This window comes from Adiantum capillus-veneris, chromosome 8, assembly GCF_014529385.1.
Source record: "Adiantum capillus-veneris isolate H3 chromosome 8, ASM1452938v2, whole genome shotgun sequence".
In the NCBI taxonomy this organism is placed as follows: Eukaryota; Viridiplantae; Streptophyta; class Polypodiopsida; order Polypodiales; family Pteridaceae; genus Adiantum; species Adiantum capillus-veneris.
In genome coordinates this window covers 11,813,778-12,102,135 of record NC_140938.1, presented here as the reverse complement: position 1 = coordinate 12,102,135, position 288,358 = coordinate 11,813,778, and the positions used below count along the sequence as shown (strand labels likewise).

Here is a 288,358-nt window from a genome sequence, read left to right as displayed (position 1 = left end):
AGATGACAATTGCAATCTAAAAATGTCCAGATGCTGCTGTTGATATGCGCCCACGATGACGCTAGGATTGAGTCCTGAAAGTGCTAGTACTAGGGGCTGAAAATGATGATGGTGGAGTCCCAAAATGCTAAGGATTGAGTCCCAAAAACATTGGGATGCTTGAGAGAAAATGTTGGAGATATTGTGGTACTGCGGGTACTTGACTTCTTCTCTGACTTCCCTCGCCTCTTCTCTAGCGCCAAGGGCTTGCTTATGTATGCGCTACAAGTTGGGTCAAGCACTATGAGAAAATCAGCCCATGATTACATGAGAAGCCCAAAAGTCACTTAAAATTAAATACACAATTTATGAGAGGTGGTTCCCACGCAGTAAGGCGAGGTTCGCTTGTTGTGCAATGCTTATGCTTGGTGCTAAATTATTAGAAAATTTTGAAGGTCTTTTGGAGGGCCTTTTAGTAAAGAGAGAAAAAGGAGCTCCTCCAATGAGAGAAGAGCCAACATTAAGTAGAAGAAAAGCCTTATATTAACAAAAATATGAAAAAGGTATCATCCATGCATTCAATTATCCAACTGTCCTTGAAAACGATCACTTTTTTATTAAATACCAGTGGTCTTTTTCACGACATCGGCGTCGCTCATTCAATATGGCTTGCGTCATCATTGAAATTTAAAAAATCACAAAAATATCAACTAGTGTTAGAATTTGAAGATTTTGACATCGCCAATGCGTCTGGAACGCCCAAAAACCTAAAAATTGAATGTCTACCTGCTCTTTTCGACACCCAGAGAGGGAGAAATTACTAAAAAACCTCTAAAAGAGGGTTTTTGATGAATGGCGCACGAGGGCCACTTCAAAATTTTGTAAATGGGCATCTGCACACCATTCGGCACATTTAAGTCGAACCAGGCTAGGTCCTGAGCTAAGACTAATGCTAGAATGTAGCAAAAGCTTGTCCATGCAGCGCAAGTGCAGTATGCACCTAGCATCCCCCTCGTTAAAGATGAGAGACAATTGCCAACGAAATTCTACCTTGGATACTTTGGTACTTTTGATGCTAAATGCTTGTGGATGCATAAGCCGATGAAAACTCCTCCAAACTTGTGGATATTGTGGAGGTAGGTAATACTCTGATATAAACACCGACCATACGAGTTTCTTACCACTGTCCAAGAATACCAACCTTGATGTTCTCTCCCTTGCGAGCAAGTACGACCACTCAAATAGTCCTATCGTGAAAACATTGCAGGTGAAGATGGAAGGCAAGGGTGCTTGGAGATATTTCAAATGGTTCCATGTTGACGAAAGTGGATGCATGCTACATGCGAATGCGAATACAAAAGAGGGTCAAGGATGCTTTCACCAACTCCTTCCATAGCCGAATAGGAGGCAAGTAGATTTTGGTATTCAAGAGCTGGATTTTTATGTGCCCGATGTTGATCTTCATTCAAAGACATAGCGATGAAGATGAGAGCAGCCCCGATGCACGATGGACTAAGGGTGGGAGTGGCTAATAAGTCCGACTCTTTGGGTTTTTTGTTCTGCTTGGATTCTTGGTTCTTCCCTTGAGTTCGCGAAGGACGCATAGAGATTTGATACCAATGTCACGTGCAATGAAATGGTTTAGCACAAACATAAGCTTACTTTACTTCAACTGAAGACATTGAATGAAAGAGATGCAGAGAAAGAGAAAAGAGAGACAACACCGCATGTCGGGTCCCAACCACCCCTTGCTCTATTGCCAGAGTAAGTACTTACTTTTATTTCTTGCACAAATGCTCATACAATGATGCTAAACACTGAGATGCTAAGATGCTAATGGTACTTGATGCTACTGATGCTGGGTGCTGCTGAGATACTAATGGTACTTGATGCTAATGATGCTGGGTACTCTTGAGGTGCGATGTGTACTTGTTGGAGGTGCTTGATGCTGCGAGGCTAAGTGCTGAAAATGCAAAACGCTAAGGACTGTAGGGGATGATCTACAAATTCCACGAGGCTATGGGCTAATCCACTATCATCACCGGCAGTGATAGGCTGAAAAATAAAAATCGTGGATGTAGATGACAGTTGGAATTTGAAAATAGTGAGATGTTGCAGGACCGCAACATCTCCAACGTTTTCTCTCAAGCATCCCCAACGTTTTTGGGACTTCTTCTCTAGCTTCCTTTGCCTCTTCTCGAAGGCCAAGGGGTTGCTTATGTATGTGCTACAAGCTAGATTGACCAGTATAAGAAAATCGGCCCACGATTCCATGACAAACCCAAAATGCACTTATAAGAGGTGGTTCCCACACGATAAGGCAAGGTTTGCATGCTGTGCAATACTTATGCTTGGTGCCAAATGGTGTATTGTGCAAGAGAGGGTATACAACCATGACCTGCCTGGGCATGCTTGTCCCGCTAGAGGCCCACAAGGGTGTCAGGCTAGGTCCTAAGCCAAGACTGACGCAAAAGCTTGTCCATGTGGCGCAAGTGCAGTGCGCATATGACAAATGTAGATACTTGCAAACCCATATTTTTAACAACTCTAGTTATCTTGAGTGAAGACATTTTGCCAAGAAAGGACTTCTTGTAATATTATGATTGCGATCGCACCAACGACAACTTTTAAGAGTGCTTTGTGTTTACTTGGTGAGCCTAATGCACTCGATGGAGGTGTCAGGACACCCACATCTACACTATCAGATCCTAGCAAAGGGAGGGCTCATCTTCACAAATTGTTTGACAAAAGATTTGCATCTAACACCTACTTTAGTGTACGACACCGATTGGAAGTTGTGGTATTTACTGCTCCTAGTGCTAGAGGAGGGATGTGGTAACCCTAATGTCGTTTTTTGAAATATGGCCAAAAGATTGAGCTAAGGAGCCCTAGACTATCCTCAGTAGATATGAAGCAAGGGCACATCTCCAGATGCAATCACCTATGCTTTCGTCTTGAAGGCATGTGGCACTACCTTGGTTGACATGTATGTCCGGAATGTCGTCTCTTGAAATACCTTGATTCCGGGGTATGCCCAACAAGGAATGGGCTACGAAGCTCTCGCTCATCGTTTTTAGGATGCAAAGCGAGGACACTTCTCGCACTACGTAGGACTTCAATACGTCTATGATGTAGAACATAAAGTTAGCTCAGCTTCTCTTTAATAAGTTTGATCTATATCTTACATTTTTTGTATTTGTCTTAACACGTGTTTTGTGTCTGACAGAGAGCACATAATTCACAATAATGGACGTTTTGAATTTCACTAGCATGACTTCAACTTGACAACACTACAAGGTCCGTTATCTGCATCCAATTCCCCATGCCTATGCGTTTGCTTGGCGCTACACATAAATGCTACAGGGCAGGGCACGGCTTCCGTTTCTTATAATTTTGGGAGAGACCACAATGCCAACTCTTCACCATACTTTTGTATGGCACTTCTGCATGACATGCACTATACATTTAGCATTTTCACTCTATGAGGCTTCATTGCAAGACGAAATGTTTTACTATTCACATTGCTTTTATGTAGCTTGACTCAAACATTGTCCTCCGGTTTGCATAATTGGACGACACCCATATACGATCATCATGCCGGTAGTACAATTTTATTTTATAGTCTGTTGATGCTTTTTGTATTTTTTGAGTTTGTTGGTGCTTTTTTAAGTTGAGTTGTATTTTTTGAGTTTGTTAGTGCTTTCTTAAGTTGAGTTTAGCTACATGTCTTCCTTAATAGTACATGCTTAATCCCGATCATCATATCTATATATCAAATAGATTGTATGTACTTATTTTCTCATAATTGGACAAATCAACTTATGTAATGCAATACTCGATGCAATCTCTACATGTTTACTTTATTCCTAGGTGGTTGATATCAATCTACGTATGTTTTTTGTTTGGCAATGCATTTTATATTGTAGACCAACGTTTTCCTCTGCATAATCGTTCTGTTACAGGAAGACAATTCTTTATCCTAGCGTTTTTCTCCTCACATATGTTTTGCACTAGGTTCTGTGATCGACAGCCAAGAACCTGTAACTATGACAACACGTATCTCTCTCTCTCTCTCTCTCTCTCTCTCTCTCTCTCAAGTTCTACAAGAAATAAGAGATAATTGACTATGCTTGCTTCAGAGTAAGATGGGTACCTCAAAGATGGGTCCTCGGTCTAGAGACTAAATGGCTGGTGATAGTACCAGGCTGAATGGCAATCTACAAATAAACTATCAAATTAGGTTAAGGAGTAGAGTTTAAGCATAATGGTTAAGTTGCAACCCTTTGCCCAATTTAATTATCCTCTTTGGTCTCCCTTTGTCATATAGTGAGCCCTATGGGACACAACTTGCTTCTTCCCAATGGTCATCAAGTCCCAATCTAAGCCATTGCTATTGCCTATCCATTGGTTATACTGATCCGCTCATGTTACACAAAAAAAGCAAATACAAAAGCAATCACAACCAACCAAGTAACCATCTGCACTCCAAAATCTATCTGAACATGTACGGCAAAGAGCAGTGCCTTGGTCTTGTTGCTAAAACAATCGTAGAGAAAGCCGTGAAATTGGACCATTTTAGAGTCAATTATAGAGGTAATCAATCATCATCTACATTTAATAAATACACATAGAGTTCTTTAAATTTTTTTTGCCAATGCACTTTGTACTTGTTTACTTCAGTGGTAGATGCTTGATGTCAATCTGCATATGTCTTGTTATGTTCTATAGCAATGCCCACCAAGCAAGACCTCGAGGGAGAGGTTTTTTTAGTTGGGTAGTTAACCTTTGGAAAACAAGAAGGAAAGGCAAAGGCAAGCGACAACAACAAATGTGAGCTACGACTATTGCAGATGGCGTGCGAGGGCATGCAGGACATGTGCATGCACACATCCTTGTCTATGGGAGTCACACGGCTGAATGTGGGTGAGGGGTTGATGGGAGGGTTCAATTTTGGAATGGGTTTATTAGTGGGTACTTGGGTAGATACCCCCATAAAACAATAATGGAAGGCAAAGGCAGACGACGGTAGCAGGCGTGTGTCTTGTGGGTGTTGTAGATGGCGCACGAGGGTAGGCAAGATGTGTGCACAATGGTCAAACCTGGTAGATAGTGCGTGTGCATTGCCGTCCAAGGCAGTCAAGCGGCTGAACGTGGGCGAGGGGTTGAGTGAGGGTAGCTGAGTATGTTTTTTTATATAAAGAGTATTACACAAATGAGGAAGGAAACCGTCATGGTGGGATGGTCAATGCCGAGGACAGACAGTTTTGTGTGGGAGTGTTCGAGCTTGATTCCCAAGTATTTGCATGTTGGTTCTAACGTGCCTTGAGTAGATTAGGCCATGGAATTTGTGCAGATTCCACGACCATGGATTGAACGGTGCCATCAATTCGCAAGATGATTGCCTTATTGAGACCATTGATCCCTCTTCTTCGGCAAAGCAAACAGAAGGGTCTGGTGTGGGTGGCCTACGGTATCCCATTACATTGATGGTTGTTGTATCACATTGTTTCTGATTACAATTGTTTCGAACATAGATTAGAAAATGAATCCTGGCCCCTGTACGTATGAAAACATTGAAAAAGCGAAGCGTTGAAAAACCTGCAATTCACAACGTTTGTCAACTCCAAGGGACCCGGAGCGAGGGACTGGGAGCCAAGAACTAAGGACATGGAGTCCTCTCACTCATCGAGTTATGCAGCGTATCGGTCTTAATCTTTGTGAGCAGCATACACGCAAGTTTCGCATACTGATTCTTTGACGGCAGGCTTCATGTTTTCCATATAAGTTCTTCTTGAACGCAGACAGTTGGAGATATACATCATGCCTTGGCCACTGCGTCTTCATTAATCATCTAGATATCTGTTTTTGTTTCGCTGACGTATAGCTATGCACATACCCTGTCAGGGGCCTTGAGCTTCAGTTCAAGTTTGTCTCGAAAGGGTGATCAAATCCATCCATGCTATCATGGATTGCCCAGATCGCTACTATACCTTCGTGAATGGCTCCTGTGTACGACAAAGTTCCTTTTTTGGAGGCACAGCTCTCCTGTCTCAAGGTGTGGGCTATGCCATTGTACTTGGGTTTGGAGCCTTATTTGCTGTGCTTACTTCTTTCCTGGTAATGCCTCACTCTGCATATTTTGTTTGATCCTTTTTCTCAACTTGTCATGTTTTGGCGTTCTGGTAGTTAATAGAGAATAAATCGCATGTACCACTTGATAGGTTTGGCTTGAAAGACGATATGTTGGGGCAAAGCACACATCTGAATGGTTTAACACTGCTGGTCGAAACATCAAGACTGGCCTCATTGCAAGTGTCATTGTGTCTCAAGTAGGTGGAAGCATATTAAACCAATCCACTAAAGTACAAGAATGTTTTTCTGAACACTATGTGTATCCTAACGCAAACCTTTATTTTTTTCTTCTCTCAACTTTTGTTTGTAGTGGACTTGGGCTGCCACCATATTGCAAAGCTCAAATGTGGCATGGGAGTATGGTATTAGTGGGCCTTTCTGGTATGCAAGTGGTGCGACAATTCAGGTAGAGTTCTATTGCGGTAAAATTCCAACACTTTTTAATGACATAAAAAATGACTTCGTGCTGACGGTAGCCAAGAGCATGATGAAGGTTCAATAACTAAGTAGAGACTTGGATGCTTGACATGGCATTACAACCTGTGTCATGCTTTGACAATTTCACAACCTATTAAAGTAGCCTTAGATTGTTGTCATGAGATGATGTGACATCGCTTACCTGCACCACCGTAAACCTTGATATTGAACTGCGTCATTGAGTTTTTCATATCCATTGAGCTTCTCTAGATAAGGATGTTTTTGCTCAGTTATTTTGGTTGGTGTAGGTTTTACTCTTTGGGATACTTGCTATTGAAATCAAGCGGAAAGCACCATCAGCACACACTGTTTGTGAGATTGTGAAAGCACGGTGATGTCCTTAATCATGCTTATCGTTCAATGCTCTTTTTTGAAGGTCTTTTGAAGTAACCAACTCTTCAAAATTGATGGTTGCAGGTGGGGCTTTCTAGCCCACATGGTATTTCTTACCTTTTGCTTTGTGACCAATATAATTGTGACCGCAATGCTTCTCCTGGGTGGTTCGGCTGTGGTTCAGGCCTTGACTGGAATGAACATATATGCAGCAAGCTTTCTGATTCCTCTTGGTGTGATTGTATACACTCTTCATGGTGGCTTGAAAGCTACCTTTTTAGCTAGCTATTTACATTCGGTGGTCGGTAAGTTGGTTGTGGTTGCAGGGCGATTGAATCTTTTAAGTTTGAACTACCTATGGTATGTATTTACAAGCTAAGGTTTGTGTTTTTTAGTTCATGTGGTGCTGGTGGTATTTTTGTACATGGTGTACACATCAAGTAGCAGATTAGGCAGCCCCTCTGCAGTATACAAAAAGCTGATTGCACTTACCAACAGATCACAAGATTGTTCACATCTTCTACAACTGGGTCAAGCATGTGGTCCTGTCAGCGGTAATTATCATGGATCATATGTCACTATGCTCAGTTCGGGGGGCTTCATATTTGGCATCATCAATATCATTGGGAACTTCGGCACAGTTTTCGTGGACAATGTAAATTACACCCATTCTTTGTTAATTTTCATGTATATACATCAGTTAGGTTAGATTTCTAGCAGTGATTTTGAAAGGAGTCATACTTTTGGACTGATGACATTATGTGATGGACATTTAAAATTGTGTATGCAGTTTTACTTCATGCTTGTTCTTCTTTATAGTAGAAGTCTCAGGAAACTTCAAAGGGTTGTTTTCCTGTAGTAGAAGATGAGAAGTATATCCGGGAGATGTTTTTCAGTGTACCATTAGTCCATATCTTGATGCAGTGTCTCACAGGCATGCACTTGTCTTTTTACAGGGCTATTGGATCAGTGCAATTGCAGCTCGACCATCATCCACTCACAAGGGGTATCTGTTGGGTGGTTTAGTATGGTTTGCAGTTCCTTTCTCTTTGGCCACAGCTCTTGGCTTGGGAGCGCTTGCTCTTGATCTACCTTTGACAGCAAGTGAAGCTGGCCGTGGCTTGGTGCCCCCTGCCACCGCAACCGCCCTCATTGGTGAAGGAGGAGCAGTGCTGCTTTTGACCATGCTGTTCATGTAGGACCCCTCTCAGCTCTCTTTACAAATCATTTGTTTGCATGTGTGAGATTACAATTATATTACCAGCCTGAATTGCTGTGTGCATGCAGACTTGTGCATGTGGTTGGGTTGACACTCATTGAATCGGATCATTGATGTCACATTGAGAAACTTCATTTACAGAAAAATTGTCGTGGTGCTAATGCCCTCAGCCAATGTGTAATGCATCCAACGTTCTGTGTATCCCCTCTGGCGAGTCAGCAATTATAAAGACATCATCCGCATAAAAACTGCCACATTAGCATCCTGTAGACCTGCTCACCTTTTTTGCTGCGTTTCGCATGCTGCAGTGCACAAAGATGGGCATGCAGTTTTGCTACCTGTTGGCTCTTCTCTGCTCTGATATGATTGAGTCTGGTGCGGTCATGATACGTTACTATTTGTGACATGGTCCCCCCCCCCCCCCCGGAAAAAAAATAATTGTCCTCGATTACACCTACAAGACTAACATAGCACCAGAGCTCAATAGACACTGTTAGCATGCAATCATGCCTAGGAATGTTCATACGATGCTAGAGCACATGTCCTTATCCACACTTGATTATCCTCTATCATCAACATCCTTATCCCCCGGCACCTGAGAATTTTACCTTGACCCGTACGAAACCTATCTACTCACCACACCCAAGGCTCTCTTATTTGGTTGTCTCTAATGCACGAGAGTTGTCTTAGGCGAAGTTCATAGAATCAATCGTAAATGCTTCAACAAGTGTGATGCAATTCACTAATAAAGTCCATGCAGTGCATATGCCACAAAGACAGCTGATGCAATCCTTGAACAAGTAAACATAAGGTGTCACGTATACCGTATAGTGTGGGTCCAGGGTGTGTCCAATCGCTCAGTCAAAACTCCACCAGTAATGGGTCCTAGACGTGTGCCCAACCATTAAGCTGGTAGGCGTCATCCTATTGTATAATTTGAACTTCCTCCGAGCTGTTCAAGATCGCCTGAGCTTTGGTGACACTCCCAATGTGTCTAAGTACCTGTTGAGTACAATTGAGGAAGATGAAAGACTGGACCCTAGCATTTAGCCGATCCCAAGGGCGCTGATAGTGTGCAAGCTTCTGCAACTCCTTGAAGAAACAGAACAGTCCGTAGGAGCCTTTGGCTGCTCTATCTCATTGCACCATCAACGTAAGATCGTAGGTCTCCACTATATGTACCTTTTGGTCGTGGTAGTGGTGGCATCCAGCTTTTGCTGTGAAACACCGGCAACATCAGAATCTTCATGTAACTGGCAAGCTACTGGTGAGGCGGTCAATCAACAGCAAATACACGGTGGAACTCGAAAATGTTAACACTTGAACCTCAAAAGAGTTGATTTTGAGACACGGTACCCAGATGCACTAGCACCCAAGTCAGGTACACCTTTTGGTACACGTCTATTTATATTAGTAAGTCAACGAGTAGGGAGTCGCTCTATGCAATTGTGCAACCATGCACTGACCTGTTAGAGAGGACCCCCAAGGCACGCTTGTAAAAAGAAAATGATACAAAAAGCTGGCACCCCCAAAAAGCCCTTAAAAGCTTGCAAGTCAACTGCTTTAAAAAGCTGGAAAAAAAGCTGTCCATACTACCATACTACCATGTCAGCATCTGGCGAATAGCAGTCGGAATTACGGGCCTGCCACATCATCACTTTTGCTCAATTCTCTCTCTCTCTCTCTCTCTCTCTCTCTCTCTCTCTCTCTCTCTCTCTGAGTGGAAGCATGGGTTAGTGGCAAAAAGTAGTGTCCTTGACACTTCTTGTGAGGCACTCTTGGATAGTGCAGTTTTCAACAACCAAAAGATAAATATTCAATATTTCTAAAGGCGTTGGAAAAGTGCCTACTAATTTAATAGTTCTTTATTTAGTTTCAAACTTTCAAGGCAAGACTCTTTGCCTACCCCTTCTCTCTCTCTCTCTCTCTCTCTATTTGTGTTAATTACAAAAGGAAGTTGCAGAAGGACACGTTACAATCGTCCATCAAGGTGTGGAGACTATGGAGCAGGAGATCAGGGTGGAGATGTTGTAGCAAGAGATTGGCCGAGAGGTTGTGTCCCAGCAACAGCCTTTGCTCAATTGTCACCTTTTGTGGAATGCCGATGTCAATGGTTTGGGAGAGCACGTTCTGCACCAGCAACAACCTCCATACAATTTCTACTTTGGAAGGCAGCATATAAATGCATGTAATAGTTGTTCGACAGAGGAGACTGTGAACCAGCAGCAACTTCCTCAAAATTTCCTCCTTGGAGATCAATTCATGAATGTGGGTGTGATACGTTCTTCCGAAGAGGACATTGAGTAGCAGCAGCAACAACCTCTACTTAGTTGCCGTCTTGGATGGCTGGCCATGGATAGCAGTGTCACCTTTTTGAAAGAGGGGATTGTGCAACAAGAGCAGCCAAGGCCCAATTGCCATGTTGGATGACCGGCCATTGATGGTGGTGTCTGTCACAAACTGAAATGCGCTGTTATGCTGATGTGGTAAGAGTAGTACGGAAATCCCGCAAATTGCACTAACATGCTGACGTGGCAGTAGTACAGAAATCCCGCGTTTTGCATTGGCAGGTTGTACGGATTTTCTCGTTTTTCATTGACAGCTTTTGAGCGAGGAGCTTTTGAGTTTTAAGCTTTTCATGTAATTGCTTTTGAGTTTGAAGGCCATGGGCCTTTAAATGTGTACTCAGGGGTACTTTCTCTCTCAGAGTTTGGTGATGAGCAACTAAGTAGAGAGGACCCTCGGTCTTTGTACTTTGCTCAAGCATTAATATAAAAGTAAATACTGAAAGGGGCGCCAGACTTTGGGGCCAATACCTCTGGGCACGGAACTATGCCGGGTCATGTCGAATTCTTTTAGGTTGTGATTAAGTTTGTGCAGTGTTTCTACTGATTCTCTCGTGTGTCATACGAGATTTCCGACTTGGGGTGTCCAAGTCTGTAACAGTGGTATCAGAGCTTCAATTGTGTGCTTTTCTCAAAGCATACCGGTCCTACCAGAGAGTAGACATAACACTTTGGCGCGTCCAAAGTTTGCTGGAAACTCTATTAAAGAATCTTTGCGTCTCGACCTCGGACTTATTAGTGACTCTCTCCTTACTTCATCGCGCATCGGACACGCTCTTGTCTTCATCGCTCTGTCTTTCAGGGCATAAGCTATAAGGAATTCAAGATCATTTGCAAGAGAAAAAGGAGTTCGTTCTTGCCCTAAAAAGCTCTAAAAACATGCTTTTTGACGCTTTTTTGTGTTGTAGAGGCTTTTTTGTGTTCCAGATGAGTCATCTCCTTGAAATTTTACCTGATTTGCAGGTGAACTTGAGGATGAGATGGTGAGGAATTTGCTTATGAAAGCAATTGGGAGCAATGACGGCTCAAGAATGAACCTGATCACGATTCAAGATGAGAATCATAAATTTTGTTTGAATTTTGAATGTTGATAATGCTGATGATGAATGATTGAATGAGATGACTGGATAATGTGGTGAGCGCATCAAGAGTTCCTGAGGGATGAGATGGCTACACAGGGATCTAGGTGCATCAAGATTTTTGAACCGATGAGATGACTAGCCCGAATGATTGAAACACTGTGTGTAGTATGAACTAAATGTCTGATTGTGAACTTTGAAACTGGAATTCCTGGAAATGAATCTGAATTTTGACTGCTCACTCATGTGCTTGTTTTTGAGTGCAGGATTGAAAGACGAAATGACTGCAGTATTTCGGTCTTGAGAATCTATGGACATGATCGCAATAAGGATTAGTTAATCAGACATCAGTTAGGTCTGATGTGGATCTAGAATCTAGATATGATTGCTAAATACGTTGCCATGAATCATGGTGCTAGATCTAAATGGATTTTTATGCGATATGATTTGAATGTGATGTGAATGTTCAATGACTGTCGTCTTTGTGCAAGTGCTTGATTTGTGTCGTTTAGTGCGTTGGTACTTAGAGTCGGCGTCTACTGAACTGGTTTATGGCTTATATTTGATTTTGCAGGCGTAATCGAGTATGATTACAATTCTTTCAAGAGGGGGTATGTCACAAACTGATGCGTGGTAGCCCCAAGAAATGCGTTGTTATGCTGACGTGACAGACCAGTACAAAAATCCCTCAAATTGTGCTGACATGCTGACGTGGCACTGTACGAATTTTCGCGTTTTTCGTTGGCAGCTTTTGAGCAAGGAGCTTTTGAGTTTTAAGCTTTTCATGTACTTGCTTTTGAGTTTGAAGGCCACGGGTCTATAAATATGTGCTCAGGGGTACTTTCTCTCTCAGAGTTTGTTGACAAGCAACCGAACAGAGAGGATGCTCGGTCTTTGTACTTTGCTCAAGCATTAATATAAAAATAAATACTGAAAGGGGCGCCAGACTTTGGGGCCAATACCTCTGGGCACGGGACTATGTGGCGGTGTCGAATTCTTTTAAGTTGTGATTAAGTTTGTCAAGTGTTTCTACTGATTCTCTCGTGTGTTGTACCAGATTTCCGACTTGGGGTGTCCAAGTTTGTGACAATGTCAGATGTTTGGAAGAGAGGATTGTGCACGATTGGTCACTTGTAAGTACAGTGCAGGATTCCGAGTACTTTCAGTAGCATACGCAGGACAACTCACTCCATGATGACATGCCTCAGAATTACCACAGGGAAGACTCAATCATAATTCGCATGAAGGTACCCATCAAATGTGACAATATTAGTCTGTGATGAAATGAGAGAGCCGTAGGAGACAAAGAGAAAGTGATGCATCAGGTTCAAGATCAACGGAAGATGTGAATCAGGTTTGCATGAAGTCTCAAAGTGCTGGCAGGAAGCAACCAAAGGCAAGGCTTGTGATGCTAAGAAAACAGCCTTTCAATGTCGTTTAGGATAGCTAGCTTTTAGACATTTGGATCATGCATTTGAGAAGTCAATACTATCCAATATTCGAGGCACCTTTACTAAAGTCAAACCATCCATGTCTGAACAGGAGTTGAAGCTCAAAAGAGCTGTTTGCATGATGTTGGTGAATAGTGAAGGAGATCCATCAAGATCTATTAGCAACTCCGAGATGGCCCATATTTATTGGATTGCATCGGCGAAACTTTGCAGCAGCCAGTTTGCGGTTAAAACGGGCTGAGGTTGACGCATTTCCTTTGCAATTATGTAGTTGTCAACAACCTCAAAGTCCTACCATCACAGAGACGACAAAGACCTTGTTTTTTCCTTTTGGTAGATAGAGACAAAAGTGTCGCCAAACAAAAAAGATGTGTACCGAAAATGATTGGGCAGAAAATCTCACATAAAGCATCTAGTACATTTGCTTGAGGAATCATAGATATGCTTCTAAAGTTCCGAAATCATGTTGTCATCTTACATGCAATATTGGAGGTACTACATTGCGCTAGTTATTGTTGTCTAACAGACCCCAATGTATAGTCAAAGCTACTCTTGAGCTAGATTAGGATCAAAGTGTCACAAGACGGGCACCACGTGCCAATAGAAAAGAACAGACTGAACATACTTTTAGCACTTCATTAACAATTGAACTGAGAGAGAGAGAGAGAGACGACACTCGACATAGAGTGGTGGAATTCCACCCCAGAGAGTACTGGCCTCAAACCTTGGCGCCTCTTTCAGTATTTCTTTATATTGCATCAAACAGCACAAGCGGGTACTTCAAACTCTGCACCTTAGCCAGGAAGCATGCAAGAGAATGAGCCCTAACCTCATATTTAAAGGCCCTAGGCCCCAAAAGCAGTTTACAATAAAAAGTCTTCAGACTCAAAAAGCATCTGGTCCAAAAGCAAAGCCAAAAAGCTGCAGCGTAAATCACGGAAATCCGTACAACCTGCCACGTCATCAGCCAACGCAAAACACGGAAATCTGTATAGCCTGCCACGTCATCATGCCAACGTAATTTTCGAAAATCTGCCACGTCATCAATTGCTCCGCCAGCTTTTCCTATGTGTGTGTATGGGTCTTGCTTTATTTTAATCCTTTATGTCACTTGGCCCCATCGGACGGGGTCCCCATAAGTTGGTAGGACTTCTTTTTCTGTTACTTGTTCTTCTTAGGGTTTAGGTCCCCGACCGACATCTGCCAGTTGACTCCCTTCTCCAGGGCTTTGACACGTCCGCAGTTTGTGACGTCTCCCCTTCTTGAAAGAGAGTAATCGTCCGCGATTACAACATATCTGCAAAACAACTCAAGTTAGCTCAAAAATTTCCGAGGGTCATTCTGAGGGACAATCAGTTTGCTCTTTTTGTTGAGGAGTTAGCTTCTCCTTTCGGCTCTTTTGATCAAGGAGTTAGCTTCTCCTTTCGGCTGTTTTGATCAAGGAGTTAGCTTCTCCTTTCGGTTCCTTCCATGAGCTCGTAGCCGAGCACAACATGGTCCATCAACTCTTGGACAGGGAGTGTTTTTGTTGGCGGCGATGGTAGTCCCAAGATAGCAATCGCACTGTACCTCCAAGGTCATCTGCTGGTGAAGAGACATCTACTAGGAGATGTCGAGAAACTTCAAGTTATAATCTGCTAGGGTTTCCATGGCAAGCATTTCAGGATACCTCACTTTGCTAGAAGTTGCACTCCGAAGGAAGATGTCAGAAACCATATAACTTCGGGTAAATTGTTTTTCTTAAAAGCTTGCCAAGCTCTTGGAGTATGCTGCTTGGTAGCTATCAACATCTGTATGGCACTGCCTCTGAGAAAAACAACTTCTTGAAACAAATCTTGGATCCTTCTCTTGCAAGTGATCTTAATGGCTTATGCTCTGTAAGACATGAGCTGAGTAGACGGGAGCGCGCCCGATGCGCAATGAAGTAAGGGTGGGAGTGGCTAATAAGTCCAGGATCGAGCACGAAGATACCTCAAATAAAATTCCAATAGCTTTGTCTGCTCTTTTGTAGGACTAGCATGCTTTCAGAAAAGCACACGCCTGATGCTCTAATACCACTGTCACAAGACGGGCACCACGTGCCAATAGAAAAGAACAGACTGAACATACTTTTAGCACTTCATTAACAATTGAACTGAGAGAGAGAGAGAGAGAGAGAGAGAGAGAGAGAGAGAGAGAGAGAGAGAGAGAGAGAGAGAGAGAGAGAGAGAGAGAGAGAGAGAGAGAGAGAGAGAGACGACACATGACACGGAGTGGCGGAATTCCACCCCAGCGAGTATTGGCCCTAAACCTTGGCGCCCCTTTCGGTATTTCTTTATATTGCATCAACACAATACAAGCTGCTACTCCAGACTCTACACCTTCGCCAGGAAGCATGCCAGAGAATGAGCCCTAACCTCATATTTAAAGGCCCTAGGCCCCAAAAGCAGTTTAGTGTAAAAAGCCTTCAAACTCAAAAGCATCTGGTCCAAAAGCAAAGCCAAAAAGTTGTCAGCGTAAATCACGGAAATCCGTACAGCCTACCACATCATCAGCCAACGCAAAACGGGGAAATCCGTACAGCTTGCCACGTCATCATGCCAACGCAATTTTTGGAAATCTGCCACGTCATCAATTGTTCCGCCAGCTTTTCCTGTGTGCGTGTGTGGGTCGTGCTTTATTTTAATCCTTTATGTCACTTGGAGCCCCATCGGACGGGGTCCCCATAAGTTGGTAGGACTTCTTCTGTTACTTGTTCTTCTTAGGGTTTAGGCCCCTCGGCCGAAATCTGCAAGTTGACTCCCTTCTCCAGGGCTTTGACACGTCAACAGTTTGTGACACAAAGTACTTTTACTTTGGGATAGAAGATAGCATGAGAATAAACAAGTACTCTTACCCTATCAATCGTCTAATACTGCTCTAGCTAAGAGTAGCTTGAAGGTAGATTTAAGCTTGAAGATCTCCTACACAAACTATTGATAGGTACAAAAACGATCATGTTAAAGAGATTGGTTCTTTAAAACCACCAATACAAGCCTATAGGTACCATATACATGTTAGATAGTAGCTAGCATGATAACGACCAGATGATATTGTGCTAGTTCTTTCTATCTTTTGTGGTGCATATGCCCTGTCAACTTTCTCATTTTTGTGCTCTTTTTTCCGATTTAATGCATCTTTTAGTGCTAGGCTTCATTATGGTTGAGCCCGCCCTTAATCTCCGGAGTCATGACAGAAACTCAGTACGTTGAACTTTGTGTTGATGTATGCTCATATGTGTGTGCACGCGTGTGGGAGCATATATTAGTACTTAGTTCTACACCCACTATTGGGCATTGACGACGTTAGTGGGGATGTCGTGGTATTTAGTCAATACTATGTATGATGGAGCTGATGGTTATATTGTCTTGCGGGTGACTACCATGGGTCTATACCTTGCACGTTCCTTTAAGGGTGAATCTGGGCTTATCCTGGATTCATCTAGGTATATATTTTTAGTCGTATAAGGGACATGCAACCTCAAGGCACATGCATCTGGTAGGGAACCAATAAGACGTGTCTAAAACACTATGGATTAGTGCACCAATCCATTGTTGTTGGCCCGATTATGGACAAGATGGTTTCAAAGTTCATTATCTTGGAATATTTTGAACGTGATGTGCTCACAGTTAACGAATGGGGTTTCTTGGACGTAGTGTGGTCTACAGTGCAATTTTCTAGAAGGCAACCGATGCTCAAGATTCTTCTAAGTTAAAGTTGAAGGTAGCAAATATGAGGTTTATCCAGCATGACAGTTGTTGCTGGGGTGTCCATGGTAGCTTCTTCATCGACTTGGTCTCACTATTTATGTTCACTATAGAGGGTGTTAAAGTTATGGCATCTCAAGTGAACTGTCCAATGTGATCCCATTATTTATTTTGGCTCTTAGGTATTTATTTCACTTATTTGTCAAAGTTTGGGTAGGGCAATTTACTTAGGTGGTATATATGCAACCCCTTGCCCCCATTGTATTATCATCAATTATTCATAGCGAAGGTTGGTGGTTCAGGAGACTCTCTCTCTCTCTCTCTCTCTCTCTCTCTCTCTCGTGCATACTCTCCTTGGTCTCTACGCTTCCGCATCGTCGACTTTGACACTACCCGCAGTAGCATGCAGGTAATTTGAGGGAGAGCTACTGGATACCAGATCAATGATTGACCTTCTGGATTGTTGATCAAACAAGTTCATCACATAAACAATGTTCCAACTCGACTCTACTCTCATAAACACGCGAGAGTGATCAGTCCTTGTTAGACATATCCACACCTCGTGTGAAAGAGCAAATAAGAAAAACGCACTTTACATCCTCAAAGATGTAACTTTGATGAAAGATTTGTCCTCTCACTATTCTCAAGGCAAGAATCCTTTTCCCACGAACCTCTGTTCCTTATTCAGAATCCTCGAGAACCAAGGTTCTGGCCTTTGGAACTCACGGTTTAAACCTAGGGCATGGCATCCCTATAACTCTTTTCCAACTCTACTCTTATCATAGTTTTTTCATACGCGAACCACACGGAAATACCACATAGGTACAAAAGTATGGTTCAGCCGTACCTACCAAACCATATGCGACCCTAATTTTACAGACAAGTATGCACAAAGTAGTAAACTACCAAACATTGATGTCACGTGACACATCCAACCCTATGTGTCCGTGGACAAGCTACAGCATGACCAGGGTTCAGTCAGTCGAGTCAGTCTAGATTAGAAGTGATCTGGCACTTTTTGTGAATCTATTCGTAGACCATGCATGCCCAGTCACTTAGTATAGATGCATATCCTCTGGTTGCACACTGCATGATCATCAGTATTCCCATCAGATTCCATCAGATTCCATCAAGGGAATTTTTCAGTGCATTTAGCCTATTTTACCTACTTTTGGCCTATGTGTTGGGTGCTTTATTTAAGTGGCCCCTTTTATTTTAAAAGGGTCAGTTTTTTTTAAAACTATGGTCTGAAACCTGAGTTTATTAAAAAACTCACTTACGGAGACTTGGAAGTTTACAGAGAACTTTTTTTTTCCTCTTCTGCTCCTCTCCCGAGTCTACTCTCTCCCATTTGCTCGCGCTCCCGCGCTCCCGCCATCACCTGCTCACCTTCAGACACTCACGCCGACGCGTAGAGCTCTTCAAACTTCATCTTTTCGCGACTGAAAAGTGCAGAAAAGGCCCGGTTTCGTGTGAATCTTTCAGTTTTTCACGCAGTTCGCCATGGATTCCTCCAGCTCCGATGTGCAGCGTGATGACGCGCCAGGTAACATTCAAATTCCATTCACGCAGGCTCTCTACACATGGATTACAAGTACTTTCCAGAGTCTCGACCAGCGTGTTACCGCTCTGGAAAACGCGAACGTTCAGACCAACATTTGCTTAGCCTCTCTCGAAGGGGTCGTATAGGGGCTCAGTTCCTGACTCTCTACTCTCGAAAATATGGCTCAGTCGACGACTGCCCATATTTTCGAGGGCAAAGCCCATCTCTAGCAATTGTGGATGCAGATTGCTGCTTTTGGGCGTTCAGAGGGTGGTCCGACTGCCACCATTCCGTACAAAACTACAAATTTCTCAGGTGAAGAGAAGGAGTGTACGGAACTGGCCGTAAATAACTGGCTGCACAGTGGACCACATACTTCGATCTCCATGGGGAGCATGATGAACAGAGGATTCAGACGATTCCTCTCTATTTGCACAGTAAGGCGCTTACCTGGTGGCGCGACATGACATAGAAGCCTACGACGTGGGCTGATTTTTGTGTGAAATTCAAGAGGGATTTTGCTAAAATGGACCCTTTGAAAGCTTATGCCAAACTGCAGAGTCTTTCGACGAAAACTCTGTCTTTTGATAAATGTACGACAGCTTTCAAAGAGGCGCTCACCTTCTGCAAGGTGGATTCTACGCACGCGGAGCACATGTACCTGTTGGGACTACATGAGGATTACCGTTGGGCCTTAATCAAAGACAAAGCCCCGACTGACGTCGAGGATGCAGTGGCAAAGGCCAGGATGTTCCATTTAATAAATGGAGCGAATTGTGAGAAGAAAAGAATTGCAGACCATCAATCCGGTGAGGGTGCTTCGAGGAAGCGACCCCGATTCCAACATAAGTCCAAATCACCGCCGAGATCTTTTCAGGAGAAGAAGAAAGCCAGAAATGCTTCAGTTGCTGATGCAGTGAAGAAGGGGGCTTGCTTCGGATGTGGCTAGACGGGTCACCAAATCAAGGATTGCCCCAAGAAGAAGAAGACACAGAAATCGCAAGGTCGTCCTTCGGTTCAGATTCACGAGATCTCAAGTAACTTTGATGTTGTTCAAGTTGAAATCCATCATTTAGCGCACAGTTCATGCACTAATTGTAGTTTTAGCACCAAAGTGTTTGGTAAGCACGATCTTCTCCGTTTCCCTGGGAAGATCAATGGTCACGACGTGACCGTACTCCCCGATAATGGAAGCTCACACAATTTTGTGGATGCAAAATGGTGCAGAAACTGAGCGTGCGGACGCGGGACAGTGACCATGAGTATCGCGTGAAGATGGCTCGTGGCGTGGATACGGATGTATGGAATCAAATGGTTCCAGACTTGTCGCTCGAGCTAGCTGATTACAAAGAGAACGTGGATTTCCACATCATGCGCATGGACAGAGCAAATGTTATTTTAGGAATTCCATGGTTTTATGATAAACAAGACTCATTGTATATAGACTATGTTTATCACTCTCTTGTTTTTGTTAAGCAGAACATACCTCATGTATTTGTGTCTCTTTGTAATCAGAAGTCTGTAAATAATGGTTTTGCAATACCAGTTGTTACTGCTTTGGAAATGTAAAAAGAAATAAAGTCTTTTGATGTTGACTTTTATCAATGTGTACCATCTGCTTGGTTTGATTCATTAGTGCTTGGTACTTATGTCACTGAATTTCGTAAAAATGTTTCATGTTCTTCTGTTGAACTTGGAGATTCCAATGAATCCAACCTTATCCGAGAAATCATGATTGATTTCGAGGATGTTTTTCCTGATGATCTACCTCCTGGCTTGCCGCCTTCGAGAGGAGTAGATCATGGCATTGAGTTGGTGGCTGGTAGCCGACCCTTCTCAAAGCAACCTTAACGGTTTAGTAAAACCGAAGAGGACGAGATTCAGCGGCAGCTGAAAGATTATCTCGACAGGGGTTTTGTTCGACCAAGTAAGTCCCCGCGGGGGGCGCCAGTGTTACTCTCTCGAAAGCAACTTCTACGTCGATTACAAAGGGTTGAACAAGCTCACTGTCAAGAACAAGTATCCGCTCCCGCGCATGGACGATCGACTCCATGAAGCGTTGTATTTTACGAAGATAGACCTGCGATCAGGCTATCATCAGATATGGATCAAACTGGAAGATATTCCTAAGACAGGCTTCCATACGCGTTATGGTCACTACGAGTTTTTGGTCTTGCCTTTTGGTTTAACCAATGCTCCAGCTACGTTTCAGTAGATGATGAATGATCTGCCGAGACCATTTTTAGGCAACTTCGTTGTTGTATTTCTCGATGATATCTTGATCTACAGCCGAAGTTTGTCTGAGCACTTAGTGCACATACGCACTGCTCTCGAAGTACTGAGAACTGTGAAGCTTTACACCAAGGCTTCTAAGTGTGAATTTTTTTAGGAAAGAGCTTTTGTACACCTCACATCATTACCCACGATGGAATTCGCGTTGACCCTGAAAAGCTGGATAAAGTGCAAAATTGGCCCATTCTGAAGAATGTACGCCAAGTAAAGTTCTTTTTAGGCTTTACTGGATTCTTTCGCAAGTTTATCAAGGATTACTCTAAAGTTGCTACTTCGCTTACGCAACTTTTAAAAGGAGGGGTGAAAGGCCCGAAGACTTCGGGTCCTCATCGTAAAGGTAATCCCCTTGTTTGGAATGAGCGTCTTGACGAGAGCTTTCGGAGACTAAAGCACTTGGTGACTACTGCGCCAATATTACACATTGTGGATCCTAGCAAACCGTTTGTGGTTGAAACGGATGCTAGTGATTATGCTATTGGTGCGGCATTATACCAGGATAGACGTCCTGTTGCGTTTGAAAGTAAGAAGCTTTCTGATGCTGAGATGCGTTATCCAACGTATGAAAAGGAGCTTTATGCTGTAGTCCACGCCCTGAGGAAATGGTGGCACTACTTGTATGGCTCTACGTTTGTTGCATGGACAGATCATCACTCCTTGCGCTATATCTGTGATCAGGGTGACCTCAGAGGCTGGAAGGCTAGATGGGTTGAGCTTATGCAAGAGTTTGACTTTGAGATTTGTTATAGAAAAGGATCCAGCAATCGAGTTGCCGATGCGCTCAGCAGGATTCCTGAGTTAATGCCTTGTCTATGGCTGAAATCTCGACGGATTTCTATCTCTCTCTCCGAGGGCTATGTTGTTCTGATGGCCATTTTGGCAAGATATGGAACGAGGTCGAAACGGGGCATGACTCGCATATAGGCTTGGGTGGTCCGGAGACCCAAGTGAGTCGTGTTGGAGAGATGAGACAGCGACAATATTCCATTAGAGGTGGACTATTGTTCAGAAAAGGTAAAGTCTGCGTGCCGGAAATCGATGAGATTCGACAAAGGATTTTGTGCGAATGCCACGATGTTCCTAGCGCTGGGCACCCAGGCATCTAGAGAACTTTGGCTTTGGTCAAACGATATTTCTATTGGCCAAGAATGCGCTCTTACATAGAGAGCTATGTGAAGAGATGCGCTCAGTGTCAGATCAATAAGGCAGAGCGCCTTAGAAAAGTTGGCCTGCTACATCCATTGGAAATCCCAGATGCCAAATGGCAAAGTATTTCCATGGACTTCATCGTTGGTTTGCCAAATACCAGTCGGGGCAATGACGCTATTTGGGTTGTGGTCGCTAGACTCACAAAAATGGCGAAGTTTATACCAACAAAGTCCATAGTAAAAAGCCACGAGTTGGCGGTTTTATTTGTCGATCAGCTTTATAAGTTGTATGGTCTCCTAGAAGATATCGTCAGTGATCGAGATATCAAGTTCACTGGCTGATTTTGGCGAGATGTCTTTGCTCATCTTCAGACGAAGTTGAGTATGTCGTCTTCTGACCATCCTAAGTCCGACGGACAAACTGAGAGGATGAATCAGACGTTTGAGGACATGTTGAGAGCCTATGTCTCTCACAGGCAGTCTGATTGGGAAAGGTATCTTCCACAGTTAGAGTTTGCCTATAATAGTAGCAAGCATTCTGCTATTGGATTTAGCCCGTTCATGTTGATGTATGGATTTGAGCCTAAATTCCCAATTGCTATTGGCTTAGAGAAAGTCAAGGAACGCCAAGCTCGTGATTTCCTGCATGACATGTAGGAAATGCTCGAATTGGCTAAGGATAGTATAAGAACTTCATAAGCCTCAGTATTGAAGGCTCAGAGCTCATAGTATTAAGTACCTGTTAGAGCTTTGAAGGCTCAGTATCCCCACTTCATTGATGAGGACATCAATGGTTCTTAAGGGGGGAAGTATGTTATGTCCCGCTCACAGGAGAGGGGATCTAGCCCAGATGCCGTCAGGATGGGCGTCCAGTGTCCGGGCGGACGTAGTGTGAATACGGCCAATGTGGCGGCCATTATTATAAAAGGGAAGCCAAGGCTTCATTTCGACCCCCACTGGCAGAGTGCCAGTGGTTAGCCCGCGAGGCTAGAGTGCGCGAGGTCACCTCGAGGAGGTGAGGCCGGGTGGTATGGGACGCCCTGTCTTACAGGCGCACGCCTACGTCCTCGGACGCTGGCCCCAGCACGGGGGAGCTGCCGGATGGTGGCTATGGTCGGGTGGTTCGTCCGACGCGTATTTGTAGGCGGTCCGTGTAGCTGGGAGATCCTTTCTTTGCGTTCGTTTCAGCCTCCTATCTATGGAATATTCCCTTTCGGATGCTCTTGTCACCCACCTTGTGACGCATTAGGAATATCCATCACCTAGTGCTTTCTCACCGAACTTACGGTACAATCTCCTTCACAATGCTCTATGTCACCCTTCCCATGACGCATGAGAGATGTCCGTTCTGGATGGTCGAATACTTGTTCCCGATGCTTCTTGTCACCCATCCAATGTGATGCATTAGAAGTACCCGTTCTTGGTGGCCCTATAGATATCCCCGTTTACAGTGCTCCCGTCATTACTCTGAATGCCGCACAAGAAATATGTGTACTCGGACGTCTCAAGCGAGAGAACCCCTCTCACTTACAATTCCAATAATTCATTTAGAATTATTTTTCCTCGTGTCTCAAGCAAGAAAACCCTCTTACTTATAAACCCATTAATTCATTTAGAATTATATTTCCTTCAGATAAAGTTAATTTAGCAACATCAGGTACCTTTGGCACTTAGCATTGACTCTACATAATGTAAACCCACTCAATTCACATTGACTCTACACAAACATGCAATTTGGCTACGCGCCCAAAAACTGGCTCTGCAATTTGTGGACGTCTATATAGGAAGAGGCAAAATTCCTCCTCGAGAGTGTTGTTCCCCACCTTTGGCGGTATTTCTCTATTATTGACCTCAACCATTTCTTTATTACTGATTTGAAATGTTGTTCCCCACTTCTGGCGGTATTTCTCTATTATTGATCTCAACCATTTCTTTATTACTGATTTGAAACGTGTTACAACTCTTAAGTGAGACCACTCAAATAATCTAAGTTTACAATCGGCATCCTAACCTTTAATTTATAGGCCCCAGGTCCCCAAAAGCAATGAAAAGCATCTGCTATTAACAAGTGAAACTCGAGGTAGAAGTAATTTATGTGGGTATCTACTAGAAAGCTAGTACCTGTGTCTGCCGGCCAGTGTCCGACGCCGACATTTATCTCCTTATTCTTTATACATAAAAAGAATAAGGAGCTCTCACTCATTCTCACACTGTGCTCATATAGTGAGATTTGGGAGCTCCCACCCCACATTCTGTGTTGTGCTCTCTCTCTCTCTCTCTCTCTCTCTCTCTCTCTCTCTCTCTCTCTCTCTCTCTCTCTCTCTCCTTCGCACTCTCCGTACGTGCACCGCATTCGCGCACTCACAATTGGTATCAGAGCTTTGATGACGCATGCAACGACTTCCCGGCGAGATGGAAGCGATGGAGCTCGGCTATGGCGGAGGTGGATACGGCTCGACGGTGTGAGATCTCAGCTTAAGCATGTATATTCAGCTTGTGTAGAGCTTGTGTAGCAAGCCATTGCTGAATTTTGCAGAAAAAGAGAAGGAACAAGAAGTGTTGCAGCTCGTTTTTGCTGATTTTGGCTCCCAAAACAGTGTTTTTTGCATATCTCTGTCACATAGAGTTGGATGGATATGATCCAGGAATCTAGGTTAAGGTTTTGACACATTCAGGATATGATGGTGATGTCCATTTTTTGAAATTCTGCTCTGAATTACAGCAGGTGCAACAACAGCAAGTTTATGCCGCGTTTTTGGGCCGAAAACGAAGGTTTTTGGCATATCTCTCATACCTGGACTCGGATACGTGTGATCCAGGAGTCCACCCTGGGGTTTTGCTTTGTTTTCGGCATATCTCTCACACCCGGACTCGGATACATGTGATCCAGGAGTCCACCCTGGGGTTTTGGCATGTTCTGGACGTGCAAGTCATATCAAAATTTTGATATTCTGAGCGTTGAATTTTCTGCAACAGCCTGTCAACAATCTCGACATATCGAGGTTTTGCAGTTTGATTCCTACAGTGTAGAGAGTGATGCAGTTTGCATCTTTGGTTATGTATGGTACACTGTGGTGCTATTTGAGAGTAAATTCACCTTGTTTTTAGTATGCAAGTGATACTTTGGGATGTGACTTTCGGATTGTTACACATCCGGATGCGGTTTTATGCGTAGTGTTTGACTGTGTGGGACATTTCAGAGAGCTTTTTTAGCACGGTTTTGTGCAGTATCATGCTATGCATGCATTATGCGGATACAATTTGAGCTAGCCATAGCTCATAGGTAGCAGGTAGCAGGTTTACAGGTTTGTAGTGAATTTTTGGACAGGTATACGTCCTGTCACGTAACACATCTAACAATGTGTCCGTGGACAAGCTACAACATGACCAGGGTTCAGTTTAGTCAAGTCAGTCTAGAATAGGCAGTGATCTGACACTTTTTTGAGTCTGTTCGCAGACCGTGCATTTCTAGACACTTATATTAGATGCATATCCTTTGGTTGCACACAATATGACCATCAGATTCCCATCAGAACCCATTAGCAGCATTTTTACAGTGCATAGACCTATTTTCCCTATTTTTGACATTTTTCACTTATTATTTTTAAGTGACTTTTTTGGTTGGAAAGTAGGCAGGGCAATTTTGCTAAGTTGTATAAATAGAAACCTAGCGCTAGCACTTTTTGGCAGAAGAGGCAGTAGGAGCACCTTGCTCAACAGGCAACTTCTCAGCAAGACCAACCTCTGCGACAAGTTTGGCGTTTTCTCTCACCAGAAGGCGTAGCGTTTTTGCACCAGATCAGCCAACGTTTTTGTACTTACAGATTCCCGGCGACAGTAGACAACAGATCAGTCCTAGTGTTAGCAGATTTTCCTGAAACAGTAGATCAGCTCGTAGCGTTTTTGGTTTGCAGATCAACCGTAGCGTTTTTGCAGACTTTCATGACAAGACTTCAGATAGCATCAGCGTTTTCAGTTTTCAGAATCAAGACTCTGCAGTAGAACCCCGAACCTCGCTTATCTCACCTTCCCGCAGCAGTTCCTCGCCGCACGGTGGGATCCATCGAAGTTTACAGTTTCAGGCTGGAAAACGCAGATTTCAGCATCTGCGTTTTCAGCGCGCCGTCGTTGCATCTTCGTTATCGACATTGTCACCGACATAGAGTCAAAATTCAGCATGCAAAGAGCAGAATTCTAAACTTTCAGAGCAGAGATGCAACCTTAGCGTTTCTATGCAGACATTGCACCATACTACATCCCAATTTGCAGATTTCAGCCATTAGCATTTTCAGATTTCAGCCCGTCTTGTCGTCGTCCTCATCGTTGTCGACATCGTCGGCAAGTCCAAAGCATTGTAGAGATTTGTGCAATCAATAGTAGACCACTCTCGCCATAGAGAGTGGGGCCTTGGAGGAGGGTTTGACAACTTCTTGGTGTTGTATTCTTCTCTCTCTATCTCTCGATCTCAACACCTTCATTCACAGTGTTCACCACTTTGTTTGTGTCCATTGCGCTCTCTCACTAAAGGAGCAGAAGGCTCTCCCCTCCGTAAGTAAAATGAACCCTTGAGCACACTTCGGAGCACTCATCTTGAGCAAAGTTCAACATTCATTCCGTTGCACCTTATATTGGTATCAAAGCTTTGGCAGTGTTTTGTATCACTCGAAGAAGGTTCAAGGAACCACATAATTTTTTTTGCTTGTTGCGGTCGCACATAACCCAAGTTCTCTTGGGCGTGTCGATTACTAATCGTGTTTTTGAAGCGTGACAGGAAACCCAAGAAAGAAGGGCTTGTCCAGCCTCCCCTCGTGCCTCTTTTCACTCATTGAGAGCGGACCGTGCACTTAGCGGCCGGCCAATTGACATGAGGTGGGAAAAAGCAACCTTGGTGTGAGCGCAAGGCCGCCAAGGGGTGCGCCCGCGGAAAAGAGCAGAACTCGGGTGAAGAGAAGATCCTTCTCTAACACAGATTGCAAGCGAAAGAAGAACCTCAAGAACTCAAGAACCTCAAGACCCTCAAGAACCTCAAGAACTCAAGAACCCCAAGAACCAAGACCCCCAAGAACCCAAGTTTCTTGTGAACCCAAGAAGCCAAGACCCACAAGAACCCGAGTTCCTAGTGAACTTCAGAACCCAAGACTTCAGTGGATGGTCATCACTCGAAGCGAAATGGATACTTTGCTTGAAAGGTGGTGAGCATGGGAGTGGCGAAGAATAGTTTTCCCCACCAAGAGGTTTTCCCGACCCTCCCCCTTCCCCATCTACGCCAAGGATTGCACTAATTCCTATGGAGGAGTTGGAGCAGATGTTTATGGACAACAAGTTAGAACGCGAAGCAAGGAACTTAGAAAGCGACGAAATCATGGAAGCCATAGAGCGTAAATACGAAGATAGAATGGCAGCAATAGCGCGTGAGCGCGAAGAAAGAGAAACAAAATTTGATCCCGAGAACAAAGAAAGACAAGCAAAATTTGATCGCTTGAACAAAGCAATGAATGACCGACACATGAAAGAGATGTTGCGACTCTTTTCTCAAGTGCAGGCACAGATGCAAGAGATTCGGGAAAAGGAGACTCTCTCAGTCTCTTCTTTTCCAAAGCAAGACACACAAGCTTTGCATGATAATAATGAGCATGATGATTTGCATGATAAGGACAAGCATGATGATTTGCATGATGATCAAGATGTGATTTCTCACAAGCATGATGATTTGCATGAAGATGATGTGATTGTGCACAAGGATGATGTGTTAGTTGATACTTTCTCTAGTGAAGCTAACCTCATTGCAGAGACGATCAATCACGAAGCACCAATCTTGGCGCTTGAGCCTAGGCCCAAAGAACCCCCACGGGAAGATTCGACTAATCAGGAAGAACCGATCTTGGCTCTCGAGCCTAGGTCCAGAGAACCCCCACAGGAAGTATTATGTGTTCAAATAATTAGTCAGCAGGCATTGTTCAAGTGTTTCATTCGTGATCGTTTCCTGTATCTTAGTCCGCGTCTTTATGTGATCCCTTTTCCTAGGCATGACATATTGTACGTTGAGCACGTTCCACTCATGAATGAGCACGGAGTATGCGGATTGTTCATGGAAAGCTGAAATGTTTGCATTCAAGGAAGTCATATTCCATGTCTCTTCCTTGGCACGACACAGTTTTAGAAAGAGCACAAGAAGGATTGAGCATCAAGCATCGGCATTTCCATTGTGAATTGCCACAGTTGATTGATTTAGATCAGAAAGACGAGTTTGGATTCCATGTTTTGCATGTGTTTGATGAACGGTTTGGCACTCCGTCTCTATGTTCATCTACATTGCATGCAGAGTCTTTGAGAAAGATAAGAATTTTTCCAGTCACTTTACATGGAATGGGTATGTTCATGTTTTTGTGTTGGAAGTGGTTTCAGGAATTTTCAACCTCGGAGATTCTTGAAGAAGGTGTATCTACGTCCATAGACGAAGTTAAAGCATCGAAGGAGCCACATAAGACTGTCGCTTTCGGCGCGGCCCAAAGAAGCAAGCATTGCAGACCTTTATGAAGTTCAAGTATCGCATGACCTAGGCATCATTCCAGGATTCCAGACCCTGTTGGCGATCTCCCGACGCCATACAGTTCGGTTTCAGTACCTCACTTTGAAAAGGAGGGCACGTGACACATCCAACCCTATGTGTCCGTGGACAAGCTACAGCATGACCAAGGTTCAATTCAATAAAGTCAGTCTAGAATAGGAGTGATCTGACACTTTTGTGAGTCTGTTCGCAGACCCTGCATGTCCAAACACTTAGATTAGATGCATATCCTCTGGTTGCACACAACATGACCATCATATTCCCATCAGAACCCATTAGGAGCATTTTTACAGTGCATAGACCTATTTTCCCTATTTTTGACATTTTTCACTTATTATTTTTTGGTGACTTTTGTTGGAGAGTAGGTAGGGCAATTTTGCTAAGTTGTATAAATAGAAACCTAGCGCTAGCACTTTCTGGCAGAAGAGGCAGCAGGAGCACCTTGCTCAACAGGCAACTTCTCAGCAAGAGCAACCCCCGCGACAACTCTGGCGTTTTCTCTCACCAGAAGGCCTAGCGTTTTTGCACCAGATCAGCCAGCGTTTTTGCACTTGCAGATTCCCGACGACAGTAGAAAGCAGATCAGCCCTAGCGTTAGCAGATTTCCCCGAAACAGTAGATTAGTCCGTAGCATTTTGGTTTGCAGATTAACCGCAGCGTTTTTGTAGACTTTCGCGACAAGACTTCAGATAGCATCAGCGTTTTCAGTTTTCAGCATTAAGACTCCGCAGTAGAACCCCGAACCTCGCAGATCTCACCTTCCCGCGTAGCCGTTCCTCGCCGCACGGTGGGATCCATCGAAGTTTACAATTTCAGCCCGGAAACACAGATTTCAGCATCTGCATTTTCAGTGCGTCGTCGTCGCATCGTCGTCATCGACATAGAGTCAAAATTCAGCAGATAAAGATTTTCAGATTTCAGCCATTAGCATTTTCAGATTTCAGCCCGTCTCGTCGTCGTCCTCATCGTCGTCGACATCGTCGGCAAGTCCAAAGCATTGTAGAGATTTGTGCAATCAATAGTAGACTACTCTCGCCACAGAGAGTGGGGCCTTGGAGGAGGGTTTGACAACTTCTTGGTGTCGTATTCTTCTCTCTCTATCTCTCAGTCTTAGCACCTTCATTCACAGTGTTCACCTCTTTGTTTGTGTCCATTGCACTCTCTCACTAAAGGAATGGAAGGCTCTCCCTTCCATAAGTAAAATGAACCCCACCCTTGAGCACAGTTCGGAGCACTCATCTTGAGCAAAGTTCAACATTCATTTTGCTGCACCTTAAACGTCCATAGAGCTATTCGGTCAGGAGTGAGCCAATTTGCCAGGCTTTTGGCATTGCATGTAGAACATTTGTGGATTTTGCTACTGAGACAATGTCTATTGTCATGCGTATTTGGTGAGATTTTTTGAGTTTTTGCTCAGCTTTTAGGGGAAACTTTGCTGAAGTTTTCCCAGATTCTCGCTATGGTTTATGCGTACCCGCAGTTTGCTCTCTGATGGTATAGTGGTCGATATATTCCCACTTTGACAGTGATTGAGTGTTTACTCTCACTTTTGACAGGTTTTGTCAATTTGGACACGGTTTGGTGTTCTTGTACCCACTCTCGCAGGAGTGAGGATTTGCGTATGCTTGTGTGGCTACAATACAGGCTAGTCACATGTTTCACAGATTTTTGCAGGCAGTTTCTCTTGTGGGAGGCGAGCTAGTTTGCTCTGTACTTGCGTATATGGTTATACGCTTTATGCTCGGTTGAGGAGTTTGTCCCAGTTTATGCTTACTCTCACTTTTGACAGGTTTTGTCAATTTTGGACACGGTTTGATGTTCTTGTACCCACTCTTGCAGGAGTGAGGATTTGCGTATGCTTGTGTGGCTACAATACAAGCTAGTCACAGGTTTCACAGAATTTTGTAGATTTCTGCAGGCAGTTTCTCTTGTGGGACGCGTTTTGAGCTAGTTTTCTCTCTACTTGCGTATATGGTTATGCGCTTTACGCTCGGTTGAGTAGTTTGTCCCAGTTTATGCTTGCAGAGTTTGTAGATTGTGGAGTTGTTTTATGCATATGTGAGCATCGCTTTTGATGCGATTGATCATGCTTTTGAGCATTGTGTAGTGGTCGAGTTACCTCCCACTTTGTTTGCTATAGTTTTGGCATGGATATGGAGACGCTTCAAGTTAGAGGCGGTTCTCGCTCACGATCGCGATTGACATGTTGGCACTAGGCCACGATGGGCATATTAGGCGCCGTTGCTTCAGGAGTATGAGGCAGTGGAAGAGGCAGATGTGTGGTGCTACTATGAGGACAGATACTAGAGAGTATGCATGTGACGGGCATGTCACTTTTGAGTTTAGCTTGCCTTCAGACTACTTTGTGTCTTGGGATAGCACATTGTCTACGCGTTTTCTACTAGACGAGCATGCAGTTTTTCACATGACGCCATGTCGCGATTTGTTTTGCTCTTTTTCTAGTGGGAGACTTGGTTGTGTGCAGTTTGCTGATGGTTCAGCATATGACATAGAGGGTGCTGGAGATGTATGCATGTCTTTACCTAGTAGTGCATTGCTTACGCTACGAGATGTACGTTATGTATTAGGAATCAGCCAGAGTCTCATTTTAGTGCGTTTGTTGCAGAGTAGTGGATATTGTTTACTACTTGGAGAGCGGTCATTTCAGATGCATAGGGGATCATTGGTAATAGCCAGAGGTGTTAAGAGTGGTCTGGTATACCCTTTGCATATTTCTGACACACGAGGCGATGTAGTCTCTGTGTATCTGCAGCCATGTTTGGAGCGAGAGACGAGGCGTGTCTCTTTTGCAGATGTGCTGCATAGAGAGCACGCTGTGTATTTGTCTTGTGGTGATGTTCACGCAAACAATGGTATCTCTGGGGATGCACAACTTTGTCAGTCATTAGTTGAGGTGACTTCAGTTGAGCCAGAGACCGATGCATTGTTCTATGATGTGTCTGATACGTTTGAAGGCGACAGTGTCCTTCAGACAGTTATGTGTGATCGCAGTGGTGCTGTTTTTGGGTTTTGCAGTCATTCTCAGCAGATATGCCTTTTGCCAGAAGATGCTGACATGGTGATGCATAGTCAGGTGGTCCTGATGAGGATGCATATGACACTGAGGTTGCTGACAGGGATAGGGTGGTATACATAGTGCATGTTTCGTCAGCTTTCGGGTCTCTCGTGTCTGACCTTTTGGTCTCGAGACTTGATCTTGCTTATGCGGTTGGTGCATTTGCAGTGGGAGTTGTCAGTCGTGCGATGACTGACATTGGCATTGGGCATTGTGGAGCCATGCAGGTCGTCACTCGATACCTACATTAGGAGTGTCATTGTAGCTCTAGCCCTAGTGATATGCATGTTGCATCTACACTAGAGCGGTTATAGAGTGAGCAAGTGGGCATAGGTTGAGAGCCGTCTTCTCTCACCTCTTGTATATACTAGTTGTAGGCTAGTCTTCTTGCCACTTATCGGCACACAACCTTTAGTAGGAGAATGTTAGGTAAAGGCGGTGTGCCTCATCGTGCTTTGCCCGTGTCTGCCGGCCAGTGTCCGGCCGTCCACATTTTATCTCCTTATCTTTTATACATACAAAGAATAAGGAGCTCTCACTCATTCTCACATTGTGCTCATACAGTGAGATTTGGGAGCTCCACCCCACATCCTGCGTCGTGCTTTCTCTCTCTCTCTCCTCTCTCCCCTTCGCACCCTCTGCACGCGCAACGCATTTGCGCACTCACAGATTCCAACAAAGATCAGTTGACTTCTTCTCTCTCTGCCAATGCGGGGGGAGATCGCGGAGAAGATTCTCATGAGCAGTCAAAAGCGTACGGCCCACCTCGGCCTACTCAGGCTGAGATTGAAGAGATGGAGCAGTGACAACTCCTGGCTGAACCTAATAACGAATCATGAATCACGATTGATTCAATGGAAGGAATGATTGGATCACTCTGTTCAGTATGAACTTAGTGATGGATTGGGATCCCTGGAAATTATTCTCGCACACGATAGTGCTTGAGGCGACAGATTCTCGCACACGACAGTGCTTGAGGTGAAATATTTCTCGCACACGACAGTGCTCGAGGCAAATGACTACTTGCACACGACACTGCTTGAGTCGAAAAAAATTTAAAATAAAAAAATCTCTATAGACATGATGGCAATATGGGATTAGTTAACCCGACATCAATGAAGTCCGGAATGGATCTAGATGTGGTTACTAAATACGTTACTGGCAGTCATGGTCTGAGATTTGGAATGAATGTTTCTGTGATTGATTGTCATGTGATGTCCTGTGATGTCATGTGCAGTGATGTGACTGTTGTCTTTGTACATGTGCTAGATGTGTCGTGTCTAGTGTGTTGGTACTAACAGTCAGTGTCTACTAAGATAGCTTATGGCCTCTGTCTGTTTTGCACGCGTAATTGAGGGCGATTACAATTCTTTCAAGTGGGGGGTATGTCACAAACTGGTGACGTGGCAGGCCCTCGGACAGACACACACACACACACGTTGATTGTTGACGTGGCAATACAGATAGGCGTTGACATGGCAATACAAACAGATGCTGACGTGACAGTACGGACATCAGTACGGACCCTCGGAAATTCTGCTGACATGCTGACGTGGCAGTTCCGTACGGACAAGGCCGGATTTTGCGCTGGCTGTTGTACGGATTTTCGCAAATCACGTTGATGCTTTTTCTGGGCAGATTTTGGGATCAGTTGCTTTTGGAACAAACTGCTTTAAGGGACTAGTTGCTTTTGCGTTTAATTGCTTTTGGCATCCCTTGTAAGAATAAAAGAGCCCTCAAGGCCTCACTCTTCAGAGCATCTGGACGCAGAGTTTGAGAGCAGAGGACCCTGCGGGAGTTGTACTTTGCTCAAAGATCAATATAAAAGAAATACCGAAAGGGGCGCCAGTGTTTGGGGCCAATCTCTCTAGGCACGGAACTACGTCGGGCCGTGTCGACCAAATTGAACTGTGATTTCAAAGTTGTGAAGTATTTTAAGTAATGCTCTCTTGTGTTGCGACAGAATCTAGACTTGGGGTGCCCAAGTTTGTTTTAGAATATGCCAAATTAGCAGTTCATTGTATGGCTACCATGTCATCACTATACGACCAATGAATCTTGGCGCAAATCACGTCGTAGATTCTAGGTGGTTTGGTGCAATGCTCTTTGGCTTTACTCCAACCCTCTCTCTCTCTCTCTCTCTCTAGCTCTCTCTCTCTGAGGTCAAAGAACTCATGTTTATGATGGGGGTTATTGAGCTGACACATACGAGGGCTTGGAGAGTGGGTAACAAGAAAAGTGAAAGCAACGGGGAGACTTCAAAGGAAAGAGCGCTTATCCTCCGCTTTCCCTTCATGGAAACGAAGAACTTTTTGAAGAAAAGACCCACTCTTAAGAAGACGTCTATTTTTCTTGGAGACGACCTCACATTCTCATAGATTGCTCGTATGAAGTAGATAATGCCGGAGATTAGAGCAGCAAGGGGCAACTGGAAGATTGCTTTTTATAGAGATGGGAGGGTGGTGATAGTGGAGTGACGCTCCACATGACGGTTTGAGACCTTGGGACCACATTAAGGATAGTAGTTTGGAATTGTAATTGGTCACTTCGCCTTGATGTAGGGGCATTTGAAGACAACTTCACTGGGAGAGACATTGTCTTCTACTCAGAGACACATCAAGCGTTGGGACAACTTCTGCCACATGTGAGCGGTTACAAATGATGTAGGGGCATTTGAAGACAACTTCACTGGGAGAGACATTGTCTTCTACTCAGAGACACATCAAGCGTTGGGACAACTTCTGCCACATGTGAGCGGTTACAAATGGGAGACTGCATGCAGAACAGGAACCAAATTTGAGCACAGAGGTCAAGGGTTGGGGGAGTATCTACTTTGTTCAGGGAGGAGCTAAAGCGACTCTTACACATTGTTCGCACAGAGATCAGCAGGCTAGATACATGTGGGTGAGATTGAGGGCAGAGATTGGTAGGTACCTATATATTGCTATGTGCTATTTTTCTGCGAGTGTTTTAGTCTATGCGATGTCTAGAGGACACTCCCCTTTCTCGGTTTTAGATGAAATGGGAATTTTCTAGGGAAGGAGATATCATCCTTCTGGGAGACTTCAATGCCAGGATGGGCCACTCCGAGACAACATTCTATGACACTACAGATGAAATGTTGAGAGAGCTGGAAATTGGTGGCATGGGGCTAGCTAGATGTTCCCAAGATGAGGAACACACAGAGTATGGGAGATACTTGGCAAATATGGGGATTGCACATGGGTTGGCTATATTGAATGGCCTACAGAGGTTCCCAGCAGGAAACCTCTGTAGACATGGGGCCAGCACAGTTGACTATCTCATGATTGAGCCTAGATTTATACCTTCTATTGAGGACTTTACAGTCGGCCATGGGCCTGTTGGTATAGCAGTGGACCTTGCGCTCCTCACAGTGACTATCTCTTTTCAGTTCAACAGAGTTAAGGTGGCACGAGTATCTGCACCTGCTCGCTACACCTTCACTCTGAAGACTAATGGTGTTTACACATATGAGATTTATAGACAATTATGCATAAAGGAGCCGGGATGGCCACTAGAGGAGCTCACCCAGATATTGACAGAGACATTGCAGTATGCAGCAAGAGAGGCATACCCACACACTCAGCCAAAGCATAGATGATGGTTTGGGAGAATGTCCCAAAACAGTTTTGCATGATGAGGAGTGTAGACTCTAGAGAGGCTAGAGTGAGACTTAAAAGGGAGGTACTCTTGGGGGTCACCACTTACAGATTGTCATGGACTACCTTCCGATGCTTAGGGCGAAGGAAGAAGAGGGCCTATCTTGCTCGGCTAGATCCGGACTTGTACGAGCTATTTTTGAGTCAGGACTCAGGTGAGGCATGGAGACTTTTCATGAGCACTCCCCATCACTTCCACCGAGACTTTAGGTGAGTATGCAGCATCTCTCTACACAATTCCCGGACAACCACCTTTACCAGATCCTGCAGAGCCATACCCAGAGACGTGTACTTTCTTACTGCCAATATGGTAAGGAAAGCTATTGACAAAATGAGGATTGGGAGGGCATATGACCATGATGGCCTAGTTGCACAACATTTTCTACATGCCAGAGACATGCTTGCAGATCTTTTAGCAGTATTGTTCAACTGCGCCATGTGCGAGGTTTCTCGAAGACTTGGAATATGTCAACTAATGTGCCTATCTTCAAGGCAGGAGATCCTATGGATCCTCGGAACTATCGCAAGATCATGAATGGACACACATTGGCTAGGCTGTATGCATCCATTCTTGAGCAGCAATTGAGTAGATGGGCAGAGAGAGAGGGCATACGAGCACCAAGACAAGCAAGTTTCAGGAGGGGGTTTTCTACTCTGGACCATATATTGACACTCAATGCTATTATTGAGGAGGGCAGATCACATGGGAAGAGTATTTACTGTAGCTTTGTCGATTTTCGCAAAGCTTTCAATACAGTTCCCAGAGCGAGATTGATGCGCAGACTACAGGAGATGGCGTTGCCCACAGAGCTGATATGGGGGGTCATGGCTTTATACAAGAGTTGAGAGTTGTAGGGCAGGTTCGCACTCCTGAGGGGACATCTAAGTTGGTCCACTCCACGATTGGGGTGGAAACAAGGTTTCCCACTCCCCTACTATTTTTGGTATGTATGTGGATGAGGTTTCAGATTACAGAGAGAGGGAGGGTGATAGAGGAGCATAGCTGGTAGGGACATGAATTCCATCGTTGCTATATGCTGATGACATCGTGTTGATTTCTGACTCCCCAAAGGGAATGGAGCGTCACTTGGATGCCCTACACATTTTTGCTCAAGATAGTGTGTGAACCTTGGCAAGACCAAGATCATGGTGTTTAACACACCACAATGGGTCAGGAGGTTAGCACCCACCTTTACCTATGGTCAGGAGGCGGTGGAGTATACAGATGCATATTATCTTCGGGTGGTATTTAGTGACCCAATGTTTTCCTTGAAAAGAGAAGCAGAGGCTAGATTGACTAGAGCGTCTGCAGCTTTGGGGAGACTTCTCAGGATGAGCTCGAAGGTTTAGTTCTAGGAACCTCGAACGACTTGTGTATCCCGTAGCATTGAGGAATAGAGATGTATGGAAAGGCCGTTGGTTTCTATGATATCTCGGAGGATTAGAACCAAAGCTTCAATACCACATGAGATTATTTGCATAGAGCTAGCTGCCCCCTCGTTGGTGGTAAATGCACTTTCTAGATCAGTCTCCTTTATGCACAGTATCCGGGACCTTACCAAAGACAGATATGGCCGCCTAGCCTTGGAGTCCTCCCATCAGCTAGCATCACATGGAGATACATCTTGCTGGTATGCATAGATGACATATTGGTTTTAGTTACATGGTTTCAGTATGGATAGACCTCCCCCCTTCCAATACTCATTGGATGCACCCTCCATATCTCTCACGCGGATAGAGACTAGACGCATGAGACACGACTTGATTTGATTAAACACCAGATTGACATGGATACAACCGACACATGAGTTGGTGGCTTTCTACAGAGAGCATATTCTCCAGCTTACGGAGGATGGTTTTTTGACTAGGCCTAGCTACATGGACACCCATTTATCTCATGGGATGGGATACGTACGATGTGCTATTCGTTAGATGCGCACATCTTCACATCAGCTTGAGATTGAGACTAGTAGATTCGGAGGAGTACCGACAGAGATCAGGACATGTCAGCTATGTCATATGGAGTCAAAGACAAAGCTGCATTATATATGCCATTGTGTACTACGAGATACGGGGCTGTTTCACTGTCTTTTCAGAGAAGGTTTTGAACCATTTTCTATAGTTATGAGATACCACGATCAGAGGTGCCTCGGTTGTATCTTTTAGAGCTGCACAAATATAGAGAGGGCCTACTAAGGGTATCGCGCGGAGAGTGACATTCCTAGAGATAGACCACAGACTCTTCAGACTAGCTACTATGTAGCGAGATGAGCAGCCGCCATAACAGATTTCAGAGTCCACCGGTACGAGAGGTACATTGATTGACCGATCCCTTGAGCTCGGGAGGTCTAGACGCCCACGAGTACGAAGAGCATCACGACATCGATGGAGACTACAACAGAAGATCAGGTGTAACGGGACGGGCACCACGTGCCAACAAAAGCAAACATAATGAACAATTTTAAGCACGTCAAAAGACGCAAAGTGGCGGAGCTTTACCCCAAGAGAGTATTGGCCCCAAACCATGGTGCCCCTTTCGGTAATTCTTTATATTGCTGCCGATACTCCATCCTTTGCACCTTCATGCAGAAGCATGCCAGAGAATGAGCCCATGGCACATATTGAAAGGCCATGGGTCTATCCAAAGGTAGTACATGAAAAGCATCAAGTTTTAAAAGCATATGGTCTCCAAAAGCTTGTGCAGGGAGCTGTCTGTACAATCTGCCACGTCATCAACAATCAATGCATTTTGCAAAAATCCGTACAATGTCACGCAGCAGTGTCAGCGCAATTCGCGTGCGTTCATAAAGCATGTCAGTGTGAATTACGGAACAGTCGTACAGGGCTTGCCATGTCATCAATTGGCTACACAAAGTATTTTTGTGTGTATGGGTCCTGCTTTATTTATTATGGGCCCTGTCGGATGGGGTACCCATAAGTTGGTTGAACTTTTAATTGTTTTGGCCCACTTGGCGAGAACCTGTAAGTTGGTGAGAACTTCTGCCTCTTCTACTGCTTCTAGGGTTTAGGCCCCTCGGCGGGGATCTGCAAGTCGGCTCAGGTCGTCAGTGGCTTGACACGTCAATAGTTTGTGACATGTCCCCTTCTTGAAAGAAGAGTAATTGTGTGTGATTACTATATATCTGCAAAACAACTCAAGTTAAATAAAAAGAAATAAAAATTCGAGGGTCATTCCAATGGACAATCAATTTTCTCATTCTAGATCCGAGCTCTTGATATTCCGGTGTAGCAAATTAGCCATCACACCCAGACCTCATTGATCTATAACCGGTGTCTTTATGCACTAAAATTACATACCGAGGCAATCTCACCCAATTAGGAATATTCAATGGTTGACACATCACAACGCAACACAAATGCTCACATATGCATGTTACAAGACAGAGAAACATATAGCTACCGATGAACACTTCCCCCGCAAATAACCATCCGGTTCGGGCCATGAGTTGTTCAACGACCCCTCATCATTCCTCCCGCAAATAACCTAAAAAGGTCCGGGCCATGAGATATGGAGGCCTTTTACAACCAAACGCTCCCCAGACCGTAGCTTGCGTCGCTTGAGGTGCTAAGAGTAACCACTACTCAGACTTCTTAATACTCCCTCTGTAAATAAGCATCAAGGTCCGGACCATGAGTAACAACAACAATACTCCCCCATAAATAACCACTAGGGTCCAGGCCATGAGTAAAAACAACAATTTGCAAACATTCAATACTCTCCTCGCAAATAACCACAAGGGTCCGGGCCATGAGTATGTGCAAGCATTCTCAAACATCAATTCTCTTCAATACTCCTCCTAGGAGCAAATCTCTTATCATTGAAACCAGTATTAAAACCAGAGTCAAACAATTCAAATCGGCACCAAGAGAGGTTCAAAACAGATACCATTCATTTCAAAAAAAAATTCAAACAAGATCACCAAACAATTTCTCAAACAGATTCTCGAACAAAATTCAAAAAGTGTCAATCTCAAAAAGCATTCTTGATGTCAGACAAGCTCGAAAATCAATTGGGCTTCCGTCCTGAAACCTGAACCAAAACTAGTGTTAGAGTTCTTCCAGAAGGTTATAGTCGACCACAGCATGGTCCATAGGCTCTTGAATGGTCGAAATTGGCTTGATCAAACAATGTTCCTGTAGCAGTGATGGTAGTCCCAAGATATAGCAATCACACTGGGCCTCCAAGGTTATCGGTTTGAGAAGAGACACCTGCTGAGAGATGTCGAGAAATTTCAAGTTGTAATTTGCTAGGGTTTCCGTGGCAAGCATTTCAGGATACCCCACTCTGCTCGAAGCCGCACTTCGAAGGCATGTAACTTCGGGCAATAATTTTCTTGAAAGCTTGCCAAGTCCTTGGAGTGTGCGGCTTGGTAGCTATAGATATCCACCACTTCATGGCACTGCCTCTGAAAAAATTGTGGCTCGAAAAAAATCTTTGATCCTTCTCTTGCAAGTGGTCTTGGGTTCCTTATGGCTTATGCACGTAAGACAGAGCGATGAAGACGGGAGTGCGTTCCAATACGCGATGGACTAAGGGTGGGAGTCTTTAGTAAGTCCGGGGCAGGGACACAAAGATTTGAAATTTTTTGAAAATTTTGGAAGCGCCATCTTTCTCTGTCTCCTCTTTGATAGGACCGGTATGCTTTTAGAAAAGCACACACTGGAGCTCTAATACCACTCTAACAGGATGGGCACCACATGCCAACGGAAAAGAACATTTTGAACAACTTTAAGCACTTCAAATAACAACTGAACTGAAAAGAGATGCACGACACACGAGACGTGGAGTGGTGGAGTTCCACCCCAAGAGAGCACTAGCCCCAAACCCTGGCGCCCCGTTAGGTATTTCTTTATAGTGCATGAACTCAGTACAACGCCGGTACTCCATCCTCTGCACCTTCACGCAGAAGCATGCCAAAGAATGAGCCCACGGCATGTCCAAAAGGAGTACATGAAAAGCATCAAGTTTTAAAAGCATATGGTCTCCAAAAGCTTACGCAAACTTTAGAGAGTTGCCCATACAATCTGCCACGTCATTAGCAATCAACGTGTTTTGCAGAAATCCATAGAGTGCCACAGGGTAGTGTCAACGCAATTCGCGGGCCTCCATACAATCTGTCAGCGTGAATTACAGAACAGCCGTACAAGGCTTGCCACGTGATCACTTGGCTACGCAAAATATTTTTGTGTGTGTATGGATCGTGCTTTATTTATTATGGACCCTGTCGGATGGGGTACCATAAGTTGGTTGGACTTTTAATTGCTTTGGCCCACTTAGCGAGAACTTGTAAGTTGGTGAGAACTTCTGCTTCTTCTACTATTTCTAGGGTTAAGGCCCCTCAGTCGGGATTTGCAAGTTGCCTTAGGTCTTTAGTGGCTTGACACGTCAGCAATTTCTGACATCAGGACTACTTTACTACAGCACAGGAGACGCCCAATCAGAGTACTTACCATGGAGGACATTGACCAGATTGGGACACCCATGACGATGATGATGTTTTTAACCTTCCTCATCCCTCATGAGATTGTATTTGTTTTTTTTTTGCAAGAGAGCTCTTAGGCACCCCCTACCATAGTGCCCTATGGTTTTATTTTAGTTGTTTTAGTTTTTTCCTAGAAATTTGATCAAATTCTTCCGAGATGTAACTTTTTGGGTCTCATAGGTCATTTTGGTCTTTTGAAGACATTAAAGATAACATTTTGGCCTTTTGGGTCTCATAGGTCATTTTGGCCTTTTGAAGACATCGGATAACATCATCCTTATCAGCACAGGGCTTGATATGTCTAGCTTGATCCGCACTAGATCTATCTAGGCATTACATCCAAAGGCTCCACTGTACAAATGTCTCCGATGCACCAAATTTATCTTATGTGTAGAATTTGATTCAACATAGATGCTTCCACGTCATGCAAGCATCTATGCAGCCATTGAACAAAAAAATGTGAAGCGCCACATAATGGGTTTCATTACATAAAGTGAGAAGTAGCTGATCTAGATAGGGGATGTGGATGTGTTCAGGTGGGGTGCAAAATTCTCCAATGATTGCTTTACCTCCTGTGTAGACCGCCCATTATATATATATATATATATATATATATATATATATATATATATATATATATATATATATATATATATATATATATATATATATATAGAGAGAGAGAGAGAGAGAGAGAGAGAGAGAGAGAGAGAGAGAGAGAGAGAGAGAGAGAGGAATCTGACAGTTGTGCATTTGTTGTGTGCAGGGCTGTCACGTCTGCAGGCTCGTCTGAACTGATAGCTGTTTCTTCCCTTTGTACATATGATATATACCGCACCTACATCAATCCAAATGCAACTGGAAAGCAGATTCTCAACGTCTCAAGGATTGTGGTGTTTGTATTTGGGTGTTTCATGGGTGTTTTGGCCATTCTTCTAAACAAGGCAGGAGTCTCCTTAGGATGGATGTACTTAGCCATGGGGGTTATAATTGGATCTGCCGTGATGCCAGTTGCTTTCCTGCTATTATGGAGCAAAGCTAATGCCAAGGGGGCTGTAGCAGGAGCCATTGTGGGTTGCATTGCAGGGATAATAACATGGTTAGTGGTAACAAAAGTTGAATATGGACGAGTGAATCTTGTCACCACTGGCCGGAATGCGCCTATGTTAGCAGGAAATTTAGTCTCTATCTTGGTGGGGGGTGCAGTACATGCAATTTTAAGCTTCATAGAGCCTCAAAATTACGATTGGGAGACTACAAAGAGTTTGTCAATGGTGGAGGTGGATGCAAGTGATGTGCCCTTGGAAGAATTCAGCGAAGAGAAATTAAGAAGGGCCAAAGGATGGATTTTGAAGTGGGGAATTGGGTTTACATTGGTCATTGTTGTCTTGTGGCCAGCATTGTCACTACCAGCAAAAGTGTTTAGCTTGGAGTATTTCACTTTGTGGACTGTGGTGGCAATAGCCTGGGGAACTATTGGATCTGCTGTCATCATCTTTCTGCCGCTGATCGAAAGCTGGCAAACAATTCAACTCATTCTCAGGGGCATGTTTATCAGGTATGCCAAATAAGAAATATAATTTTTTTTGAAGGGATCGAAGGGATAAGTATGATAAGCCCATTGATCTTGCACAAGAAATGGGCTCAGTTCTTCATTGAAGTTAAGTGTACCTAATACCCATGTCTGATCCTTTGGATCTAATCTACTGTGTAAGGGTGCACATTCATGTAATCTATGTATCCAACTATTGTTCATTGTCACCTTATTTTTTATACCTTGGCATCTTAATAAAGAGAAATGGTTACACAGCCATACATAATGGTTATGTCTATATCTCCTAATTGCGTTTAAAAAAAAAAAAAAAGTCTTTACATAAATAGTGCAAGAAAACTCTAAAGAGAAGAAAACACTAAAAGAAAATAAACAAAAAAGAAGAATATAAATGTAAATGACACACAGATTGCATACATGCTTGACCACCTCTTTTTATAGACATGCAAAGTCTTGACTTTTCTCTTTCATGAGGCTTTCATTTTCTAGACTCACTCTTCACTTATGAATTTGAAAGGAGTTTAATTTTCTTTTAAAATTTGTAGAATTCTAGTCTAATGGCTCTTGCTCATTTATATTACATAGAATCATAGAATCTCTACAGATTCGTTCGCTCTCAGCACGGCACGGAGCCAGCACAACAACCAGTCATTGGACAGATTTGAACTATAGCGTCCACTTCTAGCTGTCTCCGCTAACCAACCCGACCAACATTAGTAGTAGAGTCCCTTCAATATATATTAAAAAACCTGCCTCGGCCTTTTAAGTTTACCCCCTAACCCAGCTGCATGGCGGCGTGCTCTGTCGATGCCGACAGACGCAGAGTGCTCCCTGCTTGCGCGCGGCACCTGCATCCCTACTCCTTCCGCCACTCCCCGCCATCGGGGGGGGGGGGGGGGGGTGTGTACTGATTTTTTTCGGGAAAATTACCAAAATAGTCCTCTAATCTGTGGAAATTCCCTAAATACCCCTCAAATTACAAAAATTCCCAAAATACCCACAATATTTTGTCATAAATTCCCAAAATGCCCTCCAAATTATTCAAAATTCTCAAAATACCCCTGATTGCTTGTCTATCAACACAAGATGTTAAATCCATCTATCATAAGAAGATTGATTGTCTATCAACACAAGATGTTAAATCCAGAATTTGAGTTGGTTATGTAGGCTTTGGAGGTGAATTGCTACATTATCCTTAGACAATTACCTTTTTTTGTGAGGTAATTTGTAACAAATCATTTACTAAGCATGCAAAAATGGATCTCAATTGTCAAGAAGGGATTAAGATTAGAAAATCTTGAATGATCCAACTAAAATAGATACAAGGGTAGTTTGGGAATTTTTGAAATTTGAGGGGTATTTTGGGAATTTTCACAAATTAGAGGGGTATTTTGAAAATTTTCCCTTTCTTTTTTTAGGATACTAGTTGCCAATAGCACAACAATGAAAACGACAACAAATAATGACCAACAATGTGCTTAACGTGTCCAAAAATCTTATGAGTTGTCGGGTACCTATGTGGTTGTCACTATTTGCTTTTGTTATATGTGGATAAGACCTTAAGAAGCCATCAGCCACCATTAAGACCACTATTGTCTACTAGAAAACATACCATGCAGAACAAATTTTCTAGATTGAATTGAATCAAAGGAGTCAAAAATCCTACAAGCACCTGGTATTTGCAAAAGGAAGGTAAAATTCTACATTAATTATCCTTGGAAACCCACTTGATTCACCAAAAACCGTAATGTTGAAAAAGCTTTCATCACAAGTTGCACCCAATCTCAAGCTCTTTCAAACATTAGCCCATAAGCCAGCAAGTACTATTTGGGTTACATGTGAACACAAACACAATGACGGGGATAATGACCTAGGAGCATTATTTTAATAAATCTAGAATGAGAGGGTATACAATTGTATTGGTTGGATGAATGACAAAGAATCCTATAGGTCATTGATATGCTCGGGGGGTGCATTATTGAGAAACCCCCTTTATAACGTGCATTTGTAGGGTATTTTAAAAACCCCTTTTTAAACATATCTGAATAAATATAATGACTTTTATTTTTTAAAAAAATTAAATTAGAATATAAAACCCCCTTTTGTTTATGTATCTTTCTTAATTTGCTTAAAATTTTTATATTAAAAAGTCCCTCCTACTGAACTCACGTGATACATTAACATGATTACATAATGCAACCCTTGAGCTAATATGTTGTTGCAAGTGACCTAGAGATGTGAAACGAGGGACGCTCCATTTTGAACTAGAAGTAGGTGCCATGTTATAAAAATGGATTAAAGGCTATAAAAATAGTCTAAGACTAACAATAGATACTAGGGTAGAACACATGTGTAGGGCCAAAGTGGTCTAACAACCGTGACCTACAACCCAAGATCCAATACGTCCCCTTCGATATGTAAGATGATAGGTAGAACTTCGATATGCTAAAGAATGTGATCTAATCTCGGTCAATAGAGGTCCAAGAGAGATGATTGGTGGGAAGTTGAAGTTTGCAAGATTGTCCATGGCATGACAATACTTCAAGCTGACATAACCATCCTTTATAAACATGCCATCCAAAATGTGTAGCAAATACAATTTTAAATGATAGATAGTTATAAATTGTGTAATGGGAGAAAAAGTGCCATCAAAGTCAACACCTTTGTGTTGAGAATAACCTTTAGCAAGAAGACAAGCCTTGTACTTGATCTAAAGAACCATCCAAATGAAACTTGAATTTGAAAACCCACTTCACACCAAATAGCTTCTTTAGTATGAACAAGGAACAAGTCTCCATGTATCTTGTCCTTGAAATCTAGCTCAACGATTTGGGACAATTAAGCATAGGTCACCTTTTTGAACTACAAGTGATGCAATGAGAAGTAGTAGAAATCTACTTAGTAAGAGCATAATGAAATAGGAAAAAAAATCAAAAAGTAGATTGCAAATCCATCTAGGACGATCCTTATCCTTTGCATGTGTAGAGGAGGATATGTGTGTGTGTGTGTGCGCGCGTGCGTGCGGAAACAAGTAGAGGGGGCATGTAAAATACATGAGGGATACATAGAGATAGGAGGGAGAGAGGGATGATGAAAAAGAGTGCATGCCATCTTCGTCACTATCATGTTCTTCCTTGCCACAACACCATTCTTTTGAGGGAGAAGATTCCCTTTAAATTCCTTTAAAATAAAGAGATGAAACAAATAGAAAAATTTAAGCATCGCTACCACTTATTAAAATAGAGACTTCAGAGGTATATTGGTCATCAACTTGGTTAATTTACACTTGAAAGTGAAATAGAGCATCAATCTTCTTAGCAAGAAAATTATCCAAGTGTTCTATGGGAAATCATAAAAAAGAATCAAATAATATTGAGAATTACCAAGATATCCACCTGCATAGACCATATAAAATCAACATGGACAAGATTAAGAATGCAAGAAACGAATACGTGGTGTCCACTAGGAAAGACTCAATGTCTTGTTTCCCTTTGGCACGTGAATAGCAAATTTGATGAGGCTTGTGTGTTGGAATTAGGGTTGCACAGAAACACACACAGCTTGGAGAAGACGAAGGAAGCTCATGGGACACAATCAAGAGTGTGTTACTTAGTATGCAATGGAAAGATAGATAGCCCTAGAGTGATGGGTGTATATATCATGCTCAGGGAAAAAAACCTCCTAAAGAGGGAAAAAATGCCCTGGCGGTCCTAGTGTGTTCACACACATCACTACCACATGTATATGGTAACAAATCCCCCCTGGAGTGATGCGGTGAACGAGAGCTGGCACATGAGTAAAGGGAAGTGCCATGCCCTGAGGACATGATCAATCCACAAAGGGGAGTAAGCCCAAAGCTTTGCGGAAAGCTTCAACCTTTGTGAAAAGATCTGCAAGGTTGTCCTGTGTTGGCACATAAGCCAAGATAATCTCTCCTGCTGAGAGCCTGTCCCTGACATAGTGGTAATGCACCTCAATGTGCTTTGTGCGAGCATGAAAAATTGGGTTCCTCACAACTGCCAATGAGCTCTGACTGTCAGTGTAGATAGTGTTGGTAGTGTCCTGTCCAACACCCAAATCAGCCATAAGGCGTCTGAGCCATACACACTCAACCGTAGCTGTGAAGACTGCCCTGTACTCAGCCTCACAACTCGAAGTGGCCACAGTAGGTTGCTTCTTGCTCAACCATGATATACATGAACTGCCAAGCATGAAACAAAAACCACTTGTGGACACTCGCGTGTCAGAACAACCAGCCCAATCTGAGTCCGAAAAAGCATGTAAGTTTGGCGGCAATGATCCCCCCTTGGGATAAAACAAGCCAAGATGTAAAGTGCCACTAAGGTAGCGGAAAATCCTCTTGACAGCCTGGCAATGCTTCGACCCTGGGCTATGCATAAATCTGCTAACCTGTGAGACTACAAACAGAATATCTGGCCTAGTGTTGCATACATAAATGAGGCAGCCAACAACAACTTGGTAAAGAGTGACATCAACAGGATCGCCAACATCATGTAGACTCAACTTCAAACCTGTTTCCATGGGAGTGGCAATAGGTTTGCAATCCTCAAGTGCAAACTTACATAGCAATGTCTCTATGTAACTTTTCTGACACAAAGCAATACCACCCATCACACTGCTTAAACTGTATACCCAAGTAATGATGCAACAACCCCAAATCTTTCATCTTGAAAGTAGCATTCAAATCAGCCTTAAATTCAAAAATATGTCTCTCATTTTGGTCCAGTGATAAGCAAATCATCGACATAAAGAACCACAATGAGAAGTACATCACCCTCACGCTTTACATACAATGTGCTTTCTGTTGGACTGTTAGGAAAACCTTGTTTGACCAAATGAGTGTCAACTTTCTCATACCAAGCAGGAGGAGATTGCTTCAACCCATACAAAGCCTTCTTACATCTGCACACTTTGTCCTCTTGTACTTTTATGACAAAACCGCGAGACTGCGTTACATAAACTTCCTCAAATATGTCACCATTCAAGAAAGAAGTAACAATGTCTGATTGATGTACATCCCAACCAAAATGAGCTGCCAATGCACATAGAAAATGCACAATAGTCATACGACAAGTGGGAGAAAAAGTTTCTTCATAATCAATGCCTTTTTGCTGTGCATAACCCTTTGCAACAAGTCGAGCCTTATGGCGATCGATCTCACCATCCGCCTTGCGTTTCAACTTGTAAACCCACTTCGTACCAATGGCCTTTTTGCCATCACATAAAGTCCATGTGTCATTTTCTATAAGTGCGTTATATTCTGATTGCATGAAAGTCGTCCAATTTTCTGAATTCTGTGCTTCATCAAAAGACAGAGGCTCCTCAACATCATGTAAGCTAGACACAGCCAAAGCATAACAATCTGATGCATAAGATGCATGGCGAGATCCTGAACGAGTACGGCTAGACAAAGGTGCCTCCAATTTACTATCACGCAAAGTGTGCACCAGCCATTTTGGCATACCTCTAGCCTGCTCATTTTCAGCCCTTTCCTCATCAAGTACATCATGTACATCTGCATCAGTAATAGGCTGATCTGTAACATTTTCAAAAACCCCCATGGGCTGTACATTTGTCTCATTGGAAATTACATTCATATTTGCACCACTGAAAAGAGGCAACAAAGTGTCATAAATGTCCTGTGAGCTTACATTACTATCTCTAGTACATGACAACAAGGGCTGGACAGAATCTTCCACAAACACTACATCCCGTGAAACCAGAATATGTTTTGTTTGCGGATGATACAACCTGTAACCTTTGCTTTCAGCACTATAACCAACAAAAATACATTTGACAGCCTTATCATTTAATTTTCTGCGCTGCACTTGTGACACCAAAGCATATGCCAAACAACCAAAAACACGCAAGTGCTCAATAGAAGGCTTTCTATCATGCCATGCTTCATATGGAGAAATAGACTACAAAGCTTTCGTAGGACACCTGTTTAGTACATAAGTGGCACACATGATGGCCTTAAGCCAAAAATAATGTGGCAAAGCTTGACTTTTGACCATACATCGTGCCATTTCTGTAAGTGACCTGTTTTTCCTCTCAACAACACCATTTTTCTGAGGTGTATAAGGCACTGTACATTGGTGTTTTATCCCGTGACTAGCCAGAAATGCATTAAATTCATGAGACATATACTCCCCCCCTCGATCGGAACGGAGGGTGCCCATAGTACATTTCGAGACATTTTCAGCCATAGCCAGAAATTGTTTGAAGCACATAAAAACTTCGGACTTCGCTTTAAGTGGAAATACCCATGCATGCCTTGAGTAATCATCAATGAAAGTCACGAAGTACTGGTAATTGCCCAAGGACGGAGTTTGCATGGGCCCACAAACATCACTATGCACTAGCTGCAACCTGCATGTGGCCCAAACTTAACCATCTTTTTGAAACTTACAATGTTACCCAAAATATAACCTTCACAAACATGTTTGACAGGTGCTTCAAGAGGCGGCAAAGAAGCAACCGTATCAGATTTCTGCAAACGCAGCAAACTGACAAAATTCAGATGACCAAAACGTGCATGCCAAAGTTTTGCATTTGAAATAGCCCTTGAATCTACAGCAGCATTTGCAAAATTTTGTCGACACTTGTCATACAAAGGGAGCCTATACAGCCCACGACACAAAAGGCCAGATGCAACAATCTCATCACCAAAACTGAGATCATGAACTGTACATTTGTCATCCACAAATTTTACTACAAGTCCAAGTCTTGCAAGTGCAGATACTGACAAGAGATTTTTTTTGATCCCAGGTACATAAAGTGCATCAACAAGTGTGAAGGAACTGCCATTTGCAGCAGTAAGCACAATCTTTCCAACTCCCTGAACTGGATAAGAGGCATTGTTGGCACAAGTGACTGAATTCCCATGAGGGACAGACTCGAGAGAGGTAAACAATTCACGATGTGAGGTAATGTGCTTTGTAGCACCACTGTCGAAATACCACACATGTGAATCTGCAGCAATTGACAAGCATGCATCATGAACAGCAGGATTGTAAGTGCACTCTGCGCTAAAAGCCCATTCGCATCAACATCAGCATTACAGTCTCCTTTCACAGAAGACTCAACAATGGCTGCATTTGTAGTGGAACCAGCATTTACAGTGGAACCACCCTCTTTCTTCTTAGCCTCTTTGGCTAAGAAGAAAGAGGCTGCATTTGTAGTGGAACCAGCATTTACAGTGGAACCACCCTCTTTCTTCTTTAGCCTCTTTGGCCTTCAACTTAGGACACTAGTTGATCAAGTGATCATTAGCTTTACAATAATGGCAATGCATCTTCTCTTTTCCCTTGTCACCAGAATTGCCCGACGAAGTGCTGCCAGCAGAAGCATTAGGAACAAAAGTTTTGCCACTCGCAGCAGAACCATAAGAAGTGGCTGCATTGCTGTTACCACCCTTTCTTTGAGAAGCAATGAAAGCGTGTTCAACTGCATGCTGCCTAGTCCTGTTTTTTTTTGGAAATCAATGAAAGCCTGTTCAACTGCACGCTGCCTAGTCTTGTTTTTTTTGGAAAGTGACTCTTGCAACAGCAATGTGCATAATGCATCAAACTTGACAACTTCTGGATTTCCTTGGGTCATAAGTCTCCAAGTACTAGCAAAAGTCTGGTAAGAATCTGGTAAGGCATCAAGAACAGTCTGCACAAGGGAACTGTCTGAAATGACTTCTCCTACAGAAATAAGTTGCTCATTGATATCCTTGATACTAGCAAGGAAAGTGTCCATATCATTTTCCTCATGCATAAATCGACTCCAGCTATTTACTCAGCAAAGCAATTTTAGCCTCATTGTGACTTGCATAAAGACCAACCAAAATATCCCAAGCCTGTTTTGCAGATTTTGTTGAATGGATGTGAGGAAGAATGGTGCGCTTCACAGACAACACAATCAATGCTTGAGCTGCGCATCCTTAACATCCCAACGAGCTTGTTCTGCCATAGGCAAAACAACTATAATAGCAGCAATCCTTGCAGCAAGACCTGGAACATCCTCAACATCGCCTACATCCTCAAAACTAGGACGTACGTCAATGCCCTGCACAATATTCCCAGACGCCCTTTGACACAAGAACATGTTGCATCATATAAGCCCACATAGGGTAATTGTCCCCATCCAACCTGTCCTCAGCAGCAAACATCTTGAACACATCTGTGTTGTTGTTGTCAGCCATGGTAAATGCTGCACCTGATGTGAAAACTGCCCGAAAATAGGAGAAACGGAGCGGGAACAACACGTGCTATATAGCACAAATCGTAGAAGACTATGAGGCACCTGTTATGCAGAAAACTGCACTGACAGAAATTTGCACAAAATGACGAAATTGTTTGTGTAGACTTGCCTGTAGTGGAAACGGAGGCCGAAATGAGCTCGAAATATTTGTTGACCTGCGAACGCTCTCCAAAGCTCACTGAAATCGGAAAAAGTGAGCAGGCGTGTACTGGAGCAGTTGGCGACTAAGCCCGGGAGGACGCAACCTGCTCTAATACCAATTGTTGGAATTAGGGTTGCAGAGAAACGCACACAGCTTGGAGAAGACGAAGGAAGCTCAAGGCACACAATAGAGAGTGTGTTATTTAGTATGCAATGGAACGATAGATAACCCTAGAGTGATGGGCGTATATATCATGCTCGGGGGGAAAAACCTCCTAAAGAAAGAAAAAATGCCCCGGCGGTCCTAGTGTGTTCACACACATCACTACCACATGTATATGGTAACATTGTGGATCTTTGTTAGTAAGTCACCACAATGGCTAATGTTGCATAGCCGGCTAAGCACTAGCATCCTTATGTCAATACTCAAATAATTGGCCGTAATAGGGCATGGAGGTAGCTTAATCTTGTCAAATGCTAAATGAAACATCGACTATAAATCATGAGCTATAGTCATGTCATGTGTCTATTACAAACATCTCATACGTCGTACCTACAAGATAGTCGTAACAATTGATTGTCTAACTTGATGAGCAAATGAGTTGCAATGTCACACCCACACAACATTCATGTATGCTAGAATACATACTAGACATAGAGTTGAGCTCAAAAATTGCATTCTTGGCCTACAAATACTTCAAACAATAAACTAGTAGTACCAAAGGTTAAGAGTATGATGAGTAGCTTCTATGCTTCCAATCTTACGTGAAAATTCGAAACATTAACCACTTAAAATACAAACTATATAGTCACAAATAGACTCTTATAATCAGTCAAGGAATCACTCACAAATGACAACAATAAGTAGTGAAAGACAAGGAAAACACATTGCCACAAGTTTAAGGATTAATGACAACAATAAGTAGCTAACTAGTCTTGCTTGGTGGTCCTTGCTATATAACATCTATAGAATATAACAGGACATATACAAATTGACATTTAGCATCTAGCACTGAAGGGAACAAGAGCATGACTAATTTGGCAAGGACGGCACTGCATGAAAGGTATGTACATTTGAAAAATGCTATGATGTTTATGGGAGTTAAGTGCGTCAATTATTAGAGTTTATAGGGATGGTTATAGTTGATATTATATCCAAGCGAGGTTGTACTACTATGTTTACTAATGAATGGTTTTTCTACTGATGAATTTTTCATCGAATGGTTTGGTAGCACAGAACGTCGGCTTGCATTTTTGAAGGTGGATGTCGAGTTTATTTTGTCTTTCTTCTTTTGTAGTTATTTGTGTTTTACCTTTCTTTTTTTTTTAGTTATTCCCAGTACAATGAATGAGAATAGTGATACATGTAACTTCACATTTTGTGTTTTGTGTTATGGCATCGACAATGCATGTTGCACCGTTTGCCACACCGATTGTCAAGTTGCTGTTTTCAGTGATCATGTAACGCATGCCAAATGCGATCGAATCCAGCTCATTGAACTTATGTTCTAGGAGCCACTACTGAAGGACATTTATATTATCCACGTTCATCTTCATTTCAACTTTTCTAATGTCAGCTTGATTCATCTATAATACATGCACCCAAGGTACAATTGATCTCATCTACAACCGGTTTTCTTTCACAAATAATGTTCAAGAAGTGAAGAAATTTAGGGTCCATTGCATGTCTTACAAAGCATGACATCTTATATAAAGTTGCACAAGTAGCCAGTGGACGGAGCTTGTGATATGGCATGTGTTACAAAGCTTCGTGCGTGACTACAAACTGGGGGAGGTTGGGCAAGGTCACCGAGCAAGAGAACACATTTGTTGTTGAAGGGATCCGCCAATGTACTGCTTGTTACTTTGATATTTTGTCTTACCATAAGGTCAAAAGTCGTTGGGTCGGTTAACATGGATAGCTCGTCTATAATTATAATATCTGCCTCTTTTATGTCCAAAGATCACTCATCGGTCTCATGAATAGAGAGGGGATAGTGTTGATTTGTGGGGCTAGTATCTTGAATTGGTAATGGATTATAGATGCAGTGATGTTGCCGCTCCAATGGCAAAGCACCCAACGATAATACAGAAGTGAGAGTAGCAGGAGTGTCTATTTCATTTGTTTGTCGACCTTGTTTATCATTATATATGTGAGGTATGCCGTCGTGCAGGAGTGACATATTTCTAGATTGTGAGCATAGATGTCACATTGCATGCTCTAATCTTTATACAATGCACTAATTTCAAACCATGACCTAGCATATGGACGATAAGCTAGTTTCAAGTTGGCTGTAGTTGATCCCTAGCTTATTGATTCTTGGACTATAATTGTATAGGTCTTGAGAAATTCATACTGACACCCAGTACGTGAGAAACGAGGACACATATAGTGCGGCATCAATTATTTAGACACATAGTATGGTATCAATTTAGAGCTAAAGTAAAGATGCACAAGGTCAATTCATGACTGCAATACACCACGTGCATTCACTACTTGTGTATTCACTATAGTAATACATCACATGCATTGGTTAGCAACCGTATGCAAAGAGTTGCGTGTGTCACTAACAAGTGAAGATGTTGATCTACATCGAGTGCACAATTCTGAAAACGAGATCCAAATAAACCGAAGCAAAGAAGTAATGCGGAAATTCTAAAACAAGCAAATAGATAAAGCATGAATGAATTGCAACATTAAATGAGGTGCTTTACTGACCTGCAATGTTATAATGCTGCTTTTCGATTGTCCAATCTACAGGCCGATATTTGAGTCAAGCTACAAAAAAGCAATGTGAATAGTTAAACATATCGTCTTCCAATGAAACATCACAAACTGAAAGTGCAAAGTATATAGTGCATCTCATACAGAGGTGCCATACAAAAGTGTGGTGGAGATCTGGCACTCTGGTCTCTCCGAAAAATTATAAGCAAAGGAAGCCGTGGCCTTCCCCGTAGCGTTTATGTGTTGCGCCAAGCAAACACAAGCGCATGGGAAATTGGAAGCAGATAATAGACCTTGCAGTGTTGTCGAGCTGAAGTCGTGCTTGTGCAATTGAAACATGCACTGTTGTGAATATATGTCTTGATATATAAATTTTTTTGTATATTTTCTCTAAATGCAATATTCTCCCATATTTTGAGCAATAAGAGTGGTTTTGATCCTCTTATTACTACATTTTTTATTTATGAAAGTGAATGAATTCTACATAAGAGGGAAAGCGATCACAGATATTATGTTAGAAACACGGCCTCAAGGATACATGCAAAGATGGAGAAGATATACAAGAAACTCATGGGCACACAATGGAAGAAGTAGCATTATTGTGTAGAAGGAAAACTATATCATGCTAGGTGATCACCAGTGTAGGTGCTACTCACCACATTGTGCACAAGCAATCTCACTTAGAATAGAAGCACAAAGACCATAGCAATATATTCAACATAGAACACAATGAAAAACAACAACTGCAAGACTAGAATTGAGATTAAAAAACATAGTAGATAGTAGACCTAGTACTCATCCAAGCCCATGGACTCACAACTAGAAGTGCCACTATGGGATGCTTCCTCAACCAATATATGCACATGAGGTGCCTATCATTAAGAAACACCTTCATTTAATACTCATTTGTCCATCCCAATTGAAGTCTCAATCATAAAACTACCCAAGATGTATATCGCCACTTGTGTTGATGTGTGTGTGTCACAATCAAAGGGTCCTCATCCACCAAAATTTGATTGTTTTCCTTTAAGAGAATTGCCCAAGACTACTTTTGATTTATTTCCTTGTATATTTTCCGTTTTTTAGTAGTGTGGATTCACACCATGGCTAGGAAGGAGATTATTGTCGTATTTCACAATGAAGAATGAAAATTTTTAGCATTGGGATTTGTTCTTTTAAAGGGGGTGAGGGGAAGCACTAACATGAGGGATGAGATACAAGCTAGGGGGTTATGTCTGACGTAATGGAAAAGGCTTATGAACTTTGAGAATAGCAGAATTAAGACAATTGGAGTGAGCATTTTTATGAGACTATGAGAACATAGAGGGTGAACTTAATTAGCGGAAGCAACATAACCATTATACTTAATTAAGACATGAACAATACTTTTGAAAGAGAGAGAGAGAGTTAGAGAACTTGACAAAAATCAAGGACCGGATTTATGTGGAGCCAGTCCCCCCTCCAATAGGCTTTTGTATTATAGATTCTTCCATAAAGAGAGACTTGGTACAATACAATCTTTGTGTTCCTTGTGACCTAAGTGATGCAATGAAGATGGAAAGCTTCATGCATCACGAGCATAACATAAACTTTGTAAAAGCATTAACCATCCCTGGCCTCACTCCCAACGCCTCAAACACCTTCAAAGGTGGAGAGAGCTAGCGGGAAATGAGGGTAGGGAAGAGGAAGAAGATACATTCATATGAGAAAGAATAGTTCCTCACTTATCATCACTCTTGTTGCTTAGCATAACATAATAGCATAGTAATGAATATGGAGAAGATGGCAAGCTTAAGCATTGAAGCATGGCTCTTGGTTGGATTTGCATTCCATAGCCAAGAGTGTTGGTGTATGCTCCCAACTTCTCAACAAGCTTGGAGAAGGAGATGAAGCTCTTGCACTTTGCACTTCACACAATATGAGTGAGAGAGAGAGAGAGAGAGAGAGAGAGAGAGAGAGAGAGAGAGAGAGAGAGAGAGAGAGAGAGAGAGAGAGAGACTATACCTTGCAAGCAAGTCCCCTTCTTGCTTGGGTCGACCCCCTCTTCTAGCTCATGCATGAAGCTCATTGGCTCTCTCAAACCTAGCCAATCACAAGCCTGGGTCCATTCAAGCAGTAGGGGTAGTCTTTGGACAAGTGTCCTCCTTTATCCTTTGAGAGAGAGGACTTGATAAATGATTAAACAATTAATTTAATTAGCTAAATTATCATTGGACCCCTTTAGATACCAACCAATAGGCTTTAGGCACTCCATGAGGGCAATCGAGCTAGGGGCTTGACATGTGCCCCTTTTGCCTCTTTGAGCAAGGGGTGCCCTTTGGATGAGGGAGTGGACACTCAAGCCTATCCCCTACTTTCATGGATCTCCCCCTCCTTTGTAGGCCTTGCTTTGACTTTTTGAAACACCTTAATCTCCTCAAGCACCTTAGTCATGGAGCACCTCAAGCTTGGGCCAGGTTCCCACCTCAAGCACAACCCTAGTGTTACCATATACATGTGATAGTGATGTGTGTTAACACACTAGGAACGCCGGGGCATTTTTTCCCTCTTTAGGAGGTTTTTTCCCCCTGTGCATTGTATATACGCCCATCACTCTAGGGCTATCTATTTTTCCATTGCACACTAAGTAATATACTCTCTATTGTGTGCCTTGAGATTCCTTCGTCTCTTCCAAGCTATGTGCATTTCTCTGCAACCCTAATTCCAACAATTGGTATCAGAGCAGGTTGCGTCCTCCGGGCTTAGTCGCTAGCTGCTCCATCACATGCATGCTCACTTTCTCCTCTTTCAGTGAGGTTTGGCGAGCGTTCGCAGGTCGACAAATACTTGGGGAAAGCTCTTAGAGCTTGGTCTGCTCAGATTTTTGATTTGGGCTCATTTCGGCCTCCGTTTCCACTACAGGTAGTACTGCACAGGCTATTTCTTCATTTTGTGCAAAATTTCTGTCAGTGCCATTTTTTGCATAACAGGTGCCTTATAGTCTTCTTCGGTTTGTGCTATATAGCACGTGTTGTTCCCGCTCCATTTCTCCTATTTTTGGGCAGTTTTCACATCAGGTGCAACATTTACCATGGCTGACAACAACAACACAGATGTGTTCAAGATGTTTGCTGCTAAGGATAGGTTGGATGGGGACAACTACCCTATGTGGGCTTATATGATGCAACATGTTCTTGTGTCAAAGGGCGTCTGGAACATTGTGTAGGGCATTGATGTACGTCCTGGTTTTGAAGATGTAGGCGATGTTGAGGATGTTGCAGGTCTTGCTGCAAGGATTGCTGCTGTTAGAGTTGTTTTGCCTACGGTAGAACAAGCTCGTTGGGATGTTAAGGATGCGTAGGCTCATGCATTAATTGCGTTGTCTGTGAAGCGCACCATTGTTCCTCACATCTGTTTAGCAAAATCTGCAAAACAGGCTTGGGATATTTTGGCTGGTCTTTATGCAAGTCGCAATGAGGCTAAAATTTCTTTGCTGAGTAAAGAGCTGGAGTCGAAGATTGCATGAGGAAGATGATATGGACACTTTCCTTGCTAGTGTCAAGGATATCTATGAGCAACTTATTTCTGCAGGAGAAGTCATTTCAAACAGTTCCCTTGTGCAGACTGTTCTTGATGCCTTACCAGACTTTTGCTAGTACTTGGAGACTTATGACCCAAGGAAATCTAAAAGTTGTCAAGTTTGATGCATTATGCACATTGCTGTTGCAAGAGTCACTTTCCAGAAAAAATAGGACTAGGCAACGTGCAGTTAAATAGGCTTTTATTGCTTCTCAAAGAAAGGGTGGTAACAGTAATGCAGCCACTTCTTATGGTTTTGCTGCAAGTGGCAAAAATTCTGTTCCTAATGCTTCTGTTGGCAGCAATTCGTATGGAAATTCTGGTGACAAGGGCAAAAAGAAGATGCATTGCCATTATTGTAAAGCTAATGATCACTTGATCAAGTCGTGTCCTAAGTTGAAGGCCAAAGAGGCTAAGAAGAAAGAGGGTGGTTCCACTGCAAATGCTGGTTCCACTACAAATGCAGCCATTGTTGAGTCTTCTATGAAAGGAGACTCTAATGCTGATGTTGATGCAGAATGGGCTTTTAGTGCAGAGTGCACTTACAATCCTGTTGTCCATGATGCATGCTTGTCAGTTGCTGCACATTCACATGTGTGGTATTTCGACAGTGGTGCTACAAAGCACATTACCTCACATCGTGCATTGTTTACCTCTCTCGAGTCTATCCCTCATGGGAATTCAGCCACTTGTGCCAACAACGCCTCTTATCCAGTTAAGGGAGTTGAAAGATTGTGCTCACTGCTGCTAATGGCAGCTCCTTCACACTTGTTGATGCACTTTATGTACCTGGGATGTCAGATGACAGATGTACAGTTCATGATCTCAGTTTTGGTGATTAAATTGTTGCATCTGGGCTTTTGTGCCGTGGGCTGTATAAGCTAACTTTGTATGACAAGTGTGGACAAAATTTTGGAAATGCTGTTGCAGATTCAAGGGCTATTTCAGATGCAAAACTTTGGCATGCACGTTTTGGTCATCTGAATTTTGCCAGTTTGCTGCGTTTGCAGAAATCTGATATGGTTCCTTCTTTGCCGCCTCTTGAAGCACCTGTCAAACATGTTTGTGAAGGCTGTATTCTGGGTAAAATGCAGCCTTTATGTTTCCAAAGGATGGTTTAGTTAGGGCCACATGCAGGTTGCAGCTTCTGCATAGTAATGTTTGTGGGCCCATGCAAACTCCGTCCTTGGGCAATTACCTGTACTTCGTGACTTTCATTGATGATTACTCCAAGCATGAATGGGTATTTCCGCTTAAAGCGAAGTCCGAAGTTTTTATGTGTGCTTCAAACAATTTCTGGCTATGGCTGAAAATGTCTCGAAATGTACTATCGGCACCCTCCGTTCCGATCGAGGGGGGGAGTATATGTCTCATGAATTTAATGCATTTCTGGCTAGTCGTGGGATAAAACACCAATATACAGTGCCTTATACACCTCAACAAAATGGTGTTGTTGAGAGGAAAAATAGGTCACTGACGGGAATGGCACGATGTATGGTCAAAAGTCAAGCTTTGCCGCATTCTTTTTGGCTTGAGGCCATCATGTGTGCCACTTATGTGCTTAACAGGTGTCCTACGAAAGCTTTGCAGTCTATTACTCCATATGAAGCATGGCATGGTAGAAAGCCTTCTATTGAGCACTTGCGTGTTTTTGGCTGTTTGGCATATGCTTTCGTGCCACAAGTGCAGCGCAGAAAATTAAATGATAAGACTGTCAAATGTATTTTTGTTGGTTATAGTGCTAAAAGCAAAGGTTACAGGTTGTATCATCCGCAAACAAAACGTATTCTGGTTTCACGGGATGTAGTGTTTGTGGAAGATTCTGTTCAGCCCTTGTTGTCATGTACTAGAGACAGTAATGTAAGCTCACAGGACATTTATGACACTTTGTTGCCTCTTTTCAGTGGTGGAAATACGAATGTAAGTTCCAATGAGGCAAATGTACAGCCTATGGGGGTTTCTGAAAATGTTTAAGATCAGCGTATTACTGATGCAGATGTACATGATGTACTTGATGAGGAAAGGGCTGAAAATGAGCATGCTAGAGGTATGCCAAAATGGCTGGTGCACACTTTGCGTGACAGTAAATTGGATGCACCTTTGTCTAGTCGTACTTGTTCAGGCTCTCGCCATGCATCTTATGCATCAGATTGTTATGCTTTGGTTATGTCTAGCTTACATGATGTCTAGGAGCCTCTGTCTTTTGATGAAGCACAGAATTCAGAAAATTGGATGGTTGCCATACAATCAGAATATGATGCACTCATAGAAAATGACACATGGACTTTATGTTATTTGCCTCCTAGTAAAAAGGCCATTGGTACGAAGTGGGTTTACAAGTTGAAACGCAAGCCGGATGGTGAGATTGATCGCCATAAGGCTCGACTTATTGCAAAGGGTTATGCACAGCAAAAAGGCATAGATTATGAGGAGACTTTTGCTCTCACTTGTCGTATGACTACTGTGCGTTTTCTATGTGCATCGGCAGCTCATTTTGGTTGGGATGTACATCAATCAGACATTGTTACTGCTTTCTTGAATGGTGACATATTTGAGGAAGTTTATGTAACGCAGCCTCGCGGTTTTGTCATAAAAGGACAAGAGGACAAAGTGTGCAAATGCAACAAGGCTTTGTATGGGTTGAAGCAATCTCCTCGTGCTTGGTATGAGAAAGCTGACACTCATTTGGTCAAACAAGGCTTTCGTAACAGTCCAACAAAAAGCACGCTGTATGTAAAGCGTGAGGGTGATGTACTTCTCATTGTGGTTCTTTATGTTGATGATTTGCTGATCACTAGACCAAATGAGAGACATATTGTTGAATTTAAGGCTGATTTGAATGCTACTTTCAAGATGAAAGATTTGGGGCTGTTGCATCATTACTTGGGTATACAGTTTAAGCAGTGTGATGGTGGTATTGCCTTGTGTAAGAAAAGTTACATAGAGACATTGCTATGTAAGTTTGGACTTGAGGATTGCAAACCTATTGCCACTCCCATGGAAACAGGTTTGAAGTTGAGTCTACATGATGCTGGCGATCCTGCTGATGTCACTCTTTATCAAACTGCTGTTGGCTACCTCATTTATGTATGCAACACAAGGCCAGATATTCAGTTTGCAGTCTCACAGGTCATCAGATTTATGCATAGCCCAGGGTCTAAGCATTGGCAGGCTGTTAAGAGGATTTTCTGCTACCTTAGTGGAACTTTACATCTTGGCTTGTTTTATCCCAAGGGGGGATCATTGCCGCCAGACTTACATGCTTTTTCGGACTCAGATTGGGCTGGTTGTTTTGACACGAGAGTGTCCACAAGTGGTTTTTGTTTCATGCTTGGCAGTTCATGTATATCATGGTTGAGCAAGAAGCAACCTATTGTGGCCACTTCGAGTTTTGAGGCTGAGTACAGGGCAGTCTTCACAACTACGGTTGAGTGTGTATGGCTCAGACGCCTTATGGCTGATTTGGGTGTTGGACAGGACACTGCCAACACTATCTACACTGACAGTCAAAGCGCATTGGCAGTTTTGAGGAACCCAATTTTTCATGCTCGCACAAAGCACATTGAGGTGCATTACCACTATGTCACGGAGAGGCTCTCAGAAGGAGAGATCAACTTGGCTTATGTGCCAACACAGGACAACCTTGCAGATCTTTTCACAAAGGCATTGTCTCGTGAGAAGCTTGAAGCTTTCCGCAAAGCTTTTGGCTTACTCCCCTTTGTGGACTGATCATGTCCTTAGGGCATGACACTTCCCTTTACTCATGTGCCAGCTCTCATTCACTGCATCACTCCAAGGGGGATTTGTTACCATATACATGTGGTAGTGATGTGTGTGAACACACTAGGACCGCCGGGGCATTTTTTCCCTCTTTAGGAGATTTTTCCCCCGTGCATTGTATATACGCCCATCACTCTAGGGCTATCTAATTTTCCATTGCTCACTAAGTAATATACTCTCTATTGTGTGCCTTGAGCTTCCTTCGTCTTCTCCAAGCTGTGTGCGTTTCTCTGCAACCCTAATTCCAACACCTAGCTTGCCTAAGGTCCTATGTCTAAGGACTTTTAACACTGACCTTTGGAGATCTTTAATGAAGCTAACCCTAAGGTCTTTAAGCTCCAGTCTAGCATTGCTCTTTGACAGACCATCTCTCATGATATAGATCCATAAGCACATGTCGATATTCTAACCCCTGTTCTTGTTTATTCTCCCACATTAAATGATTAGTTTAATATGAGAAAATCATTTGGGTAGGTTAGATATTATATTGTATGACATCTAATGAATTTTGTTTCTTGGGAGGTTATAGAATGCTTTGAATTTAAATAAACCAAAAGGAGTAATTAGGCAATAATAGATGTCTGGTTGCTCTGGTGCTATACCCTCAAAGCACCTACAATTAGACTTACGTGGTGCCAACAAGGAAGTGACATCAATGAGTACCAGACTATCAAAAAAGGAGGTTGGAGATCGTAATGTTTGCCACTTGGAAGTTACCAAGCAAACCAAAGGGAGATGTTTGAAGAGCTCCCTTGCCACTTCATTTTAAGTGAAATAGTTGATTTGAATCTATTCTTGGATGATAACACAAACAAACCACAAAAGAAAATTTGTTGTGACAACAACGAGTGACATTCTAGGCACCTTTTGTCTCAAAAAATATAAACCACAAAATTTCCTTGGTATGATGTATGTTAATTTCAATGTAATAGTTGTGCCTTTATTCATAAAGAGCAAGATTTGGAGGGGATTATGAATATGTGTCACAACATAATTGCAAGCACATGTATGGGCATTTATATGATATATTTTCGAGATACATATGGTTATGGCTTAAAGCAAGAATCTATGTAGATGCTTTAGCTCCTATGATCATGTTGCCCAATATAAATGTCCTAATTGCCTAAGGTGTGAGGGATCCACATGACATTATGCAAGAATTTTGATTCGTAAGGGAAGGGACTACTTTACCTAGGATTTCAAACCTTGTCGTTGGTGTTCTATTTAAGTTGGAAAACGTTAGGTTGAGCTAATATTCAAGATCATTCTAGGTTAGCAATTAAACACAACAGCCTCACGAAGATCTTTAAATTCAAGCAAGATGGGGGGAAGTAACCAGATACTTTAAGAACTCCATTTTGTAATGGTCCCCTTGGCTCTCTAACATATCGGGGCCGCGGCAAAGCCCCTATTGGATAGAAATGGCCAAGAATGTGAATATTAAGGGGCTCGTTCGACTAGAGTAATTCTGGGATGGCAATATGAAGTGCTGACTCTATAGCCATCCAATTCAACTGAATGGCTTTGAGATCTTACTAGTCCACAGGGTGATGAAAGAGCTTGATAAGGTGGTGATGCCAATTGGTGAATCCAACTTTGAATGGGACGCTTGGAGATGGCTCGGGAGTAGCCTCTTTTGGAAACCACACTCTAAAGGCATTTACCATGCATTAATGCACGAGGCTAATTGGTGTAGCCCCCTCAACAAATTATGGAAGAGGCAATGGATGGAAAAGCGGTGGGAGGAAGTCATAGAGAACATCTGGAAGCCAAGGTGGCCTCAATATATGAGGATATTTTTGTGGAAAGTGATGTGGGGTGCTCTGCCGAGACGGGAGTAAAGGTACAAGAAAGAGGCATCGGGTTCGAGGAGTGTAGAATGGCTAGTGAAGACCTTGCCCACCTTTTCATGGGATGCCAGGCAATCAGGGGCATGGCTGGAAAATTATGCAAGTGGATTCAAAGGACATGGTAACTTAAGTTCTTCAAGAATGATCTGTTTTTTGGCAGTAATAGGTCGGGAAGTCCCGCTCTTCTGGTCTGCACTCAAATAATCAGGTACTACTTCTAGCACCATATTTGGCAAGCAAGGAACTGCCGTGTGTTTGAGGGGGATTTGGCTGTGGCAAGCTGTTGTGAAATCATACAAGAGAGAAGAGTGACGATTCACATGATCGGAGGCAAACAAGCCTCAGAGGACTGGTCTAAAACAATACATAACATCTTGTAATAGGGAAAGCCTAGGAGTGGCAGTGGTTTTTTCTTCCAAGCAGATAACGTGCAATCTTGGGACCCTCGAGGCTCAGTCTGAGCTCGAGATTGTTGTATATTGTTGATGTTCTTAATACTATCCACTCACAATTGTGGGTTTTGCCAAATAAAAAATAAAAAAATCAAGCAAGATGGGAGAGAGATAGTGAGGCAATGGCTTGGGGTATTCAAGAAAGAATGGAAGGAGAGAATGAGGCAATGCCTTGGGAGATTCACTTGTACTTATGTGGGGACATCACTTATGATTCAAGAAAAAAGGGAAGGTGTAGGAAATGGCCCTGCAGTGGCCATTCCTTGAAATAATGCACGACCTCATGGTGACCGGCGGAGGCCGGGAGCATGATGGGAGGGCATTAGTTCAAGGAATGGCCACTGCAGGGCCATTCCCGGCTGTCATGGTCGTTGGGAGAGGGGCCAAAAGAGCTGGGGTCTGACAACAAACTGAGCCAAGCTGTGTGAGGAGTGTACCCTGCAACTGCAGAACTGATACCTGCGAATGTTTCTCGTTGCTGAGTTGGCGCTCAACAATTGCATACAGGCGACATTATTATGCATGCTGAGTTGGCGCTCAATGATTGTTGCAAGCAAACAATATTACGCGTTCATACAGGATTACGCATGCTGAGATGGCGCTCAATAATTGCACGCAAGCAATAGTATTCTGTTTGCTGAGGTGGTGTGCATCCCATGGCGGGAGAGGAGCATTCTGCATAGTAAATGACAGTTAATGAACCGTTGAGATTGTCAGCCCCTCGACCAACGACCTTGACGGAGAGGATGAGGCAATGCCTTGGGAGATTCATTTGTACTTATGTGGGGACATCACTTGCATGCAACCAAATAGGAAGAAACCCCTTAGGTAAGGACCCTATCTCCCTTTCTACGGAGCTTGTATTCTCAACTTGACCCCTCGATATGTATCCTTGTTTTGAAGTTTTTTTCAACGTTTATAGGTATTGCCACATTCTTAAAATTTTTGTCAGAGTTCCCTTTGAATCCCAATAATAATATTATTATTGCCAACCAATAACTGCATCATAAAACTTGAATTGTTATGTATCTTTAAAACTCGTATCTAAAGAATGTACTAATCTGAAAACCTACCTTCAGCAAGCGTTATTAGTTTTTTTTCCTTTCTTTCATAACTTGGATTTCTCTCTCTCTCTCTCTCTCTCTCCACCTCCATTGTCATTGCCATTTTCATATCAAGGCATTCACCCCAAGAGAACCACGTCAACAATTTGGTCACCATCACCAGATTTAAGCCACCGTCACATGCCATTGCAGTAACAATGCATGACAACTTATGAGCGGTCTCTTCCTCTCAAGGCACACACTCGTTGTGTCTATTGGCCCGAGTAAATACTCTTCCTAAGAGATCTTGCTTGCCAGAGATAGAAAGTCTACAACTTTCTAGCTAGGGATTTGATTAGCAGGATACTCTCATTTTTGTAACACTCTATGATGAGAATTGTACCTTAATTGGCCTTTAAAAGTAATTAATCTCTCTCTCTCTCTCTCTCTCTCTCTCTCTCTCTCACACACACACACACACACACACACACACACACACACGCGCGAGAGAGGAGAGAGAGAGAGAGAGAGAGAGAGAGAGAGAGAGAGAGAGAGAGTTTTCCTATCTGGGAAACTTCTTTTCCTAGATTCACCCGTTACCCAATTCCACTTTTGCATGGGGAAAACTGGACTTTTACCTAGGAAAATCTTAGATCATTTATGCTTTACTTTTATAGAAAAATGTATGCAATTCCAATTCAGCCAATCCCTCTCCCGGACCCTAGCGTCCCCTCAGCACTAAAAAGACCATGAGGTCTTGAATGAAGCCCAAGTCGTGAGATCCACGACGTGCAAGTAAGGCATGGATTTCAAAAAATGCGTGCACTGTCAGATGTTGTTTGAGGTTTCTTTTGATGGCCGAGTTTACTTTTTCTCATTTGTGTTTACCATATAAGGGTACGCTTTGCCTTTGATGCCATCAAAAGCTACGTGCTCATGTGGTTAGGGCATCAGTCTGTCAACGATAGGTTGTGGGTTTGGTTCACGTTGTGGGAGTTGACCGTGGCACCAAACTCGAGATTCCCGTGCTTGGCTTACAGTCGTTGATCCCATCTCTCGAGCTTCATCGCATACCCCGTGCTACTTTGTGTTGTGGCTAGCGTCCAAGATCCCACCTTGGCGAGATCCCTCCCTCCCCCAAGGTGGGTATACTTTCTCTAGCCACCAACTCGACCAACGCGAGCACGCATTCAATCACAAGCTCGTGCATTGAGCCCACCCACGAGCAAGCCATCAGCGGAGTATTCAGACCAGCCCTCCGCACCCACATAAGTGCTCATGCATGGCTTTCGGCGTGGAGCTCGCATAGGTGCAGCCCTCTCCGACGTGGTTGATCCGCGGCATCTCAGGAAGCTAGCACCTCTACCCGCAGGCGACCTTAATACACGCAGCCTTTGTCAACCATAAAACTCCATCCGCAAATTCAGTCCCTTTAACCTTGGGCTTGTGGGAGAGTGTCCGCAAAGAATAGAACAAGGTAGCTAGATATAAATCGACCATGATTTGCAGACGGATGGAGATGACGTGATCAAGTCTCGCTGCAACAAGAAGGACCTAGTTAAGAATACAAGAGGAGAGACCTCACGAAGAGTAGAGGATAAAGATGTGATACCCAATCCGAATTGGGTGGTGTTAGTAGATAGAAAAAACTAGAGTGCTTCGTTAGCCTGCATAACCGAGAGTGGATAACAAACTCGTGTAACGGTACAAGCCTTCAAGGCGATTGCAATTAGAGAGAGAGCTTCCCTTTGGTAGCTGCATGTGTATGGAAATGAATGGAGAGCAAGGGTACTATTGTAATTACTATTTTTTTCTCATCAAAGCATTGAACAAGAGTATACATTAGTAAAAAGAACATAGAAGTGAAAGCTGAGAGAGAGAGAGAGAGAGAGCGCTTATTATTTGTTTTCGACAGGTCTTGTTACCCTAAATGAGTAGAAGTCACTCATACATACATGAATGTATATACTGTTTTGTTCTCATGGAAGCACTGAACAAGAGTATACATCCGTAAAGAAGAATGTAGAAATGAAAGGAGAGAGAGAGAGAGAGAGAGAGAGAGAGAGAGAGAACGCTTATTATTTGTTTTGCACAAATCTTGTTAGTCTAAGTGAGTATAAGTCACTGAAACGATTTGATGTAAAGAGTATGCCAAAAAAAAATGATGAATTAAGAACGGAACTAAGCAAGCGAGAGTTGGGAAGAGTTTGAATGTAACATGCAATCTGCTTTACAATGAAATAGACAAAACTTTTGTGGAGAAGAGGAGGAGGACTAGGTAACAACACATATCAGTGGGAGTTTTTGATGCAGGAAGAAAGGGCTATATCGGTAATATGTTGTTCAAAGTTGCACGTGTGGCTAACTGGTTGTCAGAAAAGTAGCGTGAAACGAATTGTTTAGCTAGTTGAAGGTGGTTGGAGACCACATTAGAGTAATTTAATTCTATAGTCTCAAGTAGGCCGAGCACGTCCGCAATCTACACGAACAGCTTACAATGATTGTGGAGCAACTAGCCAGTACGGCGATGTCGATGGTGATTTGTCGACCGAGTGTATTCCAAGTGATGTAATGTGGATGCCATGGGGTAGGTGGTTGAACTGGCCATGGAATGAACTCACTCCATTTATGCACGTAGTGTCTGAGCACCCGCTCTTGCAAATTTGGGTAAAGACAGTATTGCAACTTATACATTGTAGTCTCAAATTCTGTCTGCTGCTCAATCAGATCAGCTGGAATTGGCCTACCCATTCTAAACAGAAAAGAAAAAGCATTTAAATCGAAGCAGTTGATAAGTTGTTATGTCTGTCATAGTTTGAATGGAAACAAGAAGACATTGTTGTAGCCAATGATCAAGTTATGTGACAAAGACAGTGAAAAAAACAATGAAATAAGGACGACAGAAGTTCGCAGCTATATTTTTTTGTGTTTTTTCAAAAAATAATATTTTTTCAACCTTGGTGGATGTCGAGAACAAACGTTATAACCTAATGCAGTTGTTGTTTTGTGTTGTTTAATATAGAAATGTTCTAAGTTTTTAGCTTTATGTATATTGGTACTAGTTGCTAAAGTGGTAATTTCAAAATTGTCCTCGAAAGACTATGTGCATACATGTCCGCTCGCATTCTCTTTGAAGGATTGCGTTTGTGCTGGCCAACGCGTTTATGAATGTTGTTTGTAACTCTGATATATCTCCTATCGCTTTTTGTGCATTGTATATTGTAGACTATGTATTCTTTCCGCGACGTTGCTTTTTCTGGGGTGGAAGACCGATGCTTGTCTCTGGTTGTTGATGAGTGTCTAGATCTGTAGTCCATGCATATTGGTTAGGTCAGCAAAAAAATGACGGTGCTACGGAGAAATGAATGGAAGCTAGTGATACTTGTTATCCATACTTGCCTTGGTCTGTTGCAGCTGGCTCGTATGAAGAGGCTGTTTGGCCGTAACTTACTGCCTTGTGTTCGTTGTAGTGCCATGCTCCCTTCTGGATTGTGATAGGTGGATTAGTTGCGTCGTGCGTGTGGTTTGCCGAAATCATGAAATTTGCCAAGATAGCGGCACAGTTTTCTTGAGTAGCTTTTGAAAGTTCAACCAAATCAATGTTGTAACCAACAAACCACAGCTGCTCCATTGTATACAATGTAATTCCTTCAGTTTTTGTGTCGCGGAGTTGTTGTGCTTCAACATTACGAAGCATACTCTCATCATCCTCGTACTCGATATCAAGCTCTTCAAGTATTTGTTTCATGAGACCTGCAGGATATAGGAGCAAGCTGGTTAGCATGACAGACATAAGGCATTAGTTTTTTCTTTTCTAATAGTACCTATTGTCATCCTGTCTGTGTTTGGTGTGGCCATCGTTTGGTTTAGAGCTTTATATCTTGTGTCGCACTTATTCATGAAGTTGCAAGGCTCTTGAAAAGTATGGAACCCCTCAATGTACGCATGGGGTTTCTCGCCTACTGAGTTAGCCAACCTCGTTTGCTTAGTCGTGAGGTAAAATCTCTTAGGTTGTATCATGGGTTGCGTTTCCTTTGCATTGTTCGTGTATTGCTTGAAGAGATGCACAGTAAGATGAGTGATTGATTCGCATGTGTATACATGGGCAGATGCAAGATTAGACAAGTGTGAAGAATGTACTGTGTTGCGATCCATTTTTTGAATCAGTTTCCTGCACATAGAAATGATTATTTTGACGATCTCTTACAGTATTTCTGAATCATAAGATCCGATAAACGTTTAAACACAAATGAATGAAGCGAGGAAGGGAAGAGCAATAAATTTACAAAAGGTGGATCAGAGTGAGCAGAGGTGATAGAGAAGATGTCTCAGCAATGTAACATATTGAACATGACAAGTCGACAGAAGAGAAGACAAGAAGTTGAAAAAAAAAATTGTTAGATATACAAGGCAGTTACAAGGCGATTCAATCAGTTTAATAGTAAGAGGAACTGATACTGAAGAGGGAGAAGGAAACTTTCACGTTTAGATGGTCAAAAATCTAAATGGTGTGAACATCTCTGGCATAGGGAGCTGCAGTAAATGTAGCCGGGTTCACTTAGTGACGCGCGACAACATCACGTATAGAAGGCCAAGGGCGAAAACTTCTTTTACAATGAGCAAGACATTTGTGTTGATTGTTGCTCCTCGGGACTTGTGTCCAATCATATCATATGCGAGAGCTATTGGGAATGTGGATTTATGGTACCAGTGCCCATTGAATGTCCGCCTACTATGCTTTGACCGTCGAAGTGTAAGTTCCTATTTGGATGTGTCCATTGTCACTTTGATTGCTTTGATGCCCCCATCTTCATCCTGGAGGATTTTGTATACGCGACATAATGATCCATTGGCTGCTCCAATTGTTTAAGTCTATGTTCTCTGTTATCAGCGCCTTTGCTCCTTCTGCTATTCCGTCAATTGCGTGGAAGTCGGGATCTTCAAGCCATGCTTGGAGCTTAGGGATGTTGTGTGCATTCGTCTTGAGGCCGATTTGGATGATGGACTATGCCAATGGAAGCGTTCCAAGAGAAGGTTATTATATTATCGAACGTCACTCTTGTGTGTGCAAATGATTGTCATGTTTCTATCCATGTGTTACTCTATTTCATCTTGCTTTATAATGCAATCACCGAGCGCTTCATGAATCTCTTTCTTTGTGGGGAGCTTGACTCTTATTGTATTGAAGAACTCTATGAAAGAGATATCTTTTGCATGGCGCACTGAGCAAGACATAATGTATGTGGTAGCAGAGGACCAATAAGTGGAGCTTGTGATGTGACACAAGTAGCATTGACCACTTTGATGCCTGCATATCGGTGACAACTGCGCTAAATCACTGAACAAGCAGACCTTTTTATCTTTGAATGGGTCTAGTAGTGTGCCGTTGGTAACATTCACAATTTGTCGTACTATGAGATCAAAAGTTTGCTTTGTTAACATAGAAATCTCGTCTATGATAATCGTGTCTGCTTCTTTAATACTGACGTATCTGTCATTAGTTTCGGAGATTGACAGCGGATACTGTTGTGTGCGCACTGGTATCTTGAATTGGTAATGGACAATTGTTGCGATGCTGCTTAACCTCGTGGTTGTTGCACCAGTCGAAGCAGCGAGTGTGACAGTTTTCCCTTGCCTTATGAGTTGGCTTGTGATGTATCTTATGAGGAAGATTTTGCCCCTCCCAGGAGTGCCTGTGATCACATGCAGTCCACCCTTTGCTGCTGTGAGCTTCTTGTAGATCTCTGCTTGTTCAGTTGTCAGTGATGCGTTTTGGACATTTTGAAGCTCGTTTAGAAGGGTAGAGATACGAGATGACGTGTCATGTTGCTCGTAGTCTATTGCACATCTGGAAATTGAAATGAGGCAGCCTTTGTTGAGGATGTCTTCTGTAGTATCATGTTGTGAAATTGGTGTGTTTGATCTGTCGTAAGCATATTTCGTTGTTTGTACTCTGTGATGTACATCTCAAGGTCATCATCTGTCAATATTAAATTTCTAATTTTGCACTCAAGATAGTATGACCTAGACATGTTCTCAGGTGAGAGCATATGGGATTCATTTTTGAAGGTGATGCTCTTTAGCAGCACGTTGTAAAGGAAAACCTCCGGATGATGCCCTGGGTGAAAGTCTGTGAAACGGATCAGTCGGCGTTGCTGCTGCAGTGATTGGTTGTAGGTATTCTCCTTTGAAATACTTTTTTTCCTTTCTTTTCCCTTCGCCACTATGTAATTCTTGTGGAAGTCGTTAAATGTAAGCTTCTCCAGAGTTTGTGGCCGTGCGCAATACAGATCAACAAGGTGCAACACGACATCATTGTTGTGAGAAACGATTCATTGTCGTAGTGCCGGGGACGATGAGTCAACATATTGGACGCTATTGCTCTTTGAAATGATTGGGATTTGCAAACAATTTAATGCCACTTCTATTGCTGAGATAGGTTTTGACAGTAAAGAGGCTGAGATCAGCTTCAATTTTACAGTGTCGAGGCCACCTAGGCCTAAGCGCTCTGCATCTTCTGAGTGGATGTTGAGATGGCCCATTGGTTCAGTTTTGAGTGCATTCTTCAAGAGGTAGTAGGGCAGCGATGAATTGGTGACCTGCTGAATATTCATATGTGCACTCCATAGCAAGAGCAGTGTAGGGTGGTACGGTACGACATTTCTGTCTTCATGTCAGGGCCTGAAGTATTGCCATCTGCGATTTTGTTCGTTGAAGATTGGGTTTGGATTTGGATGCACATGAAATGGAAATCCGCGTTTACATACTCCATCTCTTTGACCGTGGTAACAACTTGTACGGCACTTGTGAAGTTGTTTCCTGAGTACGAGTTCTCGGAGCCGGCTTACTTCTGGCAAAACCACAGAGCCAGTTTCTGTCGAGATGTATGCAGCTATTTCAGCAGATAGTTGCTCTTTGTCTTCTTCATGCATCCACAGTATTACATGAGCATGCAATGATTCTCTATTTTGGACCTCATATCTAACCAAGTGGTCTTGCACACGGCCCAACACACCTTTCACAAGTACATATTTGGACATAAGCATTTGGAACTTAGAGTGGAAGGTGAGGGCGCATTCGACTCGGCAGTTTGTCCAAGTGAAGGAGGCATTTAACTGATGCGCAATTAGCTTGATCGTGTCAATATCACGCCATCTTGTGTCTGTGACCTCATCGGCAATGAAAGTCAAGAAGAAATCAGGCATTCCCCATTCATCCACCATTGCTATCAAGTCCTTTAGGTTCTTGCGGTGCCACGAGCAGGAGCCTGTCATGGTGGATGGGGTGCTGTATCGAAGCACATGCCTCATAGTATCTTGATGAGTTGCTGCATGATTGGCCCTCTTGTAGTTGTCAATGTCCTTTTGCAACAAGCTCGTGTGTGTATTGTTAGTCAACATAAGTGCCTGCTTTAGTTGGTACATTATGAGCAGGTATGGCTTGTACAGGGTGTAAACGGAGAACATAGTCGATGCACGTATCTTTACATATATACTGAAGTTGATTTTACCATCATACTTGCCTTTCCCAAAAGGAAACAGGAATGGAAATGTTGTTGTCTCTATTGTGATGTCGTTTGCAGAGCTTGATGCGACAGGCATGCCGTTGGGCTTGAAAGTAACTGTTCTCTCATGCAACTATTGACGGCCACGGAGCTACAGAGAAGCAAATTTGTAAGTATCGCTAGCGGTGAATGATCTTCTCCTAGCTGGTTCAACGATGTTTTTGATGATACCAAACATCAAACTTGTGTCAAGCTGCGCCATTAGTGCAAATGGTGCGTTGTCTTGTTGTTGCTGAATGATCTTGCTCACACTATCTTGACTTAGTATGCAGAGGCCAAGCTTCTTATTCGTTCGTTCAACCATTCACATGTACTTTTGTAGTACGAGGTTGTTCTCGAGATTGAATACAAGTATGTCTGCCACTTGTGATGTAGCTAGATCTTCCTCTGTGAAGGTTGTTCTATGCTCTTTACTCCATGATAGCAGAGGGTTATCTAATATTGAATGTCTGTCTAGTGTACCTTGTGCAATTGTTGTCACTGTTGAGATGTCATTGACAGATATGTCAATGACGCTTAGTAGTTGTATGTGAAGCTGATTTCCGTTCAATATTCTTCTTGTGTAGTCTGGAAGTAAGGGCACACAATATCTGCGACGTGCACTTGAGTTTTCACAAGTGGAGCACTGCACCCATTGTGTTTCTATTTGTGTAGCCTCTAAGCTGGATACCAATAGACTGCTAGCAAAAATTGCAATTGATGTCTCGTCTGCAGCTCGAGTACAATCAAAAGAGGCACTTCTTTGGATGAAAACTACACCACGAACAACGCATATGCTTAAAGGTCTGAATATCGCTGCAACGTCTGAACTCCATTGGTATACTATATTGACGATATCAATCCATGATTGTGAGCATGGTAGAAATCTAGCCTTCTTCTTGATTGAAGTGTGATGTCTTGCTTTCGATCTGTTGAGGTGTATCCTATGCTTTTGGGTGATGGTCCATTGAAGGCTGAAGTCGGACTCAATCTAAATGATTCAATGCGATGAGAACCTTGTGATATTTACTTACTAGTCACGTCCAAGCAATGAACAATTCAAGCGTTTGAAACAACCATGCACCTGGTGTTGGATTGTGCTTCTATGGGCTTTCGAGCTGGGAAGAGGCAAGCGATAGCTGATTTCCCAAATGTCCCTTGCAAAGAATAAGTACGAAGCGTTAGAAAAGTAATAGCACAATGTTGAAGGTTCTGAGAGTAATCTCATTATTTGTATGTGTTCTTTACTTCTTATGTTATAGAAAAAAAAACAAAACGTGCTAGTGTCCTCGCACGGGGGAGTTTGCACAGTCCTCCCCAATTTTTATAATACAAGGGAACGTGCCATTCCCACGGCAACACACAATTTTTGGCGTGTTCTTTTTACTGTGTCCTCAACGTTCAAGACTAGAATGTGGCAGTTCTTACTCACCGCACATTGGAATATGTCGCCGTTGCAAATGTAGAGGAGATGTGTCCAAGTTTCTCTTGATCTGTTTGCAGTGAAACACGTAGAGTTAGGCCATAACTAGTTGCGCCTGTAGAAACGAGCTGAGTAAGGTAGTTGAAGCTGGACATACTGTTCAGCTAGCCACTAAGTCTTGTTACACACAAAGCTGTTATGATTGCTACACGGGGAAGGCATAGAGGCTTTAATGCAAAAGAAGGTCGATTCCAATATGCCGATGAGGCAAACAGTGACATTGTCGACCTTTTACTGTTGGAATGAATAGGGAGGAGCTTGGCCTACAGAATCTATGATATTGAAGAATGCTCCCGCCATGTCGACGAGGTAGGCTTTTCTTTATGGCTCTTTTCTTCATGCATAAAAACCCCACTAAACAGTTCATTACAAAGGGGTCTCCTTCAAAACCTTCTCTAACAATTTCAAAATGGAATTCTTGCCCAATTTGGAGCAATCTCAGTAGATTAAAATCTCTGATTCCACAAACTAATGTGATCGCATCCGGACACACCCCTTGAAGCCTCAATTGTAGCAGACATGTCACAGCTTCTTTGTAAAGAACATGCTCTACGTAACCTAAAATAAGTACAGTCCAAGAGATCTTATTTTGATCAGGCATAGATATCTAGTAAAGAGCACCGGGCTTTCACAACCGTGTTTGATGACCTGAGCATGTAGATCTCAGACCTTGTCACAATGATCTTACGCAAAGCACACTATAGGCACTATCTATGTAAAATTTGGTGAGCATGGAAGGCAAAAGACTTGATATGCACAAGTGTAAAAAAACACGCTATCACAGCCTTATTATCTTGATCAAGAGCGTTAGGGCCAAAAAAATTTAGATTGTTTTGAACAAGTTCAAGGTAAGGTCACTCTTCAAGATGTAATCAGCTATGCGTGCATGTGGATTGTTTTAAACAATTTCAGAGTAAGGTCACTCTGCAAGACGCAATCAGCTATGTGTGCATGTTGGAGTCATCGGCCATGATCAGAGAGAGAGAGAGAGAGAGAGAGAGAGAGAGAGAGAGAGAGAGAGAGAGAGAGAGAGAGAGAGAGAGAGAGAGAGAGAGAGAGAGAGAGAGAGAGAGAGAGAGAGAGAGAGGGAGGTTGCCAACCTTGCTACACGTATGTTGACAAGCCTGTGTGACGAGCGCTTGCTGCAATTGCAATCGAGGGTTTGCTCTAGTTGCAACGACTTGGAGGGCTTACTTCTGGAACCTGCGAACTGCTTGTGGAGAAGATCGTATTGCTTTTGCAATTCTAGAACGTGCGAACTGCTTGTGGAGAAGATCAAATTTCTCTCAGGAGCAACGCAGAATGCTTTTTTTAATTCACTTGGTAGCTTTTGATGGTGTAGCTTTTATTTTTAGAGCGTTTCAACGCTGCGCTTTTGGGCGTAGTTTTTTTTAGAGCTGTTAAGCGCTTGCCATGTGGGCTAATGACAGGCGATGTTTTCTGAAATGACCATTACCCTAACGAAGTAAAGACTCGAGGAGAAGGAACATGATAAGAAGACCCCCAAAATCTCTTCAAGACATCAAGAGTTGCTCGATGATGATTCAGATGATAAGGCTCAGGCCAACTGACTGGCGGATACCCATCATGTTGGAAATAGGTCTGTAGGGAAACACACACAGTTTGGAAAAGATAAAGAAGCTCAAGGCACACAACAAAGAGCAATATTACTTAGTATGCAATGGAAAGATAAGTTAGTCCTAGAACGATGCGCGTAAAAAAGGGAAGTGCCATGCCTTGAGTGCATGATCAATCAAGGGGAGTAAGACCAAAGCTCTACGGAAAGCTTTGAACTTCTCATAAGGCAATCCTTTTGTGAACGGATCTACAAGTTTGTCCTGTGTTGGCACATATGCCAAGTTGGTCTCTCCTGCTGATAGTCTCTCCCTGACATAGAGGTAATGCACATCAATGTGTTTTGTGTGAGCATGAAAAAGTGGGTTCCTTGCAATTGTTGGTGCGCTCTAACTTTCAGTGTAGATGATGTTGCCAGTGTCTTGTCCAACACCCAATTCAGCCATAAAGAGTCCGAGTCATACACACTCAACAATCCAAGATGCAAAGTGCCACTCAAGTAGCAAAATGTCCTCTTGATAGCGTGCCAATCCTTAGATCCTAAGCTATCACTACAACACGGCGTGCAAAAATCGACGCAAATATCGACGAAATAAAGTTAATTTTAAAACTAAAAAGCATTGAAATAGGCCTCGGAAGAGACGCCGGTATTGTGATATTGGTATAAATATTGGTATATTATATGTCGGAATAAATTATAAAATGAGCATTGGAATACGCAATGAAATAATCGTCGGTAATACTACAGCATATTCCAATGCGTCTACCAAGGTCTATACCAATGCTTATACCGTACTTTGTATTGACGACCAAACCTACAAATTTTTTTTGGGCAGAGAGGGCTAGGAACTGATGCTGCATATACTGTAGCAAAAGAAAACAGCCCTCTCTGCCCAAAGGAACGGTGCACAAGCAACCGCACTCCACCTACAAGCTGACGCTAAAGAGCGAGTATATGGAAATTAGCAAAATTGTAAGAAAAACATAACCACAAAATCAAAAGCTTGATCATGGCATAACAACATAAAGATTTTATAACCATAATTAAAACATAAGTCGAAAACTGCAAAACCATAAACATAACCTGTTTGCCATAACCATTACCATAACTTGCTTGTCATACCATAACCATAACAGCCATACCATCATTGCACAACCATAACCATAAACATCACATGATTGCCATACCATCATAGTAAAACCATAACCTTAACTTGACTGCCAAATCTTAACCATAACATATGTGTCATACCATAAACATAACCATAAACCATAAACATAAGCACTACAAAAATGTACATATGCAAACAATCACTGAGTGAGAAGACCCTCATGGTAATGTCTCCCAGTCGACGTCCTCTCCCTCCTCCTGTAGCTGGGTCAAAAAGGGCCACAAGTCCATGCTTGTACCCATACTTCTCCTCTCGACGTGTCGGAGGACGCTTCGTGGCAACTTTCTGCAAAATTATGGTTTAATCATTAGATAAATCTATTTTTTCAATAATTTAAAGCATACGTATAATATTTACAAACTCATGTCGAAGTGTATCGTAGCCTCCACTCCCAAGATGTGACGCTCCAGCATACTTCAAACGTGCTTTGGCTGCATCTCTCTGCTGCTGAAATCTCTGATTATTGTCTTGTGTCTCTTGTGCAATCCCCGCCCACTCCTCTGCATCCAACCATGCCGGCTTGGAACTGCCGTTATTGTACGTGTCTCTCGCCTCTGACCAACGGTGTGACATTGTGGACTTCACCACGCTCAAAATCGAGGGGTTCAAGACTAGATCGTACCCCTCTACTGGCCTGTACTCTCTGTGAATGGCCTCGACGATGTAATTCTTTCTTTCAACATCGAGGTTATCCCAAACCTCATCATAGAGTGACCAAACTGAATCGTACAGAGTTGTGGAATCCTCTATCACATGGCCTTTCCGACACCCTATCCGCCACAACAGCCCCATCCCTGCTCTTGTACACCTTGCTAGGATCATGCTCGTGTGATCCCCAAGGTGTACGTGGTGTGCCAATCGGTGAACTATCTACTGAAGAGAGTGGTGGACACTCTCTCGGTGGTGTGGATGCATCGATAGAACCTCTACTAGAGCAACCACCACCTCCAGAACTATGCCTACCTCGTCTCGAGGATGAAACACCCATCGGTGTAGGGGGCACACGAGTCCTAGGCGTAGGGGGCACACTAGACTGAGGTGTGGGGCCGATCGATGTAGGGACCACACTAGTCCCGGGCGTAGGGTCGGCCGTAGTAGGTCGAAAGGGACTTACTGCCCAAAGGTGTTGTGCCATCACGATCTGCTTTGGTGTGAACTGAGACAAAAACGAGACCATCTTCTCGGGTGACATGCCGACTGAAGTGACAGGAAAACTAAAACTAGGAGAGTATGGTTCATCGTCATCGGCCATGGCTAACCATACACAAAAAACACCCACAAAATACATTAGTTTACAGAAGAAATGTTAAATCAATACAAACAACAAATCAACAAAGCTGCTACACAAATGAATGAATCTAAAGTGTATTGTAGACTAATAAAAAGAGTTTTACAAAAGAGTTCCTAGCAATAATCATTAGTTAATCTCTCATCCTCTATGAGATTTGATGCACCAAAGATGTCTATCTCAATCTGTACTTCTGCATCTTCATCATCGAACTCTACTTCTTCGTTGCTATCCGCATCACTTCAGTATTTGACACCTCATCTCTAGCTTCAGATAATTTCTCACTGCTGACATCCACCTCAAAATCTAAACTTAAAGTTTCCATCGGTCCTGCGCTTTGTTCATGAATCACCTCTTCGACCTCAACGTCCAATCCTTCAAACACTTTCTTGCTACGTGGAGCAACTTAAACGACATAGAGCCAACAGGGTTTAGACAGATCATTCTTATCATTTTCTATCCATAGTGGATTGTGTATGAACACAACTTGTTCACAATGCTACGGAAGTACGAATGTATCCCGCGCATCTGTCCACACCCGCCTAGAGTTCACTTGAATCAATCCACTCTTATCTTTACGGACAGTTGCATTAGGTCCGCTCGTAATAATTTTGAACCACTTGACATCAAAGATAAACATATCAAACTTTCTAAAGCTAATCTTCATGATGTCTTGGATGTAACCAAAGTATTCAAGCTGGCTAGTCTCTGTATTCTCATCCCTGACACTACTCCTACTTACTTCTACTTTCTTGGACGAAGCTTGCCCTAACACCACTGTTGAAAGTGACCCTTTGTTCATCGATCCGTTGCACTCTGAAGTGTTTCCCATGCGACCACAAAGCTCTATATTTGTGATATTGCAGCCACAAAATTGAAACATACTAAAAGTTATTAAAGCATTGTGATCATGTGGAGCTCGAAAAGAAAGTTGTGACATATACATGCCAATCGCAACCCCTTAACATCTCCTCTTCCTCTTCAGTAATCAACACTCCATTCCTCTTTGCCTCTGAGATTGTCGCATCTAACCACCGCCCAATTGGAAAGTCAAGCAATTTTTGAAGATGATATGGAAAAGGAAGGTTTCTAGTGGCACGGTTACGCTTGAATGAAGGCCTTTTGTCAAGCGTTGTTGCTTTTCCCTTTCGTACCTCTCTAGCCACTTTTGCATGATGTTTAAGTTGAGAAGGCAAAATCTCATAACCTTTTCTCGCATTGTGATGTCCATCTTCCTAACAATGCCTTGTCCTTGTAGCTCGTCCCTTGTAATTCGCAATTTATCATGCTTAGGATATAATGTACTTACCTAAAAAGCTCTGTGAGACTGAGGCGTCATACCAGACTGCAAATTAAGCATTGCCATTGCAATACGGAGAACTGAGATTTTTGCACCACTGTAAAGCGCCATGTGTCCAAGACCTTGCATCATCTCGCCCTCTTTATCGTTGCTATCATGCCGTCGATATGAATGGGATGACTGAGGTTGGTCTGCATTATTGTGTTCAATGTTATCGTCTTCTATGTTTTCAATGGGATCCATGTCAAAGAACACATCCAACATCTGCTCCATTTCTACTTCTTGAAATGCCCCATCAGATATTAGTTGGGAGGACTCAGTCGAAGGCTTTGAAAACCGTCTTCTCTGGGATGAAGTGGGAGCAATATCTACTTGCGGAGTTTGACCTTCAATATCTAGACCATGAGATCGATAATGCAGGTCTTATAGTTGCTCTATCGGAAGAGACCATGATTGCGTATGTGTTGGTCATAGATTTTTCGTTTTCGAAAGATCCGATGCTTGCAATGCGCACAAGGACACGCCATCCTATCATCCATACTTTATCTACCAATGATGCAACAAATAATTAAAATACTTTAGTTTTTATAACTACACACTACTAAGTACATGACAATACATCACAACCTCACATTCTCTAGCCAGGCCCGATCCTCGCACACCTCCATCTAGAGGTGCACGGAGATTAGGACCACATGGTAATAATCTTGTCTTTATTGGTCAATGACTATATATTAAAGTTCTTGAAGTCTGTGTCCACTTTTAAAGTCCGATTGCGTTTTTTCAACTATTTGTTGCTAGCTCTAACAACCTCACATTCTCTAGCCAGGCCCGATCCCCACAAACCTCGGTCAAGAGGTGCACGGAGATTAGGACCACATGGTAATAATCTCGTCTTTATTGGTCAATGACTATATATTAAGGTTCTTGAAGTCTGTGTGCACTTTGAAGTCTGATTGCGTTTTTTCTACTATTAATTTGTCGCTAGCTCTAATCTAACCTAACCTATAACCTAAACCTAACCTAACTTAATGTAGCCTAACTTATAATCTAAATCTAACTTATAACCTAACCTAACCAAAGTGCATTTGCGTTTTTTCTACTATTAATTTGTCACTAGCTCTAACCTAACCTATAATTTCACATAACCTATAACCTAAACCTAACCTAACATAAAAACAACACAATGGTGAGGCGTTTGGCAAAATGGCAAGCCATACAACTTTCCCACAATGCATATGCGATGTCATCAAGCTCTATGGCTTGCCAATTTGACAAACGGCTCACCATTGTGTTGTTTTTAGGGTTGCGAAGCGGTTTTCGGGCCTGAAAACCGCTCGAAGACATATACACAACACAATGGCGAGACGTTGGAAATATGGCAATCCATAGAGCTTGCCCACAATGCATATGCCTTGTGAGCAAGCTTTATGGCTTGCCGTATTGCCAAATGGATCACCATTGTCGTGTTTTTAGGGACACGAGGTAATTTTAGCCCTTGAAAATTGCTCGCAAACACATAGACAAAACAATGACCAGTCGTTGGCAATACGGCAAGCCATAGAGCTTGCCCACAATGCATATACATTGTGGGCAAGCTCTATGGCTTTCCGTTTTGCCAAATGAATCTCCATTGTGTTGTTTTTAGGGCCGTGAGGCAATTTTAAAGCTTGAAAATTGCTTGCGGACATATAGACAACACAATGGCTAGCCTTTTGGCAATAGGGCAAACCAGGGAGCTTGCACACAATACATATGCATTGTGGGAAAACTGTATGGCTTTTCGTATTGCCAAACAGCTTGCCATTGTGTTGTTTTTAGGGCTGCTTAGCTATTTTAGGGCTTGAAAACCGCTTGCGGATATAAAAACAACACAATGGTAAGTTGTTGGAAATATGGTAAGCCATAGAGCTTGCCCTCAATGCATATGCCTTGTGGGCAAGCTTTATGGCTTGCCGTATTACCAAACGGATTGCCATTGTGTTGTTTTTAGGGACACGATGCAATTTTAGCGCTTGAAAATTGCTCGCAAACATATAGACAACACAATGGAGAGCCGTTTGGCAATACGGAAAGCCATGAAGCTTGCCTACAATGCATATGCATTGTAAGAAAGATCAATGGCTTGCTGTATCGCCAAAAGGCTTGCCATTGTGTTGTTTTTAGGGCTGCTTACCTATTTTAGGATTTGAAAACCGCTTGCAGACGTATAGAAAACACAATGGCGAGCCTTTTGGCAATACGTCAAGCCATAGAGCTTGCCCACAATATTTCCAAACAGCTCGCCATGGTGTTATTTTAAGTGTCGCTTAGCTATTTTAGGACTTGAAAACTGCTCGTGGACATATAAACAAACACAATGGCGAGTTTTTGGCAATATGGAAAGCCATAGAGCTTGCCCACAATGCATATGCATTGTGGGTAAGCTTTATGGCTTCCTGTATTGACGAACGGATCACCATTGTGTTGTTTTTAATAGCACTGTGAGTAAGCTCTATGGCTTTCCGTATTGCCAAACGTAGCTTAACCTAACCTAACATAACGTAACCTAACCTAATGTAGTTTAACCTAACGTGGCTTAACTTAACCTAACCTAACGTATAAGATAACCTAACCTAATGTATAACCTAACCTAACGTAGCTTAACTTAACCTAACCTAACGTATAGATAACCTAACCTAACCTAACCTAACTTAATTTATAACCTAAACTTAACTTAAAACATAAACCCCATCAATTGCATAATTTCAAAAACGACATAATTCAAAACGAAATTTCTTCAAAACAAGATTTTTTCATAAACCAAAACAAAAAAATTTCATAATTCAAAGTGAAATTTCACATCACAAACCATAATTTCTTTTAAAGCATTGAAGCATCAAATTTTCTTTTATTAATATACAAATTAATTTAAATAAATTTAATATGCATTTAAAGGTTCGAGCACTCACATTCGTCCTATTTGAGCAATAAAAAATATTGTAAACGTCTTCGAACCTGCAAAAACGCACATAGAAACACAAAGTTAAACCTTAAACCCTAAATCTACAAGTAAACATGAAAACAATCTCAGGTTAGTGTTATGGGCTAACCCACAAGCAAAATTAGCACTTCCGACAGCTTGTTTCGCACCAGATCTATAAGAGGTGAGAAAGAAGAGAGCTTGAGAAAAGGCACAAGAAGAAGAGAAATGCGGAGAGAAAGCCCACGGTTTTGTTTTTTGCAGGTACCTAGTATAGGTGTCGGAGAACGAGCCGGAGAAAGCGTCGGAAAGTGCATGCGTACTAACGTCGAAACAGGCACCAGAACAGGCGTCAGAAATCTGAAAATCAAATTTTAAAAAAACTTTATCTCCCTCCATACATACCTACACATATACTCGATGCCCGCCAGTGACGCAGATAATGTGGCGCCGAAATTTAAGTGACATCTTGTAGTGTATGCATAAATCTACTGACCTGTGAGACTGCAACTGAACTGCAACTGAACATCCGGCCTTGTATTGCATACATAAATAAGGCGTCCAACAACAGTTTGGTAAAGAGTGACATCAGCAAAATCACTAGCATCATGAAGACTCAATTTTTAACAGGTTTTCATGGGAGTAGCAATAGGTTTGTAGTCCTCAAGTCAAAAATTACATAGCAATGTCTCTATGTAACTTGTTTGACACAAGGCAATACCACCATCACGCTGCTTAAACTGTATGCCCAAGTAATGATGTAGCAGTCCCAAATTTGTCATCTTGAAAATAGCATTTAAATCAGCCTTAAATTCATCAATATATGTCTCATCGGGTCTAGTGATCAGCAAATCATCAACATAAAGAACGACGATGAGAAGTACATCACCCTCATGATTTACATACAAAGTTCTTTCTGTTGGACTATTACAAAGCCTCGTTTCACCAAATGAGTGTCAGCTTTCTCATACCAAGCACAAGGAGATTGTTTCAATCCCTACAAAGCTTTCTTAAATTTTCATACTTTATGTTACTGCCCTTTAATGACAAAACTGTGAGGATGTGTTACATAAACTTCCTCAAATATATCACCATTCAAGAAAGCAGTAACGATATCTGATTGATGTACACCCCATCCAAATGAGATGCCAATGCACATACAAAATGCATAGTAGTCATACGACAAGTGGGAGCAAAAGTCTCTTCATAATCTTTGTCTTTTTGTTGTGCATAACCTTTTGCAACAAGTTGAGCCTTATAGCGATCAATCTCACCATCCGGCTTACGTTTCAACTTGTAAACCCACTTAGTACCAATGGACTTTTTGCCAGGAGACAAATCACATAAAGTCCATGTGTCATTTTCCATAAGTGCATCATATTCCTTTACATCACATAAGCTAGAAACATCCAAAGCATAACAATCTGATGCATAAGATGCATGGCGAGAACCTGAACGAGTACAACTAGACAAAGGTGTAAAAGCCTAAATCAAGATTGGAAGACCTTTGTCATGATTGGAAGCCCTCCTTAAAACTCATGTTGAGCCTTCCCTTACTTTAAAACTCCTTCCCTTAAGGGAATTTCTACCATGCACAGTGTAACTCTATGCTTGAAGAAGAGCTCTATTCTTGAAGCTTTGGTAAAGGTATTACCAAATTTTCCTTTCTTTATAACAAACTACTTTAGTGTGTCTGATCGTTTGGTAAATGACTAGATTCTTTGCTAAAGAATCATTGAAAGTATTGTCACAATTATTTAGAGTAGGTTCTTCATCTCCATGTTTTTGCAACCATCTTCAAAGCCATATAGGTTCACAAGCTAAGGTAGCCTATGGTTTATATTTAACCTCTATCAAAGAAAGTTTGAACGTATTTTTCTTCTTTGAGCACCAAGAGATTGCTCTAATAATAAGGAAGAAAGCATGACCACTATCGCTTTTGCTACTTACAAAATTTGTTGCATAATCTAGTCAACAAATCTATGTGAATTCCACTTTTCATGTGCATATGGAGATCCCAAATGTGGAATCTTTTAGGTAGCCAAATTATCATTTTGGATGCCAAACAATGAGACATCTTTGGAAATAATAACCCATTTCAGTGATTTCTCCATACCTAGGGGTACTTTTGTGTCTTTGGTTTAAGCTTTTTTTGTGCTCCATTGGCACATGCACAAAGGTTTCACAACCACATGAATTCAGGTTAATGTACACTCTAGAATATGAACACCTTGTTCGTTCATTGGTGATCAATTAATAACTTGAGTTGCAACATTCATAGCTTTAGCGAAAAAAACATATGACACCTAACCATGAGGAAACATGTTGCTAAGTTTTTCTTGAGTTGTGGAGTTTGTTCTCTCAAAAAGTCTATTTTGGACATCTGTATCCGGAATAAAAATCTTTCTCTTAATGCTATTTATATCAAAAAAGTTTGTCCTTGGAGACATAATCTCCACCATTATTCATCCTGAACTATCTCTAGAGATACAAAATCTTTTTTGAGAGATATAAAATGCATCGTCCTTATGTTTCAATGGAGATTCTAAAACCTTACAAGTTCATCATCTTTGGTGGTAATTAAGTAAGCAACACTACCTATTGACTTGGTGGACATAGACCCACACATGTCCAAATGCACTAGGTCTAATTTCTTAGGCTTCTTCTTGCTTGACAAACTTGTACGGTTTGATCTAGCATGCTTACCACACACACAATGTCCACATAGATCAAACTCAAAACAATTAAGCACAAACACATAACCCAAATTAGATAGAGCTTTCATGTTGCTTTGGCTCAAATGGCATAATCAAGTATGCCACAAAGGGGTATCTAGTGTTAGTAGGTCATCAAAATGGACATTTGTATATAGATATATGGCACTAACATAATATATCACTATTTATGAAAGTGACTTGGATGGGGGACGAAGACTTTTTGAGGGCTTCAACTTCAAAAAGTGAACCTAACAAGAAAACTCAACTCAGCAAGAAAATCACCAACTCCCAGATTAGAAACTCTATCTTTGTCCCTTCTCATTGCTCTAGGTCATCACGCCATTTTGATAACTAAACGGACTCGGATTGTCATGAAACTTTAAGGGAAGCTACATTAGGTCTAAGGACACAAATCTACAAAGTCTGGTGGTCATTTGACAAGGTACCAAAATCTCAATCCATCATATACCAGGTCATGAAAAATGCAACAAAATAGTCTAGATAGGTCTCTGTAAGGTCTAATAACACTCTCCTATGGTAAAAAAAACAATGATTTATGCACTCAAAATTGAAAATTAGGCTCATATACACATTGTCACAAACCTCAACAAAACTTGGAACGCCTATACTTGATTGGAAGAGCATGCACAATACAAGTTTCAAAATTGAAATCAAATTGCCTAATCATTAGAAAAGTTGATTACAAGTTGGAGCTTCTTAGTCGCTTTAGTGTACGTACACAGAATTCTTCTTTCTCCAAAGATAAGCCTCCTTGCATACTAAGGTTATTGTCTTTTAGACCTAGGGATTTCTAAGTGGCCAGTGGCCCGCTCACATGGACCTTTACAAATATCATGAAAGAATTACAACTCATGGAATCGACCTGCTACTCTAGAATCAGATTTACACATGGTATAGCTACACTAGCTTGAAAAATAATAGAGTACAAATATATCAAAATTGTGGTGTCCGGCTAGGCGGGTGCTTGTATGTTGAAATGGAAAAATACTCCCCCTTTTCTAGCTCGTGTCGTCCCTTGACACGACCACGTCCAATCTGGTTGTTAGGGTTGTCTTCAGTGTTGTCTTGAGCTCTAAAATTTCTTTGTAGTTGATGACAATCCCCAAGGTTGTCATTGGTGTTGTCTTGACTCTGAAAATGCTTTGTACTTGATGACACTCCCCCATTCCTTGAGTGATTTATATCTGATGTGTACGGGGTGATATGTGAGTTGAGCTTTGATTTTTGTGGCAATTTTTCATTTGTTGTGTATTCTCCTCTTTGTTGCCACTTTTGCCAGTGAAGATGGCTGTTGATGTTGCCTACCTCTGTGGGAACTTGGTCTCTTGGGTAGTTGAATTTATGATGGATGTTGCCCTCGGGTTCCACTACAATGTGAGTCCTCTGCAATATTTCACCAACTTGAATCACTGTGTGAGCTCCTTACAATGTTGATAGCTCACTTGTTAATTTTTTCATTGCTTCTGATCTGTGTTTGTATGCCAATCTCTGATTAGCCATTGTTTAATGAAGTGTTGTTGTTGTTTTCCTTGAAGATAAGAGTTTCTGTTGACAAGCATAGTTGAGACCTGAAATTGTTTCTTTGATTCTTTGATGAATGATATGGGTAGCCATTACCTTATTGTTGATGTAGAAGGAATATATACAAGAGGATAGTGATGAGTGTTTCTAAATTAGGGTCTAAAACCTAGTTAACCAAAGGGAAAAAACCCGGTGGAAAGAAAGTGTCTTTGGTGTACGCTCTTATTGGAGTTGAGCAGTTGGACTGTAAGTACCTGTTCATGCAAGGTGAGTGCTTGGGAGAAACAAAGGAAGAGTGTCTTATGAAAATGTCAAAATTATGGGACACTCTATATGCATACAAGAAATTTGTCAAACAAAAGCATGCAGTGTGAAAGATGGAGTGATGGGTGCTTCAAGGAACAAATGTAGCACATGTGACATCAAAGGATGTTGGAAGAGCTTCCATGTTTCCAAGAAGGGTTTTTGATGTAGAAGCTTTTCCACTCATACCTCACTTTGCTTAGTGCGTAAATGTCTTTTAGACTTCCTCCTTAGTTCACTAGACTTAAAATACATAGACTTTGACTCTTATGCTCACTTATACGAGCATGAGCGACATAATGTAAATATGCTCAACTCTTCCAGCTTAAGAATTACCTAGATTAGCTAAAACTCTTAGACCACAAAGAATATTACTTGTAGCTTTGGGTTTAATGCCTTGCTCATTTAGTGGCTTAGCTGCTCGAATCTGACTTGTATGTCATGTATTTTTAATGGAAACTTGGATGTACATGTTCAAGGCCAGAAACTCAATTCCATAGATTCTTAAGCTTTAGGTCTCTTTCATTGTTTTGGTCTTTGGATGCCACCATTTTGTCCAGTAGGTTGGCATACTTTTGCTCCTCTTGACTTGTTTGTTGTATAATGATGTTGCTTTGGGAAACACATTCTACAGTTGTAGCAAGGATTGATGGAGCCTTTGCTTTATCTCCCATGAGAAGCAGTTGTAGATGTTTGTGGATTCTTGGTGATTGAGTTTTCAATGGCAACTTTGGAACCCACCTTGTTTGTGGTCTCTATGTGATTGTCTTTTGCATTTGCTCCTTTTGCTCTATGACTTGATCGACACTAGGCTTTGGTATCCATATCTAAGTATCATTGTTGTAAAAGCCTTGCTTTTGTAGTAGCAGATGAGGTATCCATTTGGAGGTTGTATCACCCTCCGTTGCAATTGGCTTTTGCTGGCTCTTGGTTGTGATTGCCTTTGAGTGGAGCCTTGTGAGACATGACCGATCTTAGTTGTTCCAGGTTGAGCTACTACTTTGGTAACCATATTTGAGAGTTACCTTCATAAAATCCTTGTGCTTTGAGTAGCTTGTCTGGAATCATCCGCTACGTCACATGTATTTGTTGGATAACTTGGTTGAAGTCTGACTTTGGAACCCATACTTGTTTCATTGCTTGTTTATTTGAATGTGTTCTCTTTTGCCTTAAGTGGTTGTTCTTTCTCTTGATTGAGGTGTTTGTCTTTCGTTGATGGCTCAACTTTCTCTTTGTAATTTTTTTTTCTTGAGATGAGTAGGTCTAGGCTATTACCTTAAGGTTTTTGGCCTAAAAATTAGTGTTTCCTTGAAAGTAACCTTGAACAATGATTTACTATTTGATGTTATCCACCCTATTACCTTTGGTTGTTTAAATTGAACTTGTGCTTGGTGTATCCAAACTAGATCTTTGACTTTTGACCCTTCATTTTTTGCGCATGAGGTGACCCCCACCTAATCCCTTCGGCTTGTGTCTTAAAGCTCAAAAGGGAGGTAGTTCACCTCGTGCGTGAAATATAAAGGGTCCTTCACTACAAGACCCTTCAATTTTTAGCAGACGAGGTGAACCCCTCCCTTATCCACTATCACGAGCAAGAATTACCTTGGATGTTTATGCACAAGAAGAAGGTAAACGGACCTTGTTTGACAAGCAAAAATTTTCTTAGAAATGGTGAATTTGAGGTCGGCTCATCTTGTATAGCAAAAAAAATCATTGCCTCAAAAAAGGGCCCAATGATCATGTTGGCCCGATCAACCCTCCTTGATTTTTGTGCACAACAAGGACAGGCATGGGCACTATAAAATATTATCTTTGGCACTATTGACACCATAAGCAAATTTTTCACAAAAAGCCTACAAAGCCGGGAACCAACCAATTTACACCACCAGCATCTTATGTGTAATTCAATTTTTTTTTTGTCTTATTAAATTTCCATCTTTCTGTATGATCTAAGTGGAAAAGGGGGGTTCACGTGGTATGCAAAATATGAAGGCCCCTTCATATTTCATGTACCAAATGAACTCTCCTTCTTTACTATACTATTTGTAGAGTATTTGGTACAGTTAGTACTTGGAACCTTTTATTGTTTGAGTAGGGATACAGATGATAGAGTTCAAAGAACTTCAAGTAGAGGACCTTGAAGCATGTGCAAATGACATATTGATGAGATTTCTTTACATATTCAAAGAAATCTCAAGATTTCACAACATTAAGGATATTTTCAATGTACCCTTTGACTTAGATGAGCTTCTTGCTAGATTTTCATCCCATATTAAGGACATAGGGGACTTTCAAATAGAGTAAACAAAAGAACACATGATTGGAACAGCCATGCACTTGAGTCACATATGCAAAGTTGGAAAATTGAGTAAAGCAAAGTGCATCTAAGAGATGGGGCTCACTGCCAAATGAATGAAAAACTTGAGGTGTGATTTTGTATGTTTGATGCACATCTACATTTTCTCTCAATCCCACTATGGAAGGTGTTGCAACAATTTTTTTGGTTTGCATATCTTTGAGTTGAGTAGAAAACCTTGGTGGTGGATGATTTGTCATGGTTAAGGCTCACTCAAAACTCTCAAGAGAGTCTTTGACAATCCCACCTTGTCTTAGTGCAACTTTATCCCTTTTTGTCTCTGGTTAGGTCTCTCAAAATTCAAGTCTTTGTGACCCTTTGGTCTATGGAAACTGGTTTTGGGTACCCTAAAAAACGACACGGGAACTTTTGCTTGTATCGTGGTCTCCAGAGGGTATTTTTTGCTCAAACTTGAGATATGAGATTTACTCAAGTATATCTATAGGTTCATCAAGTCAAATACCTCCACTACGAAGACGTGCGTGGATCAGAATCCGTGACTCCTTATCAAATTTTGACACTAGCTAGACAAGGTCATGCATACGCTCTGTACCAATTTTCACCAATTTCTCAGGTTGGGGGACATGGATTACGATCCATGTTCCACATATCTGGACTTGATCTCTAGGAAGCTTGTTACACCTTATGTCTACAAGCTATATTTCAAATCTTTTTGAATCTGGAATTGTTTTGATGGGTCAAATGTCAAACCATAGGTCTAATGTGTGTGGTTTTGAGTCTATCTTCTATTTTGATGCCTATTTATCCAAATTTACTCATTTTTAAAAAAAAAATAGACTTGGAGACATTTTCCTTATATATGTAGTACAATATGGAAAAATTTCAAGTTAAGTTGTCACCATAGAGACATGGATTGCGATCCATGTTTGGAGGCCAAATTGAGAGTTCTTGGTACCATTAGGATCAGCATGATTACTAGATACAATGGTATCAAACTTTTTGGATTTGGACCTCTGGATTGGAAATTAGATTAATTTTGCACTTTCTCAGAGTACTTGGGGGACATGGATTACGATCCATGTTCCACCATATATGGACTTGATCTCTAGGTAGCTTGTTACACCCTATGTCTACAAGCTATATTTCAAATCTTTTTGAATTTGGAATTGTTTTGATGGGTCAAATGCCAAACCATAGGTCTAATGTGTGGTTTTGAGTCTATCTTCTATTTTGATGCCTTTTTATCCAAATTTATTCATTTGTTTTCAAAATTAGACTTGGAGACATTTTTCCTTATATATGTACTACAATTTTGGATTTGGACCTCTGGATTGGAAATTAGATTAATTTTGCACTTTCTCAGAGTACTTGGGATAATTTTGGGATTTTAACTTACGTTTTTATGTCCAAATGAGATGAAATTTTAGGATTAGGCTAGAAATATCATGTAGATCAAAGTGGCTAGGTTTTGGCTCAAAAATTTAGAAAAGGTACATAGATCGCGGTCCATGTTTGGAAAGATTTTGACCCCAAAATTGAACCACTTAGAGATCAAGGTATTTTTAAATCTTTTTGGATTTGGACAAAAAAAAGTGAGCCAAAAGTGAAATCTTAGGTCTATTTGTGCGGGTTTTGGTTCTTTTGATCCTCTTTTTGGATTCTTTTTGCAATCTTAATGTGGAAAGTATTGTTTCTAATGGTTTCTCCTATAGTTTAGAGAAATCTCTACCAAAAATCTCAAATGGGAGACATGGATTGTGATACATGTTTCATCACTTCTCGACTTGGAATTTGGTGAGTTGATAGGATATGATGATTGTAGCCTATCCCCAAAATCTTTTTTAATTTGGATCATTTTTGTTCAACCAAAAGTGAAATCTTGGGTCTGTTTGAGCAATTTTTGACTATCCTCTATTTTGGCCCTTTTGACCACTTTTTTTAACTTTTTCACAAGTGTCTCTTTTGGGAAAATTGTTTGCCTAAGTCTTAGCTACCCACTGCTCAATTTTCAACCAAAATCTATGATGAGGTACATGGATTTCAATCCATGTTTAACCTCCTTTTGACATGAAACTTGGTCAGCCTCTGGAGTCTGCTATTTTGAAACTACTCCCAAAACTTTTTCTTATTTGCATAAGAAAAAGTTGAAAAAAACCCTCAAATTCTGGTCAAATAGACTAGCTTTGTGTGTTTTCTCACAATTCCCTTGATTTGACTGTGTTTTTTACCACAATTTGATCCCAAATTTTGGTTTCAGTAGATTGAAGTTAGTGTTTGTCAATTGGTCTGCGTTATACCAAGTTCTATCTTAGGGGTACATGGATTGCGATCCATGTTACACCATAGATGAATCAACAATTTTCAATGTTGCTAAACATTGATTTTCTCTAACTGCTCCACTTGGTCTTTTGTGATTTGGATCTCAAAATCTGAAGATATGCCCAATTTTGTGTCTAAAATCCCTGTTTCTGCAATTTTTTTGCCCTATAAGCCAATTTTGATGCGATTTTTGAAATTTTCTTGCAACCAAACTTTCTCAGAGCAATGTTCTACTGATACAAATAAAACCAAAAATGGAACAACACTCTGAAAGGGATGAGAAAATCGAAGAATGACATAGTTTTGGCTATCTCACTCACAACTCTTTTTACCTCTTGAAAATAGATCTAGCAAGTCCTCGACTTCTAGACTCTATCAAGTATTAAACCTTCGTTTAGCTACTTTGGTTCTAGTGTAAACGGAATTGAAAGAGTAATCTCTAAATAACAAAACTTAAAATACACACTAGGTCACTCACCACCTAAGGATCATTTCCCGAAGTAGTGCCAATGTTAGCGGGTTGCCACCAAAGACGTTTGTAGCATAGCTTTATGGCACTAACATAATATGTCAATACTTAGGGAAGTGACTTGGATAGCGCACATAGTCTCTTTGAGCGTGGCAACCTCAAGAAGTGAACTTAACAAGCAAACACATCAACTCAACAAGCAAATCACCAACTCCTAGATTAGAAAATTTTCCTATGTCCTTTCTCACCGCTCTAGGTCATCATTCCATTTCAGAACTAAACAGACTCAAATTCTCAAGAAACTTTAAGGAAATCTATATTAGGTCTAAAGGCATAAGTATTAGGTCTAAGGGCATAAGTCTACAAACCAAAATCCCGATCCATCATGTACTAGGTCGTGCAAAATGCAACAAAACAGTCTAAATAGGTCACCCCAAGGTCTAATAACCTTCTCCTATGGTCAAAACATCAAAAAATAGTGATTTCAACACTCAAAACTAGAGACTAAGCTTGTCTACACGTAGTCACAAACCTTGATAAAACTTGAAATGCATATACTTGATTGAAAGAGTATGGAAATGCAAGTTTTAAAATTGAAATTGGAAAAGGTAATTACAAGTTGGAGCTGCTTGGCCACTTGAGTGTACGTACATAGAGTTTTACTTTCTCCAAAGATAAGCCTCCTTTTCATACTAAGGTTATTGTCTTTTATACCTAGGGATTTCTAAGTGGCCAGTGGCTCATTCACATGGGCCTTTACAAATATTGTGAAAGAATTACAACTCATGGAATCGACCTACTACTCTAGATTTACACATGGTATATCTACACTAGCTTGGAAAAATAATAAAGTACAATTAGATAAAAAATGTGGTATCTAGCTAGGTGGGCGCCTGTATGCTGAAATGGTTAAACATCTAGCTACTCGATTATGTTTATATTAGGATCTTGATATGTTGACACTTAACAAATAAAGTATTTTACATTTATCTCATCTAACCAAAGGCCAAAGATCCCCTACTGCAATTGCCAAAGCATATATGATATCTGCCATCATCCAAATTCCTTGAGAAATAAGACTCTTGGTGAGGTTTGACACATGTCCACATTCATAAGAACAAATTGACAACCATTGGCAAGCCTCATATTTATATCTCTCACACCAGCTATATCACAAACGAAGACCTTGTGAAAGTGAACACATCCATGTCTGCCACTATCACATGTACCAATCACTATCTATGAGGAGTAACATGAAAAGACATGCTAGAATCTATGATCAAAACTTTAATGAATGAGCCATCTTTTCTCATCAAGAAACATCACATAGCAAAGAGACAAACAAGATATCATCATCATTGTTGGTGAGTGTATACTCTCTTCAACCTTCACCATGCCATTTTCCTTTCTCTTGCCATCCTCATTATCCTTCTTCTTTTCCTTTTTCAATTTTGGAAATTCTCCTTAATGTGGCCCTTGTTCCTACAATGATCGAACTTTGTCTTCTTATCAAATGATTTGTTACAATTGTTACAAGCCTTACTCCTTTCACAAGATTTTCCTCTGAAGTGTTTTCTACCTCTATCAATAGTGAAAGCTACATTCTGTCTTTTCATGGTCAATAGAAATTATACTTTTGCCTTATCCCCCAAAAAAGATGGCTAGATATCTCATTATTGTTACAAGTACCACAAGAAGACACAAATTTGATAATGGTAATAGTGTGTCCCATGATGAAGATAGTGAGCATAACAAACATATAGCTTTCATTTTTGCATAAAGGTTTAACTTTTGAGCTTATAGAAGGTTAAAACTAATAATTGTAAAGTAATTTGACTTTGCCAAGTGCAATTGAACTATAAAATTAGTAAACTCCTTATCACTCTTCAAATGATGAATTTCTCTCACATTTTAAAGATTGTTTCATGCATGATTTGCCTCCTAGAATACCACCATCATGCCCTAAAGACCATGAAGCTGATATTGTCCTTGGTAGTGAGCCTCCGTGTAGAGCACCTTATCGTGTAAACCCAACCACACACAAGGAAATACAAAACCAAATCTTAAATTTACTTGAACGAGGTCTTATTAGACCTAGTAGTTCACCATACGGAGCTCCAAAATTGTTGGAATTTGGGTTGCAAGAAAACACACACAGCTTGGAGAAGACAAAGGAAGCTCAAGGCACACAACAGAGAGTATCTTAAAGTGCAATGGAAAGATAAGATAGCCGTACATTGATGGGCGTATATACAATGTGTGGGGGAAAAAACTCCTAGTGAGGGAAAAAATGCCCCAGCGGTCCTAAGTGTGTTCACACACATCACACCCACATGTATATGGTAACAAATCCCTCGTGGAAGTGATGCCGAGAACGAGAGTTGGCACGTAGAGTATAGGGAAGTGCCATGCCCTAAGGACATGATCAATCCACAAAAGGGAGTAAGCCCAAAGCTTTGCAGAAAGCTTAGAACTTCTCATGAGAGACAATGCCTTTGTGAAAAGATTTCCAAGGTTGTCTTGTGTTGGCACATAAGCCAAGATGATCTTTCTTGTTGAGTGCCTCTCCCTGACATAGTGGTAATGCACCTCAATGTGCTTTGTGTGAGCATGAAAAATTGGGTTCCTCGCAACTGCCAATGCGCTATGGCTGTTGTCATTGTAGACAGTGTTGTTAGTGTCGTGTCCAACACCCAAATCAGCCATAAGGCATCTGAGCCATACACACTCAACCATAGTTGTGCAGACTGCCCTGTACTCAGCCTCACAAGTAGGTTGCTTCTTGCTCAACCATGAGATACATGAACTGCCAATTCTTAGAACCTCAGATATGCATAAATCTGTTGACTTATGAGACTGCAAATTGAATATCCGGCCTCATGTTGCACACATAAATAAGGCAGCCAACAACAGTTTGCTAAAGAGTGACATCAACAGAATCACCAGCATCATGACGAGTGAATTTCAAACCTATTTCCATGGGAGTGGCAATAGGTTTGTAATCCTCCAGTCCAAACTTACATAGCAATGTCTCTCTATAACTTGTTTGACACAAGGAAATACCACCATCACAGTGCTTAAACTGTATATCCAAGTAATGATGCAACAACCCCAAATATTTCATTTTGAAAGTACCATTCAAATCAGCCTTAAATTCAACAATATGTCTCTCATTTGGTCCAGTGATTAGCAAATCATCCGCGTAGAGAACGACAATGAGAAGTACATCAGCCTCACACTTTACATACAATGTGCTTTTTGTTGGACTGATATTATGAAAGCCTCGTTTGACCAGATGAGTGTCAGCCTTCTCGTACCAAGCACGATGAGATTGCTTCAACCCATACAAAGTTTTCTTACATTTGCACACTTTATCTTCGTTCCCTTTAATGACAAAACTGCGGGGGTCTTTATGCAAGCCGAAATCAGGCTAAAATTGCTTTGTTGTGTAAAGAGCTGGAATCAAAGATTATGCATGAGGAAGATGATATGGACACTTTCCTTGCTAGTGTCAAGGACATCAATGAGCAACTTATTTCTGCAGGTGAAGTCATTTCAGACAGTTTCCTTGTGCAGATTGTTCTTGATGCCTTACCAGATTCTTACCAGACTTTTTTCTAGTATTACTTATGACCCAAGGAAATCCAGAAGTTGTCAAGTTTGATGTATTATGCACATTGCTATTGCAAGAGTCACTTTCCAGAAAAAACAGGACTAGACAGCGTGCAGTTGAACAGGCTTTTATTGCTTCTCAAAGAAAGGGTGCTAACAGCAATGCCGCCACTTCTTATGGTTCTGCTACGAGTGGCAAAACTTCTATTTTTAATGCTTCTGTTGACACCACTTCGTCTCGCAATTCTGGTGATAATGGAAAAAGAAGATGCGTTGCCATTATTGTAAAGCTAATGATCACTTGATCAAGCAGTGTCCTAAGTTGAAGGCCAAAGAGGCTAAAAAGAAAGAGGGTGGTTCAAACTGCAAATGTTGGTTCCACTACAAATGCAGCCATTGTTGAGTCTTCTGTGAAAGGAGACTGTAATGCTCATGTTGATGAAGAATGGGCTTTTAGCGCAGAGTGCACTTACAATCCTGTTATCCATGATGCATGCTTGTCAATTGCTGCAGATTCACATGTGTGGTATTTCGATAGTGGTGCTACAAACCACATTACCTCACATCGTGAATTGTTCACCTCTCTCGAGACTATCCCTCATGGGAATTCTGTCACTTGTGCCAACAATGCCTCTTATCCGATTCAGGGAGTTGGAAAGATTGTGCTTACTGCTGCTAATAGCAGTTCTTTCATAGTTGTTGATGCACTTTATGTACCTGGGATTGAGAAGAATCTTTTGTCTGTATCCGCACTTGCTAGACTTGAACTTGTAGTCAAATTTGTGGATTATAGATGTACAGTTCATGATCTCAATTTTCGTGATGAAATTGTTGCATTTGGCCTTTTGTGCCGTGGGCTATATAAGCTCACTTTGTATGACAAGTGTGGACAAAATTTTGCAAATGCTGTTGCAAATTCCACGGCTATTTCAGATGCAAAACTTTGGCATGCACGTTTTGGTTATCTAAATTTTGCCGGTTTGCTGCGTCTGCAAAAATCTGATATGGTTGCTTCTTTGCCGCCTATTGAAGCACCTGTCAAACATGTTTGTGAAGGCTGTATTTTGGGTATGATGCAGCGTTCTAAGTTTCCAAAGGATGGTTCAGCTCGGGCCAGATGCAGGTTGCAGCTTGTGCATAGTGATGTTTGTGGGCCCATGCAAACTCCGTCCCTTGGCAATTACCTTTACTTCGTGACTTTCATTGATGATTACTCTAGGCATGCATGGGTATTTCCGCTTAAAGCGAAGTTCGAAGTTTTTATGTGCTTCAAACAATTTCTAGCTATGGCTGAAAATGTCTCGAAATGTACTATGGACACCCTCCGTTCCAAACGAGGGGGGGAGTATATGTCTCATGAATTCAATGCATTTCTGGCTAGTCGTGGGATAAAACACCAATGTACAGTGCCTTATACACCTCAGCAAAATGGTGTTGCTGAGAGGAAACACAAGTCACTTATGGAAATGGCACGATGTATGGTCAAAAGCCAAGCTTTGCCGCATTCTTTTTGGCTTGAGGCCATCATGTGTGCCACTTATATACTAAACATGTGTCCTACGAAATCTTTGCAGTCTATTACTCCATATGAAGCATGGCATGATAGAAAGCCTTCTATTGAGCACATGCATGTTTTTGGTTGTTTGGCATATGCTTTGGTGCCACAAACACAGCGTAAAAAATTGGATGATAAGGTTGTCAAATGTATTTTTGTTGGTTATAGTGCTCAAAGCAAAGGTTACAGGTTGTATCATCCGCAAACAAAATGTATTCTAGTTTCAAGGGATGTAGTGTTTGTGGAAGATTCTGTTCAGCCCTTGCTGTCATGTACTAGAGACAGTAATGTAAGCTCACAGGACATTTATGACACTTTGTTGCCTCTTTTCAATGGTGGAAATACGAATGTAAGTTCCAATGAGGCAAATGTACAGCCTATGGGGGTTTCTGAAAATGTTACACATCAGCCTATTACTGATGCAGATGTACATGATGTACTTGATGAGGAAAGGGCTGAAAATGAGCAAACTAGAGGTATGCCAAAATGGCTGGTGCACACTTTGCGTGACAGTAAATTGGATGCACCTTTGTCTAGTCGTACTCGTTTAGGCTCTCTCCATGCATCTTATGCATCAAATTGTTATGCTTTGGCTGTGTCTAGCTTACATGACGTTGAGGAGCCTCTGTCTTTTGATGAAACACAGAATTCAAAAAATTGGATGGCTGCCATGCAATCAAAATATGATGCACTTATAGAAAATGACACATGGACTTTATGTGATTTGCCTCCTGGTAAAAAGGCCATTGGTACGAAGTGGGTTTATAAGTTGAAACGCAAGCTGGATGGTGACATCGATCGCCATAAGGCCTGACTTCTTGCAAAGGGTTATGCACAGCAAAAAGGCATAGATTATGAAGAGACTTTTTCTCCCACTTGGTGTATGACTACTGTGCATTTTCTATGTGCATTGGCAGCTCATTTTGGTTGGGATGTACATCAATCAGAAATTGTTACTGCTTTCTTAAATGGTGATACATTTGAGGAAGTTTATGTAACACAGCCTCACGGTTTTTTCATAAAAGGACAAGAGGACAAAGTGTGAAGATTTAAGAAGGGTTTGTATGGGTTGAAGCAATCTCCTTGTGCTTGGTATGAGAAATCTGACACTCATTTGGTCAAACGAGGCTTTCATAACAGTCCAACAGAAAGCACATTGTAGGTAAAGCGTGAGCGTGATGTACTTCTCATTGTGGTTCTTTATGTCAATGATTTGCTGATCACTGGACCAAATGAGAGACATATTGCTGAATTTAAGGCTGATTTGAATGCTACTTTCAAGATGAAAGATTTGGGGATGTTGCATCATTACTTGGGTATATAGTTTAAGCAGTGTGATGGTGGTATTTCCTTGTGTAAGAAAAGTTACATAGAGACATTGCTATGTAAGTTTGGACTTGAGGATTGCAAATCTATTGCCACTCCCACGGAAATAGGTTTGAAGTTCATTCTACATGATGCTGGCGATCTTGCTGATTTCACTCTTTATCAAGCTGTTGTTGACTGCCTCATTTATGTATGCAACATGAGGTAGGATATTTAGTTTGCAGTCTTACAGGTCAACAAATTTATGTATAGCCCAGGGTCTAAGCATTGGCAAGCTGTCAAGAGGATTTTCCGCTACCTTAGTGGCACTTTACATCTTGGATTGTTTTATCCCAAGGGGGGATCATTGCCGCCAGACACTTACATGCTTTTTCGGACTCAGATTGGGCTAGCTGTTTTGACACGCGAGTGTCCACAAGTGGTTTTTGTTTCATGCTTGGCAGTTCATGTATATCATGGTTGAGCAAGAAGCAACCTACTGTGGCCACTTTTAGTTGTGAGGCTGAGTACAGGGCAGTCTTCATAGCTACGATTGAGTGTGTATGGCTCAGACGCCTTATGGATGATCTGGGTGTTGGACAGGACACTGCTCAGACACCTTATGGCTGTCTGGGTGTTGGACAGGACACTGTCAACACTATCTACATTGACAGTCAAGTGCATTGGGAGTTGCAAGGAACCCAGTTTTTCATGCTCGCACAAAACACATTGAGGTGCATTACCACTATGTTAGGGAGAGTCACTCTCAGTAGGAGAGATCAGCTTGGCTTTTGTGCCAACACAGGACAACCTTGCAGATCTTTTCACAAAGGCATTGTCTTGTGAGAAGCTTGAAGCTTTCCACAAAGCTTTGAGCTTACTCCCTTTTGTGGAATGATCATGTCCTCAGGGCATGGCACTTCCCTTTACTCATGTGCCAGCTCTTGTTCACCACATCACTCTAGGGGGGATTTGTTACCATATACATGTGGTAGTGATGTGTGTGAACACACTACGACCGCCGGGGCATTTTTTGCCTCTTTAGGAGGTTTTTTCCCCTGAGCATTGTATATACGCCTATCACTCTAGGGCTATCCATCTTTCCATTGCACACTAAGTAACACACTCTCTATTGTGTGCCTTGAGGTTCCTTCGTCTTCTCCAAGCTGTGTGCGTTTCTCTGCAACCCTAATTCCAACATTCATCAAATGACAGAGGTTCCTCAATATCACATAAGTGAGACATAGCCAAAGCATAACAATATGATGCATAAGATGCATGGCAAGAACTTGAACAAGTACGACTAGACAAAAGTGTATCCCATTTTTTGTCATGCAAAGTATGCACCAGCCATTTTGCATACCCTAGCCTGCTCATTCTCAGCCTCTTCCTCATCAAGTACATCATGTACATCTGCATCAATTATAGGCTGATCTATATTATTTCCAAAAACCCCCATAGGTTGTACATTTGCCTCATTGGCATTTATATTTGGACTTTCACCAGTGAAAAGAGGCAACAAAGTGTCATAAATGTCATGTGAGCTTACATTAATGTCTTTAGTAGATGACAGCAAGGGTTGAGAACAGAATCTTCCACAAACACACCATCCCTTTAAACCAAGATACGCTTTGTTTGCGGATGATACAACCTGTAACCTTTGCTTTGAGCACTATAACCAACAAAAATACATTTGATAGTCTTATCATCCAATTTCCTGCATTATGTTTGTGGCACCAAAGCATATGCCAAACAACCAAAAATATGCATGTGCTCAATAGAAGGCTTTCTATCATGCCTTGCTTCATAAGGATTCATATAGTGCAATGGTTTTGTGGGACATCTGTTAAGTACATAAGTAGCACACATAATAGTCTCAAGCCAAAACGAATGCGATAAAGCTTGACTTTTCACCATACATCTTGCCATTTCTGTAAGAGACCTATTTTTCCGGCAGTCCTAAGTGTGTTCACACACATCACTACCACATGTATATGGTAACAAATACTTCTTGTTAGGAAGAAAAATGTACTTTTGTATGTGTATTGACTATAGGGCTTTAAACAAGATCACCATTAAGAATAGGTTTCCTATTCCCAAAGTTGATGATCTGTTAGACAAACTAAAAGGGGCAAAAATTTTCATCAAAATTGATCTTAAATTGGGGTATCACCAAGTCAACATGTTTGAGAAAGATGTTCACAAAACTACATTTAAAACACAAACGGGACACTATGAATATTCTGTCATGCCCTTTGGTTTGACAAATGCACCAGCCACCTTCACTTGTATGATGAACTGAATTTTCATTAACCATCAAGACTTTGTCATTGTATTTTTTGATGATATTCTTGTGTCCAATAAATCTGAGCAAGAACATAAGGAATATTTAACACGTGTCTTTGACCTTCTTTCACAAAACCACCTATACTTGAATCCAGAAAAGAGTTCATTTTTTCAATATGAAATTGAGTATTTGGGACATATCATATCGGGGGGAAAAAATACATGTAGACCCCAAGAAAATTGAAGCTATTCAATCATGGCCTAGACCCAAAAACGTATATGAGCTATGTTCTTTCATTGGTCTATGCAGTTATTACAGGAGGTTTGTGCGTAATTTTTCTTATAAATTTCGTTATTTGAGTCTCCTATTAAAGAAAAACACTCCATACATATGGAATGATTTACAAGAAATCTCATTCATTGCACTCGAGAATGCTTTGACCAATCCACCTATGTTACAATTGCCTTCATTGATGCTAGTGGAAAAGGTATTGGTGTAGTTCTCATGCAAGATAACCATCCACTCGTATTTGAAATTCGTTATAGTACATATGACAAAGAATTGACGATTGTAATGCATGCTTTGAAAATTTGGAAACACTATTCAATGGGTGCTCACCTGATAATTAAACAAATCAACAAAGTATCAAGTATTTATTCTGTTAACCCTTAATAGATGATAGACATATTAAGTGGTCTATTTTTATTCAAAGTCTTAGCCCAACATTCAATACCAACTTGGTAAAAAAACATTGTGGTTGATGCATCCAAGATCCATCTAAATCTATATTTATGTGCTTTGTAAGTGGGAAAAAGCACAAGTAGTTTTTTATTATTTGGATTGTAACCTAAATCTTGAAGTTGAGAAAAAAGGTGGTTCCCGGTATCAATTGGGTTAAGAGAATAAATGGAGAATTCATCTCCATTCAATCTTTCAAATGCAGTTGAATGTACCAGTTGTTTGCAAATAATTGTAGTTGTATTTCCAGCCTTGTCCAGTCCCACAATAGAGAATTTAGATGCTAGATTTTTTATATTTGTGAGTATATCCAGAGTAAACCAGGTGGTGTCCGTACTGAGCCACTGTGGGTTCATGTTTACTATTTTGTTTGAAAAATTGTGAAAAAGAAGTTGAGAAAGATTGTGGATCACTTTTGGCTCTAGTTGGAGTTTATTAACCAAGTCGGTTAAACGATTAAGAAGGGCAGCAAAAGCTAAGTGAGGGTTAAGTGGAGGGAGGGAATATGGTTTAATCCTTTGTTCAGCAAGGTATGAATCTCATGATCCATGCAAATGTTTAAGTTTGAATTACAAATGTGTGAGCCATGTTTATCAAATTGTGAAACAAACTCTGTATGAACAGAACAATGACAAGTAGGAGTGTTGTGTAATCTTGAAAAGTTAGTATCGTAAAACCAATTATTTAGTGGATATGTGTATTTCCATCCAAACACAACAGAATTAAGCAGTGAAGTTTTATCAAAACATTGCTGAAAGATTTCCATAAAAATAGACTTAGGTGGGTAAATTCTAAAATTTTGTTAACAAAAAGACAGTGCACAAAAATCTGGTTCTGAGCCTCCTTCTTTTTACATAAAATCTTCTTGCTCGACAGATTGGTAATAACGTGAAAATATTACAATCACATATCAAGAAGATGTTTTACAGGTAGATTTTTTTCCCTCCCTCTACCTGTGTAGCTTTTAGTTTTACCTCTACCAAAGTTAGAACTAGAGGTAATAGAGGGAGTCAAAAAGAAGTAAGCGAATTTGGAGTGTTAGTTAAAGAAATAGGTCTTTTTAGGGAAGGGGTGGATTCTTCTTCCATATTGGGTTTAAGCAGACTAAGAAGAGTCTTCACTCCTTTGTAATTGCCATAAGATGTCAGGAAAGTACCAGGTTCATCTTCTTTAAGCTCTTTGAGAACTTCAAGAACTTCAAGCATCATGTTGTGGAAGTGAATGAATGCAATCTGAGCTAGAACCAAGTTACGAGCTTGTCTTCCTAACCATGAACCTGTTAAATATAAGTGAAACTCTACAACTTTGTCAGGGAATAATAATTCCAGGTGATTAAGAATGTACCATACTGCATGACAAACCAAATGATGCTTGATTCACATGCAACTTTGTTGTCTAGGAACTTATATGCACATTTAATATATGGCGTATAAATATTTCAAATAGAATCGGAATAGTAGTCTGCATTTGGCTTAGAGAATGCCATAATACCCTTTGTGCGTCCATAGATCCCAATATTGGTGGAACATTTGGCAGGATCCAAAAAATTCATGGCAAAGGGAGCATTGATTAACTCCTTTATCTAATAATTGAGTACCCTTAAGAATATGAACCCTACATTCATCCATGCAGGTTGTGGGCAAGTTTGTTAAAAAAATCCAAGATTCAAGTGAGGTAGGTGCCAGAAACCTTTGTTGGGAAGGGTCCACAGTTGATCATCCACACTAGCTCCTTCAACCTCAACTTGTTTTGAAGGAAGAAATGGGAAACATTTTGACACTTTAGGAACCATTTCTAGAAGAGTGGACTCAGTAAGTGAGCATAATTCATGTTGAAAGTTCTTAACAGCTTCAAGTACCACCAAATTGCGGCTGAAGATACTACTTGTCACATTGACAGAAGGAGCAGTAGGTGTAGTAATGAAGGCAGCAGGGTTGAGTCCGCATAACTTTTTAGGAAAATTGGTTAACTCTGCACCAGAGGAGGAGAGGGTAGCAAGTGATTGTGTGAATTTTTTGAAGTAGAGGAAATTGTTTTAATTCCTCTTCTAAGTATTTAAGTCCTTCCTTTTATTTTTTAACCAGAGCTGCTAAGAGTTTGATCCAATCGTTAAACGAAAAAAGTTGCATTAAAGAACCATGAGGATAATTCTCTACATTTGTTGATTCAATAATAAGTATCGATGCATTTGTATCCTCAGTGCAACGTAGAACATAGACACTAGCTTTACAAGAAGTTAGTTCAATAGGGAATTCCATCCCGAGGGCAAAGGAGTCAGTCTAAAAAATAGAGATATCAATATAATATTACCAAAAAAGGAAAAAATAAAAATACAACCAAAGTTTTTTTTTGGTAGGTCTAGCAAGGAAAGGTTTGTATCTGTTTGCAAGGTACATCAAAGAATGCCTAAGGGTATGCTTGTACAATGTGGCACGAGCCATTCTCAAATTTTTATTGCTAGCTTCTATATTTTTTTGCGGAATTAAGGATCCGCATTCGGAGAGTATATTTGTAAAGTTGAGATACCTGACAAAAAGTGAATGAAAAAATCAAAGAAGGTAATACATACAACCTTTAAAGAAAGTAATACATACAACCTTTAAACCAGCCAATCCAAGGATATAATGTCTGTGTGTATGTACCCCAATTAGATAATTAGGTCAAAACCTAATAATCTAATTTTAATGTATCTTTGCCAAACTCCTGGACATAAATTGTTGGAGCAATTTATGTTCTTGTGCCTATGTGTGTGTGTGTGTGTGTGTGTGTGTGTGTGTGTGTGTGTGTGTGTGTGTTGGAGTATTAATCTATATACTTTATTCACAATTTGAACGATACATTCAAAAAGAGAAATGACAGACAAATAAAAGTGATTATATACATATTTTTTATAAAAAAAACGATGTACTTTGAAATGGAATTTTGATGTTTTTTTACATCTAATAAATAAAAACGAAGTAGTGGCAGTAGAAGTATCCCTGCCAAAATTTGGTCAAACAACACTTGAATTCAAAGATAAAAGAAGTCACAATCCTTACCTGCAACCATCATGCAAACAAAAAAATCATCAGCATTTTTTTTAGTCATGGAATGCAGGTATAGGATGGATCCATCAGTTGTCATCCATGTCCCTCTTATCCATGCGTTCAAATTTGTTCAAAGTCAAAAAGAGAATCCGTATAAAGCTATTTAGATAATGTCAGTAGTAGCCAATTTAAATTTGTTAGTATGTGGAAGCTAGGAGCATCAAAGCATAGTACCTAGCTAGTAAAACTTTAGATAAGAATTACATTGTATAGTTATGCTGACCGCTATCGACTTTTAGCGCGAAAAAAGTTTTAAGTTGAATTTTTAGAGCCAAAATTGTCTTTAGCTCTAAAAAAAAGTAGAGAAATTAAAAATTTGCACTAAAAGATGCTTATTGTTATGTTCTCGGGGTTAATAACACTAGACTATCAATGTACAAAAAAATTTATTGATTTACCAAATTTCTTGGGAAATCTAGTGTAAGCATGGGATATTAAACAGTAGATCCCTATGAAGCAACATAATCAAAATGTGTGAGAGTGAGGACAAAATCCACGTGAGAGGAGGAGGAGGAAGCATTGACAGCTTCTTTCTCTGTATATTTTTTCGCCATTAGATAAGCCCTTGAAAATGGAAAATCCCAAATTTTTAATCTCTTTAGACGAACCACACTGTGTCCACATGTTTTTGAGTAAACATCTTTGTGTTAGGAGGAGGAGGAAGCATTGACAGCTTCTTTCTCTGTATATTTTTCCGCCATTAGATAAGCCCTTGAAAATGGAAAACCCCAAATTTGTAATCTCTTTAGACGAACCACACTGTGTCCACACGTTTTTGAGTAAACATCTTTGTGATGGCTAGTATGGCAGCAATAATTGAATGAAAACAACCGATTGCCTTCTTGAAGTCTTGCGTGATTATTTAGTGTGACAATCTAATGCAATAGATTGGTAGAGCATAACAAGTCAATGTGTCATGCTGAGAGCACGCCTTTATGCATGTGAGGCAGTGTTTGTAGTGAAAGCAAAATATGAAAGCCTTCTATGAGTGCTTCAATGGCGTTGAAAGTAGCATCCTTCCTCCTTAAATAGCAGCGAGTGAGTGTATCACTGTGTGTGTGCGTGTGTGTGTGTGTGTGGGGGGGGGGGGTTACAATAATCATATTATCGTATGCCAGTGTTCAAAGAGGCTCCAAAATCCGTATAGTTAGGCGCCAATTGAGTCTGTTTCTGCAGCAGAACCTCTCGCCAGCTTTTATGAAAGGTGTGTGTGTAAGTGAGTGTGTGTGTGTGTGTGTGTGTGTGTGTGTGTGTGTGTGTGTGTGTGTGTGTATGGGGTACCTTGTAAAGCAGGCAAAGTGCTAAATTGTGTTACAACTTGGTCCATTAAAAAAATACCAAGCTTGTCTAGTTGTAGCGACATGCGACAACAACGTCTGCAATTTTTTTATTTATAGGTTTTTTCAATGCAGGTCAAAAACAATAAATTGTATACTATTGCTAAGTGTGTGCTCATACCACCAATCTCGATACATTGTATGTTCCTCTTCTATTGCCGAAAAGCGATAATTTTGTTATATTCTATTGTCGCAAGAAAAAATAAAAAAGGTTATGTATTATAGTACTTATTGCAGATTTTTTCTATGTCGTATGCTCTATGTAGCACGTGATTATGTGAGTAAGTTGAGAGAGAGAGAGAGAGAGAGAGAGAGAGAGAGAGAGAGAGAGAGAGAGAGAGAGAGAGAGAGAGAGAGAGAGAGAGAGAGAGAGAGAGAGAGACCATGAGGTTCATTTTGCATGGCTCCGAGAATTCTGCAGCTTCAGTCACCTTCCTTGCGTGTATGTATGTAACCTACTAGAAAAGGTTGTATTTTAAGCTTTTAGGCTAAAAGAAATGTATGGCAATAGAAGCCAAATATTTAATCAGAGATTGAATGTGTGTGTGTGTGTGTGTGTGTGTGTAGCTGTTTAACCTTAGATAATAAGACATAATTGAACTTTTACATTCAAAAGGCAGCTGGCTTTGGGAAAAAGAAAAGATAAGTATAGAACCAACTCAGTATTAGAATCATTTATGTACAATGTTTGTAAGAATGAGGTCCCATTTCATGATACAGATCGTAGAAGAACTTCCCGAATCATAAGTGAGTGTGCAATCCAGTGTAGGTCAGCTCACCAAAGTTTAAAAAAAACCCTCCAAGATAAGATAGAGTCCTTATCTGCATCCATCCAAACAAGACAACAATTTAGTGAGCCTTGGATGTATTTTACAGGTATCAATGGACCATACCAGTTGTTATCCATGTCCATCTTACAAGCTTTTTTTAAAACTTTACCAAGCTACGTCTATAGATTTCTAGAAAAATGTTAATTATTATCCCCCTTTTTTTTTTCTAAACAGAGTTTTTTAAGGACTATCATTTTGATTAGAAGGCCATAACCCCTTCTAATCCAAGTGTATGAATCCACCATCATTTTTGAAGTCATTTAGTTCCTAAAAACCCAACCAAGTGTACTAAAAGTGAGAAGTTAATCCCAAAAAAAATTCCAAGTTCTCAAACTTTAGTAAAAAACAACAAGTCAGAAGTCTAATGTGGTAGAATGATCTCCGACGAAACCATTACAACTTAACCATGATTTCTCGTTATACCTCATATGTCATGCTATTTACCATGTTTATACTTACCTTAGTACTCAAAGTTTATGAGAGGAGCACCTTTAGCCCAAGTAAATATATCCTAAGTGAATACATTATAGTCCTTAGTGCGGCCATGGTACAATCGGCCCAACATTTTTTACAAAAACAAACTACAACGCAGCTGGACAAAGAACAACATAGTTAGCCAACAATCTAAGTATTTTTTTTGGTAATGCAATGTATAGCTAAACCAACCCCTTTAGGTAGTAAGAACAACCAAATGGTGCAACCTGAGCTCAAAACATCTCCAAGAGCCAGAGCAAAGTAAAAAAACTCTAACCACTTTATATATGTTTTGCAAAATCCATGTTTTTAACAAGTCATTGGTAGAACTTTTTGTTAAGCAAGGTAGCACAACAACAAACCCAAGATGACAACCCATTGCTAACATAGAGTAATCGCATACTCAAAATGACAAAATTTAATCAAGCGGCCTAGCAGTTGGTAATTCATACCCGGCTAATCTGAGAAGGACTGTTTTTTCAAGCAAAAACAACAACAATATCAGCTAAACCAAGTAGTATGTTGAAGCCCATTAGGCCACCTCGGTATGCTTAGTAACCCTTAACAAATATTAATCAGGTTTCGGCAGAGCGGCAGAGAAGAGCTCCCAAAAAAAAACAGTAAAAAAGACCTTATGCCATAAGCAACAAATAACACCTTTTATTTTTTACAGTGCCTGCGACTTACCACAGACAATGACATAGCATGTTTAGCCATGTATGCTTCCCACCATGGAGTACCACAACAAGTTTTTAGAGCAAGAGCAAAACACCCTTTACAGCAGTAATGTCAAAGAAAACAGTGGTCTCCCTCTTTTTGAAAAAAACAAAAACCTGCAAGGAAATACACAATGGCAAGGAGGTCGACCTGTGTGTCAGTAGTAGTGAGCTCCATGCTTCAATGTCAAAACACAACGCAAAACTTCCCAGGCAAAGCAACAACCAAACAAAGCTAAGTGAGGGCCAGAGAAGCGCCCTCACCTCTTTAACTAGAGGAGGGAGACGGCCGCCAGATCGTAGTAATGAGCAGAATCACCATGAGTGTACCGACTCCATTACGCGACAGTGAGCCACCTATGGTTGCAGAGAGAAAAAGCAGCTGCGGCTTCACGGCAAGTTTTGGTAGTAGGGTAGTAAACTACTCAGGAAAATACCTTCTTGCAAGTATTAGAGACGGGCCTAGTCCCATGGTGTGGAGGTGAAGTAAGCCAGGAATCTTCATAAAGTACCACATTGTGTGTGTGTGTGTGTGTGTGTGTGTGTGTGTGTGTGTGTGTGTGTGTGTGTGTGTGTGTGTGTGTGTGTGTGTGTGTGTGTGTGTGTGTGTGTGTGTGTGTGTGTGTGTGTGTACTTGCCCTAACCCAGGCGTCATACACAATGGGTCGGTAGTAGGCCCACTGTGTATGGGCCTACTACCTTATTAGAGAAATGAGATTATCTTGGTTAAAGTGTAACCCATGCCAATCATGCTGAGTGAGAGATTGTGTAATTATGTCACAGACTTGGTTTCTAATAAAACTATTAAGACAATAATTTCTAATTAGTAAAATAACATCCTCCCATGCAAGGAAATAATCAGAGGAGGAATAGCAATTTAAATGTAGCAGGCTGATACACGAGCTAATAGCAGCCTTGTGAGGCCTATTGCTATTCCTTTTTATGAACTCCACAGGTGGCAGTTTTAGGAGATCCCTTTTCCAAACAAACCTTAGGTCATATCCACCGACAGAAGGAATATGAAGAGAGATGGAAAGGTTAAGGAATTGGACTGATGTGCAAAAAGCCCCATTGGGTGTAATGATCCCATGTAAAGATGTAGGTTCAATTTTAAGGCAGTGAGGATAAATCAGACAAATTTCATTGAGGAAGGCTTTATTGTTGACGCTTAATAAGTCATCCATATACTTGTAGGTATGTGCGAACTGTGAAAGATTATTTTTGCAAGATCCCATGACTCTGAGAAACCATTCGTATTCGAAGAAAGCAAGGTTGATATTACACATAAGTGGAGAACATGAGAACCCCATAGGGATGCCTAGGCATTGGTTGAAGCATAGACCACCAGAAACTATAGTACAGTTATTAAGCAGCCCCATGAGATGTAGAAGCAAAGCTTTTCTTCATTGAAGTGTAAGGAGTGTATGGAGTGAGTCTTTTTAATCCACCTAGGTTTTTTGGAAAGAGAGATGTTAAAAAGTTTCTTCTTTCTAGCATTGGAGAAAGCCATTTTAATCACCTTGGCAAGAACAATCTTAAGGCCAAGATCCCCATCAAGGGGAATGTTTTCATAGCATTGTGTAATATCCGCAGTAAAAATGTGGAAGATTTGCTATGGAAGGTTAAGTGAGACTTCTGTAGAGTTTTTCCTAAGCCAAAAGGGGTTGTATTGTATTGAAGGAAGTCATGGTAGATTTTCTGTTTAGTGGCACAAATAAGCTCAAACTCGGCTAGTATAAGGTCAAGGCAAAGCATGATATCCTTGGTGATATTAGTAAAGATACCATTGAAAGCATCAGATATCCATATGAACTTATGCTTATGAATCTTATAAGTGGGAAACAATACTGGTAGCTTAGTGTTTTGTATAAAATAGCATAGATTCCCTAAGCATTTTGAGATGTTATCGGTAACTGTTTGTAGTGAAGAGTTAATACTACAGAATTCCTTTCCAAATACTCGATTGCGGGCAGCCTTCCAAGCAAGGTTTTTGCAAATAAGAGTGGGGCAGTTAGAGATTTTGTCAAGCCCGACTACAAACCATTTATCAAAGATATTTTGAAAATCAAAAGCCAGTTGTTATGTAAGCCAGGATTCATCTGAGGATAACCATTGTCTAGGAATTTGTGATATTTTTCGAAGGAAGCATTCCTTCACAATTTTACTTAAGTCCGGTAGGACTGTCATCCAGTTGGAGAGCACTGACAAGGTTGGTGAGACAGCTTAGTATAGTTGATAGAGCAAGGTAAGGGTTTTTGGGAAAGTTAGGTATATGACTGAGCCCATTGGCCAAGATTCTACGTACTTTAATATTTTCAATAATGCTAAGATCACAGGTACAAACATGTTTTCCATATGCCTCGAAGTTCCTGCAAAAGGTGGTAAATTGATAGCATTTTGAATGGTTCATTGCCGTTCCACGAAGTGCCTTATAATCTTTCGCCCTATCTTCTTAATTGAATTTGTCCAATAAGGACTGTGGGTCCGCAAGCGTTTATTTTGGCATAATAAATATGTCATACGCAGTGGTGTGAGGTACATAGACTCGCGTCACCGTATTTTTTAATGAGACATTATTAAAAATTGATAATATCAAGTGCATCAATAGAAGTGTGAAGAAACTTACTTGTTGATCATGTCGAGCACCAATAGGAATTATGTCATCTCTGCAAGGTTGCACTTCACAATCGTGCACTCAACTTTTGGTGTAGAGAATTCATCCAACTGCTCCCGCAATGCCCAATCTTTTCACGCATGGAGTCGGTGATTGTCGTCCCATACAATGAACATTTTCTTCTCCCTGTGAGAGAGTTCGGAATTTTTTCTAATTTGGTCATCAAATGTGGCCGACATCACTAACTCTCTCCCGTAAGTGCCACCCCTATCGAATGGTATAGGATCTTGTCCGAGACAAGCTTCAGACACAATGAAGCAAGCCATCGTGGACTGGTAACCTCTTTTGGCTATAGAGGTTGTTAGTTCTGCCACACAATCATCATTTGTTATAATGTTCGGGATGGCCAAAAGACGACAAAGGGGGATGCGAGGCAGGAAGTGATTGTATGACAACATGTGCATCAATCCAACCCGATGAGATGTGGCTATCAACCATGGTACCAAAGAAATCAGTAAGAGGATCATTACCTGTGTTTTTTGCAAGGATGGTCGTCGACGTGACTGCACCCGTCGAAGGAGGCACTCGCATCTCATCAAAACGGATACTTTAACCACGGAACCGCTCTCTTGATGAGTGGTGTGCAAAGGAATTTCTTCTTGGTGATTGAATCATTGTTTCTTCTTGGGGATCGACATATTTGGATTGATTTCTTGTTAAAATTGGCATTTTGTTTGTTAATTAAGGTGCTTATGGCTTCCAAAGAAATGATGAAAGGTGAATGTAAGAGAAGAGGTTTGAAGGTGTGGGAAGAAGGTTTAAGAGAAATAAAATGAGAGAGAGTGGGAGAAGAATGTTTGGAAAGGTGTCATGTAATAAAATAAAAAAGGTTTGCTTTTCGAAGAGATAGAGATCACAAACTCTTAAGAAAAAGTAAGAGTGTGGAAAAACTAAAGAAGAGAGAGTGAGCTTTTATCAGCAAAAAGAAAGGAGGGGGGGATGGGGTGGTGGTCAAGGGCAGGAGGCGGAATGCACGAGCGGTCAAGGGGGGGATGGGGTGGTGGTCAAGGGTAGGAGGCGGAATGCGCGAGTGGTCAAGGGGGGGCAGGCGGTGCGGTTTGGGAGGGGGTAGGCGCAAGCGCAGGCGCGAGGTCAAGGGGGCAGTGCGCAAGGGATCAAGGTGACAATGCAGCATGGAGCAGGCGGGAAAAGGGGGCACAAGGAGGGGCGAGGTGGTTGCACAAGTGGGAGTCAAGCGAACAACACGTGCAAGGGTGGGGCCGGGCCAAGGGGCAGGCGAAGAGGCAGGGGTGGGGGTGGGACGGGGGTCAATGGGCAGGGGTAGGGGCAGGGCGGGCACATGGACGGGGGTCAAGGGGGTGACACGGGCAGGGGGTCAAGGGAGAACGGAGCAGCGTAGGCAGGGGGTCAGAGGGTCAAGGGCGGCGCGGGCAAGGGTCAAGGGGTCAAGTAGGGCAGCAGGTCAAGGGAACACGTCGGCACGAGAGCAAGGGGGACCATCGTCCTTGCGACAGCCCCCTGTCCGTGCCCAAGCCTTAGCCCTCGTCGCCCCCAGTCCCCGTCCCGTCCCCTGTCCCTGTCCCCAGTCCCTGCCCCCATCGCCCTCTCTCTCTCTATGCGAGAGAGAGAGAGAGAGAGAGAGAGAGAGAGAGAGAGAGAGAGAGAGAGAGAGAGAGAGAGAGAGAGAGAGAGAGAGAGAGAGAGAGAGAGAGAGAGGGAGGGAGGGGATGGGGGACAGTTCACACAGGGAAAGAGAGAGAGAGAGAGAGAGAGAGAGAGAGAGAGAGAGAGAGAGAGAGAGAGAGAAAGAGAGAGTGGGGGGGATGGTGTGAGTGCGTGTACACAGATGGATGCGTGCACGGTAGGGTGTGCATGTGTGGGAAGGAGAGAGTACACAATGTGTGGGTGGAGCAAGACTCTAGTAATGAGCTGCCCCTTATTCTTTGTATATGGACACAAGAATAAGGTGTCCGTGGGCGGGCGTCCATAACCCGGGCGGTTGGGCAAGGCACATGCGCCTGTACCCCAACAATCTCCCAATTAAAGACGAATGTGCCGATAAGTGGGTCATACTAGCTAAACTACTAGTATGTAAAAGAAAACAAGTAAGAGACTCTCTCAGCCTATGCCCACTCACTCGCTCAGTCAATCTACATGCATTTGCATTGGCTCTCGTATAGGCGAGCATACATACCCACGCTAGAGCCTGTATGTAAATCTTGTTGACTACTCTATATGGTATGCAAAACTCCACTATGCATCATGCCAATGTGAGTCATCGCACGACTAACAGTCCTCACTGCAAATACTCTCACTGCAGCTACTAGGTCGGGCCTCGACACTAACAGGACGTACATGAGACGCCCGAACGCTGACGAAATCTGTACAAACTTGGTTGTACTCACCTCCCTTGCGCTATTTGCAATCACTGCATCATTGGGACTACTCATCACGTATGAATGTGTTAACGCCAACACTGGGAAATCTATGTCCCTCTCACCCATATGCAAAACTATGTGTCTTGGCACCAACCCATCAGCCTCTAGCATGACCATATCAAAGAACTCCATATCTATTATCACTATCTGTGTCTCTTGGGAGAAGACCTACTGTACCTGTGCCTGCACAAACTCTGACAACACCTGATGTGTCACTAGAGCATTGCCGCTCCATCTCTGTCTCTACAGAGTCTACTGGCACGTCCTGCACAACTAAAAGCTTTGTCTCGTGAGCATGGTGGAGCTCACCTACGAAAGAGACACGTCCCGTCTCTCGCTCAAAGCATGCCAACAACAAAATTGAGACCATGCCGTCTCAAACCTCAGACATGTGTATATGATATACCAGGCCGCTGTGGGCTCCTCTGGCAATCACTAATGAACCTCAATGCATATGAAAGACTCCTCTCTAAGGAGTGTTTGACAACCAAAATCTACTAACTATCTCAATAAGATCAAGCTTTGTCTTAGCTAAGGAACTTAGCGCACATGTCAGAGCATGTATGACGCGCCACTGGGCAAAGATAAACAAACGTCTCATGCACCTCTATGTCAAATGCCGAACCATTGGCCAAGTGCACACAGCAAAGTCTGCCACTAGAAAAAGTTCTGAACCAATCACGATGCCGTGTGACACGGAAAGCAACATCACTATCCTAACATGTGTCAGAGCCGTATTTGCATGACGCATACATCTCCGCTGCTACCTCATACATCTGAAACAACAACGTCTAATGTGCCCTATGTGACCACAATGCCAACAATGTACGGCAAGAACGAGACCGCCGTCTCTCACTGTCACACATATTTGCTGCCATAAGTGACCGCCAAAATGGCAACAAAGTGGGAGATCACTCGTGAGATCACTCAACCACTACGCAATCATGAAAAACCTTGACCAATCGCATCAAAACCGATGCTCACATATGCATAAAAAATAACTCCACAATCTGTTATCTGCAAGCATAAACTTGGACAAACTACTCAACCAAGCGTAAAGCGCATAACCATATACGCAAGTATACAGAAAACTAGCTCAAAATGCATCCCACAACAGAAACTGCCTACAAAGATCTGCAATGGTACAAGAACACTAAGTTTTGTCCAAGCTGACAAAACCTGTCAAAATGAAAGTAAACACTCGATCACAATCAAAGTGGGAATACATCATCACTGTACAAGATGGCATAACACTGCAAACTTTTATGGCGAGAAGATGTGGAAAAAAAGCAGAGTTTTCTTTGCAAAATGAGCCAAAACTCAACGCAAACTGCAAGCTAAAAAACTGCAGATAACTGCCAGAGTGGGAGTAAACTCGATCACTAAACCATTAGAGAGTAAACTACAAATACACATAAACCATGGTGAGAATCTGGGAAAAATCTGACAGAATTCTTCCTAAAAACTGAGCAAAAACTCAAGTAAAATCTCTATTATAATCCATAGCACTACTCAATGCCAATGAGTAGAAATGCCAAAATGGCTCCACATTTTCACATACAATGGCAATCCACATTCAATGTACATCAACGAAGTGACCGCGCATAAGCAACCTCCAAAAGAGTTGCAATACAAAACCTTGATCAATGCAAAAACAATGCTCTTAAGAGAGCTCACCGACACTTGAAAGTGCTCAAAATGCATGTACAATGGGCATCAACCATGTGCCATCACCATATGCAAATAATCCACAAAGATCATGAATCCAAGCACAAAATCATTGCCAAAGTATCTTGTGAAAACCTGTGAAAGAAGCTCCACCTGTGTGCTCCAAAAATTGTGTCTCTCAAGAGACCGCTTTGATAGTGTGTAAACGCCTTCGTGACTCTTTGCCCAAATCTACCAAAAAACTCTCAAACCACAAGCTCTGCACAAGCTGAAATTGCATCATCAGCTCAAAATTTATGCAGCCACTTGGAGCATCTGTGGTGCTTCCAAAAGTGCATCAAACTCGCACACTATGCGAAAACAAAAAGCCTGCAATTTTTGTATACAATCAGTCTGAGTTGAATCTCAGCAAAACAGTGAGGACTTTGCAAAAACTTTCTTCTCCAAAGTTGTAGAGCACGTCCAAACGAATGGGCTAGACGAGAGGAATTCTCAGATCTCCATTCTACAAGGAGAAAAATGAATCTGAAAACAATGCTGCTGCTGACACTGTTTTTAGGGCAGCGCCTTCTGTTACACATAATCTTCCACACTCCTTTCTGAGCTTCCACAAGAGCATACATCACTCTCAACTGAGCTCACAAGCTCCCATTGCATTCTCACAAAGCTTTCAAGATTTCTTGATCTCTCCACCACCACCAAGCTCAAGCCGCCATAGCCAAGCTTTGTCGCTTCTGTCTCCTCGGGAAGCTATCGCGCATGTGTCACCAAAGCTCTAATACCATTTTTGAGTGCATGTACGCGGATGCGTGCGTGCACAATGTGGTGTGTGTGTGGGAAGGAGAGAAGGAGACAGTCCACAGTGTGTGGGTGGAGCAAGACTCTAGTAATGAGCTACCCCTTATTCTTTGTATATGTACACAAGAATAAGGTGTCAGTGGGCGGGTGCCCATAACCTAGGCGGTTGGGCAAGGCACATGCGCATGTACCCCAGCAGATGGGGGGCGGCTCACACGTGGGGGGGGGGGGGGGGGACACAGAGAGAGAGAAGAAGAAGAAGAAGAGAGTTTTAACGTCGTAGGAAACTATCCCAAAGAGACCTTAAAAATCTAGCCAACGAGGAGTTGAACTCAAGACCTGTTATTCAAGGGAGTTGAAAGAGAGAGAGAGAGAGAGAGAGAGAGAGAGAGAGAGAGAGAGAGAGGAATGCAATAAAAAAAATAATAATAATATGGATTTCAAAAATTATTATTTATCACTAATAACTACTCGGATCAGCTCTTAAATCCTCTAAACACAACTAAACACTTTCACTCTCATCTTTTCAATCTCCTGCTTATCTTTTCTACTCTACTATCATGTCATGTACTATAGTCCCCTTCTTTTGAACGGGAGAGGGGAATGTAATATAAATTTTTTTAAATTTTAATATGGATTTCAAAAATTATTATTTCACTAATAACTACTAGGATCAATATAAAATGCTCTTAAATCCTCTAAACACAACTAAACACTTTCACTCTCATCTTTTCAATCTCCTGCTTATCTTTTCTACTCTACTATCATGTCATGTACTATAGTCTTCCCTTCTTTCGAAGAGGAGAGGGGAATGCAATATAAAAAATTTTAATTTTAATATGGATTTCAAAAATTATTATTTATCTGTAATAACTACTAGGATCAATATAAAATGCTCTTAAATCCTATAAACACAGCTAAACACTTTCACTCTCATCTTTTCAATCTCCTGGTTATCTTTTCTATTCTACTATCATTTCATGTACTATAATCTTCCCTTCTTTCAAAAGGGCTTTTCCCTTTACTAATGGGAAGATTATCGTTGAGGTTAAACATCTACAGAAGCATGTTGCCTCACAAACATTTACTGTTTTTCATGCAATTGTCATGGTTCGGAGTGAAGAGTTGACAGTGCCAATGGAGAGAACAAACAATCACTTGGGAGGGGAGTTTTATGTTGTGGACGAATCTCTCTCTACAAAGTTCGTGGTGCTAGTTGAAGAGGACACAGTCTCAAATTCAAGTGGCATGGTTGCTCCATTGGTGGATGTTCTCAACATAGACCTTACTAGTCCAAGAAAGGAACAACTCTTTGGAGAGCAAGGATTCCAAAACTCTATCGAGGTAAGGAATACAAATAGTATTTTGTCATTTTTTAATGCAATGATGAAGCCCAACACCTTCATTGGGGGAGCATCATGACAGCAATAGAGGGAAGTGCTGATGGGGCAAACACTTCAAGAACCAACTTGGCTGAGAGCAAGTATGGTAGTTGGCTTGCAGGCGAAGGGTTCAAAAAAAATATCTCATTGTATAACGCATGTACTTCAGATATGGCAAATGCAATACTACAAAGCACGAAGGCAGTTTCTTACTCTCAAGGTAAACATATTGGAAAGGATCCTTCACTAGAGAGGCTCCAGGAAAGAGTTTCCTCTGGTCCATCACAAGTGATAAGATTAGTAAATGAGGCTACATCTGGAACACCCATGTATAAGGCTCGCACCCCTCGTGAGGAGACAAAGAAACCGTTCGGAAAAAGCGAGGGCCATCGATTGTGATTGATGTTGAGGATGAATCGACACATAGGCCACAGTACAATGCAAAAACACGAGATCGTTTTCATGGAAGATTCAGGGGTAGTAGATGGGAGTGAGAATTCCAAAGAGAAGATGAAGTTTTGTGTTTTGGAACCAAAGGTCAATGAAGCTATGTGGACATTCAGAAGAACCCCACTCGACAGTCGTGTGATATGCAGTGACACCCCCAACGGTGGAAAAAGATGTGGACAAAATATTGTGGCATGTAGTAAAGGGACTCTTGCACCATCTTTTGAGGGGTATAGAAAACATCCAAATGGGCTACTCAGACAGTGGTTTTGGTTCTGTCCCAAACATGTTATTCATTGCTATGTGGTGGATCATAATATAGAACCAAGGCCAGCTCCTCCTCTAACAACTTGGCCGGTTGATCTAGGAACAAATCTCACTGATGAAGAAGTTGAGGTACTACTTGAAGGAGGATTTCAAGTGGAGACTGTTGGAAAAGATCAAGAGAGTGCAAGAACAATGCGAACTCCTCCCAGGGGTGGAGGTGGTTCCTCTTCCGCTTCAACAAAAGCAAGTAGCAGTGGTCCAATACTAAGAATTGGCATAAGAGTCAAATTTTGGACTTCCATCTCAGAGGAGGCAGCTAAGAAAATTGGTCTCGCTCTTTGTTTAAAGGCTAAGGTGATTGAAGAGAAATGCATTGTAGACAAAGCACATGAACTCTTCAAGGTTGAGCATCAGTAGATGGACATGCGGGGTGTATGAGGTGCACATAAAAAATGAGCCCTACTGCACATGCTCTAATTTCACCGATAGGGAGGCCAAGAAAAAATATTATTTGGCTTGCAAGCACTTGTACTTCATTTTCTTGAGAGTTCTTGGATTGAGCCAAAATGAAAACATGTTCATACATCAACCCGTGTCTAAGCAAAGTACATGTCTACAATGCTCTTAGTAGTGAACTCACATATCCAAACTTAGAGTAAAGCCCATGATTGTACAATTTTGTGACACATTTTTTGCCATGTATTATAGTTGACGAAGTTGATATAGTTTGGGTAGGAATTGAACCTTTGGCAAAGATGTTTTGGATTATCTTGGTTTATAAATGTTTTAATCTCTCTTTTTGTTAGCATTAATGTTGATGTGAATTGATTTAGGTGTAAACTTCTCGTTGTGTGTGTGTGTGTGTGTGTGTGTGTGTGTGTGTGTGAGAGAGAGAGAGAGAGAGAGAGAGAGAGAGAGAGAGAGAGAGAGAGAGGATCAGGAGAGTAAAAAATCCAAGGGCGTCTGGGATAGGGGAAAGAGATATATATACATATAAAACCGAGGGGTGGGGTAGGGGGGAAGAGAGGAGAGAGAGAGAGAGAGAGAGAGAGAGAGAGAGAGAGAGAGAGAGAGAGAGAGAGACGAACGGGTTAGGGGGTAGAGAGAGAGAGAGAGGGGCCGAGGTCAGGATCGAGGTCGACAAAGGATAGAGAGAGAGAGAGAGAGAGAGAGAGAGAGAGAGAGAGAGAGAGAGAGAGAGAGAGAGAGAGAGAGAGAGAGAGGCCGAGGTTGACAGAGGATCAAGGGAGAGAAAAAAGGAGCAAAAGCGATGGTGACAATGATGTGGGATCGAGGTGTGTTTGCCAAGGAAAAAATGAGAGAGAGAGAGAGAGAGAGAATCAAGAGAGAGAAAAAAGTTGAGAAGAGAAGAAAGAATCCTTTTTGGAATCTGCTCACCGGATTCCAAAAAAGCACTCACCAGAAAATGATCGCCAAAAAATATTCCCGCTAGACTAGGGCCGAGGTTGTACAACGACTTCATGCTTAGGTACACGTTTGCTCTAGCCAAATGCATGGCCTAAAAGTTGAGTTTAGCCTCCTAGTCCTGCATGGCTAATGGAACTCCCAAGATCGGTATTAACCAACGAGTAGTTTAAGAAGTCGTGGCTAGCTCCATCATCTATGAAAACAGTGAGTCTATGGGCACATATGGTGCCATACATGCGCACCATGTCATGCACCTACACTTGGCTGCCACATAGGCGATGTCATTGAATAAGTGTGGCACTCATCACAGTGGCACAATGTCACCTCCCTGAACTCTGAAAACCTGAGAGGAAGCGTCTATAATGTGTGCAGCTACCTAGAGGATTTACCATCTCTCTTAGGCTCACTGCTGCCACTTGTGCTGGCTTTGGTGTGCCCTACTTCATTGCAGCTAAAGAAACGATTTTCCTTTTGTACTTTAACATAGCTCTCTTTTTTATGTAGCTTGGACTCTCGTTTCTTTTTAAATGGTCGTGGTTTTTTAGTTCAACGAGCATACTGGTTAGTCCTCTCCCCTTACCTCCCTGAACTCTTAAAACCTGAGAGGAAGCATCTACAATGTGTGCAGCTACCTAGAGGATTTACCATCTCTCTTAGGCTCACTGCTGCCACTTGTGTTGGCTTTGCTGTGCCCTACTTCATTGCAGCTAAAGCAACCATTTTCCTTTTGTACTTTAACATAGCTCTCTTTTTTCTGTAGCTTGGACTCTCGTTTCTTTTTAAATGGTCGTGGCTTTTTAGTTCAACGAGCATACTGGTTAGTCCTCTCCCCTTGCCTCTCACTACAAAAATCCTTTCTTTTAAACATTGACCCCTCTTTCTCTTTTTGCATAGACCTACTTGCCCCATCTTGTGCACCATGGTGCTTGATGTCATCATAGATCTGTGTATATTTGATCCCCTCAGATAAATATTTTGGCTGAAGAGGCTCAACATACACAAGATAGTCATTTGTGAGGCCCCTCTTTGAAGCCCCGCAAATTCTAGAATGCATCGATCCCCTTTAACTTGAGTACTATCTCTCTGTAGTCTAAGAGTTAGGGACTTGTTATGCGCATCAAGCACTTGTCCCATAACTGCCAGTTTTTCTCTTCCCATTGCCTGACAAGAACTCCTTTCAAAAGATTGTTTCGAACTCGACCCAAGTGGTAGGATGAGTAGTCAAACTCATCCACCACTTGTATGCCATGCTTGTCAATAGGAAACTAGCCTCTACGGGTTGCACACAACTAGGTTGATTCCGCAGCGCATGAATATTTGACCACTTCACTTGGAACATGCTCACAGAATCTTTGTTCCTCTATCTTTCCTCACCTCCAAAACTAGGCAATTTAAAATCCTGGTGAGGCTACACTCACTTGTGCCATGGATTCCCTCCTACTCCGAGGAAGAGTAGATGCCACTGAAGCAGATGTTAGTGCGTCTAGACATGTGGAGATGCTTTGCAGCATTGTGACTACATCATTCTATACTTTTTCTAAGCTGGTCACCCTAGAGAGCTTCGTCTCCGTAAGGATATCAACAGGATTATCCAGGTCAAAGTTCTCATCATCATCATTCAAGGGTTCCTCATCATCCCCTTCGGTGAGTCGGTCTCCATAAACTCTTGCTCATCGTCCAAAAGTGGGTCAATAGGGTCAACGGCCTCTATGGTTGTGCCGGGTCCAAAGCCAAGGTCTACAGCCATGGAAGGCGTTGGCATATCACCTGAAGTGGCCGATGAACATGCTCTGGAGTGGGAAAGTACTTGGTGTCTATGATGGCGAGATAGTTTGGCCGGGGTTTAGCCCACAATTGTAGACAACAAGCCTGAAAACCCTAGAGAGCTAGAAGGTGGTGGGGACACACTACAAAGTGCAGACTTTTTATTTTTTAATGTTTTGCAAATAGATGCACTAAACTCAGAAACAATGAAGATCTGCACAAAAACGCTAAAAAATGAGCAAGATTTGGACTAGTAACCCCCCTCAACATAGACGTCAGTGGCGTAAAATCGATGGATCACAAGATCGAAGAAGCTAAAAAATGGTGGAATCGATGAAGTTCAAGGCCAAATCCAATGTAGCCAAACCACTATGGGTAGCTCGTAGTTGAATTCGATATGCTGCACTCAATTGGCTCTTTATCTCCCCATGCACGTGACCCTCTAGTCGTGCATGAAGACCCTCTTAAAAGGCTTACTTCTTAAGCCTCGAATTTATACTTGAAAAAAAAAGCTCTTTAATCTTTGTGCAATACTTTGTAATCTCTTTTTGCTATCTGTTATAGTTGAGCACAAAAAGAGGGACATATGCTTCACATGCCTTGGCTGTAATGTGGAAGAGTGCCGAAAGGTGTGACACCCCCCCCCCCAATTTTTTGTGAGCACTCGGCAAGGAGGAGGCGGCATCATCAGGGGTGCTACAAGTTGCGGGACAACGGCATGCGATGGAGGCATTGGGGTGTGGAGCGACAGTTGTGGCAATAGCCAACTTGAGAAGTTCTACATGCATTCGAAGTGAGCTAGCAGTGATGTGCAACCACACAAGGTGACTGTTCCAGTAGGCGAAATGGTACTGAATGCGAGATGGCCTCAGTGGGCGTTGCAACACAGGTGTAGGTGGTTATGGCGTAGGTGCACACAATGGCGGTAGCGTTGGTGGCGGCGGACAACAATGGTCGGCGGCGCTCTGGTGGAGGTTGTCAATGCTACAACCAAAAAGGAAAGAATGGGAGCCTACAATAGTAGAGCTTGGACACCTAACAACACCAATGGAAAGTCGTACGGTAGTGCGCAAATGAGTGCATAGGCGGCAACAGCGGGAGGAGGCAGCCAACACTGACAACAACGGGGTAGCAAGTTTTCGGCGCACAACAGTTGAGAGAGAGAGAGAGAGAGAGAGAGAGAGAGAGAGAGAGAGAGAGAGAGAGAGAGAGAGAGAGAGAGAGAGAGAGAGAGAGAGAGAGAGAGAGAGAGAGAGAGAGAGAGAGAGAGAGAGAGAGAGAGAGAGAGAGCATTGGATAGCAATCTACGAGCTTGCTCCCTGTAGCTATGGTGCAAGCCCCAAACTTGTCTTCAACTTCCTCGTTGAACCAAAGATTCACCTTATCCTTTTTTTGCCCAATCATTCAGCCAATGGTTGAAAATTAATTGATGTGTGGACCGTTCCCACCAAATCTTCACCAGGCTGTGATACCAATGTTGCATTCTTGTAATGCCGCTATTAGAAACTACCAAAGAGACGGTCAGGTCTACTGCGCACCACCCAACCTTGAGAAGAATGAGACTTGCCCCTCACTCTTGGACCATTGACATGGGGGCATGAGTACTGGCGAGTGACATGGAGGTATCATGTGACTAACTTAAGAAAACAATAAAGGGGTGATTGTTGCAATTGATGTGTTACACCCAAGGTGATCCTCTAAGAGGCTGGATGTCTAAACTCATGAGTTGGTGTTGATTACTACCATTGATAGGTATGTGGAATCCTTTCAAGGCTCGGCTCATGGAGGCAATTGAAGTAGTTTCTTTTTGCTAGGGTGAGAGAGACAATGTACTGACTTACTTCCATGATCACTCATCAAAAGCTCCCTATATCATGTGCGTTCAAAAGATTATTAACAAAACTCATGCACATATTATATTTACACTTTGGACCTATTCAAATCCCCCCCCTTCCTCCCTCCCTCCCTCCCTCCCTCGTGTATACATAAAAGTATACATTTTGGACTATTAAAAATACTATAAGGTTAACTCATGTGATATGATGCACATGTCGAAAAGTGAACGCCCCAAGACTTCCAACAAAGTGAGATTCTTCTTGTCAATAGGGAAGCTAGTCGGATGGTTGGCCCAAAGATCCCTTAAGAGTTCGGGGCTCCACTACACTAGTAATAGATACACTATTGTACATGTGAGATTCTCATTATGTTCAACTACTTTATTTTCATTAGGATTGTACCAAAAGATTGCATGACTCATGTAGGGGGTCATCATCTCTTGGTACTTGTGCTATACACGCGCGCGCGTGCACACACACACACACACACTCTCTCTCTCCCTCCCTCTCTCTCTCTCTCTCTCTTTATTTGTCTCTCTCATCCTACTTGTGCTATACATGCTGACACACACTCTCTCTCTATCTTTACTCAAGGATAGCACTAGATGTTGGGTATTCTTGAGTCGGTCCACTCGCAAGGCTAGCAACGTAGCTAGTTTTGAATGGGTGTAGATATCCTCCTCTAGTAGCTATAGTTGGTAAAGCTACCAAATTGACTATCGACAATCACCACCTCTAGTTGGAGCCTGATGAGGAGTTGTCCGTGATAATAGAGAGCATCTATTTACTAAAGGAATGCACGGGATTCACTCAACCAAAGGAGCTACATCCATATATGGACGATTCTTGTACATGCTTGTAGAGGAAGCATAGAAGAGAGTGTGGCATAGTGTAAAAGCTATGAGCTACTAGATTTGAGTGGCACTAGGGAGGCAACTCACTCATGTATGTATGCATTGTAAGTTTCACCTATGTGATTGAGTTTGTGACTTATGAAAAAGGAGGCCCATATAATTTACTGGCTGCCCTCTTATGCCAGCAGAAGGCTAGTGAGGAAAACTAGAGTGCTTCGTTAGCGTGTATAAGCGGAAGTGGATAACAAAATACAGGTACAAGCCTTCAAGGCGATTTCAATTAGAGAGAGCAAGCACTGAACAAGAGTATAGATCCGTAAAGAAGATTGTCGAAATGAAAGGTGAGTGAGAGAGAGAGAGAGAGAGAGAGAGAGAGAGAGAGAGAGAGAGAGATAGAGAGCACTTATTATTTGTTTTGCACAAACTTTCTTACGCCAAGTGAGTATAAGTGACTGAAACGATTTGATGAAAATAGTATGCCAAAAAATTGAAGAATTATGAACGGAACATTGTATGTAGCATACAATGATTTCTTTACAATGAAATGGACAAATCTTCTGTGGAGAAGAGGAGGAGAACTATATCGGTAAGATGCTCTTCAGAGTGGCGCGTGTGGGGAACTCGTTGACAGAGAAATAGCGCGAAACGAATTGTTTAGCTGAGTGAAGGTGGTTGGGGACTACGTTAGAGTAATTTAATTCTATAGTCTCGAGTAGGCCGAGCACGTCTGCAATCTGCACGAACAACATACAATGGTGTTTTGTGGAGCAACTAGCCAGCACGGCGATGTCGATGGTGATTTGTCGACTGAGTGTATCCCAAGTGATGTAATGTGGATGCCATGGGGTAGGTGGTTGAACTGGCCATGGAATGAACTCGCTCCGTTTATGCATGTAGTGTTTGAGCACCCGCTCTTGCAAATGTGGGTAAAGACAGTATTGGAACTTGTACATTGCAGTCTCAAATTTTGGCTGCTGCTCAATCAGATCAGCTGGAATTGGCCTACCCATTCTAAATTGAAAAGAAAAGGCATTTAAATCAAAACAGTTGATAAGTTGTCATGTCTGCCATAGTTTGAATGGAAACAGAAAGACATTGTTGTAGGCGATGATCAAAATTATGTGACAAAGACAGTGAACAAAACAATGAAATAAAGACGGCAGAAGTTTACAGCTATACCTTCGTGTTTTTTTTCAAAAAATAATATTTTCTCAACCTTGGTGGATGTCCAGAACAAACGTTATAACCTAATGCAGTTGTTGTCTTGTGTTGTTTAATATAGAAAAATTCTAAGTTTCTAGCTTTATGAATATTGGTACTGGTTGCTAAAGTGGTAATTTCAAAATTTTCCTCGAAAGGAATGTGTGTCTGAATGTCCGCTTGCATTCTCTTCGAAGGATTGCGCTTGTGCTGGCCAATGCGTTTATGGATGTTATTCGTGACTCCGATATATCTTCTATCGTTCTTCGTGCAGCGTATACTGTAGACTATGTATTCTTCCCGCGACACTGCTTTTTCTGGGGTGGAAGGCCGATGCTTGTCTCTGGTTTTTGATGAGTGTCTAAATCTGTAGTACATCCAGATTGGTTAGGTCAATAAAAAAATGACATTGCTGCGGAGAAGTGAATAGAAGCTAGTGATACTTGTTATCCATACTTGCCTTGGTCTGTTGCAACTGGCTTGTATGGGGAGGCTGGTTGTCCATAATTTATTGCCTTGTGTTCGCTGTAGTGCCATGCTACCTTCTGGATTGTGATAGGTGGATTAGTTGCGTCGTGCGTGTGGTTTGCCGAAGTCATGAAATTTGTCAAGATACCGGCACATTTTTCTTGAGTGGCTTTTGAAAGTTCAACCAAGTCAATGTTGTAACCAAACCGCAGCTGCTCCATCACGTACAATGTAATTCCTTCAGTTTTTGTGTCGAGGAGTTGTTGTGCTTCAACATTACGCAACATACTCTCATCATCCTCGTACTAGATATCAAGCTCTTCAAGTATTTGCTTCATGAGACCTACAGGATGCATGAGCAAGCTTGTTAGCACTACACATAGAAGGCATTATATTTTCCTTTTCTAATAGTACCTGTTGTCATCCTTTCTGTGTTTGGTGTGGCCATTGTTTGGTCTAGAGCTTTATATCTTGCGTCGCACTTGTTCATGAAGTTGCGACGTTCTTGAAAAGTATGGAACCCCTCAATATACGCATGGGGTTTCTTGCTTGCTGAGTTTGCCAATCTCATCTGCTTAGTCGTGAGGTAAAATCTCTTAGGTTGTATCGTTGGTTGTGTTTCCTTTGCGTTGTTCGTATATTGCTTGAAGAGCTGCACAGTAAAATGAGTGATTGATTTGCATGTGTACACACAGGCAGATGCAAGATCAAAGAAGCGTGCAAAATGTACCGTGTTGTGATCCATTGTTTGATTTAGTTTCCTGCGCGTAAAAAAAAATATTTTGATGACCTCTTGCAGTATTTCTGAAGCATAAGATCTGACAAACGTTTAAACAAAAATGAATGAAGTGAAAAAGGGAAGAGCAGTAAATTTACAAAAGGTGGATCAGAGTGAGCAGGGGTGATAGGGAAGGTGTCTCAGCAATGCAACATATTGAACATGATAAGTCCATAGAAGAGAAGACAAGCAGTTAAACAAAAATTCCTGCTTTATATAGAAGGCAGTTACAAGGCGATTTCATTTGTTTAAAAGAAACAGGAATTGATACTGAAGAGGGCGTAGGAAACATTCCCGGCTAGAAGTTCAAAAATCTAGATGGTGTGAACATCTCTGGCGTAGGTAGCTCTAGTAAATGTAGCCGGGTTCGCTCAGTGACGCGTGATAGCATCACGTATAGAAGGCCAGGGGCGAAAATTTCTTTTGCAATGAGCAAGACGTTGGAGTTGATTGTTGCGCCTTGGGACTTGTGTCCAGTCATAGCGTAGGCGAGAGCTAGTGGGAATGTGGATTTATGGTACCAGTGCCCATTGAATGTCCGTCTGCTATGCTTTGACCGCCGAAGTGTAGGTTCTTGTTTGGATGTGTCGAGTGTGACTTTGATTGCTTTGATGCCTCCTTCTTCATCTTGGAGGATTTCGTCTACGCGACAAAGTGATCCATTGGCTGCTCCAATTGTTCAATCTATGTTCTCTGTTATCAACGCCTTTGCTCCTTCTGCTATTCTGTCAATTGCGTGGAAGTCGGGATCTTCAAGCCATGCTTGGAGCTCAGGGACGTTGTGTGCGTTTGTCTTGAGGCTGATTTGGATGATGTGACTATGCTGATGGAAGCGTTCCAAGAGAAGGTTATTATAATATCGAGCGTCACTCTTGTGTGTGCAAATGATTGCCATATTCCTATCCATGTGTTGATCTATTTGATCCTGCGTTATGATGCGGTCACCGAGCGCATCGTGGATCTCTTTCTTTGTGGGGAGCCTGACTCTTATTGTATTGAGGAACTCTATGAAAGAGATATCTTTTGCATGGCGCACTGAGCAAGACATAATGTACGTAGTAGCAGTGGACCAATAAGTGGAGCTTGTGATGTGGCATGAGTAGCAATGATCATTTTGATGCCTGCATACCGGCGGCAACTGTGCCAAATCACCGAACAAGAAGAGCTTTTTATCTTTGAATGGGTCTAGCAGTGTGCCGTTGGTGACATTCACAATTTGTCGTACTATGAGATCAAAAGTTTGCTTTGTCAACATAGAAATCTCGTCTATGATAATCGTGTCTGCTTCTTTGATACTGACGTATCTATTATCAGTTTTGGAGATTGACAGGGGATACTGCTGTGTGCGCACCGGTATCTTGAATTGGTAATGGACAGTTGTTGCGATGCTGCTTAACCTTGTGGCCGCTGCACCAGTCGAAGCAGCGAGTGTGGCAGTTTTCCCTTGCATTATGAGTTGGCTTGTGATATATCTTATGAGGAAGCTTTTGCCACTGCCAGGAGTGCCTGTGATCACATGCAGACCACCCTTTGCTGCTGTGAGCTTCTTGTAGATCTCTGCTTGTTCAGATGTCAGTGACGCATTCTGGACATTTTGAAGCTCGTTTAGAAGGGCAGAGATACGAGAAGTCGTGTCCTGTTGCTCGTAGTCTGTTTGCACATCTGGAGATTGAAATGAGGTAGCCTTTGTTGAGGATGTCTTCTGTAGTATCATGTTGTGAAATTGGTGTGTTTGATCTGTCGCGAGCATATTTCGTTGTGTATACTCTGTGATGTACATCTCAAGGTCCTCATCTGTCAGTATCAAATTTCTAAAGTTGCACTCAAGATAGTATGACTTGGACGTGTTCTCCGGTGAGAGGAGCTAGGATTCGTTTCTGAAGTTGATACTCTTTAGTAGCACGTTGTAAAAGAAAGCCTTTGGATGATGCCCTGGGTGGAAGTCTGTGAAACGGACCAGTCGGTGTTGCCGCTCTAGCGATTGCCGTAGGTGTTCGCCTCCGAAATACTTTTTTTTTTCTTTTTTTCCCTTCGTCACTGTGTAATTCTTGTGGAAGTCGTAGAACGTAAGATTCTCCATACTTTGTGGTCGTGTGCAGTACAGATTGACAGGGTGCAGCACGACATCATTGTTGTGAGAAATGATTCGTTGTCGTAGTGCCAGGGGTGATGAGTCGACGTATTGGACGGTGTCACTCTTTGAAATGATTGGGATTTGCAAACAATTTAATGCCACTTCTGTTGCTGAGATAGGCTTCGACAGTAAAGAGGCTGAGATCAGCTTCAATTTCACAGTGTCAAGGCCACCTAGACCTAAGCGCTCTGCATCTTCTGAGCGGATGTTGAGATGGCCCATTGGTTCAGTTTTGCGTGCATACTTCAGGAGGTAATAGGACAATGATGAATTGGTGACCCGCTGTATATTCATATGTGCACCCCATAGCTGAAGCAGTGTAGGGTGGTACGGTACGACATTTCTGTCTTCATGCCGGGGCCTGAAGTATTGCCATCTATGATTTTGTTGGTTGAAGACTGGGTTTGGATTTGGCTGTGCATGAAATGGAAAACCGTGTTTACATACTCCATCTCTTTGACCGTGGTAACAACTTGTACGGCACTTGTGAAGTTGTTTCCTGAGCACTAGTTGTCGGAGGCGGCTCACTTCTGGCAAAACCACAATGCTGGTTTCTGGCGGGATGTATGCAGTTATCTCAGCAGATAGTTGCTCTTTGTCTTCTTCATGCATCCACAATATGACATGAGCATGCAGTGATCCTCTATTTTGGACCTCATATCTAACCAAGTGGTGTTGCACACGGCCCAACACACCTTTCGCAAGTATATATTTGGACATAAGCATTTGGAATTTAGTGTGGAAGGTGAGGGCGCATTCGATCGGGCAGTCTGTCCAAGTGAAGGAGGCGCTCAAATGACGTGCAATTAGCTCGATCGTGTCAATCTCAGGCCATCTTGTGTCTGTGACCTCATCGGCAGTGAAAGTCAAGAAGAAATCAAGCATTCCCCATTCGTCTACCATTGCTATCAAGTCCTTTAGGTTCTTGCGGTGCCACGAGCAGGAGCGTGGCATGCTAGAAGGGGTACTGTATCGAAGCACATGTCTCACAGTGTCCTCATCAGTTGCTGTACGATTGGCCTTCTTGTAGTTGTCAATGTCCCTTTGCAACAAGCTTGTGTGTGTATTGTTAGCCAACATAAGAGCCTGCTTTACTTGGTACATTATGAGAAGGTATGGCTTGTACAGGGTGTAAACGGAGAACAAAGTCGATGCACGTACCTTTACATATATACTGAAGTTGATTTTACCATCATATTGGCCTTTCCCGAAAGGAAACAGGAATGGAAACACTGCCGTCTCTATTGTGATGTCCTTCACAGAGCTTGCTGCGGCAGGCATGCCGTTGGGCTTGAAAGTAACTGTTCTCTCAAGCAATTGTTGACGACCACGGAGCTGCAGAGAAGCAAATTCGTAAGTATCGCTAGCGGTGAATGCTCTTCTCCTGGCTGGTTCAACGATGTTTTCGATGATACCAAACATCAAACTCGTGTCAAGATGCCCCATTAGTGCAAACGGTGCGTTGTCTTGTTGGTGCTGAATGATCTTGCTCACACTATCTTGACTTAGTATGCAGAGGCCAAGCTTCTTATTCGGTCGTTCAGCCATCGACATGTACTTCTGTAGTACGAAGTTGTTCTCAAGATTGAATGCAAGTATGTCTGCCACTTGTGATGTAGCTAGGTCTTGCTCTGTGAAGGTTGTTCTATGCTCTTTACTCCATGATAGCAGAGGGTTATCTAATATTGAACGTCTGTCTAGTGTACCACGTGCTATTGTTGTCACTGTTGAGATGGCGTTGATAGATATGTCAATGACGCTCAGTAGCTGTATGTGAAGTTGATTCCCGTTCAGTATTCTTCTTGTGTAGTCTGGAAGTAACGGCACACAATATCTGCGACGTGCACTTGAGTTCTCACAAGCGGAGCACTGCACCCATTGTGTTTCTATTTGTGTAGCCTCTAAGCTGGATACGAGTAGACTACTAGCAAACATTGCAACCGATGTCTCATCTGGAGCTTGAGTACAATGAAAAGAGGCACTTCTTTGGATGAAAACTACACCACAAACAAAGCATATGCTTAAAGGTCTGAATGTCGTTGCTATTTTTGAACTCCATCGGTGTACTAAATTGACGATATCAATCCATGATTGTGAGCATGGTAGAAATCTAGCCTTCTTCTTCATTGAAGTGCGATGTCTCGCTTTCGATCTGCTGAGGTGTATCCTACGCTTTCAGTGATGGTCCATTGACGGCTTCAGTCGGACTCAATAGTCGGACTCAATCTTAATGGTTCAATGCGATCAGAACCTTGTGATATTTAGTTACTAGTCACGGCTAAGCAACAGATAGTTCAAGCGTTTGAAACAACTATGTACCTGGTGCTGGATTGCGCTCTTGTGGGGTTTCGGACTGAGAAGAGGCAAGCGGTAGCTGAGTTCTTGAATGTCCCTTGCAAAGAATAAGTACGAAGTGTTAGAAAAGTAATAGCACAATGTTTAAGGTTCTGAGAGTAATCTCATTATTTGTATGTGTTCTTTATCTCTTATGTTATAGAAAAAAAAGAAAACGTGTTGGTGTCCCTGCACGGGGGAGTTTGCACAGTCCTCCCCAATTTTTATAATACGAGGGAACGTGCCATTCCCACGGCAGCATGCAATTTTCGGTGTGTTCCTTTTTACTGTGTCCTTAGCGTTCAAGATTAAAATGTGGCACTTTGTACTCACCGCACGTTGGAATATGTCGCCGTTGCAAATGTAGAGGAGTTGCGTCCAAGTTTCTCTTGATCTGTCTGCAATGAAACATGGTAGAGTTAGGCCATAATTAGTTGCGCCTGCAGAAATGAGTTGAAGGTGGACATACACACATAGCTTCTATAATTGCTAGTGAGACCCCTTTATCCTCAACATGGACACCCCCTACCCGTGCATAATAACTCTACTCTCCTAGACGTTGCACAAGGTGGACGTGGTCTCAAAACATCAAATTAGTTATCCATGCAGGATGCACTAGCAAGTAATGAAGATCTAAAGGACAATTGGCAGCATTGTGAAATGAGGAATCACCAACCAAACAATTAGAGTTGATAAGAGGGATTTGGTAGAAGTGTTGTGCGCTGTGACTAGCCTTGGTCTGTTAAAGCCATCTATGTACTCCATGGCCCTCAAGGTCCTCCAAATACTCTTACGGACAACATGCAGTATATCGTATTGCCCCAACGCTACTACCACACCTTGCATCATCGCCACAAACCCTGGAGCATTGAGTTTTAGGGTACCATGGCTCTGTCTAGTGGGTATAGTGGGCGAAGGTGGGCTCGGCAAAGAGACGGTCTTGTCTCACATTTTAGAAGAGATGCAACAATCGCAATGTGCATTGAATCATGTGTCACATGTGGAATTTGTGAATGAAAGCCCTCATAGTATGGGGATCAGAGAGACGCAATCATCCCTGTTGTGGAAAATAGGAGGTCAAGCCACATACTTCCAAAGTGTGCTGGCGGGGAAAGGAAAATTGAAAGAAAGGCTGGAAACTCTACAAACATCAGGAGCATCTGTATGCATCGCCATCGACAATGTCTGTAGAGCACAAGACTTGGAAGATCTGCTCCCTGCAAGATTTTCAACTCTTCTGCCATCACTCCATATTTGCATCATAATCACATCATGAGCGACGAGTACAATGGACATGCTGAGTTCTCACTGAGGGGAAATCCTCAGGTTTTGACATTCAAGCACCATATCTGCAGAGCCACGTGCACTCAAAAAAGAGGTGATTCACTTCTGACTGCATCGTATCAATAGAGGTATTTTCCATGTACGTGGCAACGAGATCAGCAAACATCTTGCATTTGATATATGATGATTGCCTCAGACAAACAAATTACCCATAGCTGCTGAGAAAATCGATCTCGCAAATGTATAGCAGCACATTGGGAGTTCATGTTAAGGCCGATCAGAGTCACCCACGAGCATAAGTGAAGTGGTGTGACTTAACTTTCCACATGTGAGCAACAGAGACCAACATTACATCTCAAAAAAGCAACACACATACATAATTTGCAACTTGCATACATATACGTTATTGTATGCATAAAGACTCACAACCATCCGGCCATACCCAAACTTGTAAAAAACGATGACGTCTCGTGATGAATTAGATGTATCCAATGCAAAATTGCTCAAGAGATTTTACAACAGACTTGTAGGCAATCAATTTCGCAACCTTACAGATCCTTACAACCTTACGAAATTATGACTAAAACCAAGAAAAGAGGCCTTAATAGCTAAGCAGTAGATCGATATGCATAGATCTTGCCTACAACGTGGAGGAGTGCGACAGCTGCAATGAAGAAGATGCTCATGCCGAGGACGAAGGTGGGGTTCATCTTGAAGCTAGGGATGTCGTCTGTGTAGAAACGCAGCATGTTGCTGCCGCCGGCGCTTCCATTGCCAAGGACGTGCTGCCGGCACCGCTTCCCCCAACCCTTGTCCTTCGAGCTCCCACGGTTCAAGTAGATGTCTAGGTTCTTGCAGGCTCGACATGAAAGATGCTTCAAGTAGATGTCTAGGTTCTAGCAGGCTCGGCATGAAAGATGCTTCGCGCAAGAAAAGCAACACACATACATACTTTGAAACTTGCATACATATACGTTATTGTATGCACAAAGACTCACAACCATCCGGCCATACCCAAACTTGTCAAAAATGACGGCGTCTCGTGATGAATCAGATGTATCCAATGCAAAATTGCTCAAGAGATTTTACAACAGACTTGTAGGCAGTCAATTTCGCAACCTTACAGATCCTTACAACCTTACAAAATTATGACTAAAACCAAGAAAAGAGGCCTTAATAGCTAAGCAGCAGATCGATATGCATAGATCTTGCCTACAGCGTGGAGGAGTGCGACAGCTGCAATGAAGAAGACGCTCATGCCGAGGACGAAGGTGGGGTTCATCTTGAAGCCAGGGGTGTCGTCTGTGTAGAAACGCAGCATGTTGCTGCCGCTGGCGCTTCCATTGCCAAGGGACGTGCTGCCGGCACCGCTTCCCCCAACCCTTCTCCCTGCGAGCTCCCACGATTCAAGTAGATGTCTAGGTTCTAGTAGATGTCTAGGTTCTAGCAGGTCGGCATGAAAGATGCTTCAAGTAGATGTCTAGGTTCTAGCAGGCTCGGCATGAAAGATGCTTCGCGCAGCCAAGACAAAGTTGGGAGGCAAGTATAGAGAGAGAGAGAGAGAGAGAACCTGAGGCCTTTTCAACCGATTGAACACAACGAATAAAGTGATGAGTAAACAAATGCCATCAGACAAAGCCGGTAGCAAAAAGAACCAGAGACCCATGCTACTCTGTAAAACTGTGGATAAGGGAGAGAGAGAGAGAGAGAGAGAGAGAGAGAGAGAGAGAGAGAGAGAGAGAGAGAGAGAGAACATGAAGCTGAGAGAGAACCTGAGCCTGGCTGTGAACTCTGAAGGCGCCTGCGCACTGTGGAGAGCGTACTCGACGTAACTGCGCACTGTGGAGAGCGTTATTAGCTTTTGAGAACCTGAAGCTGAGAGAGAACCGAACTGTGGAGAGCGTTATTACTTCGTTATTAGCTTTTCACGGCGTAGAGATTTTGTTTTAGCGCTGGAAATAGCTGCCAGCTTCACGACGCAGAGCTTTTGTTTTAGCGCTGGAAATAGCTGCCAGCTTTTGACGGCGCAGCTTTTTTTTAAGCGTTGAAATAGCTGCCACGTGGGTGAATGGGAGGGGAGAGATCTGAAAATCTCCACTAAGCTAACGAAGAAATAAAACACTCCTGCATATAGAGCTGTTTGCTGCTTGTTAGTGAGTCGAACTCCGCACGTTGCCCATGCACCTTCGGCAATTTCATCTAATGCCAAGTTGGCTATGGCGACATCGACAGCGAAGGCTCAGGAGGATCGGCTCAGGCGGTCTCTCAGCCTGGGTTTACGGGCTCCTACCCCGTGAGTATCGTGCTGTTTATGTTTGTGTTTATTTGTGTGTGTGTGTGTGTGAGAGAGAGAGAGAGAGAGAGAGAGAGAGAGAGGGGGGGAGGGGCAGGGGGGATTTATCAACGTCTTCTATAGGCCGAATTCACTATGGTGTACATGTCTCTGTCCTCTTAGTATCCAGCATAACCTGCTACGAAACAGAATAGACTGACATGGGGTGTGTGTATATGTACGTTAGGGATGAGGAGGATGGAGCTCTAACTTCAATGGATGTGGAACCATATGCACAGGGGAGTACCACCAATGCCCATGATATGCAAAGGGCTAGCTAGTTCCATCAAGTACCAAACCGGGGATGTACTATGTAGTATGGCATGGATAGGTGGGTAGAGAGTGAAGTATACCTACAACATAGTAGCAGGGTCCAAGAAGGCCCGCTCTATCTCCCTCTTTTTGGTCTAGTCATATTGTAGTCAGATCTTGGGGATGGCTGTATGACGTACTCTCTGGGCTGGTATCTTGGTGTTGTGGGGTGTCTATAGGCTCGAACAATCTCTACTTGCTATAGTGTGACCCCTTTGAGTGTTCGTGGGTGGAACTAGGGCAGCTCTTTGAAAGAAGACTGTGAGCTGTGTGTGGGTGATTGGAGGAGGGTCTCTCTATGTCTTTCAATCTCTAATAAGAAGCAACCCAATTGTCTACTGTCTCTCAACTCCATGAGTGTGGGCTGTCCTCTGAAAAGGATTGCATATTGGCTTCGTATGTTGACATCTGCATACACAGTGCTTGTCGTTCTCCATCCCATCTCCATGCACATTCCCTTTATGCTTCAGTGTGTGTCAATCTGAACCTCAATCTCTAGTATGTGAGATGAGACCCTGAGTTGTCCTATGTTAGGTGCTCATAGCGGGTCCCAACCACCCTCAAGGGCCCCCTTGCTCTGTTGCCAGAGCAAGTACTTGCTTCGATTACTTGCACAAATGCTGATACAATGGCTAAATGTTGAATACTGAGTGCTGATGCAAAATCGCCAGGGCTCATGTGATGCTGTAGGCTGAAAACATTGGTGCTGAATATTGAAACGCTGGGCTGAATAATGAGTACCGAACAAAAAAAGCCTTTAGAATTGATGGTACTAGGTGTTGGATGCTGAAAACACTGATCTACAGGGCTGAATACTGATGGTGATGAGGCTGAAAACCCTGATGGATGGTGACGGAGAAACGCCACAGGGATGGGGTGCTGGTTTATCTGGGTATTTGGTACTAGGTATCGGGCAGTATTGATCTTCTGATGCTCCAAATGGGGATTAAGGGGTTGCTTATATAGGGTTTTAAGCCATTTGTCCTACCTACCTTTTATAAATGTCATGTCTAAGTCGTTTATTAATAAATGACCTAAGTGACTATTCATATGCCTATATGCTCAAGTCACTGTACTGTGCAAGTGAAGGTATGCAACTATGACTTGCTTGATCATGCAGCTCTTTCTAGAGGCTCACGAAATTGCCAGGCTAGATCCTAAGCTATACTAGACTAAGACTGAAGCTAACTTGTAGCAGTAGCTTGGCCATGAGGCTTAGTGCAATGCGCACGTGACATCCTATCACTACTCTAGCATAATGTGGCATATATGTGCCCATGTATTGTGGGCTGGATGAAGCCATCCTCTAGAATAGTCACAAAGTGCTCTCTACAATACTGCATCTTTGATAGAAAAGGGTGTCTAGGTGTAATCCATGTCTCTCAAATATATAGCTGCTAGAGATCTTGTTTGAGGATTTGGTTGCTCCACTATGTGAGAGGTGTATAAGTGATGAGTTTGGGTCGTATCAAAAAGGTGGGAGCTACACTATATGCAGACCATGTGTGTTGAACCAATGTGTCATCTGTGTTTACCATGATCTACTCTCGATTGCCTCCCAATTGTCTAGATACCTCAAGAGCTCAATATGAAAGTTTGTCTTGCGGTAGACTGCAGCTCCTTTACTCTCTAAATGAAACATTCTGTCTGAAAGAGAGCCTTCACTACCATGGGCGGTATGTCCTGCGCTGCTCTTGATAATGTCATGTGGGTTGACCTGTGGTCTCTCACTTTGCATCCACCATGAAGCTGTAAGTCCAGGTGTCCAAACTACTATCGCATACATTATGGTTGGAGTATTGGAGGTGTCAAAAAGCCATCGATGCCTTTGCACAAGGTTCTTGGAAGAGCGCTACTTTTGGGCTTTTTAGCTGTGTAAAAGCAAGAGGCCAATGGCCTATAAAAGAGAGCCTTGTGCGAGATCCACGTTTTCTTCTTCCTTTAAGTCTAGCTTCCATTTGTACGTTGATGTAGAACCGATTTGCTCGTCAAAATGACAAATGATTGAAGCAAGAACCGTAACCCCTAACTTCCATCTTTCTCTCTTGTAAAAGGGGGAAAAAAAAAGTAGAATCTAGAAGCCCCTTCTTGCTTTGTCTGTTCTTGGAAGGACGGATATGCTTTTAGAAAAGCACACGATTGAAGCTCTAATACCACTATAACGAAAGGGGCACCACGTGCCAATTGAAAGAGAACAGAGTGAACATACTTTTAAAACTTCAAAACAATTGAACAGAAAGAGAGAAAATACACACAAGACACGGAGTGGCGGCGTTCTACTTCCAGACGGCGCTGGCCCAAACTCTGGCATCCCTTTCGGTACTTCTTTATATTGTTTCAACAAAGTACAATGCTGGGAACTCTGCTTTGCTTCTCCTCATCATAGAATGCCAGACAAAGAGAGAGCCCACACAATTTGTTTAAAGGTCCCTGGCCTCAAAAAGCACTTTACATGAAAAGTAGTCGATCCAAAAGCAATTTGTGAAAAAGCCAGCAGGGCTACTGTCACAAGACGGGCACCACGTGCCAATAGAAAAGAACAGACTGAATAGACTTTTAGCACTTCAATAACAACTGTTCAATAACAACTGAACTGAGAGAGAGAGAGAGAGAGAGAGAGAGAGAGAGAGAGAGAGAGAGAGAGAGAGAGAGAGAGAGAGAGAGAGAGAGAGAGAGAGAGAGAGAGAGAGAGAGAGAGACGACACGCGACACGGAGTGGCGGAATTCCACCCCAGAGAGTATTTGCCCCAAACCTTGGCGTCCCTTTTGGTATTTCTTTATATTACTGTTGATTCGCAAAGTACAATAGCCGGGGAGCACCTCCTCTGCAATCTGCACACTGAAGAGTGCAAGAGAGGACCCCCAAGGCATAGTCACATGGGGACAGGGACGGGTCTCGAGGACGTGGCGGGTCCCGAGGACCGGGACGTGGCAAAACAGGGGACGGGGGACGCGACAGGGGACGCGCTTTAGAAAACACTTTGAAATTTGAAATTTGAAAGGCCCCCCAAGAGTGGGCTTTTGAAATTTGAAAGTCCCCCCAATAGGGTGCTTTTGAAATTTGAAAAACCCCCAAAAAGTGGGCGCTTAAACAGTATTTGAATTTTGAATATCCCGCCCCCCGTTGGCTGCAGCCCGCCCCTTGCCCGCGTCCCATCCGGCGGTGTCATCGGGGGCCCGCGTCCCGGGACCCGTCCCCTTGCCCTTCCCCTGTGAGGGACGTCCCCACGTCCCAAAAACGGGTCCCCATCTCTGGGACAGGGGACACTTTCCTAAAAATCACTTTCCTAAAATTTCGGGATTTCCATAAAAATCCGCCGCGAATTCCGGGATGCCTATACAAGTGCCACATCATCATATTTTGATGTGCAAATTCTTTTGAGTGTGTTCTGCTTTATTTTTATTGCCTTTATGTCACTTGGGCCCCATCGGATGGGGTCCCGTAAGTTGGTGGGAGCTTGTCACAAGGCGGGCACCACGTGCCAATAGAAAAGAACAGACTGAACAACTTTAAGCACTTCAAATAACAACTGAACTGAAATGGAGAGAGAGACGCGACACACGACACGGAGGGGCGGAATTCCACCCCAGAGAGTATTGGCCCCAAACCTTGGCGCCCCTTTCGGTATTTCTTTATATTGCATCATCAAAGTACAAGCCGGTACTCCAGACTCTGCACCTTCTCCAGGAAGCATGCCAGAGAATGAGCCCTAGCCTCATATTTAAAGGCCCTTGGCCTGAAAAGCAGTTATAGTAAAAAGCCTTTAAAACTCAAAAGCTTCTGGTCCAAAAAGCAGTTTACATGAAAAACTTTCAAACTCAAAAGCTTATGGTCCAAAAAGCAATGCCAAAAGCTGCCAGCGTAAATCACGGGAATCCGTACAGCTTGCCACGTCAACATGTCAGCGCAATTTTCGGAATTTGTCTGCTGCCTTAGGGTTAGGGTTAGGGTTTCTGGCAGAAATTAGGGTTTGCAGGTTTTAGGGTTAGGGTTTCCAGAATTAGGGTTTCAACAGTTAGGGTTTTTGGCAAAAATTAGGGTTTGCAGGTTTAGGGTTAGGGTTTCCAGAATTAGGGTTTCAGCAGTTAGGGTTTCTGGCAGAAATTAGGGTTTGCAGGTTTTAGGGTTAGGGTTTCCAGAATTAGGGTTTCAGCAATTAGGATTACCACGTCCTCACTCTGTGACACTTCTTCTACTGCTTCTTAGGATTTAGGCCCCTCGGCCGGCATCTGTAAGTTGGCTCCATTCTTTAGGCTTTGACACGTCAGCAATTTGTTACATCTCCCCTTCTTGAAAGAGAGTAATCGTCCGCGATTACAGCATATCTGCAAAACAACTCAAGTTAGCTCAAAAATTTCCGAGGGACATTCCGAGGGACAATCAATTTGCTCTTTTTATTAAGAAGTTAGCTTCTCCTTTCTGCTCTTTTGATCAAGGAGTTAGCTGCTCCTATCGGCTGTTTTGATCAAGGAGTTAGCTTCTCCTTTCGTCCAGATCGGAACTCTTGATATTCCGGCGTAGTAAAATTAGCCATCACACCCAGACCGTACTGATCTTTCTCGGGTGTCTTGATGCACTAAAATTACATACCCAGGCAATCTCATCCAATTAGGAATATTCAGTGGTTGGCACATCACAATGCAACACAAATGCTCACATATGCATGTTACAAGACATAGAAACATAAAGCCGCCGATGAACACTCCTCCCACATAACCTAACAAGGTCCGGGCCGGGAGATATTCAACGACTCCCTCATCACTCCTCCCGCATAACCTAAAAAGGTCCGGGCCGGGAGATATAGAGGCCTTTTACAACCAAACGCTCCCCAGACCGCAGCTTGCGTCGTTTGGAGGTGCTGAGAGAAACCACTGCTCAGACTTCTTAATACTCCTCCCGCATAACCATCCAGGTCCGGGCCGGGAGTCACAACAACAATTATTTTACAAGCATACAACCAAACGCTCCCCAGGCATTGGCCTGCGTCGTTCAGAGGTTTTCAAACATACAACGAAACGGTCCCCAGGCATCGGCCTGCATCGTTCCGAGGTTCAAACAATACCAAAACAGTATTTCTCACTTCTCCACCTAGGAGTAAAATCATGAATCATTGAAACCAATATCAAACCAGAGTCAAACAATTCAAATCGGCACCAAAACAGGTTCAAAACAGATACCATCCATTTCAAACAAATTCCAAACAGGATCACCAAACAAGCTCAAACAAAACTCAAACTTAAAAAGCAATCTCGACATCAATCGAGCTCGAAAAGTCGACTGACTTTCCATCCTGAAACCTGCACCAAAAATTAGGGTTAGGTTTCTTCCATAAGGTCATAGTCGAGCACAACATGGTCCATCAGCTCTTGGACAATCAGTGTTTCTTTGGCGGCGATGGTAGTCCCAAGAGATAGCAATCACACTAAACCTCCAAGGTCATCTGCTCGTGAAGAGACATCTACTGAGAGATGTCGAGAAATTTCAATTTATAATCTGCTAGGGTTTCCATGGCAAGCATTTCAGGATACCCCACTTTGCCAGAAGTTGCACTCCGAAGGAAGATGTCAGAAACCATATAACTTCGGGCAAAAATTTTCTTGAAAGCTTGCCAAGTACTTGGAGTATGCTGCTTGGTAGCTATAGACATCAACATCTGCATGGCACTGCTTCTGAGAAAAACAGTGACTTGAAACAAATCTGGATCCTTCTCTTGCATGGCTTATGCCATGTAAGACATGAGCGGTGAAGACGGGAGCGCGCCCGATGCGCGATGAAGTAAGGGTGGGAGTGGCTGATACCTCAAATATAATTCAATTCCAATAGCTCTGTCTGCTCTTTTGTAGGACCGGTATGTTTTCAGAAAAGCACACGCCTGATGCTCTGATACCACTGTCACAAGGCGGGCACCACGTGCCAATAGAAAAGAACAGACTGAACAACTTTAAGCACTTCAAATAACAACTGAACTGAAATGGAGAGAGAGAGAAGACACACGACACGGAGTGGCGGAATTCCACCCCAGAGAGTATTGGCCCCAAACCTTGGCGCCCCTTTCGGTATTTCTTTATATTGCATCATCAAAGTACAAGCCGGTACTCCAGACTCTGCACCTTCTCCAGGAAGCATGCCAGAGAATGAGCCCTAGCCTCATATTTAAAGGCCCTTGGCCTGAAAAGCAGTTATAGTAAAAAGCCTTTAAAACTCAAAAGCTTCTGGTCCAAAAAGCAGTTTACATGAAAAACTTTCAAACTCAAAAGCTTATGGTCCAAAAAGCAATGCCAAAAGCTGCCAGCGTAAATCACGGGAATCCGTACAGCCTGCCACATCATCATGTCAGCGCAATTTTCGGAATTTGTCTGCTGCCTTAGGGTTAGGGTTAGGGTTTCTGACAGAAATTAGGGTTTGCAGGTTTTAGGGTTAGGGTTTTCAGAATTAGGGTTTCAGCAGTTAGGGTTTTTGGCAGAAATTAGGGTTTGCAGGTTTAGGGTTAGGGTTTCCAGAATTAGGGTTTCAGCAGTTAGGGTTTCTGGCAGAAATTAGGGTTTGCAGGTTTTAGGGTTAGGGTTTCCAGAATTAGGGTTTCAGCAATTAGGATTACCACGTCCTCACTCTGTGACACTTCTTCTACCGCTTCTTAGGGTTTAGGCCCCTCGGCCGGCATCTGTAAGTTGGCTCCATTCTTTAGGCTTTGACACGTCAGCAGTTTGTTACAGAGCTCTTCTTTAAAAATAGGCCACTCGTCAAGACTTGGTAAGTCTATAAAACTTCTTCTTCTTCTTCTGCTGCTTCTTCGTAGGGTTTTGGCTTCTTGGCTGGAATGTGTAGGTTGGCTCCGTTCTTCAGTGGCTTTGACACGTCAGCAATTTGTTACACCTCCCCTTCTTGAAAGAGAGTAATTGTCCGCGATTACAGCATATCTGCAAAACAACTCAACTTAGCTGGAAAAAAATAATTCCGAGGGTCATTCCGAGGGACATTCAGTTCGCTCTTTTTGTTAAGGAGTTAGCTTCTCCTTTCGGCTCTTTTGATCAAGAAGTTAGCTTCTCCTTTCAGCTGTTTTGATTAAGGAGTTAGCTTCTCCTTTCGTCCAGATCAGAACTCTTGATATTCCGGTGTAGTAAAATTAGCCATCACACCCAGAACGTATTGATCTTCCACGGGTGTCTTGATGCACTAAAATTACATTCCCAGGCAATCTCATCCAATCAGGAATATTCAGTAGTTGGCACATCACAATGCAACACAAATGCTCACATATGCATGTTATAGGACATAGAAACATAAAGTCACCGATGAACACTCCTCCCGCGTAACCTAACAAGGTCCGGGCCGAGAGATATTCAACGACTCCCTCATCACTCCTCCCGCATAACCTAAAAAGGTCCGGGCCGGGAGATATAGAGGCCTTTTACAACCAAACGCCCCCCAGACCGAGGCTTGCGTCGTTTGGAGGTGCTAAGAGTAAACCACTGCTCAGACTTCTTAATACTCCTCCCGCATAACCATCCACGTCCGGGCCGGGAGTCACAACAACAATACTCCCCTTGTAAATAACCACAAGGGTCCGGGCCATGAGTAAAAAAACAGCACTTTTCAATCATTCAATACTCCCCCTGCAAATAACCACAAGGATCTGGGCCATGAGTATGAACAAGCATTCTCAAACATAATTTCTCACTACTCCACCTAGGAGTAAAATCACCAATCATTGAAACTAGTATTAAACATAGTTACAGGGGATGGGGGGGACAGGCCCTAGGGCCGGGGGACGGTCGTAACCAGGCCGGGAACGGCTGGGAATGCTGAGGGATGGACGGAAAACGGGCCGGACGGGCGGGTCGCAGGGGGGACGGACCGGCCGGGGTCGGCCGGGGTCGGACCGGAACAGATTCAAAAATATGCCCGTTTTTGACCGTTTGCAACGGCTCTGTGCAGCCCCAACTGCCATATTTTTGGAGCCTTGGCCCTTGGGAGGCTATAAAAGGCTCCCTTGGGCCTCTTAATACTCATAGTCTCAATGCTCAATGCTCATTCCATTTCCCTCAAGCTCAAGGCTCAAGCTCAAGGCTCAAGGCTCAAGCTCAAGGCTCAAGCTCAAGGCTCAAGCTCAAGGCTCAAGCTCATTCCATTTCCCTCAAGCTCAAGGCTCAAGTTTGAACTTTGAAGCTCTCCTCTCCCTCTTCTACCCACTTTGAAGCTCTCCTCTACTCTCTCTCCACACAAGCTCTCCTCTAACTCTTCTAACTTCTAAGCTCTACTCTCTCGAGTCTCTAACAATCATGTCATCTCAAGCCAACTCCACTTCTCAAGCCGCTTCTTCTCTAAGGAGGCCCGCCGTGCAAACGTGGTCGTGGTGGGATGAAGTCGACTTTAGCTCGCGTGGCAAAGGTGGCGGTGCAAGACCATGGACGTGCAAGCTATGTCCATACAAGAGATCGGGTGGTTCAAACAAAGTGCGAGCCCATCTTCTTCATGAACCCGGTCACGAGGTGAAGTTTTGCCCTCATGTAGCTCCCGAGAAGAGGTTGGATCTTCTTGAGAAGCTCACGGTGTATGAGGTTGCGGAAGCGGCCAAGAGGGGCCGTTTTGTTGCCGTTGATCCCTCCGCCACGGCGACACCGCGAGAGCAAAGGGAAGCCAACCTTGACGACATCGCTCGAACCTTCAAGAGCCATGGATCTACACCGTCCTCTTCCGTTCCGCATCGCCAAACCACTCTCAACGAAAATTGGAATCCTAAATTGAAGGAAGAGGTGGATAGGTCGGTTGCCCGATTCTTCTTCCACGACCACATTGCCTTCCATGCTTCGCGATGAGTTTCCCTTGGCATATGCACATTGCAATCTTCCATTTTGTATTCATAATGGGTTATAACTTCTCGACTCTCGACTCTCCATACTAACACAACATGCTCTATTTTGTGTGGATAGGTCTCCATACTTTCGAACCATGGTTACGAAAATAGGGGAATATGGCTCCTCTTATGTGCCACCTTCATCGGAGAGGCTTCGCACCACCCTCCTTGACAAAGAGAAGCTTGCAGTGGAGCAAGCGGCCCAAGCAACAAAGGATTTGTGGGAGACCAATGGCGTCTCTCTTCTTGTAGATGGATGGAGCGACACCCGCAAGCGGTCCATCCACGGGGTGGTGGCCTACTCTCGGGGGGAGATGTACTTTGTGGAGTCACATGATGCATCTGATAGTGGCAAGGCCGCCGAGATGCTTGCTGTGGAGTGGACAAGCACCATAGAGATCACCGGCCCGGAGAATGTCCTTTGTATGGTTGCAGATGGAGAGGCGTCAAATAGGGCAGCCGGAGCTATCATTGAGGGCATGTATCCCAGCATCCATGTCACATTTTGCATGGTGCATTGCCTCAATAACCTCCTCAAGGACATAGGGAACTTGTCATGGATTTCACCCACCATTGGTGATGCCTCTCAAATTGTCTCCTTTGTGCTCAACCATCAAAAAGTGCGCCATGAATTCTCAAAGAGGAGCCACTTGTCCTTGCTCAAATATTCAGAGACAAGATTTGCATTTAATTGGCTTATGCTAGGCCGCTTGTCTACATGTGGCGGAGCCTTAAGGGGCCTCTTTCTCAGTGATGAGTTCCAGGCAATGCCGGAGTCTACATCAGCAGTAGGATTGAAATGCCGAGAATGGGCCGACGACGCCGCTTGGTGGGAGGAGGTGAAGACTCTCGACGCCATGGTCAAGCCTATTCTACACCTTCTTCGAGTGGTGGATGGCTTGCAGCCATGCATTGGCAAAGTCTATGAAGCCATGGATCGGATGATAGAGGCACTTGAGAAGCTTGTGCCTGACCCTGTTCAGTATGCGGAGATTCATGGCTTGTGTGAGTCGAGGTGGAATGGATACTACTCTCCACTTCATGCGGCAGCTTATGTGCTTGACCCTGAGTTTCAAGGAAGGCGTCAAGAGACCGACAAGGAGGTGAGCAAATTATGGCGACTCTGCCAGAAGTTGCACTCCGAAGGAAGATGTCAGAAACCATATAACTTCGGGCAAAATTTTTCTTGAAAGCTTGCCAAGTACTTGGAGTATGCTGCTTGGTAGCTATCAACATCTGCATGGCCCTGCCTCTGAGAAAAACAGTGACTCGAAACAAATCTTGGATCCTTCTCTTGCAAGTGATCTTAATGGCTTATGCCCTGTAAGACATGAGCGGTTTGCTTTGTCTGGTCTTTCGTAGGACCGGTATGCTTTCAGAAAAGCACACGCCTGATGCTCTGATACCACTGTCACAAGACGGGCACCACGTGCCAATAGAAAATAACAGACTGAACAGACTTTTAGCACTTCAATAACAACTGTTCAATAACAACTGAACTGAGAGAGAGAGAGAGACGACACGCGACACGGAGTAGTGGAATTCCACCCCAGAGAGTATTGGCCCCAAACCTTGGCGCCCCTTTCGGTATTTCTTTATGTTACTGCTGATTCACAAAGTACAACAGCCGGGGAGCACCTCCTCTGCAATCTGCGCGCTAAAGAGTGCCAGAGAGGGCCCCCAAGGCTCATATTTAAAGGCCCAAAGCCTAAAAGCATCAAACATGAAAAGCTGACCCCAAAAAATCACGTTCCTAAAATTTCGGGATTTCTCTAAAAATCTGCCGCGAATTCCGGAACGTCCCTACAGGTGCCACATCATCATATTTTGATGTGCAAAGTCTTTTGAGTGTGTTCTGCTTTATTTTTAATGCCTTTATGTCACTTGGGCCCCATCGGACGGGGTCCCGTAAGTTGGTGGGAACTCTTCTTTAAAAATAGGCCACTCGTCAAGACTTTGTAAGTCTATAAAACTTCTTCTTCTTCTTCTGCTGCTTCTTCGTAGGGTTTTGGCTTCTCGGCCGGAATCTGCAGGTTGGCTCTGTTCTTCAGTGGCTTTGACACGTCAGCAATTTGTTACAGCTGCCAACGCAATTCATGGAAATCTATCGACGCAAAATCTGGGAATAGCCGTACAGGCTGCTGGTCATCATCTTCTCACTCAGTTTGGCATCTGTTGGCTCTTTTTAGGGTTTAGGCCCCTCGGTTGCTAACCTGTAAGTTGGGTAGGGTTAGGATTTTTAATCCTAACTCCTTATGTCTTTTAGGCCACTCGGTTGGTCTTCAGTGACTTGTAAGTCGATTGATCTTCTTCTTCTTCTCCTTCTGTCAGGTAATAGGCCCCTTGATGGAGAACTGCAAGTTGGCTAGGAAAGAGTCCTAACCCCCATCGTCTTCAGTGGTTAGAAGAGTCCTAACCCCCTTCGTCTTCAGTGGTTAACACGTTAGTAGTTTGAGACACTCAAACTAGTGGTGCATGCTCTTCATACTTTAGGAGGCCTAACCCATGGTGAGGTCTTATTGCTAACATTGCCTCCTCATGTGTATTGCAGTGTCATGTGAGACATGTAGACATGTGGGATGAGGCGACATGATCTTTTTCGCAAAGAGACAAGAGTTATAGGATAGATTGGGATGTATCCACGGACTTCTTATAGATTTTCCATTTTTGGGTGAGCGTGAGGCTGACACTCGGGAGACTATGAATCATATGTAGCTGAAGTTTGAATTTTCTTGTCACTCTTCGGTATCCACATGGATATCCAAGGTTGATAGGATGAATAAAGATTTCTTTGCCCATTTTTGGGAGCGCCCGGTTCAGGCTTTGCGTGATTCGGTAGACATTTTTCACATGGATTTATATGAGATTCTTGCTATTGCTTCTGAGTACTTTGATGCACGATGACTGATGCTATTTCATTGGCTAGAAAGGAGGTTTGGTCTCATGTTTGGCCCGTAGTTATTGAGAACATGTGTCGGATGTTGATAGCTCCATTCTCTATGCAGGAGATGCATGACGCAATACTTAATATTGATGGTGTCTCTTGTCCCGGTGAGGATGGTTTGATGCTCCGATTCTTCTTGTAGCATTGGGGTAATGCTTTTCCTTGTTTTGCTCTAGGGTTTATATTGTGTTTTTGATAAAGGAGTGATGCCTCTCACTATGTTTTTTGGGATGATTTCTCTTACGACAGTGCCAGGCGATTACTCTCATGTTCTCCGTATGTAAGATTTTGGCTTGGATGAAAAGTGCACGTTCGAGGGCTTTCTTGCGTGGTATCATTTGAAACCGGCCCATAGACTCGTTAGAGGGCGGTAGACTTTAGCTTTCACCCGAACTTTACCCTGTTTAATTTTATGACACAAAGTAACTTCACAAATAAACCTGTAAGTGGAATTCAAGACACTTCACGACTTGGTAGCTAAAGCTCTCCCAAGTAGACAACGACACCTTGTTGGCCCCAAAGGTTGGCGCCCCTTTCGGTATTTCTTTATTCTTACAGCGCTGAGAAAAACCTGTAAACTTCTACAAGCTGTCCCACTTTTATTGGCCCGACATTCCCCTACTCTAGCCCAATTTCAGTAGCTTAACTGTAGTAGAAGCAAAATCCCAAGTAAACGGTGATTTCCCACTCACTTTAGAGCACTTTACAAAACCTGGCAAGGAATTACAACACGCTGAATTCTCTGTTTTTGGTCCCCTATTTGCATTGAAACACCTGTTCGGTGATTCCCTAGCTTCCCTGAAGCTCCTGGGACCAAAACCCTAAGCCTGCAAAAAATTACAGCAAGCTGTAATTCTCTGTTTTGCGTTCCGATTTGCGTGCCGATCACTTCTTTGGGTAGCCCTCGAGCTCCCGCATCTGTAGGGTCACTTGCCCTTTGAATTAGACAAGATTCCTCACAGGAAATCTCTCTAAATTTTCTTGTATAAGAGTTGGAAATAGGGTTGCAGGGAAACGCACACAACTTGGAGAAGACGAAGGAAGCTCAAGGCACACAATAGAGAGTAGTATTACTTAGTGTGCAATTGAAAGATAAGTTAGCCCTAGAGTGATGGATATACAATGCACGGGGAAAAAACCTCCTAGTGAGGGGAAAAATGCCCCGACGGTCCTAAGTGTGTTCACACACATCGCTACCACATGTATATGGTAACAAATCCCCCCTGGGAGTGATGAAGTGAACGAGAGCTGGCACATAGAGTATAGGGAAGTGCCATGCCTTGAGGACATGATCAGTCCACAAAGGGGAGTAAGCCCAAAGCTTTGCGGAAAGCTTCGAACTTCTCATGAGACAATGCCTTTGTGAAAAGATGTGCGAGGTTGTTCTGTGTTGGCACATAAGCCAAGCTGATCTCTCTTGCTGAGAGCCTCTCCTTGACATAGTGGTAATGCACCTCAATGTGCTTTGTGCGAGCATGAAAAGCTGGGTTCCTCGCAACTGCCAATGCGCGCTGACTGTCAGTGTATATGGTGTTGGTAGTGTCCTTTGCAACACCCAAATCAGCCATAAGGCCTTTGAGCTATACACACTCAACCGTAGCTGTGAAGACTGCCCTGTACTGAGCCTCACAAGTGGGAGTGACCGCAGTAGGTTGCTTCTTGCTCAACCATGATATGCATGAACTGCCGAGCATGAAACAAAAACCTTGTGGACACTCACGTGTCATAACAACGTGCCGAATCTGAGTCCGAAAAGGCATGTAAATCTGGTGGCAATGATCCACCCTCTTGGGATAAAACAACCTAAGATGTAAAGTGCCACTCAAGTAGGGAAAAATCCTCTTAGCAGCCTGCTAATGCTTAGACCCTGGGCTATGCATAAATTTGCTAATCTGTGAGACTGCAAACTGAATGTCCGGCGTCGTATTGCATACATAAGTAAGGCATCCAACGACAGTTTGGTAAAGAGTGACATCGGCAGGATCACTAGCATCATGAAGACTCAATTTCAAACCTGTTTCCATGGGAGTGGCAATAGGTTTGCAATCCTTCAGTCCAAACTTACATAGCAATATCTCTATGTAACTTGTCTGACATAAGGCAATACCACCATCACACTACTTACTGTATGCCCAAGCAATGATGCAACAGCCCCAAACATTTCATCTTGAAAGTAGCATTCAAATCAGCCTTAAATTCAGCAATATGTGCCTCATTCGGACCAGTGATCAACAAATCATCTACATATAGAACAACAATGAGAAGTACATCACCCTCATGCTTCACATACAAAGTGCTTTCTGCTGGACTGTTATGAAAGCCTCGTTTGACCAAATGCGTGTCAGCTTTCTCATACCAAGCACGAGGAGATTGCTTCAACCCATACAAAGCTTTCTTACATTTGCACACTTTATCCTCCTACCCTTATATGACAAAACCGTGAGGCTGCGTTACATAAACTTCCTCAAATATGTCACCATTCAAGAAAGCAGTAACAATATCTGATTGATGTACATCCTAACCAAAATGAGCTGCCAATGCACATCGAAAACGCACAGTAGTCATACGACAAGTGGGAGCAAAAGTTTCTTCATAATCTATGCCTTTTTGTTGTGCATAACCCTTTGCAACAAGTCAAGCCTTATAGCGATCAATCTCACCTTTTGGCTTGCGTTTCAACTTGTAAACCCACTTCGTACCAATGGCCTTTTCGCGAGGAGGCAAATCACATAAAGTCCATGTGTTATTTTCTATAAGTGTATCATATTCTGATTGCATAGCAGCCATCCAATTTTCTGAATTTCGTGCTTCATCAAAAGACAGAGGTTCCTCAAGATCACATAAGCTAGAAACAGCCAAAGCATAACAATCTGATGCATAAGATGCATGGCGAGAACCTGAACGAGTACGACTAGACAAAGGTGCATCCAATTCACTGCCAAAGTATATGTACCGGCCATTTTGGCATACCTCTAGCCTGCTCATTCTCAGCCCTTTCCTCATCAAGTTCATCATGCACATTTGCATGAGTAGTAGGCTGATCTGTAACATTTTCAGAAATCCCCATAGGCTGTACATTTGCTTTATTGGAATTTACATTCGAACTTCCACCATTGAAAAGAGGCAACAAACTGTCATAAATGTCGTGTGAGCTTACATTATTGTCTCTAGTACACGACAGCAAGGGCTGAAGAGAATCTTCCACAAACACAACATCCCGTGAAACTAAGATACGCTATGTTTGCAGATGGTACAAACCTATAACCTTTGCTTTCAGCACTATAACCAACAGAAATGCATGTGACAGTCTTATCATTCAATTTTCTGTGTTGCGTTTGTGGCACCAAAGCATAAGTCAACACTATAACCAACAGAAATGCATTTGGCAGCCTTATCATTCAATTTTGTGTGGTGCGTTTGTGGCACCAAAGCATAAGCTAAACATCCAAAAACGTGCATGTGCTCAATAGAAGGCTTTCTATCATGCCATGCTTCATATGGAGTCATAGACTGCAAAGCTTTTGTAGGACACCTGTTAAGTACATAGTGGCACATATGATATTCTCACGCCAAAACGAATGCGGCAAAGCTTGACTTTTGACCATACATCGTGCCATTTCCGTAAGCGACCTGTTTTTCCTTTCATCAACACCATTTTGCTGAGGTGTATACAACAGTGTACATTGGTGTTTTATCCCACGACTAGCTAGAAATGCATTAAATTTATGAGACATATACTTCCCTCTTCGATCAGAACAGAGGGTTCCCATAGTACATTTCGAGAAATTTTCAGCCATAGCCAGAAATTTCTTGAAGCACATAAACACTTCGGACTTCACTTTAAGCGGATACACCCATGCATGCCTGGAGTAATCATCAATGAAAGTCACGAAGTACAGGTAATTGCCCCAGGCATGTTTTGCATGGGCCCACAAACATCACTATGCACAAGTTGCAACCTGCATGTAGCCCTAACTGAATCATCCTTTGGAAACTTCGAACGCTGCATCTTACCCAAAATATAGCCTTCACAAACATGTTTGACAGGTGCTTCAAGAGGTTGCAAAGAAGCAACCATATCAGATTTCTGCAAACCCAAAACTTGCATGCCAAAGTTTTACATCTGAAACAACCTTTGAGTCCACAACTGCATTTGCAAAATTCTGCCCACACTTGTCATACAAAGTGAGCTTATACAACCCATGGAATAAAATGCCAGATGCAACGATTTCATTATCACCAAAACTGAGATCATGTACTGGACTTTAGTCATCCACAAATTTGACAACAAGACCAAGTCTAGCAAGTGCAAATATAAACAAAAGGTTCTTTTCGATCGACAGAAACATACAGTGCATCAACAAGTGTGAAAGAACTGCCATTTGCAGCAGTAAGCACAATCTTTCCAACTCCCTTGACAGGATAAGAGGCATTGTTGGCACAAGTGACTGTATTCCTTAGGGACATCCTTGAGAGAGGTAAACAAGTGCACCAGTAGAAGGTAGAGGAGTAGTAGAGAGCCTCTCAAGAAGCACCGGGTGGACCAGTGTTTTTGCCCTGCAAAAGCCAACGTTTTCCCCGGTAGTTGAAACCGGCCCGTAGGGCGGTAGACATAGGCTTTCACCCGAAACTTTACTTCAAACATTAGGACACAGAGAAACTTTGCAAATAAAAACCTGTAACGGGAATTGACACTTCAAGCACGAGTAGAAGGTAGAGGAGCAGTAGAGAGCCTCTCAAGAAGCACCAGGTGGACCCGTGTTTTTGCCCCGCAAAAGCAAGCGTTTTCCCCCGGTAGTTGAAACCAGCCCGTAGGGCGGTAGATGTAGGCTTTCACCCGAAACTTTACTTTAGACTTTAGGACACAGAGAAACTTTGCAAATAAAAACCTGTAACGTGAATTGACACTTCAAACACACATGGCTTGGAAGCTAGAGCGCTGCCAAGCAGACGCCGACACTTGTTGGCCCCAAAGACTGGCGCATCTTCGGTATTTTCTTTATCTTTATTATATTCAAAGAGGGAATAAAACCTGTAATTTCCTACAAGCTGCCCCGCATAATCCGGGCTGAAAATGACCTGTTCTGGCTCAATTTTGGCAGCATAATTGTACTAGGATGCTTCACAGATAGTATCCCCACACAAAAAGCGACTTTCCCGACGCATATGGACACTTTGCAAAAACTGGCGAGAATCTGCAGCACGCTGAATTCTCTGTTTTCTGCTCTGAAAATGCGCCAGATCACGCGTACAGCGGTCCCCTTGCGTCCTCGGACCTCCTGGGGGTATTAGGGACCGTTTGGGGCCGAAACCCTAACCCTGCAAAAATACACAGTAGGCTGTATTTCCTTGTTTTGGGCTCTGTTTCGCGAGCTGGTCACATCTGTGGCAAGTTCTCGAGCTCCCGTACGTGTAGGGCTATTTGCCCTTTGAATCGGACGAGATTTCTCACGTGAAATTTCTCCGAATTCACCTGTATCTACGGGGGATTAGCAACTAGCTAATCCAGTATCTGTGCAAGAGGCTCTTGCCTCGGCAATCGCCATGAACCTACACAATTGTACATACAGATGAAAAGCCCTCGAGCGGGGCATCACAATTCTATATTCAAAAGGGGAGAGAGGTGCGCGAGAGCGGAATCATCACGCTACATAAGACAAGGGAGAAGGCAAGCTTTCCATTAAAGCTTCATCACATGCATCAACTACTCACACACACTCTGTAGTTACTTAAATAGTGAAAATCAGCCTCCTCTCTTCAAATGGGCGCCCTCTCTTCATGCAGATTTGGCAAAAGCATTTGGAGCCGCCATGTGTCCACTTAGCCTCTTTTGAGTTAATTTCCTAGTAGCCACCAACTTATAAGTGTAGTGAGGGGGCCTAAATGACTTTGAACTGAGCCTAGACATCCTTTTACTGCTCGGATTCCGGTGCGACTGGCCTGTGGCGACCTGCCCTTCCCAACTGCGGGTGAAACTCTCGGCCGTCAGCCATTTTACACTGGCCACGCAATGTCCGACCATTTGTGACTTCAAAAAGAGGGTCCCAAAAATTAAATAAAATTCATCAGAAAGAAACCAACAACTAAGGTTAGCAGTTGCCACGTCCTCATGGACAGTAATTAGCTGTTGCCATGTCCTCTAGACATACTCCCCTCTTGAAATCGCAAATGTCCTCGATTGCATGCCATATATACGTGCCATTGACGATCTTGTGTTGTTAGCATGCTTTTATCATCGCATGTACCCGCAAGAAAGGTCATAACGCATAGATACAAATGACTTAATGAGACCTTCATACTTTTGTCATTTCCATCTATGATAGAAGTGAGCATAATACCTTTAACACTTGAAGAGCGATGCACACTTCTATTGCACTGAACCTGTATGTACATTTGATGTGCTAGCTCCATCATTACCCCTCCCTTGAACACGTTGAGTTGGGGCATAGGTAGGTTGTAACCTAAAGGCCTCGAGGTAAAGCTGCAATACATTTGGTGACTCTGAAAGTTCACACTCTTCCATCCACTTTGCATCCATAGGTGGATAGTTCTTGAACTTCACCAAATAGCTTCTTGCAACCTATCCCTTAAATTTTCTTTCTTTATGTGCCAAAATCTGCTCAGGCACCAAGATCTCATCTTGTTCATCAACTTTTGGCTGATCCTGTGGTGTGCTATCGAGAGTAAGTGGACCAACCATGAGACCAATGAATGCTATTACCGACCAAATTACAATAGAAATGTTCAATATGTGCCTATGAGACCACAAGGACAACCCATGTATAGTTATCAGCCTAATATGGCCCCATCACAAAGACCACCGATGGGTATGGAAAGACCACAACCAGTGTTGGGTCAACAACCTCCATATCCTGGAAATAATGTATTGCCTGTAAAGTACATGCATTCAAAAGGAGTCATGAATGAACGAGCACTAGTGCCTGTTACACCTTATGTTGATCCTAGTCCATCTACAGTAATGGTAGAAGGAGAGTGGTATAATTCACATCCACCTTCAATGGAAGAACCTGTGACTTATGCTACACCAGAGCTTACACTGATGTACTATGTGGCTAATCAAGGCGTTAGACCTCCTATGGTAAGACCCATGAATAATCCAAAGAGTGGAAACCATAACCTTATGTCGCAATGGCCTAGTGACACAAAGTCTGCCATGCATCATCATCAAACCGTCTCTGAAGAGATAGTGCTCATGACGTTGCCCTTCTTGCAATTGTTCAAAAATTCTTGCAAAATCTTCATCAGTAGCATACTGTTCCTTCATGTCATCAAGCTCATGATAATAAGGAATTGACACAATTGAAATTTGTGGCTTTCTTGATAACGCATCAGCCACAACATTCTTCTCGCCTTCCACATGCATAATCTGGAAGTGGAACGTAGAAAAAATGTTTGCCCATTGCATATGCTTTTCGGATAGCTTTGATTGTATCAAGAAGTACCGCAAGGTCTGAGGATCTATCTAGAGAACAAAATCAGCACCTAACAATTGCTTCCAGCTAGAGAGCGCATGAATGACGGCTAGTAGCTCTTTCTCATAGATTTGCATAGTCTTTTCTGGCCCTTGCAAGATTCTGCTCTCGTAAGCTACTACCCGACCATCTTGCATTAGCACTGCTCCGATGCTATTGCCACACGCGTCACACTGGACCACAAATGACTTCCTAAGATCTAGTAAAACAATCACGGGATCTGAAGCCAACTTTTCCTTAAGAGACTAAAAGGTGAAATCTCTTTTTGGGTCCATCTGAAAGTGACCTCTTTCTTTTGCAAAGCGTGAAGAGGTGAAGCTATCTCTGCAAAATTCGTGATAAACCTTCTATAGTATGAGCACAATCCCAAGAAGCTTCGGACATCATGCACAGTCTTTAATTCTGGCCATGTCTTAATAGCTTCAACCTTTGTGGGATTCATTCAAACACCATTTCTTGATACTATGTGGCCAAGAAAGTGAATCTCTTCCAAGAATTCACTTTTCTTAGGATTGATAAGTAACCTGTGACTGTGCAACTCTTCGAACACAATGGTTAAGTGACGCCTATGCTCCTCTTCATTCTTCGAATAGACTATCATGTCATCCAAGAATGTGCCAACAAACTTTTGATCGAGCGGAAAATCCGGTCCATCATCTTATTGAATGTAGCAGGAGCATTTGTAAGACCAACTGGCATCACTAAAAGCGAGACCAAATGTCGTCCTAAACGTAGTCTTGTGCACATCCTCTGGCCTTATATGAATCTGATGGTACCCACTCTTAAGGTCTATTATGCTGAAAATTGCAGCACCCTCTAAACGGTCAAGAATATCATCAATCCTTGGGATAGGAAACTTGTTCTTGATGATATTGTTATTCAAAGCACGGTAGTCAATACACATGCGCCAAGAGCCATCCTTCTTCTGCATTAAAAAGCACTGGGGAGCAAAAAGGTAAAGAACTAGGTTGAATCAGCCCCTTCTCTAAAAGCTCCTCAACCTGGCCCTTTCTGCTGAGCTGCACTAACCCTGTAGGGAGGTCTCTTCGGTGGGCTACACCTTGGCACCAAATCTATGGTATGGTCCTCAAGCCTCTCCGGTGGCAATTGTGACGATAATGAATAAGAAAAATAGTCATGAAACTCTGGCAAAAATACTGACCTTTCTTTATCTAACACAGAAATTTGACTGACAATTATCTGAAACATCACGTGCAAAAATCAAATATGTAGAAAGATGATTTTTTTAATTATAGAAGTGATAGCCGAAGTAGATACAATAGGGACAAACTCCTTTGAACTGTACATCCAAAACATGAGTTTTGCCCCTATGGTGAAGGGTGATTGTTTTGCCGAAGACATCCAGCACACCATGTACAGTGAACATCCACGGGATTCCTAGCAACGCATCCCACCCTTCCAATGGCATGATATAGAACTCTTTAGTGTTCACATATGAATGAATATGCAGACGTAGTTTTCCAATAATGGGAGTAACATATTTTGAGTCGCCAGGACATACCAACCTTGCCTTTGCCGTATACTCCATCTCTTCAGCTCAGATGCCCAGTTTCATAGCTAACTCTGGTGAGATAAAGTTTGCTTTGGCACATGGATCAAAGAAGATGAGTGCCGTCTGATCTTTGACTTTACCCCATGCTCTGCATAACTCGCTGGCATTTGTACTTGGCTTGTCACCCACCATATCAGGCACGAAACTTGTCGTGGGCTTAGGCTTCTTTCCTTTTTTGTCCTCTTTATTATCTGAGTCAGCTGGTTTTTTCCTTTGTGGACAATCTACAACAAAGTGACCAGGCTGCTCGCATATAAAGCATTTATTCTCAGCCATCAAGACCATCTTTTCCTCGAGCAACTTCCGCACAAAAGACTTCCTTTTCTGCTTTTTTGCCTGCGCTTCAGTAGTCCCGGTTGAGTCCTTTTCCTTGTTGACCTTTTCTAACCCCTGTGACACTTCAGGAGCCGTTTTCACAAAGGGCTTCTTTGCTGAATTTTTCTTTTGCTGCCCCCCTTTCACGTTGCCCAGAAACCCACTGTCCTCTCCCTTCAACAAGGCAAGACCAGTGTAGGCAACTTCCATAAGCTAAGTGAGGGTAGCCACTCTGTTCTTTGTACAATAATCTCGAAGCCCTTTAGGCAGCCCACAACAATACTTCTCAATCTGCTCTGTCAGTGGCACAAACATGTAGGAGGTTATTGAGAGCAACGCTTTACAAAACCTTCGATTGTCCCCTGCAGGCTCTTGCAAGTAGCCGCAAGGAGTTGGTGCCAATCTGTCATTGCATCGGCTTCAAATTCATCTGACAGCCAGGCAGATGCAAACATTTGCTTGAAGTATACCCATGTGGCGGATACTTGCCCTTGCGTCAACAATGTCGTCCACCGTGTAAGCGCATTGTCTTTCAAGAAAGTGGCAGCTTTCCTGACCTTAAAGGCCTCTGTAAAATTCCCGCCTGCATAAGCTGTTTCAAACTGCTGGAGGAAAGTAAGGGCCTTTGCCTTATCCTCAAAGCCGTTGAAAGTGCTAAACTTTACAACTGCACCACCTTCTTTGTAAGCTTTCCGCTTTTCTAGTGCCCGCAAATTGTCATAAGGACTTGTCTGCAACATTGGCACTGTAGTAGGGATCATTGGCATTCCTTAGCCATTGACATTTTGTGTCGTAAGTGCCATATCTGGCTGCTGTCCAAAAGAACCAGCCATGCCAAAATTGCCCTGTGGCATCCCAAACTTGCCTTGATTGCTCTGAAAGCCTTGTTGCATGCCGATATTACCATACATGGGGTTTGGCATCATTCCTTGCATACCCCCAAACATTGTTCTTGGCATATATTGCTGGTTTCTAGGCGCATAACCAACCATGCTCTGAAACACTGATCCTTGAAATGGTGCAATGGAAGTGAATGTTGAACTTTGCTCAAGACAAGTGCTCCGAACTGTGCTCAAGGTTTCTTTTACCTACGGAAGGGAGAGCCTTCCGTTCCTTTAGCGAGAGAGTGCAAATGATCACAAACAAAGTGGTAAACACTGTGAATGAAGGTGCTGAGACTGAGAGATAGAGAGAGAAGAATACGACACCAGAATGTTGTCAAACCCTCCTCCGAAGGCCTCACTCTCTATGGCGAGAGCGGTCTACTATTGATTGCACAAATCTCTACAATGCTTGGACTTGCTGATGATGTCGACGACGAGGAGACGGGCTGAAATCTGAAAACGCTAAGGGCTGAAATCTGCAAATCTTTATCTCCCGAATTCCGACTCTATGTCGGTGACGACGATGCAACGACGACACGCTGAAAATGCAGATGCTGAAATCTGCGTTTTCCGGGCTGAAACTGCGAACTTCGATGGATCTCACCGTGCGGCGAGGATCTGTAGCGGGAAGGTGAGATTTGCGAGGTTCGGGACTTGTTCTGCTGTATCTGACTGCTGAAAATTGAAACCGCTGGTGCTAACTGACGTCTTGTCGCGATGGAACTGCAAACGCTAGGAGGTTGTGCTGATCCAAAAACGCTGGGCTGAACTGGAATCTTGTTGCAAAACGGCTAGGCTTCTGCTGTGATCTTGTTGTCGCCGGCTGATCTTCAATGCAAAAACGCCAGGGGGCTGATCTTGCTGAAAAACGCTAGGCCCTGCTGGCTGAAAACGCTCATTCTCCTGCCGAGGGGTCCTTGCTGAGAAGGTGCACTATAGAACATGCGGTTCCTGCTGCCTCTTCTGCCAGAATCCACTAGAGCTAGGTTTTCTTATATACTTCACTTGCTAATTTGGCCTACCCAGTTCCCAACAAAAGTCACTTAAAAGTAATAAGTGAAAAATGTCAAAAATAGGGAAAATATGTCTATGCACTGTAAAAATGCTCTTGATGGGTTCTGATGAAAATCTGATGATAATGCTGTGTGTAACCAGAGGATATGCATCTACTCTAAGTGTTTGGTCATGCACGGTCTGCAAACAGACTCACAGCAGTGCCAGATCACTTCCTAATCTAGGTTGACTGAACTGAACTGAACCCATGTCATGAAGTAGCTTGTCCACGTACACGTAGGGTCTTTCCTTGAGTGATACAGAACACTACCAAAGCTCTGATATCAATGTAAGGTGCAGCTGAGGTGAATGTTGAACTTTGCTCAAGATGAGTGCTCCGAATTGTGCTCAAGGGTTCCTTTTACTTACGGAAGGGAGAGTCTTCCGTTCCTTTAATGAGAGAGTGCAATGGACAAACAAAGTGGTGAACACTGTGAATGAAGGTGCTGAGACTGAGAGATAGAGAGAGAAGAATACGACACCAGAATGTTGTCAAAACCCTCCTCCAAAAGCCCCACTCTCTATGTCGAGAGCGGTCTACTATTGATTGCACAAATTCTACAATGCGTTGGACTTGCCGAGAATGTCGACGACGACGAGACGGGCTGAAATCTGAAAACGCTAAGGGCTGAAATGTGCAAATCTTTATCTGCTGAATTCTGACTCTATGTCGGTGACGACGGCGATGACGACGATGTGACGAAAACACAGATGCTGGAATCTGGGTTTTCCAGGCTGAAACTGCAACCTACGCTGGATTTGACTGTGCGGCGAGGATGTGCTGTGGGAAGGTGAGATCTGCGAGGTCTGGGGGTTCTACTGCTGAGTCTTGATGCTGAAAACTGAAAATGCTGGTCCTACTGTGGATCTTGTCGCGGAGAATCTGCAAACGCCAAGGAGTCATGTTGATGCAAAAACGCTAGGGCTGAATTCTGATCTTGTTGAGGAAATCTGCTAAGGCTAGGGCTGATCTGTTGTTCTGCAACTACCGAGGCTGATCTGCTATGCAAAACGCCCGGGCTGGACTGTCATGCAAAAACGCTAGGCCTTGCTGCTGATGCAGAAAACGCTAGGGTCTCTTGTGGGGGTCTGTTGAGAAGGTGCCTGTTGAACGCGAAGTTCCCGCTACCTCTACTGCCAGAAAGTGCTAGCGCTAGGTTTACTTATATACCTGACTTGCTAATTTGCCCTACCTAGTTCCCAACAAAAGTCACTTAAAAATAATAAGTGAAAAATGTCAAAAATAGGTCTATGCACTGTAAAAATGATCCTTATGGGTTCTGATGGTAATCTGATGGTCATGCTGTGTGCAACCAAAGGATATGCATCTACTCAAGTGTCTGGACATGCACGGTCTACGAACAGACTCACAAAAGTGCCAGATCACTTCCTAATCTAATTGAACTGAACTGAACTGAACTGAACCCTTGCCATGAAGTGTCCACGTACACATAGGGTTAGATGTGCACGTGACATCCCCTCCTTTTCAGAGTGAGGTACTGGTACCGAACTGCATGGCGTCGAGGGAGATCGCCAACAGGGTCTGGAATCCTAGAAGGACTCTTTGCCGGCCCACTCTGATGTGTGGGTCGTGCGATACTTGAACTTCATAAAGGTGTGCAATGCTTGCTTCTTTGGGCCGCGCAGAAAGCGACACAAAGTTATTTGTGTCTCCTTCAATGCTTCAACTTCGTCGATAGTCATGCGTCTACTTTCTTCAACAATCTCCGAGGATGAAAATTCCTGAAACCACTTCCAACACAAAAACATGAACATACCCATTCCATGTAAAGCGACTGGAAAAATTCTAGTCTGCCTTAGAGACCGTGCATGCAATGTAGATGAACATAGAGACGGAGTGCCAAACCGTTCATCAAACACACGCAAACAATGAGATCTAATCTTGACTTTTTGATCTAAATCAATCAACTGTGGCAAAACACAATGGAAATGCTGATGCTTGATGCTCAATCCTTCTTGTGCTCTTTCGGATACTGTGTCATGCCAAGGAGAGACATGGAATGTGAATTCCTTGAATGCAAACATTTCATCTTTTCATGAGTAATCCGCATACATCTGTGCTCATTCATGAGTGAATCGTGTTCATCGTACAATATGTCATGCCTATGAAAAGGGATCACATAAGGACGGTGACTAAAATACAGGAAAGCATCACGAATGAAACACTCGAACAATGCGTGCTGACTAATCATTCGTATACATAATACTTCCTGTGGGGGTTTTTTGGACCTCGACTCGAGAGCCAGGATCGGTTCTTCATGATTGATCGAATTTGCTAACCTCATGATTGATTGAATCTGCAATGAGGTTAGCTTTACTAGACAAAGTATCAACTAAACCATCATCCTTGTGAACAATCACATCTTTGTCATGCAAATCATCCTGCTTGCGAGTAATCACATCTTGATTATGCAAATCATCATACTCGTGAGAAATCACATCTTGATCATGTAAATCACCATGCTTATCATTATCATGCAAATCATGTGTGTCATGCTTTGGAAAAGAAGAGACTGAGAGAGTCTCCGTTTCTGGATTCTTTGCCATCTTCTCCTGCACATTAGAAATGAGAGATGAAGAATGAACAACTTGCTTGCCATGAATGACAAGGGGAGAGTCACTTTTGGGCATTGAAAATGAATGTATTTTTCACCCAATCAATGAGAGGGTTATGCTCACGAAACCATCGAATGCCCAAAAGCATATCACATCTTGAAAGAGGAGAGGCTACAAATTTTCTGCAGAAGGACACTTGTTGAACAGTGAACAAAACATCAAGGCACTCTTGCGTGATAAGAGAGTCCATACCGGGAGAGAAGCCTGACACCTCGAAAGGAGATGTCTTGCGAACCTCCAAGCTGGGCTCTTTCGACAAGAGGGTCACTAATCAAATCATGCATACTGCCTGGGTCAAACAATATGACGCTCAATAGCTGCCTTTCTTTCTGCTTTTCTTTCTTTTCGTTCCTCGGCCGCCAAGCGCGCTTCGCGATCCAAGGTTTCTTGTCTGTTTTGGCGTTCACGCTCCACGGCTTCCTGTCGTTCTGCTTTTCTATCTAGTTGTGCCATCGCAACGCGATCGCTTCTTGTTGTTGTGTCATCATGTCCATCATCGACTGGATCAAAGCCTCCATAGGAGTTGGTGCAATCCGTGGCGTATATGGGGAAGGGAGAGGGTCAGAAAAACCTCGTGGTGGGGAAAATTCTTCGTTGCCACTGCGATGCTCATCACCTCCATGCGAAGTATCCATTCCGCTTCGGGCAATGACCATACACTGAAGTCGTGGGTTCTTAAGTTCACGAGGAACTTGGGTTCTTGTGGGTCTTGGTTCTTGAGTTCGTTAGGTGCTTGAGGGTCTTGAGGTTCTTGAGGGTCTTGAGGTTCTTCTTTAGCTTGCAATCTGTGTTAGAGGAGGATCTTCTCTTACCCAAGCTCTTCTCTTTTCTGCGGGTGCACCCCTTGGCGGCCTTGCGCTCACACCAAGGTTGCTTTTTCCCACCTCATGTCGATTGGCCGGCCGCTAAGTGCACGGTCCGCTCTCAATGAGTGAAAAGAGAACAAGGGGAGGCTGGACAAGACCTTCTTTCTTGGGTTTCCTGTCACTCTTCAAAAACACGATTAGGAATCGACACGCCCCAGAGGACTTGGGTTACGTGCGACTGCAACAAGTAAAAAAAAATACTGTGGTTCTTTCCTTGAGCGATATAGAACATTGCCAAAGCTCTGATACCAATGTAAGGTGCAGCGGAAGTGAATGTTAAACTTTGCTCAAGATGAGTGGTCCGAACTGTGCTCAAGGGTTCCTTTTACTTACGGAAGGTGGAGCCTTCCGTTCCTTCAGTGAGAGAGTGCAATGGACACAAACAAAGTGGTGAACACTGTGAATGAAGGTGCTGAGACTGAGAGAGAGAGAGAGAGAGAAGAATACGTCACCAGAATGTTGTCAAAACCCTAATCCGAAGGCCCCACTCTCTATGGCGAGAGCGGTCTACTATTGATTGCACAAATCTCTACAATGCTTTGGACTTGTCGACGATGTCAATGACAATGAGACGGGCTGAAATCTGAAAGCGCTAAGGGCTGAAATCTGCAAATCTTTATCTGTTGAATTCTGACTCTATGTCGGTGACGACGGCGATGACGACGATGCGACGAAAATGCAGTTGCTGGAATCTGCGTTTTCCGGGCTGAAACTGCAAACTACGCTGGATCTGACCGTGCAGCGAGGATCTGCTGCGGAAGGTGAGATCTGCGAGGTCTAGGGGTTCTACTGCGGAGTCTTGATGCTGAAAACTGAAAACGCTGGTGCAATTGTGAATCTTGTCGCGGAGAATCTGCAAAATGCTAAGGGGTCATGCTGATGCAAAAACGCTAGGGCTGAGTTGTGATCTTGGTGAGGAAATCTGCTAACGCTAGGACTGATCTGCTGTTCTGCAACTGCCGGGGCTGGTCTATCATGCAAAAACGCTAGGTCTTCAGTTTGGGGGGTCTTGCTTGAGACTTCTTCTTCTTCCGTCAAGTCATTTGCAATGTAGGCAGGTCTAGGCTCTTCTCTTGGTTCGGCCAGATCTACCTTTTTTGCGTTTTCAGGTCCTTCGTAGGAATCTCCCTGTTTTCATAGTTCCCTGACAGGTTCTTCGACTATGATCTTTTGGTCTGCTTTTCTTTCTTCGGCTCACGATCCAATTTGGATTTTCTTACTTTGGCTTCCAAGCATGCTTGCTCGTGCTCACGCGCGACGGCTGCCATTCTTTCTTCATATTTGCGCTCTATGGCTGCTATTCTTTCTTCGCTTTCTAACTTCCTGTCCATCATCATCTTGTTGAATGCCTCCATAGGAGTTAGTGCAATCCGTGGCGTAGATGGGGAAGGGGGAGGGCCAGAAAAACCTCCTGGTGGGGAAAATTCTTCTTCACCTTCTTCATGCTCATCACCTTCATGCAAAGTATCCATTGCGCTTTGGGTGATGACCATCCAGTGAAGTCTTGGGTTCTTAAGTTCACGAGGAACTTGGGTTCTTGTGGTTCTTGGGGTCTTGGGTTCTTGAGAGTTTTGGTTCTCGGGTCTTGAGTGTCTTGAGGTTCTTGAGGTTCTTCTTTTGCTTGCAATCTGTGCTAGAGAAGGATCTTCTCTTCACCCGAGCTCTTCTCTTTCCCGCGGGCGCACCCCTTGGCGGCCTTGCGCTCACACCAAGGTTGCTTTTTCCCACCTCACGTCGATTGGCCGGCCGCTAAGTGCACGGTCCGCTCTCAATGAGTGAAAAGAGGAACAAGGGGAGGTTGGACAAGCCCTTCTTTCTTGGGTTTCTTGTCACTCTTCAAAAACACGATTAGGAATCGACATGCCCAAAAGGACTTGGGTTATGTGCGACCTCAACAAGCAAAAAAAGATTATGTGGTTCTTGTGGTTCTTTCCTTGAGTGATACAGAACATTGCCAAAGCTCTGATAGCAATGTAAGGTGCAGCGGAAGTGAATGTTGAACTTTGCTCAAGATGAGTGCTCCAAACTGTGCTCAAGGTTCCTTTTACTTACGGAAGGGAGAGCCTTCCGTTCCTTTAGTGAGAGAGTGCAAATGATCACAAACAAAGTGGTAAACACTGTGAATGAAGGTGCTGAGACTGAGAGATAGAGAGAGAAGAATGACACCAAAATGTTGTCAAACCCTTCTCCGAAGGCCCCACTCTCTATGGCGAGAGCGGTCTACTATTGATTGCGCAAATCTCTACAATGATTGGACTTGCCGACGATGTCAACGACGATGAGGACGACGACGAGATGGGCTGAAATCTGAGAACGCTAAGGGCTGAAATCTGCAAATCTTTATCTCCTGAATTCTGACTCTATGTCGGCGACGACGGTGGTGACGACGATGCAACGACGACGCGCTGAAAACGGAGATGCTGAAATCTGCATTTTCCGGGCGGAAACTGCAAACTTCGATGGATATGACCGTGCGGCGAGGATCTGCTGCGGGAAGGTAGATCTGCGAGGTTCGGGACTTGTTATGCGGTATCTGACTGCTGAAAACTGAAAACGCTGGTGCTAACTAAGGTCTTGTTGCGATGGAACTGTAAACGCTAGGATGTTGTGCTGATCCAAAAACGTTGGGCTGAACCGGAGTCTTGTTGCAAAAACGCTAGGCTTTTGCTGTGGTCTTGATGTCATCGGCTGATCTTCAATGCAAAAACGCCAGGGGCTGATCTTGCTGAAAAACGCTAGGCCTTGCTGGGTCTGCTGGCTGAAAACGCTCTGTCTCATGCCGGGGGGTCCTCCTGAGAAGGTGCACTGTCGAACAGGTGGTTCCTGCTGCTCTTCTGCCAGAATCCACTAGCGCTAGTTTTTCTTATATACTTCACTTGCTAATTTGCCCTACCCAGTTCCCAACAAAAGTCACTTAAAAATAGTAAGTGAAAAATGTCAAAAATAGGGAAAATAGGTCTATGCACTGTAAAAATGCTCTTGATGGGTTCTGATGGAAATCTGATGATCATGCTGTGTGCAACCAGAGGATATGCATCTACTCTAAGTGTCTGGTCATGCACGGTCTGCGAATAGACTCACAAAAGTGCCAGATCACTTCCTAATCTAGGCTGACTGAACTGAACTGAACCCATGTCATGAAGTAGCTTGTCCACGTACACATAGGGTTAGATGTGCACGTGACAAATACCCAGGATGTACCGTGGGTGGTGGAAAAACCTGATGCATTGCTTGGAAATTGGTTCCCTGTCCATTTAATTCAACATGTGGACTCTGAAAGGTGGCGGGCTGAATTGGCAAAACCTTTGAAATTGGCGTCCTAACCACTTGTTCATGGACGAAAGGAATCAGTCTTAGAGCCCCTAACTCCGCAATGTGCGAGTGATCCCTATCTTGCTGGGACGCATGAAGTACCTGGGCTTGAGCCTCATCGGGCTCTACTGGCAGTGTGGGTTGCCTTGTCTGTTGTGGTTGGGTGCACAAGTCGAGAAAACACATTCACAGCGGCAACCAACTGAGTCTTGAACGCATCATCTTCAAGTTGCCTAGTCATAAAGTCCTGCATTGGAGGAGCATTCACATTGGCAGGAGGTACAAACAAACGTGGTTGTGAACTCTCGCCAACCTCAACACTGTAGGAATTGCCTGCCTGTCTAGTGAAGAGGAACCCTCTTCCATAATGTCTTTCCCTTTGTCGGCCATAGTGTAATCTCGTGTTCCTGTACTCTGTGTCTTAGCCGCAAACCAACCAGGGCTCCCTTCTTGAGGAAAAAGTGATTCTGTCCCGGCGACGGAACCATGAAATGGGCCCGTAGGGCGGTAAACGTAGGCTTTCACCCGAAACTTTACTTTAGACTTTAGGACACAGAGAAACTTTGTAAATAAAAACCTGTAACGGGAATTGACACTTCAAACTTGGAAGCTAGAGCGCTACCAAGTAGATGCCGACACTTGTTGACCCCAAAGACTGGCACCCCTTTGGGTATTTCTTTATTGTATTCAAAGAGGGAATAAAACCTGTGATTTCCTACGAATTGCCCTGCATAATCCGGGCTGAAAATGACGCAGCATAATTGTACTAGGATGCTTTACAGACAGTATCCCCATGCAAAAAGTGACTTTCCTGACGCATACAAATACTTTGCAAAACCTGGCGAGAATTTGCAGCACTCTGAATTCTCTGTCTTCTGCCCTGAAAATGCGCCAAATCACGCGCACAGCAGTCCGCTCGCGTCCTCGGACCTCCCGGGGGTATTAGGGATTGTTTAGGGCCGAAACCCTAAACCTGCAAAAATACACAGCAGGTGTCACGAGGACGTGGCAACTGCTAACCTTAGTTGTTTGTTCTTTCCAATGATTTTTGTTTAATTTTTGAGACCCTCTTTTTGAAGTTGCAAATGGTCGGACATCATATCGCCAATGTGAACGGTAGTTTCACTCGCAGACAGGTTGTTGGTCTGCACTGGAACTCGTAAAGTAAAAGGATGTCTAGGCTCAGTTCAAGATCATGTAGGTACCCCCGTCGCACTTAGCAAGTTGGTGGATACTAGGAAGTGAGTTCCAGCAGAGGAATTGGTTTCGTGCAAGTTTTGGGACTGTTATGCTACCGAAATTTGGCCAAAACAGGTGGTATCTAGTTGGATACAGGTAAAGAATTCCTAGGACTCTACTATGTAATTTACCCTCTCAAAGTATAAAGAAATACCAAAAGGGGCGCAATTTTGGGGCCTACAGGTTGTCGGCGTACGCTCGGAACATTCTAGCTTCCGAGCTGTGTGTGTGCTTAAGTGTTAATTACCGTCGCAGGTTTCCTTTGCACGTTCTCTCTATGTGCGTCTAAAGTAAAGAATTTCGGGTGAAAGCCAAAGCCTACCGCCCCACGGGCCAATTTCAGCAGGCTGTATTTCCCTGTTTTGGGCTCCGTTTCGCGAGCCGGTCACATCCGTAGCAAGTCCTCGAGCTCCCGCACCTGTAGGGCTACTTGCCCTTTGAATCGGACGAGATTTCTCGTGTAAAATCTCTTTGAATTCACCTATACCTGCGGGGGATTAGCAACTAGCTAATCTAGTACTTGTGCAAGAGGCTCTTGCCTCGGCAATCGCGCATGAACCCACACAATTGTACATACAAATGAAAAGCCCTCGAGCGGGGCATCACAATTTTGTATTCAAAAGGGGGGAGAGGTGCGCGAGAGACAATCTATAGTCACTTAAAGAGTGAAAATCAGCCTCCTCTCTTGAAATGGGCGCCCCCTCTTCATGCAGATTTGGCAAAAGCATTTGGAGCCGCCATGTGTCCACTTAGCCTCTTTTGAGTTAATTTCCGAGTACCCACCAACTTATAAGTGTAGCGAGGGGGCCTAAATGACTTTGAACTGAGCCTAGACACCCTTTTACTGCTCGGGTTCCAGTGCCGACTAGCCCGACTATCTCGTGGCGACTTGCCCTTCCCAACTACGGATGAAACTCTTGGCCGTCGGCCATTTTACACTGGCCACACAATGTCCGGCCATTTGTGACTTCAAAAAGAGGGTCCCAAAAATTAAATAAAATTCATCGGAAAGAAAGCAACAACTAAGGTTAGCAGTTGCCACGTCCTCGTGACAATAATTAGCAATTGCCACGTCCTCGTGACAGTAGCCATGTTTTCTAATTCAACCTCAGATCAATTCAGCGTTTTCAGATTCAGATCAGATCAATGTTTTCAGATTCACATCAGATCAGCGTTTTCAGATTGAGATTAGATCAGCGTTTTCAGATTTCAGCCATCTTTAGTCGTCATCCTTGGCGATAGCATTCAGCCATAGTCTCGTCGTTGTCGTGGTTGTCGTCACAGTACCAAGCACCAGCAGTACCAAGTACCGGCAGTATCTAGTCGTTACCGTCGTCGTCATCGTCATTGTCATCGTCATCGTCGTCGCCACGTAGTATCAAGCATCTACACAGTACCCCTTAGCACTTCATCAATACCCAATATCAATAGCATCAAGTACCCATTAGCATCTCAGCATCTCACCATTTAGCATCATTGTATTAGCATTTGTGCAAGTAATGAAGCAAGTACTTGCTCTGGCAACAGAGCAAGGGGACCCTTGTGGGTGGTTGGGACCCGACATTCGGTGTCGTCTCTCTCTCTCTCTCTCTCTCTCTCTCTCGTGTCTCTCTTTTATTCAGTTTATTATTCAGTTTAGTTCATTTCTTTCAAGTGAAGTGAAGTGTCCTTGTGTTTGTGCGGAGTACTAGATCCTAGCAAAATTCTTAAACTCTTCCGCGGACCGCTGCACTTGACACTTTGCTTGTTTTCCCTTGACTTCCACATGCATTGGTTCTCCCAGCTCAATGAAAGGGACCACCCGAGACAATTGTTTAGTTTGTATATCTATTTCTACAGTATATTCAAATTCATCTTGTTAATCTTCATGCCTTTGTGTGTCCCATCCATTAGGAAGACCTCCAATTCGGATATGTCTTTCTATGCTGTGTACTCTCTCCTTTTCTTTAATAACAGACGTTGTCTTTGGAAAAGCTTTGCTGGTTTACCTTAGCAGTAGATTTGTCTTCTTCAATCCTTGGTGGGTGCTCTTCCATTGCTGTTTGCTTTGTTGTCAACTCTTGTACTTTTTTCTGAAGCTCTGCTATGTGTTCCTCCTCCTACTGCAGCTCGTGTTTGACAAGATTGAGTTCAGCCTGTAATTTCTTCATTTCCTGTAGCAAGTAATATTCCCATGCTGTTGGTTTTGTGACCGGTGGAGGGATGCGATCTGGTTGTGTCAGGTTGTCGGCAAAAGACTTCCTTTGCTTCCCTGCCATAGTGTGGCTGTGTATGTAAGGGGGGGGGTGTTAGGGAGCTGCCCACCAAAGGCGGGGTCCCCTCCCTCAACCCCCTTGGGGGCTATTGCCTTACCCTAAAGCCCTAGAGGCTGCTGAAACAGAGAACAAAGAAAATGCAGCTGATGGCAGCAGGTGCGCGAGGGAGAAAGAGCTGGCGGAGAGCAGAGAGAGAGAGAGAGAGAGAGAGAGAGAGAGAGAGAGAGAGAGAGAGAGAGAGAGAGAGAGAGAGAGAGTACATACTGCTGCTGTTAATTCATTCTATTTGAAAAGCTTATGCTTAGTAGTTCTTTGTGAGCTTGTACAGGTCTTATCCTGGGAGGCACAAGATATGGTGGAACTCAGATGCGGAAGTGCAAAGACAAGCATTGCGAGCAATCCAGGCTTTCCTGAATGTTCATAAATCGTGGATGCAATCCACAGAAGTGAGTTTTCACCTCCTTAAACTCGATTGCTGTTAATTTATTCAGATGCATCAACGAATCTTTGGGCATCCCGTAAAAAAAGGTAGTAGTTGACTTGAAACAAGGCAAGTCCTTTGTAGAGCAAAAGAAAGTTGCAGCAGGTATCAACTTGGATCTTACACAGATTGACTTGATGGGGCGCAAAGGAGACCTTTAGTTTGAATTCAAAACAAAATTTGGAGAGCTGTAAGCACGAGTAAGTACACACTTTTTGGAAAAAGGCAGTGTTTGAGGAGAGCTCACTGAAGAATCATGTGAAGTTGCCTCTAATAGTCCAAACGAAAATTTGCTGCTTGTTAACAAAGGATAGTGCCTACGCATGTTTGATGGGCTGCAGCTTCATGTGCAATTTGTGGGAGACCAGTACAGCGATTGCCTTGATTTGCAACTCATTCTTTGTACAATTAATCATCTTCACACCTCCCATTCACCTGTTTAAAGTAAGATGTGGAGTGTGCTCCGTGTTCACATAAAACATGCAATTACATGCGTATTTTTAATTATACCTACATGTACATGACACACTTTCACATACACTCACAGTAACACACCCTTGCAAGTTAATATTTTTGCGAAGATGTATGTGAAGATCTCTTGTGAATGCCTCCCCCTTCCCATTAAACAATGGGATGCCACACTATAAGAGAAACATGAGAACCACTATCTCGGTGGCGTCAAGCTGTGGGGCAATCAGTCTGTGTAGTTGAGTAGCCCGACTGTGCATAGTTGTAATGCCTTGATTTCACCAGGTTGGATGACCTAGAAGGTGTACCTTTACAGCAAGTGGGTGCTCCTAGCATTGATCCCTACCTTATAAATAGGATAGCTAAGATATTCGTTATGTGGGACTTCATGAAATTTTTGTTCAAGTTGCCACTAGTTGATATTGAATCAATTTGTCTATCTTGATGCTTAGTATGCCATCTTAACTACCTTTTGCTCTAAGAATTCTTGCCATCCAGTGCTGTAGTGCTAGGTTCATCCTTGCATCTCCTGAGCCATGAAAGAAACGTGACATGCAGGTCTTTGTGTTTTTGTATGCTCATGTGTGGGCATGTTGTGCGGGAGTATGTATTGATACCCATTTCTACACCCACTATAGGGGATTCCAATGATGTTAGCAGGTTTTTATAGTCAAAGTTATGTGAAACGTGGAACAAGAACTCAGAATGGGGAGGGCCCAAATTGGGAATGTTGACTGCATGTACGGAATGGGAATGACGGGGGATGGAGGCATTAAAAACACGTAAATTATGAAAAATTTGGCTCCATTTCTTAGGATAGTCGTTCTCAGCAGTGCAAGAATGTGTTCACGTGTTTTGGGGACCCAAAAGAGCCGTTTCCCTGTAACTTTGGATAAATATTATACACAAAACTCTCAAAAAGGGCAAGAATGTGTTCCTGTGATGATATCTGATGACTTGTTATCTAGCTCTTTTGATAAAGAACCGAGGCGGAAAGACTGGGAAGCCTTGGAGTGGCTTATGATCAAGCTGCAAAGGAGCTTGCCTTCCTCTGAGTTTGAGGCGGGGAAAGATATATATACAATTGCTCGTTGTCATAAAAATTGCAACAAATTCATTGACAACACATGCAAAGTCCGTGAAGGTGTATCAATTGAATCTATTGATTACCAATGGGAATGAACCTAGATGGGATATGGAGAATGCAGAAACCAGAGGAATCGTCAAATATTGGTTCGAGTTTCATAGTGAAAATTGGCTACAATTCGACTATTTTTATGAAGAATCTTAATATAATGGTCTTCAAAAAGAATGCATCTCCAATGACATCCCATCTCCTCCCTTTGATTATGAAGCTGATGATGATAGTGATTAATGTAAATAAGAATTAGAAGAAGAACCTAAAGTTCCCTTACACATGGAGAAAGATGAGCCAATGAAAGAAGCATCAGCTAACTCTGCCAAAGTAATACCAGTTCCTCAATTTGTACAAGCTATAAATAAGGTTGGCGCCATCACCTTCTACAACGTCGATAACATGGCACATGAAGATATTATCTTTGTGCTTGAATACATGCACAATTGGATCTACCAACGAATGCTTTTTAGTAGAATGAGGCAACAATCAGTGGTTGAAGCTGCAATCAATGGATTTATAGGAATTCTTAAACATTGGCGGGAACTCCTTCCTGATCAAACAAAGAATTTGATCTTAAGGCCTCAAGACAATAGATCTCCACTTCTTGTTCTAATCGAAAGCATCTACAAAGAATTTATAGGACATCAAGAAGATCATGTAACCGGAACACTGCAAGCTTTTCATGAAGCACAAAACTGCAACTTCTTGTAACAAACTGCTGACGTGTCAAAGCCTAAAGAATGGAGCCAACTTACAGATGCCAGCTGAGGGGCCTAAACCCTAAGAAGAGCAAGTAACAGAAGAAGTCTTACCAACTTATGGGGACCCCGTCCGATGGGGCCCCAAGTGACATAAAGATTAAAATAAAGCAGGACCCGCATCTGATGACATGGCAATTTTTGAAAATTGCACTGACATGATGACGTGGCATGCTATAGAGATTTCCGCGTTTTGCGTTGGCTGATGACGTGGTAGCTGTACGGATTTTCGTAAATTACGCTGACAGCCTTTGGCATTGCTTTTTGCACCAGATGCTTTTGAGTTTGAAGGCTTTTCACTGTAATTGCTTTTTAGGCCAAGGGCCTTTAAATATGAGGTTAGGGCTCATTCTCTGGCATGCTTCTTGGAGAAGGTGCAGAGTCTGGAGTATCGGCTTGTACTGTGTTGATGCGATATAAAGAAATACCGAAAGGGGCGCCAAGGTTTGGGGCCAATACTCTCTAGGGTGGAATTCCTCCACTCCGTGTTGCGTGTCGTCTCTCTCTCTCTCTCAGTTATGTTTTTATTGAAGTGCTAAAAGTCTGTTCAGTCTTCTCTTTTCTATTGGCACGTGATGCCCGTGTTGTGATACTTCTCTTCTATTTAAGTTTTTTGTATTTACTGCAAAAGTTTAATCTATAAACTAGGTAAATACCAGTCTAGAGAAATTAAAGCAGAATTTGTTCATAAGCTCCCAAAAGCCATCACCAAACTGCTTTCAGAAAAATTGGATAATAAAAAATTGGATCTTCAATATGCAACACTAGGAGTTATTACCCAAGCTTTATAGGTGGTAATACAAGAACTTTGCATATAGAAATAGACATGGAAGGAATTGGAAAACTCTAAACCTGTAGAGAAGTTCTGCAAGCAGAACTGTTACACTAAAGATTTTGGAAAAGAAATGCTCCTGCAAACATAAAAAGAAGAGCTCGAAGAATAAGAAGTTCAAAAGAAAACCCAAACATCGATTCTTCAAAAAATGAAAGTCTACTTCTTCAAAAAATGATAACAAATGTTTTTTTTCCCCGAAGAAAAAGATCCTTCCATTAGTTAATAAAACTGCCCATAGGGCTACAAACCACCTCTACGAGAAAGGGCTACATCAAAAGCATGGGGAGACTCTCCCAGTGAGTAAACGAAATATGTACAATGGGGCTATACCACAAAATGGGAGGAGGAAAGAGCCACACAAGTGGCCGATAGTGCCATCTGGCGCACCCTGGACCATGGTGAAGAAAGGCCCTGGGCGCCAGAGTCGTAGGAAAACCTCTGTGTGCTCCCGCATGCGGTCGGAGCTGCCCTGAAGTCTCTCAAACTGACCCCTGAGAGTATGAATTAGCTCCAACCAAAAGTCACGAATAGTCTCCGCCGGTGGGACATGGCAAGCCTCAGATGCGGAAGCAACGGGCCCGCCAAATGAACCAGAATGTCAGGCCACACATGAACTCCCAACACACCTCTCTCTCACTGCATCACTCTTGGGGGGCAAGCTCTGTGGCAGGCTGAAGTGTAGGTCGACCCCCCTGAATCACTATCATCCTGCTGGTGGAGGCTAGCTCAAAATGGAGCGCAGGGCCCCAACACCCCTCAAGCGAACTGTCGCGCTGTGGAAAGAGGCAGTCCCACAGACAGTGACGCTGACTCTCCAAAGGGTGGTCACAAGCTGCACATGCTGTCGACAAGCCACTATGTACTAGCCATCTCTCCACTGCTGTAGCTCTGTGTGCAACTAGCCACTGGAACAAAGTGACTCGCCTCGGCTGTCTGGAGTCCCATAACCCCTCCCAAAAACCTGACAAGAACTTAGCTATGAGACCCTCCTCTTGCCAATGAAGTGATGTAGCAAGACGAGCCTCCTCTCCATGCTGCCAGTATTTGTCGCCCCAGTCATACAGTGTAATGAAAGAAGAGGATCCCAGGGTGATCGACTGAAGAGAAGGGGTCCCTCCAAAACCACGCTTCAGGGTCCCACTACACTCGTGCGAAAGGGTAGCTCTCCCAAGCCCAAAGCCGCCAGTGGCCTGTCTCAAGATCTGCTGAGTTAGGATCTATGACACACATCCTCCCACAGATGCCCACTACACATATACTCGGAAAGCAGCACTCTACTACGTGTGGAGCCTCTACTGAGACTTTGTGTAGGCGCCCCTCTCCTTGGATCTCAAAGAACATGGGGGGTACGAACTCTGAGCAAGCATCAACTGCATTGAGGACCTCCAGTCGCGTGAAGGGCCCCATCCATCTGGGAACTGATGTCTCTAGAGGGGTGAGCCACTCAGCTGGTAGAGCCTCTATATCCTGGCACATGCTTTGCACCCCTCTCATGCCTCGTAGCTGGATGCTATGTGCCTCCTCAAGCAACCCAAAAAAATGAAGCTAGTTGCCGAGAGTGCGGGCTGGGCCCTCTGCCATGGGACCCCAAGAGATACATGCAAGACGGCGCAGACATCTTGGTCTGGCCACTTCAATTCTCAGCGCAGACTGCTCGATCTGGCTTCCCTAATTCTACAGGATGATCATGGTGCAAACAGCTTCGTCTGACCACACCTCTTCTCAAAGGCCTTTCACATCGCAAGCTGTTGTGTATGGCTTTCCCCTCATCTTGGATTACTCTACCTACTGACAGGACACCATCCGGTGGTGGTCCATGCGGTCTCTTGGTGATTGTTGCAGCGTACGGTAGCTTTTATAGTGCAAACTCTTCAGTCTGCCTTTCCTTGTTTTGGAGGAGGTTTACGGCGCAGATTGCTTCATTTGGCCTTCCTGGAGTTTTTCACAGCTTAGCCACCTGGCCACATTGGGTTGCAGGTTCATGCATTGATAGGCTTCCTGTCATCCTGATGATGGTTCTTGGGCTTCCCCATTTTCTCCAAACGGTTTGACTACAGACACCACAAATCCTATTGGGCAGGACACTTGTAGGTCTATTGGCACTTCTTTTACAACAAGGAGTTGTTTTTACACTCAATTCAGGACCTTCATGTAGTATCTTCACTCTGTATCGACTGAGTACAACAGTTTGCTACATTGCTCGTGACGGCACTTTACCATGGAGATTTCTTGGCGCTCGTGACACCTATCACAAGATGGGCACCACGTGCCAATAGAAAAGAATAGATTGAACAAACTTCTAGCACTTCAACAACAAGTGAACTGAGAGAGAGAGAGAGAGATGACACGCGACACGGAGTGGCGGAATTCCACCCCAGAGAGTATTGGCCCCAAACCTTGGCGCCCCTTTCAGTATTTCTTTATATTGCATCAACACAGTACAAGCCGGTACTCTAGACTTTGCACCTTCTCCAGGAAGCATGCCAGAGAATGAGCCCTAACCTCATATTTAAAGGCCCTTGGCCTGAAAAGCAGTTACAATGAAAAGCTTCAAACTCAAAAGCAACTTGTCCAAAAAGCACCATAATCTGTCAGCGCGATTTGCGGAAACCCGCACAACTGCCACGTCAGTCGTGTCAGCGCGTTTGCGGAAAGCTGCCATGTCAGCACTGTCAGCGTGAAACGCGAAAATCCGTACAGTTCTGCCACGTCAGCAATCAGTGGAAAATCCGGGCTGTGTGCTGGTGGATCTTGCATTATCTTAATCCTTTATGTCTCTTAGGCCCCATCGAAGGGGGTCCCATAAATTGGTAGGACTTCTTCGTCTGTTGTTGCTTGTTCTTCTTAGGCAGGGTAGTTTTCGTTCGACGTACGGGACGTCTAGTACCGTTCGGTCGGACCGGTTCCGTTCAGTACGTTTAGTACGTTCTGTTCGATCGAAAAATGTAGCCGTTTATGATCGTTGGCGGCAGTTTTTGAACATTGGCAATGAACGTTAGTGGGCGTTTAGGGAGCCGTTTTGGAGCATGTTTGCAACCATGTGGCATGTACCAATGCCTATTGCCATGCTCTCCCTCTCACATGCTCTTCCTCTTCCTATAATCTATTTAAGGAACTCCTCCACCTTGTTCTCAACACAACTTACAAGCTACAAGCTCTAGCCTCTCAATGCTCTCATCATCCACGTGCTCCCATTGAAGCTCTCAAGTGACAAGGCTCAAGTTCTCCATCTTCTCTCCCTTGGGTCTCTCCCCGTCAAGCTCCCATTGAAGCTCTTGAGTCTCAAGTGACAAGCTCTCCATCTTCTCTCCCTTGGGTCTTTCCCTCTCAAGCTCTCATAATTGTAATCTGTACAAATGTCAAGTTTCTTTAAGGCCTAAGCCTTAAGCTTAAGAATTATTTGTTTTTTTAATTTTGAACGTACATAACGTCATCGTACATCATAAAAGTTTTTAGTTCGTTTAGTACCCGCACATCGTCGTACGTGTACAAAACGTACAGGACCGTACGAGACCACCCTGTTCTTAGGGTTTAGGCCTCTCGGCCGTGATCTGAAGGTTGGCTATGCTCTTCACTGACTTGACATGTCATGTCACGTGCACATCTAACCCTATGTGTACGTGGACAAGCTACTTCATGACATGGGTTCAGTTCAATTAGATTAGGAAGTGATGTGGCACTTTTGTAACCCTGTTTGCAGACCATGCATGTCGAGACACTTAGAATAGATGCATATCCTTTGGTTGCACATAGCATGATCATCAAATTATAGTCAGAACCCATCAGAAGCATTTTTACAGTGGATAGACTTATTTTCCCTATTTTTGACATTTTTCACTTATTATTTTTAAGTGACTTTTGTTAGGAACTAGGTAGGGCAATTTTGATAGCCAAGTATTTAAGAAACTCTAGCGCTAGCATTTTTGGCAGAAGAGGAAGCAAGAACACAACACGCACCTTCTCAGTAAGATTCCCCCCCTACAGACCCTAGCGTTTCTGCATCAGCAAGAGACACTAGCGTCTTTCCCAGAGAACCAGCCTTGGCGTTTTGCATGACAGATCAGCCTCGAGAACAACAAGAGACAGCAGATCAGCCCTAGCATTAGCAGATTCCACAGCACCACAGCAGATCAACCTTAGCATTAGCAGATTTCCCATAGCAGATCCAGCGTAGTTTGCAGATTCAGCCCGGGAAACGCAGATTTCAGCATCTGCATTTTCAGCGCGTCGTCGTCGCATCGTCGCCACCGACATAGAGTCAGGATTCAGCAGATAAAGATTTGCAGATTTCAGCCATTAGCGTTTTCAGATTTCAGCACGTCTCGTTGTCGTCCTCATCGTCGTCGACATCGTCGGCAAGTCCAAGTGTTGTAGAGATTTATGCAATCAATAGTAGACCGCTCTCGCCATAGAGAGTGGGGTCTTCGGAGGAGGGTTTGACAACATTCTGGTGTCGTATTCTTCTCTCTATCTCTCCATCTCAGTACCTTCAGTCACAGTGTTCACCACTTTCTTTGTGTCCATTGCACTCTCTCACTAAAGCAACGGAAGGCTCTCCCTTCCGTAAGTAAAAGGAACCGTTGAGCACAGTTCCGAGCACTCATCTTGGGCGAAGTTCAACATTCACTTCCGCTGCACCTTACATTGGTATCAGAGCACTCATCTTGAGCAAAGTTCAACACTCACTTCCGCTGCACCTTACATTGGTATCAGAGCTTTGGCAGTGTTTTGTATCACTCAAGGAAAGAACCACAATAATTTTTATTTATTTTTGCTTGTTGCGGTCGCACGTAACCCAAGTCTACTTGGGCGTGTCGATTCCTAATCGTGTTTTTGAAGAGTGATAGGAAACCCAAGAAAGGAGGGCTTGTCTAGCCTCCCCTTGTGCCTCTTTTCACTCATTGAGAGCGGACCGTGCACTTAGCGGCCGGCCAATTGACGTGAGGTGGGAAAAACAACCTTGGTGTGAGCGCAAGGCCGCCAAGGCGGGAAAGAGAACAACTCGGGTGAAGAGAAGATCCTTCTCTAACACAGATTGCAAGAACCTCAAGACCCCCAAGGCCCACAAGAACCCAAGTTCCTCGTGAACTTAAGAACCAAAGACTTTAGTGGATGGTCATCACCCGAAGCGAAATGGATACTTCGCATGGAGGTGGTGAGCATGGGAGTGGCGAAGAAGAGTTTTCCCCACCAGGAGGTTTTTTGGACCCTCCCCCTTTCCCATCTACGCATAGGATTGCACTAATTCCTATGGAGGCTTTCGACAAGATGATGAAGGACAGGAAGCTAGAAAGTGACGAAAGAATGGTCGCCATAGAGCGTAAATACGAAGAAAGAATGGCAGCCATAGCACGTGAGCGCGAAGAAAGAATGGCAACCATAGAGCGTGAGAGCGAGCAAGCGCGCTTGGAAGCCAAAGAAAGACAAGCCGAATTGGATCGTGAGCGCGAAGAAAGACAAGCAACATTTGATCGCGAGAACAACGCAAGAAAAGTGATGAGCGACCAACACATGCAAGAGTTGTTCCGACTCTTTTCTAATGTGCAGACACAGATTGCAAAGGATCAAGAGAAGGAGACTCTCTCAGTCTCTTCTTTTCCAAAGCACGACACACATGAATTGTATAATAATGATAAGCATGATGATTTGCATGATCGAGGTGTGATTATTCATGAGCATGATGATTTGCATGATCAAGATGTGATTATTCACGAGCATGATGATTTGCAGGAAGAAGCTGTGATTGTTCACAAGGATGATGGTTTAGTTGATGCTTTTTCTAGTGAAGCTAACCTCATTGCAGATTCAATCAATCACAAAGAACAGATCTTGGCTCTTGAGTCGAGGTCCCAAGAACCCCCACATGACGGTTCGATCAATCACGAAGAACCGATCTTGGCTCGCGAGTCGAGGTCCAAAGAACCCCCACAGGAAGTATTATGTGTACGAATGATTAGTCAACACGCATTGTTCGAGTGTTTCATTCGTGATGCTTTCCTGTATTTTAGTCACCGTCCTTATGTGATCCCTTTTCATAGGCATAACATATTGTACGCTGAGCACAATTCACTCATGAATGAGCACGGATGTATGCGGATTACTCATGAAAAGCTGAAATGTTTGCATTCAAGGAATTCACATTCCATGTCTCTTCGTTGGCATGACACAATATCCGAAAGAGGATTGAGCATCACTCATCGGCATTTCCATTGTGATTTGCCACAATTGATTTAGATCAGAAAGACAAGTTTCGAATCCATTGTTTGCGTGTGTTTGATGAACGGTGTGGAACTGCGTCTATTTGTTCATCTACATTGCATGCACAGTCTTTAAAGAAGACTAGAATTTTTCCAGTCACTTTACATGGAATGGGTATGTTCATGTTTTGTGTTGGAAGTGGTTTCAAGAATTTTCAGCGCTGGAGATTCTTGAAGAAGGTAGACACATGACTAGCGATGAAGTTGAAGCATCGAAGGAGCCACATAATACTTTGTGTCGCTTTCGGCGCGGCCCAAACAAGCAAGTATTATGGACCTTTATGAAGTTCAAATATCGCATGACCCACGCATCGATTGGGCCGGCAAAGAGTCCTTTCGAGCATTCCAGACGTTGTTGGCGATCTCCCTCGACGCCATACAACTCGGTACCAGTACCTCACTTTGAAAAGGAGGGGATGTAGGTGCACATCTAAGCTATGTATACGTGGACAAGCTACTTCATGACATGGGTTCAATTCAGTTAGATTAGGAAGTGATCTGGAACTTTTGTGAGTCTGTTCGCAGACCGTGCATGTCTAGACACTTAGAATAGATGCATATCCTCTGGTTGCACACAACATAATCATCAAATTACAGTCAGAATCCATCAAAAGCATTTTTTCAGTGCATACACCTATTTTCCCTATTTTTGACATTTTTCACTTATTATTTTTAAGTGACTTTTGTTGGGAACTAGGTGGGCAATTTTGATAGCCAAGTATATAAGAAACCCTAGCGCTAGCATTTCTGGCAGAAGAGGCAGCAGGAACACCTTTGTTCAACAGGCTCCTTCTCAGCAAGATTCCCCCCCTGCAGACCCTAGCTTTTCTGCATCAGCAAGAGACATTGGCGTTTTTCCCACAGAACAAGCCTTGGCGTTTTGCATGACAGGTTAGCCTCGGCAACAACAAGAGACATCAGATCAGCCCTAGCGTTAGCAGATTCCACAGCACCACAGTAGATCAACCCTAGCGTTAGCAGATTTCCCACAGCAGACAGTTTTCAGCCCTAGAGTTTTTGGTTTGAAGATCAGCGCCGGCGTTTTGCAGATTCACCGCGACGGAACACCAAGGAGCACTAGCGTTTTCAGTTTTCAACAGTCAGACACCGCAGTAGAAGTCCCAAACCTCGCAGATCTCACTTTCCCGCAGCAGATCCTCGCCGCACGGTTAGATCCAGCGTAGTTTGCAGATTTCAGTCCGGAAAACGCAGATTTCAGCATCTGCATTTTCAGCGCGTCGTCGTCGCATCGTCGCCATCGACATAGAGTCAGAATTCAACAGATAAAGATTTGCAGATTTCAGCCATTAGCGTTTTCAGATTTCAGCACGTCTCGTCGTCGTCCTCATCGTCGTCGACAAGTCCAAGCATTGTAGAGATTTGTGCAATCAATATTAGACGGCTCTCGCCATAGAGAGTGGGGCCTTCGGAGGAGGGTTTGACAACATTCTGGTGTCGTATTCTTCTCTCTCTATCTCTCAGTCTCAGTACCTTCAGTCACATTGTTCACCACTTTGTTTGTGTCCATTGCACTTTCTCACTAAAGGAACGGAAGGCTCTCTCTTCCATAAGTAAAAGGAACCCTTGAGCACAGTTCGGACTCATCTTGAGCAAAGTTCAACATTCATTTCCGGTGCACCTTACACGTCAGCAGGTTGTGACATCTCCCCTTCTTGAAAGAGAGTAATCGTTTGCGATTACAGTATATCTGCAAAATAACTCAAGTTAGCTTAAAAAATTTTCCAATGGTCATTTCGAGGGACAATCAGTTTGCTATAATTTTTTTTTGTTAAGGAGTTGGCTTCTCCTCTCGACTCTTTTGATCAAGGAGTTGGCTTCTTCGTTCTGCTCTTTTGATCCAGGAGTTGGCTTCTCCTTTCGTCCAGTTTGGAACTCATATGTTGGCATAGGAAAATTAGCCATCACACCCAGACCGCACCGATCTTCCATGGGTACCTGAATGCACTAAAATTACATACCGAGGCAATCTCATCCAATTAGGAATATTCAGTAGTTGACACGTCACAATGCAAAACAAATGCTTACATATGCATGTTATGAGACACAACAAACAGCGCCGCTGAGCACTCCCCAAAACAATACCAAAATAACATTTCTCACTACTCCACCCGGGAGTAAAGATCACCAATCATTGAAACCAGTTTTCAAACCTAAGTCAAACAGTTCAAATCGGCACCAAAACAGGTTCAAAACAGATATCATCCATTTCAAACAAATTCCAAACAGGATCACCAAACAAGTTCAAACAGAACTCAAACTTAAAAAGCAATCTCGACATTAGACGAGCTCGAAAAGTCGATTAACTTTCCATCTTGAAACCTGCACCAAAAATTAGGGTTAGGTTCCTTCCATTAGGTCGTAGCTGACCGCAGCATGGTCCAGCATCTCTTGGACAGATAGTCTTCCTCTCCTAGACATAGCAATCACATTGGACCTCCAAGGTCATCAACTCAAAAAGAGACACCTATTGAGAGATGTCGAGAAATAATCTTCTAGGGTTTCCATGGTAAGCATTTTAGGATACCCCACTCTACCAGAAGTTGCATTCCGAAGGAAAATGTTAGAAACCATATGACTTGGAGCAAAAATTTTCTTGAAAGCTTGCCAAGTCCTTGGAGTGTACAGCTTGGTGCCATAGACATCAACATCTGCATGGCACTGTTTTTGAGAAAAAACAGTGACTGGAAACAAATCTTGGATCCTTCTCTTGCAAGTGATCTTTATGGCTTATCCCTGCAAGGCATGAGCGGTAAAGACGGGAGCGCGCTCGATGCGCGATGTGTGAAGGTGGGAGTCGCTAATGGGGTCGGTACCTGAAGATACTTCACGTAAAATTGCAGTAGCTCTGTCTGCTCTTTTGTAGGACCGGTATGCTTTCAGAAAAGCACATGCCTGATGCTTTGATACCACTGTCACAAGACGGGCACTACGTGCCAATAGAAAAGAACAGACTGAACAGACTTTTAGCACTTTACTAACAATTGAACTGAGAGAGAGAGACGACATGCGACACGGAGTGGCGGAATTCCACCCCAGAGAGTATTGGCCCCAAACCTTGGCGCCCCTTCGGTATTTCTTTATATTGCATCAACACCGGTACTTCAGACTATGCACCTTCTCCAGGAAGCATGCTATAGAATGAGCTGGTACCATACGTAATGTATGGTACGTATCTGTACGTACTGTACGTCGTTCCGTATGGATAAATTTTTTATGTACGTAAAAATACGTACCTTTGTAAAAAAAATAGTAAATGAGAGAACATTTTTACTAGGAAAATTCCATTCCTTATAAGAGATTAAGAAAATGTATATTATGCAAACTACTTGGGAACACATTACTATATACATTATCAACTGGAGATTCACTAGCCAAGTACCAAGTAACGATTGTGTAAAATATACATTAAACATTTGTATTTGGTGACAAAAGAACAATGAAAAACCTTCAAGCATTCATCAATGAAAGTACCTGCTAACAATTGAACAATGAAAGTGTACATACTACATAATAAAGAGTCAGAAGTATGAACTTAACATTGCTTCACGTAGTTCACAACTTCAAGTAGCCCACAACTGCTAATAAGGAGCGACCCACAATCGTGACAAATGTCAAGCCAAAATGACTCCTAATAGAGCATACCTAATAAAAACACCCTGTTGAAATATGTGAAAATGTATGGACCCTGGTCGTTGCCATGAGGCAAAAAATAAAAATAAAAAAATAAAAATAAAAAATATATATAATATGATCAGTTCGTGTACAGTACGGGTCAGTACGGACGTAAGGTGCAGTGGAATGAATGATGAACTTTGCTCAAGATGAGTGCTCCGAACTATGCTCAAGGTTCCTTTTTCTTATGGAAGGGAGAGCCTTCCATTCTTAATGAGAGAGTGCAATGGACACAAACAAAAGTGAATGGACATTGTGCGTGAAAGTGCGTAAGACTGAGAGATAGAGAGAGAAGAGAATACGACACCAGAGACGTTGTAAAACCCTCCTCCGAAGGCCCCACTCTCTATGGCGAGAGCGGTCTACTTATGATTGCACAAATCTCTACAATGCTTGGATTTGCCGACGAGGTCGACGATGATGAGGAAGACGACGAGACGGGCTGAAATCTGAAAACTCTAAAGGCTGAAATCTGCAAATCTTTGTCTGCTGAATTCTGACTCTATGTCGGTGATGATGTCGATGGCGACGATGCGACAACGACGCGCTGAAAACACAGATGCTGAAATCTGCGTTTTCCGGACTGAATCTGTAAACCTTGCGGAATCTGACCGTGCGGCGAGGATTTGCTGCGGGAAGGTGAGATCTGCGAGGTTTGGGGGTTGTTCTGCTGTGTCTAAGGGCTGAAAACTGAAAATGCTGGTCCTATGGCCGATTCTGTCGCGATGATCTGCAAAAACGTTGAGGTTGTTCTGCAAACCAAAAACGCTAGGGCTGTTTCCTGTCTTGCTGCAAAAACGTTAGGGAATCTGCAGAGTTTGAGGTCGCCAAGCTGATGTAGAAGCAAAATGCTAGGCTGATCTGAGTCCTTGTCCAAAAATGCTAGCCAGTCCGCTGTGGGGCAAAAACGCTAGGCTATTCGGGGGTGTCCTGCTGAGAAGTTGCCTGTTGAGCAAGGTGCTCCTGTTGCCTCTTCTGCCAGAAAGTGCTAGCGCTAGGTTTTTATTTATACAAACTTAGCAAATTTGCCCTACCTACTTTCCAACAAAAGTCACTTAAAAATAATAAGTGAAAAATGTCAAAAATAGGAAAAATAGGCCTATGCACTGTAAAAATGCTCTTGATGGGATCTGATGGGAATCTGATGGTCATGCTGTGTGCAACCAGAGTATATGCGTCTAATCTAAGTGTCTGGACATGCACGGTCTGCGAACACTCACAAAAGTGCTAGATCACTTCCTATTCTAGACTGACTTGATTGAACTGAACCCTGATCGTGTTGTAGCTTGTCCACGGACACATAGGGTTGGATGTGTCACGTGACAACGGACGTGTCGTATAGTACGGATCAGTACGTACGGACTGGTCCAACCTTGCTAGAGAATGAGCCCTAACCTCATATTTAAAGGCCCTTGGCCTAAAAAGCAGTTACAATGAAAAGCTTCAAACTCAAAAGCAACTGGTCCAAAAAGCACAAAAATCTACCAGCGCGATTTGCGAAAATCCGTACAACTGCCACGTCAGCGTTGTCAGCGTGAAACACGTAAATTAGTACAATTCCGCCACGTCAGCAATCCGCCACGTCAACACTGTCAACGTGAAACGCGGAAATCCGTACAGTTTTGCCACATGAGCAATCATTGGAAAATCCGGGCTGTGTGTTGGTGGGCCCTGGTTTATTTTAATCCTTTATGTCTCTTGGCCCCATCGGACGGGGTCCCATAAGTTGGTAGGACTTCTTCTTCTGTTGTTGCTTGTTCTTCTTTGGGCTTAGGCCCCTCGATTGTGATTTGAAGGTTGGCTCTGCTCTTCACTGACTTGACTCGTCAGCAGCTCGTGACAACACCCCAGAGTGCTGCTACACTCGTGGAGTTCGTTGGAGTCTTTTCTTTTAGTGGACATGTCAGCATACATCTTCATCATTTGCCTCACATCTTTGGCTTCACACGGTTTGTTCAGCATCCGGTGCTGAGAGGGAGTGTTAGACTTACACCAGTTTGCTGCTTCACAGGTTTAGGGCATACATGTACGGCAAGTGTGCCTCCGGGCTGGCCACCCTTTGCATATTGGCCGTGTACATCACAAAGTTCCAAAAGCTAACTTTGGAGATAGAGACCCTTATTCCCTCTGATAAACTTCATAGCTTTACCGACGGACTCGAACCTAACCTGAAGGACGACGTGCACAAATACAACCCTACCACCTTAGATGCTGCAATTGCCTATGTGGAGCGTCTTGGTGATAATCGGCACTCTACATGAAATTTTCTCCCTGGTGACAAACAATGCTCGCTTTTCACAGTGCGATCGCAGAGACAGCTATAGCCAAAGTCAGCAACATCAGTCTCAGTTCAGACAGCAAACAACACAACCTTATTCAACTTCAAGGTTCTATTCTCAAGATCGACAATCTCAAAGCAGATCTTCTTCAAATGCTCCACTTGATCGTGGTAAAGGACGTGATTTTTCTCAAGATTGGCATTCCAATACTTAGCAAGGCTCTTCCTCAAATGGGTCTTCGAGTTTAAAGAAGGAAGGGTTATGTACAATTTGCGGTGGTGACCATAGATGGTATCAATGTCCAAAGAAACCAAATCAGTCTAATTCGAAAAGAAATTCCAACGTGGAAACATCATCGAATTCTGAACAACCAGATTCTGCTAAGGATTAAGGAAAATATGTGGTCAATACGATTCGTGTCTCAGAGGATATGACTATTCTTATGAGGCATGCTCAATGCAATTCTTCAGTTTTGGAGCCTCTCTCAAAGCAAGTTTTGAGCCTTCTTGGAGCTATCAATGGTCGCTTGGAGAAATTGAAGCTAAGGTAGTCAGGGGGCAAACTCAAAAAGTAGTACCGCTCATTGGTGCTCTTCTAGTGACTATTCAAGATTATCATGGAAAAGCTGATTTCCACATCATGAAGTTGGGCAATTGTGACTCTCTCTTGGGCATGCCTTGGCACGACAAGAATGATGCCACTCTCCAGGTTCGGAACCGAACCATCACCGTGATGCAAAAAGACAAGCCAGTTGTCCTCAAAGTTCGGTTGTCCAAACAAAACCTCGAATGAACTCTCCCTATTTGTTTTTCTTTAATAGCTAGAAAGTATTGTTTGAAATGGAAAGTATTTGTTTTGAGTAGTGGTTACTCTCAGCACCTCCAAACGACGCAGGCTGCGGTCTGGGGGACGTTTGGTTGTAAAAGGCCTCTATATCTCCCGGCCCGGACCTTTCTAGGTTATGCGGGAGGAGTGATGAGAGAGTCGTTGAATATCTCCCGCCCAAACCCTGTTAGGTTATGCGGGAGGAGTGTTCATCGGCGACTTATGTCTTGTAACATGCGGGAGGAGTGTTCATCGACGACTTTATGTTTCTATGTCTTGTAACATGCATATGTGAGCATGTGTGTTGCATTGTGATGTGCCAACTACTGAATATTCCTAATTGGATGAGATTGCCTAGGTATGTAATTTTAGTTCATTCAATACACCCGTGGAAGATCGGTACGGTCTGAGTGTGATGGCTAATTTTACTACGCCGGAATATCAAGAGTTCCGATCTGGACGAAAGGAGAAGCTAACTCCTTGATCAAAAGAGCCGAAAGGAGAGGCTAACTCCTTGATCAAAAGAGCCGAAAGGAGAAGCTAACTCCTTAACAAAAAGAGCAAAGTGATTGTCCCTCGGAAATTTTTGAGCTAACTTGAGTTGTTTTGCAGATATGCTGTAATCGCGGACGATTACTCTCTTTCAAGAAGGGGAGATGTCACAAACTGCTCACGTGTCAAAGCCTAAAGAATGGAGCCAACTTACATATGCAGGCCGAGGGGCCTAAACCCTAAGGAGAACAAGTAGCAGCAGAAGAAGAAGTCCTACCAACGTATGGGGACCCTGTCCGATGGGCCCCAGTGACATGAAGGGATTAAAATAAAGTAGGACTCTCTCTCACACACACACACACACGCAAAGCTGATGACGTGGCAGCTGTACGGAAGTTTCGGAAATTATGTTGGTTGATGACGTGGCAGGCTGTACGGATTTCCACGTTTTGCGCTGGCTAATGACATGGAGGCTGTACGGATTTCCGTAATTGCTGGCAGCTTTTGGCATTGCTTTTGGGACCAGAAGCTTTTTAAGTTTTGAAGGCTTTTCACTGTAACTGCTTTTCAAGCCAAGGGCCTTTAAATATGAGGTTAGGGCTCATTCTCTGGCATGCTTTCTGGAGAAGGTGTAGAGTCTGGAGTACCGGCTTGGACTGAGTTGATGCAATATAAAGAAATACTGAAAGGGGCGCCAAGGATTGGGGCCAATACTCTCTAGGGTGGAATTCCGCCACTCCGTGTCGCGTGTCGTCTCTCTCTCTCTCTCTCTCTCTCTCTTAGTTCAATTGTTAGTGAAGTGCTAAAAGTCTGTTCAGTCTGTTCTTTTCTATTGGCACGTGGTGCCCGTCTTGTGACACGTGATCTCGCGAGTGGCTAATTTTATAGCCTGCTTTTGAAGGCTGGCCTTCAAGCTAGAAGCTTGCAAAGACCCTTTGTTGGGACATTAACTTTAAGCAAAGGGGTTCTTTTTGCACCTGAAGCTGTAGAAGACACATATGCACTTGTTGCGGCTGAGTCCAATCTACTATGTTTAAATCTCACATTGCTTGCTTCTCCTTGACTTTGACTTGGAATCTCCGCATCTTTCCTTTCTTCGTTGTTGACCAAAGCCAAACAGTTGGCTCTCCATTCTGCAAGGACATCTTGTGCAGTAGGCATCTTTCCCGGAAAGAACAAAATAATAAAGTCGAGAGCATACTGTGCCACTGGGTCCATGAGAGCTTGAGCTGCATCTGAAGTGAACAAAGCTTTGTTCATATGGTAAAAACCGCTACAAAACACGGCGCCGGCTATTCTTCACATCAGCTGGGACACTTTCACATAATGACATATCCTTGCCAGGCACATGACCAAGATGGTCCTTCACACGAGTAACACTCCTGCTTTTCTCCAAACCACAAAAATTACATTTCCACCTCTATGAGCCACCTCCTCCTTTGTACCCGGCAGTTTTGGTAACATACCTCCAGTAGGGGTCTGACATTGCACGTGTGGGAGTGGGAAAGTCGACAGGATTGCTTGTGTTGAAGGCTGGAATAGGCTAGGGAGTCCACCTCCAATACTCAAGAGAGGCTCCAAAGCCTAGGACAAAGAGAGCGCTTCGTGTTTGTAGGTATCAAAGAGAATAGGCTACAACGCACAAAGAATACAGAGCGCTGCGCGCAAAAGGGTGCCCTTCTGAAAAGCTAAGCACCGAATACAAAAGGGGTAAAATTGGTTCACTCGACCATTAAAAATCTGCCCTCGACCCTGTTTTGGGAAATTTTTTTTTGCAGCCAAGAAACTCCGTTTCTTCCGATCTGAAACGGTCAAGAAACTCTATTCCGTTTCTTGGGCCAAGAAATGGCGTTTCGTGTCACTATGTTTGTCGGGGGGGGGGGGGGTGATGAGGTAGTCGTTGAGTAGCTTCGTACTGCAGACCGCTGGAGGGAGTGCTCAGCGGGGCTGTTCGTTGTGTCTTGTAACATGCATATGTGAGCATTTGTGTTGCATTGTGATGTGCCAACCACTGAATATTCCTTTTTGCATGAGATACTTTTGGGAAGTCAACGACCTAGGATATCAAGAGTTTCGATCTGGAATGAGACTCCTTATTGGATGAGATTCTTCTGGGAAGCCAATGACCCAGGAAATCAAGAGCTTCGATTTGGAATGAGAAAACTGATTGTCCCTCTGATTGTCCCTCGGAATGACCCTGGGAAATTTTAAAGCTAATTTGAGTTGTTTTGCAGATATGCTATAATCGTAGACAATTACTTTCTTTCAAGAAGGGGGGATGTCACAAATTGCTGACGCGCCAAGCCACTGAAGAACGGAGCCAACTTGCATATCCCTGCCGAGAAGCCTAAACCCTAAGTGAAGAAGAAGCAGGAGAAGAAGAAGTTTACGAACTTACAAAGTCTTGCCGAGTGGCCTATTTTCAAAGAAGAGTTCCCACCAACTTATGGGACCCCGTCCGATGGGACCCAAGTGACATACAGGCATTAAAATAAAGCTGGACCCTCACACACACAGAAGATAGCATAAAAAGTGATGGTGTGGCACTGCTATACGGAACTCCCGCAAAACGCGCGGACCTGCTGACGTGGCAGCATGTACGGAATTCCACGTTTCACGCTAACCTTAGGACGTGGCAGCCTGTACGGATTTCTGTGATTTATGTTGGGCAGTTTTTAGTGTAGTTTTTGAGGCTATATGCTTTTTAGTTTGACTGTTTTTCATGTAATTGCTTTTCAAGGCCAAGGCTCTTTAAATATGTGCAGAGGGCTCATTCTCTGGCACTCTTCCGGGTGAAGGTGGAAAGAGCAAGTACCGTCATTGTACTGAGTCCAAGTATTATAAAGAAATACCGAAAGGGGTGCCAAGGTTTGGGACCAGTACTCTCTGGGGTGTACCGACTTACAAAGTCATGCCGAGTGGCCTATTTTTAAAGAAGAGTTCCCACCAACTTATGGGACCCCGTTCGATGGGCCCAAGTGACAAAGGTATTAAAATAAAGCTGGACCCTCACACACAAAAGATAGCGTAAAAAGTGACGACGTTGCACTGTTGTACGGAACTCCCGTAAAACGCGTTGACTTGCTGACGTGGCAGCTTGTATGAAATTCCGCATTTCACGTTGACCTGATGACGTGGCAGCTTGTACGGATTTCCGTGATTTACGTTGGGCAGTTTTCAGCGCCAGCTTTTGAGGCCATGTGCTTTTCATGTAACTGCTTTTCAAGGCCAAGGGCCTTAAATATGTGCAGAGGGCTCATTCTCTAGCACTCTTCCGGGTGAAGGTGCAGAGAGCGAGTACCGGGATTGTATAGAGTTCAAGTTATATAAAGAAATACCGAAAGGGGTGCCAAGGTTTGGGGTTAGTACTCTCTGGGGACGGAATTCCGCCACTCCGTGTCACGTGTGCTTTCTCTCTCTTTCAATTCAGTTGTTGTTGAAGTGCTAAAAGTCTGTTCAGTCTGCTCTTTTCTGTTGGCACGTGGTGCTTGTCTTGTGACAAAGAAGACCTGCGTTTTCAGATCAGCCCTTAGCCTCGCTGTACCTCAAAACAGTCATATTTTTCAAATTTTGATTTTTTTGGCCGCTTGTTTTTCGTCCGTTACCGGCCGTCCCCAGCCGTCCCCGTCCCGTCCCTTGCCGTCCCCGGTCCGGTTGCCTGCGACCCCGTCGGTCGGATGATTTTCCGTCCGTCCCCGGCCATCCTCGGCCCAATTTCGGTCGTCCCCCGGCCCTAGGGTCCGTCCCCCCCGTCCCCTGTAACTATGTTTTTGGCATCTCATGTAAGTTTTTAAGGACCTTTGGGGCCTCATTCTTGGAGAGCATCTGGATGCGGAGTCTCAAAGAGAGTTGAACCCTCAGGAGCTGTACTTTGCGTAGAGTAATGATAAAGAAATACAGAAAGGGGCGCCAATCTCTGGGGCCAGTCCGTCTTGGCTCGAAACTCCGCTATGCCGTCTCTTTCTCTCTCTCCCTCCAAGAAAAGCTAAGTCCCAGCCTGGAAACAGAAGAATCCAATGGAGATTTTGGCAAATTTTCCACGGAGAATCGTGACAAAACGAATACAAACGTCAACTACAGGTTGACATATGTGTGAAAAGAATGTTCAAGTACTCTAGAGACCCGAAATATGTAAATTACCCAATTGATGAGATTCACTTGAGATGACGGGAGGCAGTCGACTCTCCTCTTAAGAAGGTTAAGAAGCGGAAAGAAAAGCCGAGTGGAAAAGGACAGAAATTGTACTCGTAGAAAGAGTTTGACAAAGCTCTTGAAATGAAGACAAACCGATTGATGAGAAAGCTTAAAGTATTCTCGGAAGAAGAAGAAATCAATGGATTTCCGCCAAAAGTTGACTTTTGAGGTGGTAAGCAGATCCAAGAAGCATGTTTGTTTCGAGGATGACTTAAATTTTCTTCGTGTTTGGAGAGTTCCGACAGTCGGTCGTCCTCTAGTTCCAGAGAGGATGAGAAAAAAGCGGAAGAAGCGGAGAAAAAGCAAGAAAAGCGGATCTTTGAAAAAGTCTAGAAGGCACATGGCGCCATCTAGCAGTTCAACGGAGGAGAGGTCATCCTTTGCTGACAATTCAGACATTGAACAAAAGGACAAGTGTAACAGACTTGGACACTCCAAGTCAAGAATCAATCACAACAGCACCGAATAACCACTTCAAAACAGTTCACAGTTCACAATAGATTTGCACTGGCCTGGTGGAGTTCTGTGCCTAGAGATATTGGCCCCAAAGACTAGCGCCCCTTTCGGTATTTCTTTATTTATTAATCTGTGTTCAAAGTACAGAGTGGATCGGGTTCTCACTCTCAGACTCTGCGTCCAGATGCTCTGCAGAGTGGCAGCCCGACTCACTTATTTAATGTTTACAAGGGATGCCAAAAGCAAAGCCCCAAAATCTTCAAATCAAAAGCAAAATCTCTCTCTCACAAGCTCTCTTGAGCTTTTAATAAAATAAAGCAAAGTCTTTTTCTCTCTCTCTCTCACACACAAATTGGGTAGAGAAAAGCAGTGGGCTACCGTAAAATACGCCGGTAGCAGATCCTCATTGTTTCCACCTATCACAGAAAATCAGCCAGCGCTTAGTTTTCAGCCTCAAGAACAGCCAGCGTTTTGCAGATTTAGCCCAAGAACAACCAGCGTTTGCATTCTCAGCCCTTGCATGCATCACCTTTGATGATCAGCCCCGTGGTGTCAACGCAGTGCAGACCCATAGCAGTAGACCCTAGCGTTTTCAAATTTCAGCCCATTGTCAACGTCGTCGTTAACATCATCATTGTCGTCGTCGTCGTTGACGTAGACCTCATCAAGTACCACAGCATCTAGAAGCATTGTACCAGACCTTGTGCAATCTAAAGCAAATACCTCTCTAGCAATAGAGAGGGGGGTCCTTGGAGGGGGGTTTGAGACCCCATCTGCTGTCGTCTCTCTCTCTCTCTCTCTCTCTCTCTCTCTCTCTCTCTCTCTCTCTCTCTCTCTCTCTCTCTAGCACTCTCAGCACCACTCATTCATAGTTTTCCACGGTCATTGCACATTCTCTCACTAAGGAAGGCTCTCCCTTCCGCTAAGTAAAAGGAACCTTAAGCACTCACTGATCACTCATCCTGAGCCATACACTGTTATCATATATATGTGGTAGTGATGTGTGTGAACACACTAGGACCGCCGGGGCATTTTTTCCCTCTTTAGGAGGTTTAGTAACACACTCTCTATTGTGTGCCTTGAGCTTCCTTCGTCTTCTCCAAGCTGTGTGTGTTTCTCTGCAACCCTAATTCCAACAATTGGTATCAGAGTAGGTCACGTCCTCCCGGGCTTAGTCGCCAGCTGCTCCAGCACACGCCTGCTCACTTTCTCCGATTTCAGTGAGCTTTGGCGAGCGTTCCACTACAGGCAGTACTGCACACGCTATTTCGTCATTTTGATTTGGGCTCATTTCGGCCTCCGTTTCCACTACAGGCAGTACTGCACAGGCTATTTCGTCATTTTGTGCAGAATTTCTGTCAGTGCCGTTTTCTGTATAACAGGTGCCTTATAGTCTTCTACGGTTTGTGCTATATAGCACAGGTTGTTCCCGCTCCGTTTCTCCTATTTTCGGGCAGTTTTCACATCAGGTGCAACATTTACTATGGCTGACAACAACAACACAGATGTGTTCAAGATGTTTGCTGCTGAGGACAGGTTGGATGGGGACAACTACCCTATGTGGGCTTATATGATGCAACATGTTCTTGTGTCAAAGGGTGTCTAGAACATTGTGTAGGGCATTGATGTACGTCCTGGTTCTGAGGATGTAGGTGATGTTGAGGATGTTGTAGGTCTTGCTGCAAGGATTGCAGCTGTTAGAGTTGTTTTGCCTACGGCAGAACAAGCTCGTTGGGATGTTAAGGATGCGCAGGCTCATGCATTGCTTGCCTTGTTTGTGAAGCGCACCATTGTTCCTCACATCCGTTCAGCAAAATCTGCAAAACAGGCTTGGGATATTTTAGCAGGTCTTTATGCAAGCCGCAATGAGGCTAAAATTGCTTTGCTGCGTAAAGAGCTGGAGTCGAAGATTATGCATGAGGAAGATGACATGGACACTTTCCTTGCTAGTGTAAAGGATATCAATCAGCAACTTATTTTTGCAGGTGAAGTCATTTCAGAAAGTTCCCTTGTGCAGACTGTTCTTGATGCCTTACCAGATTCCTACCAGACTTTTGCTAGTACTTGGAGACTGATGACCCAAGGAAATCCTGAAGTTGTCAAGTTTGATGCGTTATGCACATTGCTGTTGCAAGAGTCACTTTCCAAAAAAAACAGGACTAGGCAGCGTGCAGTTGAACAGGCTTTTATTGCTTCTCAAAGAAAGGGTGGTAACAGTAATGCAGCCACTTCTTATGGTTCTGCTACGAGTGGCAAAAATTCTGTTTATAATGCTTCTGCTGGCAGCACTTCGTCTGGCAATTCTGGTGATAAGGGCAAAAAGAAGATGCGTTGCCATTATTGTAAAGCTAATGATCACTTGATCAAGTCGTGTCCTAAGTTGAAGGCCAAAGAGGCTAAGAAGAAAGAGGGTGGTTCCACTGCAAATGCTGGTTCCACTACAAATGCAGCCATTGTTGAGTCTTCTGTGAAAGGAGACTGTCATGCTGATGTTGATGCAGAATGGGCTTTTAGTGCAGAGTGCACTTACAATCCTGTTGTCCATGATGCATGCTCGTCAGTTGCTGCAGATTCACATGTGTGGTATTTCGACAATGGTGCTACAAAGCACATTACCTAACATCGTGAATTGTTTACCTCTCTCGAGTCTGTCCCTCATGGGAATTCAGTCACTTGTGCCAACAGCGTCTCTTATCCAGTTGAGGGAGTTGGAAAGATTGTGCTCACTACTGCTAATGGCAGTTCCTTCACACTTGTTGATGCACTTTATGTACCTGGGATCAAGAAGAATCTCTTGTCTGTATCCGCACTTGCTAGACTTGGACTTGTAGTCAAATTTGTGGATGACAGATGTACAGTTCATGATCTCAGTTTTGGTGATGAAATTGTTGCATCTGGCCTTTTGAGCCGTGGGTTGTATAAGCTCACTTTGTATGACAAGTGTGGACAAAATTTTTCAAATGCTGTTGCAGATTCAAGGGCTATTTCAGATGCAAAACTTTGGCATGCACGTTTTGGTCATCTGAATTTTGTCAGTTTGCTGCGTTTGCAGAAATCTGACATAGTTGCTTCTTTGCCGCCTCTTGAAGCACCTGTCAAACATGTTTGTGAAGGCTGTATTTTGGGTAAGATGCAGCGTTCTAAGTTTCCAAAGGATGGTTCAGTTCGGGCCACATGCAGGTTGCAGCTTGTGCATAGTGATGTTTGTGGGCCCATGCAAACTCCGTCCTTGGGCAATTACCTGTACTTCGTGACTTTCATTGATGATTACTCCAGGCATGCATGGGTATTTCCGCTTAAAGCGAAGTCCGAAGTTTTTATGTGCTTCAAACAATTTCTGGCTATGGCTGAAAATGTCTCGAAATGTACTATGGGCACCCTCCGTTCTGATCGAGGGGGGGAGTATATGTCTCATGAATTTAATGCATTTCTGGCTAGTCGTGGGATAAAACACCAATGTACAGTGCCTTATACACCTCAGCAAAATGGTGTTGCTGAGAGGAAAAACAGGTCACTGACGGAAATGGCACGGTGTATGGTCAAAAGTCAAGCTTTGCCGCATTCTTTTTGGTTTGAGGCCATCATGTGTGCCACTTATGTGCTTAACAGGTGTCCTACGAAAGCTTTGCAGTCTATTACTCCATATGAAGCATGGCATGATAGAAAGCCTTCTATTGAGCACATGCGTGTTTTTGGCTGTTTGGCATATGCTTTGGTGCCACAAGTGCAGCGTAGAAAATTGGATGATAAGGCTGTCAAATGTATTTTTGTTGGTTATAGTGCTGAAAGCAAAGGTTACAGGTTGTATCATCCGCAAACAAAACGTATTCTGGTTTCTCGGGATGTAGTGTTTGTGGAAGATTCTGTTCAGCCCTTGCTGTCATGTACTAGAGACAGTAATGTAAGCTCATAGGACATTTATGACACTTTGTTACCTCTTTTCAGTGGTGGAAATACGAATGTAAGTTCCAATGAGGCAAATGTACAGCCTATGGGGGTTTCTGAAAATGTTTTAGATCAACCTATTACTGATGCAGATGTACATGATGTACTTGATGAGGAAAGGGCTGAAAATGAGCAGGCTAGAGGTATGCCAAAATGGCTGGTGCACACTTTGCGTGACAGTAAATTGGATGCACCTTTGTCTAGTCGTACTCGTTCAGGCTCTCGCCATGCATCTTATGCATCAGATTGTTATGCTTTGGCTGTGTCTAGCTTACATGATGTTGAGGAGCCTCTGACTAGCACAGAATTCAGAAAATTGGATGGCTGCCATGCAATCAGAATATGATGCACTTATAGAGAATGACACATGGACTTTATGTGATTTGCCTCTTGGCAAAAAGGCCATTGGTACGAAGTGGGTTTACAAGTTGAAACGCAAGCCGGATGGTGAGATCGATCGCCATAAGGCTCGACTTGTTGCAAAGGGTTATGCACAGCAAAAAGGCATAGATTATGAAGAGACTGCTCCCACTTGTCGTATGACTACTGTGCGTTTTCTATGTGCATTGGCAGCTCATTTTGGTTGGGATGTACATCAATCAGACATTGTTACTGCTTTCTTGAATGGTGACATATTTGACGAAGTTTATGTAACGCAGCCTCGCGGTTTTGTCATAAAAGGACAAGAGGACAAAGTGTCCAAATGTAACAAGGCTTTGTATGGGTTGAAGCAATCTCTTCGTGCTTGGTATGAGAAAGCTGACACTCATTTGGTCAAACAAGGCTTTCGTAACAGTCCAACAGAAAGCACATTGTATGTAAAGCGTGAGGGTGATGTACTTCTCATTGTGGTTCTTTATGTTGATGATTTGCTGATCACTGGACCAAATGAGAAACATATTGCTGAATTTAAGGCTGATTTGAATGCTACTTTCAAGATGAAAGATTTGGGGCTGTTGCATCATTATTTGGGTATACAGTTTAAGCAGTGTGATGGTGGTATTGCCTTGTGTCAGAAAAGTTACATAGAGACATTGCTATGTAAGCTTGGACTTGAGGATTGCAAACCTATTGCCACTCCCATGGAAACAGGTTTGAAGTTGAGTCTACATGATGCTGGTGATGCTGTTGATGTCACTCTTTACCAAACTGCTGTTGGCTGCCTCATTTATGTATGCAACACGAGACCGGATATTCAGTTTGCAGTCTCATAGGTCAGCAGATTTATGCATAGCCCAGGGTCTAAGCATTGGCAAGCTGTCAAGAGGATTTTCCGCCACCTGAGTGGCACTTTACATCTTGGCTTGTTTTATCCCAAGGGGGGATCATTGCCACTAGACTTACATGCTTTTTCGGACTCAGATTGGGCTGGTTGTTTTGACACGCGAGTGTCCACAAGTGGTTTTTGTTTCATGCTTGGCAGTTCATGTATATCATGGTTGAGCAAGAAGCAACCTACTGTGGCCACTTCGAGTTGTGAGGCTGAGTACAGGGCAGTCTTCACAGCTATGATTGAGTGTGTATGGCTCAGACGCCTTATGGCTGATTTGGGTGTTGGACAGGACACTGCCAACACTATCTACACTGACAGTCAGAGCGCATTGGCAATTGCGAGGAACCCAGTTTTTCATGCTCGCACAAAGCACATTGAGGTGCATTACCACTATGTCAGGGAGAGGCTCTCAGCAGGAGAGATCAGCTTGGCTTATGTGCCAACAGAGGACAACCTTGCAGATCTTTTCACAAAGGCATTGTCTCGTGAGAAGCTTGAAGCTTTCCGCAAAGCTTTGGGCTTACTCCCCTTTGTGGACTAATCCTGTCCTCAGGGCATGGCACTTCCCTTTACTCATGTGCCAGCTCTCGTTCACCGCATCACTCCAGGGGGGATTTGTTACCATATACATGTGGTAGTGATGTGTGTGAACACACTAGGACCGCCGGGGCATTTTTTCCCTCTTTAAGAGGTTTTTTCCCCCGTGCATTGTATATACGCCCATCACTCTAGGGCTATCCATCTTTCCATAGCACACTAAGTAACACACTCTCTATTGTGTGCCTTGAGCTTCCTTCGTCTTCTCCAAGCTGTGTGTGTTTCTCTGCAACCCTAATTCCAACATACACCATCATTCACTTCCGCTACACATTACATTGATATCAGATCTCTTTGGCAGTGTTCGGTATCATCACTCAAGGAAAGAAGCACAAAGAACCACAATAATTTTTTTTGCTTGTTGTGGTCGCACGTAACCCAAGAGCACTTGGGCGTGTCGATCCTTAATCTGTGTTTTTGAAGTGTGGCAGGTAACCCAAGAAAGAAGGGCTTGTCCAGCGTCCCCTCGTTCCTCTTTTCCACTCATTGAGAGCGGACCTTGCACTTAGCAGCAGGCCAATTGACGTGAGGTGGGAAAAAGCAACCTTGGTGTGAGCGCAAGGCCGCAAGGGGTGCACCCGCAGGAAGGAGTTGAGCTTGGGTAAGAGAAAAGCCTTCTTAAACGCAGATTGCAAGCCAAGAACCTCAAGAACTCAAGAACCTCACGACCCTCAAGAACCCAAGAACCCCAAGTACCCAAGAACTCAGTGCACGGTCATCACCCGAAGCAAAATGGATACCTTGCGTGAAGGTGATGAGAGTGGAGTTGGAGAAGATGAAGTTTCTACGCCAGGAGGATTGTTCCCTGATCCTCCCTCATCCCCATCTAGGCCACAGATTGCACCAAACCCTAATGAGGCTTTGATCAAGTCGATGATGCTACAACAAGAGGTGCAACGCGCCACCATGGACTGCGACCGTAAAGAAAGAAGGGTAGCTATGGAGCTTGAGCGTGAGCAAGTACGCGAGCAAGCACGCAAGGCTCAACGCATAGCGGCCAAAGAGAAGCACACGGCTATGGAGTTGGAACAAGAGGCGCAGAGGGACCGACACATGCAAGAGTTGGTCCTACAGGTACTCTCCACAAAAGGCGAGCCACTCAAGGAGACCGGCGAGTCATCCTGTGGCACAGTAGAGGCAACGACTCCACAATCCAGTCTTTGAGAAGTTGACGTTTAGTAAGTATGATGGTAAGATGGATGCATCTGTGATTCATTCTTGGTTGCATCAATTTAATGCTTACTTTGCGACTAACGAGAAAACAAGCAACAATAAAGTTTTGACTGCTGCCATGCATCTAATGGGTGATGCCATTAATTGGTATGAAGCTTGGCAGGAGTCACAGTTGGCTGAGCACCTTGAGAATGCCAGAGATGGCGTTCCCCTCTCTCAGTTGGGTCGACTTCCGAGACAAGCTCAAGGCTCGCTTCATGCCGTCTCAGTACCTTGATCGCTTAAAAGAAGATTGGCGTGGTCTAAAGCAATTGGCGTGGTCTAAAGCAAAATATCACTTTTGTTATGTCTTTTTCTAACCGTATTTTGCAGATTGGCGTCCAATTGCGTAAATCGGATGCCGAGCAAAAAGAGGCTTTCCTTTTTGGGTTAGACGAGTACATCAAGTTCGATGTGCAAGTCTACGGACTACAATGACGCTGTTAGAATTGCTCTGGCACAAGAGATGAAGCACAACAAAGGTAAGCCGAAGGAGAATAAGGGGAGTACTTAGAATCAACTGAATGGTAAGACCAATGGTAAGCATGACGGTAATTCTTCTTCTCAATCTTCTTCTACACCTAGAGCACAAAATTCTCACAATGGTGATAAAGAAAAGGCTAAAACTCAGGAAACCCCTAAGTTGATAACTGATGAAAAATCTGCTCAAGGAATTTTAGGAGGTAGGTTAACTTTTGAAGAACAACCCGTGTATGCAAAAGAAGGAAGATGTGAATGTCACACTAAAGGTCACATTAACGAGTTTGTCCTAAGAAAGCACCTCAAGAACTCACAAAAGAACCCATAGAATTCACATCATCTGTTAATGCACTCAGTGAGAACAGTAATGTGTCCGAAGTTTCTCATGATCATGTAGATGAGTCTCTCATGCAGTGTTATGTCATGTGAATAGTCAACGCATTATGATCTTGTTTGATTTGGGTAGCATGCATGATGTGATTAGTGACTCTCTTGTGAAGAGTGCACGTTTAGAAACTCTTCCCATAGATCCCATTGTGATCTCTGGATTTGCTCCTGGCATGTACTCTTCTTTCACGCATGAATGTCCGGATGTGATAGTGCTAGTTCAAAATGTTGGTTTTCATCGTAGATTTGTGTTTTCTCCTTTGAAAGGATGTGATTTGATTTTTGGCATCAAGTGGTTTACATGTTATAATCCACGCATTGATTGGAAAGAAAACTCTCTCTCTCTCTCTCTCTCTCTCTCTCTCTCTCTCTCTCTCTCTCTCAGTTTAAGGAGCACCTCCCGCGGTTCTTCGCTGTGATAAGAACATTCCGTCTTTGCCACTAATCTCTCACTCTCAGGTTTTGATAGAGGATAAAACACGTAGTCTCATATTTGCTCTCAGTACACAGTCCTGCCGTTTAGAAAAGCATGAGTCATTGCATGAAAAGAACTCTCTTGCTGTAAATCCTTCTCCGAAGCACGTCACATTTTGCATGATAGAACTGTGATTGTTCGTAAGGATAATCCAGTCTTCAAGTTGCTCCAGTCTGTACCAAGTACACCTTGGGGTTACTGTCAAGCTAGATGGTTCTAGTCTTGTGAGCAATTTGGTGGTTTGGATGATTGTGTTTCTAATACAACTAACATTATTGCAGATACAATCAGTCATGCATGACCGATCTTGGCTCTCGAGTCGAGGTCCAAAGAACCCATTCAGGAAGTATTTTTTCTTCACATGAGTAGTCCGTACGCATTGTTCTAGTCCCTCATTCGTGAGGGTCTCTTGTATTTCGTCAACGTCTTTATGTGTTTCCTTTTTCATAGGCATGCCATATTGAACGATGCACATGATTCACTCACGGATGAACACGGATGTATGCAGATCACTCTAGAAAAGGTAAAGAGTTCACATTCAAGGAATTCACAATGTTTTACGATTGTCCCTGTTGTCAGTCGGTTTTGCATGTTCATTCCTTGGCATGACACAGTCACAACAAAAGCATGAGCACGATTCTCCATTAAGCATTGGCATTTCCGTTGTGGTTTGCCACAGTTGATACCTTTAGGTCGAAAAGTCAAGTTTCGATCACACTTTTAACATGTGTTTGGTGAACGGTTTGGCACTCCGTCACGTTGTTCATCTGCATTCCATGCACAATCATTTCCGTAGAATAGTCCTTTTTCAGTCACTTGACAAAGAACAGATATGTTTATGATTTTGTGTTTGAAGTGGTTTCAGGGATATTCCTCAGAGGAGATTCTTGAAGAAGGTGAACCCGAGATAGTAGACGAAGTTGAAGACACGGAGCCGAATCTGTGTTTCTTTCGGCGCGGGCCAAAGAAGCTAGCATTATAGACTTTCTTGAAGTTCAAATGTCGCGGGACCCACGCAGCAGAGTGGGCCGGCGAAGTTGGCAGACAATATGGAAGCCATACAGCTCAGTACCAATACCTCATCTTGAAAGGGGGGATGTCACGTGCACATCTAACCTATGTGCATGTGGACAAGCTATACCTTCTTCTAGGGTTTAGGTAGCCTAGGAAGTGTTCCGGCACCCTTGTGAGCGTGTACACAAGCCGTGCATGTCCAGGCACTGAGTAGCTCCATACCCTTTGATTGCACAACCTATGATCATTAGCATCAGTACCCAGTACCAAGCATGAGCACTTTCCATTGCAGGAGTCTATTTTCCCAACTGCATGTAAAACACCTCTTATATGTCATTTATTTAATAAATGACTTTTGGCTTTTTAAATGGTGGAGCTGAATATGAGGCTGCTCGACCTAGTTGTATGCACCTATAAAAGGAGACCTATGGCGCCCAATAGAAGCAGAAGAGGCAGCAGACAATCCTCTCCTTAGCAGACCAGCAAGGCCAGCGTTTTTGCACCAACAAGGACCAATGTTTTGCAGACCCAAAAGACTAGCGTTGGATTCTTCTGTATAGTTCTCCAAAGCATAGATGTTGTCGAATTACTGTAGGAACTGTAATGCTTTCTTCCAATCTTTCACCCCAAAAAGGTGAAAAATCTTAGTGTCGTACCATCATCTTTGAAATCCTTTGGTTGGTTTTGGCGCATACCCCGGGTACAGATAGTAAGGGTATCCATACGGGCTCCAACCATTGTAGCCTGGTGGTGATGGTGGTGGGGGCAACGCCGACGGCAAAGGTGGTTGCATTGGATCAGGGTCAGATGGCTGCACCATTCGTGAAGACTGATGGCTGGGAAGGAAGCTCTCGCACTTACTAGTACTGGAGGAGGAGGTATCACGTGGGGCATCAAAGGAGGTAGTAGCATGTAGTTTGAAAATTGTCGGAAACCTTGCAGCATTGCGAGATTCTGTTGCGGATGGCGTGAAAGAATGACGCGAAGCTCGTCGAGGAGAAACTGTAGGTGCTTTGTTGAATCCATGAACGCCATGTTGTCTTGGGTTCTTTATGGCTTATACCCTTGAAGATGGAGTGATGAAGTCGGGAGCGTGCCCGATGCGCGATGGACTAGGGGTCGGAGTGGCTACTAAGTCCGGGGCACAAACACGAAGATACAAAGATTCTTTGATAACTTGTTCTGCTTGCTCTTGAAGGACCGATATGCTTTGAGAAAAGCACACGCCTGAAGCTCTGATACTACTGTAACGAGAAGGCACCACGTGCCAATGGAAAAGAACATAATGAACAACCGTAAGCACTTAAAATAACAATTGAACTAAAAGAGATGCACGACACACAAGATAGGGGCGTCGGAGTTCCACCCCAAGAGAGAACTAGCCCCAAACCTTGGTGCCTCTTTCGGTATTTCTTTACATTGCATCAACAAGGTACAACTCCCATGGCTTAGTTGTGCATCTCCGAGGGTAGACTGCCAGAGTGAGAGCCCATGGGTCTTATTTAAGGGCCCTTGGACTCTAAAAGCAGTACATGAAAAGCATACAATTCAAAAGCATTTGGTCCAAAAATCTGCTAGCATATTTCGCGAAAATCCGTGCTACCATGTCAGCAACATGTCGGCGCGAATTACGGGCGTTCGTACAATGCCATGTCAGCATGCCAACGTGGTGTTCGTACAATGCTGCCACATCATCAGCTTCATACGCAAATAGATTGGGTGTGTGGATCTTGCTTTACTTTATTATTAGCCTTAGAAACTTGGGCCCCATCGGACAAGTTGGTGGGAACTTCTTTTAAAATTGCCCCACTCGGCGAGGCTTTGAAAGTTGGTAAAACTTCTTCTACTGCTTCTTCTTAGGGTTTAGGCCCCTTGGTCGGGATCTGCAGGTTCTTCAGTGGCTTGACACATCATCAATTTGTGACACACCTTTTTCCTCAAAGATAGTGCCTTGACATGGTGGGCTGCCCTAACAAGGAAGCCTGACAATCCCAAAACGTGGCATGACGTTAAACTCGCTTTCTACCCAAGCTTCCTTGATGAGACCTTTGAAGTAGACATCCTTGCAGCATGGTCTGGCCTCAGGATGTACCCTTGGGACACTCTTCCAACATACAACCAAAGATTTTGGGACGCTTATCTACTAGTTTCCACTTTCCAAGACATTACTTTTGCGAAACAAATTGAGAAGTATAGTGTGTGTCACAAGACGGGCACTACGTGCCAATAGAAAAGAACAGACTGAACAGACTTTTAGCACTTCAATAACAACTGAACTGAAATAGAGAGAGAGACGACACGTGACATGGAGTGGCGGAATTCCACCCAAGAGAGTATTGGCCCCAAACCTTGGTGCCCCTTTCGGTATTTCTTTATATTGCATCAACACAGTACAAGCCGGTACTCCAGACTCTACACCTTCTTCAGGAAACATGCCAGAGAATGAGCCCTGAGCACATATTTAAAGGCCCTTGGCCTATGAAAAGCAATTTACATGAAAAGCCTTCAAACTCAAAAGCTTCTGGTCCAAAAGCAATGCCAAAAAGTTGCGAACGTAAATCATGGAATTCCGTACAACTGTAGTCAACAGCCAATGCAAAACGCGGAAATCCGTACAGTCTGCCACGTCATCAATCAACAGATTTTTTGGGTTTTCGTATAGCTGCCACGTCATCAGTTGCTCCGACTGCCTTTTTCTGTGTGTGTGTGGGTCTTGCTTTATTTTAATCCTTTATGTCATTTGGGGCCCCATCGGACGGGCTCCCCATAAGTTGGTAGGACTTCTTCCTTTTTTACTTGTTCTTCTTAGGGTTTAGGCCCCTAGGCCGGCATCTGTAAGTTGGCTCCATTCTTTAGGGCTTTGACACGTCAGCAATTTGTGACCGTCTGGGCCTACCTTTTCCCTTTCGAGATTACTGTATAGGTAAAATGGTCTTAAAGATGTGTCAACTTATGCCACATGCAAGAGTGGGTTATGACATTACGAAGAAAGAACTAGTATTTAATGACATTATTGCTCCTTCCTAGAAGAGAAACCCAAGTTCACGATCCTTCGCCCAAGATACTCCATAACCGTGAACTAGTACAGTCTCCAACACATCTACTAAACGGCCGACTCCCGATGACATGGCACAATATCGATAAGAAGAAAGGTGTTACAAATGTGGTCTTCGCGGCCATATTTCTTGGGACTGTCCGGCAAACCCCACTAACAAAAGATCACTCCCATATGAAAACATGGAAAACAAGAAACCCTGACCCGCAGCTAGATTGATTTTTGATTTGATAGGTGTTACTACCGTCCACACATCCAATGAACCATGCAAAGCTTTGGGAAAAGTTAAAGATCAAGATGTCCTTATCCTCTTTGATTAAGGTTCCATGCAAAAGTTTATTTCCTCAAAATTAGCTGCAAGGTTAGGTTTTGAGGAATATGCCAAGGGGCGCATATTGAAGCACAAATGGCTAATGGGACTTACACATCATCGACATCATCAATTGGATCACTTTGACTTCAAGTTCAAACATTTGTAGATCTAGTTGATTTCTACATTATGGATTTGGTAGGATGCAATGTTCTACTGGGCATGCCTTGGTTCTACAAGTATCATGCCCGATTTGACGCAAGAGAACGAACGATCCAATTGAAGCACAAGAACAAAGAGTTGTTCCCGGACTTCACTCATTGAAGACAAGAACTATGAATTTTGAATATTGTATCGATTTATGACGAATAATGATTATGATTAAGATTAAGATTATGATCTTGGGTGTGTGCATGACATCCAAGCAAGATCCAATGACCTTTTACAACATTGGTTAAGATTATGATCTTGGGTGTGTAATCAACATCCAAGCAAGATCCAATGACCTTTTATAGGCACTAGGAAAACGGCGCCGCCTTTGGCGGCGGCATGGCCCCTCTCACCCTCAAACCCCTTAGTCAGTCTCTCTCTCTCTCTCTCTCTCTCTCTCTCTCTCTCTCTCTCTCTCTCTCTCTCTCTCTCTCTCCTTGTTCTTTGTATCATCCTCTTCGCTTTTGTGCAGTGTTCGAGAAAAGTGTGCCTTAGCGTAGCCTTGAGCCGGTTGGAAAATCAAATCAGCGGATTGAACAGAGGGTGAGAAGGAAAGATTCCAATTGGCAAATTTAGCAAAATAAAGTTAAATTGTAAAAAATGCAAATTATGTTGGAGAATTTTCTCTTTGAATCTTAGACGGAATTTTCTATGTTTCTGAAATAGATTTTTTTCGAGCACTGCTTCCGTCTGAGCATCAGTCTCCCTCCTCTTGAGCACTATCCATGGTTTTCCCCAGCAGCCCGGGCAATTGTCCAACTCCCTACGCCTAGCCATCTCGACTTTGCTGCCCTCCTGCATGCCTGGATAGTGGCCGACGGTAAATTGTCTCTCTTTGTCGATGTTCGCATGCCTAATCCTTGACAGTCGACAGCTCTCTCTCTCTCTCTCACGAACAAACGTGCAGATTTGTACACACAAACTCTCTCTGTGGTGCGAACAAATGTGGAGATTCGTACACAGACCCGAACAAAAAAAATTGGAACTTCCCACCACCTCCATATGCAAAGACGTACAAAACTTATGGAACTGCCATCGACAATAGTACATACCTCTCTTTCTCTCTCTATATATGCATCGACATGAATTCTCTTTCTCTGTGCGTTCGCTCACTATCTGCATGGCACACTGGCCAGGGCAAGGATAATATGCCACATGTCCGGGGGAGGAAACTGGAATCTCTTCCCCCATTATATATATATATATATATATATATATATATATATATATATATATATATATATATATATATATATATATATATAGAGAGAGAGAGAGAGAGAGAGAGAGAGAGAGAGAGAGAGAGAGAGAGAGAGAGAGAGAGAGAGAGAGAGAGAGAGAGAGAGAGAGAGAGATTGTCTACATGCTCACGTCTATGACGGGTGCTCACTCGTTCTTACCATTTATTTAATGACTATTGTTGGTCCCTTTCTCTATTTGGAACTGGTCATAAGTCTGCTTCTCTGCATCTCTTCAAGTCGCTTCAACTATGCCTCTCGTCTACCCCTCTTTTCGCCTTGTTGGACATGGGCAATGCACGCAGGATGTTGGTGTTGGCCCTCTTGTATAACTTTTGGGCTTGTGGCGTTTGTCTCGTTCTATTTGTTGCCTACATACACACAGAGGCCTCTCTCTCTCTCTCTCTCTCTCTCTCTCTCTCTCTCTCTCTCTCTCTCTCTCTCTCTCTCTCTCGTGCACGCGCGCGCGCGGCAAGTGTGTCTTATTCACCCTTTGCATGTGTATGCCTCTCCCAAAATATCTTGTTGGATGAAGATTGGGATGCACATATCTCTAATTTTGGCCTCTCTCTTTATGGTCCTTTTGGAACCCAAACTCATATCGAGATATCAGCAACTTGGCATCTTGTGGAACGCCAGGCTATCTCAATCCATTATACTTCCAAGCTAATCAGCTCAATGTGAAAAGTGATGTTATACAGTTTCGGAGTGGTTCTTGTGGAGTTGTTGAGTGGACGACATGCATTGGACAAAGATCATTCTGTGTACAGCATTGTGGCATGGGCCATGGAGCTCGCTAACTAGGGGAAGTCCATCCTTGTATTGGATTCGGAGCTCAATGTCCCAGATTATGCTGCACAAAAGTCACTTCAAGATGTTATCCAGTTGGCTTTTCAGTGTGTTGGGATGGTAGGGAAGGACGTTCGACCATAAGTGAAGTAGCAAGCTACTTGCAAGAAGTTGTTAAGCCATTCTTCATTAATGAGATGAAGGAGGCTCCCATACTTAAGTATTCCTTCAAAGATTTTCAACCTTTACTATGGGAAAGCAGCAACAGCAAATTGTCAACTTCAGTCTCTGGCAGCTCAGGTAGCAGTGGAATTGAGATGAAGTCAAGATGGGAGGGCAACTTTAGAGCCTGATGTGCTTACTGCTAGTTAAATATCAATTTTCTATACTCATAGAATACATGTTAAACCTACCTTTTACATGGATGAGAGGTTTCACAAATCTGTAAGATCTGGTCTCCAATTGTAAGGTGCAGCGGAATGAATGTTGTATTTCCTCAAGATTAGTGATCTTTATTGCTCAAGGTTCCTTTTAGTTCTTAGGGAAGGAGAGAGCCTTCCGTCTTATGGAGTGCTATGATCACGAACAAAGTGAGTGGATATTGTGCGTGCAAGTGAATGAGACTGAGAGAATGAGAGAGAAGAGATACGACACCCGAGAGGTTGTAAAACCCTCCTCCGAAGGCCCCACTCTCGTTGGCGAGAGTGGTCTATTTTGATTGCACAAAGGTGTACAATGCGTATACAATGGATTGATGCAATGGGACTATGCCGATGACGACGACGGTGATGACGATGACGACGACGACGACTTGATGGCTGAAATCTGAGATCTTCTAATCGCTGAATTTCGGGACTGTTTCGGTGGCTGAAAATGACTGTTTTGGCTGCGTTTTTATGGCTGAAAATGGGGGAACATCTACAACCAACTTGGGGCTGATCTGCTACTGTGTCATAGGCTGAAACTGTGTGTATTCTGACTGCTGAATTTCTGATCCCAAAAACGCTGAGATGGCTGGTGCAATGCTGGCGTTTTTGGCTGAATTCACTTCTGCTCTGCTGAAGTTGGAAATGCTGATGATCTGCAACAGTTGGCTAGCGTTTTTGGCTGAAAAACGCTGAGGGTGGCAGAGGCCTAGCGTTAGTAAAATGCTGCAATGGCTCAGGTAATGCTGTGGGAGGAAAACGCCCAAGTGAGGGAGATGCTGGCGATCTGAATCTGTTGGGAATGCCCGCGAAGATGGAGGTCCAAAAACAGGGGTGCTCGGGGGGGGGGGGGGGGGGGGGGGTGGTGGTTTACTGCTGAGAAGTTGCCTGTTGAGCGGGAAGCTCCTGCTGCCTCTTCTGCCAGAAAGTGCTAACTTGGGTTTGCTTATATATTAACTTAGCAAAATTGCCCTACCTACTTTTGTTGGAAAGTCACTTAAAAATAATAAGTGAAAATAACCAAAAATAGGGACAATAAGCTAAATGCACTGGAAAATTCCCCTGACTGAATCTGATGGATTCTAAAGGGAATATTGATGATCATGCTATGTGAAACCGGAGGATATGCATCTATGCTAAGTGACTGGGCATAGGGTTGGGATGTGTCACGTGACACCAATAACCGCTCATCTTGTAAGGGATTTATCAGGTGTGTGCAAAATGCATCTATGGGAGCAGCAGTGGCAAGAGCAGCAATGAGGATAGCATGGCCTTGGGCCTCTCCACGCCCATCCCCACCTCCAAGGGCGACCTTTGCTCATCCTTCTTATATCCTCTGCAACTTGAAATAAAATGCCCTTGCATGCCTCTAGGTCTCCTGTTTTACTACACACCCTGGAGTGCCCATCGCCTCCCCGCCCCCCTCCACATTTTTGCCTTTGATGTTGCCTCTCAAACTACTTTGGCCCCAACTGAGCCGCCTAAGGCGACCCCCAACAATATACATTGCATTGGGCACGACACACCTACGTGGGCTATGTGTGTGTAGGGCTGGCTAGGCTTTGGGAGGGTTCACTCACCAGCGGAGCAAGGAGCTTTCGACACAAAGCTCTTTCAAGAATCAATTTTACTTTCAAAAAATTCACGACACCCAACATACACATCAAATGTGAAGCATAACTAAGTCTCTCAACAATGCTGACTAACAAAGACACCGTAGATTTGCGTCTCCATCTCAGACTATTGCATAATACCACATGCATTAAAAAATGCAAGCACACGTGATTGCATTTGGAACAAATTTTTGGCTATGCATTTGCTAAAAAAAACATCTAATTTTCTTCCTGTGAGCGTGTTGGACATACCCTGCAAAAACTTCAATCGCAGAAGCAACATCCAAGATACTCAAGTCATCAAGCACTTTTGCATCTAAATGTACATACTTGCAATCAAAGCATGAGGAATATCTGATTAGTTTAACGCGCCTACACACACACACACACAAGAGAGAGAGAGAGAGAGAGAGAGAGAGAGAGAGAGAGAGAGAGAGAGAGAGAGAGAGAGAGAGTCTTTTTTAATCCGTAAAACTTGCAGTGCCAAATTCTTGCTTGAAAGCCTTCAGCAATGACCCACCTAATCAATGGACATGTCACGTCGTGGTGTGTATGATTGCACTGTGTGTGTGTGTGTGTGTGTGTGTGTGAGAGAGAGAGAGAGAGAGAGAGAGAGAGAGAGAGAGAGAGAGAGAGAGAGAGAGAGAGAGAGAGAGAGAGAGAGAGAGAGCACTGACATCAAAACGATCTGGCATCTTGGAACTTGCATTCGCAGCGGAATTGGCCAACACAGGAGGGGGGACAGAGAGAGCGAGAGAGAATTTAAATGCAAAAATTTAAACACCTCAGCTGAGGTATTGGCTACGTCCCATCCTAACTCCCTTCGACGGCGGACCTCGGTCCTCAACACTCTCTCTCTCTCTCTCTCTCTATCTCTCTCTCTCTCTCTCTCTCTCTCTCTCTCTCTCTCTCGTATTGTGTCGTTGGGCTGCAGAGAGCACTTGCCGGAGCAAGGAAAAGATGCCACATGGCAGGGAGGGGGGGCCGGAATCCCTCCCCCCATTATACTTAGTATAGATTGGCTAAGATACTGGTCATAAGATAGATTTTCAGATGCACCCGAGGTGTCTGCAACTAGCTTCTCTCTTTATGTGCACGGCCATAATGACACAAGAATCCATGACTGGATGATCAATTGTGAGATTTGAAGTTGCATGAATGTTAGCAGCGTTTGCATTTTATTGTATTCTGCAATCGAGGATGATTGCTTTGATTATAGAAGCCGGTATGTGACGGGTTTTAGGGTTAGGGTTTCTGTGTCGAGGTCATAGACGCATCGGATCAATGCATTCGTTTGGCCCGCCCCAGACTCACTTGCCCTAGAAAGGTGGTTCATGCCAACCTCTTGGTCAAAGCGGGAATCCTCTGTGCCATGAACAGTTCTTCCTAGAGGCCTAAGGATTAATAGAGAGAAAGATACAGAAGAATTACCAAATTATAAAGTTCTGCCAAGGGGCCTAAACTATGAAGGGCACACACACACATAAAAATTTCCGTGAAAAGATTGATGACGTGGTAGCTTTACGGACATCTGCAATTTGCATTGACTAATGACATGGCACTGCTGTACGGATTTTCTCTTTTTGCACTTGTAGCCATGGGCAGATTTTTATGTGAGCTTTTAGGTGCAAATGCTTTTGGATTCAAGTGCTTTTAAGACTAAGGCTTTTGGGTCTCTGCTTTTGGGCATCCCTTGTACATTTATAAGTGCCCAGAGGGCCACTCTTCCGGAGAGCATCTAGACACAGAGGCTCGGAGAGAATCTAGACACAGAGGTTCGGAGAGAGTTGGTTGCGCCCCATGGATGACAAAACTCTAAACTAACCATTTGTATTCTTTTACCTATTACGCATATTATTAGGGACCCTGCTGAGTTGTGCCATATTGAGTCTGCTTTTCCTTTTGCTTGTGTGTGTTGATTTGTATGCATGCAAACATGCCATGCAAAGGCTCCGCCTCCTTCAATTGGTAGCAGAGACGGGCTGTGAGCTGTGTGCAAGCTCCGTTGTGGTGCTTTGTGCTCGTGTTGATGATTGGCTTGCAGGACAAAGTGATGAGAGGCTTCAGTAGACTGAAGAGATTTATGAATAGCTAAGGTTAACATACCAACAGCGTCCCATACTGTGAGCGCAACCTTTACAGGCATAAGTGCAACCTTTCACAAGTCTGATGAGTGCAACCTTTACAGACAGCAAGCACATCTGTCTCATACTCCAGTGAACAGTGTTTTCTAGTGTTATTTTTGGGGTGGGGAGTTGGGCTGAAGAGGAGGACTTCATTTCTTGTCCCACTTCTTTGTTACATTACCTATTACTTTTCTGTGCTTTTTGTTTGGTGTTGTGTGAAAGTAGCATTTCAATACCAGACCATGCTACTTTAAGGAATTTTGCAAGTGCGTGATGGCTATTTTTTGTTTTTCTGTGGCAGAAAGCTCTCTTGGATGATGTTATTTCATCTTTGGAGGGACTCTTAAAAGTTGTGCCAGAGCAGTTGCAAGCATTAGCGGCTGATGTTGCGGTTGCTCTGTTGAATGTCAGTGGAGCTTCACTTCTTGGATCCAGAATACGAGGGCTGTGCTTCTCCCTTGTGCAGTTGTTTTCACGCTCTAAAAGTTGCAATACATGTGCTATAGCATTGCACATCATCATCAATGATGCATCAAAATTGAAGACATATATTGATGAGGACTTATGGAACATTTTGAAGGAAGGAAACATTCTTAATATCTTGGTAGGTCGATTGCAAGCCCAACAAATATTTGATGGAGAGGGTGTATTTTTATATGTGTCGCATGCGGACTTGTGTACTGCCATTCTCCGTTGGAGGCCAGCCACAAGATTTAGTCTGGGTAGCAATCTGAGCTTCTACAAATCTTCCCTTCGCCAGGCTAGAAATTCTAATGAAGCCGTTTGCTGTGCTGCTCTAAGGCTGTGTGCTGCTCTAGGTAAGCCAACTTTCTTTCTAGTACTTGAGTTCATTTGTGTCATTGACTGCATATAGAGTGCTCTTTTCATTAAATTAAGTCTGCCTTTTCAGCTGAAATTTTGTAACAAAAATGTCTTTTGAGATGTTCTGTTACTAATTCTAACCGGTGAATGTTTGCAGCCCTATGTGGAGGGGTTGTTTCACTGCAGGTTCAAGACAGCCAGGAGTTGTGCAACTGTTTGATTGCCAGTACAGATATTTCGAAGAGCAATGATGTCAGAATTGAGGCATTTCAGTTCCTGTACATCCTGACTGTACGGCTTCCAACTCTATGTATTATTCTTGTGGCAATAGGTAAATGACTCTATCGATTAAGTCATCTTGCTTTGAATGCAGAGATCAACAAATTTGGGAACGTCAGTCGGTGAAACATCAATAGACTTGGTCTGTGCAAATATTTGCAAAGCAATGATGGAACAACAGGGCTTGTCGAGTGCAAGGTGGCCTCTTAAAGCAGAGAAGCTACTTCTAGAAGCTTCTCAAGCAGCTCAGGGTTTACTTCATTTTCCTGGAAGGCATCATCATTCTGCCTGGAGGGCTGGACTTTTTGGTGCTATGGCTTCTCTACTGCTAGATTTCTATGATAGTGGAGTTGTATCCTATCCTAAGTCAGCTAAATATGACCAAGTCTTTGGACCTATTCTTTGGGATGCCCTCAGCTGGCTTTCTATCAATGCCCCGACAGGAGGTGATGAAAGTCATCTGAAAACAAAGCAACAAGAGGGTCCGGTTTTGAATTTGATCGATTTTGCATGGTGAGCTGTTCTGTCACGAGCAACCATTGAGTGTAATTTCGTAAGGTCTTGTTTTGGGAAGGTTAAGTAGGGCAAAAAGATTTCACGCTGATTTCATGGATGAACATGTGGCACATCGACATCTAAAACAATCTGCATATAATTTAGGTGAGCCAAGTAACTGTAGTTTGGGCTGATAATACGAAGGAAAACTCAATGAAGGAATGTTCATGTACAAGTGCCATCAAACAATTTAAATTGTTTTTGGCTCGAGCACAATACATTATAACTTGTTTTTTACTAAAGCACTTGCAAGGGTCAGTTTATGTTTATTTAACTAGTCAGTCTTTTATGTTTGACTTAATGGGTTTAGCGTGCTGTTACAGGCACTGCTCACTTAGGTTGTCATGAAATGATTCCTAGGGTTGTATTCACATTTCTTTTGGCAGGAGGTTCTAGAAACAGGAAATAGCTTGCAATATCCCCACACACAGATATTACAATTGGGGATTGAATTGTCTTGGAGTCCATTGCAAGTAGTCAAATGTAATCTAGACATCTAACCAAACAAAATAGCAACTTATAGTTATACTTTTTGTGAAAAAATTCATAGATATACCCAGAATAGAAAACATGAGCAAGTAAGCTTTGATACCATGAAATAAGGACAAGGGATCTCCGAGCTACCAGGAACTCCTAGGGAACACGAGTTGGACACTAGCTACCACATGGTGAAAGCCCTTGGATCCAGCTTGGGCTGGCATCCAAAGACACAACAATTGGTTTGAGCATCCCATATCCCCTAGCTTCACCCCCTTGATGACTTACTAGCCTCATGGGATTTCCTAGCACTAAACTATCATACACTGATGTTTTGCACCCATGGGTGCTATCAATAGTCTAGACTTTCTATCTTATATGTCACATAAGATAGACGAAGTGCTCATATTGCTCTCAAAATTTGAGTTGTGCTTTGAACTAGAGCTACAAGTGTCAGCCTCATCACTACAGGAATTGGAGTGAGTAGATGCAAGGCTATAATCTCTCTCATTAAGGCAAAGCCAAGTGCTGAAAAGGAGAAATTGTACTCGCAAGAAGAGTTTACCCAGCTCTTGACAAGAGGATCAATCAATTGATGAAAAGCTCAAAGCACTTACAGAAGAAAAGCAAATCAGCGGATCACCCTAGTTTTTTGGGCCAGAAATCGACTTTCGAGGTGGCTAGCAGACCCCGATTTTTCTTCGTCTTTAGAGTTCAGACAGGTCCTCTTCCTCTAGTTCTAATGAGGATGAGAAAAAGCGGAAGAATCTTCGAGAAGGACATTTGGAAGGAATGGGACTAGCTCGCCCAAAAGGAACATTAGAAAGTCATGGCTTATGTTGACAGTTTTGGTCAGTTCTTCTGAAAGTTACGCCTTTCATGAAGATTTCCAACAAGGAAAAGCAGGCCTCCAACCACTGCTTCCGAAGAGCATGAAGGTGTACCCACACGACACCCTTCAACCAATGATGGAATCGGCAATCATTGCCGAGGATCTATATTCTATTGGTACCCCCAAACGGATGGAACATAGCACGTACCGTGCAAGACAAACAACAGTTTATGATGACCATGACGACCAAGGGCAAAAGCGTCCCCAAAGGGTACCGGCAAGTATCTCATGCCGAACCAAGTATAGACCTTCAAAGAGCAAGGAAGGTGCTTCTATTGTGGTGAGAAAGGACACATGAAGCCCGACTGCCCTGCTCGGCAGTAACGGCAGGAACAAGCATCTTTGAAGAAGGAACCCGCTCCACCGAGCTTGAATTCCATTCCTGATGTGCAAGGGAATATAGAAACCGAAAAAGTGAAGTGTCGACTCCTTAAAGGCTGGGGATATAGAAACCGAAAAAGTGAAGTGTCGACTCCTTAAAGGCTGGGGATCCGTGAATAATCAACGGGTGTTGATCCTCTATGACCCTGGATCGGCGGACAACTTCATCTCACTGGAAACTGTAGAACGCTTGGGCCTCACACCAGCTCAACTTGGAACTCCGGTCACTTCCGGATCGTCATTCAAGGGGTTGACTACCAATGCAACTCTCGTGCAAGGACAGCTCAATCTTCAGATTGGCGAGTACAAGGACCGCGAATTGTTTTTGATGGCACCCATCGAGGGATGTGATATCATCTTGGGCATGCCATGGCACTACCATATGCAACCGGTCCTAAATTATTAGAAAAGACCCTCGCCTTGAGCATGAGGACAAGAACATTAAAATTTTTGGTGATGCACAGGATTGGCTATTCCCTATTGTAAGCCATATCTCCATTAAGAAGGAAATAAAGAAGTGCGTTTCTGCTTGATTTTCGCACGAGAAAAGAGAAAACTAATGAGGGTTCGCTCTCTGGTTTGGAAATTAAATGTCTTCAATTTCTTGAATAGTATAAAGATTGTTTCACGGATACTCTATCAGAAAAGCTACCTCCGAAACGTTCGGAAGATCATCGCATTGATCTCGTACGGGGTAGCTCTCCACCAAACCAACCCCTTACAGGGTTAGTCTTGCTTAGCAAGAGGAAATTTTGAAGCAAGTCAATGAGCTTCTGGAAAAAGGTTTAGTACGACCAAGTACTTCACCCTACTGCTCTGCAGTTCTATTGGTGGAGAAGAAAGATGGCACGTTGCGAATGTGCATGGACTATTGATCTCTAAACAAGATCACTATCAAGAATTGCTTTTGGATTCCTCGGATTGATGATATTCTTGATAAGTTGCAGGGTGCAAGCATCTTTAGTCATTGACTTAAAGAACGGGTATCATCAGATATGCATAGCCCCTAAGGATGTCCATAAGACTGCCTTTCGCACAACCTTTGGAGTGTATGATTTTTTGGTAATGCCTTGACCAATGCTCTTGCCACATTCAATCGAATGATGGATCGAATTTTTAGCCCACACAGAGCTTTCACAGTAGCGTTCTTTGATGACATACTCGTCTTTTCGAAGAATGAGGAGGAACGTCGGAAGCACCTGGACATAGTGTTTCAGGAATTGCGAAAGCATGAGTTGCATGTGAATGCAAAGAAGAGTGAGTTCTTTCTCACTGAGATACACTATCTCGGCCATATAGTCTTACACAACCAAGTGAGTATGGATCCCGCAAAGATCCAGGTCGTACAAGATTGGCCAACTCCCACTACGGTACATGATGTATGTAGCTTTTTGGGATTGTGTTCCTATTATTGTAGGTTTATCCAAGGCTTTGCTCACGTAGGAGGACCACTCCATGACCTAACAAGGAAGAAGATCCCTTTCAAATGGGGATCGAGACAACAAGGTGCCTTTGATAGGCTAAAGTATCTATTAAGCCATGGGCCTATTTTGATAGTGCTAGATTTAAAGGAAACCATTCGAGGTTCATTGTGATGCTTTAGGTGATTGCATCGGTGCAGAGCCCAGGCAGTGGCTTATCAAAATAGACAACTTAAGGATGCAGAATTGCATGCCTCGATCTACGAGCAGGAACTTATGACTGTGATCACGCCTTGTTTAGACTCTACTTGGAAACATTATCTTCTAGGAGCAGATTTTGTGATCAAAACCGATCACCAGAGTTTGCGGTATTTTCTCACGCAACGGAAATTATCTCAGAAGCAGATGAGATGGACCAACTTTTTTCACTTCCAGATCCTTCATACGGCTGGGAGTAAGAATGTGGCTGCAGACGCATTGTCTAGACGGCCTAGGGTGAATGCAATTACTTCTGTGTATCACTAAGAATTGGAATCACTTCCAGAGTCCAAACGACCCAGACTTCTCCATTTGGAGTAAGTTACAGAACGGACAGAATGAATATCCCTATTTCATTCGGGATGGTTACCTCTATCACCACCAAGAAATCTGTGTGGCGGAACCATTGAGGAAGAAAATCATGGAAGAAGCACATGCTTCACCTTATGCGGGTCACCGGGGTATCCTCCCCATGACTTTAGCATTGGAAAGATATTTCTTTTGGCCAAGCCTTAAAGCAGACATTGATCAATATGCTAGGGAATGTTTAGTTTGTCAAAAGGTAAAGTATGATTGGCATAAGCTTTGGTTACTCCAACCTCTGACTGTGCCTAATCAACCTTGGGAGAGTATTACCATGGATTTTATTATGGATCTCCCAAAGACTCAGACTGGAAATGAGCGATCTGGACCATTGTGGACAGATTTAGCAAGCAAGCTCACTTTATTCCAGCGAAGAAAACAATCAAAGCGGATCATATGGCTAGGATTTTTCTAGCACATATCTTTAAGCATCATGGGATGCCAAAGTCTATTGTGAGTGATCGAGATCCTCACATGACAGGAAACTTTTGGCGTGCCTTCTTTGATAACCTTGGCACAAAGTTGAATTTTTCTTTTGCATATCATCCTCAAATAGATGGGCAGAGTGAGATCGCTAACTCCACAGTATTGGATATGCTGAAATCTTATGTGTCAAAAAGGCAATCTGACTGGCATAAGTATTTGCCCCTTGTCGAGTACGCGTATAACAATACCGTACATTCGTCTACCGGGAAGGCACCTTTTGAGATTCTTTATGGTAAGCCTTCGCTTCCACCGATCCTTGTTGCTCAAAATAAGATTTTTGCAACAGATGAGTTTGTCCGAGATTTGGACACGGCCTACGGGCAAGTTAAGAGAGCAATCTGCGCTCTGAGGAAAAACATAGGAAAGCTGCGGACAAGCACAAAAGGAATGTGGACTAAACAATCGGTCAATTAGTCTTACTCAAGTTTGAGAAGGCAAGATTAAAGAAACAAGTGACTCATAAATGGAAAGTGGTAAAACTTTCCAATCGTTATTATGGGCCGTTTAAGATAATTGACCGATTGAATGATGTGACGTTCCGATTAGATCTACCATCTAATTGGAAGATCCACAATGCTTTCCATGTTAGAACTTAGTTTACTTCGGCCATATATGGGACCGCCTCCAAGTCAGCCTATTGCTGAGAACCTCTTGAGGTTGAGGAAACGAAGAAATACTCCAACTGGAGCAGATCGTTCATCATCAGGAGCGGCCACTCAAGTCCGGGAAGATTACATGGAAGTATTTGGTAAAGCTTAAGAATTATTCTACTTTGGACGCTTAGTGGATAACCGAGCAAGAATTAGCATCTTATCCCGAGCTTCTGGAAGGATATGTACAAGCACTACAGTTGAGGACAACTATTTAGAAGCCAGAGGGATGTTGCTAAATGGACTATTATCTTATTTTTCTAAGTAATTTCTTTTTATTGAAATTAGAATATTTAAATGTGTGCACTTGAACCGTAAGGTTAGGAACTGTAGATCTACTGGAATTATTAAAAGCCATCAGGAACGGACAACCCTGACGTGTCATATGATGGGTGACATTAAGCATCATGAAGGGGTTGTACCATTAGGTCGGTAGGAGAGACCAGAAAATGGACGTTCCTGATGTGTCACGTGATGGGTGACGGGAGCATCGGAAAGGGAATATTCCGTTGGGTTGGCAAGAAACCCAAACTGGAAAAAGGAATACGCTTAGAGACGCAAGCACAAGAATAAAGATGGGTTCTGAGAAGCTTTTTATAAAATCCGGAATATTTTAAAGTGTTTTCCGGGAAAAGCAGATGCTTTCCCGTGAGGAATCTGTGTTTGCATTGCATCTGTGCCTGAAAACTGTATCCGGGGACTCTTGGAATGTAATTGCATACCATCAATTTTCAGCTCACTCAGTTTTGTTGAGTTTTGCCCAGGTTCACATTTTAAAAAAGAAAAGTGACTGGCTGCCCACTTAAGTTAAAGCAAAAGTTATTAAAAAAAACACCATCGCTGAAGCTATACGGCTGAAAATAACACTACGAGGTCTCTCTCTCTCTGCTCGCCAAATTCAGCCGTAAGGCCTCCCTATCACTAGCGCTACTTGGTTGCCCTATTCCAGCCGGCTCCGCACAGGCTATTCCTGCTGGGTGCGGGAGTCTATAAAAGCAACCCGCTTCCTCTCTCAATTTCCCAGATGTGCCAGCGCTAGCAGCAAGAGTTTACTTGGTGGAGAGTTTGCAAGTGATTGAGCGAAGCCAGTACACAGGAGTTCGCTTTCTGGTAGTCGGAGCCACATGTATCAATCGTGAATTCGCCATACAAGCTGTTTCGTGTTTGTGCTTTTGTACGTACTCCATCACGGAGAAAGAGCAAAGTAGGCCTCGGCCTATGCTCGGAGATTCCGGGAACGAAATCAGGATTGGTCTATAGAGATTCACGCTTTGGGAACATACAGAAACCAAATTGAGTGTTCGTCTCTTAGGATTAGTGTTCGTCTCTTAGGATTTCCCCGCAAGGGAAGGAATTGACCATCGAGAGTCTGGTGAATTAGAACGGAGGAGTCACTCCGGTTCTGTCACAATCCAGTGACGTGGCAGCCCGTATTCACACACACACCCTCCCTTTGGTGGTGAGAGCTCCTGGAAAATCCGCAGTTAGGGCTGATGTGGCAGCAGCGTATGGACCCCCGCAATTTGCGGTGCACTTCACGGCGGAAAACTCGGAAGACCGTACGGAATGCTGACGTGGCTGGCTGGCGTGAGAAAAGGTAGGGCAAGGAATTTTCTATGCAAAGCTGGCTGAAAATCTACACAAGTTGCTTTATTTTTCTAAGCAAGCTCGTGAGAGGATTTGCTTTATTTTTGTATGCTTTTTATGGGCAGCTTTTGGGGCTCTGCTTTTGGCATCCCTTGTAAACCTTTATAAGTGTAGGCAGGGCTCCCACTCTGCAGAGCATCTGGACGCAGATTCTGAGAGAGACCCTCCCACTCCCATGTACTTTGAGCAACATATTTAATACAAAAAAGAAATACCAAAAGGGGCGCCATTCTTTGGGGCCAATATCTCTTGGCACGTAACTCTGCCGGGCCGGTGTCGAATCAAATTGTGAACTATTTTGAAGTGAATTCCTGTCGTGTCACGGTAGATTCTTGACTTAGAGTATCCAAGTCTGTTATAGTGGTATCAGAGCACGGCCGATTTCTCTTCTACCGGGAAATCCGATCCTTTTTACGCGGCACTTATGGATTCAAGCAAAGGACAGTCGACTTCCTCTACATCCGGAGATGCGGGAATAGATCACGAAGAAGATTCACGCGAGGAGTACGGCCCGCCTCGGCCTACTCAGGCGGAGCTTGAAGAGATGGAACATCGGAGATTGGTCGATGATGCGACAAAGTTAATGATAAATTTTGCGAAGGACCCTAAACTTGCAAAATTTTTGACCCAGACCACCTTCGACGAGGTGAAGTCACAGTGGCGGCAAACACGGAGCCACCCCTCAAACCGGTGCTCAAACAACCTCCTACTCCGAGGATGTTTACAGAGCAAGAAATAGAAGAGGTGGTTGATGCACGGATTAGCCAGCTTTTTGACGCACAGAACAAAGCCAAAAAGCACGACAAAAAGCACAAGAAAGGAATTGACTTCCCGGTTATTTGGATCGTCAATCTACTTTTGCCTCAGCAAGAAAGCAGAAGAAGCGTGTGCAATTCGAAGGAGTACCCAGTTCTTCTTCTTCTTTTGACAGTTCTTCTAGCTCCTCTGACTCGAGCGAAGAAGACAAAAAAAGGGAAAAAGTGAAGCAAAAAGCAATGTTTCGAAAAGGGAAAGAAAAAGGCAGAGAAGTCTAAATCTCGCCCAGTTGTTGACAGTTCTACAGAGGACTCGTCTTCAGATAGTTCGGACTCCGATGACAGTAGATTTTATGCAAGGAAGAAGAATTTTTATAAAGCCACAACCAGTATGACTTTCTGGAAGATAAAAGCAAGAAAGTCCGAGAGTTTAAAGAAGGTGGACAGTTAATTAAATTTGACACGTTTTCTGGGTTTCGAGATGCTTCGAAGGCTTTGGCCTTCATACAGCAGTTTGACATAGCTTTCTTTGGAGGACATTACTCAGAACACTCCAAGATTCAGAGGGCTACCTCTTACTTCAAGGAAATGCTCAAACTTGGTGGTCCGCTCTTCTATTGAACAAGAAAGCGCCAGTTAAATGGCTGAAATTTAAGAGGCGTTTTATTTCTTCTTGGTTGACTCGGGAGTACGAACGCGACATACAAACTGCTTGGAACCATCTGCGGATGACCAAGAAGGATACATTGGACGCATATTGCGAGAGATTCTGGAGCTCTTTTCTACCAGCTTCTTCATTTAAAAAGATCTCGCTCAAAGAACAGATTGAGCGGTTTACCTTGGGACTTCCTACAGAGATCCGAGATCACTGCTTAGAGCAAAAGTTAGATTCCATTCAGGAACTAATGAGTCATTCGAAACGGGGTTTTGCGATTCATTCAGGCAGTTTGACCTACCCCACATATGAAATCATGAAGCAAAGGACCGAATAGACTCGAACAATGAAAGTAGAAAAAAGAAGAGCAACCCAAAAAAGAAAGAAAAGGATGCATGACTCAAGCTCACTCTTCGAGAGAGGGCTAACTACATCAAAGAGGGGAAGTGCTTTGGATGCGGGGAAATTGGGCACATCTCCGCGAAGTGCCCTAAAAAAGCACCGAAAGAACAAAAGGACAAAGATGAAGAAAGGCGTGAGAGTTCAAAAGCAGCAGAGGAACGTGGACGAAAAGGCAAGATGAAAGCAGGATTGGTTCCAGATTGCATGGATAGTGACCCAAGCACTATTGACCAGAGTACAGAACTTTGTCGAGCTTGGGGCAAAGTAAAGATCAAGAAGCCCTGATTTTCTTTGATGGAGGAGCCAAGGCCAACTTCATTTCACCTGAATTGGCAGCACAGCTCGAGATCACACCCGATCGGATGGGACCACTAGCAGAGGCAGTTCTAGCGGCACCCGGCAGGGACATAGCCATTACACCTGTCATTGGCAAACTTCGGTTGCATTGTCAAGAGTATTTGGGGCACGAGGACTTCTACATAATGCCCTTGGAAGGTTGTGATGTCCTCCTGGGAATTCCCTGGTACCGTAAGAACAACGTTGTGCTCGACTATCAGGCGAGAAAAGCGACTTTGACTACAGAGAAGGGCCGAACCATTGTACTTGATGTGAAACTTAAGGGCGAGTCCGTCCCTATTGTATCGACTTCGGCCGTTTCAAAATTAATGAAATCCAGTCTGTTTGTTTACTCGATCTTTTTGAAAGAGTTGAATGATGATAATAGGACAAATAAGTCTGAACTTGATAAAGAACGCCAAGATTTTCTCCACACTCATGTCAATTGCTTTTCAGAGGGCCTGCCAGGCGAGTTACCACTCGCTTGTCTTGAGGATCATACCATTGATCTGATACCAAGAAGCACATCACCGAACCGGCCACCTTACCATGTGAGGCGAGCCCAGAACGAAGAAATTATGAACCAAGTGAAAGACCTCTTGGAAAAGGGTCTTGTCCTGCCTAGTACTTCACTGTATTGCTCACTAGTGTTGTTGGTTTTGAAGAAAGACGGATCTTGGAAATGTGCATCGATTATAGAGCTCTCAACAAAATCACCATCAAGAACAGATTTCCGATTCCTAGGATCGATGATATTGTTGATCGACTACAGGGATCCTCGTGTTTTAGCAGGATCGACTTAAAGAGCGGATATCATCATATTCGAATCGTGCCGGGAGATGTCTACAAGACAGCTTTTCGGACGACTTTTGGGTTATTTGAGTTGTTGGTGATGCCTTTTGGCCTAACCAATGCTCCAGCGACATTTAACCGGATGATGGACATGATTTTTCGAGAGTACAGACTATTTGTTGGCACTTCCTTTGACGACATTATTGTTTTCTCCAAGGATGAGGCAGAACATAGAGAACATCTGCTACAAGTCTTTCAGGCATTACGAGAACACAAGTTGGTGATTAATGCGAAGAAAAGTGAAATTTTCCTACCCGAGATACACTTTTTGGGACACATTGTCTCAGCAGGTTGAGTGTAGATGGACCCGGCCAAGATAGAGACTATCCGTGATTGGCCCGATTTGAAAAATGTCCATGAAGTTAGAAGCTTCTTGGGCTTCTGTTCGTACTACAGGCGGTTCATTAGAAAGTTTGCAGAGGTTGCTTCCCCTTTGCATATGTTGACGCAGAAAGGAGTCCCTTTCTCGTGGGGATCCACAGAGGTGACTGCCTTTCAGACACATAGAGAAATTGATTACAGGACCAGTTTTGACTTTGCCAGACTTACAGAAGTCATTTGAAGTATATTTGATGCTTGTGGTCGTAGTCTGGGTGTGGTCTTAATGCAAGAAGGCCATGCCATTGCCTACGAAAGCCGATTGTTTTCAAGGCCGGAAATGATAGCACATATTTATGAGAAAGAGCTTTTAGCGGTTATCCATGCTCTTACTCAGTGGCGACATTACCTACTCGGAGCGGATTTTACTGTCTTCACAGACCACCATAGTTTATGCTACTTCTTGTCACAGAAGCAGCTATCAGAAAAGCAGATGCGGTGGACGAACATCTTGTCACAGTTTCACTTCCAGATTGTCCATCTGCAAGGACAGAAGAACTTGGTGGCGGATGCTTTGTCCCGGAGGCCGTTGGTTCTGGCTATTTCCGCGATACACCATAGGAGACTCGAGGATATGGTCGATCAGTATGCCACAGATACAGATTTTGTACATGTTTTCACTCGGATACGGAATGGGGAGGTAGTAGCGGGATATTCCATTCGGGATGGCTACTTGATGAGGAAAACGATGTTGTGCGTCACACAGCCGTTGAGAGAAAAGGTTTTAACCGAATGCCATTGTCCACCTTTTACGGGTCACCGCGGCATAGCTACCACCTTGAAAGGTGTAGAGAGATACTTATTTTGGCCGAGACTCAAGAAGGACGTGGACGATTTTGTACATAGTTGCTTGGTATGCCAGAAGGTCAAGTTTGACGGGCATAAAGCACAGGGATTGTTACAGCCTTTACCCATACCCAACCGCCCCTGGGAAAGTATTGCAATGGATTTCATTTTTGATCTCCCGAGAACACAAAGTGGTCATGATGGTATCTGGACTGTTATTGACAGATTTAGCAAGCAAGCTCATTTCATTTTAGTGAAGAAAACAGTCAGCCGGATCACTTAGTGAGACTGTTTGTGGCCCAGATGTTCAGATTACATGGCATGCCTGAGACGCGCGAGTTTGTTTTGGAAAGCTATTTGGGAGAACATTGGCACGTGGTTGCAGTTCTCGTCATCGTTCCACCCACAGACTGACGGGCAATCAAAGATTGCTAATTGAGTGGTATTAGATTTATTGAAGTCTTACATCTCGAATCAGAAGACTCAATGGGAAAAGTATTTACCTTTGGTGGAATTTGCCTACAATAACACGATACACTCTTCAATGGGGAAGGCGCCATTTGAGATTATTGAAGGTGCTACGAAGGTTCCACCCTTCCTAAGCACGAAAGATAAGATTTTTGAAGCCGACGAGTATACGCGTGACTTGGACCGGCTTTTGCCAAGGTCCGCGAGGCTTTGCATAAATCTCAAGAATGACAGAAAAAGGTAGCAGATCGCCATCGTCGCGATTTGAAATTGAAGGAGAACGATTGGGTGCTCTTACGTTTTGAAAAGGCACGCATGAGAAAGAAAAAGCGAAAGGAGAGGCTTTTTCCAAAGCTTAGTATGCGATACTACGGACCTTTCCAGATTTCCGAAAAGATAAATGATGTCTCCTTTAGATTGAAGCTGCCCGATACTTGGAGAATTCACAATGCTTTTCATGTGAGTCTCTTGAAGCCTTTTAAAGGCGATGTGCCCAATGATGGGTAGCCTGATGAGCAACCCGAAGTGGAAGAAAACGAGGAGATCCTTGTTCCGAATAGATATTGGCACATAAAGATAGAAAGATAAAGGGTAAAGCGATAAGAAGGTTCTTGGTTAAATTCAAGAACTATCCCGCATTGGATGCGAAGTGGATGGAGGAGGAGGACCTAGCAGATACTTCTCAGATTGTGAATCTTTACCTTGAAGCATTTGGATTAGCATAGTCTATTCTAAATGGAATCCCGAACTCAGCTTGGGTGGAATCTGGTGCAGCAGGTATGCACGAGAGGGGAGTCGCTCCGCTCCTTTGTCAACAGATTGCCTCAATTTTTGATACTAAAGTCACTGATGTCTCTTTTGAGTTTCAGGGATACTGTGAGCTGACAGTATTCTGCTGTATGACTTTATGAACTGGAATTCCCGATAATATGATATTGATTTGTTCTTGACTTGTCTAAGTGCAGGAATTGATAGACGAAATGACTGTAGCATTTCGGTCTGAACGATCTCAATAGACATGGTTGCAATAAGGATTAGTCAATCGGGCATCTATGAGGTTCCGAGTGAACCTAGATGCGATTGCTAAATACGTTTCCGATTGATCATGTTCTGAGATCTGAATGAATTTTGAATGTGATTTGTCATGTGATGTCCTATGATGTGACTGTCAATTGGTACATGTGCTAGATGTGTGTTCCTAGTGCGTCGGTACTTACAGTCAGTGTCTGCTAAGACAGTCTATGGCTTCTGTCTGTTTTGCAGGCGTAATCGAGGACGATTACAATGCTTTCAAGAGGGGGGTATGTTACAATCCAGTGACGTGTATTCACACACACACACACACCCTCCCTTTGGTGGTGATAGCTCCCGAAAAATCCGTTGTTAGGGCTGACGTGGCAGCAGCGTACGGACCCCCGCAATTTGTGGCACACTTCACGGCGGAAAACGCGGAAGACCGTACGAAATGCTGATGTGGCTGGCTAGTGTGAGAAAAAGCAGGGCAAGGAATTTTCTACGCAAAGCTGGCTGAAAATCTACGCAAGTTGTTTTATTTTTTCAAGCAAGCTTGTGAGAGGATTTGCTTTATTTTTGTATGCTTTTTATAGGTAGCTTTTAGGGCTCTGCTTTTGGCATCCCTTGTAAACCTTTGTAAGTGTGGGCAGGGCTCCCACTCTGCAAAGCATCTGGACATAGAGTCTGAGAGTGAGACCCTCCCACTCCCGTGTACTTTGAGTAACAGATTTAATACAAAAAAGAAATACCGAAAGGGGCGCCTGTCTTTGGGGCCAATATCTCTTGGCACGGAACTCAGCCGGGCCGGTGTCGAATCAAATTGTGAACTGTTTTGAAGTGAATTCTTGTCGTGTCGTGGTAGATTCTTGACTTGGAGTATCCAAGTCTATTACAGGTTCTTGTGCTTGTAAAAAGATTCTCCCTAATAAAGATTCTCTCTAAGGGGGGGGGACCAACCCATCTTCTAGTCCCAAATACTGTGTCGATGTCCTCCCTTGACTCTTTTAGTTGAAAGTTGATTTACTTTCAGCTTGTTGATTATTCGTGTGCGTTCCCGCTTGTGACAAACACCCCTAATCCTTGCATCTGAAAATCCCATCAGACACATAGTGCCCTCAAGGAAGCCCCAACCAACTCTGCCATACGCTCTCTCAAAATCGAGGAGTCCCACAAGATCCTCTCCTCGGAGACGAGCGAGAGGAGTCGTCTCTCAAAAGGTGAAAATGTTGTCAAGGATGCTACGCTTCTTGACAAAGCCCGTCTGTGTCTCATGCATGATGCTCTCAAGTAGCGGCTAGAATGGTGATGGGTTGCCACTGTTGAATCTCGTCCAAGGAGCCTCCCTCCTTGGGGATAAGATCGATTAAATGCTCACTCATGCTATCTGGCATCTCCTTAGTGTGCAAAATGTGCTCGTAAGTACTACAAAGGTCTTGACCAAGAACCTCTCAATACTCCAAGAAGAAGGTGGGAGTCAAACCATCCTCCCTTGGGTAGCTACCATCGGGGAAGTGCCCTGAGGGCCTCTCGAAGCTCCTCTGATTGGAGAGGGTTCTCAAGTCTCTGGTGCATCTTCTTAGTGACTAAACAAGGCATTTGTGCCCACACTTGCTCTCTGTATGCATCATGACGCTCTGATTGTGGCTCGGCTGAAAGCAACTCATGATAAAAGTCAGTAGCAAATGTATGCATATCGTCGAGCTATGTAGCAACTGACCCATCGAGCCTCCTCAATTGGCAAACACTAGTGTGCACATGGTGAGGACCCACAATCTCACTAAACTCACCAGTAGTAACTTTGTTGCCCACCTGAGTCCATTGAGACGTCTGACGATGGAAGACAAAATCGTGGCGCCACTCCTCAATGGTGATCAACTCTTGCCGAGCATGTTGTATCTGTTCCTCCATCCAAGGGCTACCTAGGTGATGCTCTTGCATCGGCTGCAAATAAGCAATGCCACATAGCAATCGCTTCTCCTCCTCTCTGGTCGCAGCCAAGCGAGCTGCAGACTCTTGGAGGAAGAAACATTAAGCTCCACAAGGCCAGTGGCCGCTCTAGGAGTAGGGTCTCAGTGATTGTCCATACTCCCTGTCCAGAGCACCACAATCTGCTCTTTGAGCTCTGTATCCAACAAATCCTCTCTAGAATGCGTAGCATGGCACTGCCACTCCTTTGTCTATCTATCACAATAAGAATCGCTGGCGAATGATTGGAATAAGTAGTCCCTGGAAAAATGCATATTGAACCATCCATGTTACATATGTGGTCACTAGTGTAAAAACGATCTATCCTGGATAGATTCACGCCCCCTACCGTGCAGTCAGACCGAGAGAAAGAGAGGCTATCTGAGGGCCGTACAAAGTTTGCATGCTGCTATAATCCGAAATCCTCAAAGTCATACATAGGTGCTCCCAAGCAGCCAACTCATCCCTGTGAATAGTATCATGGATGCCCCCAATCCTATCTGAGGGGTCCTTCAGCATGTTAAAGTCCCCCCCAATGCACCACTGCTTTGCATGAGGCAAGGAATCCACTATATGTGATCAAAACTCAGCCCGTGCACTTGCATGGTTGGGTACATAGATGTTTAAAAAGCCTACAAGGCTACCTTGAACCTGCAAAGTGACCCACTGGGCCCTACCTGGCACAATAATACCTCTAGCCTGTTGCCATGAGTCCGGAATAGTCATACATACACCTACCTGAATGCCTCCAGGCCCAAAAGCACCTGTATTATTATGCCAGGTAGGGCCCAGTGGGTCACTTGCATGGTTGGGCACATAGATGTTTAAGAAGCCTACAAGGCTACCTTGAACCTGCAAAGTGACCCACTGGGCCCTACCTGGCACAAACCTCTAGCCTGTTGCCACGAGTCCTCAATAGTCATACGGACACCTCCCTGAATGCCTCCAAGCTCAAAAGCAACTGATGAAAAAGCCTCATAGCAGCCACGCAGGATCTGTCCACAGCGCCGAATTTGGCTCTCTCAAAGGTGATGCTCCTGAAGCATAAGAATATCTATTGTGCCACCCACAAGGCATCTCTGAAACTCCTGTCTCCATCTGGCATAGAAATTGGGGTCCACCTAGACCCTGCACATTCCATGAGACAATCCTTGTTGGATCAGCGAGAGAAAACCGATGTTATGCAGCAGCTAACCTCACAATCTTCGAAGCTGGCTTGGATGGGGAGTAATCCGCATCCGAGCAACCTTGAGAGCATGCTTGAAGTGACTGTCTAATCCATGCCCAAGATGAGCGTGCAATCCATAGGGATACATCCTCTGTCCAGGAATCCTCATGTACAAATATATAACAAGGAGCACTCTGGGTGTCTGCAAAAAAGTATATCACAATGTGTCTACAACCAATTGCATTAGGCAATGTCACAGTGAACTCTGCTAGCGGCCAAAGTGTCTGAATCAAGTCTGTCACTCCCAAGTTCCCTGTGTGGTGCGAGAAGTCGAGAGCCTGGACATGGAGCCAATCTCATACTCCAATCTGTGTGATCCCTGCCACATAGCGAAAAGTGGAAACCAACTGTTCAGCCTTGTTGTATCCAAGGCTTCGACACCTATGGCTGCCAAAAAGAGAACATGTACTCTGAATCAAGTTGCCTCTAGGTCAAGAGATGGGTCACCAAGAAAGCGCGTAAAGTTGTAGTCAAAGAAACCCCATCGTTGGTGAATGTCACAAGGCGGGCACCACGTTCCAATATAAAAGAACAGACTGAACAGACTTTTAGCACTTCAATAACAACCGAACTAAAAGAGAGAGACGACACGCGACACGGCTCGGAGTGGCGGAATTCCACCCCAAAGAGTATTGGCCCCAAATCTTGGCGCCCCTTTCGGTATTTCTTTATATTGCATCAACACAGTACAAGCCGGTACTCCAGACTGCACCTTCTCCAGGAAGCATGCCAGAGAATGAGCCCTAGCCTCCTATTTTAAAGGCCCTTGGCTTGAAAAGCAGTTCCAGTAAAAAGCCTTTAAAAGTCAAAAGCTTCTGGTCCAAAAGCAAAGCCAAAAAGCTGCCAGCGTAAATCACGGAAATCTGTATAGTTTGCCACGTCATCAGCCAGCGCAAAACACGGAAATCCGTACAGCCTGCCACGTCATCATGTCGACGCAATTTTCAAAAATCTGCCACGTCATCAGTTTTTGCGTGTGTGCGGGTCCTGCTTTATTTTAATCCCTTTATGTCACTGGGGCCCCATCGGACGGGGTCCCCATAAGTTGGTAGGACTTCGTCTTCTTCTGCTACTTGTTCTTCTTAGGGTTTAGGCCTCTTGGCCGGCATATGTAAGTTGGCCCCATTCTTTAGGCTTTGACACGTAGAAGTTTGTGACAGCGAATGTCAAAACTGGTCACTCCGCGAGGGACTAATGCAAAAGAAAAGCGTGCACCAAAAGCGGAGTCCTCAGGTAGGGTTGTCCCTCTCGAGCCAATCAGCTTGGAGCAAAAGCACTGCCAATAGATCCCCGAGCTGATGAGGAGTGTCCTATCCCCTGAGTTGGTGGTGGAGTGTGAGATGGGAAGGAGATGAGGCTGAGGGGCCAGGGGGGGCGATAGGGAGGGGCAGGGAGGTGAGGATGGAGCAGGGGGATCGGCGCGGGGGGGGGGGGGGGGGGGGGGGGGGGGGGGGTTGTGGAAAGAGACTCCTTATGTATATCCTACTGTAGAGGGTCAAACGGATTCTTACAGTGTTGCTGGCCTTTTCGGGCCACCATGGGGGCTCTATGGTGAGCCCGTCCCTGATGGCGGCGGCCATGCATGGGGTGCCAGCCATCAGCTGATTGGCCATCCATCTCTGAAGAGGTCCTTGGGTTTGTGTCTATTGTGCCTGACAAGACTTGGGAGGCTGAGTGTGTGGCGCCGGTGGAGTTCTTTTGCGAGGACATGCCTTTGCAAGATGGCCCATCTATCTGCATATAAAGCATTGGTTTGGGAGTCCCGAATATTCCACGCTTTGGCAAAGCCAGCCGCTAGTCACCCTAGGCATAAGGGCTACCTTCAAGAGAGTGTGGGTGTCCCGAACCAAAACGCGTACTGTAGGCATAGTTACAGGGAATGGCCATTTTCAAGTCTGTGTTCCTCGTTCCCTTCCAACTTCTTGTTCCGAATCCCCGTTCCATGTTTCAAACGTGAGTATTCGTAACATGGAATAGCTTTCATGCTCGTTGCCGTTCCCGGTTCCAAAATCCCATTCCGGGTAACTATGACTGTAGGTATGCTTGCTGCCGTGCGCGGGTCTCCAAGAGTCTCTCCATCTCGGAACCAATTCTCGATAAAAGCAAGAGGTACTCTCTCCTCAGTCCGGGGAAGTAGACCAAAATGGACAAATCTGCTTCGTTGACAAGAACATCCAAAGCTGGGTTAAAACCATGGTGCCACTGTCGAAATTGAGCTCTAACTGCTCAGATGTCCAGTGGGCTTGGAAGCCATCTCGGGAGTCTCAAACTCGATCTGGTAATAACCACGCTCGAAGAGATGTATGTCGATCTTTCCCACCTTCGCAAGAGAAGGCGGGCCTAGAGGAGGTCGCACACCTCTCCTTTGCTGGGCCGGGTGCCGATAATCTTGCAAATGATAGAGGTGGCCTGAAGGCGCTCCACCTCTACTGCCAAGCTCGCTTGCTCCGTCGGCAATAGGGCAATGTCGGATGGTGGGCTCTGCAGGGTCGGCAAGGGGGCTTTGTCTGGGGCTCCTCCATCTTTCTACTTCTGTGGAAACGAAGAAGGCTAGCCATCAGTCAGGTAATTAAATGATAGGGTGTTTTTGTTGCTAAATCACGTCTCTATACCTCTTACTTGGTCGTGCATAAGTACCATCACTCACATAGTTCACATGTGGTCTGTTTGTGCGTTTTGTCTCTAATACTGTAAAAATAAATCTTTGAATCAGCAGAGTCCTGTTGAAAGTTGTGGACAGACGAGGCCTTCGATCAGAATCAACCCAACCACAAGATCAGGGTTATGCTGGTTTTGAGGGTGTTACAATTTGCAAAACCATGCTTTTTCTCTTGTTTTCACCATCTCGTCACTTAGCAAGTTCTGCAAGGCAGGGTCTTGAACGTGGTCTTGAGCAGCATGGCTATGACTGGCTACCTTCCTCTGTAAATAGGCTTTCACTTCTACTCAGTACAGGGGCAGCATCAGAGAGCATGATTGCATTAATGATCTTAATGGCATTTTGCTGTCTGTCATTGTCAGCACATTGTCGACAACAACTAGTTGAGAATGGTGTACTTGATATCTTGATTGGCACTATCAAATCCCGAGTGCTTGTTAGCGACAAACACCAGACAACTACTGCTGCTACGAGTTATTTCTGTAAGCCATATGATAGAAGTATTTGTTGCTCTGATGAGCAAAACACTTGGGAAGGGAAGGATCTTTTATTATTTTTTTCCCTTTGGGCCTTTGCGAGTTTGGCGCGTGGGTCTCCCATAGCTAAAGCCATGCAGTCTTCCTTAACAAAGAGGCTGCCAAAGCATGGCGAATGGGATACTGTGCCTGAAAGGGAACTAGACAACTGTTTTTGGGTTTTGGCAAGCTCGCCAGATAATGCTATGGGTGTTCGTTGGTGGGCATCCTGCTGCCTTGCATGCTGTGGTCTTTATGGCTTTCCTTCTGAGAAAAGTCAAATCTGGAGATTATTCAATGACAGTGGCTCAGCTGACATTAAGCTACATCTTGCTAATGGTGGTCATCTATATGCTCATAAAGTGATTATTGCTACCAAATGCCCAGCTTTACTGCCACCTCCTATGCTCACAGTGTTGACCTCGAGGCAATCAACAGCTTCAGAAGTAAGCTGTCCCACAGAGATAAAGCTTTCTGCTCGTATTCATGAAGCATCACTGAAGTCTTTACTCGAATTTGTTTACAAAGGGTGTGTATTTATAGAGGACTTCTTGATATCAGAAGTGAAGGTGCTGGCAAAACGATGTGGCTTGGTCACTCTTCTACATCTGCTTCAAGGAAAAGCTCCCCTTTGGGGTAGTGTTCCAGACACAATGAGCTTCACATTGGCTCTTGGAAACATGGGCTGCAGTTTTGCGTAAGTAATACATTCTGTAAGCTCTTGATTAAACATTTGAAGTGTTTGTTTATGCATCTCTTAATCTACTAAAATTTACCTGCAGAGACATTTTTTTTGAAGACAAGGATAGCTCTCAGGTGGGCTGCACTGCAGCTGAAGGAGATGGCAGGCACCAGCATGCGCACAGAGTGATACTTTCATCACATTGTAGTTACTTTGAGGGGCTTTTCCGGTCAGGCATGCAAGACAGGTTTTGATGTCATATTCCAATCTTCTTATTATTGCCAGCATTTATTGTTTCCAGAGTGCTCACTTGTCTGTTCGTACTGCAGTTCCTTTAGGGTCATGAAGCTGCCGCTACAACTTGAAGCATTGGAGAAACTGTTGCAGTACTTGTACTCTATGGTTTTGCCACGAAAACAATTTCCAGAAGCAGGCTGCATGTTCTCCTTGTCTTGCAGATCAGATCAAGTTAAGTATTTAAATTTTTATGTGGAGCTTGCTCAGCTTGCAGAGCTATGGCTTCTGGAGGACCTCAAAGAGCAATGCCTGAGGATCATATTATATCACCTAGAGAGTAACATGCATTTGGGTCCAGATGTGATAAAGTTTGCATCATCAAGTCAACAATGGTGGCTGGTAGAACAACTTGCAAAATGTGTTGCAAGAGATTACCCAGGAATGCGGGAAAGTGGGAAACTGGATGTATTAGATGACTACATAGTAGATATTATTCGTGCTGCACATGTGAGAATTTCCATGAGATGATAAGTCGCTTATGCTTCAGAACCTGCATTGGGCTCAGGTTTGCGTTACAGTTCCTTATATGGAAGAATGTGAAGTGCGTTCAGATGATGCTTTATGAAACTGCCTAGTTTTAGAAGCAGTGGAACATTTCATTTCTTGCAAGCAATTGCTAGCGGCTTCTAAACCATTTTTGCCATGGATTATCTTGGCTTACAGGCTCTGAGTTAAAGGAATTTTGCTTCCTGAGCAAAATGCTTACCATAACAGAACTTCAGTCTCTGTTATTTCTGAGGATGTTTGGGAGTCTTCTCCACTCTATGTATCTGTCGCGACAGCTCGTTTAATTTTTATCTCAAGTATCTTCAACAATGGCATCTCAAGCTAGAAAACAGCTTAATTGTATTCTCAATCCAAATTTATAGAGTGTGCATTTACGAGACTGCAGACTATGAAGCAGGAAGGTTGAAGGGCAATGGCTGTAGAAACTGGGTGATACGCATACGGATCCTTGCAGGATTTTAGGCCAGGATTGAAGCAGAGTTGCATGGGTAGTTAAAGCAGTTGTACATAATCTGACAATAAACTTCTTGGACGATTAACTTCACCTCACCCACTACTTCACCCTTGGCTTTGTGATGACTCTCCAAGGCTGGATGATATGGTAGCTTATGGCCAAGGATACCATAACTTTATTGTGCTCATTCCTTCACCATGCCAAGTCCAAATTCAATCCAACCCACCCCAAATGATCAGTGTGAGCCCATTCTAGATGACTCCATCATTGTAGTACACAACTAAAAACTTGAGATTTTTGGGCTACCATTCCCATATGTTTTGTTATGATAATTTGTAAGCTCTTGATCCTTGGGTCTGCTTCTGATAGGTCATGATTGAAAATCAACAATTGGGTGTTCACTCTTTCCTACTGGTGCAATGCTCAACTACTCAAATGCTACATAGATTCTCACCCAATGTAGCATGAAATAGTGTGGCTACCCCATGCATAGAAAGCAATGTGTGCAAAAGTGACCAAACAAGTATGCTTCCTAATCCATTTCTACGTGAACGCAAATGCTAGAGCACGACTGCCTAATAAATAGCACAACACAAGGATTAGCAAGCAAGCTTGACTAGCAACTTCAAAACACACATGCACTAAGCAAGAGAGACAAAACATTGGTTCTATTTAGAATCTCAACTACTATGCATGAGAGAGCATGTGGGAGGAGAAGAATACAAGTATATCCTTGTAGTGGTTATGGAAGCTATGGAGCCCTTTGGGGTTTTCAAAGCTTGTAATATTGATGTGAAGCTTTGGAACCCTCAAAAGGAGTCAAAAGTGGCTATTGATCATAATGAGCAATAAACTAAGGCTAGTAAGAACTTAACTAACCAAAAGCAGTTAATTATAGTGCCCGCACATAGTTTTGAGCTTTGAGTGTCACTTAATGACAAGAAAATCACCAATCTTTCTCCGATCAACTCATAAGACTATCTATGCCCCTGCCCCCCAAAAAAAATAAAAAATTATATTTGTAATTACGTATGCCACCAATAAACATAGATGAAATTGGTACCACCACATATTGGCTCTCTTTAGGCCTTCGCTTACCACTTGATCCCTTCTCTTTGCTTGCCACTTCAAATCCTCGGGGTTCTTTTGAGGCTTTGTCATACAAATCCAATCTACATGTACTTTCAGGCACCATAATAAGTAATAAATATCACCAAAAGCAAAGTCATCAACATAAATATTTATTATTTTGAAAAGTTTGTGCAGGCACAATTGAAATGTTATTAATTGATGGCATGCACCTTATTGCATCTGCAAGCGACTTTTCCTGACTTGGTTGATATTCAATGAGTGGAAAACTTCAAATGAATGATGCCCATTTAATATATTGATCATAGATCAATGGTTGTATACGTAAATGACTAATGTTGGTCAATTTTGATTAGAAATTCACCATCAAATAATGATTCCACAACTTCAAAGCATACACAATAATTAATAATTTCTTATTATAAGTGTTGTAATTTAACTCATTGGGTTTTTACTTTCATATGCAATGGGATTATTATCTTGCATCAACATAGTACTAAGATCGTGCCCCCTAGCATCACTTGTAACAAAAAAGAAGGTTTTTAAAATCAAGAACTTACAAAATAAAATCACGTCTAAGTACATATTTGAAAACCTCCGCAGACTTTTTATGATGTTCAAATAGTTGAAGGATGAATTCTTTTTTAGAAGGTTTGTGAGTGACAAAGATATTTATGGGAATTTTGAATTGAAGTTTTGATAATGGCTATTTAATCCAAGAAAATAATGAATTCAGTGATGCACTTAGTATTTTTGGCTCCATATAAATCTCGCTATTAGAAACAATGTGATTTGAATATTTAGTTTTGAAATACATTAACATGATTACATAGTGCAACCCCCAAGTGATGCTCACAATGGTGTTACTCAGAAGTAGTCTTTACTTGCATATGTAAAACACATCATAGCTAATGAGTAGTACTACATGTGCTATCTTGACCATTTGAGTTACCTTGTTACTCATGATTGCTATCATCAAATTCATCTACATTGCTTGTCTCCATGTTGTATACCACTTTGTTGTCATCTTCAAATCTTTCAATGAAGTGCGAAGAAGATTCTGACTTGTTTTGAGCAAACTTAGTAGTTGTATACCCTATCTTGTGACACTCGTAGCAAACATATTTTTTAAATTGGTTTTGCCATTGTTTTTTTGTGTATTATATTTATTGTTGTGACTTTGAGAAGCGTTATTCTTTAACTTGAAGAAAGAAACATCTAAATGTGTATATTTTGGAGAGAGAGAGAGAGAGAGAGAGAGAGAGAGAGAGAGAACATGACACAAGGCAATAGACGACACTCAATGATAATGAAACTAATGAACCATAGAATGTACAAGATGGTGGCTTATATAGCCCAACGAGGATGCAAATGACCTCATTGACCGTCTTAGTGTACATTGACCTACGTGATGTGGTAGGTGTAGAGTGGTAGCCTAAACAAATATCCCGTAGAGATAACAAACCCCTTTTAGCTCATAAAGTAAGTTTAATCTATAAGTTAACACAAAAGCTCAAAAAAGTTGATCATTTTGAGGAAGAAGGTAAGAACGCTCGCATTGACTTCTTAAGCTCAGAGGTGATGATGCACCAATGTTTAGGCTACACGTGTTCTAAGCACACTTAGAGGCTAGTAACATTTTACCACAATACAAGTCTTTCAAGGGAGAGACTTGTGGTGTAAGAACATAGAGATTATTGCATGCTCATCACCACCCAATCGTCTCTTATATAGGGCCTTGGCCTTGTTTATATATAGACCCCTTTACTGCACGTGTGTCCTGGCCCTTGGCCTAACATTACTCCCCCTTGGAGAAGTGTTTTCGTTCTAAAAAACAAAAGTGGTGATATCTTCATAAGAACACTAACGTTTTTCACATTGGTACAACTGACGGGTCCAGCTGTTTATTTAACCGATACACGGTTCAGTAGGAGATTTATTGAAACCAAGAAAAAAATCTTGAATTCCATATTTTTGTCGCTTTCAAATGTTTGTGTAATCAGCTTATATCCAAAATAGTGTGTAGACTTTATCTAGAGCTCACGACTATTTTAAATGAGTTACCACAATGACGAGATGACTAAGTGAATGAGCAATTTCTAGACTTTGTGAAGGTTCTCGCATATATAAAAACACCTCTTTCCCTTTCATGAAAATTATTTCTCGACGCTTCTCATCAGCGTACTTGATGTATCTAGATATCTTGTGCTTGTCGAGCAAGTTTCAACATATCCAAACTCCAAACTAGAGAGGTAATCTTTCTAGTTGGATTGCTTCTAACTAATGTATGCTCTTAGCATATCCTTTAGCACTGGATTGATACTTACAAGATACACATCCATCTTTGGATGAGTGACAATACTGATATTAAGTTGTTTCTCCCCACCCGTTTACAGACAATCCTTCAGAAATGGTTGGAGAATGTGGGCCACAATTATTTCCAAGATTGGTGAATACTCTAGATAATCATTATGAACAACCAACTTGGTTAAAGATTAGACTTGATTGTACTAAACTTACAAGTTTTAGAAAATCTATCTACAAGCACCCGTACTGAGCGATCACCTCGCATGGTGGTTGTTGGTAAACCCACAATAAATCTCATATGGCTACTGCATCTGTGGTGCAAAATGCTTTATAAGGTGCCAATTCCATGAATTTTCATGCTGTTTCAAACCTGCCTTTTCTAAACACTAGGGCCCATAACACCTAGTGTGCGTGCATTTAGCAAAAAACTGATTCAAACCTGCATTTCAATGACATAGTTGCCAATGCTTATGGCGGATGTTATACTCGTAGCACACATGGAAGAGAAGGGTAAATAGTTCTATGAAATACATTCCACTGAAAGCCTTGCTAAAACATTTGGACCATAATAGAATGTGAACATGAATCATATCTAGGTACAAACAATGAAACATTTTCATTAACAAATCGTAGCCTTTCTATATCCGTAAACAACCATCTGTTAATGTTATTTAACAATACTTGTAGCCTTAAACCATTCTTGCTTGGTATCCGATAATTTTTTTTTCACTGAAATTGTTCCCGATACTACGTCCTCAAAATTATCTAATAAACGGATTTGAACGGCACTTGGGGACTATTTCGTGACACATAATTAGGGAAACATACACCAGTTTCATTCCCAGAGACTCATATTCCCCACATGTGGAATATGTCTCATATAATGATGTCAAATAACAGGACAACCATCAAGTACGAGATGTGCTTGTGTGTGGAGATAGCTGAAGACACTTAGCGACATGAGTGAGAGGGACCCTCATGAATCTTGCTTCACACCGGCTAAACCAAACTCCATGAGTTCCTAGACCATGTTGCACAACTTGTGACTAATGGCAGGTGCCAAACGAAACCCTACCATGTAGGCCTATAATTGTTTCAATAGGGAGAGAACCCTTGACTGTAGCATAATGAACAGTCAAGAGAGAAAGTAATAGGTTGCGGAAATGGTACCTGGTATGCTACTTTTCCAAAGTTCTTTGCTTGAACAGGACCTTGTCATGTGTCTAAAGATCTAAGTGGACGAAAGAATTCCAACATATGCATCCCACTTGTAGAGCTCAACCAAAACATATTTAGAACTGAAACTAAACCAAATGATATACTTACTATGAGATGGAAAATATCTTTTTTTGTTTTTGGCAAAACTCACAATTGTGAGTAGGTTATATTAGAACAACAAAAAATTACAAGTATCTATCATGCCCGTGTCGAGCCATGACAGCTTCCTAGGGTCATCATTACATCAATTGAAAGGGAAGCCACCCCATAGCAAGGGATGAGCTCATATGTTCACCCAAGAGCGTCAGTCATAACGGTGCCTATGGCATTGTTCCATTGATCATGATCACCTCCTTAATTTCTTGAATTATCTTTGTGAACTTAGTTATTTCCAAAAAGCTCTCGAATATTCGACTATTTCTTGCCTTCCAAACATGAGGAAAATAGAAAAACCTCACAATTTGCGTGACAATGAGTAGCACTTTACTCTTAAACACTTTCCCTCCCAAGAACAGGTCATCCTTAAAGATTCCTGTTTTCCAAGTTTTCTGGACCCATTTGTAGATTTTTCCTGCTAGGCCACAAATCGTCCGGCACTCCTTAAAATGGTGAGTGAGTTCTTCGCTAGCTGATCTGCATTGTGGACATCTATCCGGACGAATCTTCCTAGTGAACACCTTCACTCGAGTTGGCATGGCTCCCCACACAAGAGGTGGAAAATATCTTATACTTACCCGAAGGTCAAGTGTAATTTTTAACCCCCAAAGGTACATTACCAATATTCCTTTGACTTGTTAAACACTAAAGTAGAGCTTAATGAAAATAAATAGATATTGAATTGATAACCCTATGTGTTGCTTGGATAATCCGAACCCCTTGGTTAGATTTGTCAAATCCAAACCCCTTGGTTGGATTCTGCAAAGAAACTGCTTAAACTATCAGTTAACTGTTACAGAGTAGTCTATTGTGCACCAATAGTGTTTGTACAACGCAACTTATTAAGGTGAACTTCTCTACTACCCCTTGGCAGATTGAGAACTTCTTTCCTTGAAAGTACAATTGTGAAGAGGCAAGTTAGTGACTATCAACAATAGAGATTGCTACTTTACTCTTGCTATAAGCATGTTATCTCAAGCCTTGGGCTAGCCAATGAATGGCTCTAGTCATACAAGCAAGGGGTGTAGCATTTGGACAAGTGTCCTCTTTCCCCCCTTTGAGAGAAAGATCTTAATTATTTAATTGTAGCATTTGGACAAGTGTCCTTCTTTCCACCTTTGAAAGAAAGATCTTAATTATTTGATTGAATCTAAATTTTCATTGGACCTCCCTATAAGTCATCTAATAGGATTCAGGCACATTATGAGGGCAATATTGCTAGGGGCCTGACATGTGTCCTTTACGTCCCTTGTGGCTTGGGTGTCTCTTGGTGAGTGTGTGTGGGGTGTACCATTTGGACAAGTGTCCTCCTTTATGGAAAACATGTTGACTCAAGCTCCTTAGTCAATAAGAACCTCAAGATCCTTAGTCAATAAGCGCCTCAAGCACCTTAGTCAATAGGCACTTCAAGGATCTTAGTCAATAGGCACCTCAAGCTCCTTAGTCACTTGAAGCACCTCAAGCACCTTACTCACCTGAAGCGCCTCAAGCTCAATCCTAGCTTGCCTAAGGTCTAAGGTACCTAATGGTCTTAGGTCTAAGGACTTTCAACACTAATTTTTGGAGGCTTTAATGAAGCTAACCCTAAGGTCTTTTAATCTCCACTAGATGCATGTTGCTCTTTGATAGACTATCTCATTTTGGATACCTATTGAGATGTAACCATCTCTCCTCTTGGTCCCCTGCTAAGATAAGTATAGAAGCACTTATTGCACATTTCTCTTTGGTAGACCATCTCCTTTTGGACCCCTATTGAGATGCAACCATCTCTCCTTTTGGTCCCCTATTGAGATAGGTCTAGAAGCACTTATCTAGATCCTAACTCTTGTTCCCCTTTTCTCTTCCCATATTAAATGATCAGTTTAATATGAGAAAATCATTTGGTAAAGTAGATATTAGGTTTTATGCATTACCTCTCTCTTGAAATCTCGACTATGAGGTAGAGAAGATAAAGCCTAGTCATTAGTCCATGTTTCTTAGCGGGTAGAGGATCCCTTTTTACCCTACAACATCATTCTAGAATGGATGACTAATCCATTTGGTGCTGATGAGACTTAGATGCCGCACGCATGTCTGCTCTTTAGTCCATATCATACTTCCAAAGTAGAGTGACAAGTTCTACTTGGTGTTTGGGAGACATCATCGCCACAAACATGATCGTAAGCATGCATACTTCTTAAATTTTGTGCACAATAAAAAAAGCACAGAGTCTTATAAGAGAAAAATATTGTTCATTTAAAACACATTTTCATATGCTTACTCTAAGGCATCATTTTGTAAGCATTGACAAGATTCATATTTTCCTTAAGCTAGGTTCCTTGCATCCATCTAGCATCTTTAAACGGATAATTATTAAACTTAATCAGAAATTGTCAGATAATCTTACCGTTTCTTAATACCTTGTCTTCATGTCGTAGGATGGACTCATATTGAAGTACCTCTTCTTTATCTTTGGTTTTTGGAGGGTCTGCAACTATTGCTTCTTTTGCTGATGCTCCTTTGTAAGGCTTAAGTAGGCTCCCATGGAAAACATTGTGCATGAGCCAATGGTTGGGCAACTTTAATTGATAAGCCATTTCATTGATTGGCTTAAGAATTAAAAAAGGACCATAGTATCTTTTTGTTAGTTTAGCATAATACTCTTGGTGGCCCGTAGGATTCTTGCTCGTAGTATGTCTTAGACGAGCCTTGAGAACCTTAGCAAGACCTAGTCATTTCTTGCGCGTAGTATGTCTTAGACGAGCCTTGAGAACCCTAGCAAGACCTAGTCATTTTCCTTAAAGGCTAAGGCTCTTCTGTGCTTATTAGCAACAACCCTTTTTGCCTTTGCTGTGAGATGGATATAGCTTCTTTAATCTTTGGGAAAGATTCTTGTAAGTCTCGGCTATATTCATCAGCAGCAAAGATCTTCCAATGGACTTTAAGTAGTAAGTGACTTTTGGGTCTTCCCTCTTTAACCTCGAAAGGTGCTTTCCCCATAGAAGTATGTACAATGTCATTGTACGCATACTCTATAAGAGGTGAGTACTTCTCTCATTGAGAACGTTGATATACTTTATGACATAGGTTTTTTGTACCTAGATTCTCAAAGAGACCCTTCTAGAAATTACTGGTCATTCTAGGATCTCTGTCCGACACTATGGATGTTGACAAGCCATGATACTTGAAAATTTAAGATTTGAAAGTGATTTATTTTGTGTGCTTTCTTCCCCCAAAAAAAAATATTAACTTGCTTTTCACTTAAAATCCAAAAATAATTGTTGAAGTGGACTTCTCTTGCATGAAGAGTGTCTATCACATAATTACACTATTTCAATTGTTTGCAAAAATAACTAAATGTTCACGTATGTGAAATAACAAATCATATTCTAAATAACTAAGATTTTTCAAAACATGTAAAATGATAATAGAGTGGCCTCTAAATAAATGTTCATGAACAATATCGAGTGAGTGTTGACTAAGTTGAATTTCTTGAGTGCGTTTTTTTTGCGAATTTTCGATTTCAAGCTTTTGCAATCAAATTCATTTTTCCGAGATTTTTTACTCTAGTTTTAGAGTCTTTTCTAATCACACAAAAAATAATAATCTAAAACAGAGACATTATTATTGTTAAAGTTTAGGCATCTCAAGTGAACTGCCCAATGTGATCCCATTATTTATTTTGGCTTTTAGGTATTTATTTTACTTATTTGTCAAAGTCTTGGGTAGGGCAATTTACTGAGGGTGCTATATAAGCAAACCCTTGCCTCCATTGTATACACATTCAATTATTCATTGCCAAGATTGATTGGTTTAGGAGACCCCCTCTCTCTCTTGTTCTCTCTCTCGTGTTCACTCCCCTTGGTCTCTATGCTTCTGCATCATTGACTTTGACATGGTATCAGAGCGGGTCGCTTGAAGCCCTTGGCATGGAGGAGCACTTCGGAAGAAGAGAAGAACCCGGAGACCCTAGCGTTGTAAAACACTGCTATGGAAGCGGCGTCGATCACCACCTCCCCTTGCCTTACGGTCCTAGTCTTTTAAGACGCCATCCCTAGCACTACCAAAAACTCCCCTCTTCTTGTGCGTTTTGAGACGCTCCGCCATTACAGCCCCCTGCCCCCCCCCCCCCCCCCCCGGTTCCCTACAACCCACTGCCGGTTCCTTCCTATCCCCTACGAGCATCTCAAAACGCCCTACCCCCCCTGTGACCACATGTTCTAAAGCGTTTCAAAACGCTGCGAACGCCAGGAGTTCCCCCCTCTTCCACTGAAGCTTTTCACAACGATGTGTCCAGCGGCTTCATTGTTGGCATACAGAAATATTTCCGAGGCCAATTGGCAGAACCAAGGAGAAGCTTGGGGAAGAGAGTGGGCAGATAGAAGCAAAAGCTTGAAAGAAGTTCGAGACTCGAGGAGGAGCGACTTGGAGGAGATTTGCGAAGTGAATTTGGACTGCAAGGAAGAAAGTTTCCCAGAGTGGCTTGGGAGACAAAAAGGCAAACAGAAACTGGAGTTGAAGAGAGGGATTGCAAAGGGTGCGGAGGAGCTTGGGATTAGTGCAGAGGAGTGGTTCATGCGGCTTGGGATTTTAAAAAAAAAATTTGCGGCCTATTGGAGTGCGAGAAGGTTCCCGGAGCTCCAGATCTTGCAACTTCACCATGGCCCTGCCTTGCTCAAGAGCAATCGACAAATTGAACAGGAATAACTACGCTCATTGGAATTTGATTATGCAACTTTGGTTCTCACAAAAAGGTTTATAGGATGTTGTCAACATCTTGGAGCCTCATCCCACACGGGATTCCCACAACAGGTACACACGCCTTCAAGATGACAAATATCTCAAATCGTGTGTCGATTGAGATGAGGCTAATGCAAAGGCAATGTCGGCCATTGCAAAATCACTTACAAAGGACCTTTCTCCAACTATTGAGACCTTAAAGACTGCCAACAAAATGTGGTGCAAGCTCGTAGATATGTTTGATCGGGATTCTACGATGCGAGCAATCACCCTTCTTGGACAGTTGTTTGCCATCCACTTTCCCCGAGGAAGTTCCATGCAATCATTTCTTATGAAGACTAAAATTATTCATGATCAACTATCAGCTATGAAGAGTGCATTGCCGAGTACCCAATTAGCTGCTTTGGTTCTCATGAAGTTGCTTCAAGACTATGAAACAGTGGCTAGGACACTACAGCTACAAGTCACGAAGGAAAAGCTGGAATTTGATGATCTCGGCTCTTTTCTCATTGAGGAGGAAGTCGTGTTGGTAACTCAAGGCAAAATTCAGATTTCTGAGATAGTGGAAGCACATGGTGAAGCACTTGCTGCTTCGGATTCCAGAAAGAGGACAAAGTACCGTTGTTTACAAATGTGGAAGGCGTGGTCATTTGGCCAAGGATTGCAAATGCAAAGGGAAAGGCAAAGACAAATATTCTACAAAGGTCAAAGGTAAAAGCAAGCAATAGGAGGAAATCAATGATAGTGACTCAAGGAGGACAACAAGGAGGCTGCTAGTGTAGTGGTGAATACACTGGCACGGACTCCCGCCTTCTAGTCACATGCAAATCGGTGTCACCACTAGCTTCAGCCAGAGAGAGGCTTTTGAGTGGCAGAGAGGGGCAACCACATGCTCCCTATAATTAATTTGGACCCTTGTGTTGGAATTCATGTTATTGGTGATTGGACCCGTAGGTCGGAGTTCAGTGTACATGCATCTGACAGGGAACCAATTAGACGTCTAAAACACTATGGATGGGTGTGCCAATTCATTGTTGTTGGTTAGATTATGGAGAGGATGTGTTCCAACAGTTCATTATCTTGGAGTTTTATATTTTTGACGTGATGTGTTCACAGTTTACAAATGGGGATTATTGGACGTAGTATGGTCTACAGTTCAAAGTTTCTACAAAGGCAACCGATGCTCAAGATGGCATTACTTTCAGGTACAAAGTTGAGAAGAGCAACACTGCCAATATCCCGGCCGTTGTTGTGGTGTCGGTAGCTTCTTCATCGACTTGGTCTCACTATTGATGTCCACTATGAGCTGCAAAGAGGGTGCTAAAGTTTAGGCATCTCAAAGGAATTTCCCAATGTGATCCCATTATTTAGTTTGGCTTTTAGGTATTTATTTTACTTATTTGTCAAAGTCTTGGGTAGGGCAATTTACTGAGGGCGCTATATAAGCAACCCCTTGCCTCCATTGTATAGACATTTAGTGATTCATTGCCAAGGTTGATTGGTTCAAGAGATTCTCTCTCTCTCTCTCTCTCTCTCTCTCTCTCTCTCTCTCTCTCTCTCTCTCTCTCTCTCTCTCTCTCTCTCTCTCTCTCTCTCGTGCTCACTCCCCTTGGACTCTACGCTTTCGCATCATCGACTTTGACAACTATACCATACACACCAAAAAACATGCATCAGTTTGCAATCAGTTAACTTTAGATTTAGAGCTTTTTTTAACGTCATAAAAAAGTTCTTCAAAAAAGAGAGATTACTCATATGATACACACCAAAAAGATGTACACGTCTCCCAAAGTCCTATTTTGAGCTTGTACAATTGGAGATAGATACCACAAAGCGTACACCTATTACCGAAAGAGATTCAAAAAAATTTTCAAAAGGTGAAGAAAAGTAATTCCGCAGCTCAAACAAAAGAGAGGTCTCCTTTGATGGAGACCTTTAGAGGACTTTCTTTAAGGTTTACATCCATCATAGCACATGGTTTATCTTGGGGGTTGCCCTAATACGAACGCAAGGTCTATGGGAGTTAGTGTAGGCTAATGAATGACCGTGTGCTCTTTTGGTTGAAGCCCAAGGATATGCACATACACATAGTACATGTGCTTACATGGTAAAAAGGCTTTATGTGTGGATTCTCTTTTATGAAAGTCGAGGCAGGTGCAACTAGGTTCTACCTTTATGTGCACATCATAATAGCTCTCTGTCAAAACTCGGAAAACTATGTGTTCTTCGCTTTCCAGTTTCTCTTCCAAGAATGTTGCAACCATACTTGCAGATGACTCCAATCTCTTTTGTGCTTCTTTGGAGACACCATGTTTCCACTTACACTTCCGCTACTCGAGCCTCCCAGTGTAAGAGCAGAAAATGTATTTTTCATGTTTCATACTGGTGTTGCAAAATCCATAAACTGAAAAACACTTTGCACCAAGTTGTCACTCTCTTCCCTTGATAAGTTGGTTCCAATATCCACTCTCTAGAATGTGGAAACTACTAGAGAGAATTTTACTTGTCTCTGCACTTTTTTTTGTGTGGTTTACGTCATGATTGCAGAACCATATCCACTACCTGATCGTCTTGTCTTTGATAGTTCTCTCAAACCAAAAACATGGTGTAATCAATCCCATCTGATGGCTATGTAATTTGTTACTACAATTTTTCTCCTATTCCATACATCTTATATTCTATATAGTATTATGTAAATTATATATCATATACTCTCTCTCTCTCTCTCTCTCTCTCTCTATATATATATATATATATATATATATATATATATATAATGTAAACATGTTATATATATCATGATTAAGTTTTATATAATAATTATTATATATTATATATAGCATGTACATATTTTATATAATATTATGTATATTATATACCATTTATACCCTATATATTTTTTATATTGTTATATATTGCATTGTTTGAATTTGTTTGATCATTGAATCGGACTATTGAGTTCCTGGTCACCTACAATGTGAAAACAAAAAGTTAGGGTTCATACTTATAAACTAAGACAGAAGACATGTCTTTTTTGGGAGCTCGGATTTCTAAGCAGGTATGGCTCTTTGTCTCTCCATCTCTCCGCTTGTGCCTTTGATCTCCCTTGCGCCGATTGTTGGTATTCCCTTGCCCTATCGTAAAAACGGCATGCTCCAGAGCGAAAAGAATGGGGGGGGCGGGGGTAGAGCCCCCTTATCATGTGCACGTGCACGGATGATGAGGGGGTTGTGCCCCCCCGCCCTCCCACCTTTGGAGCATTGTTATATATTGCATTGTTTGAATTTGTTTAATCGTTGAATCGGACTATTGAGTTCCCGGTCACCTACAATGTGAAAACAAAAAGTTAGGGTTCATACTTATAACAACTGAGACAAAAGACATGTCTTTTTTGGGAGCTCGGATTTCTAAGCAGGTATGGCTCTTTGTCTCTCCATCTCTCCGCTTGTGCCGTCGATCTACCTTGTGCTCTCTCTCTCTCTCTCTCTCTCTCTCTCTCTCTCTCTCTCTCCCCCCCTTGCACCGATTGTTGGTATTCCCTTGCGTTGTCGTAAAAATGGCATGCTCCAGAGAGGAAAAAAAATTGGGGGGGGAGGGGAAGGGGGGGGGGGGTAGGGCCCCCTCATCATCCACATGTGCACGGATGATGAGGGGGCTCTGCTCCCCCCCCCCCCCTCCCACCTTTGGAGCATGCTGTTTACAGCAACGCAAGGGAATATTAGTATACAATTTGCTTCCAAAACTAGCAAGAAATGAAAAATCCTTTAAGCCACCAAAAATAACACAAAAAAGGGGGAGGGGGCCCTCTCCTCCCCCTTTTTTGCGTTATTTTCGGTTGCTTGGCGATCAAATTGTAGTAGACACAAGCACATTTCTAATGAGGGCTTGGACAATTGTCTTTTGATCCTTAGTCGAGTTGCAAACATTCGTTGAATTTTTTTTTTAAAAGGGGGGAGGCAAAGCTCCCCCATCATTCACGCGCGCAGATGATGGGGGAGCTATGCCTCCCCCCTTAAAAAAAAGAAAAATCAAGGCATTTTTGCAACTCGGGTGAGAAGGATGTAGTATATATTACCTAGTATATATAATATATTGTATATAGTATATATAGTATATATAATACATAGTATATAGTATAGTATATTATATGATATATATTATATACTACATACTACATATATTATTATGTAGTATATAGCCTAAGTATATATAGTATACTATTTATAGTACTAGCTAATTTAATATAATATAAAAAACTAATATTGTATTAAATACTATATCTATATGTAATTATAACTACGTTTAGAGTAGATAAATCAATTTGTTTATATCTTAACTTTATATATAAGTAGAGGAAATAGAAAAACCTATTATTTTACAAAGAATTTATACATAGTTTATACTATGAAGATTGAACAAGACTAGAACTCATCATCATTTTGTGATGTGTAGATAGATGGCACCTAAAAGGGACAGCAAGAAAAGTAAACCACCAGTCTCACCTTTATGCAACCATTGAGTGAGCATGAAGTTAAGGTCGGGTTCTATCCCAAATAGGACGATCGATCAAGAGGCATAATCACGAGTACGATAGTTGGACACTCCTCCCAAAAGAAAGAGCCGTATTCTTAAAAGGTGTGTCTCCATTGATGAGGAGGCTCAAGTTGATGAAGACTCGAACAACATCTAGGATGATGTAGAGATCACCGGTAAATTTTGCATTAAACAACATAGTTTTCTGAGTTTTGTTTTTTTTATGCTTCATAAGACTTGCAAGAAGAGGACGTTTTGTTATAGGATGATACAAAAATGCCTTAAATCCCACGTGGGAGCCTCATTTGAGGTGGGCTTTTTTTTTTGGATTGATTAGCATTGTTATGTGCTAGTGAACATATTTAGTGTGTTGAAGGTTTTGGTTTATACGTAAACCTCTGAATCTCATGTGAGAGCCCTATAAAGGGTAGATGGATTTTTTGAAAAGGTGATCTTGATACAAAGGAGATTCTGGCCAAATTTTAAAGATTTCCAACATGTAATACTATTTACTTTTGCTTGCGTGTTTTTTATTGTATTTGCTTGTCATTTTTTACTACGTGCAGAGACAAATGTGCATGTTGAAGATCTTCATGATAATGAAGATCATAATGGTAGTGATCAAGAAGGGAATGATGGTGGTGAAGAGAATAAACATACAAAGCACCTAGGCAAACAAATTTCGCTTGGGTTGATGAAGGATGTTCTAAGTCAGTTCTATGTTAAGAAGAGGACATTGCCTCTTTTTATTCCTCTTTGTCGACTCGTTGTGCATGAAGCTCTTAGGTTTGCTAGAGATGATGTAGAATGGCTTATCTCCTCGTTTGATTATGGTAGGTATTTGGAAACTATGGGACACTTTCTTGTGTCGGTTGGGGATTCTAGAGGAGATACCATTCAAGTAATCACAACCGACTTGGAGGAATGGGGACCAGTTTGGAGGGAAAGAAATGCTGAATTTGCGAGAGCACTTGGGAGAGAGTAGAAAGAGCTTAGAGGGAAAACGTTTTTGGTTTGGGATGGCAACCATAGGTTGAGAACTTGGTGGAGGAGAATCAAAGAAAGTAAAATCTTTTAGTTTTGTCTTTGTCATCTTCTATATGCAAAGCTATTTTTTTTCAAATTATGATTATTTTGGTTGTGTGTTAGAGTATTCTGACAATGCACAGTAGTACCATGTTAGTGTTCGTTGTCGATTCCTTGAACTGACCAAAGCCAAAGAAGCAGAGTTGCTACTTGCACTTGACACCTCTAATGCGTAAGTGTACTCATTGCTAAACCGATCCTCGAGCCTACTAAAAAATTTTGTATTCATCTCTTTGATATGTTTTTTGTTTACAACTTTTCTAGGGTGCACGTCATGCCAAACATCACTCGTGAAGTCTATATGTTTCAAAAGTTTGGTATAGAAAATAAAGAGTCAATTCTTGACAAATTGACACCCGACATGAGAGAATGGGCAATAGTTGAAATGATTGTGGAGGCAAGGTACTACCATGGCACTGCATCATGGTACAACACTCCATGTGGATTGATCTCTCAACTTGTTTGGAAGGTGATATCTGCACTACATGTTTTTGGAGTAATGTACGTATTTTTCATAGTTTCAAAAAGGTATTGTATTTTAAGATGATTTTAGTGCATTTATGTCCAACGAAAAAGCAAAGCTTGATGCACTTGGACTTAAAGATGTTGAGAGGAAGAAGCAGCTAGACAAGGCCACAAAGGTGGAGGAAGATCGATTGAAAGATAGGGCATACAAGTACCTATCAATTTCCAATCCTCTCAATGGGGATGAGTTCTTAGCATTAAATGGGATGAACATCACATGTTGAAGATCACTAGAGATAAGCTATATTGTTTGATATCATCAAAGATCACTCCCGAGAGGTAATCAAGCACTTTGTTTCTCATTTGTTACTTATATACTTGGTGTGATATTTCTATATTCTTGATTGATATGATGTTATTTACTATAGAAAGAAGATTATTTTACATCTCATAAGTCTCACTAAGTCTAAAGATCCACAACAGTCTCATTTTGGGGAATATAAACTTTTCCGGAGTTATATGAAGAAGGAAACATATTGGGCTCACTTGCATGGAAAGGCTACACTTGTGATTGAAAGGTTGAAAGTAGAAGGTCCAAAATTTTTGAATTCCTTTGATTTATTCTACACGATTAGCATGAAAAATCATATTTTAAGGTAGACATTTAAGCTTTGTGTTTAATTAAGTTTATATGGTTTTTGCTCTGCCCAATATCAACTTGAGAATGGTTTTTGCTTGTCACTCTCTGTGTAGGCTTTTCTTTGCCGCATGGATGCGGTGAAGTCTTCTGACACTAGTGAAAAGATGCGGGAACATGTGTTTTCAGCAAAGAGAGTTAGTTACAGATTTGCATCTTTCCCTTGCCTTATTCAATATCGATGGAAGTAGACATTATTTAAAGTGTTTTTGTGTGATGGTTTACATTATTGAGAATGTGTTGGACTTTGGTACTAGACAATCCTTGAATCCCATTTGGGAGCCCAAGATGAGTGGACATGGTTGTGTGATGGTTTTCCTTAAATCCCACGTGGGAGCCCAACATGAGGTGGACAATTTTTTATAAAAATGTTATGTGAAAAATGGCCATGCTAAAAATCTTAGAATCCCATGTGGGAGCCCAAGATCATGTCTATTACATATAAAGGATACTCTGGCAAAAATTTTGGGGGTGTACATGTCTTCTTTAATATGATGATTGCTTGTGATTTTGTCAAGTTCAATTTGTATGTGTTCCTTAAAAAGGATGGCGCTCTAAAAATTGTGTAGATGAACTGATCAATGTGTAGAGGAGAAGCAGTTGGATGCCACCCCACTATTCATTAGAGAGAGGATAAATGTGCGTGATGAGAATACAACGTACTCTCCCTCCTTGCTTGAGAGGAATGTGACCACATGGGAGGCAAATATTTTCCCTTGGTGACTGGATTATCCCTTGGGAGTTATTCAAAAGCAGGAGACAGAGTTATGGGAGATTATCCCTTGGGAGCTATTCCAAAGCAGGAGACAGAGTTACGGGAGAGTATGTACTTCATCACTTGTGGCTCTTGTTTTCTTGAGTTTGAACATGCTACTTTAGTGCTAACATATGTCACATTGTGCTTTATGGTTTTTGAGTGAAGGGTTTCAAAATGAGAGTGATGAGTACTTAGAGGACATACAAGAAGAGTTGGTCCCTCCCGTCTCTCAAGGAGCTACTCAAAACACCATTGTGGAGTGGCTCTCAAGCTACTCCACAAGCAACCAATGCACTCAAGAAGGGCAAAGGAAAAATGGATCCTCCTGGTACATCTACACTACACCTCTTGTTGCACCCTCCTCTAAGATGACCACTACATCCTCATTGGTCCATAGTACCCTTGTTTGTTGTGGAGTCGCTACTTAGGCACGAGGCTTGGAATCTATTGGTAAGTTTTAGAGTAATGTATGCAAACCTATGTTCTTTGTTTTCTATTTCAATTCTTACTAGGATAATGATTGCAAGGTTCCATTACGAAACAGTTGTTGATGTTTTGCTTGTGGATATCTCCCAATTTGATAAGTTTGCCCTTGATAGGTAGATTTCGGTAACGATTTCTTATTTTCTTGCTATGTTGCAAAGTTCTAAGATTCTAAGCATGACTGATGTTTGATTTTCTTTTAGCATCAATACTTTTTTTGCAACACAAAATGCAAATCTATATAGTAGAGATGGTGTGCCATGTTGTGAGGTTGCTAGGCTTATCTTTGCAAATTTTCCCACAAGTTTACTTGTGAATGGTTTAGAAGCAATCCCATTGGGTAAGTAACTACTCTTTCAACTAATGCCTAGAGCTAACTATGATTGTATGTTGACATACCATCAATCTATTTTGTAGAGAGCATGAGTGTTTCCAAATGGGACACATTTTCCAGGGGTCTAGTGACAAGGTGCATGGATGTTACAGATGAGTTTTTGGCTGATGAGGGGTTTTTGATCACCATGTGTATGGAAGAGCATATTGGAGATTTTATTGCAGGTGCTACAAGGGTAGGGCATGTGCTACTACGTACATGGACCCTCATGTGCAATAAGAATGCCTATTGACATCCTCTCACTAGAGAGGTGGTGAGATAACAAATTTAGTTTCCTTCTTTAATTTCACAACTAGCAACATTGTAACAAATTAATTCTTTCTTTGAGTTATTCAATTATGTATGCACTTGATCTTACCATGTGTCTTTGGTATCGTGTTGGGCATCCTGTGCCATGCTATGATAGAGAGGTAGGGGAGAAAATTGATGAGAGATTGTTTCCAGCGGACTGTAGCTACATGATGGATGATTTAATCTTCCCCACAGAGATTGATGGTGTTATTCTTAGAGGCGAAGCAGAGAGGTCTTCTTTGTTCTTTTGGTAAGACTAGTCCAATGTATGAAAATAATCAATGTTGTACGATATGTGTGTTTGCAAGAGATTTGTTTTGACTTAAGTGGTTGCTCGTACATTTATTGAGCCTTACGACTACGTTTTAGACTTGTTTGCGGGATGTGGTGATTTGGGCCGAGCTTGTGCAGAGGATATGAGACACTGAATGTGTCTAGAGCTAGATGATGGGCTCTATGAGAGATGTTTGTCCGACATGGCATGTGGACCAGTGAAATGTTGATTGCGAGGTGCACACATGGTTTATGGAACTCTCTTCAAACATTGCATTTTCATGTTTTGATTTATGCATTGTATGTACCTGGTAGCCATATGACATGGACATGGCATTTTGGTGATTGTGTGGTTTGAGATGCACGACGTACAAGTGCTTGGAATGTAGTTTGGTTTAGAGGGTTCTTAAGTTGATTCGGTAGGGTACTCTCTCTATACATTGCATTTTTATGTTTTCATTTGTGTTGTTTTGGTGCATGATGGCCATATAAAGTAGACATGGCCTTTTGGTAATCATGTTATTAAGTTATGTGATTGAGGGTTTCCTATGTAGTGTGATATTTAGTTTGATTACTTATTCAAAATGTGTTTCAATTCATGTGTAAAAAAATCCTTAAATTCCACTTGGGAGCCCAAGATGGTGAACGGTTTTTTTGGAAAATTGTATTATATGATAGAAATCCCATGTGGGAGCCCAAGAAAGGGTGTATCGATTTTTTTATAAAAAAAAGGCTCCATACAAAGGAGACTCTGACAAAAATTTTAAGATTTAAACTTTAATATATGGAAGCCAAAGGTTCCGCAGCACATGAAGGTCTTTCTATGGAAGGTAATTTGGTGTGCCTTACCGACGGGAGTGAAGATTCAGGAGAGAGGGATTGGGTGAGATCGATGCTTGGGGTGCAGGATGGCTAGAGAAGATCTGGCCCACCTATTCATGGACTGACCAACTATTAAAGGCCTTGCAGGGAAAATATGCAAGTGGGTCCAAAGAACATGGAAAATTAGGTTCTTCAAGACTGACCTATTCCTTGGAGGCAAGAATTTAGGAAGTCCTGCCCTCGTCGTCAGCACTCAAATCATCAGATATTTCTTCTTACATAATGTATGGCAGACAAGGAACTGGCGTGTGTTTGAAGGAGGTTCTAAGGTGGCAAGCTTCACAAAAATTACTCAAGAAAGCAAAGTGCTAATGTGGACACTCAGATGCAAGCAACACTCGGAGGATTGGTCTAGGACTACTTGTGCCTTGTTGTCAATAGACGGAATGCCTAGGACGACGTAAAGAACTTTTTGGACCCTGTGTGTCAAGGAAGAGGCGGCGGGTTGGTGGGGGTGGCTACCCTTATGTAAGTATAGTCTCTGGATAATGTCATGGCTCAACAAGAGCATGACTAGACCTTGTAATTTTTGGGCTGCTCAATATAATTCACTCACAATTGTGAGTTTTGCCAAAAAAAAAGGATTTAAATTTAATGTCAAGCTCAAAAATAAATGCAAATAGTGCTTTTTTTAAAGTTACATTTTTGCCTAAGCATAGGCGTGCTTTCATATCACATATAATTGTTTGGTAATTGAACAATTGCACTATATGTAGTGTATACTTTTCTCATGTCACAATGATATTTAAAGATATCTCTTCCAGTTAAAAAGCTTGAAGAATAAGTTACAATTGTAAAAGCTCAAAAACGAAATCTCGAAAAGATAAGATCATCGAATTTCTCAACACTTATACCAAAACTTAGAGGTTTTGGGCATTGGATAATTACTCCACCTAATCTCGTAGAGATATCTATTCTAATGATGATATTATATGTGTTAATTATTGTTAAATATCTCTCTCTCTCTCTCTCTCTCTCTCTCTCCTTCCTTCCTTGATTGTGTATCTTTTAAATATCCAAAACCATGCAAGAAATTTTGGGGAACAAAATATCTTGAGACGTCATTTATCTTTGTATTTTCTTCACGTGCGTACTTAAATGAAAGATTTTTCAAACTGGACTAGCCATATATATCCCAAAACCTAAAGGTTATGGAGACCTCCCATCTATCCACTATAAGTCCTCTTACACGTTGACGACGTTTACCTAGTATGTGTCCGCAATTTTGGCAGCAGGTCAATTCAGAAGGTATCTGCTGAGATGCTCTCGTGTGTACCAAGGGAAAAAAACAAAATGGGGCACGTGGAGGAGAGAGGAATGCAATAAGGAGGGAGGGCGGCGCACGATCATTTTATTCTGTGTGTCCTGCATTTCGCTTCGCGAGGCGGATGAGGGAAGTGCGCAAGAGGGAGAGTTTCTCTCTCTCTCTCTCTCTCTCTCTCTCTCTCTCTCTCTCTCTCTCATTCGCAGGGTGAGGCCAGGCACTGCTTTTGCACGCCAAAAAGGTGAGGGTGGTCCAGGCGGGGTGGCACCCGACGACCGACTGCAAGCCTTGGGCAAGGAGCAACCGCGCAGCGGTGATGGGTATGCGAGGGAGCTCGGCAGCAGTAAAAAGAGCAACGGCAACCCCTGGCAACCGCATGCCCCGTGAGAGGAGCTGACGCGCAGTGTGTTTCCCTGCTTGGGATGATACGGTGGGACACTGCATACAGGACGCAATGACGTAGGCGAAGATGAAACAGCAACATGCAGGTCTGGACATGTCGCGCGAGAATGTTCTACAACAAGTTTTCGTTCAACTTGAAGATTCGATTTGGAATCGAATCTTCGAAATTAATTAAGGAATAGCACTTTAGACCCAATATACCTAATGTTGCCAACTTCTTTAGGGTTATTAAAGAAGTATACAACCCATGAGGCCACTTGGCTGGACAAAGAGTCTTAGAATTCACAAATGCCAATCAATTTTCATTTAAAGTATAAGGCACAACATCTAGCTCTCGTACCATTTAAAAAAATCATGTAAGAAATCCAAAGGAGGAAACTTAAAGAGAGGTCACCCTCCAATACTATCATCGCACATACACACATAGATGAAGACTTCCGAAATTGGGTAGGTATATATACTTAAGGTTATGAGGATCTCCATTCTATCCAATTTGAGTCCTCTTATATATTTACCCAATATAAAAAATTCTTACAAGAACTTGGGGTCACGGAATAAAATTTGTGAGAACATATTACAATCATCAGTCACATAACTGAATGACAGAGTCATATCCTTTAAAATATAATCAAATCTAAAAACGAAAACAATCAAATAACCATAAATAGAAACTTAGAGGGAGGAGGCAACACATTATTGAGGGCCAGAATAGTTGACGGACCAAAAAAAAAAACCCACTTTTGATATTTTGAAATCTTACAATTAAGCTAAATACAATCACAAACATTTTGCAAATAGGATGGTATTTGTTTAGTGCCACCATAATGGTCTTCTCTTATCAAGCCAACAATTTTCGCCTTCTAAGATAAAAAACATAGACTCATGGAGTCATCTCATTAAATAAGCATCATCTTATTTTTTCATTGACATCTATGCATCATCAAAATACACATAACTCTTAGAGACATGTGATACCTCTCTTTAGAAGAGTTTTACTTACAAAGTTCCGTGCACATTTATGCATACCAAATAGCCTCTCCGTCGTCTTTCCTAGGACTTGGGAGTAATTGGCAAGCAAAGATGTTACTGCATTAAATAGTAGATATTTTTAAAACATAAAAGTGATACTATAGACACGTAGAACTAAAAGAGAGTTTTTGTTTGAGTCTTGGATGTAAGAGTTTGACAATTGGATCTCAAGCTATGGCCATTTTTGTGAATGTAATTTCTACATGTGTGGCACCCTACTTCTATGAAGGAGATCTCTGTGTGCCAAAAACGTCTTAAACATCCTCTTTCTAGAGCTTTTGGCTTCTTTTAATAATCTCCTCTCATCTTTTTGAATTAAACTTAGTCTACATGCTATAATTAGCTAAAAATCATACAAATATCTAACCTTAAAAAGCAAGCACTTAACCTTCACAAATTTCACATCTAATGATAGGTTCTTGATCGTTAAGTTTTCCTCTTCAATAAAATTTGTCAAAAGGCACACTTAATTTTTGGATAGTACTCTCTGATTTTAGGGAAGCACGTTTTTCTTTTCCTAGAAAAATGAATTCTAAAGTCTATTTTAATCATAATGTACATAGAAAGTATTCAAAAATCATAAAAAGTCTTATAGATGTACGGGTTGTTGCAACTATGGGCTCTCCTTTATAGATACGAATAATGTTTCCTTCAAAAACTAGTGCACTAGTCCCCATCCAACTCGCAAGCAAAAATGCAAAACGTTGATAAGCAGACGCTCAGGTGTGCAATGTTTGCTACAAAATGTGTGTGTATGCCCTCTTTTGGATCAACACCATTCCTCCCCTCTCCCCCCCCCCCCCCCCCCCCCCCCCTCTCTCTCTCTCTCTCTCTCTCTCTCTCTCTCTCTCTCTCTCTCTCTCACACACACACACACACACACACACACACACACACACATCGACATGGCACGACACGGGCAATGGGCAGAGATATGTCGAGGCTGTCGACATGTGTTCTCCTAGGAGCTACTTGTGGGTTATATTTGATGCTATCTCTGCTGGCGATCTTTTGTGTGCGATGCTCCCAAGCAACCCACAGCAGTGCTTACTGTAACTTCTGATTTTGTGTGTACGTTGTGGTTTGTTCTGGGTTAGCTCTTCCTGCTCCTACTCTGTTGTGAGTGTGCTAGGTTCTCTGTGTCTGTATGTGATGGTGTGCCTAAGGTCTGAAGCTCGTGCTAGGGGAGAAGCAGAGCCGTCAAATGTTTCAAAGAAAAGAAAATGTGTTGATGCACAGCCAGCGAAGGGCAGACCATCAAGAACAGTAAGTAAAATGATGGAGTTTAGTGTGACTATCTCCATAGGGGGTGGGGATGTAGATATAGGGCTACTACAGCAGATGGAACGATTTCTCCAAAATGAGAATGTAGCTGGGCTGTGTGCGGTTGAAAGGGGAGGAGTTCTTTTTCACCTACATTTACAAATGGTGGTCCGGCTGTGGGTGACATCACTTATTGCTGTGAACAAGAAAGTCAAAGAATATCTAGGATGGGACAAAGCATTGCCTACGGGTGGCATGGTATTGTGTCGGGGACTCAAACAACGCAAAATGCACACTTTTGAGGGGATGATAGGGTATTGTTTGAAGGAGAGTGGCAAGCCGTATTTTCAAAAAACTATGCATAATATAAGTGATGATGAGGTGAATATAAGCGGTATTGTTTGAAGGAGAGTGGCAAGCCGTATTTTCAAAAAACTATGCATAATATAAGTGATGATGAGGTGAATAGAGGCATAGAATTGTATAGCTTATATGGTGCGGATGAAGTCAAAAACAAGGTTTTGTTTGATGTCGGGGAATATTTTCGATAGGGCGTTGATGTTTTGGAAGTATAGGTTGCGACACCCTGTATGATTTCTTGTCAACTTTATATAGAATGGTTAAAAGCAACAAATATTATCCGTCTTCATCATGGATAACTCCGCACCAAGGGCGAGGGATGGAACCCAAGAGATTAGAATGAACATTGATAACTTTGATTTTGCACATGAAGGTGTTAATGATGATGCCCTATGTTTGTTAATTATCTTGTTACTAGGTTGCAACAAGTTATGGGCAACCCCTCTTTGCAAACCAAAGTTACTCAACAACTTCGTGCTTATGGGACTTCCATTCCTCTCAAAGAGGAGAGAGAGCTTAGGAGGCCTCTTGGTGAGACCCCCAAAACAAGACTATCTCCCATACAAGAGGAGGAATCCAAAGAACGAGAAAGTAATGACTCCCTAAGTTCCTCAAAAGATGTGGCTCCATGAAGATGGAGGTCTAGACGATCGCCAACTCCTCCCAAGAGAAAATGGCTAACCCATAGTCCTTCTCCTCGTCACTCCAAAAGGGAAGAGAGGAAACAAAGGAAGAAAAGGGCAAGAAAGAGGTCACCCTCTTCTCCTTTTTCTTCACCTTCCTCCTCTACCGATGAAAGCTATGGCTATTCTCCTAGAGAATACAAGAGGGGAGGACATTGCAAATCTTACCCTGCATGGCGAAGGTCACAAAAGCTAAAGAAGTTCAAAGAGAGAGGAAAGAGTATCTCTTTTCTCACCTATGATGGCACCTTTGGTGCTACCGACAAAGTATTGGCCTTCATCCAACAATTTGATGCGGCCTTTGGAGAGGAGGGTTTCACGGAGTCCTCCAAGCTACACCATGTAGCTATGCACTTCCAAAAATCAGCTCGTCAATGGTGGGCTAGCCTTCGTGGCAATGGTGAAGCCCCAAAGACATAGAAAACTCTATGAGTTTCCATCATGAAACAATTCCTTGCAAGTGATGCAAATGACAAAGTGCTTACCAAATGGTGAAGTTTAAAGCTTCTCTCTCATGAGTCTATCCACAAATATGTTGACAAGTTTTGGGATTTATATCTCAGGGCTATTGTCTTTCAAAAGATAGACTTTGCCGTGCAAAAAGAAACAATTATGTGTGGGATTACTCAAAGAGATGGCCGAGTATGTCAACTCTCAACGGCCTGGTTCTATCACCAAAGTAATCCACCACACCGTGGTTGCTTCGTGCATCAATTTCCAACAAGGGGCTAGATGGAATGTCAAGCCCATGGAAAATAAAGACAAAAGTGATGCCAAGAGGAAACCCAATGCCCAAAATTCTTACCAAGGCTATTCAAACAACAACAACAATCGGTCCAAGGAGAGGGGAGTTTACAAAGGTAAATATAAAGTCTCTCCTAAAGAGCTAGAAGATTTCCTTAAGGACCACAAATGTTTTAAGTGTGGGGAGCAAGGACATGGTTATCATCCTTGCCCCAAGGGAATTGCCCGCAATGAGACTCCTAGAGCCTCTATGTTTGAAGCTCCAAAAGAGGATGCTCATTGCCAAGGATTTCTCCTTTGCTATGCTTGGGGAAAGATGCAAGAGTATGATTCCTTTATTTTGTTTGACCCTCGTTCAACTCACAAATTCATATCCATGGAGTTGACCACTAAGCTAGGCATACAAGGCCACAAGATGGGAGATACATTGAAAGCCAATGGAGCTAGATCAAGGGACAAGATGTCTCAGTTACTTCCTTACTTGGAAAATTAAGGCTTCATGTCCAAAGCTGTGTGGTTAAAAAGTATTACATCATCTTCCCTCTCAAACATGAGAATGTTATCGTTGGGGTACCATGGGTTAACCGCATGGCTTCCAACATGAAGTTCCTTGAAAGGAGAATCTACTTCACCTACAGGGAAAAGAGCATGTACATAGATGCTAATGAGTTGGGGAACACCATATCCTTGCAATAAAGGGAATCAAGAGGAATTAGAATTGTCTAATTTTCTAAATGGATTCCAAGATGTTTTCTTTGATGACATCCCTAGTGAGCTATCTCTAAAATGAGAGATGATGACCATGCAATTGAGCTCCTATCAAGAAGCTCACCGCCTAACAAGCCTCCTTATTGAGTTTCACAAGCTCAACAAGAGGAGATCATGAGGCAAGTGCATGAATTTGTGAAAAAAAAGGGATGGTGAGGTCTAGCTCCTCTCCATTTTGTTCACCATCGCTGTTAGTGCAAAAGAAAGACGACACATATCAAACGTGTGTCGACTATAGAGCACTAAATAAGATCATTATCAAAAATAGATTTCCCGTGCCACGGGTAGAAGATCTATTTGAAAATTTACAAGTTTTGGCCTGACAAATGCTCCAAACACATTCAAACTCATGATGGAAAAAAATCTTCAGGCCATCCAAATTCTCTTGAAGAGTACAAGCAACACCTCCAGGTAACCTTTCAAGTTGTGAGAGAGAATAATCTTTTCATTAATCAAAAGAAAAGTGAATTTTTTCTACAAGAGATTCAATATTCAAGTCACATTATCTCTAATGATGGCACCCTTATGGATCCAACAAAGTTAGAGATAATAAAAGGATGGCCTAATCCAAGGAATCTACATGAGGTATGAAGCTTCATAGGCATGTGTGCATACTATAGATGATTCATAGAAAAAATTCTCACTAAAAGAAGGCCCATTACATGACTTAACAAAAAGAAACGTTAAGTATTCATGGACTGCAAAAGTGCAAGAAGCTTTTGAGAAGCATAAGGAGAATCTTATCTCTCAACATGTGCTCACACTATTAGATCTCTCAAAGCCATTTGAGGTCCAATGTGATGCTTGTGGTGATTGCCTTGGAGCTATTTTGCTTCAAGAAGGGCATGCCATAGCATATGAGAGTCAAAGACTCAACTTTCATGAGTGAGTATTGGGCAAATACGAAAAAAAGCTACTAGCTATTTTATATGCCCTAAACACGTGGAAACACTGTCTCTTGGGGACTCCTTTCATCCTACGAATGGATCACAAAGCCTCAAGAACTTCATGACGCAAACCAAGCTCTCCAACAAACAAATGAGGTAGGGAAATTTTATTTTGCAATTTAAATTTCATATTGCTCACATTGTTGGCAAGCACAATCAAGTGGTCAATGCACTTTCACAACGACCCAGGGTAAATGTGGTGTCTATTGTTAGGAATTGGATCGTGCTAGCTATGGTGGATGAAAGAGAAACATGGTGCAAGTGTGTGAGTGTGTGTAAGCAAAGTTATCACTCAAGTGAATTAAGTTCCAAGATAGAATTAGCTTGGACTCATAAACACAATCTTGAGTATTGACTTAGCTTAGCACAAGCTCACCATAGACAAGCATGTAGTGCAAAATGAAGTTGTTGTTTATTGATTCAAGAAATGAGCTTTAAGTAGCTCTACAGCCTTGCTCCACAGTATGTGGGATAAATCCACTCTACTCTCCTTGACTCACACCTTAGGACAAAGCTCACACTTTACAATCCTCCCTTTGAGGTTTGGACTAAGACAAGATACTGAAGATGCATGATCCACACAGGCTAACAAAATCCACATAGGATGGTGATATCCACACAGGAAAATAAAGTCCACAAAGGATGGTGATATCCACAAAGGATGGTAAAATCCACACAAGAAAAATCCACAAAGGATGGTGATGTCCACACAGGATGATAATCTAGTATCCACACAAGAAAAAGTCCTCACCTACAAGTAGAGAGTCTGCATCTTCAAAATGGGTCTTCCCAAACACTACTCTCGTCTTCGTCCTTTTTTGTCTTCTACTATGTGAGCTGATCCTCTGTCAGGTCTCTTGCCTTCGTTGATTCTGTTATTACTTTCAACTACTTCATGGTTTGACTTCGTATCCTTCCCTTGAACGAGTATTTCTGTTCCCTTTTTGTGGTACAATCAGGATTTATTCCATGTGTCATAATGACATGCAACAATATGCTAAAATATCCTATGAAAAGGTTGATGCAAAAATTAATGCTCTCTTCCATCTTGGTTATACTCCGAGATCCCAAGCATGTGGAATTTCTCATACAATTTGTCACAAATTCTTCACACATGGAGAGATTTTAGCGATTTGGAGACTCTCCAATGCCAATATCTATCCCATTACAAAAGCACATAATGTCATTTATGTAGACAAATACTATTACATACATTGCGAGAAGTTGTTGTGCTTGGGTGCAAGATTAATGTGTACTTTGAATTTTCCCTTCAAATGTGAAGCTCCTCTTCACCGTCAGTGAAGCCCCTCTTCACAAGGAGGTAATATCCTTTGCTTTACGCGGTGAAGCTTATTGGATTTGCTTTCGATGGCTTGAGTTTTGTCCTTTTTCAAATCTGGTGGAGATGCTCAACTCTTGAGGCTCTGGTTGCTTTATCTCTTCCCCTCGAAGTTCTCTGTGTGAGCTATGGGAATAGCTCCTTTTTATGATGGTGCTTAAGGCTTATTGTAGGTGGAAACAGCTTCGGGCTTATCTCCATGGGACTGGCTGCCTGTGGGAAAGTGGGCTTACAAAAGCCTTGAAGTTTTACTCGAGGCCGGGAGTCAGCGTGGGAACTGGTGCTCAAGGCAAGCTTGAAGCCCTTGAGGTAGCGTCGTGGGAAGGGGGGCTCAACAGGGGTCGGGTAGTTCGAGATGGCGCGCGGGCAGGAACGCTGGGCAGCAAGGCAAAAAAGGAATCAAGGCGCGCGCACGCGTGTGGGAACCTGCCCCAGCGGACCCGCTAGGTTCTAAAAGCAGTTTTGATGCGCCTTTTCAGATCCTCCGGGCTTGCCCAATTTAGGTTAGACAAATTGAACCTTGGACCCCACGAAGTCAAGAATCAACAATCTATTTTGGGCTAGCCAACAAGCCCATGTGCTTGGCTGTGGAAAGACTCCGAAAAAGTAAGTGTTAAGCTGCAGTCGACAAGAACTTTCCCACACAAACTCACACACACGCCTATTTTTAGAAAAAAAAATTGAACGAGCTTCCCTTGTCAGAATGGGGCACTTAGGGACTCTATGGATAGGTTTTGAGGAGTTCTTCGAGATGACGAGGGTGATGAAGCTTAATGGTGAAGCTAAAGAAATTAATTGCAAGTGCAAATTGGGGGGAAATGACACTTAATGTACACAAATTGAAGAGGTTGAATCTAAAGATCGCTTAATTGACCACCAAGATTAACTAGTGAGAGTAGTGGTTCATAGGAATCAAACCCATGAGCTTGCTCACAACTAATTAGTCTAGTGATTACTAAGTGATGATTATTAGAGGTGGAAGGAGAGAGGTGATGATAGATTAAGGAAACAAAAAAAAAGGATGATTAAGAAGTGCTAATTGAAGCTAATGGAGATGCTAATGATTAACACACACTAATGCATAATGAAAGTCCTAGCTAGCACACCATGGCTCTGATACCAAATGTTAGGAATTGGATCGTGCTAGCTATGGTGGATGAAAGAGAAACATGGTGCAAGTGTGTCAGTGTTTGTAAGCAAGGTTATCACTCAAGTGAATTAGGTTCCAAGATAGGATTAGCTTGGACTCATAAACACAATCTTGAGTATTGACTTATCTTAGCACAAGCTCACCATAGACAAGCATGTAGTGCAAAATGAAGTTTTTGTTTATTGATTCAAGAAATGAGCTTTAAGTAGCTCTACAGCCTTGCTCCACAGTATGTGGGATAAATCCACTCTCCTCTCCTTGACTCACACCTTAGGACAAAGCTCACACTTTACATCTATAGCAACTCACAATGATCTATCTTTTATGATAGATGAGTATGCTACTGACCAAGACTTTAAGTATGTAATTACAGCCTTTGCAATAGGGAAAAAACAAGAACCATTCACTTTGAAGGATGGTTATCTTCCAAACGGCAATAGGCTATGTGTTAATCACCCATACAATATGAAAGTCATGTATGAATCCCATACTTCTCCTTATGCGGGGCAAAGAGGGATTCCATAGTCTACTCTTTGAGGAGTAGAAATGTATTTTTGCTGGTCTACCCATGAAAAGCAAACAATATGTTTCAAAATGCGTGGTATACCAAAAGTTGAAAAATGATCGAGGGAAGCAACTTGGATTATTTCAGTCGACAGGCTTAACAAGAAAACGCACTCTATGCCTGTCAAAAAGACTATTAAGGCACATCAAATGGCAACCCTCTTCAGATCTCAAATTTTCAAGCATCATCGATTTCCAACATCCATAGTGTCCGACAAAGATCCTAGAATGACTAGTAATTTCTAGAAGGCTCTCTTTTGGAATCTAAGAAGTAGATTAAATTTCTCTTTTGGCATATCATCCACAAACGGATGACCAAAGTGAAATAACTAATCTAATGATTCTTGAATCTACTAAAATCCTATGTCATGGAAGTAAATCAATGTTCTCAATGATAGAAGTACCTACCTCTTATAGAGTATTCGTACAATGACATTGTACATACTTCTAGGGGGAAAGCACCTTTCGAGGTTAAAGAGGGAAGATCCAAAAGTCCCTTCCTAGTTCAAGTACATGGGAAGATCTTCGCTGCTAATGAAAATAGCTGAGACTTACAAGAATCTTTTCCAAAGATTAAAGGGGTTATATCCATCTCACACGAAAGGCAAAAAGGGTTGCTGCTAATAAGCACAAAAGAGCCTTAGCCTTTAAGGAAAATGATTGGGTCTTGCTAACATTTCTCAAGGCTCATATGAGGCATACTACGGGCAAGAGTCCTATGGACCACCAAGAGTATGATGCTAAACTAGCAAAAAGATACTATGGTCCTTAAAATTCTTAAGCTAGTCAATGAGATGGCTTATCAATTGCAGTTGCCCAACCATTGGCTCATGCACAATGTTTTCCATGAGAACCTACATAAGCCTTACAAAGGAGTGCCACCGAAAAAAGCAATAGTTTTGCAGACCCTCCAAAAATCAAAGATCAAGAAGAAGTAATTCAATTTGAGTCCATCCTATGAGCTGAAGACAAGGTATTAAGAAACGATAAGATTATCTGACGTTATCTTATTAAGTTAAAGAATTATCCTTTTAGAGATGCTAAATGGATGCAAGGAACCTAGCTTAAGGATAATATGAACCTTGTCAATGCTTACAATGCTGCACTAGAGTAAGCATATGAAAATGCATTTTGAATGATGTTTTTGTCTCATAAGACTAGTTCTCTTTTTATTGTGAACAAATTTAAGAAGTATGCATGCTTAGGATCATGCTTGTGGTGACGACGTCTCCTAAACACCAAGTAGAACTTGTCACTCTACTTTGGAACTATGATATGGACTAAAGAGCAGACATTTTTGCGGCAGCTGTGTCTCCCAAGCACCAAATGGATTAGTCATCCATCTTGGAATGATGTCGTACGGTAAAAAGGGGATCCTATACCCGCTAAGACAAATTGACTAATGACTATGACTTTATCTCTTTTACCTCATAGTCGAGGACGACTATGATTTCAAGAGAGAGGTAATGTCATTAAATATCTCATATCTAACCAACCCAAATGATTTTCTCATATTAAACTGATCATTTCATGTGGGATAAAAAACGGGAACAAGGGTTAGAATATAGACATGTGCTTACGGATCTATCTCAACATGGGGCCGACGATAAAGGGGCCCAAATGAGAGATGGTCTGTCAAAGAAAAAGGTTCACTAATGGAGCTTAAGACCTTAGGGTTAGCTTCATTAAAGACCTCCAATGGTTAGTGTTAAAAGTCCTTTGACTTTAAGCAATCTAGGGCTGAGCTTGAGGTGGGAACCCGACCTAAACTTGTCTTTGACCTTAAGCAATCTAGGGTTGTGCTTGAGGTGGGAACCCGACCTAAACTTGCCTTTGACCTTAGGCAAGCTAGGGCTGAGCTTTAGGTGGGAACTCCACCTAAGGTGCTTGTCATGCTTGATGACTAAGGTACTTGAGGTACTTGTCACACTTAATGAGGAAGTTGCTTGAGAAGCTTCCTCTGCATGGGGGGTAAGATGCTTGAGTCAAAAAGAGACCCTACATACTTAACGAGGAAGTTGCTTGATAAGCTTCCTATGCATGGGGGGTAAGATGCTTGAGTCAAAAAGAGACCCTACACACTTAATGAGGAAGTTTCTTGAGAAGCTTTCTATGCATAAAAGTCCCAAAGTTAGGGAAATCTTTGACCTAACCTTCCACTCACCCAAGGGGCACCCCTTTTCTAAAAGGGCACATGAGACACATGTCAGACTCTCACTAAGCTTAACCACATGGTGTGCTTGAATGCTATTGGTTGGGGCTAAAGAGGGGTCCAATGAGCTTCTAGTTCCATCCAACAAATATCTATATTTTTTCAATCTCTCTCTCTCTCTCAAGGGTAAGAAGGACACTTGTCAAAAGACTACCCATGTACTTGAGTGCATGTTGCATGTGATTGGCTAGGGGGAGAGGGGTCCGTGAGCTTGCAGCATGTGGAAAAGTTGCAACTTGGGTGCTGGGGGGATATACACCACACACACACTCATTTTGTGGATTCATTCTCACTTGGTGAAATTTGAGGAACACCACCTCCTTCTCCAAGCTTGTGAGAAGTGAGAGCCTACATCAACACTCTTGGCTATGAAATGCAAATCCAACCAAGAGCCATGCTTCAATGCTTAAGCTTGCCATCTTTTCCATCTCCATTACTTCGCTATTATGTATGCTAGCAAGAAGAGTAATGATAAGTGAGGACCTATTTCTTTCTCCTATGGAATGTTTCTTCTTCCTCTTCCCTACCCTCATTCCCCGCTAGCTCTCTCCACCTTTGAAGGTGTTTGAGGCCTTGGGGATGAGGCTTGGGATAGTTAATGCTTTCTACAAGTTTATATTATGCTTGTGATGCATGAAGCTTTGCATCTTCATTGCATCACGTAGGTCACAAGGAACACAAAGATTGTATTGTATCAAGTCTCTCTTGATGGGAGAAACTATAATACAAATGCCTATTGGAGGGGGGACCGGCTCCATATGTATCCGGTCCTCAACTATTTTCATGCTCTCTAAACTCTCTCTCTCTTGCAAAAGTATTATTCATGCCAAGTTAACTAAGTACCATGTTTATGTTGCTACCATCAATTAAGTTCACCCGCTTTTGCTGATAAACAAATGTCAATGTGAAAGAAAATCGATCGTGTTGAGTTTTCATAGAAAATCAACCTTGCCAAATTGTGCTTCTTATTGAGAATCGTAAAAGTTCCTTAGATTGCCCAATGTTGATAGTAGATAACTCAGGAACTTAGCTATCAACAAATTGCATCCAAGTGTAAAACCTTGTTCAAGCAAAACAACTTTTGGTTGCCAAGCTATTGACATGCTTGAATCATCCCATGGTGTTGAATTTTTCTCGTAGTTGTGCTTTCAAAAAAAAAAAATGGCTAGCCCATCTGGGCCTAAGCGGAGTATCCTCGTACAGAGCCATGCTCCTTAGTTAAAACATGACCAATGTACCATGGTGCATCTTATGCCATTGTCATACTAGACAAATTTAAACCCCACTAATTGTTGACCTTGTCGAGTACGATACCATACTAGAAGCATAAAAATAACTATAGTAATTGCACAGACAAGGCGTACCTGAGTTGCCCAATACTATTTGCTTGCATCGGTTGCCAATTAACCTTGAAAACCCGTCGGATCCGGCTTGCCGACAATGGGTTGATCATGTCCGCTTAAGAAAAATTTCCTAGGAGCCATGCCCTTGTAAATCCAAAACTTTCAACTAGAGCAAAAGATGCATGCCGGCTTGCAATAACTAGTCAGCCCTGCCGAGTACCTTTGTCATCTTTGTCGAGCAAAGGTATGCTAAAAAAAGATTTTATTGACAAGCCATAGGCCTTCCCTCAAGTGGCCTTATTGCAATGGAATGACTTACCAATGGAAGCTCTGCGAGAAATGTCCTTGCCTTTGCATGACACAGCTTATAATGAGCTCCAACCTTGTAGCCTAACTTTGGATGCTAGCATCTTTGTTAAATAGATGTGCCCGTTCAACGTGGACAATTGAATCAAATGCAAAGATTGAAACTCTATTTTTAACGTACTTTTCGGCATAGAAAAGTTCCCTAGTACTACTCCCTTGAAGAGAAGATCCCCAATTTCTTTGGCCATCCCGCATCCGAACATAAAGAAAATTGCACTGACATACTCGTTGGTGGTTGCTATAGGTTACAAAAATCTAATCAAGATTTGATTTTCTTGTAGAAATTTCCATGTTGTGATGCCTTTGAACACATCTGCATCAAGCCATAAGAAACACATTGATCATCAAGCCCTGCTTTGCGCTCAATGGTAGATCTTGAAGCTTTCTACAAACCGGCCGCTTTTAAATTTTTGCAATTTGCATGCCTTGCACGCCTTTGCCTCAACCCTCGCATGCAATCCTGAGAACCCTCAACCCTCTTACTTGGTCGACCGCTGCTACTATGGGAGAGGCCCCTTATGGTGGCCTTAGAGCACCCTTAGGGCGCCCATAACTTCCAATATGTGAATCCAAGGGCAATTTGAGTACTGGCATACCACCCAACAATGTCGAGCAAAAGCAATTCGCTCGGAGCGCTCTGTGCACTGCTCGGTTGACAATGGCCTTAAAGTGACTTCTCCTCACAAGCCCCACGCACACTTGACAAGCTCCAATACACGCCATATGGTGCTCGTCGCCATCATCTTCTTGTACGTGTGAGGGGTGGTTCCCACTTGTTGCCTGCTTCCCAATCGAGCCCTCCCAAGCGTTGATTCTCGCAAGCAAGGCAACCTGAAGACAAGAGAGAGAGAGAGAGAGAGAGAGAGAGAGAGAGAGAGAGAGAGAGAGAGAACCCCTCCTTCCATCATGGGAGCTTCAATCCACCATGGTAGCTTCATGAGAGAGAGAGAGAGAGAGAGAGAGAGAGAGAGAGAGCAAGCCTACATCGCACGCCACATTTCTCCACGCCTAAGCCTTCCACACCTTTGCATGATTCTCCCTCCTCTATGGCTATCCTGCTTTGTGAACTTGACAACAATATGAGAGACTGGGGACTAGCACATGCAATTCTCTACCCAACCATGCCTAATATATTTCCTTGGCTTACTACCCCTATACCGCATGTGTGTCATGGCCCTTGGCTTTGGCCCGTCCTGACAACAAGATAAATATATAAGAGTTCTATATGTTGATGTACTTTCACCTCTCTCAAAGCACACAAGTAATCTACATGTAAGAGTTATATATGTTGATGTATTCTCACCTTTTTCAAAGCACACAAATGCTTTAAGAGTTCTACATGTTGATGTATTCTCGCCTCTTTCTTTAGGTGTGTAGAATATCAACTAATAAAGTACTAAAGAATTGATAAAATTACTTGCATATAAATGCTTCAAGTTTTATATATGCTTTGCAGTAATCAAGGTTATTATTACCGCAATAGGAAACTAGAATATAGTCCTCAATTTATAAGTTTAAGAAATGATTACTTCAATTTTATGAACACAAAACCATTTTGATTAATGTATAGGTTTTGAAATGGGCATCAAACTATTACGGACATTCAAACACATTATCTCAATTTAACATAGTTTTTTTCATGAAATTAAATAAGTTTTCTTTTTCTTAGAAAGATTTGATTGTCCATATATCATCATTATTTTTACTAGTGTGGTCAGCGGCCTTTGACTGCCTCTCCCTCTTTCTGTGTGCTATCTCGCTGAGTGTGCAGGGTTGCAAGGCAGACCACTAGGAACTGCGGATGAAAGAGTTGACGCGTGGCGCGGTTTTTTTTTTGGGGGGGGGGGGGGGGGGGGGAACTTCCTCCCCCCATTATAAATGCATAGTAATCTTAAGCATTGTCTTTAATGATAATGCATCTTAACAAGTCCCGCTCTGTTTTAGCAACGATCTAAACCTCTGCGTTTGGTTTTCTCTCTGTGTGTGTGTGTGTGAGTGCATGCACGCGTGCGTGTGTGTCTCACATTACCAAGAAAAAAAAAGTGTGTGTGTGTCTCCCCCCTTCAGACTTGACCGTATGTAGCCCATCGTGAATTTTTACCTTGTTATAATTTAGGGAAAATCAACAAAATACCCCTCTAATTTGTGAAAATTCCCAAAGTATCCTTGTATCTAAAATGGTTGGATTGTTCAACATTTTTTTATCTTTATTCCCTTTTTGACAATTGAGATCAGTTTTTGAGTGATTAGCATGTAATGTAATTTGTCACAAATTATCTATTAAAAAAAAATGTTTGAGAACAATGAAGCAATTCATCTCCAAAGCCTACATAACCAACTCAAATTTTAGTTTTTGCATCTTGTATTGATAGACAATCGGTCTACTTACAAAAAGCTGCAAATTTTTTACCTTCGAAGATATTTAATCTCACAACCGGGGGTATTTTGGGAATTTTGGAAAATATGGAGGCTATTAAGGAAATTTATGACAAACTATTGGGGGTATTTTGGGAATTTTTGAAATTTGAGGGGTATTTTGGGAAGCTCCACAAATTAGAGGGGTATTTTGGTAAATTTTCCTATAATTTATAACCTTTTTCTCTTACTTAATGGAAAAAGTAATTTCCGTTCTTTTTGTGTGTGTGTGTGTGTGTGTGTGTGTGTTTGTGTGTGTGTGTGTGTGTGTGTGTGTGTGTGTGTGTGTGTGAGAGAGAGAGAGAGAGAGAGAGAGAGAGAGAGAGCAAAATGGATAATTTTGTGTGTGTGTGTGTGTGTGTGTGTGTGTGTATGTATTATACTTGTATATATGTCTATTAGCTCTCCCCAATCTCAAAAAAATTAAAAAGCCTTCATAAACATCAAAAGGAAAGAAGTGAAGAGTCAGTTTAGGAAATGAAAAGACCCATAGCCAATTTAGAGAAAATTTGTGAAAAGCTAATCATTTTTAATATTTTTGGAGAGGATTTTGCATATCCAATTATTTTGAATATTTAAACATTGAAGCAGAATCCTCACGGAATGACAAATCAGATGATACCAAGAGTAATATTTGTTGTATCAGTGTTCCATTTGAAAGAATTGAATTTTGAGATTTTGTGAAGCATTAAAAACATGCAAGACAACACATCACAACAAGACACATAAGCAAGGTTCAAAATATATACCAAATTTTCAGCTGTTGGGGGGTGGAATCTTTTTGTCTCTTAATCTCTTTTCTTTCTCGATGTCAGTGTAAATGTAAGGCCATTTTAATTAAACTAGTGTGACCGGCGGACTTCAGTTGCCTCTCCCTCTTTCTGCGCGTTGTCTCGTTGAGTGCGCAGGCTACAAGGCACACCACCGAGAGTTGTCAGATGAAAGAGAAATCGATGCATGACATGGAGGGAGGGACGAAATTCCACCCCCCATTATATATGTATAGATGAATACATTGAGTCTATAAATTGACTCAGCAAAACATAAGTAAAGATATGGCCCACCTATTCATGGACTGCCCAACTATTAAAGGCCTCGCAAGGAAAGTATGCAAGTGGGTCTAAAGAAGATGGAAAATTAGTTTTTTCAAGATTGACCTATTTCTTGGAGGTAAAAATTCAGGTAGTCCTGCACTCCTCGTCAGCACTCGAGTCGTCAGATACTTCTTCTTTCATAATGTATGGCAGACAAGGAACCGTCGTGTTTTTGAAGGAGGTTTTGAGGTGGCAAGCTTCGCAGAAATTATACAAGAAATCAAAGTGCTAATATCGGCACTCGGACGCAAGCATCACTCAAAGGATTGGTCTAGGACTACTTGTGCCTTGTTGTCAGCAGATGGAATGCCTAGGATGCGGGCAAATCTTGGCCATCGGTAAATAAAAGATCTCAGAATGACAAGAGTATGGACTCTGTGTATCAAGGTTGTGGAGACGAGTTCGTAGGGGTGGCTACCTTGATAGCCGATGTAATTATGATCCTTGGATGTTGTCATGGCTTAACATGAGCATGACAATGTTAACCCTCACGGCTCACGGACACCCTATCACCTACGACGGACGTTGTATTATTTACTTGGTAGAGTCAAATATCGGGCTTGTCGGTCCAATAGGAAAAGGGTAAGAGGGATCGCCGATGAGAGGCGCACTCTAACTGGAACATTCAAGGGATTAGTGGGCTAAGCATGGGCGCCCAAGTGTAAATGGGGTGAGGTCATATAAAAGTCAACTAAACCTAAAATTCACTCATTCTCTCATTTGTGCAATTGAAGAGTGCTCTTGCTCCATCTCCATCTTCTTCTTCTTCATCTCCTTGTGTGTGTGTGTGTGTATGCGTGAGAGAGAGAGAGAGAGAGTGTGCGATCGAGCATTGCGGCGGGACGACGGCGGCGAGGCAGTTGATCATGGCGTAGTGGCGTCTCCCTCTTCTTCGCGGCGAGGAATCCTCCACGAAGCAAGCGTAGAGCGGTGAGTGACACACCATCGTCATCTTTGAGCTTACTAGTTTAGGCTTGTTGTGTGCTTGGAGCCATTTGTGGCTCGCACACGGTGTATCGGCAAGTTCTTTGCATTGATACGTACAATATACATGCACATTTTTGGCGCCGTTGCCGGGGAATGCCAGACACTAAGCTTGAATGGCAATCTGTGCTTCTTTTGTGGTGCAATTTCTATTGTAGGAAAGGTAATGAAGGAGGGCGTGTGGGTTGAGAAGAAGGATTTTGTGTTATACTGTGTATTTTTTTTGTTAATGGAGTTTTCAAAGGTACTTTGTTTATTCTCCGTGTATTAAGGTTGTTAGTTTTCTTTGTTAATGGAGTTTTCAAAGGTACTGTGTTTATTCTCTGTGTATTAAGGTTGTTAGTTTTCTGTGTACAGTAAGTAGGAAGTAGATCTATGAGAGCTAATAGAGTGTGTTAGTGTGTACAGTAGGTGTATTAGTTAGAAGTAGATAGATAGAGTGTGTGTGTGTGTGTGCTCTCGCACAGGCCACGGCGACCTTATCCTTATTATAAAAAATAAAAATAAAAAAATAAAGGTAGGATCGGGATCGGGAATATCTACCAGACCCAAGCCCAAGCTCATGCTCAGGCTTAAGTTTCAGTCGTCCTTTAAAATTACATATTTAGGCTTCACACGTAGCTAAAAATCTATTTTTTGAGGACCAACGGAACTTCAGATGCCCGAAAATTGTGTTGTAAAGCACACAGCGACCCTCTAAGTGATACACTCGTTTCAAGCTATCACATACTTTAATCAAAAAATCAATCATTCAAAAACATTAAAAACGTAAAAAAAACGAGTGAAAACGGACGCTTAAAAAAGGTAAGCGGTTAACCTTCGAGGTTATTGGCCGACGCTTGTAGGATACCAAAGGCACATGCATCTGCGCTCTGGTCGTGTGCTAGGGACGGAGCAACTAGAGATAATTTCGACTTACGCGAGTTCTCAATATCCACCTACTTTAGGTTCCGGGCCCTCGGCGGGGACCCAAGGTAGTACAAACCAAGACTCGAACATAGTGGCTAGTGACTCTTCCTCTGACTACGATGTCATGAAGGGTTTCCCAATGCCTAATCCCGATAGCTCAAGCCAAGACATGCATGCCATGGGCCCGCGGTCCGGGCCTAGCATGCTTAGCCGCCTGAAGGAAACCTTTAGTAGAGCCACTCGCTCTGAACATGAGCTAATGATGTAAATGAGGGGGGTGGGAAAGTAAATTCTCTATTCGTGACCAACGTAGACCCTATACTGTTAGAGAATGTGCACGTGAATACTTCATTCACTGCACCTCCTGACTCTTCAGAGTTATTTCCCTCTAAGGTCATATTACCCGATTGTAGAAGCCTTGCCGAAGTGCAAGAGGTTGAGCAGTATATCCTTGCAACAAGGAAAAAGGAAATTGAGAGCTTACGCAAGGCAGAGCAACGAAGAGAGTTAAAAGCGATAGCCCCTATGTCAATATCCTTGCTAAGAGAGCAATCGAATGCTCCTGACTTAGGGCCAACACCTAGAAAGCAACATTGCATCTAGCTCAAGGGACACCCCTAGCACCTCAATCCTAGATGGAGTGTTCTTAAATGAGAAATGGGAGTACCAACTACAAACATAAACTTTGACCGACCTATACACAGGTCACACCTATCACGTGGGTTGGTTAGATGTCCTACAATCCACAATGAGTGCTACTAGTGTGGAGGATCAACAACAAAGAGTTTGTGAAGTTATCCATAGGGTCATTGAGTTAGAGAGACATAACAAGGGGATCAACATGCCTTCAACGGGTCTCATGAGATTCTTGGATATAGGAAAGGCTAAACAACTGACCTTATCACAAATGGAGACTCCCTCGTTAAGTCCAATGGATCCTCCATATGTTGTTTCGCCAGGGGCCTCAGTGCAATATGAGCCCACAAGTGATAGCTTTACCTTTCCAAGTCTAGCTCGTCTTTCCTTTGATGACACCACGGCTACCATGCCTACCCCAATGATGGGCATGCCAAGAAACATGCCATGGACCTCATTTGTTAGTAAAGCACCGATACATGGTAGCTCAATGCCTGCAACAATACCTACAAGTGTGTACCAATCGTGTACACCCATGGGTCCTCGTACTCATGTAGTCCCTACTCCTCCTATTGTTTCAACTGCCTATGCTCCACAACCACAACACCCAAGTTCTTATTTCCATGGGACTATACCGGCTAGCATAAGCATGTCACATCTGACGTCTGCTATGCCTTGGGCCACACATATGAACTTTGGACCACCACATGGCACAAAATCGTACCCAACATGGAACCCAAGGGCTTCCTATGCGCCAAGCCTGATGCCAATACCTACTCCACATGTAGTATCTGGAGCACCTCCACCCATGGTACCTGCTCACTTAGGTGACTTGGCAACATTTGCTCAATCTATCGGTCGATCTAATGCTAAGAATACGCGTAACGCGCCTGATAGAGAGCCTAGAAGTAAGGCAGTACAAATAGCCAAGCTCACACAAAAATTTAGTGGAGACGGGGATGTGAGAAAGCATATCGAAGTGTTTGAACAAATATGCGATTCTCTAGGAGAACACAATGACCTACATAAGAGCAATGCTTTAAGCCTAACCTTAAGTGGAAAGGCTGGGTATTGGTATAGAACCCTAAGGGTGGAAGAAAAAAAGATTTACCCTACTCTTAGAGACTGTTCTTGAAAAAATACATACGAGAGGGAGTGCTTTGGGGTGTAGCCTCTCAGCTCCAGAAAGCCCAACGAGAGGAAGGAGAGTCGGTGAGAGACTTTATAAGTCGCTTGAAGCATTTGAATTCTCGTTGTAATCCAAATGAACGCTTCAACAATAACCAATTGCTCGATAGATTCATTCGGGGATTACGACATGAGGATATCTACTGTGGCTTAGTCATTAAAGGTATCACCACTTGGGAAGCAGTCACCACCAATGCGATCCAATTGGAGGATAATTTAATGATTCAAGGAGAAAGAGTGTCTGTTGAGTCTAAATGTATTATCTCACAAGCATCGGGGCATCAGCCAATGACCCTAAAACCTATTGCTAAGGAGCCAAAGATATATGAGATGACTTTAGCAGATCTCACCAAGGCTATTCAAGAGAGTCTTAGAGACAATCATGCTCCGCAAAACAATCATATGTATCCAAGAAGGGAGCAACAATGGTGTTCAGTATGCTATGGACCGCATAGTACCAATGAATACCCTACTTTTAGAGTAAAATTCAATGGGAACCGCAATGCCTGTGGGAGGTATGGTCATCAAGATAAGGATTGCATAGTATTTAAGCGCGCGATGGTCAATAGACCAACCTTAGCATGGACAGACACACCTCGAGTGCCTGCATTGATGTCGGCCCCACCTCTTGAACAAACAACACAACACATGGTCCCTAGGGCCCAAAATGTTGTTCAAACAACACCCTTACCACCTCCAGTGCTAGGACCGCAACCACCACATCCAAGAATCACTTCTGTGAATCAAGTGGGTTGTGAGTCATCTATTGCTTGTTTGGAAGGCTGTGAGGAAGATATAGACCCTAATATTGCCTATGGGATGGATGTACTTGAAGAAAGTCCACAATACTACATGGAGGACTATCAGGGACAAGTCAAACCTGTATATCAAGTAGCTGCTCTTGCGGCAAGAGGCCAAAATATCAATTACACTGCTAAGAGACCACCTCTTCAATGCTATGAGTGTGGAGGTCCACATCGTGTAGCCGAATGTCCTGTTAGGCTACAAAAGAACGCAACACTAATGCAAACCAATCAAGTGAGCACGTCTACAATGTCAATACTCATGTGTAATCGATGTGGCATAGATCATTTGATTGCCCAATGTCCAAATAATCCAAATGCACCGCAGATCACGCCATTAAACTTGATTGAAGTTACCGAGGAGCCATCACAAAGTACACCTGTGGTACCAGTAAACGTACTCACATGATCGATGCTCCAAAAACAAAATTATATTCTTGAGGAAAGAGACACGGCATCAATTGCCCAATCTTAGAAAAAGAAGGAAACACGAAGGAAGAGATCGCAAAAAGAAGCGAAGTCAGACCCCAGTTCAAAGACCGACATAGGGACTGGTGACGACCCTATATATGAACGACGCTGAAGAGGATTCGGATTCAAGTGAAACCACGGAGACCAAAACGACCACTAAGATAGAAACCAATAAGGAGGATCTTCATGAGCCACAATGGCAGGGATCCAAGAAGAAGATAGGAACTTATCCAAACCCTACAAAGGAGATCGAGCGAGTCAAGCAAAGAAGATACCCAAAGGGATCTAGAACCAGCACCTAGGAAAATCCAGATTACAGACACCGCGTTCCCTACGCAACAACAACCTCACCCAGTCCATAGACCCTTAGCCATACCTAGTGTCATCCAAGAAGAAAGTAACTTAAAGTCATGGTTAAGTGGGCGTACTCACTTCTTGATGGAAAGAATGTTTACAGAGGGACTACTTGATCCTATCAAAGAAATGGAGATCCCATCTTCGCCACATCAAGGGACTCAAGGCCAAAAGGTGTCGTTAACATTGCCAAAATGATGGATTTCATGTCTTCAGAAGTTAGAACCACCATCATGTCCAAACTATATAAAGACCCTGAGCTAGTCTCAGCTCTTCGAGCCTTCCTCAATGGAGAGCTGAAGTTTGGGCTACCACAATTTGCACAGATGGATGGAGCTGGAGAGATGCCAATAGAGGAGGAACACTTAGATCTACAACCCAACCTAGATGAGAACCTTGTTATAGAAATACTTGTTAACAAGTTGGGACAATACTTTGAGGGTGATGAATCCAATGCGACCATACCAATTACTACTAAGGGATTAACTGTGAAGGGAATCCTTGATGGTGGCTTTGGGGTTAGTATTGTGACTAAAAATTACTGGGAAACTATGGGAAGACCTCACCTTGCGACCACAACCATAGTAGTGAAGATGGCCAATGGATCTATCGTTAAACCTATTGGGATGCTAGAAGATCTCAAGATCAAGGTCTTTGGACATAAAATACGAGTTACCTTCATTGTTATGGGTTTCTCCAAACACACTATGGCATCGGAGATGATCTTAGGACATCCTGTCATGAGGGAAGCAAAAATGGTGCATGACTGGTCTAAAAACCATGTCTACTTGCAGTTCCAAGATTCTGTCATTCGAGTGGATCTTGTGACTGATCAAGCACATCCTCTAGGAAATAGGTTCATAATTGATCATAGATCTAACACCACATTTCACTCGGCCCCATGGCAGTATTGTTGCACGTGCAAAGCGGAAACTGATGTTGGGGAAGATTCTCCTTTTATGGATGTACTACCTGGGATGACTGAGTCGGACAATGTGGATTGGGTCCACCTAGCAGCAACTATAGACACTTGGGGAAATAGCGGGACGACCTGGGTAACACCTGAGGGGGATGAAATGCATGTACCCTTAAATATGATACAAGCAATGCATATAGCTTTTGACAAGACTCATCCCAATGTAACGAAGAAAACATACAAGTGGGTCCCTAAAGCTTCCTTAGCAATCATGGCTAGTACTAAAAAACAAAAGCCTTGTAAGAAACATACCACTCACTCCAAGAAAAGTAAGAACTGTGGCGTTGGATTCCTAAACGACTATTGAAAGCTTAAGGCTACTATCAAGGAAATGATCAAATCTGGGTGCCAAAACGTAGATTGTGTTCTTACTTGTCACCTGACCCATATGAGCCCAATCCCGTAGCTCCAAAACGAATCGACAACCGTGGAAAGAAAAAAATCACTAAATGCTACACACCCGCTCCAAAGCTAGTTTGGGTACCAAAGAAAGAACGAATTGTTCCACCTAGCTTAGGAAGGGGGGAGTCCCATGAAGCTTCTAGCTCCTCATGTAATGCATCCATAGAGGTAAAAGCGTCTCCACAGCCTCCACCTACAATAGTGGACCTCCATGAAGCTACAAAGGAATCCACACCTCCCAATGTTCAAGAATCACATGATGAACCACTTCAAGTTCGTTCATGGGAGAGTACCTTACCACCCTTGCAACTCGACGAGGCACCTACGGTAATAGAAAAATACTGGCAAAAATCATCACCTATTATCGACTGGAACAATTGGTTTCAAAGGGTGACGAGCACATTTCAAACAGTATGATCTACCCAAGTAAGGGGGGAGTGTTTGCTGACAGTCATCATTCACTTGCTTCCCTCTCAACCTTCCTCCCTGACCTCTCAATCTCCCAATCTTAGGGAATGTATATATAAAGCCTTATACTCACAAAAAACAAAAAAAATAAAGAGCAAGAGCAATTAGCAAACGAGTATGCACGATAAAAGTTAAAACATTGACCCATACCTACACATTCACATCCGGTACACTGGAACAGAAACCTATGTCATAAAACACCTTTGATCCTCATCACTTGAGTGATGGAGGGTAGGTAAGATTAGTACGATAGGATTGTTTCTGTTTTAGAGTTTAGTGATTAGCAAAGTTCTTTTTTCCCACTGATGTGCCTCCTAGAGGTATTCTTTGTGTTTCCTAGTGTGTACAGGAGTGTGTTGTTGTTGTTAGGATTTGGACCTTCATGGAATCTTTATCTCGACTCACTCTTCAAATCAAGCGCGACCATCAACACAAACAGGTGTTTCTTGTCCATTAGCATTGCCCCTTATCTTTTTTGCATCTATGTTTGTCTAATTGATTGTGATTGGTAGCATAATATTTAGTGCCTTTGTTTAGTACCAAAAATTAAATTCAATGTAATTTTTTGTCATAATCACTTGTTTAGGTTTAAAAATCAAGCAGTCCGACTAAGCTAGTTTGACAAAGCTAGGTGTTAGAGATCTTCTCTTAATACCATGGGGAATGCCTTCCTAATTATCAATGGTTACTTAGGTTCTTAATCCGATTTAGGTAGCATTGTGTGAAATGTATTAGGGCTTTCTAGTGGGCTTAGTCCCTATTGACCTTTACCTTAAGTATTATAAAGAAAGTTTACTAGTGTGATGAGCCTGGGGAGGTGTAGCAGTGTTATATGACCCCCCAAAAGTTACAAAATTAAAATGTTGAAAATGAATAAACAAAAAATCAAAATGCCACAATGTAAAATTTTAAGCTGGAAGAGAAATCTCAGTTTGATTGGGTACTTCACTCACATGTATCGCCTATGGTACTAGAGTCTTAGAGGTTCCCAGTGTGGGAGCTTTTCCTTGAAAAGCAAAAAACCCAAGGCATACAAAATAAACACAAACATCAAAATTGAATCACTGTGAAAAGACTTTGGGGGGTCAAAGAAAAGGTAATCAGTCAGGCGATGATTTCATGAGAAATTCCTTTTATCGTAGCTTAACTACAAGGTCTTCTAGGTATAGCCTCTAGTCAGCCCTCGAACATGAAATACTTGGCTCTCGTGATTAAACAACTTAATTGACCAGAGAAAATTAAGAAGCTTACCCATGGTATTAATAGTCGATCTCTAGTGCCTTTCGATCGTTAAATTAGCGACCCCAGACTTGTTTAATTTTTTACCTTTACATCTGTTTATGCATTTGATTATATTGTAATTTAATGTTTATTGCTGACAAATGGTTTAAAATTCTGTTACCAATCACATTGTCTGGCTACAACTGCATATGCTTTTTAATTCTATATGAGAATGCAATTACTGTGCCAATGTTGTTTGATTTTTCAGTGACTGAAGAAGGCTAAGGACATTCATCTCAAATGCTCTTCCACCTCGACGAACGAGCTTCAACTCAATACCTTCCGAGGACGGAACCTACATCAGGAAGGGGGACATGTTAACCCTCACGGCTCACGGACACCCTATCACCTACGACGGACGTTGTATTATTTACTTGGTAGAGTCAGGTACCGGGCTTGTTGGTCCAAGAGGAAAAGGATAAGAGTGATCCTTGAGCTCATATAAAGGTCAACTAAACCTAAAATTCACTCATTCTCTCATTTGTACAATTGAAGAGTGCTCTTGCTCCATCTCCATCTTCTTCTTCTTCATCTCCTTGTGTGTGTGTGTGTGTGTATGCGTGAGAGAGAGAGAGATCGAGCATTGCGGCGGCACGACGACGGCGAGGCGGTTGAGCACGGCGTGGCGGCGTCTCCCTCTTCTTTGTGGCGAGGAATCCTCCACGAAGCAAGCGTAGAGCGGTGAGTGACACACCATTGTCATCTTTGAGCTTACTAGTTTAGGCTTAGTGTATGTTTGGAGCCATTTGTGGCTCGCACACGGTGTATCGACAAATTCCTTGCATTAACACGTGCGACATACGTGCACAGACAAAACCTTGTAATTTTTTGGGCTTCTCAATATAATCCACTCACAATTGTGAGTTTTGCTTCTTTTTTTAAAAATGACTCAACAAAACATAATACTCTACTTTCACAGTTTAAGGATAGAAAACAAGTTTTGTAATAAGTTTCATATCTCTTTAATCCCTTCATTAAAACTATACTTGAAGATATCTTCGAGTTTCTATTTCTCAAAAAGCACTATTAATCTATCTTTTTGGTAATGGCATAAGGCTATATGTTTTAATGCAAATTAGAAACCTTGAAAAATACCAATTTAACAAGAGAAAATTTGTATAACCAATAATCGATAAATGATTTCTCTCTTCAATAATAAGTTATCAAATCTTCTCGATGTACAAATTAGTTTTCTTTATTACTCATCTTATGTCCGCTACATAGGCCCAATGGTTTGTTTGCCAGCATGACCCTTCACCTTGTTTCCCAAGTGCTCCAAGAGACTATGATGAAGCAAAATTTAAGAAAAAGAACTTGGATGAAGAAAAAGGTCACTTGCTCTGTGAAGAAAAGGGCATTATTTAGTAGCAAATGATAGAATGTTTTACTTTCCTTTGAGAGAACCCTTGATTTAGTAAAAACTAGTGTCCGCCTGACGCGATGCTGCGGCCAAGAAAAGCATGGCCATTGCGTCACACACACACACACACACACACGCACACACACATTTGTAGGTGTGGATAAGTGTTTGTATGCACACAAGTGGAGAGAGTGGATCACTCCAAAAAGATAACAATTCTCTCTCTCTCTCTCTCTCTCTCTCTCTCTCTCTCTCTCTCTCTCTCTCATATCAGATCATGAAATCGAGATTTTTCAAGTAGATCTTTGATATCTATTTGCATCAATAAAAATTCTCTCTCCCCCCCCGCCTCTCTCTCTCTCTCTCTCTCTCTCTCTCACACACACACACACACACACATGCTGGTGCACAACCCCTCAATTACCCTCTTTGTTTCCCTCCATCAATATTTCTCTCCCTGTGGGAAAATTCAAACCCATAAGGAGCTACCACTATTCTCTCTCTATCTCTCTCTCTCTCTCTCTCTCTCTCTCTCTCTCTCTCTCACACACACACACACACACACATGCATACTGGCATTCAACCTCGCGATCGCCCTCTCTATCTCCCTTCATCAATCTTTCTCTTTTGATGGAAAAATGGAAGCCCATAAGGAGCTGCCACTTCTCTCTCTCTCTCTCTCTCTCTCTCTCTCTCTCTCTCTCTCTCTCTCTCTCTCTCTCTCTCTCTCACACACACACACACACACTCACTCAAACTTAGGAAATTTTAATTAGAACCATACCATGCAAATTGTTTCTACAAAAATGTATATGAAATACAATTCTGACAATTGATCCTTGTGGTATCTTCTCCAGTAAGGATATGCTCAGTTGCAGGGCCTTGATCTCTTTATGTGGAATAAGTTTTCAAGATAAAAAATCCTTCAAGCAATCGATGTCTCTATATGAAATAAATCTTCAAGAGTTCTATGTCAAAATGCAATATCTTATGTAACACAAATGCAAGAGCCTCTCCCTTGAGAAAGTCGTTAAAATCATTATCTAAATATCCAAATTCTAATGGTAATATAATTTTGCTCACATCACCTAATCTCATGAGTTCAAAGCCGCATTCTCAAATAACACTATTCATTTCCCTCAAATAAACCACCCTTTGCTTTATTTTGAGCCTCAAAAATACGACCTCAGTAGCCAATAGTGTAACCATCTCAATCCAGCACAATAGTTTCTCCCTCTTTTGGTGTTCACAACCTTGGGCACTTGAGCTATAATCAAGAATGTATCAATGTATATTAGGATACTTCATCTTTCACTTTCCATAATCTTTCTCTCGCAAGGATGACATGTCTACAAAACTCTAACACTGACACTCTTTTATTTTATGGAGTATGTGAAAGTTGAAGTAGCGAGCACTAGTTAAATAAAGCATTTTTCATTGAAAAATACACATAACTCCCTTTTTCCTTGAAATGTATTTGCTTTAGGAAGGCTGCTAGTTTGCCAAGGAATCTCTCTCTCTCTCTCTCTCTCTCTCTCTCTCTCTCTCTCTCTCTCTCTCTCTCTCTCTCTCTCTCTCTCGTGCTCTCGTGTTGGTGTCCCATGCAAGGGTGTAACAAATTTTTGATAGGTGCACCTCTCCTCTTTGTGCATAGCTTATGCTCAAGTTTGTGAGAGAGTGATTGTGGATGTACTGAGCGTTCATCTTTTCAGTGTCTCTCATGCCCTTCCATTTTGGGTATGTTGGAAACCTATGTTTACAAAAAGAAACAGAGTTTAATGTACCTTCAACTAGCTAAAATTTATAAAACCTGCGCTACATTCCAAGCTTGCCTTGAAGAAAATCAATAAATTTTGCAAGTGTTAATGTAAATACTGACAATTCTTCAAGTATCAATGTTACCAACAATTCTTCATATTTTAACCCAAAAATTGAAAGAGTTTTATTTTTGCTCTTATTTATTATAGTACTTCAATTAAGGAAAAATAGTATAGGTAGATGAAGCATTTCATATTGTAGAATTGACTCCCTTTTTAAAAAAAAAACAATATGTAATTGCTTATGAAGGGTTGTCAACTTGTTGGGTAAACTCTCTCTCTCTCTCTCTCTCTCTCTCTCTCTCTCTCTCTCTCTCTCTCTCTCTCACACACACACACACACACACACATGCCTGTGTCCCATGCGAGAGTGTAATAGATTTTTGGCAGGTCCACTTTCCTCTTTGTGCATAGCTTGTGCTTGAGGTGGCAAAAGAGTGACCGAGGATGTACTATACATCCAAGTTTTTAGTGTCTCTCATACCCTTCCATTTTGGGTCTATTTGAGACTCGTGTTCACAAAAAAAAGGGCTTAGTGTATTTTTAACCTGCTAAAATTGAAAGACCCAGGCTACATTCCAAGCTTGCCTTTAAGAAAATTGACAGTTCTTCAAATTTAAACCTAAAATCTAGAGGAGTTTTATTTGTGCCCTTACTTATTAAATTATTACAATAAGGAAAAATAATATAGTAGATGAAGCATTTCTTATCATAGAATTGAGTCCTTTTTTCTTGAAATAATGTGTCATTGCTTTTGGTTGGCTACCAGGTTGTTGGGAAAACTCTCTCTCTCTCTCTCTCTCTCTCTCTCTCTCTCTCTCTCTCATACACACACACACACACACATGTCGGTACCCCATGTGAGGATGTACCAAATTATTGATAGGTGCACGCCTCCTTTTGTCACATACTATCCTTAGGGTGGTAAGAGAGTGACATAGGGTGGTAAGAGAGTGACAGTGGATGTATTGAGCTTCCAACTCTTATACATCCATCATGCCCTTTCATTTTAAGGCTATTTGAGGCCCATGTTTACAAAAAACGGGGTTTAGTGTATTTGTAACTGGATAAACTTACAAAATTTGGGCTATATTCCAAGCTTGCCTTCAAGAAAACGAGTAAAATTTTCCAAATTTTAGTGTAAATATTGTCAATTCTTCAACTTTTGACTTAAAGATTAAAAGAGCTTTTATTATGCCTTTATATATTTCCAATGTTTGCAAAAACAAAAGTTTTAATCAGTTGAAATTGAAAATTCTTGGCTAGTTTCCAAGGTTGCCTTTAAAAAATCTGGAAATGTTTTGCAAGTTTTAGCGGTAATTTCTTAAATTTTGGCATAAAAACCAAAGTTTTAATTGTGCCCTTCTTTACTTCGAGTACGATTTTTTTTTTGGCAAGCCTAGCAAATTAGTTCGATTAGGAAAAATGTTTTTGGCAAGCCCTATTTGAGACCTCACATGCCACATGCTTATGTTGTCCCATTGAGGCACAAGTGGTGCTAGCCTGGACTGTGAGACCATCTGACTTTGCCTTTTTGGGTGAAGTTGTAACATGTAGTGTGCATGTCCTTGAGGTTAGTAGAATAGTTGTGCATTAAGCTGCCAATCACAAGGTTTTTGCTTAGCATTGCCTGACGTGTGGAATCATGGAGAGCTTAGCATGTGCTATTCTCAAGACTTCTTCTCATTTTTCTTTGTATGGTTCATGGTCCATGTTCATATGGGCACAATGTTCCTTAATGTGATGAGATGGCCTTGTGATGGCACTAATACATGTACCTGGTTATGGGTTACGCTTCCTTGTAGATAGCCTTGTGAACTGGTATGGTCAGTTGTGGTTTCTCCTCATGGCAATGGCAATTTCTTGGCATGAGGCTTATTTATCGGTGGTGCTTTTAATCTATTAACCATTTTGAGTATTTCTATAGATATTTAAAATGATAAAATATCAAAATAGAGTCACCCTTCAAATTTAAGAGCTCTATGTGGATTTGTGTAGAAAGAAAAGGGGGGTTTCTTTAAAGCATTTAAAAGGAAAATTAGAGCCACGCTTCAAATTGCCTTCAAGAGGAAAAATAGAGTTACCCTTCATCGAGTAGTGTTATGCTTCCAGGGCTCCTCCTCTCTCTCTCTCTCTCTCTCTCTCTCACTCACACACACACACACACACACATGAAGATCTAAAAGATTTTCAATAGGTAGTTCCTTCCTCTCTTCGCAAAGCATGTCCTCGGGGTGGGGAGAGTAATCTTGGATGTACCAAGCATCCAAATTTTCTACTTCTATCATCCCCTTCTATTTTTGGACTATTCAAAATCGATGTTCACAAAAAACCAAGGTTTATTATGTTTTTAACCAGCTTAAATTTTAAAATCCCAGATAGATTCCAACTCAAGGGGGTCACTACAATTAGAAATTACCTATCACGTGGGTTCAACGTTGTGGGTTATTTTATTATATAACTTTCTCACAATTTTACATACAAAAGGGTGTCGAAAAACTATTCTTGAAAAAAACTTTACAAATTGAATAGAAAAATGCTCCCTTTTATTGATAAGAAATTCCCAGCTAAGGGTTTTATAAATAGTGTTTGAACACACGTGATATAAGTTTTACATATAGTGACCTCTCCCCAAGGATTCCAAGCTTACCCTGAATAAAACCAACAAAAATCTACAAGTTTTAGTATAAATACCATCAATTCTTCAAAAGAGTTTTTGGTGTGCCCCTTATTTACTTTAAATTATTTTGATCGCGAGAAAAGATTCGGTGCCCTCTTTGAGAACCCACCTCTCCCCGCCCAACAAAACAGACACACACACACACACATATGTCCTTTCATTTTGAGACTGTTCGAGTCGGGTGTTAGATAAAAAGTGGGCTTTAGTATATTTTTAATAATCTAAAATTACAAAATCCTAGCTAAATTCCAAGTTTGCCTTGAAATAAACCGCTAAATTGTTGCTAGTGCTCATACGAACAATTCCTTAAATTTTCACTTTTTATGGCCATTGTGTTGGAATTAGGGTTGCAGAGAAACACACACAGCTTGGAGAAGACGAAGGAAGCTCAAGGCACACAATAGAGAGTGTGTTACTTAGTGTGCAATGGAAAGATAGATAGCCCTAGAGTGATGGGCGTATATACAATGCACGGGGGAAAAAACCTCCTAAAGAGGGAAAAAATGCCCCGGCAGTCCTAGTGTGTTCACACACATCACTACCACATGTATATGGTAACAAATCCCCCCTGGAGTGATGCGGTGAACGAGAGCTGGCACATGAGTAAAGGGAAGTATCATGCCCAGAGGACATGATCAGTCCACAAAGGGGAGTAAGCCCGAAGCTTTGCAGAAAGCTTCAAGCTTCTCACGAGACAATGCCTTTGTGAAAAGATCTGCAAGGTTGTCCTGTGTTGGCACATAAGCCAAGCTGATCTCTTCTGCTGAGAGCCTCTCCCTGACATAATGGTAATGCAACTCAATGTGCTTTGTGCGAGCATGAAAAATTGGGTTCCTGGCAACTGCCAATGCGCTCTGACTGTCAGTGTAGATAGTGTTGGCAGTGTCCTATCCAACACCCAAATCAGTCATAAGGCGTCTGAGCCATACACACTCAACCGTAGCTGTGAAGACTGCCCTGTACTCAGCCTCACAACTCGAAGTGGCCACAGTAGGTTGCTTCTTGCTCAACCATGATATACATGAACTGCCAAGCATGAAACAAAAACCACTTGTGGACACTCTCATGTCAAAACAACCAGCCAAATCTGAGTCCGAAAAAGCATGTAAGTCTGGCTGCAATGATCCCCCCTTGGGATAAAACAAGCCAAGATGTAAAGTGCCACTAAGGTAGCAGAAAATCCTCTTGACATCTTGCCAATGCTTCGACCTTGGGCTATGCATAAATCTGATGACCTGTGAGACTGCAAACTTAATATCTGGCCTCGTGTTGCATACATAAATGAGGCAGCCAACAGCATTTTGGTAAAGAGTGACATCAGCAGGATCGCCAGCATCATGTACACTCAACTTCAAACCTGTTTCCATGGGAGTGGCAATAGGTTTGCAATCATCAAGTCCAAATTTACATAGCAATGTCTCTATGTAACTTTTCTGACACAAGGCAATACCACCATCACACTGCTTAAACTGTATACCGAAATAATGATGCAACAGCCCCAAATCTTTCACTCAAATCCACCAACTTAATTTCACTAATTATTTTTTATCTTAATGACATGTGCATAGTTGCTTGATGTGACAAATTAGCCCTTGATACTCATACAATTGTAACTTTTTACTCTAAAAGTTGTATTTATGTGAATTGCCTCACTATTCGCTCTCCCTAAAAAAGTATTGAATAATTTGTTGAGAGATTCCTTGTCATGGCTAAGGCTCCAACTACTAATAAGGCATCAAGACCAAACACGAGCAACAAGCCATGCACAGACCAATCTGAAGCTGGTTATGGGAGCCCAATAGTGATGAGCCATCTCAGATGTCCCCTCAAAAGTGCAAACATACCCAACTACTATCTTGTACAAAGCCATGATCCCCCAAATCACCTCTATGGTTACCCCCATCTCCTATAGTATGCGCATCAATCTGGCTCTAGGAATTGTATCAAAAGCATTGCAAAAATCCACAAAGCTACAATAAATCCTCCTCCCATGTGACCTGTCCTCCTCAATAATAGCTCTGAGTGTCAATATATGGTCCGGGCTAGAAAACCTCGATCGAAAACCCTCTCGTCATGGTGCTTGTATGCCCTCTCTCTCTCTCTCTCTCTCTCTCTCTCTCTCTCTCTCTCTCTCTCTCTCTCTCTCTCTCTCTCTCTCTCTCTCTCTCTCTCTCTCTCTCTCTCTCTCTCTCTCTGTGTGTGTGTGTGTGTGTGTGTGTGTGTGTGTGTGCGCGCGCGCGCGCCCATCTACTCAATTGTTGCTCAAGAATGGATGCATACAAGCTAGCAAATGTGTGTCTGATTATGATAGTGCAATAGTTCTCAAGCTCCATAGGATCTCTTGCCTTGAAGATAGGCACAATAATGGACGTACTTGAGACATACTCCAAGTATCAATGAGGACCCTCATGCATGGCTCGGTTGAACATCATTGCTAAAACATCTGCAAGCATATCTTTGGCATCTATAAAGTGCTCTGCCACGAGGCACTCATGATCATATGCTCTCACCATCCTCATTTTGTCAATAGCTTTCTTCACCATAAGTGCATGTTTGTGGGCATGGCTCTAGAGGATTTGGTAAAGGTGGTTGTTCGGGGACTATGTAAAGATATGTTGCATACTCCCCAAGTCTAGAGGATTTGGTAAAGGTGGTTGTTCGGGGACTATGTAAAGATATGTTGCATACTCCACACCTCAATCGAGTCCTGACCCAAAAATAGTTGGTATAGGTCCCGCTCTAGCTGAGCAAGGTAGTCTTCTTGCATCGCACTAAGCATCGAAAAAGGTAGTCCTTGATTTTTTGTAGGTAGTGACCCCCAAGAGTACCTCCTTCTGAAGTCTCACTCTTGTCTCTCTGCACTCCTCATCATACCAATTGTTTTGGGGCATGCTCCTAAACCATCGTTTGTGCTCTGGCTGAGTGTGTGGGTATGCCTATGTTACTGCATCGTGCAATGTCTTTGTCAATGTTTGTGTGAGCTCCTCTACTGGCCATCCCAGCTCCTCTCTGCACAATCATTTGCAAATCCCATCTATGTAAACACAATGAGTTTTCATAGTGAAGGTGTGGCGAGTAGGTGCAGATACTCGTGCCACGTGACCTACTTAAACTAGCGGAGAACGATGACCAACACAATCTAGCATATCCAGTAATGAGTGTAATTGACTTGTGAAGTTGAACTTATCCTCAATCTACCCTTTGGTAGATTGATGACCTTTTTTCTTGAAAGTACAATTGTGAGGAGACCAATCAATGACCATCAATACTCATGGAGTGAACTGGCATTATCTAGGTCATACCCTTGGAAAAAACCACTCCTATAGGCACAATGAGTGCTATAAATTAAACAATAGAACCTCTCAAGTTGGAATATTTTTCTTAACTAGAATTTGAAATAAGGATATCTCTCTATGAATAGAAGAGAAAGATTCCCAACACCCCAAAGAAGGTACTCATACTAGATTTTCTTGGGTGTGCAAACTACATATTACATACTTTGAGGCTCTTTTAGTCTATTCATGTCATCCCATGGATTAGTTTCTTGATAGTGAGGCTATGCCTACTTGCTATCCACAGAAATCATCATCCATAGTGGTTGCATCTTTTGCATACAGCTAATGATGTAAAGTGCCCGCCATTGTACACATATACAATGATAAAAAGAAAATCTACCAGCATTCACTCTTCCTGAACAGAGTAGCTGATGTTATAGCAGACGTGTAAGCAATAATTCAGTGGAATGAATCCCATTGTACTGGCATGACAGGCATGCATATTGTAAAATAGAGTGATAAGCCCTTGGCTTCAACAACCGTGCAAAGAAATCTAAGTCGATACCATAGGTGCCTTGCACAATCCATATTGGCATAGATACATCACACTTTGACGTTGCCAAACGTAAAATGTGAACTTATATTCGTATAGTGCCACTTCTCTCAACATGTGTACCCTTACCCTTGATCCTTAGTCAATGTGTAGTATTGTGGCATGGAGTAGAACCCTTGCTTCTCGTTAAGTCTGTCAAAGCACTTTGCTTTGCACCCCAGGGAAATCTTTTCCAAACTAAAAGGTTAAGACAAAAAGAACAGGAAAAACTTGAAATTTTCTAACATTGTTGCACCTCTGAGACGAGTTGCCTTCGCCTAAATCTGGTTCATGGGTGAAGGCAACTCGTCTTACAGGAGCGACAAGGTTAGAAAATTTCATGTTTTTCTTGTTTTTTGTGTTTTAACCTTTAGTTTGGAAAAGCTTTCCCTAGGGTTCAAAGCAAAGTGCTTTGACAAACTTAACGAGAAGCAAGGCTTCTACTCCACACCACAATACTACCCATTGACTCAGGATCAAGGGTAATGGTACACATGTTGAGAGAAGTGGCACTATACGAATATAAGTTCTTATTTACGTGAAGATGAAAAATGATACCTTAGAGTGTGTTAAGAAGTGTTTGATATGCCAAAAGGTGAAAGCTGAGAGAGTTAAGATTCTTGGGAAGCTACAACCATTGGATATACCTGCAATGAAGTGGGAGTGCATCAATATGGATTTTGTACCAGGGTTATCCAAGACTGTTGGAAATTTTGATTCAATTTTGTGGTGGTGGATAAACTCACCAAAGTAGCTCACATTGTCCCAATCAAAACCACTACCTCTATAGCTGATATTGCTCAAATTGTTTTATATGAAGTGGGAGTGCATCAATATGGATTTTGTAACAGGGTTATCCAAGACTGTTGAAAATTTTGATTCAATTTTGTGGTGGTGGATAAACTCACCAAAGTAGCTCACATTGTCCCAATCAAAACCACTACCTCTATAGCTGATATTGCTCAAATTGTTTTATATGAAGTTATCAGATAACATGGAATCCTTGCTAGGATAATCAGTGATCGTGATGCCAAGTTTACCTCCAATTTTTGGAAGGCCATGTTCCAATGTTAAAACTAGTTCAACCTATCATCCATAGAGAGAACGTCAAAGTGTGATGTATCTATGCCAATATAGATTGTGCAAGGCACGTATTGGTATCGACTCAGATTCCTTTGCATCGTTGTTGAAGCCAAGAGCTTATCCCTCTATTTTATGATATGCGTGCATGACATGCGAGTACAATGGGATACATTCCACTGAATCATTGCTTACGCGTCAGCTATAACATCAGCTACTCTGTTCATGAAGAGTCGAGGCTGGTAGATCTTCTTGTGATCGTTGTATATGTCTACAATGGCGGGCACTTTACATCATTAGCTCTATGCACAAGGTGCAACCACTATGGATGATGCTTTTTGTGGATATCAAGTAGGCCTGACGTCACTATCAAGCAATGAATTCATGGGATGACATGAATAGACTAAGAGAGCTTCAAAGTAGGTAATCTCTAGTATGCACACCCAAGAAAATCTAGTATGAGTACCTTCTTTGGGGTGTTGGGAATCTCTCTTCTGTTCATAGAGAGATATGCTTATTTCAAGATCCAGTTAAGAAAAAGATTCCAATTTGAGAGGTTCTATTGTTTAATTTATAGCACTCTTTGTCTCTATGGGAGTGGTTGTTCCAAGGGTATGACCTAGATAATGCCAGTTCACTGCATGAGTGTTAATGGTCATTGATTGGTCTCCTCACAATTGTACTTTCAAGAAAAAAATTCCTCAATCTACCCTTTGGTAGATTGAGGATAAGTTCAACTTTACAAGTGGATTACACTCATTACTTCATATGGTAGATTGTGTTGGTCATCATTATCCGCTAGTTTAAGTAGGTAATGTGGCACGAGTATCTACACCTACTCGCCACACCTTCACGCAGAAGACTCGTTGTGTTTACATAGATGGGATTTACAAACGATTGTGCAGAGAGGAGCTAGAACGGCCAATAGAAGAGCTCACACAGATATTGACAAAGACATTGCACAATGCAACAACACAGGGTCTCTCGATGCCTCGTGTCTTTGAGTAGAAGACAATTTCTCTCCCAGTAAAGCTTTCCTCAAATGCCCCTACATTGCGATGGAGTGACCCATTACAATTCATGCTATTATCCTTATTGTGGCCCCATAGGTCTCACACCGTCTTATGGAGCATCGCTCCATTATCACCACCCTCCCATTTCTGTAAAAAGCAAGCTTCCCTTTTGCCCTTGTCGCTCCAATGTCTGGCATTACTTCCTTCATATGAGCAATCTACGAGTGTGAGGTAGTCTCCAAGAAAAATACGTCTTCTTAAGTGTGGGTCTTTTCTTCAAAAACTCCTTCGCTTCCTTGGAGGGGAAGCGAAGAATAAGTGCTCTTTTCTTCGAAGTTTTCCCCTTGTTTTCACTTTTCTTATTATCCACCCTCTAAGCCCTTGTATGCATCGGCTCAATCACCCCCATCATAAACATGAGTTCTTTTACCTCTTCGTCAACATCATCTTGGTCTTTGCGGCCACAAATCCTCACATGTAAAGCACGCATATGCCTCCTTTGCTCCTCTGCTACTGTCAAGTTAATGATGATGGGTGTGGGTTGATTCTTTGACTTTGCGAGAGAGAGAGAGAGAGAGAGAGAGAGAGAGAGAGCCAACTTTCCACAACACTACTTCCCTTCCAGCTTAAAAATACCAACATTCGTTCTATCTTTTGACAATTTTTCTAAAAATAGTGCATGCCTCAAGGCACTAAAAGAAAAAGTGAGCAACCAATTTGGTCACACTAGTATGCGTAAAAGTGCAAGGTTCAAAAAGTTGAAATGGTTCTTCCTATCAAGAGTTCCAAATTTTGTGGCGCATGAAGTAGTCCTATGTTTACGTTGCAACTACTTCTTGTCATGGGGCAAGCTTCAAGCACTTCGTACCTGGCTTGTATATAGGCTGCCTGAAATAAACATGTGCTTGCTCACAATAAGCTTTAACACTCACA

General features: G+C 42.7%; 3 protein-coding genes across 3 annotated transcripts; 2 read left to right on the top strand and 1 right to left on the bottom strand.

The window, feature by feature from the left end:
• Positions 1-5,531: 5,531 nt before the first annotated feature.
• Positions 5,532-42,368, top strand: LOC147451678 (urea-proton symporter DUR3-like). Its single transcript, XM_086517570.1, has 8 exons — positions 5,532-6,096; positions 6,201-6,308; positions 6,422-6,517; positions 6,837-6,919; positions 7,006-7,226; positions 7,317-7,576; positions 7,878-8,116; positions 41,315-42,368. Exons 1-8 carry the CDS (start codon positions 5,944-5,946, stop codon positions 42,117-42,119), a joined length of 1,965 nt encoding a protein of 654 aa, XP_086373696.1. The 5' UTR covers positions 5,532-5,943; the 3' UTR covers positions 42,120-42,368.
• Positions 42,369-124,466: 82,098 nt separating this feature from the next.
• LOC147451677 (uncharacterized) lies at positions 124,467-130,576 on the bottom strand. Its single transcript, XM_086518799.1, has 5 exons — positions 130,430-130,576; positions 129,614-129,678; positions 129,266-129,338; positions 124,765-124,795; positions 124,467-124,686 (listed from the first exon to the last, which is right to left on the bottom strand). Exons 1-5 carry the CDS (start codon positions 130,574-130,576, stop codon positions 124,631-124,633), a joined length of 372 nt encoding a protein of 123 aa, XP_086374925.1. The 3' UTR covers positions 124,467-124,630.
• A 2,097-nt stretch (positions 130,577-132,673) lies between these two features.
• Positions 132,674-230,194, top strand: LOC147451676 (BTB/POZ domain-containing protein). Its single transcript, XM_086517569.1, has 8 exons — positions 132,674-132,857; positions 166,963-167,080; positions 207,961-208,477; positions 208,639-208,772; positions 208,855-209,273; positions 227,443-228,600; positions 228,686-228,832; positions 228,915-230,194. Exons 1-8 carry the CDS (start codon positions 132,781-132,783, stop codon positions 229,348-229,350), a joined length of 3,006 nt encoding a protein of 1,001 aa, XP_086373695.1. The 5' UTR covers positions 132,674-132,780; the 3' UTR covers positions 229,351-230,194.
• The last annotated feature ends 58,164 nt before the right edge of the window (positions 230,195-288,358 follow it).

What these genes read in the sequence shown, in the direction of transcription:
- LOC147451678 (XM_086517570.1), top strand. Translation starts at nt 5,944, where the DNA reads ATGGATTGCCCAGATCGCTACTATACCTTCGTGAATGGCTCCTGTGTA. An exon ending in CTATTTACATTCGGTGGTCG is followed by an intron (nt 7,227 to 7,316) that starts GTAAGTTGGTTG and finishes TGTGTTTTTTAG; the next exon opens with TTCATGTGGTGCTGGTGGTA. An exon ending in GCACAGTTTTCGTGGACAAT is followed by an intron (nt 7,577 to 7,877) that starts GTAAATTACACC and finishes GTCTTTTTACAG; the next exon opens with GGCTATTGGATCAGTGCAAT.
- LOC147451677 (XM_086518799.1), bottom strand. Translation starts at nt 130,576, where the DNA reads ATGTCCATTGTACTCGTCGCTCATGATGTGATTATGATGCAAATATGG. An exon ending in TGCATACAGATGCTCCTGAT is followed by an intron (nt 129,679 to 130,429) that starts GTTTGTAGAGTT and finishes GTTTCATTGCAG; the next exon opens with ACAGATCAAGAGAAACTTGG. An exon ending in AAACAATGGATCACAACACG is followed by an intron (nt 124,687 to 124,764) that starts GTACATTTTGCA and finishes TTTACTGTGCAG; the next exon opens with CTCTTCAAGCAATATACGAA.
- LOC147451676 (XM_086517569.1), top strand. Translation starts at nt 132,781, where the DNA reads ATGGCGACATCGACAGCGAAGGCTCAGGAGGATCGGCTCAGGCGGTCT. An exon ending in GGTTTACGGGCTCCTACCCC is followed by an intron (nt 132,858 to 166,962) that starts GTGAGTATCGTG and finishes GAGCTTGTACAG; the next exon opens with GTCTTATCCTGGGAGGCACA. An exon ending in CGTGGATGCAATCCACAGAA is followed by an intron (nt 167,081 to 207,960) that starts GTGAGTTTTCAC and finishes TTTCTGTGGCAG; the next exon opens with AAAGCTCTCTTGGATGATGT.